The 288,358-nt window shown below is 39.8% G+C and overlaps 14 protein-coding genes across 48 annotated transcripts in view; 12 read left to right on the plus strand and 2 right to left on the minus strand.

Moving 5' to 3' along the window:
- Positions 1 to 4,966, plus strand: part of LOC121962744 (ribose-phosphate pyrophosphokinase 2) — a 12,075-nt gene extending 7,109 nt beyond the window's left edge. Inside the window, exons 3-7 of the mRNA XM_042513031.2 lie at positions 195 to 293; positions 760 to 884; positions 1,081 to 1,254; positions 1,577 to 1,736; positions 3,830 to 4,966. Coding sequence (XP_042368965.1) covers positions 195 to 293; positions 760 to 884; positions 1,081 to 1,254; positions 1,577 to 1,736; positions 3,830 to 3,922 — 651 coding nt within the window. The 3' untranslated portion in view covers positions 3,923 to 4,966. The remainder of the gene's footprint in view (positions 1 to 194; positions 294 to 759; positions 885 to 1,080; positions 1,255 to 1,576; positions 1,737 to 3,829) is intronic.
- Positions 4,967 to 6,687: 1,721 nt separating this feature from the next.
- On the plus strand, positions 6,688 to 9,859 carry LOC148185479 (thymosin beta-12-like). Its single transcript, XM_088074201.1, has 3 exons — positions 6,688 to 6,845; positions 8,724 to 8,836; positions 8,969 to 9,859. Exons 1-3 carry the CDS (start codon positions 6,766 to 6,768, stop codon positions 8,995 to 8,997), a joined length of 222 nt encoding a protein of 73 aa, XP_087930327.1. The 5' UTR covers positions 6,688 to 6,765; the 3' UTR covers positions 8,998 to 9,859.
- A 41,834-nt stretch (positions 9,860 to 51,693) lies between these two features.
- tceanc (transcription elongation factor A N-terminal and central domain containing) lies at positions 51,694 to 55,491 on the plus strand. Its single transcript, XM_042513348.2, has 2 exons — positions 51,694 to 51,947; positions 52,245 to 55,491. Exon 2 carries the CDS (start codon positions 52,250 to 52,252, stop codon positions 53,228 to 53,230), a length of 981 nt encoding a protein of 326 aa, XP_042369282.1. The 5' UTR covers positions 51,694 to 51,947; positions 52,245 to 52,249; the 3' UTR covers positions 53,231 to 55,491.
- Positions 55,492 to 55,744: 253 nt separating this feature from the next.
- Positions 55,745 to 124,746, plus strand: LOC121962788 (ras-related protein Rab-9A-like). Of its 8 annotated transcripts, XR_015775959.1 has the most exons (15): positions 55,745 to 55,890; positions 58,275 to 58,309; positions 59,293 to 59,998; positions 62,711 to 62,778; positions 63,630 to 63,709; positions 68,616 to 68,703; positions 84,822 to 84,884; positions 103,570 to 103,647; positions 110,524 to 110,662; positions 111,711 to 111,816; positions 113,795 to 113,852; positions 123,154 to 123,240; positions 123,491 to 123,660; positions 123,877 to 123,915; positions 124,645 to 124,746. XR_015775959.1 is itself a non-coding variant. In XM_088074886.1 (3 exons), exon 3 carries the CDS (start codon positions 59,343 to 59,345, stop codon positions 59,946 to 59,948), a length of 606 nt encoding a protein of 201 aa, XP_087931012.1. In that variant the 5' UTR covers positions 55,745 to 55,890; positions 58,275 to 58,309; positions 59,293 to 59,342; the 3' UTR covers positions 59,949 to 62,666. The 8 variants fall into 8 exon arrangements, 1 of the variants encoding a protein (XP_087931012.1); XR_015775963.1 differs by lacking the exon at positions 63,630 to 63,709 and having other exon boundaries at positions 59,227 to 59,998; XR_015775960.1 differs by lacking the exon at positions 63,630 to 63,709 and having other exon boundaries at positions 84,822 to 84,896.
- On the minus strand, positions 64,041 to 118,343 carry LOC121962786 (neuronal membrane glycoprotein M6-b-like). Of its 2 annotated transcripts, none has more exons than XM_088074881.1 (7): positions 118,232 to 118,343; positions 74,781 to 74,967; positions 73,233 to 73,392; positions 72,521 to 72,689; positions 70,106 to 70,179; positions 69,189 to 69,254; positions 64,041 to 67,538 (listed from the first exon to the last, which is right to left on the minus strand). In XM_088074881.1, the coding sequence occupies exons 1-7, from the start codon at positions 118,323 to 118,325 to the stop codon at positions 67,386 to 67,388; spliced, it is 903 nt and encodes a 300-aa protein (XP_087931007.1). In that variant the 5' UTR covers positions 118,326 to 118,343; the 3' UTR covers positions 64,041 to 67,385. The 2 variants fall into 2 exon arrangements, with proteins under 2 accessions (XP_087931007.1, XP_042369015.1); XM_042513081.2 differs by lacking the exon at positions 118,232 to 118,343 and adding an exon at positions 101,612 to 101,771.
- gemin8 (gem (nuclear organelle) associated protein 8) lies at positions 119,427 to 122,616 on the minus strand. The gene is made up of 4 exons (XM_042513082.2): positions 122,479 to 122,616; positions 122,168 to 122,239; positions 121,088 to 121,436; positions 119,427 to 120,490 (listed from the first exon to the last, which is right to left on the minus strand). Exons 2-4 carry the CDS (start codon positions 122,168 to 122,170, stop codon positions 120,231 to 120,233), a joined length of 612 nt encoding a protein of 203 aa, XP_042369016.2. The 5' UTR covers positions 122,171 to 122,239; positions 122,479 to 122,616; the 3' UTR covers positions 119,427 to 120,230.
- A 1,951-nt stretch (positions 124,747 to 126,697) lies between the features above and the next one.
- On the plus strand, positions 126,698 to 133,109 carry LOC148185480 (uncharacterized). The gene is made up of 5 exons (XM_088074888.1): positions 126,698 to 127,493; positions 128,837 to 129,148; positions 129,552 to 129,663; positions 130,283 to 130,331; positions 132,388 to 133,109. Exons 1-5 carry the CDS (start codon positions 127,430 to 127,432, stop codon positions 132,586 to 132,588), a joined length of 738 nt encoding a protein of 245 aa, XP_087931014.1. The 5' UTR covers positions 126,698 to 127,429; the 3' UTR covers positions 132,589 to 133,109.
- A 150-nt stretch (positions 133,110 to 133,259) lies between these two features.
- On the plus strand, positions 133,260 to 136,215 carry LOC121962646 (uncharacterized). The gene is made up of 5 exons (XM_088074885.1): positions 133,260 to 133,443; positions 133,708 to 134,013; positions 134,927 to 135,059; positions 135,155 to 135,206; positions 135,338 to 136,215. The coding sequence occupies exons 1-5, from the start codon at positions 133,380 to 133,382 to the stop codon at positions 135,497 to 135,499; spliced, it is 717 nt and encodes a 238-aa protein (XP_087931011.1). The 5' UTR covers positions 133,260 to 133,379; the 3' UTR covers positions 135,500 to 136,215.
- On the plus strand, positions 136,215 to 138,413 carry LOC148185481 (uncharacterized). The gene is made up of 4 exons (XM_088074887.1): positions 136,215 to 136,446; positions 136,551 to 136,847; positions 137,875 to 137,986; positions 138,089 to 138,413. The coding sequence occupies exons 1-4, from the start codon at positions 136,383 to 136,385 to the stop codon at positions 138,171 to 138,173; spliced, it is 558 nt and encodes a 185-aa protein (XP_087931013.1). The 5' UTR covers positions 136,215 to 136,382; the 3' UTR covers positions 138,174 to 138,413.
- Positions 138,414 to 138,554: 141 nt separating this feature from the next.
- LOC121962966 (uncharacterized) lies at positions 138,555 to 141,255 on the plus strand. The gene is made up of 5 exons (XM_042513316.2): positions 138,555 to 139,290; positions 139,468 to 139,773; positions 140,623 to 140,734; positions 140,909 to 140,945; positions 141,047 to 141,255. The coding sequence occupies exons 1-5, from the start codon at positions 139,227 to 139,229 to the stop codon at positions 141,125 to 141,127; spliced, it is 600 nt and encodes a 199-aa protein (XP_042369250.2). The 5' UTR covers positions 138,555 to 139,226; the 3' UTR covers positions 141,128 to 141,255.
- Positions 141,256 to 141,259: 4 nt separating this feature from the next.
- Positions 141,260 to 154,388, plus strand: LOC121962636 (OX-2 membrane glycoprotein-like). Of its 5 annotated transcripts, none has more exons than XM_088074884.1 (9): positions 141,260 to 145,123; positions 145,292 to 145,381; positions 147,636 to 147,755; positions 148,744 to 148,833; positions 149,522 to 149,773; positions 150,089 to 150,175; positions 150,311 to 150,406; positions 151,953 to 152,046; positions 152,126 to 153,909. In XM_088074884.1, exons 3-9 carry the CDS (start codon positions 147,719 to 147,721, stop codon positions 152,157 to 152,159), a joined length of 690 nt encoding a protein of 229 aa, XP_087931010.1. In that variant the 5' UTR covers positions 141,260 to 145,123; positions 145,292 to 145,381; positions 147,636 to 147,718; the 3' UTR covers positions 152,160 to 153,909. The 5 variants fall into 5 exon arrangements, 3 of the variants coding, with proteins under 3 accessions (XP_087931010.1, XP_087931008.1, XP_087931009.1); XR_015775957.1 differs by adding an exon at positions 153,916 to 154,388 and having other exon boundaries at positions 141,263 to 145,123; positions 150,089 to 150,406; positions 152,126 to 152,244; XR_015775956.1 differs by having other exon boundaries at positions 141,263 to 145,123; positions 150,089 to 150,406; positions 152,126 to 152,244; positions 153,619 to 153,909.
- Positions 154,389 to 155,125: 737 nt separating this feature from the next.
- On the plus strand, positions 155,126 to 160,680 carry acadl (acyl-CoA dehydrogenase long chain). Of its 2 annotated transcripts, XM_042513390.2 has the most exons (11): positions 155,131 to 155,299; positions 156,427 to 156,606; positions 156,745 to 156,882; positions 157,835 to 157,999; positions 158,078 to 158,144; positions 158,224 to 158,388; positions 158,497 to 158,598; positions 158,977 to 159,090; positions 159,354 to 159,481; positions 159,857 to 159,943; positions 160,064 to 160,680. In XM_042513390.2, the coding sequence occupies exons 1-11, from the start codon at positions 155,211 to 155,213 to the stop codon at positions 160,155 to 160,157; spliced, it is 1,329 nt and encodes a 442-aa protein (XP_042369324.1). In that variant the 5' UTR covers positions 155,131 to 155,210; the 3' UTR covers positions 160,158 to 160,680. The 2 variants fall into 2 exon arrangements, with proteins under 2 accessions (XP_087931006.1, XP_042369324.1); XM_088074880.1 differs by lacking the exon at positions 160,064 to 160,680 and having other exon boundaries at positions 155,126 to 155,299; positions 159,857 to 159,947.
- Positions 160,681 to 187,148: 26,468 nt separating this feature from the next.
- On the plus strand, positions 187,149 to 230,503 carry LOC121963023 (uncharacterized). 7 transcript variants are annotated; one of them, XM_088074873.1, is made up of 18 exons: positions 187,149 to 187,380; positions 198,246 to 198,314; positions 208,174 to 208,352; positions 210,092 to 210,166; positions 212,946 to 215,732; positions 215,921 to 216,118; positions 216,297 to 216,431; positions 217,212 to 217,267; positions 217,751 to 217,768; positions 218,129 to 218,314; positions 218,424 to 218,538; positions 218,791 to 218,841; positions 220,596 to 220,906; positions 225,445 to 225,537; positions 226,638 to 226,730; positions 227,311 to 227,392; positions 228,311 to 228,423; positions 228,822 to 230,503. In XM_088074873.1, exons 3-18 carry the CDS (start codon positions 208,214 to 208,216, stop codon positions 229,029 to 229,031), a joined length of 4,662 nt encoding a protein of 1,553 aa, XP_087930999.1. In that variant the 5' UTR covers positions 187,149 to 187,380; positions 198,246 to 198,314; positions 208,174 to 208,213; the 3' UTR covers positions 229,032 to 230,503. The 7 variants fall into 7 exon arrangements, with proteins under 7 accessions (XP_087930999.1, XP_087931005.1, XP_087931000.1 ...); XM_088074879.1 differs by lacking the exons at positions 217,751 to 217,768; positions 225,445 to 225,537 and adding an exon at positions 211,516 to 211,743 and having other exon boundaries at positions 216,294 to 216,431; XM_088074874.1 differs by lacking the exon at positions 218,129 to 218,314 and having other exon boundaries at positions 216,294 to 216,431.
- Positions 230,504 to 234,086: 3,583 nt separating this feature from the next.
- unc80 (unc-80 homolog (C. elegans)) lies at positions 234,087 to 288,000 on the plus strand. Of its 16 annotated transcripts, none has more exons than XM_088074386.1 (67): positions 234,088 to 234,368; positions 235,617 to 235,665; positions 236,015 to 236,171; positions 237,436 to 237,776; positions 238,837 to 238,960; positions 239,065 to 239,129; positions 239,417 to 239,559; positions 244,405 to 244,678; positions 244,833 to 244,967; positions 245,078 to 245,294; positions 245,758 to 245,898; positions 247,149 to 247,417; positions 247,661 to 248,002; positions 248,123 to 248,254; positions 248,783 to 248,930; positions 250,905 to 250,955; positions 251,426 to 251,574; positions 253,166 to 253,329; positions 254,677 to 254,775; positions 255,012 to 255,220; positions 256,783 to 256,889; positions 257,168 to 257,321; positions 258,340 to 258,512; positions 259,250 to 259,462; positions 259,557 to 259,692; positions 260,190 to 260,323; positions 260,459 to 260,636; positions 260,714 to 260,953; positions 261,061 to 261,158; positions 261,262 to 261,465; positions 261,550 to 261,657; positions 262,196 to 262,334; positions 262,566 to 262,747; positions 262,881 to 263,012; positions 264,858 to 264,890; positions 265,679 to 265,865; positions 266,021 to 266,152; positions 266,261 to 266,404; positions 266,659 to 266,759; positions 266,894 to 266,980; positions 267,072 to 267,255; positions 267,716 to 267,810; positions 268,105 to 268,194; positions 268,386 to 268,487; positions 268,597 to 268,777; positions 269,440 to 269,705; positions 269,956 to 270,090; positions 270,604 to 270,742; positions 270,901 to 270,997; positions 271,110 to 271,280; positions 271,437 to 271,529; positions 271,633 to 271,851; positions 272,396 to 272,626; positions 274,933 to 275,056; positions 275,139 to 275,264; positions 275,358 to 275,481; positions 275,917 to 276,123; positions 276,215 to 276,399; positions 276,643 to 276,808; positions 276,955 to 277,134; positions 277,219 to 277,366; positions 278,791 to 278,847; positions 281,103 to 281,184; positions 282,586 to 282,691; positions 283,154 to 283,174; positions 283,413 to 283,618; positions 284,783 to 288,000. In XM_088074386.1, exons 1-67 carry the CDS (start codon positions 234,277 to 234,279, stop codon positions 285,269 to 285,271), a joined length of 10,407 nt encoding a protein of 3,468 aa, XP_087930512.1. In that variant the 5' UTR covers positions 234,088 to 234,276; the 3' UTR covers positions 285,272 to 288,000. The 16 variants fall into 16 exon arrangements, with proteins under 16 accessions (XP_087930519.1, XP_087930521.1, XP_087930512.1 ...); XM_088074390.1 differs by having other exon boundaries at positions 272,396 to 272,596; XM_088074387.1 differs by having other exon boundaries at positions 266,024 to 266,152.
- Positions 288,001 to 288,358: the final 358 nt, after the last annotated feature.

A 288,358-nucleotide genomic window follows, 5' to 3' on the forward strand; every position in this document is an offset into this window, starting at 1 on the left:
GTGTCCTTCAGTAAAACAGAGCCAGATGACAGAGCTCTTACGGAGGAAATCGCTTCTGAACTTCCCATAAAATCATTTTGACAATTGATTTGCATGAAAAAGAAAGCGGAAAAACCTTCCAGTCTTTTTAAAGCTCCAATATTTTTTTTCTCACTTACTTACCTCAAGCGACTGTGTCTTGATGCTTGTCCCAGAGTCGAGCACCCATCTCAGCCAAGCTGGTGGCAAACATGTTGTCTGTGGCCGGCGCTGACCACATCATCACCATGGACCTCCACGCCTCACAGATCCAGGTCAGTGCACCGCTCATCAACTTTAATTCTGTTTTTAAACGTCTTCTTGGGTAAAGAAGACTGTATAAAGTTGGTAATATATTGAGTCGATGTAACAAACTGCTCTAAGCTTTTATTTAAACTTTTGTGAAACTTGGTAGATATTTCTTTATGTTTATTTGTTGTTATAACCACTACAGTTAAAAGACCAGGACTAATTTATAATGTAATAAAATAACTATACGTATCATTTGAGGAGCTCTTTTGTTCGCTGTAAAACGAGGGAAGGTGGCATACTGTTTTATTATTATTATTATAATTATTATTATTATTATTATTATTATTATTGTTATTATTGTTATTATTATTGGAGGTGCAATGAGTGCCACAGACACATCTGTTCCTAAACTGAATTTTGTAAACCTAAAATTGAATGCAGTACCTGATGTAAAATTGTCAGTAACTGTTGTGTTTTTTTTTTTTTAAGGGCTTTTTCGACATCGCTGTCGACAACCTTTACGCAGAGCCGGCTGTCCTGCAGTGGATCAGAGAAAACATCCCGGAGTGGAAAAATTGTATCATTGTGTCTCCAGATGCAGGTGGAGCAAAACGGTGAGACGCAGTGAGATTCAGTGACGCCTGCAAAACGCTGCTGATGTGCAGTTTGTTTAGATTAACTTGGTTTGCAGGTTGCACCTTTTTGAGGGCAGCTCCAGCTGATTTCTTCCTCAAGGTCAAATCAAGAGTCAATAAGAGTTTTTGTTTGACAAGCAGTTAAAGATTCTTTCTTCCTGTTTCTCTTGTCCAGTGTGACGTCCATCGCAGACCGTCTGAACGTGGACTTTGCTCTCATCCACAAAGAGAGGAAGAAGGCCAACGAGGTGGACCGCATGGTGCTGGTGGGTGACGTCAAGGACCGCGTGGCCATCCTGGTGGACGACATGGCCGACACCTGCGGCACCATCTGCCACGCCGCCGACAAGTCAGTGTCATTTAAAGGCTTTTATTGTGTTTGAGGAGTTATGGACATGTCAGGCCTTTAACCTGAATTGAAACTGGATCACAGTCTGTTAGCTTTTGCACAGCAATGTTGTAACTGCAACCTGTTGACACCAAACTGATAAGCTGCTTTTATCAATTGAGACGTTGCTCTTTTGATCCATTAAAGAAATCACTGCGTCATGAAAATGTCACAGAAAGACAGAAGACAGTCTTTCTGTGACACAGAAGAAATTGCATTATAAAGCAAATAAGTTCTGCATTTCAATGATTATTTAATAATTTTATTTTTCCTTCTTTTAAAGGCTGATTGATGCTGGAGCGATAAAGGTGTACGCCATCCTCACACACGGCATCTTCTCCGGTCCGGCCATCTCCCGCATCAACAGCGCCCCGTTTGAGGCCGTGGTGGTGACCAACACCATCCCACAGGAAGAGAAGATGAAGGCGTGCCCGAAAATACAGGTACACACATCACACACACAGGTTTCTGGCTTCGGACGTGTGCAGTGTGTTTGTTTTTAAGGCTGTACCAGCACTTGAGCAAATGTTGTGTTACGTATGACAACAAAAACTACATTTTGGGCACCTAGGAGCCTCTCTGCGGTAAGCTGCACTACACGTCTATGGAAAGCAGCAGTGGCGGCTTCGAGCTGTGTCTGTTTGATTCTGCAGCAAAGTGCGGCCAAACTAAAAGTTTGGGATAGTTTCACTTATAGCTGCAAATTTTGGCCAGAGAATTCCTGCAGCCATTCACAAAAGCCCTGTGACCTCTGCGACATGCTGACCGATGTTAAACCTTCAAAACCTGAACAAATTGCTTTGAGTTCTTTCAAAAACATGGGAAAAAGGTAACAAGCAACTTGCCATTTGGAAAATAATTTCCAAATTTTAAAGCTAAAAATTGAAAAATGTCCAGAAAAAGTTATTATTATCATAAATATGTATTTAAAGTTATGTTACAGAATTTATTTCTCTACAAGCACTTTTTCAGTTAGTTTTCTTGTTGTTTCATATGGCAAATTTTCAGATCATTTTCTTCTGCTTTTTACTAGTTTCTTGCAAATTTTTGTGCCATTTCTTCTTAAGTTGCTTATTGCCTTCTTCCCATGTTAAAAAAAACAAACAATAAATCCAATTTGTGCCAACATGCCAACAACATTGTTAGTCCCTCCGTGACACTCATTGGTCATTTTTTATTTCCACCAAGGAACCGCTGTTTTCTTTCACAATGCCAGATGAATCAGTCAGCGCTGCAGAGTCAGCCCATTCAAAGGTGTGGATCCAGGCAGCCAGTAGTCAAGCCCACGATATCACTGCAATACTGATATCAAATTATTTGTTTGATTTTCTATTCCACCCCAACTTACAATTTTGCCATGAAACTGAGCTACAGTACCTCATCTGTAGTGAGTAATAAACAATAGGGAAAAAAGTATAAGCTGATGAAATTTCATCAAATATTAACATTTGTGATGTAGAACTTTGTTTCCCACAAAGAACTTTATTTTAAACGACAACAGTGACATCAAGTGGTTTAACCGTAAACTGATATTTCTACAGAGTAGAAACTGGTTCCTTTTTTGTTTCAGTGTTTGTTTCTTAGTTAATTTAATTTACTGCGCTAACAATGTTAATTTTCATTTAAGTGGTTCACAGACCTGCTTCAGGTTTCTTGTGCATTCTGCGCTCTGTTTCTTTCTCAGCTCCTCGACAAGTTTTTCCACCTCTGAGGCCACATTTACACTCGGTATCAATGTCCTCTGTTACTGGACACATTTACGGGACATTCACATCTGATCTACAGGTCCCACAGTTACTTTAACCTCAGGAACACCCAAAAGCTACAAATACTTTTCCTTCAGTGTCCCTGAGACGGGGAAAAATGCATGAAGTGTTCGTCCCACATGATGTGTTCGCGGACCAACAGAAATTTGAAAATCTAATGATAATTTCTGTTTTTACAGTTTCTGGCTGTGAAAACTTAAATTTTTTTCATTTTTTAAAATTTTTTTTGGTGGGCTCATGGGTTTGGAAGACATGCTTTCTTTAAAAATGTCCAAACATTTTAAAAGATAAAAAAGATGTATCGAAATGTTTAGAGAAATGGAGAATTGCCTTTTTTTTCTTTTAAATGACCCCAAAAAAAATTAAGGAAATAAGCTATTGCCAAAATGTTTTACAGAAAAAGACAAAAAACATTTGAAGAAAAAAATTGCCCACAGTTCTAATGAATCTATTAAAATTTTAATAGTAAAAAATGCCAAAAAAAAAAAAAAATTGCCTACAGAGGTCCTGGCTAAGCCCCTAATATCCTTAAATCCTACAAACGCACTTAATTCCTGCAATATGTTTTATTTCATTCTGTTGTAAGTTCATGTGTGATTTAGATTTTGTCAAATAAAACTGAATACACGGTCATTTCTCTTTTGTGGCTGAACAGCTGGGAACCACTGCTGTAGACGTCACATGAGCAGAAGAGACTGAAATGAAAGATGTAAAACTCAATGTGAGAACGAGGCTTTATTTCCCTCATGCGTTCGACTCGTTTCCTCCAGGTCATCGACATCTCCATGATCCTGGCCGAGGCGATCAGGAGAACCCACAACGGCGAGTCAGTGTCCTACCTCTTCAGCCACGTACCTTTGTAAAGAACAGAGCCGGCGGCCTCCAGCTCTCTCTCTCGCTCTCTCCCCTCCTGTCGGGCTGCTCTGCTGGCACTTTCCGCCACATATCCTCCAGCAAGGCTCGAAAAAAAAAAGGCCTGATGGTTTTTGGCCATGTGACTGTTTCAAGGTCACGTCCACATATTGTCTTTGACATTCTCACCCAGGAGACAGAGGGAAACATCACCTCCTTCTCTGAAGACCAAGTTTGTATTTATGAGTATCTCTTCTTTTTTTCTTCCTGTTTATTATTTCCTCATGATCGGCACGGCCTTCACTTCAACCAAAGGCTCCGTTATGTGTTATTTGTACCTCATGTTGAACTCACTTTGAATGAAGCATCCCTTAATGTCTGATTAGAAATATTTTGGCCCTTTTGGCTTCACAAAATCAAAAAAAAGATAAAAATGTGAAAAATTTTCTCCCTTAAGTGTTTGCTTTAACAGCACCTAAAATAACAGATTAACCCTTTACGAGCTAATGCTATATGGATTGTAATGCTTAGTGCTATTATTGGAGCACAAGTGGAAATGTGCCGACACAAAAAATGAAACTTAATTTACTCACTTTTTATTTTTAGTGAGCGTCATGAATGTGCTGAAGCCTCGTACCTCTGCGGTGTCATTCCTCCCTCAAAAAGCTGCTGTCGCCCAGTGGTGGCTCACCCCTACAGCAACCTTCTCCTTCAGTAATTGTGCTTAAAAAAGATATGGAATTACCTTTTCTAACTCTGACAGGTCTGTTGTTGATTCAAAGTGTTGAGTACGAGGTGTTGTTGGGTGCTTCACCCATATTCCAAAAGGTCATGAAAAGAAATTGAGCCCAAAGCTTGTTATAGTGTTTAAGGTTTCAGCAATGATGAAAATGGTGTTATTGTCATCGTGTTTGAATAAAACAGGTTTCACATGTTGCCTGTAGCTGGATTAAAAAAGAAAAAAAAAGATGGGAAAGCGTGATTTAATTTTTTTTTTTATATATGTAACACTTCGAACTGTTTCTTTGACAATAAAGCTTTGACAATGGCTTACAGACGCTTGCCTTAGCTTTTTATTTATCAGAAGATTTAAAGGGATATTACAGCAATATTGTTTTGTGTATTTTAAAAGTTGGTGACTTTCTGGGAGACACACTTTCTTTCTTTTATTGTAAAAATGAAGAAGTGGATGTCAGGATACCCTGGCTTCCTGAGTTGTCTTGAGCACAGATCAAGTCTCTAGTCTCCCCCGAAAGGCTGCATCCTAAACATCCCATAATGCAACTCAACATTGTCCCTCTCTCGTAAATGCTGTCTTTTAAGTCAACATCCCCAGTTTGTCGTGTTAAAATTTGTGACTGAAGCTGAGATAAGCCTGATGACATCACATTATCATCATACCAGGTGTCATTAATACATTTGTGTAAAATCAGCAGTTTCCTTTTATTAGAGAAATAATTAATACAATTATTTTAACACATTTTATACAATTATTTTAACACATTTTGACAGCTTTTAAGCTGTAATTTTGTCACTTCATAAATTTGAGCTTGAGGGTTGTGGCTTAAAGCTCTGGAAAATTTGAATTAAGTGGACCTCATGCAAAGTGATTTTTTAAATAACATAATTTGAAATAGTCATACCTTTATTCAAGTCCTGCATTCATATTCAATTTTCAGGTACTCGAGTGTTTCCATTTACCTCTGCTTTGTATGTTTTCCTCTTTTTTAGCTGACAGGGTACTTGTTACTTTAAAGTTTCAGTTAAATAACTGAGGCTCAAAGAGGTAAAACTGGAGTTTAGAAATCTTTGTATGGGTATTTAAAACATTTGAATACCTCATCTAGAAATAAAGAAGAAATCACATGCAAGAATCTAAAAACTGAGAAAATTCTTGATGAATTAAAGTCGCAGGGGTCCGCATTTAACAACAGCATAACAATTTTATAACATTCATTTATGAACGCCCCATGAACGCATGGACAAAAACAGAGATTTTAGTTTACTGAACACTGGATGCTGGCTGTGGAGAGAGCATCAATGAATTTTCACTTGTTCTTTAGTTCCTTGTCAGTACTAAGAATACTGAATAAATGTGTGTGACAGTTTGTGAATGGACATTTTAATATAGTTTTGCTGCTGTTACACGTGGACCCAATTGACTTCTATTCATCACGATTTTTTGGACTTCAAAGGTGAAGGCTTGCAAGGCAGCATAATGTGAAGTATGCCTTTGATTTTAAAGCATATACTTCAAAGCAAATGCTTGCAAATGTACAGTTTTATACACAGAGCTAGATGGTGATAGCAGTCTTACATGGTAAAATACATGTATTTTTTTGTTTGAATGCATGACAAAAGAAACACTGAATTATCTGCTGAGACATGAACTGAGGATGAATGTGAAGCTTCCACCAGGGGGCGCTCTTTCTGCATAAATGTGCATCCAGAGCAGCTGCAGACAGATCACAGTGATGAGGAGACATAATGTGCCATTCAAGTCAACAAGAGAGTCATTTTCACACCAAATGCCGATGAACTAATGGTACACTTTAAATAAAACTACCATGTCTATGTTTAACTAAAGTGTAGGGATGATGTGCTGACATAAAACAGAAATAAAATAGTTCTGGAGTGAAAAATCCAGCTTCAAATGGCTGCTGTAGAGCAAAAAAAAAACAGAAATAAACCCGTTTATTTACATTTTACGCAGCGGGAGATGATTTGAGGCTCCTTTCAGGGCTGTTTCAATGTGCTTTCTGCAAAAGGATGGAGGGTTCATGCCTCTCCAGCAGGGGGATGCAGGAGGATGGGAACTGGTGATGTCAGATGTCATTAGCATATTTCTGACTATATGTATTGCTTGCGCAAAGACGCGCCACTACTGCTGCAACGCACTGACCAGAGACCATCCAGCCATCAGCCAACACTTCGGTAAGATCCATTCAACAATTACATTTTATTATTTGGGCTTTTAACGCGTGCAGATAGAGGAGATTAGTGAGAGGAATTTGGCACATGCGCTTGGATAAGATGCTGCGCCAAATTAGGGACAAAATATTTGATAATGAAAGTTTTTTTGCATATTGATGAATAAAACAGAGCTAAATGTGACAGCAGATGAGACGTGCGGTGCGTCTTTGTCTTACGCGCACACATTCACGCATACCAGCCTATTTCCTTTGTTTGTGCTCGAGCTGCATGGTTCCGTTTTTATTAAAATGATGCTTTTACGCGCATTATTTGTCTATGAGTAAAGCATGGAGGGTGTTTGTCAGTATATTGTTGAAAAAGTGGAGCTGAACTTGATTTTTTGGGACTTAATGAATGTGCAAAATGCCAATCTGGGCGGTGGTTCCTTCAGATCGCACCCCAAGGGGAGAAGTACGTGACAAGTGAATTTGCGGATGTTGCCCAGCTTCCATGTGGACTCTCATAAATCGACATTTTAACACTGGGTTGCATTATTTTCCCCACGTTTAATGTTATTTTTATAGAATATTTGCACACAAGTAAGCGTTTTTTCTCCCTTTTTTGCATATTTTTTTCTCGGTCAGCGCAGCATGGGAACTCCTGTTGTTATGTAAATGTCGAGTTTGGACTGGCTTCATTGTCTGGAGCAGCCTGTGTTCAACATCCCGTCTGTGTGTGTTGGATAACGGGGATGGATGGCAGGCGAATCACGCCGGGGCAGAGCCGCGGGCGAACAAAAGGAGGCGGATGCACATGAGAGGGAAAAGTAGTCCGCGGTTGCGCATGTAGTTTAACTGATTTTTGGTCACTGAGATTTCGGCAACGCCCTTCGACCACATGCTCCTGTAAAAAAAAAAAAAGCATTGTTACCGCATATAATATATACACATTAGGGTCTGTTCGTTATTCATGATAAAGGAGGGGGTAGTGCCAAAAAGGGGAAGCACTTAAGATGATTTTTTAAGCACTTAGGACGGAGTTATGGGTTTTGGTTTCTTTTTATTTGGCTTCATGCAACCTTAAATGGCTGTATTTTGTATTTATTTTAAATACTGTAGGGGTTTTAAGTAATATTTTCTCTAATATTCTCCAAAATAGCACCATTTATGATAAAGAAACTGTGAAATATAGTTCTTTATGGTGAAGGGAGGGTCATGCGTTTTCCCTCTGGCACTCAGGAAGGCTTGAAGAAAAAAATATTTGCAGCTTCAGGGACAAACCCCACTCTGATAAATAATGTACAGTCCCTTATCAGAGTGGCTTTTAGCATTTAATCCGACATGTGCTCTTTGTTAACCCTTCAACACCTGAGCAAATTGGCTTTAATTATGTTTGAAAAAAAAAATGTCAGTAATGAGCAATGAAAAAAAATGACCCGAAAATTAGCAAACATTTGGGAAAAGGTACAAGAAAATTAGCTGCAAATTATTTAAAAATAAAAATAATAATACATTTGAAAAAAAAACAACAAAATAAAAGACAAAGCCAAATAGTAATTAAAATGAAAAATTTATAATAATTCTGTAGTATAATTTTAAATATGTAATTAAAATAATTATTTTCAAAAATCCCGAGCTTTTTTACTTTTTTTCCCTTAGATATTTTACCCTAGCGGTTTAAAAAAAATAATTTTCTAAATCTAAGAATTTCTTCCAGTATGGCAAACATTTCTTAGTAAACTGCTCATTGCCTTTTTTCCATTTTTTAAAAAAGAACTCACACCCATTTGCTCAGGGTTCAAAGGTTGAAATACTTGTGAAAGGCAGCTAAAGGCAGCACAAATAAAGTGATGTTGCTCCATGTTTCGAAGGGTTAAGGTGTCGATTTGTGATCTTACAGACTACCTGCAACAATGAGTGACAAGCCCGACGTTACAGAGGTCACCACCTTCGACAAGTCCAAGCTGAAGAAGACGGAGACGCAGGAGAAGAATCCCCTGCCTACAAAAGAAAGTAAGACTGAAATTCCTGGGGAGGGGTGGGCATCACATCATTTATTCTGTTTCTGTGCTTGTTGTTGGCACCTGTGTTGTAAATGGAGGTTGGTTCAGGAGTCTCATATCTTCCCTCTCTTCTCTCCCGCAGCCATTGAACAGGAGAAGGCAGCGTCATGAAGCCCCTTCCTCCCGTCATGCACTGTACACCCCCTCCTCCTCCCGCATTGCCTTGTTTTCAGTCACTTCTTTTAGCTGTATAACTTTGTAACCGAAATTATGAAACGACAACAATAACCAAGCTGCACAGCCCGTGGACGGGTGATGCTTTCGCCAGGGCGGTCGGCCCCGTCCCCTTCGGCAAACACCGCCTCGACCGCCTTCAAGCTTTCTGATGACGAGGAGGATCTGTCTGAGGCGGAGGAGGGGAGATGCGGAAGGTGCACGTCTCTTCTTCGCCGTAACATCAACGTGCAGCAGTTAAGAGAGGCCTAAAGGGACGGGGCGTGGCCTGCGTCCCAGGAAGCTCATCACCGTCTCACACACCAACCACCGACACCCAACTTCCTGTGTGGCTGCTTTTGCGCCCTGAGCTGAGGCGTCAAGCTTTTTTGTTTTTATTGTTTCTTCGTCTTCTAATTTACGGAAATGCACAACTTTGTTTGTACGCTGGCCAAAATGTAAATGCCCCAAAAATTGTTGTCTGTCACAATGTTTTTTTTTCTTTTTGTATGTACACAAGGATTGAAAAAAGTGTAACGGATTCCATCTAGATCTGGGAGATGCTTAAATGGACCTTATTTACGGTTAAATTTGAACGCCCTTTTGTCGGAGTGATTCGGGATAGCTTTTGTGTTGCAATCTGTCTCAAATGAGGAAAAGGAAAAAAAAATGAAACACCGGCAATTGATTCCATTTGTTTGCTTTGAACAGATCGAAATTCTTTGGAGTTTCAGCAAGTCATGTTACTCTGCCACAAACCATTATCAGAAATGGAAAAACCGTGAAATGTTGTAATAAAAAAGAATTTGTTACTAAAGAATTGTGCTGCAGAGTGCTTCTTCTGAACACACAAATCCTCACACACACTGCTGCACAGTTTCGTAGCTTACAGTTAGACTGCTCGTCTTAGTCTAACCCACTTTTCACATTATCTTACACTCTGCAGATGCCAAACAATCCTTTAGCATTACTTAAGGGATGAGGCTGCGCACTATTAAAAGGCTTAAATGTCTCGAGCCGCGCAGGGATTTACCAGCACAGGAGATGAATTTTGTATTGCTGTGTGTGTGGAAAGAGGCAGGGAAACTTGTCGGACCACCTGCCATGAGGGTCTTTTCCTGACGAGGTTGTGAGCACCACTGTCAGCACAAAGCTCACTTTTAAGCCAGTTGTTATTGCAGAGAATCCTGATATCCAGCAAGTAGATTCATCCCACTGAGGACCTTAAAACCTCTAAAAGTAAGATTTACTTCCTCGCTCTACCCTCATTTTAAAGGACTTAGGGACTGTACTTATCAGAGTAGTGGGGTGGCTGGGTGTGACTTCATTTTTTTCTTTCTTTTTTTTTTTTTAATATCATGATATCCCTGGAGCTACAAATATGTTTTCTTGAGCCTCCTTGAATCTCCTCTCCCACTGCACCAAAACCCCACTAACATCTGGCTTTTTTAATGTCATGGTAAAGGTTATAATCGGCTTTCTCACCCAGGTCAAAAGACTCAGCAGTAGTCAAGGGTATTTAGCTCTGATTGGCTTCAATTGGCATTGATAGAAACAACATCCAGGTGAATGCGCTAATTTTAGCCCCTTACTGGAAAGGTGTAATGGTATGCCAATGCAAAATGCCCTCTGATTGCGTCAAACATCGATCCAAATTAGTCTGAGTTTGAAATAAAGATTGCATGAGTAAGAAATATATAAGAAGAAACCACTGTAAATTTTTCACTACTTTTAGCCTGTTTACCCACAAGATTTAATTTTGCGCCACCACAAACTAGATGTCTATGTATAAACAGCACTAAAACGTCAGTCCAAATTATTCAAGTTTGAAGTTGTTACAATTTTTAGCCATGCAATGGCACGTCACTGCAAAATACCACCCGTCTATGTCCAAGCAGCATACCCATATCAGAAAGGTATACTCGTCTGCTGCAGAACCGTGTACACAGCTCTGCTCTACTGGCATTGGGAAAGGACATATTTACCCAGTTCAGCTGTGTTTAAATAACCCGTGTACATGCACCAATTTTGGTGAATATCAGTGACTGGGGAAAATTCATTCATTCACCGTACAGTGTCTGGCGATGACAAATGGTGTGTTTTTTTGGAAATTTTTTGAGAAATGTGCCATAAAAATCACTTTTGGGTTTTGGGGTACTGAGCTTATTTCAATAAATAAAAAATACAACAATTTAAAGCCAAATTTAAAAACTTATCTGAAGTGCCTCCCCTGTTTTAAATCACCCTCTCCCTTACTGTAAATAACGAGCAGTCCCTTAAGTCCCATTAGTTAAATGCATGAAGAAAATAGGAACAAAAGCGCATCAGCATTACTCATGCATCTATTAGCTGGTGTCATGTACTGGTGAGCAGTGGCAGTGGCTTATGGGACAGCATGCCTTGACCCAGTGTACAGCCTCAGCAGGGAGATTTACTCAGCCCTTAGTCCTAAATTAGCCACCACCTACAGAGCCTTAATGTCATTAGCACGACATTGCTGACATTTCCTGTAAACTCCATGCATTTAGACAGTATCTATATGGTAATGTGCTTTTTTTTTTTCAATTGAGATGTGACTGAGCTTTAAGGGAGGAAATGCCACTTTAATGTTAGTCAGCATGGATGTTTCTATTGAATGCTAAAGCTATCAGCAAGGATCACGTGGGACACGCATCGACATTTTTAAGCCTTTCTGTTAAGTTGCATTTGTGTTTTTGCATAATTATCAATGCTAACATCAATCTCAGACCACATAATAGTTCACAACTTGTACATGTCTGTGTAAGTGGATTGGCACTAAGTCAGTTGCTCTTAATAAGGCATTAATCTGCACGGAGGAGGAGGAGGAGGGGCGGACGTGGAGGTTAGTGGGCTAGCAGGGAGCCTAGGCCAAAGCCTTGCAGGTCCTCCCTCAGATGGGATTAACGCGTATGCTGCATGGCATGATGCAGGCCCTGCATTACAGAGGAAAGTGACGGAGGATTTAAGGTGGAGCGGCAGATGGGGTGGAGTCACTGTCCAATGCCTGGTAACCCATGGCAACAGCTGCTGCTGAGTCACTCATGGGGTTTGGGAGGCGGATGCCTGTTATCCTCGTGGAGGCTGTTTCTCCCTGGAAAGCATTTGTCATTAAAAAGACATGTTGTGTCGAACAGTTAGGAGATTATGAATGCAGCACATTCGACATATTTGACCATCTGTCTCCTGCAGCCTTTTGTCTCCACTAAAGTCATGTTATTGAAACTGGCCCCATTAACCAGGCGATTGATTAATACTGGTTACAGAATGTGCCACTGTTGAAGCTCAATCAGCAGGCTGATGCAGTACCAGTTAAATTGTGGCCACAAACACTTTTTATAGCCTTCTGGTGTCAGTTTGTTGATCAACCACTTTGGTCCAGACTGAAATATCTTCCAACTATTTGATGGATTGACATAAAACTATAGTACAGATTCATGATTTCCAGATGATACTGGCTTTGGTGATCTTGACGTTTCATCGAGTGTCACTATGAGGTTGACATTTATGTTGTTTGGATAAATATCTCAGCAACTTTATAAATGGACTGGCACAAAATTTAGTACAAATTTCACAGCCCAGTCACCAAAAGAATTGTTGATATTGTACATTTCCACACACCATAGCTACATTACATCTGTACGTTTTATACAAATCATACCAACATTTCTAAAGTGACAGTTAGATTATGTGAGCCGACTCTGACATCAGGAGGTGGAGGGAACGGTGGGTGGTGTGACATGTAGATGAGATGGCTGCCAAGCTGCAAACCACTGTTTAAGACCTACAAAACAAAACAAAACAAAACAAAACTGGTAATTTTTTAGAGACATCAGCAGCTTTTTCAGTGGCAATTGCGCCTCCAACGCGGGTTGTTTTTTAGGGTTTCAATGCACCATTTCCTGCTGTGTTTTTTGGCACCAGAATCAGGTGTTTTTTTGCATGACATAAACTGGGTGTGTGTTAGCAAGAGTTTGGCAGCGTTTACAGCTGTGATAGTGAAACGGGTAGCAGGTGTTTTTAGTGAGACACTGATGGCATTTCCAGTTGTGATTGTGCCATCAAAAATAATTGTTTTATTGTGAGACATTTGCAGTATTACCATATGAATTTAGCTACCAAAACTGGTTGTTTTTGGCAATATGTTGCAGCATTTCCAGCAGCAATTCTGGCACCAAAGCAGTTTTATTTAGAAAGACAATGGCAGCATTTCAAGGTGCAATTTTGCCACCAAAATTGTTTATTTTTAGTGAGACGTGAGCAGCATTTTGAGCAGCAACAGTGGCACCAAAACTGGTTGTTTTTAGCAAGATGCCAGCAGCATTTCCAGCTCTGATTGTGCCACCAAAACCAGATCTATTTAAACAAGACATTGGCTGCATCTCAGTCATAATTGTGCCGCAGCATTTCTAGCCATGATTGTGCCACCAAAAATGTTTTTTTAAGCCAGAATTTGTGCCTAAACATGACCACGTCAACCACAGCATTACTGAAACATCAACAAATGTAAATGCTCAACATACTGACTACATAATAACATACAAATGTTACATATCTATGTTTACAGAAACATATCATGACAACATGTTAAGCTGATTGGGTTGAATTTCAATGTGTACAATACTTTGGTTTGTGACCAAATGCCTGCACAACTAATGTACCAATCAGACTCAGACGTACTTTCTGTTTGCTGATAATTATAATTTCCTAGCTTGCTGAAATTCTGACGTAAGACAGCGAACATAGTAAACATTTTATTTGCTGAACGCCGGCTGATAGCACATAGCTCAAAGCGTCACAGACACACCAGCATGTCTGCAGAATCGTCTGCAGTCAGCTGCTTATTGTTGGAGAGGAACTGAATTAACAGCCACACATCAATGCAGCTCATTCACCAAGTCTTCTCTTGTTATCTGCATTATATACGTATAATCTGCAGGTGGGTTTTCCACAGACCCGACCGACCAAGTCAATTATCTTCCTATCACTTGCTCGCAGAGAAAAACACAGGGTCTGCCGTCGATTTCCATGGCAACAACCCACCCAGGAGCTACATTTGGCATTGCGAGAGAAGAGGGATGTGCTGCACATTAACACCTGACCATTAGCTATAATACTGAAATATCCACGGTGGCTGCAGAGGTACGAACAGATGTGGGGGACTAAAAAGGAAAGACATGTTTATAACGTAGTTTTTGTGTCATTATTACGATTTCCTGTCCAAACCATATCTCTGTTGATTGCCTGCGGTGTCAGTGTTGAATGCCGGCTATCTCAGCTGTCAGCAGACCACATGTGAAGTTAGCTGCACCCTGCAAACATGCAACATTTGTTCCGTGTCTGCGTCTGTGTTAGAGGTCACCAAGTACAGACGCTGCAGCTTTGTAGCGACACATGGCCATGACAAGCACATGAGGTATGAGCAGCTATGCTTTAAGGCTCGAGTTTCGTGTGTATGTTAGTGCAGAGGATGTGACATCAGAGTGTAATTTTATACAGACATCAAAGTGTTTAGGGACACTCACATTGACTTATGGGTGAAACTGAACCTTAGATCAACAGAGGAATGATTTTTAGGGGGATTTTATGATCATGTGCATAACAGAATAGCATGACGTATTCATCCACACAAGTCAACGCTGCTACAGATGTTTATCCACAACACATGTAGAATCAATCGTGATGTTTTTTTACCCGTCATAATTGTCCTATGAAATCCATGTATCTCCAGGACATCAGGAGCCATATCTTTAGTATTGTGACGTTGCATTTTCAGATATTATAATATGTTTTTAAATGTTTTGCAGTTGAAGGTGCACAAGGCTTTTTGAAACCTATAAAAGAACGTTTAATCCTTTAGTTTATTTTAGAAATTCTTTCATGTTTCTTACTGGACAGCATCAGTGTGCTACATTAAAGAATAACTTTGGTATTTCTTCAAGCTGGGCCCTATTTTCACCTGTTTTTGTCTCCATATGACTGATTAGAACAATCTTTTTTGGTCAAGTATTTAGGGGGGGGGCAGCAGCAAAACTAGCTGCAATGTAACAACTTAAGAGAATTGCACACCTTCAGTGTACGTCCACTATAAGTACTTGTTTTTGCCACTGACTCAGATTGTTATTGTAAGTGCCAACAATATTATGGAAACTATCCCTACAGAGAGAGACCTTTTTGTTTCACAGTATGATCCTTATTATTTGTCCAGAAACAGCATGAAAATCTCCATACCCACTGGTCTCCATTTCAATAAACAGTCAAGTTATCATCGTAAAACACACTTCATTCAAAGTTGACAGAAACAAAATTATACTCACAAAAGCTGTCTTTGTTAGTCTTTTCACTATTACAACAACCACCAACTCTTATTTGGATGAAATTTAAACTTAATTCACCCAATATATTTTTGTCTGTTAGATCTGAAGATGGTTCCCTTTTTTGTGATTCTTCCTGAAGTTTCTTCCATATTTCATAGGGAGGGATTTCCTTTATTCTTGTCTAATGTGGACTTGGAGTTGCTATGATTAAGGGCTGAATGGTCTTATGAAACATAACAGCGAGTAATTCTGGTATGTTGACTTAAGAAAGTTCACTGGTTCAATTTACTGGAAAAAGTTACCGTCTTACCTTTTTAGCATGTGTATCGAGTCAGTTGTTGATATTGATACTGGAATTACTCAGTGAATAAACATTCATTGATATGTCTTTGTGCAACAAAACAGGCCTCGAAATGTTTCACCAGTCATGTCCTCTTTGTGCAATGTGTTTACAGATAAGTGCAGCTCTGTGTCCGGAGTTAGCAGGAAAGCAGGAACTAACTTTTTATAGCTTTTTTCTCAACAAAGACACAAAGTGCTCTGAAATAGAGACGAGCAATGAACCGACTCTGAGCTGTGAGAAAGAGCAGATGTGCAGCGTTAGTTACAGAAAGAACAGAAACCCCTCTATAATGTTGGTGTGAACTCTCTCATTGCATAAATGATAATTACATCAGATCCTGTTGTTTGGTAAAAAGCTGTTACATTAATTACACCATCAAACTGATGCATCTGCGTGCAGCTAGCTTGTTAAGAGTCGGTGGGGCAGAGAGCGGGCGTGGTCCTGCATTATGGCGGCCTGTCAGTAGCTTGGGTTGATTATCCCAGACATGCTCTATTAGTGTGGCCCCAGGTGGGGCCCGATCAATGCTGTCTAAATGGTGTTCCCCATTGCCTGTAAATGCATTAGTCAAAGCATTGCACGAATCGATGCAGAGCAGAGCGCAGCACATCACAGTACGTCACATCGACTCGATGTGACTTGATGAGGTGAAAATATCCACTCTGAAGTGACGACCGAGAGTGTGAACAAAAGAGTGACTTCTGCAGACGTGCATGCGTGATCACACATGATCCCATTAACATGCATGTGCGACTCGCCTTGCACGCGTGCATGCGTCACTTCTGTGCACCCGTGAGGTGTAAACACAGAGAAGCTCTCAGTGGCTGCTCTCCTGAGGGCTGATACAGAGCGACAGCCCTGACATTTCCTCCGAGCAGAGAGGCGGTGGCTGCCGCGGTGCAGACGTGACGCTCCCTCCCTCGCCGCAGGCACAGATCTGGGCCACTCTCTGCATCTTTTCTTCCGCCTCCTCTCAGGAGGTGATGTTGCTGCAGACACCTGGCACTTTTGATTTCTCTTTTGCAAAATGCCACAGAGAAAATGTCGACTTACAGAGCATTGCAGCAGAGCCTCTCTTATTAATGAGACGCTTTCAATACTGCAGTTTAATTTTTTATACGTTCGACATATAGGCAGGCAAGATGTTGCATTTTTTATCTTTTTTACATTTGAAGAACCAAAAAAGTCCTCTACAAAAAGACTAATTTCTGGAATCTTTAAAAAGAACATGTACTTTACTACGCAGCATCACAAAAATGCAACTTCCTCTTTTTATAAATCTTAAAATAAAATATTGCTGCTTTACATGGACTAAAATAACCAGGAAGCCTTGATTTAAAAATGTTTTTTTTTTTATAATGTTTGTTAATCAAAATGGAAACTCCATCAAAATGGAAGTTAAAGGCGCCAAGAGACTCTCGAAGGCCGTCGCTTGCTGGAAGAATGTTGATCATGAGCGTTAATTACTCTGTTTGTCCCAGAAGAGAACTGCTTAATTACTGCCCCCTTGCTAATAACAAGCTCATTCATGTCACGTCCTAATTTGAGTTTTATTCATCAGTATGAGAGCAAAGGTCGGGAAACCACTCTGCGTATGTAAGGGCTCATTCCTATTTCATATTTTTGCCCCGAGCCCTCGTTGTCAAGTGCCACCTTGCCCCTCGGAACAGAGTTACAAACGTGATATGCCATTGCTATGCTGGCATTTATGATTTCTCTTGTGAGGGCAACAGGAAGCCTTTTGTGGTTTTGTAACTCATTCACAACTTAAGTTTCACGCTATCAGTCAATCAAATTAAATGTTTATTATCAAATTGAAAATGAACACTGCTTCATTATCCAGCCACTAGCGGTGCTCTGTCAGTTGAGTGTTGAGTTCACTGCTACGAGCTGCTTTTTAAATATCCTGTGGTGGGCAGCATGCAAAACACATCATCAAAACGTCACACCCGTCCCGCCTGTGGTCCTGTCTTGTCGGGTGTCCTTTTTACAAAGATAACAATTTCATGCTGTTACTACTTCCACTGTTGACTAACTCTGTACCGTAATTCCACTGTGTACCTTTTATACAGAACAGTGAGGTGGATGTCTTAAGACATTACAATAGCTAATTTAATTTCTAAATCTTTATTAACAAGGAAAATAAATTTGTAGTGCAGCCATCTTGCTGATGATTTCACATAACACTCAGTTTGGACTGTGCCGTAGAAAAACCTCTGTTTGGAGCGCCATGTAACCCATACCAACATATCCCCCTGCAACAGCCCGTATCCTGTCCTATGAATTTGCAACCTGTGAGTGACATTATGTACTGAATGTAAAGACACAGAGATTAGGTTTGGTAAAGTTACTGTGGTTGGATTTAGGGAAAGAAACAGGGTGAGGATGTACCTTAATAGTGCAATAGTAGAACAGACCGCCCTTACACTTCGCCCTAACCCTTGACGTGAACGTGTAAAAAGGAGGGTTAAGGACGAAGTGGTGGGGGCAGAGGTGTATTGTGATTGGGCCAAACTCTCAGCTCTGACTGAAAGAGTGAGATCACAGATATAAGGTGGATGTTCTTGATGCTTGGGTACATTTGTTTTGCATGGACAAGTGGTGAAAACTTCAGTCTATATGTGCCTCAGCCAGACTGATATATCTCTCTGTTCGGCTGTTTAATATCGGGATTTTTCAGCTCTGCTTGCAGGTGAAATGCCCAAGGACACCTTTTCAACCCACGGTGTTTGTGTTCCCACAAACAGTGATTGATGAGTCAGTTTTGGAAAGGCGCCTGAGCTTTTCACACTGTCCTATCTCGAGCTGTGGGCGCCTGCGTGTGCTTGACAAAGTTGCACTTTCATCCTGCTGTAATTAAGAGAAGTTGCTGGCTGTTTGCCTCAAAATAAACCGGCGATGAATGGTGTCTCTCAGTGGAGGCTTGTGTTTGTATCATCTGGGTGACACTACCTCTCTGTTCTTCTCTCCACACGCCTAAAGAGAGGGTTGTTATTAAAAACATGAAGCATGTAAAATGTGCTTTTTGCCATCTATCAGCTCATTATCTTTATTTGCAGGCCCTGGGGTCAATGCTCATGCTGCTCGAGATAGCACTCAAAGACTGCCGAGCCCGCTGCTCCTCATCTCATTTTCTCCTCAATAAAGCCTCCTCATGGTGTTACATCATATGTGACATGAGACGTGCAGAGTTGCTCAAACAATGTTGCTCAAAGGCTCCATTGTGCAACACCTCGCTGGGGTTTGAAACACACACAGGAGACAATCGCCACGGGCTTCAATGAATAAGATGTAAAATGGTGTGTGTTGCACGACATCCTCTGAGAGATGTTTTAAATACAGTTTAACTAGAACTCAGACGGCTCCGTCGACACCACACCCATAATCCACTTAGCCTCTCGCCTCTTTAGTTGTTCGACATGGTGTTTATTTTCTATTTCCCGTTGGCGAGGTCAGTCCAGTGGCGGTAACGCCTGCTGGCATGGCAGTGAGTCACAGTGGGCCAAGGTCGGGACCGAAGCTGTATCAACAATAGCAAAGCAGCACACTTACAGTGCAAGGTAAGAAAACAAAGAGGCTGGACTCCTGCCATCGTTCAAGAGGCTGCGAGCATGCACAAAGCATTACTGTAAACGTTATCAGTGAAGGTTACCCCCAAAATCTAGAGAATCTGCTGTTTGTATAAACTAAGCCAAAGATGACTGATGTAGTTTGATCCATAAAACGACAGCGGCTGTGCGAATCTGTGGTCGGCCACATATCCCACGTTAAAGTGGGAAATGTTATCTTAGGTATTTAACTTTAGATGCCATTTGTGTCATCATACTATATTTCTAATTAGCATAAAAAATACATGTAGAATTATTTTACATAATTATTATAATTTTTAGCCTGTTTTTAAGGTAATTTCCCTGTTTTTGTTTTTGTTTGTTTTGCTAATTTTCAAGTATTTTTCTTGGGTTGTTTCTGCACATTTCCTGCAATTTCTGCAAAATTAGCTACGGGGTATTATTAGATATTGTCAAAAACTAGGGGGAAACTGTGTTCTTTTACTTCTATATTTAAATTATGTTACCAAAAAATGTTATTTTTTAGACTTTAGGGTCGTTTTTTATTGCCTTATTATCAAGAAATCAAGTAACGCTGCTCAGCTACAGCCAGCAGACAGGTTTCTTAGCATAAAGACTGATAGCAGAGGAAAACAGCTAGGCTGGTTCTGTCCTGCACCTCGAGACCTGACTAATAAACACTTTAGGTTTGCAGGTCTGGTTTTCTTCAATGTTTTAGGACAACAGTGGCTCGTTATGCAGCAAAGACAGTCATGGTCGCAGATATTTAGGTGTGAGATAGACTGAAATGTGGCCGATCTGAGCTGAATGCATTATGACCGCCTCACTATATATGCAGGGAAAGTAAATGACCAGAGTGTGTTCTGCTGTGCTGCGAATAAGATTATACTTAACACACACACACACACACACACACACACACACACACACACACACACACACACACACACACCTGCGTTCATGCCCACAGACCCAAACACACTGGCTCCTGAGTGCCGAGAGATTTTAAAAGCTGATTTTCCCCTCGTTAGTGGAAACTTTTGCCTCATCCTGAGATTTATTGAAGCGTTTACATCAGAGAGCAGGACGCTGGGAGTGTGTGCATTGAAATATAATGATGTCATTGATGTTGTGGCTCGTTCTCCCTCTGCTACGTGTGCAGGTTGGAGGCTCATGAAGGCATTTTTTTGTTTTTGGAGGCAGTTTTATTCATCGCTTTTACTCTGGTAAAACAATGGCCGAGCTGGTGTGTATTTTGTTGAGCTGGAGGTCAGCTGCTGCCTTCGCTGTCAACAATCCAGTGCAGTCAAGGACACAAAAACATTAATTTACCAGTCTCTCCAGGCATCCGAGGAATTCTGCACCACATGTTGTTTTGTCTAAAGGAAGCGAATACTCGCACTGAGAACGCTCAGGAAGCTGCATGTGTGATAAATGTGGAAAAAATGACAGTTTTGGGATCATCCGGCACATAGAGGCGTCACACTGAAGCCCCGTTTGAAAGTTACTGAATCTCTTTCAACCTCCTGGATCTCTGAGCCTGACCTTTGACCCTGCTGTGGTTGGCAGTGACTGAATCCAATTTCCCAATAGGGATCAACTGACTGAAGATTTGTTATCATCACAGTAGTTTGCAAAATTGATTTGGAGCCGATTTTTTCTGTCTCAGCAACCAAAAGTCTACACTTAATCTGGATGGTGATTTTTCAGATGTGGTCTTTGTCTGCTTTGATGCTGCCAGAGGTCACAAGTTGAACCCAAACCCACAACTTTGCAAATAAATTTTCTTGTCTTAGTCCACTTCGGGGTTTTTACCCCACGTGGAGGAATGATCGTCGCCAAATCTGCTCGGCCTCCTGAATGTCCCAGCATGCCTTTCCAGCACTGTGGTTGTGTAAAAAAATGAATAAGGCCTTTTGTGCGCTCACGGCGTCCAAAAAGGGAAGTCTGGCTGCACTTTACTTCCTCTCACATTGTATCAGTTGTTGCTTTTGTTGCTGCTTTTAGTTTGTGTGATTAAAAGAAAGAGTTTCACCTCTATGTTAAAATGTCACAGTGTTAAATTTTTTTAGGGATAGAGCATCCTGCACGGGGATGATTAGGCTGATAAGGTAGAGGAAGTTGCAACATGATTCAGATGTCTTACAGGTTTTTATACTTATTTGGTCCAATTTGTGCTGGCGCACATGTCAAAGGGATGTGAAATAGGCATGGGCAGATAATGAGACAGTGGGCTCCTCGGCACAGATGTGCAAAAGGCCCCACCACCTCTCCTACAGAGGAGCCAGATATACAGACATTGTGGAGGTTTTGCCTTTTTTTTCTCGCTTGTTTGCTTCTCTTTTTAGTAGTTTTGCAACTTTTGTGTTGGTCTGGTTTTTGTGGTCATGTTGTATTTCTTTGAGAAATATCTCTGTCTGTTTGCAGTTGTTTTATGCCTCTCTGCAGTTCCTTTTCTTTAAAGTCATTTTTTGTCTCTTTTAGGTATATTTTTCTTTGGTCCCTTTGTATCTCTTTTATGGTCATTTTGTGTCTTCTTTGTAGTTCCTTTGCATCTCTTTCTACTCATTTTGTCTCTTTGAAGTATATTTGTGCCTTTTTTAGTCATTTTGTGTCTCTTTTAGGTCAGTAGGTTTAAATTTGGGTGACATTTTGCAGGTGAAGGGCAGGGGGCCCCTGACACTTTTGGCCCCTGAGCCTGTGCCCTTAGGCCCGTTCAGTACTCCATCCATGAAAATAGCCATACTGAAACATTCTCACCACCTATTACATTGCACTTGATTCAAGCAGTGACTGGCATCATGTGTAGCTGAAGTCAGAGTGGTCCATACACTGTCTCCATGGCAACAGACATGGATACGTGGTTGAAATGATGTGCAGCCTGTCGCTGTTTGATACCCGCTGTTAAACAATGGCTGTATCTCATGCAATGTGTTCATTTGGAGAGGATTAATGCCTCCTCATCAGGGACGAATAGTGTGTGTGTGTGGAAACTTGTTCTGCAGCAGCAACAAAATGCTTTCTGTTCACTTTGTATGCAAACAGAAAAAATTGCAGTGTGCTGTCTGTTACGTCTGCACTGCAGTCTGAATTAGCACCAGTGTGCATGCTTTACATGAGCTGTTTATTGATTTATCGAGTCACAAAAGAAATGACTTCACTGGCTACGATCACCAGTGTTTATAAAGAAAAAAATCCCCAGACTGTGACTCACTGATTCTGTGTGAGCCATTTAGGTCAACACCCAATCAATAAAGATAACGAGACCTGATTAACTTACAGTGAACATAGTAATCTCAATTATAAGAGTACAGTCAGTATTATCTCGGCTGTTAATCTCGGAGGATAAAAGTAATGTGGACCTGAACCAGCAGATTTATGTGGATATGCTGTGTTATTCTCATTACAAAGAAATCATAACGGCCTCTACTCGTGAGAGTTTTGTGTGTGCAGTTTGGATTATGTGCAATTATATTGCAAATAGTGCTTTTTTGTTCATATGTGTGCTTTGCTGTGACTGTGAGGGTATTTATGGGCGGAGCATCTGACTCCATGACAAATTTTTTGTTAGGTTGATGATGTCATTTCCTCTGTGATTTGCTGGGTTTCTTCTTCTGTCATGAGGCTAAATAGTTTTTGGTAAAATGTATTGTGACACACACCTTCAGTGCATTATTACAATTATCTGAAATAAGGTAATGATAATTTATAATATAAAAATAGAATTGAAAAAAAGGATTGATCCTTTGGTGACACTGACAAAAAAAAAAGGTCTTTATTGCCAAAAACAACAAAAACAACTTACAAGTAAAGTAAATTCCTTGGTTAAGGAGCAACTAAAGCTTTAAATGTCATTCTTATGAAGCAAACTATGTTGGAACCTGCAGAAGCTCTCAATGCTTCTGCAGGTTTCAGCATAAAACCCCCTGGACTAATTCTTCTTGTTGTTACTTCACAAGGAAGTCAAGGAGCTGATTGCTCTTCCTGTTTTTGGGTGCAAGTCTTTGGCTTAGCTGCGCTCCATTCTGCCAAGTTTCCTCCATCTGAGTGTCAAAGGTGAAACCACGTCGTTTTGAGGTCGGGATTAATGAATTATGGAGGTTTGTGGTTTGTTTATGGTGGTAAATAGTTCCCATGAAAACAAGAAGGCACAAAATGTGAAGAGGTTACACATGACTGAAGTAATGAGAGAGGAGCGTACTGAGGATCCACACTGACGCTGATATGTGCAGAACACATGCTAATGCTGCTTGAACTGTAAATCAGGACTTCCAAACTGCAGTAATTCCCTGAAATGTCCGCTTTAAAGATTTGAGCCGTTGCTGGGTGAATAGAATCCCAGATGCCTGAGTGCCCCTCCATCTTCGCAGGGGGAAACAGCTGGTCCCTGTGTCTTTTTGTCCGTTGAGGCCCCCTCCTTACATAAAGGCTTTAGTCAGACGTGTGCCTACATTCCCTCGCCCCCCACCTCCACCATCCCGACCCAAGTTCGACTGGACTCCTGCCCAGATGAGCACCGACTCGCCCTCTTTGTCTGCAGATCTGGCACATGACCTGCTCTGGCAACTGGCACCGTGGGCCGAGATCCAAACGCCACCCACGCCCCTATTGTTCCCAGTGGCCCCTAAAAAACTCCCTGCGCCCCGGCGTAGGCACAAGGCCAAGGCGGGCACAACAACAATGGCGTCAGTGCTCATGTGTTGTGAGTGCGCAGTAACCGCTTCGTTGGAGAGTCGCAGTGGGCACGCTTTTTGCATTGTTGTCGTCTGGATTGTCTCTGCGTGAAGGAATTAAGACAAATTTTCTCTTGAAATGATGAAAATATTTTGACAGCAGCAAGACTCGCATTTAAATAATCGCGATGTCTTTATTATGTCTGCCACGGAGGTTATGTTTACGGTTTGTTTGTTTGTTTGCCAGCAGGATGACGAAAATCTTTGGATTATCAGACAATGGGCCCCTGGGCACAGAGATGCAAAAGGCCCCAAATGTCTCATATATAGCAGCAAGGAACAGCCTTAATACTTGTTTGGCGTCAGTTTGTGTCATTGTTTTAGCATCTTACCGTAGTTTTAATGCATCTTTTTGTGGTTTTGTGTCTCTTTGATTTTTTTTTTAGGTAAGGTAATTTATTGTCCCTAATGGTCTTTTTGTGTCTCTATGAGGTCATTTTGTGTCCTCTCTTAGTCGTTCTGTGTCTCTTTGTTGTAGTTATGCATCTCTTTGAGGTCATTTGTTTTTTTGTTTTTTGAGTTAATAAAGTGTCCTTTTCGGTCTTTTTGTGTCTGGTTGTAGTTATTTTGTGTCTCTTTGTAGTCGTTTTGTGGCTATTTGAGGTCATTTGTTGTCTCTTTGTAGTAGTTTTGTGGTTCTTTGAGGTCATTTTGGGGGTTTTTGAGGTAATTTGGTGTCCTTTTTGGTCTTTTCATATCTTTATGTGGTCCTTTTGTGTCTTTGCAGTTCCTGTGAGTCTCTTTGTGGTTATTTTGAAACTTTTCAAAATTGCCTTTTCCTTCATTTAAAAAAAATCAAATCAGAAAATTAAAAGACAAAAACCATCCAGGGTGAGATACAAAAAAACCCAAACAGATTTAGAACAGAAGAAGTCCACCATACAATATCGTCCATTTGGTTTTTTTTTTTTTTTAGTTATTTATTTGTCTTGATTTCTCATCAGCTCTTGTCTGTGATAAATACAGTAAATGTAAAACATATCATCATGTTTTATATTTATTGTATTATATATATATATATATGATACTACTACTACTACTACTACTACTACTAATAATAATCATAATAATAATAATAACACTACTGCAACTGGCCCCCGGCCCTGGGCAAACAAAGTTGAGTATCTCTGATCTTTACAAAGGTGTGTTTTGTTTAGAGTGGCGGTCTGCAATCAGGTGAAAAACCAGGTGTGCAGGATTTTGTTTAAACCAGCCCTTAAAGCATATTTTACAGACCCAGTGCCTGACACTTCAACCTAAAAGCAATGCATACCAAAACCAAAACCACTCGATTCAAAAAAAGCACCTAAATATCGCAGAGTTAACCACCTTTTACCACAGTGACCTGTTGAAACCTCGGGCTGAGCTGCCACTGTGCACCGCCATGACAGCAGCTCTCACCTCTCCAGAAACAGCTGATCTATGTCAATACAGGCAGCGTGCATTCGATAAAAAATTTGACACCACATTAGAGGAGACGTGAAAAACACATTCTCTCAGGAGAATGTAAACGTTTATGTTGGCACGGAGGAAACTGAGGTTTCATCCCATCTGTTACACAATAGATTAGCATTCCGATGTAGTTCGGACCGTGCTGTGGATGTAGGCGGGAATAACTGATGTGGGAGAGGAGGGAATGTCAGCTGTGAACTGGAATGCCCCCGACATGTTGGAGGATCTATGAACAAGAGAGATGATGGTTGGTTTGTCCAAAATGCTATAATTTTCCTTTAAGAATGATTTAAATCTAATATAAGATGCCAAATGCTGTGAGAGCATGAGGATGTGTAAAATGAAACGCATGCAGCCAAAATATTTGCCAGCGAGCGCCAACTGAGTGAATCCCAGCTCAATCTCCCTCTTGTTTTCATTTGATTAAGACAGAGTATTTCTCCACACCACGGCTTGTTGTGAGCATTATCTGGCCCTCAGCTCCGATGAGAAATCTGAGACAAAACAGCAGAGGATTAACATGAGAAACAGAAAGAGAAAGCCGGGCGGGGAGGAGGCACAGCGACACAATCCCAACGAAGCCTCCTCTCCTCCTTCATCCACCCTCCCCCAGCCTCTCCTCCTCAGAGGTCAGAGTGGGGTTGATTCCCAGAAACAGGCCCACCCTCGATCTCTCTTTCCATAACAAATCTTCCCAAACACAAGAGCGCTCGTAGCCCGAGGAGCTATGAAACCAATACAGCTCTGGCATGTTGACGTTGAATTTGAGGAGCGATACGTGTCGTCTAATGCCTCTTTTGGTTGCAATTTTAGGGCTCGTTACACAATGCTGCTTGAAGTGATTACCATAAGTCATAAAAATTATAAGACTTATCCAAACAAAGGGCTTTTATCAGCGTAACTTAGCATGGAAAAAATGACTTAGTGAATCCAGAGTGTTCTCACCGACTTTGAAGTTCCTGTTAAAGGAACAATGATAAACGGTTCAGTAAGTGTGTTGACATTTTGATGGTGAGTGGAGACGAATACAAAAGCAGTTTTAAACAGCCTGGAGCTAAAGTGGGCAAACTCAGCAGGTTAAGCACAGTGGTACCCCTAACTTTCTTTAAAAATAGATTTTTATAGATTTAACTTCACAGTACAGTGCTCTCCACATTTTCAAAGACATCTCAGATTAAAAACAAACAGACAAAAAATAAATACATTAATAATAAGAAAAATAATAATACTAACACTTAATAAATAAATAAATAAAAATTGACAATAATTTAAGTAAAGAGAAAATCGACTAACATAAACTGAAACAAGCAGATACATTAAGAAAGGTGACCAATTTCTTTCAAATTAGACGTTAAAAGTTTTGTGCCAGCGATGCGGGACTGAGGAAGGTTTGTCATTCATCCAGTGCTTTAAAACGCAGTGAGTTTTTTGCGTAGTTTTAAAATTTATTCAATTCCAGTGCAATAATAGTCCATAATTTTGAGATTTAAGGGCATTCCCACAAATTATGAAAGTATATCCCAAGAAACAAGCTATGCGCACATGATTGTAGGGGTGTAATGATATGTTTTTAAAAGGATGCGATGCTTGTTACGACACATGGTTAGCAACACGATAAAAAAAATGATATGGACTCATTTAGAGCGTTATGATATGATATGATACGATTCACTGACTAGAAATCAATATAGTAACATATTTTTTTTATGGAGGGATATTTCCTCTAAAACTGTTGCATGCTGGTTGACCATCTTGCATGCTGGTTGTTGTCTTTGCAGTGTGTTCATGTGCAACTTTTGGGGCCAAGACACAGACGACATGAGGCAACGTTCAGTTGGCTTCGCCGGCTCTAGTTCTTTGATGTCGATCTGGTGTGTCTCTGCCTTTGATTGTTTCCAAATTCCTCTCAAATCATGTCAGCTTTCTCTCATTTGGAACAATATTTGGATACTATGAGTTGATCTTTTGCTCTGTACATTATTTGAACCGTTTTGAAGTCAAATCTTTGAATTTTAGTGCTTTCAATTTGATAAAGTGGGAGTTTGTTGTTTCTTTAATAAGTGGTTTTATTCAGGCAAAATGGATATTTGACCCTTTAACCTCACGTTTACATTCCACCCAGCTAACAGAGTGATGAGATTAGAGGTCGACTCAGTCCTGAAGTTTCCCCACAATGCTGTCTCTATCAGCTTCTCAGCATCTGATATGGAAACAATAGGCTAATGTTAGCGGCTGGCAGCCTCTCACATTCCTGCATCCAGCAGACGCATCGGCCCGTAGACAACCTGAAGCCATTAGAAGTGAATCAATTTGCACAGTGACGGGAACAGCGCCGCTAAATGCATTCTGTCTTTTGCACATCTATGTCATATCAGGGCTCTGCAGCAGGAGCGCCTGGTTGCCGGGGGGGTGTAATGGTTTAGTTGGATTGTGAGGCCCGGGCTCGGTGCCGATAAATAGGACAACTGGTGCTTCTAGCTACAGAGAGGCTGCATGTCGGGGAGCTCTCTGCTCCGCAATGGCTTTACTTTTTTTTTCTTTAACTTTGAATAGAAGGGACATGATGATGCATGTTCCCGACAGCAGCAAGAGCTCAGGATGCTTTTATGCTTAATAAGATTTTAAGTGTTTCCTTAAAAGTGTAATGTTTGATGTTTTCATTCTAAATGAGTCATTGGCTGCCAAGTGTGTTCTTATAGCGACAGATTAAAGGGAGGGTTAAGTTTTTTTTTAAGTGGGTTTAGATGCGGTTGCGTTTTAACTGGCAGTGAGTTCCTCAGCAGACATCAGACTGTCAAAGAAAACACTTATCCACCCTGACAACATGCTGATCAGATAGAGGAAAGTGTTGCCAGATATTTCAGATAGACGAGCAGGTCCTGTCGAGCTCATGCCGCGTGTGTGTCTACGTGTCCTCAGGCTGGATCTTATATAAGTCCTGACAGACAGAGAGATAGACAGTCACAGAGATGGTTTCTGAGGTACCCCGGGCTATACAATCCAACCAAGCTGTCAGAGCTAATGCTGACATGACTTGCCGACATTTCAAGTATTTTTTTGACACTGTCACCCATTGAAATGTATGTCAAGTTAGAAGACAGGGTTCCCAGAAAGGACACAAATACGAGCTAGGAAGAAATGTCAGACTACTTTGACTTTGCTGTAGTTTTAATGAAGCATCAACCCAATCGCCATAATTATGCGTGGTTGGGTTTAAGCACAAAAACCACTTGGTCAGGGTTTGGGAAACATCATGTTTTGGCCTAAAATACCCAGTTAGGTTGCCGCAAACAAGGCTGAACATGTGTTAAACCATCGTTAAAAATATCCACTTTTTTGGTCTCTAACAGTCGTCCTCTGCTGTCTGCTGCTTGGTCACCGTCTCGGCTTGAAGTCCTGCCATCAGCAGTCTCTGCCTCCTTCTGATGAGAAACTCAGCTTATTCACATGTAATCTGAGCTACGTAACACATGCAAAGCCCACAAATGCGTCATCTGTGTGCAGAAACATACAATGCCAACATTTTATTCTGGTAACTGGAAAGTAAAATGATCAATTAAAACTGACTCACCATTAAGGGTTATTTTAGGAATTACACTAACATCTAATTCAGCAGCTTGCAGCACTATTGAATTTGACTGAAGGCTTTAATCTGTAAATAAAGCAGCTGTACATGAGTGGGAGTGGACGAAGCCTGGAGGAATTGAAAGCTCGTGGTTAAAACACGAGAAATAAAGGTCACAGGAAAGAGGATCTCCTCGCAGACAAAAGGAGAGCAACCTGTTTTCATGGGAACTGGAGCAGCGGTGGGGATGTTGTGTTTTGTTTGCTGGGCCTGTGGTGCCCTGCCAAAACCACTGTGTAAACTTCCTCTGAATATTAAATCATACTGGGATGTAGTTTTGATTTAAAACGAAGCAGCGGGGTAAAAAGCAAAGTAAGTAGGGCCGTTTTTGAGATCATATTTCAGTGAGTGCCATGCCTTCGACTCCTTATAAATTATACTTGTTAAAATCCCTCAGTAGGCCTGTTACGTCTCCCCCTCTGTTTCTGAGATATGTTGTTGAATAATGGCCACAAAAGTGTTTTTGCAGAACATTATGATGTCACAGTGAATTTGACCTTTGACCTATGACCACCAAACTCTAATTAAGTGGACGTTTGTACCAACTTTGAGGAAATTCATTAAATGCTTTCTTGAGATATTGGGTTCACAAGAATGAGATGAGCGAGGTCGCAGCGACCTTTGACCACTGTGATCTCATCAGTTCATTGTTGAGTGGACGTTTGTGCCGAATTTGAAGAAAAATTCCCTTAAGGCGTTGTTGAAATATTGTGATGACGGCAATAGGACGGACGGACAATCTGAAAACATAATGCCTGTGTCCACAGCTATCGCCAGCACCAAAAATCCTTGGTTAAGTTATTTTTCATTCCTGGTCGAAATATGTGTTTATATTCCAAAAAACAGCGAGTTCCTCTCTGTTATGAAAATGTTGATCCAGGATTACAGCTCAGCTCTGTCAGGCCATATCAGCGGCCACCGGCAGTCATTTTAATAAACATACAAAGGAAGCAGCGGAGAATTCACTTCATCACATGAACAGATTGCAGATTTAAATAAGACTCTCCTCCATTTATCAACACTGCGTTGTCATGGAAATGCTCGCCAGGGCCAAAAGTGAGCAGATGGCTTGAGAAATCGATGGCTGCGACTCAAACTAGCTGATCCGCTGATTTGCTTCGGGCCCAGGGGGAGAGTGTTTGGGCTCGCTCTCAGCTTGTGTTTCACCGGTCATGTGTGGTTGTGTATGTGTGTGTGTGTGTGTTTGTGGTGTAAGACGGGGGACCAACATGCACAGACCTGCCGCTGTGACCCAGTGCAAGGGTTTGTTGTCTTGTCATCTTGTCTGGCTCAGAAATTCAAACAAGTAAGAAACTGTAAACAGTAAGTTGACACACCTTTTAAAAGGTTTGAGGTGAAACTTTCTGAGCTGCTTCAAGCTTTAAGTCAAACTGAAATTAAATGTCATGGTTGAAATCAGCATATCTTGAGTAGACTTTTGGTAAAAAAAAGAAGACATTTATTTCATGTTTGTAATAGTGCTTCAGTTTCCACGACCACAAATGCACAACTTGGGGTTTATGTTGTTGTTGCGTTGTCACATCTGTGATTTAATGGATTTCTGAGTGGATGCATGTTACTGCATGTATGTATCCCACTGGCTTGCTCATTGCTGCCACTTTGCACTGCGTTCATATTGCGGTTGACACTTTCATGAGGAGATTGTCCGCAGCGTGACATTTTCTGTAGGTTCACATGGAAGTTGGCTTCGTCCTGGTTCCCTCGCCAAAATGCCTTTTGGATTTTCCCATTGGGTTCAGGATTATTGCAGAAAATAAGCTCTGTCGCAAACAAACATTTATGATACATACACATTTTGTTCAGCAAGATAATCTTGACAAATGCACACCACTTTTGCAAAAAAAATGCAAAATGCAGAAGCCAGATGTAAAAAGCTAACGCTGAGATATAAATGAACTACACCACAGTTGCATGACTTAATGTCACCACCACAACAAGGCTGTAAAGCCGTGTTCTGCGTGACGATGCTCTGTAGTCTCCTTTGGCCACATGTTAGCAACCTCCGTTTAAAGACAGATAAAAGTGAGTGAGTGAGGTATTTACTGACATATTTTATGTCATGGAACAAAACATGAAAGTCTCTTAAGCTATTATTTTAGGTATTGAACCAAAAGCCCATTCAAAAACCTGTTGACTTCGAGGGGACGGAAAACTCATTTTTGGGTTTTACTACTTATTCCTGCAGCACTGTAGCCTGAATCACTGTGACGTCACTCTATCAAGAACAATCACTTCTAAAAAAATGGCAGTTGATTACTTTTGTTAGATATGTGAAATCGCCAACATGTTGATTTCTGTTATAGTTAGTTCGTAGTCTATTGTATGTGCTGTGTTGCTTTGCTATCATTTTTAAATCAGATCTACCAATATGGAAAATAAACAGTGTACCGCTGTGGATGAGGACTGTAGAAAAACATATTTTATATGCCAAAAAAATCTGCCCAGCTTTAACTTACACAGTAATCAATCAGCGCTGTGGTAGACCAGCAAATCATTGTTCTGCTAAATAAAATGACTGTTTTTGTCTGATGGTTTTTTTTTTACCTTGCCGATTATCTAACGGCAAGGTAAAAAAAAAAAAAGATAAAAATATTTTAAATTTAGCATACACTTAAATTGATATTGATGTTTTAGGTGGGCCTTTCCTAGGTGGTGAAAAACTGACTAATTGAGGCAGTGTTTTCTGAGTGCAGTTTAATTTTCCGTACGAAATTCAAAGATTTTCTTCCTGTAAGTTATTGTAAATAAACTTTGTGATTCGTCTATAAGTGCACGAAAATCAAGCAAGCTAATCCACTGTTTTCCATGAAAATGGCTTTATGAAAAAATAATTGTAACATCCATGCTCTTATGCAGTCTTTTATAATCTGCTCTTATCACTGATACCGTCCCTATCAATCACTAATATTTTCCCCTGAAACACTGTGGCACTTTTATTTTGAAATCTTCTGCACAAATACAGATTGATCTCATCCTTTTTCTCTTTGTTTATTGTATTAATATCAACAGTGCTGACAGACAGAAAAGCAAACAGACAGTCTGCCCCTAATGCAACTTTCCAATATTACCCATAATCCTCCGGGATGCATCTGTGCAGTTTGGCCAGTCCCAGTTGTCATGCTTAGAAGCAGCCAATCAGACCTCATCTTATGTAATCCCTGCATCCATCTAGCAGCACAGGCATGGCAGACAAACTGTGGAGGAGTGGTTTGCATGTGGGAGCACACACACACACACACACACACACACACACACACACACTCCCATTATTTTATATTTGAAGTGATCTTGAACTCGACTGCCATTGTCCCTCAAGACACATTTTTCTCTCCCTTTGTCCGTCAGTCTTTCAACCCTTTTACACACACTCTTTCTCTCTCAGACACACACACACACACACACACACACACACACACACACACATGGTCCACCCAGACCAGCCATAATTGCGAACATTCCTCCTCCCCGAGCCAGCGTCTCCTGTTGTGCATTCCTCAGACATTAGACCGAGCCGCTGCGGCAGATGGGAAATACTGTATGTGAATTAAGAGTGACGTATAATTCTCTGCATGTTTCAGATGCTATGAATGACGATTGTGTTTTGCTGACTCTGTGAGGCACTGGGCATGTGCAGTATGATGCCTAGAATATATTTGTGGAAAGTTACACTTTTATTTTATATGCAGCAGGGGGATTATGGCTGTAAAATGGTTTCATAGATTCTTCTGCTCACAGTGATTCTGAAGCCCATTTTCCATACATTAACATGCTTTTAGAGGAGAGACAGTTATCACGTGCCTTATTTTCCTACCTCTAAATACTATTTGCCTATATATGATTTAAGTATTGCGTGTTCGTTAATAACTCTTGAACACAGTTCTAAACTACGACAACTAAAACTACGACAGGATGTGCACCATTTTATCTTGAGATAAGAAACTGAGTTTCATTCCCTCCTTTGTGCTCTTCCATTGACAATGCCAGACCAGTTGCAAGAAGTTCAAGAAAGTATTGTACATTTCCGGAAAACCAAGGATGCCTGATGGCATGACAACCAGGCAAGGCAGCTGCAGACCACTGTTTGAGACCAGTAAACAACAAAACTGGTCATTTTTAGACATCTGGACCATTTCCAGTGGTGATTGTACCACTGGCATTTTTTTTTTGTAAAATATAAGTGCATTTCAAGCCATAATTGTGCCAGCAAAAGCAGATGTTTTTTTTTTTCACAAGCTTTAATAGTGCCACTAAAATGTTTTTTATTTAGATTTTTGCAGTATTTCAGCTATTTGTGCTACCGAAGGCTTTTCCAAGACATCCATAACATTTCCAGCAGTTATTCTGCCACTTAAAGCAAATTTTTACTGCGGCATTAGCAATTCCAGCTCTGAATGTGCCACTTAAAGTGGAAGTTTTTTCACAAGACTTCGGTAGAATTTCCAGTTGTGTTGGTTTCACCAAAACGGTTTGTTTTCTGGTGATATTTGACGCCATTGACAGTCATGACTGTGCCACCAAAAGCAGGTGTTACTTCGCGAGACTCTAGCAGCATATCCAGGTGCAATTTTGCCACCAAAAATTAGTATTTTCAGACAAAACATAATCTTTTCTTCATCATTACCAAGTGTTTTTTGTGCCTAAACATAATCACACATAACAATAGTGTTGTTGAAATGTAAAGAAACCGAAAGTTTCAACACATCTGCTTCATAATAGCATACAAATGTTACATCATGTATGTGGTTTGCAGAATATTAAAATTCAACATTTTTTTCTGCTGATTGGGTTGAATAACGCTCCTCAGTAGTCGCTGTTCTTGACCCATATTTGAGGTTTTATCTGCAAAGTTAATCCTCTGAAGAGAAAGTTTCATCTCGTGGCAACTGAAGTGACTCATCCGTCTGCTCACCACCTCCCCTCCTACTCCCCCGTCAGCTTCTTTCTGCCCGTTGTCCTTTTTTCTCGCACTGTACAGTATTAACATACCCGTGGCGGGAAAAGCCAGGCGTGCCATTGTCTGATTGGGGGGCACCGTTGGCTGCAGACAACAGCCGACCAATAAGAGGGACCCCATGCTGCGACAGCTGTCGTGCTGTTTCACTGATCTGTGGGCATTCCTGCTCATTAGCAGCCTTTGTTGTTCATCCTGAATGAGTGTGTGTGTGTGTGTGTGTGTGTGTGTGTGTGTCTGTGTGTATGTGTGGGCGCACATACATGGGTGATGAATTGACTGTGGCAGGTAAAGTAAGAGGAAGAAAATGAATATGCATGACTTCCTGGACTGCCAGAAAATAAGTGTGAGGGCATCTTTGTGGCTGAAAACAAGACGCCTGTTTGTGCACAGCAGGTGCAGCGAGCATTATCAACGCTTTTCACGGTTTGGAGTGTCACCGCTGTGAGACTCCACCTGGGGTCAGGGGTCCGCTCTCTTGTTTTCATAGCCTGGGCGTCCAAAAAAATGAGCTTTTCTTCCTTCTGGGACGTCCACATGGAACACACACACGCTGAAATCTGTCGCTCTTACCTCATTTTCAGCTTCTTGCCAAGTGCCAGCGTGCAACCATATTTGGACACAAATGAGTGTGCTCCATTTTCTGTGCAGGAATTTCCCGATCTGGGTAGTTTATCTCGGGTAATCGAAGCCGTGATAAGAGTAATAGCCTTTCTAAAGGAAGAGGAAGAAAGTGGGGAATACATTCTTCTTCACATAGCTCCCATCCTGTAGTCTGAGAAATTAAACTCACTTAAAAAATCTAGCACATTGATGGCCGTGAAAAAGATAAGTTAATAAAGCTATTAGTCCTAATATCTGCTATGGTCCGAATATAATATATGTAATTGTTAAGTTTACTTAAAATTAAGTTGAATTTACTTCATTTTGTGAACTTGTTGTGATGTGAAAAGGGCTAAGGCAAATGAAATTAACCCTTTGAAACCTGGATCGACATCACTTTTTTGTGCTGTATTCAGACACCTTTCACAACTTTTTAAACCTTAGGGCCCTTAACTTTTCTTGTACTTTTTAAATACATTTTAAAGTGCAAAAAAAGCAATGCCAAATATCTGTCTATCTTCCTTTCTGTTTGCAGAAAGGAGGAATACTACAAGAGATTTCTTTTATTCAGTACTCATCCTTTACACACTTTTAGTGTGAAATTGTGGCTCAGTAAAAGAAACAAGGAGCAATAATTGGAGAACTCAGCTGGTTTTTGAATTTACATACCCTCTTTTTGGGGTTTCAGGGCAGATATAATGGTTTCCAAGCATGAGGTCAGCTCTAAAGAATGTGGGCTGTCTCTTCCTCTGTTACACTGAAACCAGCCAGATAACCTTCCCATTTACACGGACAATATGTTACCACATCAAGAGGGATTTTTTCATTTTTTTGACTGCACCACACGTCCCTGAGCTGAAGAACCTCTGTTTTTGGTACAGAGAGCAGTCATTGTGTCAGGAATGTGGGAGGAATGGTGGTTTATTAAGGCGAGGACATTCAGTCACCCAGCAGCATCCAGCTTTGTGTTTTTTAAAAGAAAATACCAAAAAAGGCATAGCTTTTTGCCATCCGATATATTATATCAGCATAACTGTATTTCTTTCATATATTTAGATGACTCTGTGTTTGTTATTTATCATAAAAAGAAAGAAAAGTGTGCAGTTTTCACAGTAATGTGTCACCCCGTTTGTTGTGATAGTGTGGGCGTATTAACAATCTCGATTTTTTTGAAATGCTGCTGTTTTGCTAGGTATCATGATAGGTAAAACCTGCTTGACACCAAGCTGTGGTTGTTTTGTTTTGATTGGCTCATGGTCATAGAGATGTTCAGCAACTTCTCAAGAAAAACACAGAGACTGAACATGTAGTCGCCACTGTGTGACTGATGCAAGTGTAATACGCTTAAAAGGTTACCATGAAAGTGTGCAGGCTGTTTTCATGCACTGTTAGTTTGCATACCTGAAAAAAGTAATTCACCAGAATGCGTGTACAACCCACCTACTCAGGAAGGCTGTGATCACATGATCAATGCGTTGATGCGAGTAAGAAGGAATTTGTTCATAGAGCAACATGCTGCATAAAAAGGCAGTTGGGGTGGTGGATGTGTCAAACACACATAGGACTTTCCCCTAAGAGACCGCTGTTTGTGTCCGGTGTAAAACCATCTGAACTTGAGTTTTATTTATTTTAATGTGCGTTATGACCATGTTTTTTTTCCTGAACTAGTTCATTTTTGCAATCCTTAACCTAACATACGAAACTTAATGTTAAACATGCAAATTTATGTAATGATATGATGCAAAACCATGTTTCTTTTCCAAAACCTAAACTATTATCCTATACTTGCCTAAGCTTGCATTTGTCCTTGTCAAATAAACAACTATACAAGAAAAGAATGAAGAAAGAAAATAAACGAAACTGTGCATGAAGTACGTAACATAACAATGCCATTAATGAGCTAATTTGTTGCATTTGTGTAAGATATCACACAAACCATGCTGGGATGCATTCATTTTTTAACACGTGCACAACCAACACTCCAAGTGGATACAAGATGGCGAGGTGACCATCAAGCACACGCCAAGCATTGTTAAAGCAAGTATATCTCTGGCCTAAAGGTTGGATTATGCTTAAAAAATAAGTCATTGTAGTCTGTTTTGTATAATGATATAATTATTCTCTGATGTTCTGTCGAATCATGGGAGCCTCATGTGTTCCTCAACCTGCCTCATCTTTTTTCAGCTGCACTTGTTAACTTCCTGTTTCACAGCACTTCATTTCTCAAATGGCAACGCATCTTATCTGCAGCTCTTTCAGAATGATTGACTGTAGGAAAGATGTTTGCTGACACCAAAACCCAAATTCTGCTGTAGATCTTTAATGTTCTTCACATGTTTTGTTCTAAGAATTTGCAGTAGTGTTGCAAAGGTCATAATTAATGCGTTTTAGGACTCAGAAATGTGACACAAATGTGTGTGAAAAGCAGAACAAACTGAATTGTTTTTGCCCAAGAGGTTCAGAATGCATTTTTTAGTCAAAATGGCAAAATGGAAGGTTAACAGCGTCGAGTTGTCACTTATTTGTGACTGCTGATAACAGAGAGGAAGAAGGCGATGAAGAGGTTTAGATAGAGAACTGAGAGCGACCTTTCAACCCAGCTAAACCATCTCCACTTCTGCATTTGCCCTCGTCAAGGAGGAAGTGGGAGCGCTGACTTCCTGCTGCCTGCAGAGGTGGGCGGAAGGGGGCGGGGCCTCCTGCATCACCAGTCTTTCCCAGAATCCCTTGCATGAATTCAAGCAGCAGAAAGACAGGAAGTGTGACCCGCGCTTGATAACAGCGGGGGCGGCTATTTCTGAAAACGGGCGAGCAGAGAGCAGACAAGGAGGTGTCTGTTCTTTTTCCTGTTGGTTGTTTTGTCAGATGTGAGCGGCTGAATGTGTCTTTATGTGTCAAAATGAACTGTTTGTGCTCTGAGGTCGCCACGCCGAATCAGTGACACACAAAGAAATCTCCACATGAGCTTTCGAGATGAGTTTGGATGTGTTTTAGCAGCTTGAATCTCTTCTTTTTCTTATCACTGAGGTGAAATCATCACATCTTTGCAACCTGTACAATTAAAAAATTAATACAGCTCAAGTTATCAGAGGCCAGAAACGTCTTTTTTTCCTTGAAGGAGAGACTTCAGGCCTCAAAATGGCTGACCCCATCGCCCCCAGATATTGTCATTCATCTTTCGTAGCAGACAAGCGGAGGTTTAAAGGCTGCTGCTGCTGACTCCACATCAGTCTTGCTTTGATAAAAACCTGATGTGGAATTTTGGCCCTCGCCTCCTTCCTTCCTTTTTTCTCTCTGGGATGCCAAATAAGGCGAGATTGCCACATCTGCTGAAACTCGAGGTCTGCATTGTCGCTCAACGTCTCGGCATCTGACTGAAAGAATGAAGGAAAGAGAAAAAAAAGTGTGATGTTTGCCCTGCTGACTTGATCCCCTTCTTTTACTATGAAATGCATGACATCATCCAGTTTCTTTCCCTCCTCCCCCTTTTTGCTCTCTCCTCTATCTTTCCCCTCATTTTTTTCTATCATCTGCCTTTTTTTCTTTCACATGTTTGCTGTTATGTAACCGTGTCGAGGCAGCCAGGGTGAGATTGTGAACCTTTGCACTAGCGTGGAGAAAACATTTCCCCTTTTGCAACCCGGGCCACAGCTGCTGTGTTTCACTGACTGTCAGTATCAGAGTACACACGTTTAACCCGAGACTTTCTGCACTTCTCTTGATATGTTTATCAAGAGAAGTGTAAATAGCCTAAAATGGTAATTTAGAAATTATCAACAGCTGATGTAACTGCTGGCCTTTAAAGAAGTTATATGATAAATGTGTCTTTGCTTTGACAATTATAAGGAAGTTTGATGCACGAGAAGTGATTGATGCTTACTGGAGGGTTAAGAATAACATTTTGTTGATTTTATAGATTATTGTCAAAAGTTTTCTGCACATTTGATAAAATGATATCACTTGTTCTCAACGTATCCTGATACAACAGTTTGTATGATATCTCAGGATAATGCATGTACAGTGATTACTATGATATCTAACACATTAGGGTCCCATGAATGGCATTGTCACATGACGTACTGAAAGGTTCACTTTGACGATTTTTAACCAGCATTGTGTCATAACAGAGTGGGTAGTTTGTATTAATAAAGTATGGTAAACTTCTTTCCATCTACCAGAAACTCAATAACCCAGAGAACTGCAAAACGTGTCATTTGGTGAAGTTTTGCTGGCTCTCGGGCTGTTGCTGAAACTATAGGCTGTATTTTTGCATTTTTATATTCATTGATTCTATTACTGTGTTGCATATTTCTCACCTCAAATGTTTTCAGAAGCATCTTTTAGCTTGATTTTTTTACTGTTGTGCAAGATTATTTATTACCAGCGAATACCACAGTCATTTTTCTCTATTTTCTCTGGTCATGTAACAGCAGTTTTAAAAGTATTTGTGTGTGTCTACTGCATATACAGCCCAGTTTTATTAATACACCATCTTTCCAGCAGTGAAATACTATTTTATCGTAAAGCTGTGTAGGCTAAGGCAAGTAAAATTACATTGGTAAGGTTCAGGAGAAGAAACTTGGTTGTGATGTTTGTTATTATTATGATACTTACTGAGTTACAGATGGTAGTTTTAGGAAAGGAAACATGGTTAGGCATTGCCACATTAACATACTTAACGTTACATCCCGTAGGTTAGGTTTAGGCAAGTAAAGATGTGTAGGTTAGGTAAGAGAAACTGAAGTCACATAGGTTGGTTTTAGATTCAGATTCAGATTTAAAAAACTTTATTGTCTGTCGTGTCATCTTATACGTGGCTCAACATACAGTGCAAAACAAACCCGGACAGTACAACGTGTACAGCGTGTGTTCCTAAAAACAGAATAAATACCTAATACAGATAATTTAGAATAAGAATAAAAATTACAATATACAACTGTGTACAAAGTGACATTGTGTTTATGTAGATGTGTGGATCATTACCATTTATTTAAGATGTTTATGGCAGTGGGAATGACAGAGTTTTTATTAGTGTTTTTCTTGGTCAAGGGGACCTAATAGTGTTGACCTGATGGTAGCAGCTGGAAAGACTTATGCAGAAGGTTAGTGGGATCTTTTGTTATGTGACTCAGAAAAGAGACATGGTTGGATATTGCTATGCTATGTACTTAAAATAAAATTAAATAGGATTCACATGTTTTCACTAGGGACACAAAACAAACACCAGTCTCTTGGAAGAAAGTCCTGTGTTTGTTTGACCCATCCACAACCCTAACCTTCAGACTTTCGCTCTTTATACTACTTCCTCCTTTAGTCCGGTCAGCCCATTCGTCACTTCAGCCTTTCTGATTATGTGGATTCTACGAATTACTGACTCATGATAACATGGGTTATACATGAGTTCTGGTGCGTGCTACTTTTTATAGGCACACATATCAACAGTGCATGAGAACAGTCTGTGTCAATGCAAAACATTTTTTTTTGGTTCTTATTTCAAGATAAGGTCAAAATAAGTCCAAAAACAAACATTTTAAGCAAGTTGCGCTATTTTTTTCCCTGCTAGAAACTGTTGCCACTTTCTGTAGAGCCTTGAAGCTAGACTACACGTCTGCTCACCATCTTCCTGTTATGTGTTACTTCCTCTGAGCTGTGAACCAGAACATTGTGTGTTTTTTTTTTTTACTTTAAAGTTCCCCTTTTTGGACTGAGACGGGTGCTACACGCTGGCTGAAAGCGAGGAAGTGAGACGCAGCATTGTGGTTTACCTCAGATGAAGCGAGTAACAAAGGACTTCAGTTCAAAGCCAAGGCCAATGAAAAGAGCATGACCTGCTCTCTGTCTTCAGATGTCCCCACTTAGAGTGTGTGCATGTGTGTTTCATCATACCAGCCTTATTGAAAGAGCAGCTTTCATCCTCTAAATTGAGTTTTAGCTGCAGAAAGGACTGAAGTTCAGTGGCTGCCACCTCTGTGTGTCACAGATTCCACATGTTGAGCAGTTCAGAGGTTAACTATTTGCAGGAGTAACAGGACAGGAGGAGAGCAGAACCAGTCATCAAATGTGTGTGAATCCTGATTTTAGAGTGTGTGTGTGTTCATACCGAGCGTGTTTGGAAAAGTTTGCTTGACCTCTTCACTGTGGCCTTTACTCCTTATTACAGAGGAGACAGACATTTTTTTTTGCTTTATCCTCTCATTATGAAATAAATGTTGATTGCACAGTATAATGACTGAAAAATCATGACAGCATGAGTGTTTAGATCAACGCAGATTCCAACACGTTCTTATTCAAAATCATCGCATATTGCCGCTTTGACTTCCATGTCTATATTCTTGCTATATTCTTCTTCTTATATTCTTGATATCCCTCTGCGTCCGCTGTTGACGTTCTGGTATGCCGCTACTGTGATGTCAACAAATGCACATGATGGGATGATGCTGCATGTGGTTATGTTTAGGCAATAAAAGCACATGGCATCCAACGGTGGGACATCAACAAATGCACATGCTGCCACAGATAGTGAATATCGAACTCCCACATTAAAGTTTGTTCGATCTATCCAACACCCTTACCACGACCCTAAAGGGACCTTCGTGCTCCACATATTGTTACCGACAGCGTTTCAACCTGACGCAGACAGTCTGTGCATCATGCTGCTGTGGCAGGTGCTGTCCAGCGGCGTTTAACACCGCAAACTGTTCTGGCTGACCGCACTCTCAGCTGATGACGTCCGGCAGTGTATCATGTGGACATGAAAGGTGGCTTTTGGCTTTATGATCTTACGCCGAAAGCACTGCAAAAGCACCAATATTTGGTGACTTCACAATAAGAAGAGCTGGAAGTTCTTTGCAGTTTCTATCCCTGCTAGCAGAAAAGGAAAACTGTAGAACAACTGAAGTAACTGTTGAAAACAAAATGCAGTACCGTTGCGGCAGTGGTGCCAACAATAATAGCACTTACAAAGACTCGCTTTGTTGACAAGGTTTTTTTTGTTTCTAAATGATGTTTCATTTATTATTATTATAATTTTCAGCAAAAAATATTTGATAAAATAACAGCTGAAAGTTGAGTTTAACGACAGAAAAGTGAGCAAAGATCTTTTTTAAACAAACTAAAACTCTTTTTGTTTTGGCTCCTCTACAGAGTTTTGACATTTAAACAAGAGGCAGTGATACTCAACTTATGGCCCACAGGTCAAATCTAGCCCATGACAGGACACCGGGCTGTCCGCCAGCCTTTCTCTTAATCACTATGAAAATAAATTGCTTCACACTAGGGATTTTGGGGATCAAAATAGAGTTTGTTTATCTTTAAAAAAGTCAGTGGAGGATACATTGGAGAGTCTGGGGAATCCTCCCCCGGCCTGTTTTTGTTTTCAGATATTATTTATTAATATTGTTTATCAATTGGCCCCTATCCTCCTGTCATTTTTGCAAAAGTGCCCCCCAGGCGAAGCAAGTTGTGAATCCCTGGACTGCTGCCATGCTAGCAGCTCTGTGAAGATGTTGAGCACACTTAGCTTTGAGCTAAATGCTAACGTCCACACCCTAACATGATCACAATGTCAGTGCAAATATGTTTAGCATCTGTAATGTTTACCATGTTCACCATCTTATTTAAGCATGTAAGCCATGGATGTATGACAGGATTGCAAGCTAATGATGTGATAAAATTGCCTTCATTTCCTAAGAATCTCCTGAGTCAGCAGCTTTAAAGAGATGTGTATAAAAAGAGTCATAAAGTCAGCAAACAGACTCATTATTGTCAGACTGAGTTTATACAGCATCTGTGTAAAGTTTGCTAACTAGCTAACATAAGCCACTGGTCATAACAGATCAAGTTAGGCTGCAGCTTCCAAAATCCTCAGTGAAATACTATGAGTGAGGCTGTGTTTTATTTCTTATGAGTTTATCTTTTGATCTGTTACCTCTTTGAAAAATCACATAGTGTGACCTTAACCTTTACTGGAAATTAGCAAGAAATTAGAAAAAAAACAAGAATTCTATCTTAAAATTAGCACACAAAACAAACAAGCAAAGCCAAAAGAAAGAAAACATTAACATTAGATATATAAATAATAATAATAATACTAATAATAATATATAATATAAAAATAAATAAATAAATGACTAAATACATAATTTAAAATATTTTTCTAAATCTACTAATTTCCTGCAATTTGCATGACATTTGTTGCTAAGTTACTCATTGGCTTTTTCCCATGTTTTTGACAGAAATCAAACCAGTTTACTTCAGAGGGTTAAAGGTTTAAATACCTCTGAGAGGGGCCAGAGCGCAACACAAAACAGTGATGTCGGTCCAGGTTTCAAAGGGTTAAACCCCGCTACTTGGAATTGAGAGCAAAACTGCAAATTTGTCGGTGTTTTTATTTTTGTTCAGACTGTAGGTGTGTGATTGCACCCTTATTGACACGTAATCTGTTCACAGCTTTCTCATCTCAAACAGTGTGCGTTTATATACTGTGTGTGTGTGTGTGTGTGTGTGTGTGTGTGTGTGCATTTATGTGTGTGTGTGTGTGTGTGTGTGTGTGTGTGTGTGTGTGTGTGTGTGTGTCTTTATTGATTACTTAAGAGAAAAAGAGAGAGAGGTGGTGACTCCTGCTCTCAGCTGGCTGTTGATATCTTTGCCACATGACCATGCAGGAATTTGTGGGACTGCGTGTGAGCGTGCACATGCACACAGTAAACGTGTGTGTGTGTGTGTGTCTGAAAACACCTCATCCCACACTTTTAACACTTTTTGTCTACCTTCTACTTGTTCTCCGAATGGTGCATCTATGAGATGGCTGAAATTCAGGCGCCGAGAGGAGAAACAGAGGATGTCGGAGGGAGGGTAGGAATGTGTTTGGTAAATCTGTGAGGCGTTGAGAGGAGCAGTGACGTGGAGGAGGAGAAAGAGAGGAGAGGAGAGGAAGGTGAAGAGCAGGAAATAAGTGAGAAAGAATAGAAGGAGGAAAGGTGGAGGAGGTGAAGAAGTGTCCTGTCCACACACAGGCTGCAGGCCCATGAATCTTAACTGTGGGATATCTGGAATTCAGACTCAATCACCCAACGGAAATTACCAGATGAGTGGGGGGAGGGGAGGGGGAGATCACAGGCTAAAAATGTAAAAAGGACAGTACATGCTGCTTCAGTCTTTTCCGTTTTGGAAAAATACTCAATGAAGTTTCATATTTATACTGCAGATATGAAGCCTCTTCCTCATCTTAATTCTTGCAACAAAAAGATAATAAGAAACGAATCATTATCTCATGAAAGTGGACTTTAAACAGCAACATAATCATCTCAGGAGTGTCAGATATAAAACAAAATCTGTATCTTGCTGCTGCGTCTTATCAGAGGATCCGGGTACAGAGGAGGCCACATTAGGCGAAGGCTTTTTGTTACAGTGGTCATTTACTCACAGGGCGTTGCCCTCTAAGACAAAAGCACTCTCAGGTCTTATCTTCAGTGTTCTCAATCACACCTGTTTAAACGTCATCATGTAGGTAGATTTTTAACTGTGTGTGCAGACTGACTGTGTGGTGACAGCTATTTATGATGTGGGAGTGAAGCTACGTTTGAATATATGTCAGCTTGGCATGTGAAATATATGTATATGTGGGTCACACCAGTGATTGGGCTGCCTCACCTGAAGGTTGGGTTTAAAAATAGATACAGTTCAGAAACAGTTTAGATTTTAGGATTTCAGGACATTTCTACTGCTTTAGGATGTTTCTAGGATATAAGGATATTGGTAAGATTATGGGACATCTTGAGGATTTTAGGACATTTCAAGGATTTTAAGATGTTTCTTGGATTTTAGGACATCCTTGAATTTCAGGCTATTTTTTAAATTTATTCTGTATGTTTAACTGACTTTAATTGACTTTGTATTTGTCTCTGTTAAGCATCTTTAAGCATTGTGAAAAGCGCTCTTTAAATAAAATGTATTATTATTATTTCTTATTATTTCTCAGATTTTAGGACATCCCAAGATTTCAGGACATTTCTAGGATTTTAGGACATTTCTAAGATTTTAGGACATAACAAAGGTTTGAGGACATTTCTAGGATTTTAGGACACCTCTAGGACTTTAGGATGTTTGAAGTCTGGGAATTAGTTTTTTCTCCCTTTATATGTGTTACATTCTTGCAAAGCGTGACTAATAATAAATGTATTTTTTTCTAATGTTAGATGTAAGCATTGCCTGTAAACCAGAAAAATCTTAGAGCTCATGTTTTCTTTGCTTTGGTAGATAACATCTGCTTCATCTCCTGTTCAGACAGATTTGGAGCCAGCCTGGCGCAGCCTTAGGCCAATCACCTAATATGTTTTAGATGATGAATGACAAATTGTGGAGACTTCGAGCTTTACGCAAGGATATGATGACCTCTTTTTTGGTCGTGCACTCTGGTGCAGAGGACACAAAGGCCAGCATGAACCTAGTTTAGTAAAAAGAAAAGCCATTGAGGCATTTTCAAGATGGCTGCAGGTGATGTGAAACTCCCTGTTGAAGTATTTTCTGTTGGCAAAAAGGTAAGGACTCGTTAACAGACATATTGATGCCACACCATCAAAGCTTATTTCTCCACCCTGTAGTTAGATTACATATGCGCTGTGTCATGTTTCATTGCTCTATTGGTTGTCGAACTTGCGTGCGGTTGCAAATGCATGATCTGCCTAATAAACAAGAAGGACACGCTGCCAAGGCCAAAACCCCATTCATGCCTCTACCCCGTAACTCGGATCTGCTCCAGACTTTGATGGGTCCCTCCCTGGCCCGTGCTACAACCTTCCACCAACTTTCATAAAAATCATGACAGCAGATTTTCCATAATAGTGCTCTCATACAACTAAAGCACAAAAATAACCTCATTGGCAAAGAGCAAATGGTTAAACATACAGAATGATGTAAAACATTGAGCTTGAAACAGTAAAAATAACAAAATAAATAGATAAATAAATACATAAATAAATATTTAAAATGCAGTAAAATATACTAAAATGTATCAAAAGACAAAAATAAAGAAAATTTTATGAATGAAAGTATGACATAGAGACATAAAGTCTTTTTAAATCTCAGCCATGGAATTTTTAAAAAAAGAAATAAAACAATCAAACACAGTATTTCTCAGTTACAGTTGTTAAAGACGGGGCTTTTTCGGCTGCAGCCTCGCGTGGTCTGGTGTGACCGGTAGCTTATGGCGGCTAATGTTTGCTGATGTTATAGATAGATATTTGTGCCATGTGATTCTTTCTTTTAATCTCCTTATGCTCAGTCATCCTCCCTAAACGTAACTGCTGGCTGCCAGGTGTGAATCTATTTTTACCCATAATCCTTTGCATCATGAGTGTCATTTTAAACTACTTTTTCGCTCTCTCAGAAGGACTCTTGTTGCTGGCGTTATCTGGTGATCCGCACAGCTGAACCAAACTTTGTGCCGTGCTCGCCCCCTCACACCTGTGCACAGTTTGCTCCCCTCCACTGTGATCACATTACTGACCAGGAGCACAACTGTGAGCATCATCCAGGGAGGATGTGGTTATTTGTGGTCCAGGGTGGCGGTGGATTTCCCATAAGGCCAAGCATGTGTCCAGTTGGTGTGTGTGGGAGAGAGGGGGTTTCATGGGAAAACAAATGTGGGGAATCAGTGTGGGTAATAGTTTATTCATCAGGGGAACATATGGCTGTGACCACAGAGGATTGGTACGTCAGAGAGCAGAGTCATGAGTGGCAGCATTAAAATCAATTCATATTTTCCTTTTATCAGTAAGGTCACTGCTTTTGTTTTAATTAGTTAACAGAGCTTGTTAAATAAACTGGCAGTTGGAGGATGCAACTTTTTAAAACCTAAGTAAAATGGTTTGGTTTCTTTGAAAAACATGGAGAGTAGGCAACAAGCAACTTAACAGGATATAATTAACAATTACTGAAAAAGTTTTAACATAATTTAAGTATAAAAATGTTATAATTATTAATTATTATAAAATAAAATAAGAATACGTAGAATAAGCAAAGACAAACAAAAGAAAGTCAACAACAAAAAACAACACAAAAATGACCTTAGAAAAGTGCTAAAAAATGTGTATCTCTCTCTCTCTCTCTCTCTCTCTATATATATATATATATATATATATATATATATACACACACACACACACACACACATATATATATATATATATATATATATATATATATATATATATGACCATAGCCTTTTTTCCCCTATGTTTTAGAAAAAAATCAAACCAATCTGCTGAGGTTTCAAAGGGTCAAATAGCTTGTGAAAGGTGTCTAAACGCAGCACAAGAAAAAAGACAACCAAAAGGAACATAAATGTCTGTGTTACTGTATCTCATGATTCTGCATTTGAGTCCACTGTACAGCAAATCACAAATGAGCTGATATCAGCTATTCTTCCTTTTTGTCTCTGGTTTCGACAAGAGTTTTATCAGAAAAGGACAACATTATGATGAACCCAGAACAGACACAACAGTCTCTGGTCTTTGTGGTTGCATGTTTGGGGTTTCCTGCCTGAGGCAGTGCCAGACTGATAATAAGAACGAGCTAAAGACTGTGACACTTTGTCTGGTTTATAAATCCTAAAATAGAAACACAGAAACCTTTCAGAGTGTCAGTCACAGCAGAACGAAGCCAGAGGCGGACACAGAGAGAAAGGAAACAAAGACGGAAAAAAACATCAACTCCAGTCATCTGTTATCACCCTCAAGGTCATGATGGGTGGGTGTGATGGCAATGGGTGGGTGTGATGGGTAGGGGGCAGCCAGGCAACCCCCCCCTCCCCATCACACACAAACTCTGTGGCGCGCACACACACACTCTGTCAGGAGCATTAAGCACAGATACAAGAAAGAGGCTGATATTGCTCTCACAGCATTAAATCCACAGCCTAAAACAGGCACACGTGTGTGCTCTCGCAGCAGCTGCAGTTTTGCTCCACAGTGTTACATCTAATAAAATATAATTGAATAGGAACAGCACTGTACATAGACCCTCCTCAGCATTTTTATATTTGTATCCCACCATTGACCTTAACATGCAACATCCTCCCCCAGTAACTCCAAATAATATGATACTATTTTATTTGAACAACTCGCTTTACCATAAAAAAAGCAAAGTATAAAGAATTTAAGATGATGTAAAGTTATAAAAAACTAAAGTGAAATGAAAACTTCTGTGCTGTACCCTGAATGAACTTGAATTAGAAGTCAGGCCAACTTGAACTTTTTTTTTGTTTTGTTTTTGTGCTGATGCTAAAGACAGTGAAGGAGGAAATGAAGAGAACATTTTGTGTTATGGGGAATTTTCTATTCTCCCAAAATAGTCAGACTGCCCTCCGCTGAACAAAAAGAAAAAATAAATAAACACCCTCCCTCCTTTTTAACCTCTCCTCCCCCCTAATAATTTGTGTACAGTCCCTAAGTGGATCTAATATTGCAGTGATTGAAAATGAGAGACAAAGAAACAGCGACAACTTGTGATTTCACCATGTTTGTCGACATCTTTTATTGTTTTGTGCTGCTTAATGTGCACACACACATTCATACAGCACAACACACACTTGTGCTGTATGTGTGTGTTCAGGTTGTGTGTGCATGGGGGGGCTTGCAGGGACTTACCATGTTGTCATGAATGTCTGCCCATGAAGAAACTGATCACTTTAACAAGAAAGGCCTCCCTCCTCCTCCTCAGGATTTCTCAAGCTCAGGGCGGGGTAGTGAGTGTGTGTGCATGTGTGCGTGTGTGTGTGTGCATGTGTGCGTGTGCTCATGCGTACCAAGTGTGGCGTGGTCTGCACAAGAGGCGGGGACAACAAAAGCAGGATGTGATACAGCAGGACTCCACTTCCTCATAGAGCTCCAATGAAACTGTTGCAGAGAGCGCCACCTGTCAATGGATGGGCGCCACAGCGGCGGCGTGCTGGTAAAATTCCATTCTCACAGATAAGGAGTGCACAAGTGGAGCCAGGCTGCAGTGAAATGACTTGATAAAATCTGAGGAGCCTTGTGTGTGTTTTTGGGAATTCCAGTCATGTGTGGTCGGGGGAACAAAAGGCACGGGGCCTGCTGTGTGTTGACGTCTGAAAGAGGGTCTTTTGTCACCTACATGTGTCCACTGGAGGCCCAACTGGACCCCACCCATCTCAACACACACACACACACACACACACACACACACACACACACACACACACACACACACACACAAACACGTAGAAACAACATAGTTTAAGGTGTAAGACCCTCAATCCACTTATCAATGGCCAAAAACGCAATGCTACAAGGCCACAAAAACATGAATACCCAAAGTAGCACACTGCCGATAGAAAGCTCCTTAAGCCAGCACTCTTGGAAATCAAAGTTAAACATTAACGCTGCTAAAAGCCTCCTGGAAGCTATGACTTCCATTTGGGGTTTGTTAAAAGCAGCACTTTGAAGACGTGTGAGCCAGAGGCTATTAAACGAAGACACACCATATCAATTTTCCCACGGGGGCCTCCACCGCTATTGGCCCCAGCTGCATCAACCTTAAAAGCTAATTTTTAATACGAGATTAAGAGGGTGATGTCATACCTCAGATTACGTAATGACACTCTGCTCATCTATTTATGTGTCACAGAGCTATTTGTGTCTGAATAATAACATATATAATTTGATGGGAGTGTAGTTTGATTTATGGCGCTGCTATTAAATGTGAATTAAAGGGCAATTTTGAGATGAAAACACAAATTCTAATCCATATAATCTTTAATTTATATACACAAAGGAAGCCAGCTTTTCAGGGACAGTCAGTGGAGCCACCCCAAAGGAATATTATGGACATCTTGTCAAATTAATCAAAAAGTTCATGGAAAATGTGATAATAATACATCCTACAAAGGCAGAATAATTTTATTAAAGTGTATTGTCGTGAGAGCTCTCTCCCAAGGGACTGTACAAAAATGTTTAGGGTCGTGGAAGGGGTCAGAAAAAGGGGCTGACTATCTTTTCTATTTGCTTGAGGGAGGAGCTTAAACAATTTGATGGATTAGTCAGCCAACAGTAAATTACTCTGCAACATGTCCAGTTGATCCAATTTGTGAATGATTTCGCTGTAATTCATAATTTTGCAGTGAGCAAGTGAGCGTGTTTATATGATTTATGATGATCACCCAAAGAAATGAAACATCTGAAGTTAAAGAAGAAGAGTCATTTACACAAAGACACCAACAAAAATGTATAACTGAGGAGATGAAAAGATTTGAGATGTTGTTAAGGACCGAAGCCAAAATCATCAGACAAACTAAAAGAACCGCAAGAGACTATGTTGTCAATGACCAAATTCCGAACTTGCTACCAGACCGTAGACTAATCTGCATCATGTTCTGCTTCCTGCAAAGTCTACCAAGGTACCACCTTTCGCAGTAAACCAAACATCGTTTTTTTTAGTAGGTGAGAACGCTTCTGTGTTAAATGTCCAGACCTAATTCTCTTGATGTCTTTAGTTCATTCAAGAGAGGACATGTCAAAACTGTACTTGCTTTTATTGTCTTTTAAAGGCACTTTTAAGGTTTTCTTGATGTCTAACATTGAATGTTTTTCCACGCACCTTTAAAGCGCTTTGATTTGCCTTGTGTCTAAATAATACAATGTATTAAAAAATGCCTTGTTGGTCAAACATAACAGGACTTTGTAAGACTTCAGTTTGCATATTGGTAAACTGCTGAAGACATTTTTCGCTATTTTCTGATATTTTATTTATTTATGTATTTACTGAAGATGAAGTGTGTAATTGAGAAAACTGATTAATTAATAATGACATCAGTCATTAGTCGGAGCTGCGGGCTATCTGACATTTTGGTAAAGCAGGAAAGGACCCCATATATATATTTAATGTCAACCTTCCTTTGCATCATGTTGCACCTTTGTTTATTTGTTTTCTTATTCTGCAAAGCAGCCTTGGGCACCTTGAAAGGCGCCATATAATTCCAAGTTATAATATAATTATTATAAAAAAGTAAAACATTAACCCCCTATTTCAGCCCCCAACCCTAACCCCACTTTCCATACAGTCCCTAAGTTGTTCTCAGTTTTTGCACCTACATTTTGACATGTCATAGAAGGAAAAGTGCAGTTTCATTCACTAAAGTTAATGATAGCTGTACCTGTGCACAGCTTACTGGGACACTTTATAGAACTGAGCCATTGTTAATATCATCAGTTTCATCTGTGCTCCTTCTACTTTGACAAGTAAAAAGTTTGCTATAAAAGTCAATTCAGTGATTTTACTTTCCCCATTTGAATAATATGTACCGAATATATGTGCAACTTTTTGACCACCCAGAGTTTCTGTATTTTCATCCACACACGTCACTCTCAAGTGTGTCATTATACTAAACTGTCTAATTGGCTCTGAAGACAAAATAACAACTACCTGCAAACTGCTCAGTCCACTGTTGTGGTTTTGATGCATGGGAGCATTGAGCTCCACAACCATGAATTATCCTCTACACTCATTCATCATCCTCTTCTTTCATAACATGTAATTGCACAACAGCTGAGCAGCTACCGTCCACTCTTAGATTCTTGTCTGGAGTCCGTTTGCTGTTTGTCTGTGAATCCTCCTTCAGCATCACAACCATCCGGAAAAACATCCATAATCACACATATTGATACATTAATGTCCTTGAAATGACCTCTTTTTTAAATATTTACACCGTCACCTCTTTCTGTGCTTTGACACAGACTTTAATCCAGCTTTGTTGTTATTGTCAGCGCATAGAAAAGAGTTACACAGAAATTTCGTTTGATTTTGTGTTGGGAAAGACATGAAAAGCCAAATTCACACACCTAAATCCTCATATAATCCTGCAGTGCATTTTAGACAAATCATAGCACAACTGCAAGGCCTTATTATTATGATACAATAATGGATTTAACACACCACAAAAAAAGCACTAAAAGGGGATTATAGGACTCAGACTCACATTTAAAAGGAGTGCATTAATCTCCATTCTTTAGAGAAATATATATATAATATAGAAAAAATAAAATGGAAACATATTATACATGCTCAGCTCAGCACATTTAACTCCTTCATTAGAAACTTTAACTTCTTTCATGAGTGTCTCATTCTGTGGGGCTGCAGCACCATCTACAGGTGAACTCAGGCAACTTCCTGTTTTGAAGACGGATCCAACATGGCTGCTCCCTTGCAGACGTCTTTAGCAGTCGTCCTGCTTCTGTGAAGAAGCTGCAAACCACAAACAGGTAAACTAACACAAACACAGAGAAAGTCATATTTTTGTATGTTAAGTGGTGCATACTGCAAGGGCATGTGCATTAAGTTGCAGATCTTTAGTTAGGTGTTATTTTGTTATTTCAAGCTCCAGTGTGTTTATACACACTGACTATTAGTAGAAATATTTGTTTTGAGTATCTTTTCTTTAGTGTTCAATCACCTTAAAGTATTGCATGTTGTGATCCTCACCCTGAGATGCCACGAAAACCCCCTGAATCATACACACTGCTCCTTTAGGTGTCTAATCTCTATCTCTCTGTGTGCAGCCACCATGGATGTGAAAGAAATAGTCCACTGTGCTCTGCAGATCGAGAGATCCAGTTCAGACAGAAGCTATGGGAACATCTTGACCCTCCTTGGTGACCTTGATAAGTCGAACGTCTCGGCAGAGCAGCTGGAAACGACAGACATTGTTAAAGTGCTTTACAGGCTCCTGAAGAGCTGCTCTGATGACAGTGTAAAGAAGGCAGTGAAGTGTTTGTTGTCAAAGTGGAAGAGACAGTACAGCAAAGATAGACAAGGTGTGAAATGCACCGAGGAGCTCTGTCGAAGGGTTTCCCTACCAGGGGACGCCGGCGATGGAGGAGTTTCTGAGCAGGAAGAGAGTAAGGTTGAGAGCGTCAAGGCAGCTCCTGAACAAACATCCTTAGTGGCAAAAGATGGCCCTCAGACTCTTTGTTCGACTGCAGAGAGCACCTCTGCATCTTGTAGTTTTTCATCAATAAGATCCAAATGTGTTCAGCTCCTTCTTGCTGCCCTCTGCTCCGAACTTCCTGATCACCACCAGGCTGCAGAGCTGGCTACAGACATCGAGCGCTGCATCCACGAGCTCCACAAATCCACCACGGTCAAATACAAAGCCTGTGTGCGGAGTAAGGTGGCCAACTTGAGGAATCCAAAAAATGGGCATCTTCGCCAGGGCCTCCTGAGCGGCTCGCTGTCACCTGAGACATTCGCCCGGATGTCTGCTGAAGAGATGGCGAGCACAGAGCTCCGGCAGCTGAGGGAGGAGTACTCGTCCCGCGGCGTGAGCGAAAGGCAGCTTCCACAAGGTGTAGAAGGGACACAGACGCAGAAGATAATATGTAAAAGATGCGGGGGGACTGACTGTAGAGTGACGCAGGTGTCCAGGGGGGCTCTTTTTTTGCCTGCATGGGTGAGGCAGAGCGGCCCTGACGATGACTCAATGACCTTTGTGACCTGCAGCGGGTGTGGGCAGCAGTGGTACCACAGCGCCTGGGTTTGCCTCTGAACACAAGTATCAGATTAATTAACAAATGTCAATAAATAAATGAGTTGATCACAGTAAATGAATCAGCAACAATGTAGATAATAGATTATATATTTTTTAAATAAAATTAAAATGAAATATATGGATATTTATTTTTAAAAAAGCCTCCTGGACATTAAAAAATACTGCAAAAATTCACTTTTGAGGAGCTGAAAGAATGAATGAATTCTGAGCATTTTGACTGTTTTTTAAAAAAATTGTATTTAAATTTTTTATCATCTCAGCTCCACTGTTTTTGTCATCATGTGAAACTGCCATCATGTTTGTGGTTTTCCTGTTTTCAGTCAAAAGATTTCATGATTCTGTAAAGACTGTGACACTTTTTAAGAGTTGAAAACATTGTAGTCAAAGCTTTGTGGTTCTTTTCTTATATCTTAAAAAGGTGCAAGATTTGAACCCAAAAGTGCTCATATGTGTTTTTAATACTGAATGCAAAACCAACAAAATAAGACATTTTTTATGCAGCCTGCTAAATGCTTCAAGTATTTTCTCCAACACAGAAACAGGAGGGAAGGTCAGAGGAATGCAGAGTGGAAACAAAGGACAGAGCATTCTTGCAGGATGGAGCACATACTTGTGGTTTAAAAAAAACATTTTGAGGATGCAAGCTTTTTATTTTGTGTGTGCTTTTGGCAGTAAGTCCATGACTAAAAGCCCAACGTGTGCGACCTTTCTGCTGAAAAGCAGTCACTGCCTGTTGCAGCTGCAGACTCAAACCACAACTTTTAGAGAAGTAGCTCTCATCATCATCATCTTCCCGCTGATTCATTTCCTGTCTCCTGTAGTTGATCTGCAGATGCTCATTTAACTGCTTTTCCTGGCTCCTATTTCTTACATTTTCTGGTCAGAGGATGATGTAAAGACTCTACAATCCTGACCTTTTAACCTCATTAATGTATCATTTTCTTGATGTTGAGGAAGTTGTCTGTTGCACATATTGTAAGTCACACTTAAATTCCTTTAAAAGAAAAAGAAAACATGCCCCGAGCTTCCTACAATATCCCATTCATTTGCAGCTTCAGTGGATGAGACATGTGACCTCAGAAAACGGTGAGCATGTGAGTCAGTAATCTGCCTTCCCGAGCAGCCTCAGGGGTGGATATCCCGTGGTCTTTCACTCAGCCGACGTGGCACCGTGACTCGTTGACACGTCATTGTGACGTCACGCCAGGCATTTACTGTACATTTCCTGGCTCAACAGAACTTTCCTGTGCTTTGCAGCAGGCTCAGTTGGTTATAAAAGGACAAATCAGGGATGTCCAAAGATAAAATCCCCTTCTCATGGTTCTCATTAGATATGGAGCTTCAATATCTTGTCTGGCAGATACAGTCAGAGTGTGGCTGTTTAGTATCTTGGCACTCTGACTTTTCTCTGTGTTGTGTCTCCTCTCAGATGCTCCCTATCTTTAGAGTGTTGGGTGACGGTTTCCAACCTTTCAATCACAGCAGACTTTGAAATCTCTGCTTTGTTGCCATTTATATTTTTCACACAGACAAAACCCACTGCAGACAGAGATAATACATTTCAGGCTCCTTTGGTGAATCTTGACCAAGTGCAAGAAGCTTGCAAAACTGCATAAATGCTGATCATCTTTGCTCATTTTTCCATGCAGCAGGGGCACCAGGGAGAAATGAAGAACAAGAAAAGAACTTAAAGAGCTGCAAAGGAACAGCAAAGAGACAAAAAATTAGTGCAAAAAGGGGAAAACAACTACAATCAGACACAAAACAACACAAAAAGACAAAAAATTTGAGCAATGGGGCACAAAATGACCTCAAAGTGACACAAAATGTCCTTTAAGAGACACAAAACAAAAAAAAAAAAGAAGACAGCATTACCCAGAAAAAAACACCCACAAAATGTATACAGTAATAATAATAATAATGATAGTAATAATAATAATAATAATAATAATGATAATAATAATAACAGGTGGATTACACTGATTAAATGCAGCCTTTATGCACTGTGAAGAGGGAAAACCTAGATGTTCCCAAAGATTATGATGAATGACAGGTTGTTTCTTCATGCAAAAGAAATATGGGGTTTAAAATTCAATCAAGCTGCTTTATTTTAGGGTTTTAATAAAGGCAAGACATTTTTGACCTTTAGGATTAATGGTGTATAAAAAATTGCCTACTGTCTGTTTGAGTGTCTGAAGTGGTGGAGGTATACTGTGTTTCAGAGAAAAAAAAGAGATAAATGTGAAAAATCCACTTAATTGTGTGTCACAATCATTTGTTTTTCTTTCTTATAACTTTATCTTTTGGCCCTTCATATTTAATTTAGGGGCCCTTTGGAGGGAGCTTGTTAAGAACCACTCCTGACCTTTATTATTTCCATGTTTAAAAATTGATTTGTGTCAGAAAACTAATCTTAAATCTACAAAAGCTCAGAAAAAAAGATGTAAAGCACAGTCAGTGGATGCAGTGCGGGACATCCAGCCTGCGCATGATGAGGAGGCGTGACCGCCGGGTCATGTGAGCGTCATCAGCGGCTGCGGGGACAGACACCGGCGGGGACACCGGAGTGACATGTCACCGGCTAACAGCTGCACTCTACAGGGATGGAAGAGGGGGTGTTGACCGCAGCAGCCGGACTGTGACCACCACACCGACAGGTACAGTCAATTAGACGACAAAACGTTTAATATTAGTCGCAAAAATGCCCACTTTCTGTCGTTTTAATGTTAGCGCGCCCATTAACGAACAGCTACGGTTTACAGTGAAGCTTCCATTATCGGACAAAGCTTCTTTTGCTTTACTTCTTTTACATTTTGGTGTTATTTGCATATTGACAGCGACTAAACAGTGAGCGATATTCAATATTCAGCCAAGTTATTGATAGTGTATGCTAGTTTCGGAGTGTTAAACACCTGTTTCTACACTCCGAAACTAGCACAAATTTAAGCTAGCTAACTGAAACCGGCAGTAGTAACTTGAGTAACGGTTAACTATTCGTGTTTTCTTCGTCGTTGTGTCTTTTACCATCATGTCATGCTCTTTAATTCATTTTAACATATTAATAAAAGTGATAAAATACACTAAAGTGTTGGTAAAGAAGAATAATTGGCATAAACATTAACTTCGTCGGGGTAAAACTGTGTCCGAAAATGGAACTTGATGGTTGTTAACTAGTAACAGCGAATAAATAGATAAATAAAATAAGAATATAATACTGTCGTGCAAACAAAACTGTATTTATTATTGTTGTAATTATGAGAAGTGTGAAAACGTTATGTTCCTATCACTGGAACCATAAAAGGCTATCTTCTTCCATAATACCTTGATAGCTGTTGTGCAATATTATTACATTTCTTTTTTTATTGCAAATATGTTATTGTCTTGCACTCAGCTCCTCTGGCATGTCTCTGAATGAGAAAACGATTACCCTGCTGATTTAGTATTCTGACTTTTAAACATTGATATAAATGTCACATTTTGCAGGCTCAAATTGTATCATGTGGTTGCTTGGTTGTTGGAAATATTCATGACTTTTTTGGAAATAACCCAAAGATCAGCCTTCTGTTTAAATAGTAGCACATGAGGAACATGACTCCAGTGTTTCCATTCATTCCTGCCTCTGCTGCTTTTTAATAAAATGTTAATGTTTCCCCAGAAGAATTGACAGGAGCAGCCCTGCAGTCTGTGTTTAAAGGTCTCAGGACAAAGACATCATTTACCCAATTTTGTCCCTGGGCTCAACATGCTTATGGCTGCCAGTTCATGTGACAGTGCCGCTGAAGGAGTTTAACTCGTTGCTTCATTCATGTATTTAAAGTCTGTAAAGTAGCCTAACTTTTCTTAAGGAACAAGGGATTTGGCCAATTTTGTCCTAATTGGCTGCAGACTGCATGCACACTCCTGCTGCATGTAGTGACAGTAGCAGTAGATGTTTTTGTAATGTAGTCTTTTATTGCAGATAATTAGAAAAATAGTGCCAACGATTTTGCTTGCCTGTTAATAGTTTTAGTAATAGGTTTACCATAACTACAATGTTTATTTTATTTTTATACCCCATACTTTTTTAAAAAATAAGTCTCCACCAAATGGGTGAGCTGGCCATTAATGGCAATTCTAAAACAGAAAAAAAACAAAATTACAAATCATTTACTGTTAAAAGCTGGTAAAACCTGGTTTTAGACAGTAAAAAAAAAATCATACTTGTGATTTTTTTTCACCATATATAAAATGGATAACATTAAATGCATTTAACAACAACTATTGTAGCAAGTAGTCAATTTTAGTTTCATTAGCTGAGCTTCACCTTTACCATAGAAGAAGGTCAAATCAACCGTTTTGTAGAGCATGTTTTAAAAAGAATTATTTGACCCTTATAAGATTTTAATATTTTATATTAAGTTACAGAAATCTGTTCATTTTGACCTCTTTAACATGTGGAATAAATATGCCTAACTTTTAAAAATCCCACCACACAGAGCCCTCATGTCTAGTGTGATCTTTATTGTTCCTAACTTCCTGTAGGAGGTGAACTGAAAAGGCAGATTAAAGACACAGCGACATCTAGTGGATTATTTTAGAATAGCATACCTCAACCAAATGGTAGAGATGGCTCAATGACGTTGAGTTGAATTCAACACATTTTTAATCAAGATATTGTGACTCAAAATGTGCTCTACCAAACAGTTGAGCTGGCAGTTAAAGGGTTAAGTTATTTGTTATCCAGAAACATGTACTCAAACACAGTAAGTGAGTGAGTGACAGTAACAGTGATGGATCTGTCCTAACTGTGATGGATGAGGTTGTTGACGTAACACAGCTCCTCCTCGCTCTGGGTGAAATTTCCCACTTTCATCTCACAGATTTCCTCTGGTATGTGGGTGGAATGATTACCATTTAGCTTAAACTGGTATGTTAAGCATGCGAGTGTGTGGTACGTGCTTAAATTTCTGCTTATATCCTCATTAGTGTCTTGCAGCTGAGCGTGAGAGTGGGAGAACTTCCTCGTCCACTTGTGTTGAGTCAAATTCTCTCTCTGTTTCAGATTGGTGACAAAATGATCTGTGCGCTGGTTTAACGGTGAGTTTTAAACTCTTTGTTTTTTCCTGTTGTTGATTCACTTGTGGACGACTTACTGGTCCTGTGATCAGTGTCCATGTGATGTCCAGCACGGATCATTTCAAGCACAACATATTAATACACACAGTGTGGGACGTTTATTAGTGGCATAGTGTAATGAGTGGGCTGTGGCTGTTTTAACAGGATTAGTTAGTCGACTGACTTCAGTTCTCCTCACAGTCTGAGCGTGAAGGGAAACATAAACAGTTAGTTTTACTTCCTTAAAGGCAGTTGTGATTAAGTGAAAGCTGATTAGGAAGCAGTTTGTTCTTATCTCAACCACAACTTTATCTGTGAGGCTGAAGGTAAACATCAATAAAGTCTTTCCTGAAGGAATATTCCTGCACACTGAGTTATTATAATGCCATACTGTCATGCTGGAAGGCAGTTTAATATTGTCTGATAAAGATAAACATAATTTTGAAACTGTGTGAACGCATATTTCTACTTTTAATGGTATTAGTGTACAGCTTTACCGTTGAATCTCCTTTAGAATTCTTTATTGAAGCTATTTTGGATTATATTTTATCATTTCAAGTAATAAATGTACGAATTAGCGCCTTCGGAAAACAGAGTTTACAGAGTGCATTTACAAACAAAGCAAAGCAGAAATGGAAATCAAAGACTGCGATACCACAAAAGAAAGCCAAACAGTCCTCTTGAACACAAGCAAGAGGAAACTGGGGTACAGTTAGGTTATGGAACTAAGGCTGCAAAAGGTCACAAAATATATTATAATTATATTTATTGTTCCTCACATTCATGCTGCACTGTGCCTCAGTTTTAGGCACAAAACGTATCTGCAGAAGTCTGCAGGACCTGCTGGAGATATGGACACAGCTTCAGTGTGACTGTTGTTTTGCTTTTTTCTTTCTCAGTTAAGGTTTTGTGCTCCTCAGGTGGAAGCACTCTCTCTTAACACTTTCTGTAAACCTCCTGTGCAGTCGCTTGGTGCATATTAGTGAGACCAAACCTGGCCCAGCCCGCTGCAGCCATGATGTCCAAGTCCGCCCTCCTGAAGGTGATCCTCCTCGGTGATGGTGGTGTCGGCAAATCATCGCTCATGAACCGCTACGTCACCAACAAGTTTGACTCGCACCTCTTCCACACCATCGGCGTGGAGTTCCTCAACAAAGAGCTGGAGGTTGACGGCCACCACGTCACTCTGCAGATCTGGGACACAGCGGGTCAGGAGCGTTTCCGCAGCCTCCGCACACCTTTCTACCGCGGCTCTGACTGCTGCCTGCTCACCTTCAGCGTGGACGACGGGCAGAGCTTCAGCAACCTGGTCAACTGGAAGAAGGAGTTCACTTATTACGCAGACGTTAAGGATCCGGACAACTTCCCTTTCGTGGTGCTGGGCAACAAACTCGATGTGCCGGAGCGGCAGGTGTCAGGGGAGGACGTACGGCAGTGGTGCCGCGAGAACGGCGGCCACCCCTACTTTGAGACAAGCGCCAAGGATGCTACAAATGTTGCATCAGCTTTTGAAGAGGCGGTACGTCGCATTCTGGCGTTGGACGACAGAGCTGATCATCTGATTAACACCAACACAGTGGACCTGCAGAAGAAGAGTCAGCCTGACCCCACCTGCTGCTGAGCTGGAGGCGGCTCACAGCTCATGTGATGCGTCTGCAGCTGCCGCAGACGGTACGAGTGTGGTTTCTGCAGAAAGAGGAACTGGTGTTTAGCTACTGTATGTGGTCCCCTCAGATAAACTGTGACCACATCTGCATTTGTGAGCAAAGTCATATTTTTTTCAAACAAAATTGACAATATTTTGTGGCAATAATCAGCATTTACAGTTCACAAGGGACACCAAATTGTCCACCCAATGTCTCCCAACACTGTCTCAACTCTGATCTAGACTAGACCTTTTCAGGAATACGATTATCAATTTATACAAAGCATTGAAAGACAGTTAACCCTTTGAAACTTGAACAAATTGATTTGATTTCTTTCAAAAACATGAGAAGAAGGCAATGACCAGCTTCACAAAAAAATCCCCAAAAATTTGAAAGAAATGTGTCAAAGAGTTGCAAGAAAATTGCCTGAAAAAAAGAAAACAATAAAAAAAAACTAAAGGAGACAAGAAACGACTTCAAGAAAGTGTGAAAAAATACACTTAATTTTTTTCCCTGAAACATAATTTTACATATTTATGATTAGAAGAATGACAAATGTAGTTTTCTGAAAATATTTCCCATACTTGCCCTACTTTTTTAAGATAACATCTAATAATCTCCCCACAACTAATTTTTTTTTCAATTTTCTGTACATTTCTTGTGAAGTTGCTCATTGCCTTTCCTCCATGTTTTCAGATCTCTCCAGTTTTCTCAGGTTCTGGTTCCATAGGTTTGAATGCCTGTAAAAGGGGCTTGAATGCAACACAACAAAACTGAGGCAGGTTTATAAAGGGTTAATAGACAGATATATCTGACAATCCTCAGTTGTATTTGAGGTGGACATGCTAGAAATCTAAAAGTTTTGGTAGTTATTGTGACTAAAGTTCGTCTTTGATAACATTTCTCTAAACACAAGTTCTCTAAACACAAACAAAGGTTCAAAACAGTTTGATGTCACTGATAGAGCTGTGGTTACCCACAGAAAGAGACGGTCTGAGATTATTTTCTGCCTCGAGAAGCAGATGCAACCATGTTTACAGCCGAAGCATTGTGATTCAGTACTGACTGTTCTCAAACGACTGTAATGCAGGACTGCAACCTGATAGCACTCCCAAAAATGATCTTCAGCTCTCTTAATAACCAAACTTCTACAGAACAACAATATTGACGTTGTCAATGTTTTAAGTTCTGTTAAAGGTTTTTTACATCTTTTTTTGCATAAAACGTGCAATTTTTACAGTTATCATACGTGTAGAAACACAAAAAGCTATTTTTTCAATCTACTCTTGATATTCACCATATATAAAAAGTACTTAAAAATGTATGTGGTTAATCACATTCAGGTAGAAAACACTGTCTCTCTGAGAAGTTGATAAATAGGACTACTCTGGTGCAGATTTGATAGAGTTAATCATATGATCAACAAGATTTGCTTGTTTTTTAAATCTTATGTTTTGTTTTTTCAGGGGTGGGGGTTTAGACAAAAGATTATTTTCTTTTTGGATAATAGTGCCAAACCAGAAATATTAGATATGTTTTTGTGAAAAATCCAGGCTTTTGATAATGCCAGTGATGTCATGAATGGATTGTTTCTCTAAAGAAAAATTGAAGCTGCTCGTAGATTAGATTAGTTATTATCAACTTCCTGTATTCAAGTATTTATTGATCACTACGCTTACTCTCACCATAAAAAGTGAGGACTCCCTAAAAACGTTGTATTTCTCCTCAGCGCGGTGCCTTGCGTCTGCCGTCACACAGTGTGTTGTGTATCTGATAGATTTTTTAAACATCTTTTTTTGATAAATTAGCAAAACCATAACTGAAAAAGTGCTTTACTATTAAAGTGTTCATAGATTAAACCTTCAGGAGACCTCACACCTAACTGTAACTTCAAAAAGATGATTTGTGGTTATTGATTTATGAGGATACGCTGAGACTTTTGCACCTTGTGCAGCTGCACGGCTGCAAAAACACCTAGATTTCCCTGCAGATTTCCAAAAGACTTCTTCCTGACTTCTTAAATGGACCGTAATATTGTTATACAAGAAAATAAATAAATAGTGCCAATATATATTGATTTAGATGGGTCTAAATTATGTCCATCAAATAGAATCTACTCAGTTGGGGATCTCTGTATTCTAATATTAATGTAGTATTTAGCATCATGCTCAGCCCAAACAGGCTTTACAAGGCAGTTTCCCTGAGACCAAATACATAAAACACAGGAAAACATTAACAGTATATTCTGTAGGCCTTCATATTTGTGTATTATTTGGTGTCATTTTCTTAATTTTCTTGGCTTTAGAAATAGAACCAGCCAATTCTTTGGATCTCAGTCCAACTTGTCATTATCATAAAACTGAAATAATTCAGGACTTTGCTCTGCTTACAGAGGTGCACTATCAGCTTAAGTAAGAACGTGCACTCACGGGCTGAGACAGTTAGAAAGTTCACTGAAGCGTGCCCTGCTGCGTCCTGTAAGACTGTGCCCCTCTGAGTGAAATACCGTGTGTCAGGGAGTGCAAAGTGCACAAAGGCCTAAAAATGTAGGACACTGCTGAACCTGAAACTGTTGTAAGATTCAAATGACTCTACACCTGTATAATCTCTACATTAGCAGTGCCTTCTTTAAGGCAAATGACTCCTTTTTTTTTAACACTGGAAATAAAGCTGCAGCCAACAATTGAGAAAAATCTGTCTTTTGAGTGCTTTTCATGTTTTTTTTCTCCATTCGCAGAGCAGTACCGTGTATGTCCACAAGACAGCGCCCACGCATAAGAAGTTTGTGGCTCCACAGTAACACTGGTGAGCTGCCATCTCCATTTCACTTGTAAATGACACAGTGGTGGTGGTGACCTTAAATAGTGACACAGTGTTTTCACAGGCTTTTCTGGGAATAGTGTGGGCTCACTTTAATGTATTTTGATTGAAAATGATGTTTTTTTTTTCTTTTAAAATTGATAGGGAAATGTCAATAACATGGCTGTGCAGCCAATGTCTCACTCAGTTCACACAAAATTCACCTGTTGCAAGAATTCTTGATTACAGCACAGAAATGTAACTTTAGACACAGAATATTTCTGGCATTTTACATTTACTACTGTTACAATAAAAACATTTTCCAGCTGCTTTATCTTGCAGCAAAATGAGCAGAATGGAAGGTGAAATGCATTGCTTGATGCATTTGGCAGAAAATAAATCTGCAGATATATCAGTTACTCAGCCCAGGTTACCTTGAATTTGTGAGACAAACTTGAATTAATTTGGTGAATGAAGAATGCAAAAACACAGAAAATATTGTCACTGAACGTCAAAGGCTGTTGCATTGCAGCAACAACAGTAAAACTATACCAAAAAAATAATTTACAAGCTTTCACACAACTCCTGCAGTTTAATCCAAGTCTCATTTATCCAGTCATATGCTCAGTACTTAACAGACAGCCGTTTTCAATAGAGAGCAAAAAGGAAAGTAAAATTAATGTAAACTCTCTGATATCTCCATTTCTCTTTTAGTGGGCTGTCTGTTTAAGAAGTGTTGAGCATACAACTGGATAAATGAGGCTTCGATTATACTGCGTGATTCGTATGAGATCTTGTAAAGAGATATTTTAATACAGTTTTGTTGCTATCAAACACGGACTTCCATTCATCTACAGTTTCCTCCGATTTTGAATTCTTCGGTCACTGTGGAGGCGTACAAGACAAAGTTTTCTTCACAAATTTAAAGGAACATGGGGTGAGTAATTGATTTTCAAAATAATAATTTGGGCGTATTTGTTAAGGTATTCCATCAAAAGTTTGTCACTTTTCCTGTTGCATGTGAGGAATTTCTGTCCTGTACTTTTACAATAGAAAATTGAATATTTTTGGATTGTTGGTTGAGCAAAAGAAAAACAATAATAAGAAGTCACTCTGGGCACTGGTAAAGTTTGAATTGCTATGCTTAGAATAGCTCATTCAGGGAAATAATTTCCATCTCTACAGCAATGCCTTAAATATTTAACCAAACAAGGAAAATTCAAGTAACTTCAGACCCAAACACAAGAACGAGACATTAGACAACGGTGTCACGATAATAAAAAATATCGGTTTTACTAGAGAAGGTTACAAAAATCATCACTATATAGGAGTCATAGAACTATTTCCAACTTAAAAAATAAAACCATAATGAAACACCTACAGGGACTACAATGCCATCAAAGTACAATGGAGTTTTCTTTAGAAAAGAGTGGGTGGAGAGGGACGGGGGAGTGTGGAGGAGGGGGGCAAACACCGCCTACCATAGTTGTCAGTACAATTGACTACACATCACCTGAAAAACTGCAAAGACACAGTCATGTCTCCTTCATGCAAATAACGAGGAAACAACAACACCCTGACACGCATCGTCTTATAGGAAATTGAAGTTTGCCTTTACATCAACCTGGTGGCAAAGCACGTATATTTATCAAACATAACACACATGGCAATATAGTCCTTTTTTATACAGAATAGACAGCTGCACACATGGACGATACTGACATGCTTCATCTCATCAAAGTTCAAATATTTCTCTTTTTTTATTTTTTTTTTTAGGGTAAACTAACCAGTGATGATCGATATAGAATATAGTTCATGATTATTAAACAATATCTGATTATAAAATTAATGTATGAAAATTCCTGACTTGTTTTATTCAGAGTGTAAACATCCAAAACAGTCTCTGTGGCTCGTGTGAGAGGCATGACGTTCAAAATTTTTTTTAAAAAAAAGAAGAAAAAGTGACTTTTTTTGTCAACTCACATGTTGAGGAGTCACTATTTGGTGAAAAAAAAAAAAAAAAGAAGCACAAACAAGTTCCATAAAATCATTGTTACTGAATCACAAGAAGAACTCAGCTGCCTAAAACTGATAAAACATTACAAATCAACTTCCATATTTTTTTTCTCATTTTAAAATGTATACGTCACAAGCACCTCAATCCATCATATCATACTGCACTGTATCCCTCTCACGACATATCATTTAAGATGTTACATTACAATTATTATATCAAATGCAGAACTAGTATTTGAGTGCTAAACACATATCTCAAAGGGTACATTTACATATATCTGTGGAAAAAAATAATAGAAGAGCATGGCAAAACACTGACTGTGTTCTCCACGTTTTGGGAGAGGTGTAAATCGAGATCTTTTAGGGTGATTTAGCTATTTACAGGTGAACTTCATTCACAAAAGGAGGAATTTTAGAAAATGACAAAACCGGTTTTTACTGTATAATTCACACAGGACAGCGTACCAATCCGATAAGGGCTAGTTTCGATGGTGAAGCTTTGGAAAAGAACACAACTGGCTAAAATCAGATTTGGTTTGATACCTGAGGTGTGTGTCTTTTGTTTGTGTTAAAAGACCCAGACAGATTTATCTTTGATTTCTGCTGCCGCTGGTGATGAGTGTAGCAAAAATTAATCTAAATACGCTTATTTGCTTTCTTGCCGAGAGTTACATGAGAACAGTGACACCACTCTCATCTTTGTATGGTAAATATCAACCACATGCAACATGTGAAAACCACAACTTGTTATTTTAATGCTTTTTTTTTGGATGCCTTTCACAAGCAGCCTATGTAACCCTTTGAACACAACTGTTTTGATTTTATTTTGAAAACATGGGCAAAAAAGACACCGGGCAACTTGGTAAGAAGCGTCCTGCAAACTGCAAGAAATTAGTAGTTTTTTTTTTTGTTTGTTTTTTTTTTTAAATGAAAAAATGTCCAGAAAACTTAATTTCTAATTGTCAGTCAAAGTGTTTTACAGAATTATCAAAATTTTAAGCACTTCCTTCCAGGTCATTTCCCTTACTTTGTCATATGTATATATGTATATATATATATATATATATATATATATATATATATATATATATATGTATTGTACTAATTTTTCGCTAATTTTGGGTTGCTCATTGCCTTTCGTCCTATGTTTTCAAAGGAATCAAGCCAATTTGCCAAGGTTTCAGAAGGTTAAATGGTGTGTTATCTGTCATCAGCAGCAGCAACAACAACATAATTGTCAGCTGACAAAACACACAGCAGTGTCGGCCACCAGGGCAAAAGCCGTGGTGGCTTTCCTAGTTGGGAAATGATTGCCTGCACTGACAGTAACATTCACAATATGATTGTATTCCCACCTAAATGACATAATCACTTCTCTGTTTTATCAATCTCCCTTGACTTGTTTGTGTTTGTTGGGGCCACATGGTCATTGTGACATAAATGCCACTCTCTGCACTGAAATTTAGCGGTGGGTCCTGCAGATCAGCTGCCTATGATAACTGTTAAATGGTGTGTAAACTCCACTACTCGACGCATTGTAGGCATAGGCTGGCGGGGTAATGGTGCACTCTGTTGCCTCTAAACAGGCAGTCTTTATTCTAGCAGGCTGCTAGATGTAGCTTCGTATCATACAGACATGAGATTGGTCTCAAACTTCTCATCTAACTTTGACGAGGAAGCTAAAAAGCCTATTTTCTATAACTATACCATTACTAAAGATTTGCTACACCTGTGGTCTTAAATAAACGGTTAATACCTTGGCAGATAAATAAACTCTGATCATGTAAATGCACAATAATCCTTGAGATACCACATGATTGGAGTTTTTAAGGTGTTTCTATGAGAGAGAGGGGGCTGGGGTGCTTTGTGTTTTTTTAGGGATTCTCCCTTATTTTTTTAGTTTTGTAGTAGTGCAACAACGAGCATTAGCAATAAAAAGTCTAAAATGGAGAAGAAAGTAAAGGAGGAAAAACCTAATGAGCGCAAAAACATAAAGAAGAAGAAATTTGTAATAGGACCTGGCATACTTTTTCAGAGAGTATTAAAAAAACAACAACATTCGTACACATTCGCACAATATATTCATATTCATATATATATGCATATAAAACACCAAAAAACGGAGGAAGTTGGTCGCTGCCTGGCTTCCCTGTGGCTGAAGCAGACAGTGAACAATGTTTTTTTTAGGCTGTTAGGAGCTGTGTGTCGAGAGGCTGTGCTGGCTCAGGGCGCGAGGCCATCACAGCCGGGCCACGTTCACGAGCCGCCGCCCAAAAGCACGGGGGAGGAGACGCTTCTGAACTGATGTACCGTACCTGAGCTCCACCCTGGTGGGCGAGCTCTCCCGTTCTGAAGCATCTGCCTCCGTCTGGGCCTGCCGCTTCCTCCTGATCCTCTATTCTCTTCTCTTCTCGCCCACAACTCTTAATAAACATCACGGAAGGGAAGAGGATGGAGAATCAGGAGGTTGGGGGACTATCAAACATGACCGAGGTGGTTTGTTTTAACGGAGGGAGGGGTGGGCGCTGGGTGTTGCAGGGTGGGGGGTTTGAGGTGTGGAGAGGAGATGGGTGGAGGCGGGAGAGGATCGCTTGTCCTTATGAGTAGGAGGAGGAGTTCTGGCCCTCCTTGGAGCGCGCCTCGGCCTCCAGATCTTGGTCGTCCTTGGTCTTGATGTCTTGGTACTCGTGCGTGGAGACGGCGCTCTTCAGGTAGGCCCAGTTGGCCGCCAAAATCATCAGGTAGTGGATCTGAAGAGAAACAGAGATTCCTAATTTAAGTACTTTAAATTATCTGCAGTAGAGGTATGGTAGTATTTTATATGACCTTAAAGAAGGTTTTGAGTTTGTGGTGCGCTCAGATGAAATGAAGTATACCCAAAAACAGTATGCATGCTTAAAAATGCTTGATTTCTTAACTGTTCTCCCACAATTCAATGCACAAGGGAAGTGATAGATTTGCTAACAGCTGGGAAACATTAAAACCAATCGTGGATGGCAGTGAAACCGCTCCAAAAACACTCCAACAGCAAAAGAACTATTGAGTTTTTGGAAAACCATTTTGCTTAATTAGGAAACAGCATGTAAGACAGCAAAATGTTTATGACAAAAATGTGAGCTGTTTTACCACAATCCCCCATTTCTGTTAATGTTTTGCAGCTGCGAGTAGGCCCTCTGTTTCCTTTGTGCATTGCTTTGTGGGAAACTTTTCTGTTTTTCTGTGTATCGTATACTGATTTTCTGGTTGGCTGAAAACCTGGCTGACAACAGGTGATTTCACAAGGCAGTCATCAATGAAATCGTCTGGCAGGATGAAAACATGAGTCTTGTTTAGCACTCAAATGCATACGTATGAGAAAAAGAAATTTCTCTGTTTTTTGAATTGAAGATTATTATGTCAGAATTACATGAAATTTTTCAATGGTAAAAAAGGCTCTGATTTTCTGAAATAAACGTAAAATATTTCATTTTCTGCTTCCAGTGGTATCTCTTTTAAAATAATAAGAAAGGACAGAGCAATGCCGTCACTGCAGTCAAGTTTTTTTCTTTTAATATTCTTTCAAAGGCTGTTGCCTTGTAGCCAAATTATCCATGGAGGCCTATTCATAACCTCATAACCAAATCATTTAATCCGGTAAGAGCACTAAATAAAGCAGTACCATGTCAAAAAGTCTGTGTTTCTCAGATGCTTTTTGGCATGTTGTCATCCTGCTAGGTGATTTCACTAACAACTACCGAGTGAAATCACCTTTTGTCTTTTAACTGTAATCAAAACCTCAGTCTGTAAGAAAATTTGAACCTTTTTTTCTCATTATTTTCCCCATTTAGAAACTGTTTTGCAACATTTGGGCAGAGCTGAGCTCAACCCACGTTTCATCCTCAACAAAAAAGACCAAGTGATTTCAATGACAATCAGGTAAGAGTTTTTTTTTTTACTGAAGTGAATGCGTTATGTTTGCACCCAAATGTATGAAAATAGCTATTAAATTAAAAGAAAGTCCCACTGGCACTATTTTGCTTAGATGCTCTTTACTTGTCTTTTTAAATACTATTCTGTATCTCTTCCTACATCCTCGTTAGCTGAAAAAACATTGCAGCACACAGAGAGGGCTTTCAGGTGATCCAACACAACATCTGCTTATTGCTTTTTTAGTATCTCCATTTCCCTGGATGTAAAACAAAGCAGTCCGCCTCCACAGCGGAGTAAAACACTGACCCCGTCTACACACACTCACGCAGCAGAGGCAGGCTGCAGGGTTGGATTTCAACCCATAGGACGACATGCTGACAAAAAAAAAAACGTGTGAGAGGCGGGTGGGTTGCTATGGCAACAGATAAGCACGCCATGGCAACGTGCATATTTTGAGAAGCACATTATCAGTGGGATCATGAGCGGCTTACCAATGCGATGACGGTGGCTCCGGCGCCAGCAAACGCGACGATGTAGAGGTGGTAGGACAGGTAGAACTGTGGATGGAAAGAGAGCGTTAGAGAGAGAAGAAGAGGAGGGAGAGATTTCAGGATTTCAAGGTGGGAATCCAAGATCAGTGTCACCGTTTCAGCATCTGACCAAATGTCTCCCCTTCTGTTCCTGAGGCCAGCAAAGTGTTATTGCAGAACATTTTGATTTGACCTTTTGGATACAAAATGTTGGAAATCATTTTATCCTATTAGACATTTTATGTGAAATTCAAATTATGAATTCTTGAGTTATGGCCAAAATCATGTTTTTTGAGGTCACAGTGACCTTTGACTGCCAAATTCTAATCAGTTCACCCTAAGTTTAAAAGAATGTTGGATTTTGGATGCAAGGTCATAGAGACCATGACCTTTTTGATCACAAAAATCCAAACAGTTCATTGTTGAGTCCAAGTGGACAGTTTTGCTAAATTTGAGGAAACTCTGTTCAAGGCCTTCTTGAGACATTGCATTCACAAGAATGAGACGGATGCAAGGTTACAGTGATCTTGACCTTTGAGCACCAAATTCTAATGAGTTCATTCTTAAGACTAAGTGGATGTCTGTCAAATTTGAAGAAATACCCTCTGGGTGTTCTTCAGATAATTCCTGAGAATGAGACGAATGAAAGGTCAGAGTAATCTTGACTTTTGACCCATGTGACCACCAAAATCTGATTGTTTCATCCTTCAGTCCAAGTGAATATTTATACCAAATTTGAAGAGATTCCCTCAAGGCGTTCTTGAGATATTGCATTCAAGAGAATGTGAAAACGGACGGACAATGCATTCACATAATTCCTCTGTCCTGGGCTCTCCCCGGGACAGAGGCATAAAAAGGTCAGGTCAGCGTCCTCTCACCTCGCTGGTGTTACAGATGTCCCCCAGTGTGGCTCCACAAGCTTTTCCTGGAGTGGCGTTCCAGGGAATAATACCTGCAGGATCAGAGAGATGAAACGTCACAGGACGGAGACAAGAAGCTTTTTACTCCCCCGAGACTGTGTGATTGAAGGCATTATGAATCAGGCTCGGATAAAGATTAAAGGAAAAAGGGCTGCTGCTGTCCGCGCCTCTGAGCCTCTCCTACGGGAAAAAATGTGGGTCAATATTTCGATTTAGTTCTTTACTGTAAAAACATTTTTTGAAATCTGACTAGCATAGACTCATTCTGACTATATTCCTCCTTTACCTTCTTGTTTTCATGCAGATTACTATTAAGAATAAGATGAAAGTTACCAAAATCTTTCGCTCTAATAATTTGCCAGTAATTGGGGTTAATATTTCATACAGTGTAGTACAGTACGACTGCCAACGAAGCATATGTGATCCTACTTTGAGAGCAGGCCAGCTGTCCTTCAAATGTGGGTCACATACTGTACATTAGGCCATCAAACAGATAACTAGATATGCAATCATAGCAGAGCGTTGCTGTGCTGTAATACTGCAGGGTGGTGGATTTTCACAGAGATTCAATCAGACTCAATAATCTAAATGTGTATTTTGACCTCTTCCTATATAGAAAATGACATTTGAAGCAAACCAGAGCTTGAGATAAATATATTTTTTCATATATGGATGGAAAGCCTTTTGGATTATACTGTAGTTTGAAAAATATTTGCGGTCCTGTACGTGTATGAGAAGCATCTGGATGTTCTCTTATGCGCAGAGTTAAATGCTTTATTTGCAGAGGCTAGCTGACACGTTTGAGCTCTTGGCCATGATCAGGGGAATTTCTCTTAAACTTTGAAGATGTAGCTCTACGCGTGATGTGATCCTTTTTACTTTATCTGCAAATCAAAATACCTGAGGGGATAGCAACATGTTGCATATGAATATGTTTGTTATTATTTTACTAGGTGTTTTTGCTTTTAGAACAGTTTTGGCTGCTGATTAAAAAAAAGATAGTGTTTTGTAATTCTACATGCTCATTGTGAATTTTGTTTATTCGACAGTGTTTGTTGAATGTCTCTATGGACACTTTGTCTTTAGCTTCTACTATACTACGTCCACTATACTCAGGGGCAATGGTTCTTGCATGAAACATTAATTTTTTGCAGCAGTTTGGCCTTTCGTTTACACAACAACAGCGATTTGGGGGCCTAAAAATGCAAACTTTTGAAGCCGGTTTCAGAATGTAATCTTTTGAAAAAACAACCTCTTCCGTCAACGTGTAAACTGGCGAGCCTGGGAGAACGGTGACGTCACGGCTGCACTTTTTGCGTGGGCATGGTGTTCTTCTATGGTGTGACATTACAAAGTTACACCGCCAACTATTGGCCTGGCATGCATAATACACCGTTTTTGGCTGTTTTTGCAGATCCATGTACACAAGGATCGTTTTCACAATTTTATCAAATTAATGCAGATTTAAAAAAAAAATTTAAAAATGCAAAGAAAAGACATTTTATTTTTAGAAGGGCTGTTATTGTCTAAACCTGACCTCAAACTACAGTTTCGTTCGGGTTTGGCCGCACAGGTCCATCTGACTGACACAAGTGCTCTGCATTAAGATTAATCATGTTCATGCCTTCAAGAAGGTCTATGACCAAAAGACTGCTAATTATAATATTTGTGCACAGATTAGAGTGTGCAGATGTTTTATTCATTCAGAGAAAAATAATATGAAATAAATTTACTACTCCAGGACTCAGATAATAATTTAAATTACACAATCCAGGACGGGAAAATCTCTTTAGTTGCTTTTAGTTCCTGCAAATGACTCACGTCCACACCAATTCTCCATAAGCCCCAAACTTTCATATAGTTTTTAGTTTCTAAAGAAACATGAATGCAGATATGAGCCAATATGTTTTGTGTGCTTTTTGTGTAAAACTGCAGTCTGTAATCTCAGTCATCAAGGCACACCGTCCTATAAGTTGTGCTCCTGCACACCCGATCCAATTAGACTGTAATGAAAACGTGTCATCCTTAATTAGATCAGGTATGCAGGAGCAAGAATATAAAGGACAGGCTGGCCTCGATGTCTCCAGAATGAGCTGAGGAGCAGCTTGGAAGCTGCCAATCTTCATAGCAGTAGTTTATGGTATTTAATAGAGAAAAAATAATAAATATTTGAAGGCAATGAGGTGGAAATCCACTCTTTAGTTGTAAATCACTGTCTCTGAAAGAGCAGTGGTTTCCTTTGATTTCTCATCATGACTTTATGGGGAATCAGTGGAAGGATTTTATCAGCCTTTGGCTTGAGATGAAAAAATACCAAAGCTACTCTTCTAACATTATAAATCTCTATAGTGGGGTGTAGGTGGGACAACTTACCGTACTGCCTGACGTCCACACAGATGGAGTCCGGCAGGGTGATGTTGGCGTCAGGAGACCTCATGGCAGCGCAGGTATTCCACATGTTGAAGAACAGGAAAACGGGTATCGCCGTAAAGCCAAAAATGGCAAGGAAGGCCAGAGCGAGGATGTAGGTCAGGAACATGAACTGAGGAGAGGAGGCGACAAAAAGATGAGATTTTGTCAATGTGATTTTTTTTCCCCAAAATTTTGCATTAAGAAAAATTGGTTAATGTTATTCCTTAAAGACTTCCACTGCACCACACACACATCCAGAGTCCGGCTTTAAGCTAATGTTACTGGACATCTGCAGTAATTAGCGTAATCAGGCTAGAAAGGACAAACTGTGCCAGAGTTACCCTCAAGGGCTCAAGTGAGAGTATTTGTGTGTGTGTGCAAAAGTGTTTGCATACATCTGTCTTCATTATGTGTTTGTGTGCGCCCATAAATGTGTAGTAGAGGTGCGTGTTCAGCCTCCGCAACACTTTCACAATGCCCTTTGTCCTGGCTGGCATTATGAACAACTGTTTTGTGTCCGTGTTTTATAAGCCTGTGAACACTATTTTACGCACGGACATTATAAAATACATCAAAGTAATTAAATCTCATTTAGAGGCTTTCATTTGGACTGTATCTGGGTCAGTGGGTGTGATGATTTACGGCAGATGCTTGTGCGTGTGTGTTGACATACGAAGGCGGTGATGCAGCGTCCACAGACGGTGGTCTTGAAGTCGCTCTGCAGCTCCTTCTTGATGGCGCTGGTGGTATAGAAGCCCTCAGCCAGCAGGATGATAGCGTAGACGAAGAAGAACGAGGCGATGCCGTAGATGATGTACTGAAAGATCTGGATCCTGAACACACAAATACAGAGAGGAAAGATGTTAAAACAAATAGTGCAGGGCTTTTAAAGCCGCACTTTGCAACTTTGCATATCTAGAATGCAACCCTAAAAGGCTTAAAATATGTAATTTAATGCTTAAACTAATGCTTAGAGATGTTGGTAAAATGCACACAATAGCCAGGTGTTTTATTAGTGAGATTACATAAATTAAAGCAAGTCTAAACGCTCAGATGATGTTCTGTAGTCTCATTTAGTATCTTGTCACCACTGTTTGTGTAAAAACTTGAACAAAGTTCATGAGATGGGTATTAACTGACAAATTTTATGCCACAGAACAAAACATGAAAGTCTCTTGTCTTGACTTGTGTTTAGGGGAGCAACAGCAAGTTTTGGGTGGAACCGCTGTGGCCAGCAGCTGCGGGATGAGCTGCAATGTGGCCATTTAGGGCACCATCAGTTGGCATCGACTGGAGGTGCTTGTTTTTGAGTGATTGGCTCAGATTTTGTGCCTAGTTTTTGAATGCAATGTTTAGGTATTTACTTATCTATTATTCCATAATCATCACTTGTGGTCAAAGTGTTGCTTTAACATGACAGTCTTACATAGTAAAGCATTAAACAATACATTTAATAGACCCAAAGCTTAGACTGCAGAAGCTAAACGGTGTCTTGTTTGTAGTTACCAGCCCAGAATTCATCCACTGGACCAAAAATATACTTTTTGAAATCTCTTTGACAGATCAAATGTTGTAAACGCCTCCCTCCATTATTTCTGCAAAGGCTAACTCACTTGAGTTAAGAGCCATTACTAGTTTTCAGGTATTCTGAATCATGGCAGATAATGTAGGCGGCTCTCGTCAGCAGATTTAATAACTGCAGGGTAGTGCCAGTATATTCAGTGTTGTTTTAAAGTATTTCTACTGAAATCATTAATGATGCCAAGAACTTATCAATGATTCATCATCCTCCGTTAGTCTCTCAGAAAACTTGGTGTGAAGCATGATAGCATGTCATCTTATTCCATTTTGTCTTATAGTGTGTCAGTGCTTGATTTCCCTGATAAAGAATTATTTTTGGATGGTGTACCCAGCTGAGGACTTGCACCAGAGATCCTAAGCTCGCTTTGCTTGGGGGCCACTTTTGCAAAATAACATGACGCCAAAGGCCAGTGACAGCCCCATACATGTTTTCAGGATTTTAGGACATTTGTAGGATTTTAGGATGATTCCAGGATTTTAGGACATTTCTGGGATTCTAGGGCATTTGTAAGGTTTTAGGAAATGTCTAGGATTTAAGTATGATTCCAGGATTTTGGGACATTTCTAGGATTTTAGGACATTATGAGCTTAGCTAGGACCTCTGTCAGGGGTGTGGGGTATCCTCCAATTTCTCACTTACACCATGGCGAGGGTGGCGTGGTCCGTGGTGACCCTGGAGAAGTGGTTCTCCAGCATAGTCAGAGTGCCAGTGAGCGCCACATGGCCGCAGCCGCAGAACAGAGCCACACCTGAGAAGCAGAGGATGGTGGCCACCAGGGAGGCGTAGGGCACGCCGCCCAGACACTTGATGCAACACTCGAAGCATCCTGCAGGGGGGGGCAGAGAGAGCAGGGTTAATGCTGTAGAAGTTAGCTGTCAGAAAATCATGTTTATGGCAAGAAAAATGCTTTATTCTGTCAGATTTAAAATCACAAATCTATTTCAACAAAACAGGAGCAAACAGAGCAGACTGCTGCAGCATGACACAAAGTGGCTCGATTGGCTCTGGTGATGACACTCACTGCAACACTGGACAGCCTTTTTGTCGGTCACTGTTTCACCATTACTCATATATAGAAAACCTGCGCTGATGTACATACTGCCAGGGCTGAATCAAGCACTCGTGTGCCGCAAGAGCACCACAAGAGGAGAACAAGACTTCTTCCTGTCATGCACGTCGAGCAGCTAATCATAGCATCTTTCACAGTTAGTGCGCGTTCGCTTTGAGCTCAGCTGGGAGCGCTGAATATTACATTTAAGCAGCGCTACATGCTCACATCCTACACTGCTCAGAAAACATCTCTTTCTCCCTTTTGTCTTTAAAGAAACATTTCAAGTTTTTCTCCCTTCCTTATGCATGCATAACTCATGACCTAAATAAATTATTTCAAAATAAAAGCCATTTTCTGGGGCACCAGAAAGGTGACATTTATTTGTACTTGAATCATACCTCTAAAATACTGCATACGTCTTTGCTGTTGGATAAAAGTTGCAGATTAAAGTGAGAATAAGACTAAGATTTTGCTTAATTTATTTTGGGTTTAAGTGCATTTAAAAACCAAATGCAAATGACAACTGAGAGGCTCCACGCTTCGCATATATTTCTATCTTCCTCCTGCATTTTGCAAATTTTTCACAACTACAAAATGATGATGAGCATTAGACAATGATCCCCTGTGTTTGAACAGTTTTTTACACAATGGTGATGACAAATTTGGACATTTTTTCTATTAACCATGCCAGCGGGTGAAGATTATAACTCGCTCGGGATACAGGTTGCAAGAAACGCGATGCTTTCTACTCCCATCACAGTCGAGAGGATGAAGAGGAATGAAAAGGAGGGAAAATAATACATTGTATTGAGCACAAGAGTCGCATCTTATATAACACCCGTTAAAAATAGCTCCTCCAGCAAAGCAGGAAGTTACTCTGTGAGAGAGAGAAAAAAAAAAGACAAAATGAACTGTCTTGTGTGTGCCACTTTGCTGTTTCCATGACAACCTGCTCCAACTGGCGACTCTGAAGCATCATTATTTCATGTTCGGAAGTTTGTTGAATCTAAATATTTCTTTTTGTAAAGCATTGCATGCACAAGCAGCCGTCATACCGGTCTGTTAAACCTGAACTGGCGGTGTAACACATAGGCGTAGACGTCTTGGGGTGGACGTCGGGGGAAAATCCCTCATAATGTTTAGAACATGTGCATGAGTCCACCCCAATAAAAACATGAAGGTAACTGAGGACTTTCATTTTTGCAGAATTGGATAGATATTTATGCTATAAATTGATGCAGAAAAGGTACAAACTGTTCCAAAAAATTCAGCAGAATGCAGGAAATAAATCCTCGTTTCATTTATGACCTCCTCTCCCAATGTTGGAATGAAATGTCTGCTCTTCGTGTAAGTTGTTATTGATGAGTTTAAAAGAGCAGATTGATTTTAGCCCCACTGAGGGGAAGAATAATAATGGATAGCATCACTGCTGAGAGAAGTTTGAATGAAATTTCCCAACAACTGTTAATGGATAGCCATAAATATTGGTACAGACGTGTGGTTTCCAGATGATGTGCCCGACTGACTTTGGTGATTTCATGACTTTTCATCAGGTCATAATTTTAACTTTATACAATACTATAAAGTGATGACATTACCATCAGCCTCAGTTGTGCATTTTGTTCAGTGTTATTTAGCAAATGTTAGATCATACCTGCTGATCATTATCATATTAGCATTGTCATGGTGAGCATTTTGCACTGAAAACACACCAAGCATCAGCGGAGGGCGTGTTCATGTGCTTCAGGTGGGAAGAACTTCTTGTAACATATTTCAAAGCACTCTGTTTACTGATTGGCTCTGGGTATTATCTGGCTGCAATTTGCCTCTTAAAGCTAAACTATCTATGACTTTTGGTTTGGCTTCACCTCACCACACAATCAGATGACCACAGCTCGGAGCCGCTGGTGCAGCTTTCCATCTCCATGGCGTGCAAGTGTGTAGGTTTCATTTCAATATTGGGATGGGACAAATGTGAAACTGAAAGTTTAATCTGAGCATTTAATACTTAATTTCCTGCATTCTGGTGAATTTATACCCACCAATTCTTGCACTCCTGCATCTGTTTTTTGTTGGATTAAAACTACTGTCATGTTTTTTTTTAGGGAGGGAGAAATGCACAGGATCTAAATATTAAGGGGCACGTCAGCCCTGAAATTTGTATTGACAATTGCATGGCAGCTCGCTGCAGAGTGCACTAAGTATGCTGATGTTAGTGATAAACTTAAGTACGGCTTCACAGAGCAGCTAATACACCTGCAGTCTTTTGGTTAGGTGTACATGCATATACACAGGAAGTTTAGGAAGTTTAGAATTTGTTTTTCACAAAATTACTCAAAATTGCCATAAAAATGTTGGTGTTAAGGCCATACTTTTCTGCAAACTGCACATTATAATGTAGCAGATTCTTTGAAACTTTACATTTAAACATTGCTGTGGTTAGGTTTAGGCACAAAAAGTACTTGATTATGTTCAGGAATGTTGGCTATAAAGGCAGTGTCCCCGCCAACAGGTTTGCCATAAAAAATCGTGTGTCTTAAGCTTGAAATGCACAAATGTTTTTTGCTGGTTTTTGGTCTTCATTTTGCCAGGTGTTACGCTATCCACTGCCCCTCCATCCCTGATAAAAAAGTCAGCGTGTAGACTACGTCACTAGACTACGTAAACTTACAATGCTAATATTTTCTTCTGATGACTGGGCTGCAAAATTATATCATTTAGAAACTTTACAACCTAAAAGTTCGAAACTTATTTGTGAAATCTCTAGATTTCATGATTTATGATTCACTGTCATATGATTGTTAACAAACAGCTCGTAATTAATGCATAAACTTTAAGAAAAAATTTGTCAAGCTCATCAGTTTCCATATCGTACTACCTTTATCAGTCTGAATTAGTAAAGTTTTAATTGGATAAGAACTATTTTGTTCTGTTCTTGTGGTTTCCCCCTCTGTTTCTGACCTCAGTGTGAGGTCATGTGCCAGCGCATATTGAAACCCACTCCACTTCACGTCTCAATGAATGAAAAATCCAGGCCATAAATCTAAGATGCAACCGCTCCCCTGCAAAGTGTGCTGCTGCCGCTGAAGACTGTGCGTTGCGTAACGAAGCGGAGGCTCGTTGCATAATAGATCCAAATCCTATTAATGTTAATGAAGGAAGCGGGCTGATGGAGAGGTGGAGCTGATAAGGCTGGATGGCTTGAAAATCCTGAGCCGAGAAACAGGCCAGGCCTCCAGGGGGGTGGGGGGGCTGCTATAGTCTCAATGGTCGATACAATGAGGACCTGGAGGCTGTTTAAAAGCCGCTCTGCACTGACACTCCATCCTGCTCTAAAAGGTCAATCTCAACAGGTAACTTAATATGTTAGTCTTGCTGTCTTTTTATTTACAGAGGAGAATAAAACCTGAAAGTGAGATGGTATAATCTTGCTTTTTTAAATGCAAATATCCAGGTGACGTTAGGGAGCTGATTTGCAGATGAGTGAGTGGTATTTAAGGCTAGTATAATCCCTGTTGTTAACTATTTCTTTTAAACGCTGAGCGGCCTCCTCATCCGGTCGCCTGCGGCTACGACTGTTTGTCAGCCTCAGTTTTAAAGTGCGCTAATGGGAAACAGACAGGCCGGAGTGGTCAGCTCCAGCCGGCCCTAATGGAAATCAATGGACTATTCATTAGAGTAGAATTTAGGTGACACACCGAGGCCGGCCCATCGCTCTCGTTTTATACCTCGCTGCATCTCGCTACCTCTTGTTTCTGCCTTTGCCCTGCTTGTCTTCTCCTCTGCTCTCTCTATGAAATATGGCTGCGTGCCCACGCTGCACTTACAGTGAGCCAGCTGGAGTTAATCGCTTAGACAATATGTTACGCTCCTGTTACGATGCTGTGTCGTATATCATCTCAACAATCACAGACCAAGGATGGTGTGTCAGTTGTGTTTCACAGGCTGTCTGTGAAGGCGCCTCAACAGGGGCGCAGCAACAAATTCTGGACTCTATGCATAAGCAGCCTCTGCAGGCCCCCCATCCTTTCTCTCATGATCCACATCTCTCTCACACACATTTACATAGTAGACTGCTTTCTCTGCCTTCACTTTCTTTCTTTCTTGTCTTTTTGGAAACCCAATTTATCTCTCAAGGGGAAAGATTGGAGCAGCATAATCAGTCACTCATTTGGCTCGGGATGAGTTTCGAGACAAATTGTAGCGCAGGGGCAGACTAAACCCTTTCATCCTTTAACCCTTTGAATCCAGGAGTGACATCACTTTGCTTGTGGTGCTTTTAGATTCCTTTTACTGATATTTGAACCTTTGAACCTTCAGCAAATCGATGCAATATTCTTTAAAAACAAGGGAAAAAGGCAGTGAGCAACTTGGTAAGAAATGTTTCACAAGCAAGATAACAACAAAATAAAACACTATATACATTCATAATTATAATGACATATTTAAAATTATGTTACAAAATGAATACCATTTTTAATACATTTTCCTGGTCATTGCCTTGTTTGTAAGTTGTTGTTAATTTTTTAGGTATGTTTCTTGTACTTATTCTTTTTTATTATTATCATTTACAAATTTATTTTTATTATTTCTATTTATTATTTTATTTTAACATTTTTTTTAGTTCATTTCCTGTTTTTTATTCTTTTTCTTTCTCTTTTGCATATTTTCAGGTAATATTCTTGTACTTTTGATAACATCTTGCTATTTTTTTGGGCCATTTCTTGTCAAGTTGCATCCCTTTCTTCCAATGTTTTTTTTTCAAAGAAATCAAGCCAATATGCTCAGGTTTCAAGGGTTAAGGTGTGGGAAGGGTCTCAGAGAGCTCTGACTATTTTATTTTTTTATACAAAGTTCAGTCTTTCACTGATTTATTCATCTAATCTCAATTAATTCTTGACACTAATTATTTAGAAAAAAAAGCAAACAAAACCAAACTTTTCATTTTAGGCTTTTTGACACTCCCCCTCTGATTGGGATCCTTTTTAATCAGTTGTGCTTTTGTTTTTTGTCTTTTCTGACACCACTGCGCCTGAACAACTGGCTTGCCGATATGAAAGAATAAAACATTTAGGAATTTCTGTTCATTCCAAATGACAAAACAGCAAATAATTTGACAGTCAAGAGCTGCAATTAAGGATTAACATCCCCTGCTGTTAAAGCTTGTTCTTCTGCTATGGCCTGCAGGACAAAACTAGAAAATGTCCCCCTGCTTAAACTAGGATTTCAATTTTCAGCTGGGAGTGACAGTTGGATAGATAGATGCTTTGTGTTTTCCACCAACAAAGACAAAGGGGATGACAGAAGAAAACAATCTGAAGGAATGTCAGTATGAACAAGGAGTATGACAGAGAAAAAGGAAAGCAGAGGTGAATGGAGAAGAAGAGTGAGTGAGAAATCAATAGAGAGCAAGCAGAGGAACAAAGGGAGTAGGAAAAAAGATTGAAGGAGGTGAAGAAAGAGGCAGAGCGAGCAAAGAAAGAACAGAGAGAAGGAGAGAGAGAGAGAAAGTGTAAGCGAAAAAGCAGTTCTTGGCCCCAGGGCCGGCAAATAGCAGTTGCCATAGCAACGTGTTACCCACGACCCAGTTCAGCAGTAGCGTAGTCCTTCGCAGCCGCTTCACACATACACCGATGTAGAGTGATGTAACCTCAATAAAAAAAGACTGGTGCTAAATGGTGACAACAGTGTGAAATTTGAACCAAAAATAAACAGTATGTGAAAGCAACTGAGGTGATGAGGAGAAACATGAAGGCAGGATGCAAATCTTTTTCCATATTCTGCTGGTTAGGTTTTAGGAAGTGGGTCAAATAGATTTTGTATTGTTTGACATGAAAGAGAGATCAATGTGGGAGAGAAAAAGAAAATAGTTTAATTTTTGGGGCTTTGCATGGATTTCAAGAATTTATGTTGCAACAGAGAGGGATGCAGAATGTCAATATGCAACACTCAACATCAGTTTTATTTCATCAACTTGACTTCTGTGTCGTCACATGTAAAACTGATTTGCTGAGGTGAACGTAAATGATTTTAGTTTGTGTACTTGGGGGTGGCAGGGCTGAAAAATGAAGCCAACAAAGAAGTGCGAAAAAACTGCAGTTCCTCTATTGGCCACTTGAGGCTGGCTCCAAAAGCGAGCCAATCCTCTTAGACCTCCATGTTAAAATGCTCAACTTAACAGCAGAAATAAACATGTAAGCAGTTTGGATCTCTGTAACTAATTTCACCATTCCCGACAACTGTACAGGGTTGGATTTTTTTTTGGAACTTATTCGCTGAAATGTTATTATGGTTTTAAGTTATGCATAATTTAGGGTGGGTGGTTTGGTAATGTCACCATAACAGAAACATAACAGAGTCTTGGTGTAATGTTAGCCGTAGCTGATGCTATTTTAGTGTGTTTTTCAGTTCTTGGAAGTTGATTGCAACATTTTAGTGGCCTACAAAAGTCTTGTTCAGTATTAGTAGTAAAAGACCTTTAAAGGTTTCATTTATGCTGATTGTACAGATATACGGACACGGCTGGAGCCTGTACATGTTCTGCGTATCTGTGCATGTTTTCTGTAGCTTATAGATTAAGTACCAGCTGATATCGCACCCAGTTCTCATTGCGAACTCATCAAATACTGCTGCATATCATGGTGGCAGTGCAGCGTTTTCCAAGCGAGACAAAACAGCAGGACATGACAAAGACATTTTAAAAATAGCAGAACAGAACAAATAGGTAATACAAAGAAGACAGTTCTCCATCCACATGTCGCATTGTCTTTCATGGCCACTGACAACTGCAGTCTACAATGCCTCCTTTAGTGGTCACTTTTAAGCTCCAAAAGTCCAAGATGACGAAAAATGCCAAACTACCAAACGCAAGACCACACAAGGCTTTAAATGAAAGTTCACAAAACCAGTGGATGACATCACGTTTGCTACATCCATTTTGAATACAGTCCATGAGTTAATTTGGTGAATGTGCGAGCAAACATTTGCTTATTTACACATGGAGCAGATAAAGAGCTACACTAGCACTGATTTTGTTTCTGTCCATTAGATAAACGTAAAGCCAATATTCACTCCTTTTAGCTCTGTGTTTGGTCTCCACCACCTCCTAAAGGAACTGTTTTGCTTTTAGCTGCTAAATGTTTCACTGTGTTCACCAGCTAGCTGCTTACAGTGTCTATGTGCTATTTGATGCAGAGCCGGTGGTGCACAGCACATTTAGCAGGATACTTTAGCTGAAAACAGCTGTTGAGTCTGATTCTCTCTGGGTTCATCACTACAAGCAACCCATTTCATTTATCGCAATTCATCCACTGTTAATATAAAATATCTAGTTGAGAACAGCTTTAAATTTGGATTACAGTAATCAATTTCCAAAGTGATAACACAGTTGCAGTGACATTATGCAACATTACACAACTGCAGGCAGTTAATAAATTGTCTCCTCATGTCATTATTTCTGGTTTTCTGCGTAAAATAGCAGCTTGTATCATTGAAAAAAATATTTCTCCTCACACTCTGTCAATACAAAACCCTAATTTAGTTTTGTCCTTTTTCATCATATTGATATTTCAAGTCTCTTGCTGACGTCCGTTGTGATTAATGCTCCTCTTCCTGTCAATCACCTGACACCCACGACAGGAAATGAAGAGTATCGCAGTGAAATAATCTCTCAAATAGTCACCTTACACACTTTGTTATCAATAGGTTTGTATTTGTGGCATTTGCATTAAAGAAAAGAATCAAAGTAGATAAAGCATGCACTGCAAATTAAAATTAAATTTAAAAAATTAATAAAACTAAAAAAAATCTCTTTCAGTAGCAGCTTTCATCTGTCGTCTCTTAATAGTATTGCCTGAGTTTATGTGCTGTATTTCTCTGACAGCATTGATTTCCTCGCCGCCATGCCTATAAAGCAGATTTAAATATAAACCAAGAGCAGATTACATCGACAGTCCTAATAATTTCCTATAACTGTACAACTCAGTGGCACTGCATGATTATCGCCAACTGTTAGTACGCACAGTGCATCTGCCAGGAATAACAGTGTTAATAAAGCTTTGTGAATATTTCAGCGGCCGGTCTGGTCCCTGCCTGCGGCTGTATTCCAATTTAGAAGTGCTGTATTCATTATGGGGCAATTTCCTCACAGTGCATTGTGGGTAGATTCCCACAAGAGTTGAAGAGGATCTCAGAGAGAGAGAGAGAGAGAGAGAGAGGGGGGAAGGAAAGGTGTGGGAAAGTAAAGCAGAGAGAGACAGGAGGGAGATGGATGGCTGCGTCTCTTCTGGTTGAGATGAAAAAGAAGCCCCATCTGTTTGATGACAGCAGACTTCAGCCACAACAACACACACAAACACACACACACACTTGTAACCTCATAACTTAAGCTTGGGAGATTTCTGTCTTTCCACTTGAATTGAAGGATAAAATGCTCCTCTGAGCTTTTATGAAACGCTTTTAAAAAACATGAGAGAACATCGAAACTGCACCGTCATGGACTTAAAACACAAAGCTTGATTTCCTTGGTGGATAATTTCATTTTATTACAACTTGGGCCTCATTCTTGTAGGCTTTGTCATTGTTTTGTGATACTCTGGAAACACAGCAACATGGCCACAACAATGAATTCACCAATTAGGGTTGGGTAATGTCTAACCAGTTGGCGCATGATGATGTCTGCAGTGAAACATCCTGATGGACGATAGTTGTGAGTGTGACGATGCCAAAATATGCATTAATCAACAAAGTGAAATGGCAAACTGCCGACTTTATGCATTACAGTAACACAACTGTCAGGACTGAAGACTGAGACAAGGACAGAGACAATTAAGACAGAGTGCTGCAGTGCTCTCCAAGGTGTGTTTGTGCTTGAGAGAGAAACAAAGAGGGCAAGTGAGGAGAATGTGGAATATTGTATGTGATTTTTTGATAGGCCTATTCATTAATAACTAACTCGAAAACGCTATTTATATTACATTACTTCAGAGTTAAATAATTTATACACACACACACACACACACACACACACACATATATATATAACATGCTTTGTGTTTACATTTAAATCATTAGTAAATAAACATATCGGCATTTCTAATAATCATGCCGCTTCTCATTATATATCCTCTTCCTCCACCCTCCTACCTGTCGCAACCTCCCACTCTAAAGATCTCTGTAAACACAAATTCAGGAATATACATTAAAATAATTATCAAAAAAACAACAACAGTCTTTTCCTGGTTTAAAGCTTGCATTACAGTAAAGTGATTTAATTTTCTGAACTCATTCTAACTGTTCTATAAATTGCATTTATCCACTTAACCCCTATATCCTTATTACTGATGATCATTTATCAAAAATCGTATTTTGTCAAAGCACAAATAGGCAACCCTAAAATATCATGGCAATGCCAATATTGAGGTATTTGGTCATAAAAATCCCAATATTTGATTTTTTTCCATATCCTAACAATTTTCCTGCTCAATATTCTGCCAGTTACTTTCTCCATTAATTGTTTGATTATCATGTCTATACAATATAAGACAATATTGAATAATGCACATTAGAATTCCCCATAGCCCAAAATGATTAAATTGCATGTTTTCTTTGTCTACATTGTGTCTTTACAGGAGAGGCCATGAACGCAGCAGAGCAGCAGCTTCAGTCCTCCATCAGCGTCCTCATGCATTCAGGTACAGAACTGGGTATGTTTTTGCAGTGTTCAAAGCCCAATACACAAACAGTGTCTATATACATGTATATACAAGCAACAAAGAATGAAATATATTTAATATAGACTAAACAAAAGTAGCGTTCATAGCCTAAAATCTTGGGATAATCAAACGGGCATGTAGATACAAATAAAAGAAAATATCAAAATTAAGAAGCTGGAGCCATCGAAATGTTGACATTTTTGCTTGAAAAATGACTCCGACCTCTAATCTATGATTAAAATAGCTGAAGATTAATTTAAAGTCAATCAATCAACTAACTGTTAGCAATCAACTAGTGATCTTCAATGGCATACGTTTCCTTTAAAAAGTGGAGGGCACAGTTAGGGTGAGGATCGTAACATTTTGAGCAACAAAAACTTTATTTACTTCTAATGAACTTTTATGCACCAATTTGTGCCTTTTCTGCGTCAATTTATCATTGAAATGTATTTCATTCTGTCAAAATAAAAGTCTGCTAGTTTAATCTTTTCATTGTAGAGACAGATGCACATGGTCTTAATACTGTGATGTGTCCCCTGCGTCCTCCCTGAAATCTACACCTATAGCGGTGTTTTTTTTAATCACCAATAGAAGTGAAACTAAGTTGTGATAAAGTAAAATTATTCTTCAAATTCAGCCTGTAATTCAAGTTCAGAAAGTACTCATTCAAAAAACACGTGATTGTGTATTTTCAGTTTAATTTCCTGTTTCAAAAAAAATCCCCTGACATTTGTCTGATGACACATTATCAAAGCGAATGTTTTCGGTAATCGGCTTGTTTATGGCGTTGACCAAGAGGACACAATATGCTCTGAGCCAGGTAAGAGGATGACACCAGCTGCCATCACCATTCCCAAACATTTTCTATTTTTTTTCCCACGGCACATAACTGACCCTAATCTTCTGTTTGTGAGAAACCTTTGGTTGTTTATGCCAGCATTATGAATGCCACAAGGTCAGCATCTGGCCTGGCGTAATTGAGCATGATGGACTCTTAAATCCCGTTCTGAGCACTCTGCTGTGTGATCAATACTTTTATTCCGCTGATCTGCTGAACGTTGGTTCCCTCTATCTCTCACTTTCTGTTGGCAAAACTCTGACAGCTATGTGAAGGACTCAAACCAATATGCTAAACAATGTTGAATGTACAATAAATACATGTATATACACATCTGGGGCACACGTGAGAATGGATGCTGACAGATACAAGCTGTTCTTCTGGTGCAAAGTAAAATCAGTTTGTTTGAGCTATCATGTTTAGTGCTGACACTTCCAACCTGTGCACGCCAAAAAACAAAATCTACAAGCAAGTAAATATTAGAACATACAAAAATTATTCAGTAAAGCTTCACATTCAAGCACACCAGAGAAAAAGCAATTTCACACTGAGAACTGGGAGTGTCTTCACACTCACATTTTGCTTCCTCAAAAGGTATTCAGGCCCTGATATGTACTGTAAATGTGTGTTTGTTTGTTTTTTTAAATGTATGATTCAGTTGCTTCCACCACTGGTCTTTTTTAAGCATGTCTTTTACCAATAATATGTGACAACTTGAGCCAAGAACAGAGCCATGTGGGGGATTATCAGAACAAAAACAGGCTAAAAAAGCATCTGGAGGACCAAAATAAGACATGAAAACCCTGCCATGTTGACTAAGATGTGAACTATAGAAGCTGATTTCCCTAAAAAGGACAAGAATAAAGAAGATATATTAAAAAAAAATACACCCAGGTTAAAATATAAATGCTCATGAGTCAAGATTTTGACTACATGTCAGCTAACGCTATGAGATAGTAAGTCTGAGTCTTGACTTCAGTTGGAATTATGAAAAGTAACCTAAATTTTAAGGCAACTATTAGAGTCAAAATGATGACAGTCAAAAGCTTGACTTGCTAGGTTAAAATCATGAGAAAATCCCTAAAGATTAAGATAATACCAGTCCAAATTATGACATGGTATGTCAAAATTATGAGATCTTAAATCATAATGATAAACAATATATTCATTTTCAATTTTGTTTTCTAATTTATTAACTTTGGTGTAAATTAGTCTCTATACACATTATGATATGAGGCGCTGAAGTTATTAATAAGAAGGTTTAGGAATCTTGATTTTGTCTTGAGGCAAGAACACAAACATATAAAAGATGATCAGAACAAGCAAGGGCTAAAAAAGCAGTGGGAATACCAAAATAAATAGTAAAATCCCTGTGATGTTGAGCAGATTTGAATTATGGAAGCCCATTTACAAAAGAGGACAATAAAAAAAGAAGAAGAAAAGATAGTCAGGTAAAAAAAAAAAAATGTTCATGTAATTGAAAATTTTGACACAAGGTTCCCCACATTCATTTATTCATTTAAAACATTTCTCGTAACGCAATTACAATATATACCGTTCAGTTATTTACTGCACCACACTCCTGGAGCGCAGAGCGTACTCTGGACATTGATGGAGCAGCAAAACATCAGGCGCACTGAAAGTGAAACTTAACCGTTCATAGAGCTGGCTCTTGTCCATCAAACTAATCAGATCAGCTGATCAATTATCTACACCACCACTCGAATCCCACAAACTGCTGCTGTGTAAAAAAATAACTCATCAGGAGTCCCACCTGCGCTTCAGCCTCAGACCTACAAGCAAGAAAGCTACATTTGTGTCCTCTGGGGCTCTTTTGTGTAATGAGTTTAATTACCGGCAGGCTCTATTTAAAGGTGCCTGGCTGCAGGGTGCCAGCGTGACAGCAGACCTAAACAGAGATGGCAGATAACCCACTGACCGCCCACACAGTGTGAAAACTCTCCTAACAGCGCTCTCTTGTCTCTGATCTCCTGCTATTCTGGAACAGGATCACCTGTCCCCAGCTGCCGTGTGGCGGCTCAGCGGAGCGCAGTGAGCACTATTAGTTTGACTGTTGTCCCACCAAAATGTAAAATGGCCCCTCTGGCCAGAAGTGCTGTGCCATCGAACTGAATGGCTCAGCGGTTATGCAACCGACTTGGCTGATGTCACTTTCCCTGAGATGTCAAAGAAGTCGGTGGCCCTCCCCTGGCCCCTGCGCCTCCCCCCCACCCTCTTACTCCTGATGTGATTATGGAGATTCACTTTCCAGCAGCCTCAGGGGCCACATGAACACTACGTGTGCTATGTGTGTGTGAGTGGTTTGTAAAACTGAGCGTGCACTCTGAAATATGAGTTACTGAAGAGTCTCAGTTCATGCAACAACGATACACTTTCTGTCAAGGTTGACTTTGCATTGCATGGTCTTCATCATGACACAGAATCAATGTTGGAATGTAACTAAGTACATTTAGTGTAAATTAGAGGTGCTTGTTCTTTACTTGAGTATTTTATTATCTATCTATTATACAGCTGCAGCAATTTGTTGAGTAATCAATAAGTCCATTCAAACTAATTGCTAACTATTTTGATATGATATGTTTTTCTTTGTTTAAGTTTGAAATTTCAGGTGTTTTTAAATACTTTTTCTAATATTTAGTTTTTTTTTTTAATTTATTTTTTCTTCTATTTTAAAATTTTGAGTATGTTTTTTTCACTATTTTTTTTCAATAATTTTGACTTTTGCAGGTGTTTTTGCTATTATAATTTTGGACTTTTGGGTGTTCTTTTTTTGTTTAAATTCTGCATTGGGTACTTTTACGTTTTCATAGTTTAAGTGCATTTTTCTGACTACACTTTTACTTCAGTAACATTTTTATGCAAGACTTTTACTTAAGAGTATGTTAAAAGTGTTTATTAGTACTTTTACTTAAGTAAAGGTTTTGAATACTTCTTACTCCACTACACAGAATGACCTACACATCATACAAGCCGAGTCACTTATCGATGTCAGCTATGGCTAACGATGACGAGTGCTTAATCGGCATCAGGCGTTTCATGGGCTGTGGATGAGAGGAGCAGATTGGGCATCAGTGGGTGATGGAGGAAGGCCAGAGGAGGTTGGCATCACTCAGGAACAAGGCATGCTGTGCCAACCTGCCACTTGCTGCTATTCATATACCCACTGCAGACTGGGGTTCAAACATAGATATGCACTGTTGGAGGATGATGCGCTGTGGTAGCTCGTGCATTTGTTTCCAATTTGTTGGAATCTGTTGCTTCTTTCTAGGTCTGCAGGATTATTTTCAGTATCATTTCATCTTTAGTCATTAATCATTCAGTCTATGAAACAGCACATAACTGTGAAAAAAGCTTGCAACAATTTCCTCCACGCTCTATGAAACCACTTGTTTAAACTTTATTAACTTGAGTGCCTAATGGTATGTATGGAGGCTCAGTTGCACCTGAGAAAAGACCAAAAGTAAGATGGATCTACACTGTAAAAAGTGTTTTTGTTTTACTTTGAAAAATGTAGTGTCTGATAAAATTTTACATTGACTGAATTTGTGGAGACAAGTTGAAGTATTTTTTTTGGTCTTTTTAAATTCAGTCAACTTAAAATGTAAAGGCAGCCCAAAAACTAACTTTTAAAGTTAAAACAAATATTTTGATTATTTTTTTCTGTTTTTACAATGAAGTCCGGAGTGACCACTTCAAATGCCTTTACATTTACAGTCATAGAAAACGGAGAAGAGACACAAATCCTCACATTTAAAAAGCTTAAGCCACTCAGTGCTTTGGCATTTTTCTTTCTTTATTGACTAAACTAAATGTTAATTTTTATTTCAAAAGTTACAAGTAGTTAAGCTTTAAGTTGCAAATGAAGCACAAATGCCCAATCCAATCCCATTCTGAAGTTGTGCTGCTTTTGCAGTGCTTTTGGCACAAGATCCCGACGCCAAATGCCATCTTTCGCGTCTGCATGATACACTGCTGGACGGTGTCAGCTAAGAATGCAGCCAGGCAGAACTATTAACAGTGTTATGCCGCCGGATGGCCAGACAGTATCTGCTGCAGCAGCATGATACAGTCGGGGGTGTTCAACTAACCATGTGCCTCCTCTGCCTCATCCTAACCATCTGTGGCAGCATGTGCGTTTTTTGAAGTCCCAGCTTAGGTCGCCATGTGCCTGTGTTGCCTAAATATAACCAAGTGCAGCATAATCCCACCATGTGCTTGTGTTGACATCCGCAGAGGTGACGCAAGCCAGCGAAAGTCACACAGACTCGGTTAAAATGACTGATTGGTTACTAAAATGATTGCAGATTAACTTTCTGTCAACCAATAAGCTCTAATTTTTTCATATTAAAATCAAAATGTTTTGATTTATTGCTTGATATACAATGAATAGGCATTCTTTTTTTAATGTAACCAAAGTAGCCTTTTTTTTAGAAATTCTTTCCAACTCTGCCAGCATTCATGCGAAAAAATAAATGTCAACAAGACACATCAAAACTAAATACTGCTTATTTTATGAATAAGCAAGTGGAGAGAGTGTATTTAAATATAAATGTGACCACAGTGTGGAGACCAAGAGGGCTGAATATGAACAAAACGGCGTACCACACGGTCTCACCCACATATGTGCACGCTAAAATAGAGCTTTTCCTTTAGTGCAAGCAAAGCACGACACAGACATTCCCTTAAACCACTCCTGGTCATTGACACGTAAACAAATACAAGCACACACACACTGACACTGACACACACACACACTCACACACACACACACATATCCAGATGGAGGCTGACAGCATGCTTTGGGCAAATGGCTTCAAATGAGGAACACATGAGCCTCTCCCTGTGTGACGGCTTTCACATGCTCCCGCAACCTCACACACCTCCGGGGCGAGAGGAGAATAGGCGGAGGGTGTGTGCATGGTCGTGTGTGTGTTTGTGTGTGTGTGTGTGTGTGTGTGTGTGTGTGTGTGGGGGAGAGAGAGATATAATGCAGAGTATCAGGACAAAACAGGGATGAAAATAGGGCTCAGAAAGAGACAAAAAGGAGGATTGTTGTGATTTATTTACAACAAATCAGTAAAGAAAGTCTGAGATCTGCAGGTGGGGGATCATTTTTTTTTTTAGTTTTCAGAGCATGTAAGGACAGAATCATGAGTGTAATCAAGTGTAAGTCTTTGTGGCAAAAATGCACTTTCACTGTGTCTTTAACCCTTCAAAACCTGAGCAAATTAGTTTGATTTTTTTAAAGCAGTGAAGGGGAGAAGGCGAGGAGCAACTTAAGAAGACATGGCCCAAAAATCAGCAAGGCATTTGTAAACTGGCAACATTACCTGATTCCCTTATTTGAAAGTAATTTTCTGGTAATTTTCTAATTACCTCTTACTAAATATTTTGCAAATATTAATTAATTAATATTAATTAATATTTAGCTAGAAATTTGTAAAAGTCACAAGAAAATTACAGAGGAAAATAACCAGAAATCTAAATGAAATTAAAAAAAAGAAAAACAAGAAAATGAACCACTGAAAATGCTGAAAATTGAAATAAAATTGACATTAACCAATCATAATCCCATACCTTTTTTTTTTTTTTTAAAAAAAACAAAAAACTAATTTTCTGGTTATTTCTTGCAACCTTTAACTAAATTTTTGCAGTTAACTGAAATGAGCAGAAAAAGAAAGTGTATAAACTGTATATGTTTTTTGTAGTAATATAATTTTGAATATTTAATTATAATAATTGTAAATCTAGTTTTCTAAAAATGTTTTGAAAATGTTCTAATAATCCCCTGCCTTCTTAAAAGTCATTTACTTCTTATCTTTTATTACATTTTTTGCCATTTGTGGAACATTTCTAGCCAAGTTGTTCATTGCCCCCCCCATGTTTTTGAAAGTACTTTGCTTACTTCTCAAGGAGTTAAATTGGAAATTGATTACTGCACCGATTTGTTTTGTGCTCACTCAATATTTGTGTATAACTGAGCTAATGGATTCCACCTGGGATTCACACCAGCGGTTCATCAGGTGAAGTGTATACATGGACCTCCTTGGTGGGGACGTTGCAGTCATACAAGCATCAATGTAGTGAGTGGGAGCATTCATCCTTCCTGAAACTGTCACTGGAAAACTGCCACAAAGAGAGAAAAACTGGAGAGCGCCTCAGTGAGAGGTGGTTATGTGTAACAAAGACAAGTAGGAGACGGATGCCAGTAACAGCACACATTGGAGGCTATGTGGGTGTTTGTGAAAGAGAAGAAGAAGCAGCACAATGATAGTCTGTCCAAATCAGCCACTATTATAGTCAGTTTTCCCACTGATGGTAACATTTATTGGTCCCTATTTGCAAATTGGCAAATACTGACCAGGTAAACAATCTGGTGTCTGATACTTTAGTTAGCTAAATATTTTAAGGCTTTGAAGGGACAGTTTGGATGTTTTGAAGTGAGGTTGTATGAGGAACTTCTCCACAGTCAGTGTGTTACAAGCAGTAGAGTCAGTCGGCAAGCTCCCCAGTTTGGAGAAACAGGCCAGCTACAAAACATATTTTAGACACCTAAAAAATCAGTTAAAGTTTTTAGAGTATTTTTCATTACTTAACCATGCTGCAGACAGCGATTTATGACAGTGAACTGAAGTGGTTATGACGCTCTCTTCAAAGCCAGACTCTATTTTTTGCACAGCTCCATATATTAGTGGAGTATAAGCTTTTAATTGTGAACATACAGAGGTTAAAGCAGCAGGTAGGTCTCCAGCAACAACGCTGTGAGCGCTGCAGGCGTGTGAGCCGCAGCAGTTCAAGAGGCTGCCGTCACACACTGCTCATGTGTGCAGTGTGGCCCGCGCTTTAGCTTCTCTGTCAGTGCTCCTGTTGTCCAATAAAAAGCAAATGATGCTTGTTAGCTTGGCTCAAAAAAAAAGTCCCATGGTTTACAAAAAAAATCACTCTTGTATTTACATATTTACTTTTCTGAAGATTTGAATCAGCTACACACGCGCGCGCACACAAACTGAAAAATGAGTGACTTTCTGCTAACTCTCACTGCTTAAAGAGTGTGGAGAAGAAGCTTCTTAGGATTTGTGTGTGGCAGCAGTGATGTGCTTTGGCCAGTAAAGTGGATTACAAGGCATAATAACGTTGAACGCGGGCAACAAGTTCATTCAAAAAAAAAAAAAGGACTCACCACTGGCCACCTTCTTATATTACTGTACACTTTCAGCACAATATTGAATATGTGACTATCATCCAAACAGCAGCATTGATCCATAAAAGATTGAAATGTTTTGTGTAACATAAAACAAGATGTGCTTGTAAGGTCAGGGGGAGCAGGGAGGGAAACGTGTCCAATGTTTATAAGCAATACAAAGTAAATGTCAGCACCAGCAGGGAGGACGCTCCGGCTCCTCGCCCGACTCAACGTCATCAAACGGGTTGACTTTTAGATTCAGGGCCTCAACCTGCAGGGACTCTACGCTGAAGCTTTTTCTCTCAGATGACCCCTGTATATCTTTCTGGCTCAGGTGGCATCAGAAGGCCACACTGGTTCACTCCCTCGTCTGGTAGCATCGTTGTTACTCATTAACAGTGGAGGAATGTCACCAAGTACATTTACTCAAGTACTGTACTGATGTACAAATTTTAGGTACTTGTATTTATACCAAGTCACTTTATGCTTTTACTTCACTACGTTTTAGAGGGAAATATTGTGCTTTTTACTTCACTACATTTATCTGAACACTTAAGTTATTTTAGAGATTACGAATTTTTTGTATAAAACACGAGAAGATTTTCTAAAATATGATGTTATATTATATATTAAATTACTTAACAATTTATACAGCTGCAATAAGTACTTGACTGAATGATCAGTCAATGGACAGAAAATTAAATGCCAACTACTTTGATGAATATTTACGTCCTTCAAAAAAATTTTAAAATTCATTTTGACTTTTGTGTTTTGTTTTTCTTTTTTTAAAAAAAAAAATGATTTTTAAAATCTTTTTCTCATTTTTATTTTTGGGTGGTGGTTTTTGTCCTTTTTTATTTTTGCAATTATTCTAATTTTGTTTTTTTCGGATATTCCCCTTTTACAACTTGGAATTTTGGGTGTGTTTTTATTGCTTGTTCTTTTTATGTTTGTTTTTTTTCTTTTAGATTTTTCTGCATTAGGTAATTTTACTTCTAACACTTTCAGTACTTTTCCATTGATATACTTACTTACTTTAACTTAAGTAAAATTTTCAATGCAGGACTATTTTTACAGTGTGGTATTAGTACTTTCACTGAAGTAAAGGATTTGAATACTTCTTCCACCACTGTTAATTGGAGGTTTCGGTTTGATGAAGTTGTCTAAGGAAATGTCATAAAATAGTGGAAAATGTCCCTCACAATTTCTCAGAGGCTGATGTGACCTTTCTAGCAAGCTCTTATAATTTCCCAGTATTTTTTGAGTCACTTGAATGCATCCCCTGACCTGGATCTGAGGATCCTCTCATTAAAGGCAGGTGTGCTCAGTTAGTCGAGTAGGACTGACACCAGGAGGATACAGTCTTCATCACTCATGTGTTTGGTTAAAGCTTGTTGATAAATCGATCTATCGCTCCTTCTGTTTGAACTTTGTTTTCATAAATGGGAGATAGATTATTTAATTTGAGGTATTTCAGAGGCCTAAAGAGTGTAAAGAATCATAAAAATAGAGCAAAAACTAGACAAAGGGCAGAAAGAAATTAGATAATTTAGTCAGAAATGTTTTTCTTTATTTCTTATACATTTAAACATCCCGTGAATACTCAGATTTGGAGGTTTGGTTCCACTAAAATAAACCATTAATCAACTGATTGTTTCAGCTGTACTGTATGTGAGTTGTAGCATCAAAATCAATCAAATAACTGAAAAAAACAGCCATTTACTTTTAGTAAATAGTCCCATCAATCGACCAATTACTGCTGAAATGTTAACATAATTAAAAAGCAACGCAATCTGATGATATTTTAGAGTCACTGGTTAAATTAGAAGGTGACGAGTTGGAGTCACATTCAGTTTGATCATGTGATGCTGTCAGAGGATTAGTTTGACATTTTGGGAAATGCTTTTATCATTTTCTTTCTGAGACTTAGATGTTACCAGGTATATCATGCTCTTACGCTTGAGTCACATGGAAACTTAAAAAGCTGGCTTTGTGGGTTCTTATTAATGCTTGTACACCCTCGCGGAACACAAATATCCGTATAGACCTCAATTTCGGCATTAGCATCAAATCTGTGGTCCGGTTGGTTTATGTATTGTGTTGTATATTTGTGAATGTTACCCCCATCAATCTCTGTCTGGGTAGATTTTAGTTGCATGGAGAAGGCACAGGACATAGCTCTGGAAACTTATGGGCCTAAATAACGTTTTGTTTATTTGGCAAATTAATTATGGCATTGTAGATAACTCACACCAAAGCCGCTGTGCATAGTTTCCATGCCGACTGTCATCCATACCACTGAATTGCATTATTGTATGGCACTGGTGATACCTCTAAAACTCACTAACCAACATATTATATCTTTTACGTTTAATCCATTTAGAAAATGAGATTTAAAAACAACAATTCGTTATTTCCTGGTCGGGTTTCTGCTGGTTGCCTGGAAACTGGTCTCACTCTAATTTCTGGCAAGAGAGCAAAAAAGCGCATTCCCCTATTTTTTTTACATCTATCACCTTTACTTGATGTAAAAGCCGTCAGTTTTTCGTTTGAAATGATCTTGCATTACCTCGCTGGCTCAGACTCTTATTATTTTCCTCTGCTGAGGTCAAACATCACAGATTTAACCTGAAAAAAAAAAAACTTGAAAGGCTGATTAAGAGGAACTCTCTTTGTGCTTCTGAGGCTGCAGCAAAGCTCTGCCCTTCCATGCAGAAAATTCAACAAAACCTGCACCCCTCCAGACGATGATGTAATCTCTTACGGTTCTGATCTGAACATCATAACCAAAGGCGGGGAGCCAGCGACGTGTTATGCAAGAGCGACCACAACACACACACACACACACACACAAGGGAAGCAAGGTGTGTGTGAACAGGCCAATCATTTGCAACAAAGGGGTGCACGGACAGACAAAGAGGAACTTGAAATGCACTCAGCAGCACTTTGAAATCCGCTTTAGGGATTCACATTAAAGGTAAAAACGTCACATGGGAGGTGCTCTCTCTAATCAAACTGTCTCATAATGAAATCAGATATAATCGTACCTCAGAGAGCGTCGTTGATGTCTCGTTATCCGAGTCCCGAGCACAGTGTACCTCCGCAGACATACAGATTAGAGATTATAGGACGCAATCAAGCAAAAAGATCAATCCATACCCACAAACACCAGCGCGGATTATAAACCCTGCCTGTGTTCAGACTCCAGTTTGTAATTACTCTCAGCTCAGTATCACGCAGAGACACAACAGTGCTGCAATCAAGAGCGTGGACTGTAGTCAGAGCTAATCAACGTGCTCTTTACAGCGAAAATGTGAACCTCCAAGCTGATGCAAATGCCTGATGGGAAGACAAATACTCTTAAAGAAGTAGTATGTGATATAAAAGCATACATGTGTAGCTGAGTTCCAATTTCTATATAATTTTTATACATTTAGTCAAAGGATTTTGCTGGTAATTGTGGCTTCAACAAGCAAGATTATATTGTGCTGTATCCGCGTGTTTCCAGTCCTTATAAGATAACTGTCTCTTGGTTCGAGATTTATATTTAAACAGAGCCACAAAAAAACACAAAAAGCTGTTTCTGAAAGTGTCAAACTGTTCTCGTAATAGATAACACCGCCCGACTGAGACAAGGAGGAGTAAATCACAAGTTTAATATACAATATTACATAGATTTTTGAACAATGATTGCTGATACCAAAAAGTTATCCATGATAAGATTTCAATTTGATGCAGTTTAGCGGGCTGCAGTCTATATGATAATATGTCTTTGTCTTGGCTGCTTATCATTATCTCATTATTAGGAGGTGTTATTGGATGGAAATGGCGACACAGATGTGCCATGAGAATGTCATAACAAAAATGTAAAGGCAAAATATGGCTCGCACACAGCAGGGATCCAGTTATCACTGATTTAATGCACCAAAGTGATGTTTCACACACACAGCTCATCATCAGACTGACACTGCAAGATGCCTTCTTAAATACGTTTGTGAACAGTCATGTGACCAATCGCATGAACAATATGTTTCAAACTACACGTAAATCAATAAACACATACCCACAGATAAATAATCACACACAAAATACATGTGTAAATGTATGTATAAATATTTGTAGTGTACCTAATCTTTTGTTCATACAGTACCTGATGAAAATATGTTATAATGAAAGTGTAGCCTATATTATAGAACTATCACAATAACGAGACAGGAGTACATGAGGCAGGAAAAAATCATATTCCTCCACCTCCTCAGAGTGCTTTTTGTGGCATTTGCAAGAATCCACCACAGCTGCCAGTCATGTTAGTCAAATTAAAAATTTAATTGCAAATATAAAACACACCTGATGTAAACACGTCAATTTTGAAAAAAACTCCCATTTATTGCAAAAAAGTTTTTACGCTCGCATAAGGTATTACAGGTGATTCAAAATGGAAACACTTTTTTCGCTTTATAGGCCACATGATGTACAAGGAGTCACTGTGCATAGGAAGCCAGTTTATGAATAGTTATGTGCTTGTCGATAGGAATTGGCTCCCTTAGGCATAATACAGCAGGCACTACGAGAGGAATTTTTGCATCGCATAACTCTTCAAAAGTTGAGCGGATCATCCATCCATTCAAGTTTTGAATCCATAAATCCTCTGTGTAATTGTGGACTATCACCTCTCAGAAATCCCTCATATGTGGGAGCGGCCATAAGGCTATAAGGGTCACCTTCGATTGGAAATATTGATGGCAAGTCTGGTGGTTGTATATTTTGCACTTTCTTCGGAAAAGTTAGAATTTTTCTTCTCTTTTTTGTTTGATTGTTTTTTCGCTAATTTCCACGTAAATGTTTTTTGTAACTTTTCACTGAAGTTTTGCTAATGTTTCGGTCACTTCTTCTTAAGTTGCTTGTTGCTGATGAAAACATTGCAGGAAATACGAGTTGAGTCACCACTGGATAATTTCACACAAAGCGTTAGTTAGATCTCAGAGTTACGACTTTGTAAAATATATTTATACCAAATCTTCCCACATCTGTCTGAATCAGAAACGTGTTGTGGCGCAGCAGAAGAGGCAGCGCTGGCACACATCAACACAAGCTCCTTACATGACAGCTCTCTTCTTCTGGCCCCCACTGTAAATCTTCAGCTTCTTAACGGATGCTATAAGCTTATGGTCACATTCCAGATGTCAAAGGCACACACAAATGATTACACCGACAAATAGGCCATCCTCCAATCCAGTCTATTTTGGTCCGCTGGTGTGGGTGGACTCGGTTGCGCAACATCACACCTGGAGCACAACAGTCCGCGCTGAAGAGGTTGAGCCGGGTGATAATTTCACTGCTTCAACATAAAACGGTGATTAAGGAATTCAGAGGGTTAGCTGCTAACTATAAATATGGCCGCCCTCCTGCTCAGCTCCCCTCGGGGTCTCCACAGACTCGCCCACTCTGTCAGCTGAAGTTGCACAGTGAAGGCTCTCATTGGACACCGGCCTGTGCGTAGCAGCAAGCCTCAGGAGGGGATGATGTAATGTCTTTTTAAAACATCACAGTTGGGGGACACCCCACTCTTCTGCACCTTACGTCATGCACAGACTGTGACCAGGCAATATCACTGAGGCAAAGTCCAAGAAGTGTGCAGGGACTACGTGTAATGTTTTTAAGAAGCCACAAAAAAATATCATACAAAGCGCGATAGTAATTTTGCAGCATCGATGCTAAACATGTTTGCGTCTATAAATAGCAATATTCCATGCCATTTTGCATAATTCAAGTTCAAATATCTGATTGTTTGCTGAGAAAATAGTAACATTTCCTGTCATTTTGCAAGGCTGGAGCAAAAACTTGAATATCCTCTTTGCAAATACTAACAGTTGTTATGCTGGAGCTTTGAATATTTGCTTCCAAAACAGTGACATTTCATGTTATTTTGTGACATGAAACTAAAAAATCTCTATGTTTGCTGAGAAAATCGTAACACTGCAAGTCATTTTGTAACGCTAAACCTAAAAAACGAAATATCCTCTACCCGAAAAAGTAGAAATTTATGATGCTGGAGGTAGAAGTCTCAATATTTTCTTCCAAGCGTATAACATTTCATGCTATTTTTGCAACACTGCAGCCCAAAATCAGAATATCATTTTCCAAAAGAGTAACATTTCATGCCATTTTACAACACTGAAGTTAAAAGTCCGGATGTTTGATGAGTATATGCTTTAATTTCATGTCATCGTGTAATTTTGGAAATAAAAATGTGGTAATTTCTTTCCATAATAGGGACATTTCATGCCATTTTCCATCTTCTTCATAAACATTAAAAATTTGTAGTGCTGAAGATAAAATGTGCATATTTTTTTTCCAAAATAGCAGTATTTCAGACAGTTTTGCAACACTGAAGTCAAAAATCTGAATGTTTGCTAAAGACTTTGGGATATTTCATGCATTTGTAACACTGGAGTGAAACATCTGCTTGCTTCCAAAATAATGATTTTGAAGGAGCAAAAAAATCTGATCACTTCCAAAATATCATATACTGCCATTTTGAAACACTGCAACTAAAAATCGGAACATTCTCTTCCCAAATAGTGATACTTAATGCCATTTTGTGACACTGAAGCAGAGAAATCAGATGACATCCTCCCAAAATAGCAATGCTATTGGTGCTACGCTGAACAGTCTGATAGTTTCCTTCCAAAATAACAATACTTCATGTCATTTGTAAGACTGCAGCTACAAATCTGCATATCAATCTGAATATTGGCTTCCAAAATAGTAACAATTTTTGATGCAGGAGCTAAACTCTGATCATTTCCTTCCAAACTAGACACATTTCATGCCATTTTGCAACACTAAGACTAAAAATCTGAATGTTTGCTGAGGATATAGTAAAACTGAATGCCATTTTGTAAACTGGAGCCAAAAATCAAAATATGCTCTTACATAATAATGATATTTCATGCCACTGAAACAAAACCAAAAAAAATCAGATAATTTCCTTTCAAAATACAAGTACTTCCTGTAATATTGTAACACTACAGCAAATTTGAGATTGTTCTTCTCCCAGAGAGTAACAATTTGTAATGCTGGAACTAAAAATCAGAATCTTCTCTTCCAAAATAGTAACATTTCCATTTTGTGACACTGATACTAAAAAAATATGATGTTTTCTTCCAAAATAGCAACATTTTCTGCAAATTTTACAACACTAAAAATTAAAAATCTTATGTTAGTGACAGAAATAATACAATTTAGTGACATTTTTAGAACAGAGGCTAACGATCTTCATATTTTCCTCAAAAACAGCAACATTACATACCATTTTTTTGCATTTTGCATTTAATGCCTTTTTGCAACACAGAAACTAGAAATCTGAATATTTGCAGAGAAAATACTGACAATTAACTTTTACACACACAAGACTTTCATTGTAACACATCTGCACACATTAGAGTGGAGGCAAACTGCAGCACATGAAAGTGAATAAAGCAGGGAAACACTGTGCTGCTGTGAGGTGTGTGTAAGTGTGTGTAAAGCCCCTCCAGGCCCATGCGCTCTGACTTGGTATCAACTCTACTGCTCTCTAACAGCCAACAGGGCGAAGAGGCATCATGCCAGATCAGCTGCAACACTGACTCTGCTGCACTCATGTGTAAATAAAACACATTTCTGATCTCCAGTCATCATTAACATTTCTGGACAAAACTGCGATCTGTATTCAAGATGATAAACAACACTGCTGGTTCAAACTGACGGATTGTAACTACAGAGAGTCACAATGAAAACAAATCGCATCCACTCTGTATGGGCGTTGAGTCCTCCGGTGCACAAGGACACGCCTTCACACAATCGGTAACAGCAACAGTTTGGTTGGACCAAATCGACTGATGTTTGGCTGTGGTTTGGTTTGGTGTGCGCGTTTTTTTTTTTTTTTTTTTTTGCATGCACATTGCAAAGACATGCGTCGTGCGTTTTGGGAGTTTTTTTGCGCCCTTAAAATGTGTGATGCTGAGTCTCTTTCATAGAGCTTGAATTGAATGCGTGCAACCTACAGAGGCTCTATTAACGTGGACACGACCATGGTGCGCCGTCGTGTCTTTTTGCAGCCTCTTGATGCGGTCATACAAATCACAGGTTTCATATGTTGCAGTTGACAGATCAGACACGGAGCCTGTGTGTGTGTGTGTGTGTGTGTGGGGGGGGTCGCGGTCGCTGATAATAATCGAAGCGGCTGCGGCGCGAGGATCATGGAGCTCCGACACCTGACGAAACAATGCAGCCGTGCACGGGGCGCAGCGCACAGACACACGCTCATAACGTTGCACCAATGTACATGTTAACATATGCACCACAAAATCATGCACCTTCATCAACCCGCCCACCCGTCTCATTCTCCTCCATCCGCCTCCAAATCCCTTTGAAGGCGCCACATAACACAAAACATCAAATTGCGTTTTGGAATGTGGGAATAATCTCGATCATCCGCTGCAAAAAGGCACTATTACTGCTTTCTCACTTATAGGTGAGAGGCCAAATGATGAGGGGAAAAAAAGCATCGCTATTGTCTCAAGCGAGAAGCCATTGCAAGTAGGTTAAACCGCTCAGGCTGGCGCAGACGCAAATGTCTCCAAAGACGGGAAAACGCGCATATTAGCGGCGCATTGAGCGTACCTTTGCTCTCCTGTCCCTCGTCTTGAGTCTCCTCTGCGTTGGACTCCATGGCCGGCTTTGTCCCATCCATTATTTTAGAGGAATATAGTCTCCTTGTGGCACTTGGACCTTACAGTGTGTGGATGGTGGAGCCTGTCCTGGTGACTTGATGCTCTCTCTCTCTCTCTCTCTCTCTCTCTCTCTCTCTTTCTCTCTCTCGTACACACCCTCCCTCCCTCTCTCTCTCCGTTTTAAAGCTTAGTCTCTCTATGTGTATATTAACAATCCAGTGTCAAGACACAAACCCTGTCAGATTGGATTTATTTCGCACATGCGGATTAGCAGCCCCCCAAAAAAAAGCAAAATTGATGCCAGATTTTTATTTTGCCCCCTAAAACCCACTCTGCACTTTATTTCCCCACTTTTTGTTTCAGTCTCTGCCTTATTGTCTGCACCTGGTTTTGCTTCATTGAAGCAGAGGAAGATATAAGGACAATATGTACAGGAGATGTAAATATGCAAACTCATGGGTAACCATGCATGCATGAATACACACACACACAGCCACACACTCGCCGCCCCCTCTCCATCTGGTGAGCTGAGAAAGAAACAGAGAGTCAGGGATGGAAATAAAAGGAGAGTGAGCTAGTAGAAAGGAGAGGAAAGTGATTTTTCTCATATTTTATTGAGCACTTTTAGATATTTTAAGCATGCAATCAGCACGGAGGAGGCTTGTGGTTGTGTGTGATGATGTTTAAGTAACAAGAAGCCAGCTGCAGCGAGGTCCCGCACTCATTTTCAGTGCTGTCAACATTTTATTCCCTTTAGAATAAAGAAGGGAAACACACACACACACACACACATACAGAGGAGGATGCTCTGTTACCTACTAAAGCTTTGCATGTGTTGCATAATGTTTCTATTTATTGTTATCACACTGCTGTTCCTACTTTCATATACTTTCCTTGGTTGAATTGATTTCACTATGATGTGATCACCTTTGACCAGTAAGAGTGTCTTAACTGCAAAACCAACACATTCTTATTCCAACTTGTCAAATATCAGTGGTGAGTTCCATTCACGGATAAATATGATACGCTAGGTTTCATCCTGTGTCTTTGTTGGTGTGCTTGGACAACATGTCAGTTTATGCCTGCTACATGCATGGAGTCTTTTTAAAGTACACCTTCATTTTCATGGGAAATGTGCAGTTTCTGCTCATTAGATGCATAGTCATTTTCAAAATACACTTACAACGTAGGTTAAAAAAACTTTGTAACTGTAACATTTATTTCCTCATACAATTTGAGGATCTTGGGCTCCCTGTTAAAAGTCCAGGATATCTTGAACCCATCCACTGCCTTTCCCACCTGCCCTGTCAGGACTTTCCACTTCCTTACGTTTTTAGCATTCAAACTGCCGCCATTCGATGTCATTGTAAATGCTTATCACCTTGCGTGTATTGTATTGCTGTGAAAGGTGCTTTTTTCATCAGTGCCTGACTCCAAAATCACTCACTAAGCGGTGGTATGTCACAAGTTGGTATTAAGAGTGGGCGGGCAAAATGCTGGAACAAGGACAGTGATGTTTAACCATCAAAAAGTGGTAAATAAATAAAATAAATAAATAATTTTAAAAAATCCACTGAAAAATAGTACACAGACATCCAAAATGATATTTTTAATGACAACCTACCTATTTTTCTTCGTGTCTTTTTTCAGTGTCAGTTGAAATGTAAAAAAACGAATTGTCATTGTAAAAACAAAAAACTGACACTGAAAAAAAGGTTACATAAAGAAAAAAATAGTAGATTGTCACTGAGAAACATACCGGAATGCAAAACATAGAAAAATTTAATTTGAAAATATTTTTATTTTCAGTGGATTTTTAGTATCAGTGTTTTCTTTTTCAGTGCCAAAACTTAGTGTCACTGTTGTGGCTCCATACTAAACAGCCATGTGTCTGTCTTTTTTTTAAAGAAAGGACCCTTTGTTTGGCTCCGAGGATGCTGATTGGCCGAGTGCAAGACACCACAATCCAATGAGAACTCAAGCAAGGTGAGTCCCCAAATCCCTGAGAGGTGGTTGAAAGAGGGTGGGGTGTGTTTATCTAGAGAAGTGTGTTTATTCACCCCATTTTCTAATAATATCCCGAAACAATGGGACGCCATCTGTCCTGAATCCTCTTAAAATACGGTTTTAATTCAGGCCCACGTGGCCCTGTTTCAGACAAAGCTCAGCCCACACAGCAGTCCAGGAACCCCCACCCTCACACACACACACACACACACACACACACACACACACACACACACACACACAGAAGACAAAGGTGACCCCAGCAGCCCCTGATGTTTTCATCTAACTAAACACCCAGACACCAAAACAGCTAACATGACATATATGACATTTAGGCGATCCGTTTACCCCGAGGGCTGAAATTAACACCCAGTGTGCACCATATGCTGGTCACCCATCACGCTGACTTTCTGACATTTGAATGGCTCTCTGATATTGAGCCATGAGGAAACCTGATCAGCTGCATAAATGAATTAAAGTCTGTCTCTATAAAGCACTGCTGAGAACATGTTGAGGGCAGTTCAGAGAGGAGGTGTGAAGCCAAACAGCAGACTCACAGACAGATTAAAAATGATTTTCTTTAAAGGATGCAGACTTTGGGAACGGTGCCATATAAGAAACTGTGTATTATCATGTTATTATTAGCTTCAGGGCTTCACTGGTGTTTAAGCCAGTTTTTAACTGTGTGGTCCTTAATATATATATATATATATATATGTGTGTGTGTGTGTGTGTGTGTTTTAAATGGACATCACAATTTCCAAACATCCACAATAATACTATCACTTTGTCTTGTTTGAGTGACACTTTAAATTCCCAGACACACTGAACTGACGAAGGCTGATACCTCACAGCTCCTGTGTCTCTGCTGAAAAGTTGCACCTGAGCACACTGTTAAGACTACAGCCAATGACCAACTAGCAGACAGGAAATAACTCTCCATAGCAGCAGGCAGCGGTGCTCTGTATTCAAAAGGGGAAACCCAAACACAGACAGGACAGATTCATGCTAGTTGGTCAGTTAGCATATTGAAAACATAACCTGTTTGTTAAAAGAATAAATGATATTTATCCTTTGCTAGCAAACAGTAACACAATCTCTAAGAAGAAAAAGCAGTCCTTAATAGTAAGACTGAAACACACACACACACACACACACACACACACACACAAAGGCAGAAACACACACAAACACTTCAAACTGTCAGTTATTAGGCTTGAAGGGTGAGTTTCAAGTCCCATTTTTTTCTCCCAGAAACCCCATAATCCTTCGCTGGGTCACATAGATTAAAGACTTGTCCAGAAGATGAGATACAGTGCTCCCTGGCATTCTTCACCATTGCCCTGTCACACACACACACACACACACACACACACACACACACACACAGTGCTTGAAGTTGCGTTCCAGAGATGTCAGATAGTTGCAACTGTTATTGTTCAGACTCTAATGCTAAAATCTGTGTGTGGTCCTCAGAATATGCCAATATCGTCACTCATGAAAAGAAACAGTGATTATGATCTGATTAACAGATTATGGTGCGCAGCGTTACCAAAGCCCAAAACACTCACCACCAAAGGTTTTAGAGGGACTTCGGGAGAAAAATTCTATTATACTTTTATATAAACACACGCAATACTACCTGTCTGTCTCATTTATTTGCAGCCCATCTCCTCCTTGATTTCCAATACATAACTTTTCTCCTTCTTTTCTTTAATTGCTGCTTATTTGCCGCTTAACCCTTTAACACCTGGATCAAAATCACTTCTTGTGCTGCAATAGATGCCTGTCACAAGTATTTAAACCTTGAGAAAATTGGTTTGATTTCTTTCAAAAACATGGGGTAAAAAGGCAATTAGCAACATTTTTTTAAATTAAGCTAGGGAAAAAATCCAGAGAGCTACTTTTCTAAAAGTCATTCTTAAATTATTTAACTAAATTCTTATAATTTTTAAGCATTTTTTTTCAGTTCATTGCCCATTTTTTTGTTCTTTTACGTTATGAGCGACAGAAACAACAGTTCAAAAACATTTATTGACGTATGAATTCATTGCACAAAAAAGGACGTAAGAGCTGACATACTGATGCTATGCAGATATAATGTGTACAGGTCTTCAGGTAGCTCATTAGCACGCTACATATAGTGAATTAATGAATTAAAAGTCAAGTGATCAACGTTAATCATGAATATCTTCACCACAATTCATGGCAATCCGTCAGATAAGATAAGATAATCCTTTATCAGTCCCACAACGGGGAAATTTGTATTGTTATAGCAGCAGAGGAATATTAAAGTAAGGTATGTTCAAGATGAACAGAGCAAAAATAACAATACAAATGATGAAAAAACAAGATGCAAAACTAAAAATAGAAATAGGAATTGTGTGAGAAAATAGAAAATGCAAAATAAGCAGTATAAAAGGCAAAAAACAAGACTTAGAAGTTGATGGGTCAACAAAGTGATTGAGAAAAATCCCCTGGCAACCATGAATTTCCCTACAAAATGTGGTGGCAATCCATCAAATAGTTGTTGAGATATTTCATTCTGAACTCAAGAGGTGGCACACTGCAATCCGTGCAAACTCATAGTGTTATTGCAATTGTGGCTGAATCCTGCATTGTTTTCTATTCAATGTATGGCTGGAGAGATTTGTACACGGGAAAATGATTTGTGCAGCTCCTCATATCAATTGTTTGGAGGTGGGAGTCAGGATTCACACATAATCCCCTTCAGCCATATGAGAGATGAGAAACAATAAAGCGAGGTTTAGGGGACAGACACAGTTCACCAAAGATAAATACATAAACACAGCCTGCGGTTTGAACCTTAAACAATGTATTTGTTTGTGTGTGAATGTCAGTTTTGAAGCCTTATGTTCAGCATTGACCCATAACCACTGACTTTGCTGAATTAGGAATCATCTCGAGCAATTTTAAGTGATTGCCTGGCTTCAGAACAAGCTTCTCCTGCACAGCTGCAGAGACTTTCCTATCTGCCACCACAGCTCTTGGTGTCCATTAAAGAGAAAGCCATGAGTGCCTGTCGAATGCCTGTCCTCCCTCATTACAGTGAGACAGAGAGGGAGCCCAAATGGGGTCGTCCTGGAGTAATTAGGACGTTGCAGCTCCTTCATGTCAGCAGATGTGGAGTAAATGGAGGAGTAGAAGAAGTAAAGGAGGACGCAGCAGTCTCCGGACACCTCTGAAAAGACAGGCTCCAACTTCAGTTTAAAAGATTTCCCCGTCAAGCTCTCGTGATGGTCACATCCTCGACATCAGAGCTCTCTGATCTCACAGTGATACTGGCTCTGCTGTTGCCATGGAGACGTGTAACACCACCAGTAGGCTGCACTGATTCAGATCTTTTAGCAATGCTATCAGTTCCTAGAAAACTTCTCATGTGGCCTTGTAACAGCTTCAATGTGCCAAGAGCCAGAAACCATAGTTATAAGGTATCCATGAGGAGACTGACTGAAAGAAATGTTAGCAGTAAAATGATTTCTACTCCTACGGCTGGCTCAGCTGGAGGCTATAGTTGTTGACATGCACCTGGTGTGTTTATAGCTTTCTGCTGCCTTAAAGCATCAGAAGGAGAATCATCTTGTGGACGTTTAAAGTGGGATGTAAATAAGAAGGAAAAGTTGTCTCCTGTGAGTATAAGCAATCAGAGACAAGATGCATCATGTCTGTTGAGCTCTATACAAAATCAGCCAGTGCTGAACCATGTTATTTTTAACCATCTGTTCACCGCTTTGGTCCCAGTATCTCATCAAATGTTGGATGGATTGTCATAATATTTTCTACAGATATTCATGATTCCCAGAGGATAAATCCCACTGACTTTGGTTATCCTCTAGCAGCACAATAAGTTCAGTTTTTTTTTCTAACACAAAACTAACGACAATGCCATCAACCAGGGCTGAAAAATGACAGTTTTACAGCAGAAATAAACATTTTTACAGTGTGGTAAAAAGATAGTTTTGGTCTCTATGCCCAATTTCAACTGTAGGGGGGGGTGAATTATTATGTATATTTCACCCGTTTTAATGTTATTTGGGCTTAAATCAATGCATGATTTGAGAGACAGGTGGATGTTGGCAGTTAATAAGTTGCTACAATGGCGACAACACTGGATGGAAAACATAATACCATTGCCCAGATTCACTCCGCATGGTGCATTTATTTGTTTGTGGCGGCCTGCCACAGTTAAAACATCTGTTGCCATGTATTAATTTTATATGTGAGGAGCTGGACCGTTAATTAGGAGTGCATTTAGAATATATATACTGTTTAGTTATTGACTGGACCACACTCTCGCAGCACAGAGCATATTATGGGCACAGATGGAGCAGCAGAACACTAGTTGCAGTGGAAGTGAAACCATTCGTCATGCTGGGTCTAAAAGTTTGCTTTTACACGCCTCTGGATCAACAGATCAATTATCCTCCCCACGATTCCTCAAACTGCTGCTGAGGAAAAAAAATACTTATGATGAGTTCACAGACCTGCAAAAGTGTCCAAATTTGGAGAGGGGACACAGAGTGGATAAAAGGGACACATGCACAAGATAAAAAAAAGAACTTGCATTATCACAGTTAACCATGTGCTCACAGCTAGCATTTGAGGTTATCTCCACCCTCTTGTCCATATATGGCCACGTTTTCCTCCAAAACTCCCAGATGGCAATGATCAAAATGCTAAACTTGAGGCTTAAAATGGGAGTTCACAAACTAATGGGTGACGTCACAGTGACGATGTCCATTATTTTTATATAGTCTATGGTTCGGACATTATTTGCAAATGTTAGCACACTTAAAGGTTAAAATTAGCATGTTAGCATTGTCAAAATAAAGTAAACAAGTTAACATTCTGACGTTTGCACAGCTGTGCCTTAAAAAAGCCTCTGCAAAAATGAAAATCCAACATGCATCAATGTAGTTTTACTTAGTGATGTCTCAGATTATACTTGGTTTGGAAATCATGCTTAAAAAATTAAACAAATAATATCCAGTGAATGAGCAAATATTGATAAATGCTCCAAGAGGAAAGCTCTCAAAGTACATTAGGGACACACAGCATCAAAGAATGCTGTCTTCTTTGTCTCCTGTGTGACGCTCAGCCTCACCACAGGCATCACATTGACCTTTTAACCAGCTTCCTGACACGCTGCTCAAGACCATTATGCGTCTCTTTTGTCGGGCGCTAGCACTGACTGTCAGGCTTTGAGCTCAGATCGCAGAGGTCGACCCCACCGTGACCTACAGTATCTGTTGTCCTGAGCCTTGGGAAATCACTGCTGCTTGCTCAGAGCTATTTGTGTCTGTCTCTGTCTAATACATGACTGTAGGTCAAGAATGAGATGACACTGGTTCAGAGTCATGGGACTTGAAGAACCAATTTTGATATCAGGGTGTTTGTTTTATGCATTTGTTTCCTACATCTACGAATGAGAATGAAGCCGAATGTAGCTCAATTTTTACTGCAGGACACATCATGTCAGTAGCCATGTTTCCATTCAAACCAATCGCCGTACATTTCTGCAAATGAATATGAAAGATTTGTATATTATTATTGTAGTGGATATGTTGAAAATTTAAGTTTCTTCATGTTTCAACGCCATGGTTAACGTGTGTTTATATTTAGGCACAAATACAGTTGCTTTTGATTAGGAAAAGATCATGTTTTGGTTTAGATACCCATTTTTACTGGCACAGTCATGACTGGAAATGTTTTGCTAAAAAACAACAAATTTTGTTTGTTGGCTTGAACAGTGGTCTGCAGCTTACGTGTCACCCAAACCAACATCCCTTCAACCTTCTGATAAAAAACTCGGCTCACATACACAGTCAAAATGGTGCTACTTTGAAAATGTTGATATGATGCGTATGAATTGTAAAACAAATTTAAGTATAATTTAGAAAAGTAAAACAACCCAAAACGTTTCCATCATTTCCATGTTGTGAGCAGTCGTACTGCATCATCAGGAGATCCTTCAGTTGACTGAGATTGTTTGGACTGAATAAATAAGGCAAAGTGTAGTTTTGTCAGAAGTTTGTGTTATTGGCAATGCTTGACACATGGCTGTAAGTAAACAGAAAAGAGAAGGAAGAGGTTGTGGAGCAGTTTTGATGCAGTTGAGGAAATTTTATCAGATTTTGCGATACTTTAAAATGCACAGTAAAATATATTCCTACAAACACAGCTAATGTTGCAGCTCCTGCCAGAGAAGTCATGCTGCATTCACCATGCAGCATGAAAAATATGTTTGTCCACAAAGGTTCTATCAGCCAAGAAATGGATATGTAGCCTTGAAGGGCAGAAAATGCTTTCATAATGTGGCCAAGTGTTATATTTTATATATTTTTAAGTGAAGTCACGAAACGAGTCAAACCTTCTCCTGCATGCAACAGTTTGTCTCATCTTCCCATTACTTGCTCCTCTTGCCCTGTATGATTCTGCCATTTATTTATCTGCTGTCATTAGTCAAATACAAGAGTTTTTCAGTAACGCTGGAAACAGGGCATCACTTGAGCAAACATAAACAAGACACCAATACACACACACACACACACAGAAACAGTCTCAGCGACAGCTTTATGAGCCTCCCGCTGTTGCTTTACTCTAATCCTTGCTATTTTAATGGGCTTCTGGCTTCACCTAAAAGGGAAACCTTTGGCAAGGAGCCACATGGAGGCTTTGCATCTGACATTGTCTCATCTCTCACCTGAGGACTTCCTCTAGTTTGTCTGCAGAGACAGCGTATTTATATAAGTGTCTATGTGTGTTTGTGTGTTCTTTGGTCTGTGTGTGTGTGTGTGTGTGTGTGTGTGTGTGTGTGTGTGTGTGTGTGTTCAGATCCGGCCTCTTAATCTGTGGTGGTGGTGATGATGACCCAGTTTCACCCCCCTCCTCCTTCCACCCCACCCTCAGCCGGCGGTCGCCAAGGAGACGCTTCCCTCTTATCCCTGAGCAGAACTGCCGGATGCTGACAAAGGTTAGTCCATCTCCAACACACACACACACACAAAGACACACATACTTAGCCTTAATATGACAGCATAAACATTTCTTTTGAATTCATATTGTGATTTGGAAAACTCAGCATCACTTTCTCTTTCTAGCTCTCCGCTTGTCTTTCTCCAACCCACAGCTCAAACAGGAAGCAGCCACATGACCAACTTTAATGCAAAGTCATGCAAACAAATCCCATCATGCTGCGTCATCATCTGCACCTGCACTTCTGTGTGCACTGAATTTGCATGCGATTGCAAAGTTTAATATATGGCAATTTTGGCAATCACACAAACACACACACACACACACACTCCTAAATGCCCAAGGGTGTCAATTTCATTTCAACACTGTGGGTGACATATATGAAAAATAGGGTTTTGGATTTCTCTCACAGAAAATTTTGAGCACTAAACACTTAAAGAAGTATTTTAGCAATGTAAAGAAGGTTCATGGCTGTCTTTGCATCAGGAAGATGCAAATACTTTTGAAATTGATGCTACATGACCAGAGAAAACAGAGAAAAATGACTGTGGTATTCGTTTTTGCTCAAGAGGTAGAAAACCTATAAATACCAGAATGCACCGCGTTGCATTTCCTGCATTCTGGTGAATACTTATGCACCAAGTTGGGCCTTTTCTGCATCAGTTTATGTTGTAAATGTCCTAGATTTTGTCAAAATAGAAGTCCTCTGCTACTTTTAAGTTTTTATCGCAGGGGACAAACGCACATATTCTAAAAATTAAGGGGATTACGTCACCTGCATCCCCCCTGAAATTTGCGCCTATGTCGTATACTGAAATGAAATGTCACAGGTGTCTTTCCTGATAGCGACTATAAATCTTCACAAGGGTGTAGGTTTCAATTTAACATCTGAATCATGGTGTACCAGAGGAAAAGCAAGAAAAGCAAAGAACATTTTAAGCATCAAATACTTAATTTCCTGCTTTCTTGTGAATTTTTATGCAACAATTTGGGCGTAAATGTCTGATTCTGTCTAAATAAAGGCTCTACTTTCATTTTTTTATCAGGGGGAAACAAATGCTCATGTTCTAAATATTGAGAAGGACTTCCCCCTTTGAAATCTACGCCTGTGTGGACGCCAACCCTCGACTGGAACCACCTACAGAACTAAAAGTGAGAGAGCATCTCTGATTTATCTTGCCTTCTTTACAATATGTGACTCCTGTCAGTGCGGATGGCTTAACCTACACTCACCTCCACACACACATACACACACACACACACACGCACGCACACACACACGCCAACACACCCATCCCCCTACCGCCCTCTCCGTCCAGCAATTTATCCGACGAGCCGCTAATCCCGCTGGCCCAGATTTGGTCCACAGTCTGCTCCACATGATGTTATGTTGTCATCCAAAACAACTGCACACACACCCCATATGTGTGTGTGTGTATGTACCCCACCCTTCCCCACCCCCTCCGCTGGCTGCCTGCCTGCGTCATGTGACCTCTTGAAGAGTCATGTGACTCAGGAGCACCTGTGACCTACTGTACTGAACTGCACCATGGATGAGAGCTGCCTCTACCTAAGCACACCGTGAGTCACAGTGCGGAGGAAATGCAAAGCAGGGTGGCTTCATCTTCATCATCGTCATCACTCTGGGAGGCGGGCTGCAGGGGGATGTGAGCCCTGCCGTCTGTATGTGTGTGTGTGTGTGTGTGTATTAATATTCTGCCTATTTTTTCCCCTGTGTGGGCTCGTGCGATCAAATGTATGACTGTGTTCTCATGTGATTTGAGACGACGCCCACCTCAGAGCTTTGTGCATCGCCACGTCGCCATGGCAACAGGTCTTCTCGACAACGACTGATTCTGACACATAGGAGTAGCCGTCGGGGCCGCGCTTAAAATGCTCACATGCAGGACAGGGAAAAGACAAGCAGACTAAATATGAAAGCAAATACGAAGGTTGGGAGGTAGGAGTATTATGGATGCAGGTTTGAAATATTGAAAAAAAAAGTGTGTTGGCTGTTCTGCAGCTCCTAGTGAGGGCCAAGTCAATGGCAAAACACAAATATGTGGTAAAACTGAACAGCACATTTCAAAAAACACCATACAAAGAGCAAAGGACATAAAATCAATACCAAAATCAACAGGATATATAGAAGCAAAGGCAACAAAACAAATAATTTTAGAGTGAGAGAGAAGTCCCTGGACATCAGGTTATGTGTTTCTGTGATATAGTTGGATCCATCGCACACTAAAACTGATCAATAAAACCACAAAATCAATGCTAAGACAAACAGCGAGATGAAGAACAGATGCTGGAGATGAACACAGAGTGATGCACTCTAATGTCACTGAAACAGTTCGTTACTTTTGTTGTTTCTCTGCCAACCATTAACCTTTCTGACTGCCCAAATCGACCCCTACAGCCTCTCCCTACACACCTCCACTCTGTTTACGTGATCACGCAGAGTGTGCGCCACATTGAGTGCTGTCCCAAACCAACTAGCAGGAAGTGAAAGTGAGTTATAAAACCCTCCAACAGTGAGCCTGCACCGATGCTGATTTATTGATCACATGCAATGCAATCACAAAAACATCCTGCAAAACTCTGTAGGGACTGATTTAATATTGTTATACAGACGTTAACATCTTAAATTCTTTACTGTATTTAGGATCAAATGCACCCTTCTCTAGTCTATAAAAAAAGTAGTCGCGTTTATTTATTGTTGCAAAAACCGAGCAGCTAAAAAACACTGGAGTAAAAAACGAGAATACAGAGAGGGCAGTTTGTCCCCAGGCTTGCTGCTGGGTAGGGTGCGGTTTTGGAAAGGCCCTGTGATTCCCTTCCAGTCATCCTGAGCATTTCTTGCCTCACCTGAGCTACACCCACCTGCACACCTGTTCCCAGTCTCCAGATCAGCTCCTTAGTCCCTAGCTCGACTGTCCTCTGTTAAACTCATCTTAAACAGGACCTCTTGTGCTTTTCCTACATTTCTGTCATATATACAATGATACAATGTTGAATGAACGTATCAAACGTGATAATGAGGTAAACATAGTATAAGTAATCAATGTGAGCAAAACCTCAGGCTTCAGACCACTCAGACTCTGTTTCCATGTTTGTTTCTACTTTTAAGACAAGCTGACGTCAACTCAAGACGGATTCCTCTCCTTGGTCGTCGGCTCCAGGCCTCTGTAAGTGTTTACATGACATACTCTGCTTCATGTTGCCACATGCTCACATCAGGGAAACTTGCAATCTTTTTTAATTTTTTAAAACTTCTCACCTCTGTCCACTAAAATAGTGCAGCTAATCAGTAGAGTTTGGAAGCGACAAAATCCAAAATGTTACATTTGTAAACAAATACAGTTTATCTTTATGGATTATATTGATGCCATATTGACTGAAGTAGGCCGTTGTCGACATGTGACTGCTTTTACCATGTGTTTGTGGAGTTATGTGTTTTGTGGAGACATAGTATTGTTCAAATGTCATATCTTTTAGAGAGAGTTTGGTGTAAGTCTCCATCAGGAGCAGGATGATAAATAATCTCAAGAGGAATCTACTTGTAGTCTCGCAAATACTGTAGTGGCACTGCAAGAGCCCCAGTCTTTGCAAAATCTTATGGTGTGTATGTATGTATATGTAAAGTTTGCATGCAATTACAGTTTATATTTATGGATTATACTGATGGCCAATTGACAAAAATAATGTTGACACGATGCCCTTTATCTTATGTTTCTAGATTTATGTGTTTTTACATCACATTTCTTCAAGGGAGTTTGGACTAATATTTTCCACCAGGAGCACAATAGGGAAACACTAAAGGAATCTAGCTGTAGTCTTGCGGATAGTGACCCTGTGAGATCCCCAGTCTTTGCAAAATCTTAGTGTCTAATGACAAACTCACAAATCCTAAATATAAAGTTTGTACACATTTACAGTTTACTTATATTTACATTATACAATGGCCGACTTGAAAAGAATACAGTCAACATATGACACCTTTATGTAGTGTTTCCAGAGTAATGTGTTTTTCATGGATACGTAAGGAATTTTTAAAATGACATGTATTTTAAATCAACTTTGGTGTAAAAGGAGCAGGATGGGGAAAAAACTGCAAATACTGGAGTGATGCTCTAAGATCTTCAGTCTTTAAAAAAATCTTAGAGTGTGACTGAGAGCTCACATTGTCTGTGTCAGACTTATTAAAGTATTTAGTGTAAGGTCGGCACTTAGTGTTCAGTCAAAATTATAAAACACTAAAGCCAATTCTTATTTGCTGATTGTCAGTCTCAATATTACTCTCTGTGTGTAAAGATCAACCGTCCTGCCAGTGCTGATAAAAATCCACAACTATCAGAGTTAATTTAACACTTTTAGATAGTTCTGAAAAGCTGCCCCAGAGTCATATCAGCCGTGTGAGCGAACAAACAACTCGCATATCAACACCTGTCAAGTCTTGCTGATTAAAACTGAAAAATCAACACTTGGTAATGCAGGAAAATGAGCCGCACAGTCTTGAGCTGTTGAATTTGGAGCATAATTGTGACGGTTTGTTTCATCTAGTGTGCTATTTTCATGCGTTACATAACAACACAGACTCTGAATATTCTCATTCATACTGTTTTATAACCATTCAAAGTAAATTAGAAGATTTTACGAAGTTTTAGTTGTGTAAAATCTGGGTATGCAGCTTAAGCAACTTGCAAACTTAGACACAAAACAGTAATTATGATTGTATTCAGCTTTCCCATGACTATTATTATGACACCAATACTGCAGTTAAAGTGTTGGTGCACTCTTACTCTAATCATGTCAGTGGATCGTTCCACTTTTTCTCCAGCTGAGTGATCATTTATTCCTTCAGAATAAAACAACCCTTTAAAATCTACGGCCTTTGAAGTGCGCCTGCTTGTCGGCCGTTACACTCAGCATCCACTCTGCACATCAGCACGTATCCAAATCCACAGGAGAGGATGCGAGAGGATATGAGTTTGCACATATCCACGGAGAGGAAACTGCAGCGAGCACAAAGAGCGAATTCACGAAGGAGGTGGAGGAGGGGGAGGAGAGGAAACAAGAAGAGGAGTGGAGGGAGGGAATGGAAAGAATAATGATGAAGACAATGAGAGGAGCAGATGCAGATGAAAGACGGGATGATGATGGCTGACGATGATGAGACTAAAGTAGCAGTTTGGAGGGAAACACGGGGAGCTGAAAGAGGAGAAGTTTATGACGGCTTCCTGCAGAAAAAAATGCTCCGGCTCCCCATCGCAGTAAATCATGTCATTTGGCTACATCCTGTCTGTTCTCGACTTCTCACCGGCCTGAAGGCGATAAACTGCCCCGCTGCCTTATTGGAAACAGATGTTGTGAATGGGAGAGAAACAGGGACAAAGAAAGGGAAAGAACTGCTCGGAAAAGTTGTTGGATCGCCGGCCTAATGAGATCAATGTGAACGCTACTGGTTTCAACGTGTGCCAGTACACTGCGGTTCTATCACTTCTTCCAAAACAAATTGGAAATCAGCAGCGATCACACCTATAATATGTTTTCTATGATCTCGACCAGAAAAGTATTTTTTGTTTTGTTTTGCTGAGATTCACCTTCTCTGCTGTTTGGTTTCTTCCGCTTGGCTTTTCACCCATGAGGAACTTGTGTTATCATGTCAACGTCTATCTGGGCTTAATACTGCATACTACACGTACATGTCTGAGTGTAACCTTTAGTTTTTACGTCCTTTCCAACTCTGTATTTAATGTTTTTACTTAAACTATATTACTCTGGAAGAGACCTAAATGCGGCTTGTGTTTCTAGGTTAAAATAGGAAGAGCTCTAAAGCCAGTTTAAAGGTATAAACACTTCAGACTTCAACTCTTTGAAACTTTGATAGACATCACTTTTTTTTACTGAGTTCAATGACAGTTCTCACAAGTATTTAAGCCTTTAAAGCCTGAGCAAATTGGTTTGATCTCTTTCGGAAATGTGGAAAAAGGCAATGAGCAAGAAATATCCGACAATTTGCCAGAAATTAGTAATTGTTTTTTAAAAACCTAGAGAAAATGTCTAAAATTATACTACATTTATAACTATCATAATTATATATTTAAAAATATTTTTACAGAATTATTATAATTTTAAATTAATTTGATTTTAATTTGAAAGAACGCTTTCCCCTACAACTAAACCCCTAACCCCTAAACTTGTTTTACTATCAGGATTTGATCCATTTGGTTTGAAACAGTCTAAAAGAGCCGTACAGTTAAATCATCTTATCCCAATTCAAGTTAGCACAATGATTTGGAAGATGAGGGTCATTTTACCCCCAAGAAGTCAAGCTTTTTTAGCTGCATGCACCACTGAGCGTCTTTCATAAAAATAAACATGGCTCCACCTCCAGCGCTGTATCCAGCTCTCAGCATACATCCATGGTTTTAAACACATATCGGCCAAATAACTCCACTATGGAGATATCTTGTTTTCTCATGCTGCCCGTTCCACCTTAAAACAACTTGCTGTTAACAATTGTGCCCTGAACATCTTCTAATGGATGTTAAAACTTAGGAGTCTGATCCCATTAACTGGATTTATACTGTTCATTTGGAGATGTCTCATTGTCTCTAATGCTGTTTTTACAGCTCGTGTTATTTCTCCTGCTGTACTCTAATATCTCTCCTGTAAAAGATCTTAAACTTAATGTGATTATCTGATTGAATAAGGCCTGTAAAAAAATGCAGCATGCCTCCACATCAACACACCAGACATTGTCTTCCGTGTTTCAACCTTGTCCAGCCCGGTTAATCCGCAGTAAAGGAGCGGATCACTCCCTCTTAATCCAATCAACATCAACTCTCACATGAGGAGTTGACGTGGGAAGGATGCACTCAGGCGAGCTCACATTTTACCTTACATCAGGAGACGTTTGCCTGAAAATACCCCCATAAGACTGGAGCATCATTATTGGACTTAAGTTGTGTAAATATTCAGATGAAAACTCTGAAAACACACAAAAAGTTATATAACACCTTAAGAAAAGTCTGGTAAATGTGCAGTAATGGAATATTTCAAGAGTTTAGAGTTTGCTTCTGTAATCAAATACACACAAACAAAGGGGATTTTCTGGAGCTTGCACAGTCTGACATTAATCAGTGTATTAAAAAAAAGCCAACAAAACACACGGTTACAGCTAAAAATAATCGTGCACGAGCCTGCAATGGCGCACTTTCTGTAAAACTGACCCACGATGCCCAAAACAGTTTGGAAATTATAAATGTCATCCCAAAATAATGTTTCTACGAACTAACAAAAGGCTGCAAGTTATTCAGAGTGAAGCAGTGCAAGTTAACAGGCTGATACTTTTCCTTTGAGCCTTTAAACTGATTAGTAGACATACAAATTAGAGTCCAACACATCATCACGCGCAGCGCACACGAGCAGAAAAGAGCCCCGCGGCAGCTGCAGGAGGACACGAGCATCCAAACCAGCACAAAAAGACACAAAAGTGACCCGGTTTCTCTTGCACAGCTGTTGAATCGAAAGTGAGCATAAATGTAGAAGTCAGATCACCTACCCATTTTTGGAGCTGCAGTGGAAACTGGCCCTGAGACAAACAGAGACAAAACTCTCAGTGTGATGTCCACAGGTTGTTTGGAGGGGGGCCGCATACAAACAACTGGACGTCCCGTTTGGGAATCGGAGCGAGGCGGGGGTGGAGGGGGATGATGACGTCACGGCTAGGTCTGAAAACGGACCAGACTTCATTAATCCGCATCAAGTGTCCTTATTGTGCGAAAGCCTTTTGCTGAACAAAAAAAGCCCCGTTTTCAGTTTATAAAGATTTTTATGTTAGTGTTATGGGAAAAGTTAACATGAGAAAAAATCCTCCTGAATTAACAAGATAAATCATTCTAGTAAAAAATAAAATAAATCAACAGGATTTACAACATTATTTTCTCAGAATTATAAAGAGTTTTCATGGAAAAAACGTGATTTTTTTTCTGAATTAACAGGATAAAAGCAATTCAGACAGTGAGAATTAACAGGATTATTTCAGAATTAGGTAAAAAGCTTTCATGGGGAAAAAAATGTGCTCTTTTTTCTGAATTAATTCTGAATAATGAGAATTTGCAGGTTTATGATCTTAGAAATGAGAAAATATTTAATGGGAAAAAAAAACAATAAATAATTCTGAAAAATGAGAATTTAAGATATTATCTTGTTAATTTATAAAAGAGTTTTTTTAAAGCACAAAATGCAAAAAAAATAATCATTATAATCATTTAGTCATTCAGTTTTCAGTACAGTAAGTCCCTTCATGCAGTCACGACAGTCATTTAGAGGTACATGCACTTTTTCTTGGTAGTTTACATTTTGACTAATTTTGTGGGAAATATTGCACTTTTTACTTGACTCCATTTATTAGCAGCCAAAGTTGCTTGTAACTTATTAAAACTTTAGATTTAAAAAGAACAAACATGATCATATAAAACAAAATGCATTGTTAACCAGATGTTTTCAGCCTTTTGTGCTTCAACTTACGTAGAATTTGAATAGACAACTCTTACTTGTAATGTAACATTTTTATGTTGCTGTATTTGTACTTTTACTTGAGTAAAGGGTCTGATACTTCCCTCTTTAGACCTCCTAGTAAATGATTTCGATATAGAAATGAACTGCCCACACGGTTAATAGCAGCAGTATCAACAAAGGGCTGAACTCCCATTAAACAGAGAGCTAAAATAAGAAATCATCAGTGACAAAGCAGGTTTTATCCAGACAGAAAACACTTTATTATAAACAGAGTATATATAAAAAATACACATTCTCTCAGTCTTAAAAAATTGATGCTGGATGGTGCGAGCACGAGATAAAAGAGAATCGTGGACGTCCCTCCTGAGGAACCACACGACCGGCTTTGAAGCCGATGAAATGTCAGAATCAGAGAGGCGCTTTTAAGAAGCAACAACAACAAATCACTCTCCGTGTACGTTGAAAAGTGGAATATCAGACGCAGCCATGCGGGAACGCTGCAAAAAAATTGAACAGAGGAAAATGTTTTTGTGGTTAAACTAAGTTGACAGGCAAAAGAGGAGCCACTGCAGCATGTAACATCAGCAAGCTAGAGGGTAAACAGAAAGAGATTAGGAGGAAACACGCAGGCACATGTTGTTGGAATATATTTACATCAGCTACAGGAAATGTTTTACTGTATCTGACCTGCAGCTGATATTTACGCATGGTGTTTTTTGTCCTGAGCATGCAGTCTCTTTGATACAGTAAAGCGCTCCGGAGTTTAAAATAACTTATAGCCACAAAAATTCAAACGTGTAGCACCAAAATCATAAGTTTTCGTTTAGAGCAGCAGCTGACAGGTCAGTGACATTCACGTCTGGCTAAGCAGAAGCTCAGCTAATTTATGCAACTTTTTTGTGCTTAAAATAACTTGTAACCCTCAGCTAACCCGCGCCATTAGTTCTACATCGGCAGCCACAATCCATTACATGACAAAGCTGCTGTCTCACCGAGAGATCAGAGCAGGGATTTCCTCAGAATCAAACCCTTTACAGCCGTCACAGTTTCAGCGGGATAACGGGCCAGTACTTGGGCTGTTTGAGGTCACAGTTTCTGTCGAAATTGAGCTGCATCGCCGCCTCCATGGCCATGATCTTAGGTGCGTCTTTGCCATAGAGCTTCTTCATCTCAGCCCCACGTCTCTCGCCGGGTCGCTCAGAGGGAGGGGCGACGCTGCTTCGCCAGGAGACGCCGCGCAGGTCCTGGTCAGCCGGTACATAGCTGTCATGCTGCTCAGCCTCCATCTGCTGCTGTTTCTCTGAAACAGTGACAAAAATAATTAGCACACCTAAATAACAATAAACAAACAAAATGAAAAAATGTTAAAGTTCCTAAAAGAGACAAAAATTACCTCAAAGACACACAAAATGACCAAAAAAAGACACTTTAATTTCCTAAAAAGGAAGACAAAATAATCTAAAAAGGACACAAAATAATTACAAAAAGACACAAACCAAATGCGATGCAAAATTACCTCAAAGAGACATCAAATGACCACAAAGAAACACAAAACAACTAAAGACACATTTCCACAGACACATTTCCAGACACAAAATGACCTAAAAGAGATACAAAATGACCACAAAACACTCACAAAGACCAAAAACTGCACAAAATGACCCCAAAAGAGACATCAACTAACCACAAAGAGACACACAATTATATTTAAAAGACATAAAACAAACAAAAAGAAACAAAATTACCTCAAAATAGACACAAAGTGCCCACAAAGAGACCGACAACAACCAAAAAGACACAAAACTAACCTCAAAGAGACACAAAACATCCCAAAAAGACACAAAATTAGCCAAAATAATAATTAAAAAATTGACGAATTAAGGGGATGTTTTCTTACTTAGCTCCTCTCTGTGTTTTTCCGTCTGGGCGAAGTACTGCCGAAGCTCCTCGCTGATCTCCATGTTGCTGACATCACACTCAATCTCGCTGTCCGAGCTGCTCTCCTCGTCCCCGTCCTCCCCGTCCTCGCTGACGCCGTCCTCTCCTGCGTTCCAGTCTGCGTAGCGCTGCTGGTGGCTGCTGGGACACGGCTCCTGGCTGGAAGCTTGTCCGTAAGCGGCCTCCAAGGCCTTCCTGTAGGCTCGCCTGTGTCTCTGGTGCCACGCCATCGCCTGCTGGTAGTGCTGCCAGTAGCGGCTGTAAACAGGGCTGGAAAACCAGGACATCATGGTGCCTATGTCCTCCTGCTAAAAGAGAAACATTAGAAGAGCTTTTATGTTAAATCCATATTTAAAAGAACGTCAAAGAATTTGCAAAACATTGCATTTGATTTTGTTTATGTTTTACATATTGTATTAATATATCGATTTTTTTTATTCCAGGTTTTACATTTTTATTTTTTATTCTAAGTTATTTAGTATTTTGTCATGTTTTGTTTTACTTTGAGACTCTGCTTTATTTATCAGAGTAGTCTGACTCTCTTTCCCCTATAAGTAACCATATTTTACAGTTTCTTGCTGTGATTAGAGTTGTGATTTTGAAGGAAAACATGCCTTTAACACCATTTTGCAGGTTTGGGGGTTCTGAGGGAATTTAAAATAAATACAAAATGTGACCATTTACAGTTGAATTTACTTCCAATAAGCCAAATCAAAAAAGCTCCCCACAGCTTAGAAATTATTTGAAGTGCCTCCCCCATTTTAAATAACTCTGATACATAACGAACAGTCCCTCAATCCCTTTTCTCCTTTGCTTTTCGTCTCCTGAGCTTCTGTAATGAGTACATCTCTTATTTTATTACACTTGAATTTGTGGACAAAAGTCCCTTAAATGTCTAAGTAAACGTGGATCTGCTGCTCTTATGTTGCATTAATTTAACATCATGTTACGGTGCGTTACTGTGACGTCATACCCTGCACATCTGGAAGAGTGATGTGCAAATTAAACCCGTGAGAATTGACCTTCTCGGCTTCCATACCATGTCTGAAGACGCCTTCTGCAGCAGCGTGCCAACTTCACAAACGCGAGTCCACCAGCCAACCTGCTAAATCTGACAGATCAACGACAACAATCAAGCACTAAAACAGAACTAAGTGCAAATGAAGAGCTCGTTAAACAGCATCTGCTTCTGGCTTGTTAAAATACGACTAAAACACAACAGTTATCTAACGTTTCCGGTTCCGGAGGCTCGAGCTGACGCCTTGACGCGTGTTTCTAAAGAATCAGAAAATACACGAAACATCTGAAGTGTTTTTACATCCTGACTTCCTCTTATTTGTAAATATTTACCTGCGCTTCGTCAACTTGTTTTGGTGGCAGCTAATGGTGCTTCCTGAAAGACAAAATTTCCCAGCAGCCTTTGGGCCACAGCAAAATAAATTTTAGCCACGTGGCGACACCTGGTGGACACTGCGCGCACGTTCACCTGCGCTGGATAGAGCACCTGAAAGCTGACACCTATAAGAAGTAGCTTTCAAGAAATCATTTTTAAATCAAAATAAATGGAAGTTCAGTATCTTAATTTCAGTTCTGGTCTTTTTTCAGTGCGCAAGTAAACTATTTTTTAGTGTGTGTTCTTAAGTATGATGCAAAAACACTTACATTTCTTACATATTTAAAATTTTACACAGATTTTGTATTGCATTTTTTGACAGCTTTAAAAATCTTTGAAAATTAGATGACAAGGACTACAAAGAGACACAGAACAACTAGAAAGAGACACAAAATTACTGCAAAGAGACACACAAAAAAACAACCTGACAACAGACAAAAATGACTACAAAAAGACATAAACTGTTTTTAAAGAGAGACAAAGTAACCTCAGAGAGACAAAACATGTCTACAAAATACAAAAAAAAAAAAAAGATTACAACGGACCCATTGTCTCTGTTTACCTATGGCCATATACTGTTAGTATTTCCACCTCTGTACAGCATGAATTGACTGTGTTTCTATTTGGTTTAGGGTGAAGCTGCTAAGAATGTGGAGATGGACGTGTGTGACAAACCATGAGGGTCAAAGGTGAAGTTCAGTCTCTTCACATCCGTGGAGGTAAGTCAGCAAGGCCTCCCTAATTTGTGCAGTATAGTTCATGCAGGTTCATGTTTTTTTATTTGCCTGAATTTTGTAAATTTTGTTATTTGGCTTTACAGTGCAATGTTGTTTCAGATTAAAGTTCAGGGTTTGTGTCTCAGTATTTAAGTGGCTAAATATCTATAAAATTGTCAGATATTTCTGTGTCTGCTTTTAGTTTTTGAATTAAATAAAACATCTTGTGAGCAAGGACGCTGTGATATTTCAGGAGGGGTGGTGCAGAGCAGAAGAGTTCGGCAGAGCGTTTGAGTGCTGTGAGACATGTTTGACTGTATATCTGGGTCATGCTTTGGCTCGAGGCTTCAAAGCTTTCAGAGGAAATGCAAAAAGACAGATGTGCCTTTTCAAAACACATTTCCTCCTCTGATGTTTGAATGGGTGAGTTCACACAATAGAAGAAGTATTTTTTCTATTCCAGAACATGGATTTCCTCAAGTATATCATGTATTACTTCCTTGAATACTAGCCCATGTATATAAATTACTCAATAAATGTTATGTTTTGTGGATAATGCATGTTACATTTCAGTGTGTATTTTATTACTTTGCAGGTGTGCAATGACCTTATAATTTGTCCTTTCTCTTTTCATTACAGCTGAGCTAAAGATATGTCAAATACCATGGCTCGTGAGAGGTAAGATTAATCATTTTTAAATGATTATATTTATATTTTTAAGTGTGCTTTTGCATCGTAGGTTGTTCCTGATTCTTATACTTGGCATATATTTAACTTTTGAGTTATCCAAGGTAAATTACTGTGTTTTTAGCCACATCTTTGGAAATAAACTGTATTTGCAATATATGTTACTATATATGGTTGTTGTCTGTATGTTATACGTATACTAAAACAGACACTGTATATTTGTATTTGGTCACAATGATAAAATATTATCAGTAAAATATGGCCCTTTTCAAACAAGTGGAACAGTGTATTAACATCTACAAATATATAAAATGTTTGTTTGTTTTTTTTTGCACCTCATTACCCTGACATGATTTCACACAATACAGTAAAGCACCTTTATTTACTGCAAATATTTATATTTTATTAATCAAAGTGCTATTGTAGAATTTAGATAATATCAATCTTGAAGAACCATACAGTATGTATTTAAGGGGTGCAAGAAAATTCAACACTGGGCGAATCACACCAAAACAATGTACACTGATAAACAGCACTATAGCTAAGAGGAAATATATTTAGACTAGGAGGTGAACTGTTGCTTTAAATGAATTCTTGACGGTTTAGACATATTTACACAGTGGTTAAGGAGCTGTGGGTAATGGGTGGAGAAGAACATGATTAAATTATTGAACACAGTGCCGTACTTTGACCCTTTACCTGTGTTTGTTGTCTCAGCAGACAGTATTCTGCATGTAACGTCAGGTGAATACATCAGCTGCAGCGTGACACAAGGTGAAGACTGGAAACGGCAGCTGCACAGCTGGGACGTCCTGTGTGAAGGTAGGTCTGCACACTGTGCTGTCACTCAGCGGCGCACAGCAACATCCAGCCTGAATTAGCTGATATTTAAAGCTTGTGATTAATGTTTGCAGCGTCAGTCAAAGCCAATCATGATGGCTGAAATGGAGCTCGGGACCACTGATGACAGCCAGGACCTGGCCCTGTTCTGGGAGGAGATCCCCACAGTGCAGAGGTGAGACTGATGATTTCACACGGCACGGTATTTAAGATTTAGCATTTTATGAATCTTATTTCTGTCTATTATTTGAAGCCCCAAAGCAAAGTCTTGAATGTGCTAGCAAAGTGCATAGGATGCTTTTAACCCTTTGAAACCTGGATCTACATCAATGCTCCTGCCTTTAACATGCACGTAAACCTCTGAAACCTGTGACTTAAAAAACAAAAAACATGGCATGAAATGTTGCACAAATTGTAAGAAATTAAATAAGAAAAATGACCTAAAAAAGAGAGATTATCAGAAAATTATTAGAATATTGTCAAAAACTCATAAAATGTCCAGAAAACCTTTTTTTAAAATTATTATTATGATTATTATTATTATTATTATTATTATTATTATTATTATTATTATTATTATTATTATTATTATTATTATTGTTGTTGTTGTTGTTGTGGTCATTTCTTGTTAGGCTGCTCAATACTTATGCTTTTGAAAGAAATCAGGCTGATTCGCTCAGGTTTAAAAAGATTACAGGAAAATATCTAAAAACTAGAAACACAAAGACATTAAAAAAATAATCTTTTTTTCTCTCCCTTTCAGACTGAAGTGTCACGTCATGCAGGATATAAAGCCTCTCCTCAGACTGACCACCAGCAACTATAACACACCAGCGATCACCAGCGATCATCAAAGGATTCATGCAGCGGTTCGTTTGCGCTCTATCACAGATTTATTGTTATGGTTATAAAAAGCAACAGCCCACTAATATTTAAAGCCCTGCATCTCTAATAATGCATGTTTCTTCTTTTTATACCCCCTAAATTGTCTATCCTTGACCTTCATCAGTTTTTCTCTGTTACGTTCAAAAGCCTTTCACAAGCTGTTTAAGTCTCTGAACCTTCAGTAGGTTGGTTTGATTTCTTTCTAAATGCAGTAAAAAAGGCAGTGAGCAACTTGACGAGAAGTGTCCTATAAACTGCAAGAAATTATTAAAAGATGAATAAAACTATTATTATTATTATTATTATTATTATTATTATTATTATTATTATTATCATTATCATTATCATTATCATTAGAAAATCCTCCAAACAATAGGAAAAAATGTCCAGAAAAGTATTTATAATTAAAATAATTTTAATAATTTTGTAATCAAGATTATGTTACAAAAATGTTACAGGAAAAAATATTATATATAAGATTGTATATATATATATTGTCTTATACACCTTCTTTTTTGTGTGCTTATTTTCAGGTAATTTTCTAACTATTTTAATTTAATTTATTTTAATTTGAACTATTTGCTTATTTTTGGGTCTCGTTAAGTTGCTTGCCTTGTTTCCTTCTCCCCATGTTTTTGAAAGAAATTAAACCATTTTGCTCCAGTTTCGAAAGGTTAAATTGTAGCTTATCTCTGGAGGGGAACTTTAATAACTCACCTGCAGACTGTCAGATGCAGATGTTGTATTGTGATAATAACACACTACAAGGACATTTGCTGACTTTTTCTTTGTTTTCAACACACCTCTGAAAAGACATGACTGTATCTTTAAAATTTCTGCTGTCAATCATGTAAATCCTCGTCTCGTCTGCTGCCCTCAGCTCGTGCAGGTGCTGTCCAGCAGCAGTCGCCTGGAGCAGAAGTTGGATCACTGCCTCTGGACCCAGAAGGTTTTCAGTGTGCTGGTGACGGGTCTGATAGCTCTGTGGGGTTTCACTCTGTACATCCACTATTCAGCGGGCTATTTTCACTCGACCACGGCTAAAACCTGATGCACTGGTGCTCACAATATTCATTTCAAATGAAACTTTACTGTCAGCTAGTCAAATGTTTGTCATATTTTGTGGCCTGTTCAGCAGTTTCCATCACATCTGTGCCTGTGAATATCTTGTGTTAAAGTTTGTCTCATGTTTTTAAAAGTACTCTGCAACATAAATTCATGACACCTGGTTAGTTAACATGTTTTGAATTTGTGATGTTATGCTTGGAAATTTTATTTTGGTGTCTTAACCATCCATCCCAGCTCTGCCCATGTTGATATTTTTTCATGTTGTAGACGTTTTTATTTTATTCCAGGGTTCAGCAAAAGCTAATTTCATTACTGTTACAACCTATGGCTCCGCCCCTGTACAGTGCCCGGTCAAAATATCAGCCATTTCCTCAAACATTTCCTAAATTTGAAGCTTCAGCATCAAAGCTGAGAATCAAAAATCTCTGCCTGGGTTATAGTCAGTCTTTTTGTTAAGTGCTCAGGTTGGTCTTTTTTCTATAAAGCTTCTGCATAAATAGCTGCAATTAGAGAAATTAGACATTAAACCAAATTTCACCCACAGGGAGTCTTAACTTGAAAACTTAGAAAGTCTTACTTCCTTTTTAGGGCACGTCATCATTAGCTCATAGGCCCATAATATATTTAAGGTGTTCTGAGGTTTACGGGGTACGTGCAGTTCGTTTTCCTGTCTTCAGCAGAGTTTACTGTATACTGACAGCTTTCAGTGATTATGGCTCAATGGAAACTTTGGTTTGTTCATCTGCTGCCACTGTGTTTGTGTTCTGACATTGAAGGTACAGTACAAGACATTTTCATTACATTTGGTGAAAGTTATGAAAGGCGTAGTTTAGAAGAGTTTATCCGACTTATGTATCCTTCTGCTTCTATTGCAGTTAGACACGAAAAATGTGATCGGTCATGTACAGTTTCACAGTGTTGTTTTTTATTCAGTCATTAAAGATAATGCACCATCATTCATGTGTAACCCTACAAAAGTAGCTTTGTAAACCATTCTTTTGAGAACCAAAAATGACTTCCACTTTAAAATTTTAATTGTAATGTTGGGGTTAAATTGTTGAACAATGGCAAACACATCTCCTTTGGATCTCTTCAGCTTTTTGTGCAGAAAATTACAAATAACTTTCAAAGCATATTTGCGAAACAGAACTGCCTAAAAGAGACACAAAAGAACCACAAAGACACAAAATAACTACAAAAACCCCCAAAACAAAACAACAAAAAAGAGACACAAAATGACCACAAAGAGGCACAAAATGACCAAAACAGTCACATAATGACTGCAAGGAGACACAAAAGGCTACAAAAATTGCAAAACACCCACAAAAAGACACGAAACAACCAAGCGTGATACAAAATAACCCCAGAGACGCATAAATTATCAAAATGAAAACAAATGTACCTAAAACAAAGACAAACTGATCTCAAAGAGACACAAAACGACCATAAAAGACAGACGAATTACCTGAAAGACACACAAACAAAATGACCAACAAAGACACAAATGACCACAAAGAAACGACCAACAACACACAAAATTACCTAAATCAGACAATAAATAACTAAAAAAAGGCACAAAATTACTTGGAAGAGACAGAATGCAACCTGAACAATATAAAATTACCACAAAAAGACACAAAACAACAATAGAGATACAAAATTACCTAAAAAAAAAAAAAGCAAATAAATAAAACACAAAATGTCCTAAAATTACCCTAACCCTACCTAAAAGAAACAGTGAACAACCAAAAAGACATAAAATTACCTAAAAGAGACAAAAATGACTACCATAAGACTTATGAATTACCTAAAATTACCCAAAAAAGACCCAGAATGACTTCAAAGAGACAAAAGAAAAGACTAACAAGGCAAAACCTGTTAATTCAGCATGTGTTGCTCCTATAGAAGACGTGTTGTTGACATGTCTGTGCCCAGGGCCCATTGTCTTATGATCAGATGGTGTGATCATAACAACCAGCCGTATCGATAACACCTACGACTCGTTTTTGTAGTAAGAATATTGAATTTGAAGTTGTTGTTAAGCCCACAATTCCTCACAATTAGATCTATAAGGACGTATATAAGAAGTTATTAAAAATGTCTTTCCTATTGTTTGCAGTGACTCGTGTGAGAACCACGGGGAGAGAACCGTATGTTGTTCCACTCTGCAGCACCGAATCACTGCGTAAGGACTCACTGATACTGTGTCGGGTCAGCAGAGAAATGAGAGGGGGAGAAGACTGCTTTATGACGTATCAGCACAGAAAAGACTTTGGGTCCGAGTGTGGCTCCAGGTTCATCATTATGCCGATGAATCACACTGTTTACCTCCGCCTGACCAGTCTGACACCAGAGGATAGTGGGAACTACACCTGTCGGTGTCCATTTCCTAAAGGATCTGACTTTCTCTTCCTCCAAATGATTGTGGAAGGTAAATCAGTTTCCTTGGTTTTGTGCTTCAAGCTTAACACATTTTTTCTCAGTGTAAGGTTGTTATTATTAAGGATTCAGATGAAGTATTAACTTTTATATACACTGTAAAAACTATTTGCTTCAACTTTAAAAAGTTAGAACTTTAAGTTGACTGAATTTAAGAAGACAAGTTGAATCATTACAAAATTACCTCAACTTGGCTTCTCATAATCGGTCAACTTTTAAAATTTTACGGCAAACTTTTTTAAATTGAAAAACTGTTTTTTTTTTTTACAGTGTACTAAATTTAATCATTTCTTGGGCTTTATGGTGACTGAACAAATATTCTGCCTCAGCGTCTCCATGTAAGGTGAATGTTTTGTGTTGGTTTTGTGTTAGTTGAGTTGTTTTTTGTCTTTAAGAACCCAGCAATTCTTCAAGGAATCTCCTGATAGCTACCACTGTCATCAGTCTTGCATTTGTCATTGGGACTGGACTTATCATTGGACGTATTCTGAGAAAAAAATATTGCAGGTAAAACTTTCTTTTTTGACACGACACATCAGAAACACAACATTTGACAACATTTTACAAAACACATTTTACAAAACATGACAACTTTTCAGAAACCAAAACATTTCACAAAACACAACCACAATTCAGACATGACAATATTTCAGAAAATGCGGCCACATTCAGAAAAGATGACATTTCAGATAACACTTAGTTCAGAAAGCACGTTTTAGAGAAAATAGCATCTCAGAGGACATGCAGACATTTCAGAAAATATAAAAAAAAACACATTCCAGAAACAAACATTTCACGAAAAAATGACAATATTTCCGATAGCAACATTTCAGAAAACACGATTTTAGAAAATGTGACATGTCAGAAAACACAACAATATTCCAGTAAAAATATTTTACAAAATACAACATTTCATTTTGAAATGTTCTGCAAAATGTCATGTTGTTCTCTGAAATATTGTTGCGTTTCGACCCTCAGGACCACCACCAGTTTCTGATCGAAATTATTAATTTATACTCTATATATAAATTATACATATAGAGTATAAATACTCTCTATATTTTCACAGTATACTTTTTTATTTTTATATTCCACTTCTAGGTCTAATCTTTTCTTATTATTACAGAGATGACACAAGTTCAGCAGCATCTACCCGTGAAACCTGCTTCACGTCGGTGAGCCACGTATTCTTTTCAACTGTCCCTCTAAATGCATAAAGCTATTTTAAATGTGTAGTCATCTGTGTGTATTTGTATGCTTTTACAGGTTTTTTAATCGTATTTTAAAAAATAGTTCACATGTAGACGGGAAACAATGAGAGCATGAGAGACAGGTAACAAATGTCTGAGGCCGGAATCGAATGTTGCACTGACAGTAAACAGCACAGTGTGTGTCTTAACCACTGGGCCACCACAGCGCCTCTAAAGTGATGCTCAGGGCAGAGTGCGACATAACGGACTCAACAACAAGAGGAAGCGTTTCGTAAATTTTGTGTCCATAAATTTAAATAACAGCTATGCAGTGGTGGAGGAAGTGCTCAGGTAATTTACCTAATAAACAAGTAAAGTAAAAGCACTAATACTCCAGTGTAAAAAAACTCTGTTACAAGTAAAAGTATGTAAGTATAATCAGGAAAATGCTATTAAAATATAAAATGTAAAAGAATTAGATGCAGACCAACCTGCCCTGTGTCTGTTACCATTAAAAGCAGGGTTTTTCTGTTGTAGCTGTTTGAGGTGAAGCTCGTGTTTAACTATGCAACTGATTAATTTCATTATTGATTAATCCCTCATTTTTTTTCAACTATTCAATTTGATTGTTTGATCTGTAAAATCAATGGGCCAAACCTCAAAATTATTAAATATATTAAAATGATCAAAATAATATATAAGGATATATAAGGAAAAACAGAAAATTCTCACATTTGAGAAGCCGAAATTTTTTTGCAAATTTTTTGCATGAAAAGTGACTCAAATATCATGAAAATATTTGACATACATTTTCAAAATCACTTCATACCGTAATCATTTCTGTTCTAATTGTATATACATGTATGTTGTTAGTCACAGTAGTTTAGTTTATAATAAAACACACATTTCATATGCCCTTAATATTTAGCAAAAATCGTAATTTGTAAATAAACTAAAGCAGTCAATTAATGCAGAAACAATATTTCCCTTGAATTGAAGTGAAGTACAAAACAACATGAAAAGAAAATACTCAAGTAAAGTACAAGTACAGTAATGACTTCCACCACTGCAGGAATGTATAGAAGTGTACTACAGTGCTTGGAAAAGGAAAAACACTAAGTGACATATTTACTTGTTACTTCTGTTTAACACAAGGTGGCACTAATTTGTATTTCCAGAAAAGCCTTAACTCCAGAGTGATTTTAGATGGTTTTTTTTTTTGTTTGGGGGTTTGTGGTTGTCATGTCATACAGTTAATCAGAGATAATGGTGTGACAACAGTTTTCACATGTGGCACAAAGTGTGAGAATTTGCAGAACCCGATCGCCAAAATAAATGTTGGCATTGTGCTTTTTTTGCAAACCATGATAACGTTATGTTGCTACGTGATTGCGGATGTGTTGAAACTTTACATTTCATTGCACTGTGGTTTACGTGTGGTTATTTTTGCACACAAAAAACACTTCGTTATGGTTAGGAAAAGATCGTTTTTAGGCAGCTGGACTTGGTCATTTTTGATGACGAGCTAGTGATAGCAATGTCGGCAGATGGAATAGAGCCAGTTTATTAGGACTAATTCTAGGCCATCATTGATCCCAAGTCTCAGCCGAGTTAAGCAACCAGATGTGGTCGACTTATTTCTGCTGGTGTGCCGTGATTGGGCCGATACTATGCCACGTCCATTTTGATAAAGGCTGATTTTCGTTAATCCTCAATCTGTGTAAACTGAAATTGAGAATATAAAATACATCTACTCTACAAATCAATTTTGAAAAAACTCGCATTTAGTTAAAAAGTTTTCACGCTCACATGAGGTGGTATTTTAAGCAATTAGAAAAAGCTTTATTTCACAAAACTGTGGTCACTCCCACCGGGCCACCAGAAAGACTTTAAAACTTATAAACCAGTCATTTTATATGAAATCTAACCATTAATGATTGTGAAAGTTCACTGTAAGAAAAAAAAAAAGAATTCTGAGAATTTAACCTACTTCAGTCTGACTTTTAAAACATGATGCAGTAAGATCTTCATGTTTCCACAGGGCCAGGGTGACCAAGATGACCCGTACACAAGCCTTCGGCAGCCAGCAGGTGATTTCTACCAGATTATGTCCTCCGTGCAACATCAACACGACAACAAGAGGTATTCAGACAACAGTGACGAGGCGACTGCACATCTGGATGATCAGGAAGTGGACTGGAGTGAGACTGATGCAAATTGGGAAGTCTATGAAAACATATAACCAAAAATACAGATAGCATGACTGTATATATTGACATATTTGGCAATATTATCCTCCAATAACATCTCTGCTTTTATACATGCAATTGTTACCAAAACAAGAGTCATTCTTTTGGACTTCTTGGTGAGAGGGAAAACAGTTTATTGATGGATTTCAGGTAAAAGAAGCAGTTGAGGTAACATGTTTATAAATGCTGCACCACATAGTGTTTGGATCATTTTAACAACATGGTGAAAACTTGTGTTTTGCTGCCCTCTGGTTGAGCATTTCAAACCTGTTGCAAGGTTTTACTTGTTAGGTGATAGATTATCCGCATACATGTATCATTGTTATGAACTCATTAGAATTTAGAATTAAATCCATTTAAACTAGAATTGCTCATTAAGGATTTAAATTGTAAACTCATTGTTTTGTAAAAAAGAAAAAAGCACACACGCAAAATATTTTTTCTCACTGTATCACTTCGAAAACATTCACTCAGAGTGCTCTTTTAAGCTTCAAAATAAAAGCTAAGAATCAAATCTCTCAGCCCATTTAAGCATCTTTCCATAAAGTTCAGAAGTCTGTCTTTTTTCCATCCTGCTTTTCATAAAACCAGAATTGAAACTTCACCCACAGAGGGTCATAATGTAAAAGAAGAGAAAGTCTTTTACTTCCTTCAAGACCTTGTCATCATCACTTCACACTCTCATAAGGTATTTTCGGGTATTCTGAGGTTTAGGTCACAAAAAAAGTACGTGCAGTTCATCTTCCTGTCTTGAGTTAATGTATACTGACAGCTTTCAGTGACGATGGATCAATGGAAACTCTGGCTTTTTCATCTGCTGCCTCTGTGTTTGTGTTTTGACCATCAAGGTACAGTGCAGTCTCTGCAAGTCAGTCACTTTTACAGTTTGTTAGAATAACAAGTAGTCTGTAATATGTTTCCTAACTCATTTTTTGCTGTAACTACTGAAAACCAACAGTGGAGCACAAGTCGTCTCTCGAATATGCCCCTATGCAACATTACGTGACATCACACAACATTTTCTGTAATTTTCTACTGGAATCCAAACTGTAATTAAATATTTACAAAGTGCAAAAATACTGCAATTGCTAATCAGACTGTATTGTTTGCAGAGACTGTGGTGAAAACCATCAGCAGAGAACCAGATTTCACTCCAATATGCACCAATTCAAGTACCATCATACTTGTAGCGTGTAAGATCAGAACAAAGATGAGCAGAGGTGAAGAGTGTCGTCTGATGTATCATCATGCAGAAGACTTTGTGAACAAATGTGACTCCAGATTCACACTTCTGGCAGAGAATCAGACTGTTTTTCTCCACCTGACCAGTTTAACACCAGCAGACAGCGGGAACTACACCTGTGAGTGTTCATATGTTGGTGGATTTGATATTCTCCATCTGGATATCACTGTTGATGGTAAATGTTTCATTTATTTTCTTGCTTCTGTTTTTCAAACTTTATGTATTTCTCTGCTACTTTGGATGCGATAATTTCAATATTATCATTAATATTAACATAAATTTAGACCTGTTGCAATTTATAAAATGAAAAAAATAAAAAAAAAAAGTAATGTAAGTAAGTGTATGGAGGTACAAGAGGGACAGAAGTCTTGGCATCAAAAATAAAATTCCACTGAAAGATAAAATGCAGACATTTGATATATATATACACTATATACATATATATATATATATATATAGTGGTATTTTTGTATTTTTTTCTTAGTGATAGGGTTGTTTTATTAATTTATTTTTTTCCAGTGACATTTCTTTTACAGTCTCTCTTAGTTTCAACATTCAGTCACTGTTTTGGCATAACAACAACTGACAATGAAAAAAAGAGTGACATTAGGTAAAACTCAAAAGATTATCATTGAACAAAAAAACATTTAAAAAGATCAAATATAAAATAAAAAATATTTAAAGTTCCACATTTCTGTTTTATTTTTCATGTACTTTTTTTCGATGTCAAGTTTTATTTTTGATGCCAAAATTGAATGCCACCGTTCAAGCTCCATGTATAATGTGGTATTTGAAGTCTGTTAGGAAATATTTTCTTTATTATATCTGTGCCTGATTTCATAGCTTAATGTCTGTGTATGTGAAATGTAGATTTCAACAACCAGGTGAGACAATGTAGTGCAAATATAAAATATGTTAGTGTGCAAGTTATGTTTCAAATACATTTTTATGTATTCAATTTGCACATGCTGTCAGCAATGCAATATTACAAAAAAATGTAAACCAGAAAGAACAGAATAATAACTTTTCTTCACTTATAGACAACACCAGTGCCATTTTTCTGACAAACATTTTTTTTTTCTGAACAGAGAACAGAGAAACAGAAGAGACCAGTCGTCCTCTACACGTGCTGATTCTACGTGTTTTAGTCGGTGTAACTGCATTCATCGTTATTATAACTGGAGTTATCTTCGGATTTATTTGCAGTAAAATATGTCAAGGGTGAGAGAATAACCTAACATCGGGGTGATTTCTCATGTGTTCTGTGTGTGTGTATTTGTTGTCGCATTAACTCTGATAACTCCTCTTATTTAAAGATGCTGGTCAAGATCAGTCACATCTGGATTATCTGCATCTCCCGGCTCTCTGGTGAGTAAAGTGTTCTTATAATTATAAACTCAGGAGGAAGGCAGTTCAGCTGCAATCACACATACAGAAATAGCTTAACCATTGTTAATTTAGTTAAAACACACGATGCATTGGAATTATGTTTTTGAAAGGATGAAGATGACCCAGATGACCCCTACACAAGCCTCCAACAACCAGCCAATGATCTCTACCAAACTGTCCCAGCCAGAAATACAGAGAGGTTTCCCCTGTATGATCAGGAAATTGATGGAAGAGAGACTGATCCAAGTTGGGAAATTTATGAAAACATTTAACCAAAAAAAAAATTTGCTCCAAACACTTCAGCTTGTCGCATTAATGTTGTCACTGTGGAATATCATGTGAAAAGTGCTAAATGCTGGTTGTGCTCAAATTGCACCAAATTACAGAGAGAAATAAGTGGAATTTAGTTGTAGCAGGTTATAGCTTAAACTGTTGAAAGATCTAAAGCTGCATGCTTTGTTTTCATACCTACGTGTCAGTGACAGATGTGGCTTGACGCATTATATTTTTGAGTTTCCATCCATTCAAGTCAGAGTTCAAGGTCACTGTCACCTCATTTGTTTTATTCTCATGAATGCAATATCTCTAGAATACCTTGAGGATATTTCTTCAAATTTGGATCTCACAGAACATGTTTTTTGTCCGTAAATCCAGAAATTATACACTAATTATGACCAAATTTCACACAAAGTCTTAAAGAATAAAATGATGACTTAATGACACATTGCATTAAAAAAAGTCACCTTCACTGTGAATTCATAGTGTTTTGCAAAAAATATTTTCCTGATTGTTGCTCTACGTCACACCTCAAAAACAGGAGGTGAGATATTTGGTCAGAAATTGAATTAGTGACCCTAATTTTGGGTGTTTATCTTTAAACTGTGCTGATTGAATAGATCTTCTGTACTGTAAGTGCACCTTGACTTGTTTGCAGAGGAATTTAAACTGGCATCGTTTCACTTTGACTTTGAAGTAAAAGAAGTCGTGTCTTGCACATTCTGTCTCTGACACTTCCTGTCTCTGACACTTCCTGTCTCTGACACTTGACCATCAGCTCATGCACTTGAAAGCCATTTCGGATAGTTTGTGGTATGCCTTCTTTCCTCCAGTGTAGTTTTCCAACAGCAGCACTGTCATTCAGACGTCTCAACTGTCATGGATCAATCAACACTCTGCTTCGTTCTGCTTCTGCCGCTGTGTTTGTGTTTTGACCGTGGAGGTACTGTATCTATTCATGACACACAGTTTATGACAGTCAGTTTTGTGGTTTGTTAGAGTACCGACTGGTCTGTGACAAGTGTCCTAATGTTGGATTTTTTGCAGTGACTATTGTGAAAACCATAAAGAGAGGATTCAATGTCACTCCAATATGCGCCATTGAAACGCCGAGTCACATCATTTATATTCTTTGTAAAATCGAAACAGAGATGAGAAAGTGTCATCTGGCATATGGAGAATATTCTGTGAACAATTGTGACTCCAGGTTCAACCTTATGAGAGAGAATCAGACTATGTTTCTCCACCTGACCAACTTAACACCAGTGGATAGTGGAAAGTACTCCTGTGAGTGTGTATATCGTGGTGGAGCACAGTTTTACCATCTCAATATAACTGTGGAAGGTAAATGTTTTATTTATTTTCTTGATATTCTGGCTGAAGTTAGAACTGTTTTGATTGAAGAAAGAAAGCTTGGAAAAGTAATGTTTTTTAGTATATTGGGGTATTTTAAGTCTGTTCAGGTATACTTTTTGATATTTGTACCTGATTTCATAGCTCAAGGGAACAGTGTGTAAGATTTGGTTGATGGGTTTGTCCTCTCTAGGCTACTGTAGAAACATGGTGGTGAACCAACATGTCCTTACCCTAAATTGTCACACTTTGCCACATTGTCACTGGATTTCCGCTTCTACATATTAAGCTCCAGGTATCCACCTGCGTCTGCAGTTGATGTTCCGGGATGCCATACTTATTATATATTATTCTATTTATGTCAGTATATCCACCTAAATGCTGCACACTGATCCCTTGATGTCTATAGATGTAAGAGTGAGAGTGCAAATTTAAAATATGTTAATATGGAAATGATGTGTTATATAAATTCAATTGTATTTGATTAGCACATGATGTTGTTAATGCACTATAACAATATACTGTGAACCAGAATTATAACGTTTCTTCACAAATAGAACAAATAGTGTCAGATAGCGCAATGTGTTCTCATACCACAGTTCATCCTCGGTAGTCTGAATTAGGACCCTGAGTTGTGAAGTTATGCTATTAATGTTAAGTTACATTATTATCATAAAGTTAAAAATAGGTTAGGTTTAGAAAAAAAGAACATGGTGACAAGATAGCTTAAAATAATTCAAAGATAACTTGGTTTCACACAGGACATGAACAGCAGTGTGGTAAAGTCCTGTGTATGTTTGACCAACAGCCACCCAAAGCTGCCTCTTAAAACTTTTACTCTTTACACTAATTTCTCTCTTACTCTTGACTCTCAGCTTTCTCAGTGACATGCGTTATATATATATGAATTCTATTGCAATACTTTTTGTCAGTATACCTACGGACAGTGTATGAAAACTCCTCAATAATGTCATTTTTAAACTAAATTTCTTGTCTTTATAATGTTGAAACAATGAAGGCATCAGAGGCTCCATACAAATGCTGAATCTAAGTGTTTGGATCGGTGTAACCATGGTCATCATTATAACTGGAGTTATCTTTGGATTCATCTGCAGAAGACAATGTCGCAGGTAAGAGATTTCAGTAATATTAAGATGATTTCTAGTGTGTGTGTGTGTGTGTGTGTGTGCATTTGTTTTCACACTAACTCTGATAACTCTTGTCATTTAAAGATGCTGGTCAAGATCTGGATTATGTGAATCCCCTGGCTCTCTGGTGAGTAAAGTATTCCTATATTCTGTACCTTTAAACTCATAAAAAGTCAGTTCAGTTTTTGCAATCATACCTACATAAGATTAAAGATTAAAAACATGACGCATCAACATTTTCTAAAAGGATGAAGATGACCCAAATGACCCCTACATAAGTCTCCAGCAACCAGCAAATGATCTTTACCAAACTATTACAAATTTAGCCAATGATATAGAAACTGTCTGCTTAGATAATCAGGAAAGAGATGAAAGAGAGACCTCGTGTGTCTATGAGAAATCTATGAGAACGTTTAACCAAAAACCCAGACAGCATGACTGCATAAATGTATATTTTTCCTCCACATGTATCCTCGTTAACACCCATTAACTTGTTGTAAGTATTTGCCAAAGTTAAAAACCTTTCTCATTGGTACAAAAGTGTCAAACAACATCCTGAAAACTTTACAAAGTGAAGAAGTTTGTGTCTTGCAGCTATGATTTATTCAATGATTATCATTCGTGATTAAATATCGTATTTCAAAGTACAATTCTGTCATATTGCTAAGTGGGGATTGAATATCCTAAAAGCTTGTTATACTTGGTCACATGATTAGACAGTTTGTTTCTTCATGTGAGCAAAGAGACGTTTTTGTCACTTTCATTGGTAACAAGTCAAACGGTGACACTCTGGTTTCATGTGAAAGAAGCGACGGGCATGAACTGCAACAAGCTGCTGAGACCCTGCGGCTTTCTATTCACATCTCAAGTTTAGGTCTCTAATTATGTGATGACCACAAAAGCAAACATGACAGTTTGAGCATGACCTACAACTCGCTAAACATATATAAACTGGACTTGTGGGGGATCCAGCTCAAACTGCAGGCAGCTGCAGCACATATAACGTCAACATAAGTAGTTTCTGAGGGTGTATGTGTCTTAAAAAGTGGAAGCTCCTGCAGCAGCACTTCCTCTCCAGGACAGTTTACACCAGCTCATATCTCTGTGAGGGTCTGAGGTTTAGGTAGACAGCAATAAGCGGAGAGAGGTGTGTGTGTGTGTGTCGTTGTCTCTTCAGTACAGGATATTGATCACTGCCGGCAGCAGCTGCTTCTTCACAGGGATGGCAAAATGGAAACTTTACTTTGTTCTGATTCTTCCACTGACTGCGTGGGTTGACAGCAAAGGTAATGTGCAGAAATTAACTTCTGAAAGTCATGCAAGTTGTTTTCCCTTTTTTCTGTCTTTGGTTTAAAAAGGTCATCAAACATTTTCTGTAATTTTCTACTCGAATTGAAAATGTAATTAAATATTCACAAAGTGCAAAAATACTGGAATCGCTAATCAGACTGTATTGCTTGCAGAGACGGTGGTGAAAACCATCAGCAGAGAATCAGATTTCACTCCAATATGCACCAATTCAAGTACCATCATACTTCTAGTGTGTAAGATCAAAACAAAGATGAGCAGAGGTGAAGAGTGTCGTCTGATGTATCATCATGCAGAAGACTTTGTGAACGGATGTGACTCCAGATTCACACTTCTGGCAGAGAATCAGACTGTTTTACTCCACCTGGCCAATTTAACACCAGCAGACAGCGGGAACTACACCTGTGAGTGTTCATATGTTGGTGGAGTTGATTTTCTCCATCTGGATATCCATGTGAAAGGTATTTTTTCAGATACTTTGGCTGAATTTGAACAGTTTTTTTCCAACATAAATACATAAAAGTATGTATGTTTCTTCAAACCACAGATACATGTTATACTGGTGTGTTATTATGTCCCGTAAATGTTTGAACTTAATGTTTCTTAACGTTTCAACAATACTATGATAGATTCAGGCACAAAAATCACTTTGTTATGTGAAGAAGAAGAACATGTTTGGGCATTAAAAAAAAAGGATCATGGATAGATACCACTGATGTCTCTGGAAGAAAAAAACTGCTTTTCATTGCACTGCAACATGCAGCAGGAAATAAAGCAGTATTTTGGTTGAAAAAAAAGAAAACCCTGCTTTTTGGCACTATCCTGACAGAAAACGCAGCAATGTCTCAGTGAAAACCAACCCATTTTAGTGCAACTATTCCAATAGGAAATACAGTGACATCCTGGTAAAAAAAAACACTGCTTTTGTGGCACTATCCCAAAGGAAAGTGCAGCAATGTCTCAGTTAAAAACAACCCTTTTCTCGGCACTATCGTTGTGGTTTTGGCAGGTGTCTTTCGTAGGTGTCACGCCATCCACCTACAAATGACATAGTCAGCTCACATTACTTTAGAATGATACATGAGATATGATACGTGTGAAATGTGCAAATGTAACATATCCGTGGTTTGCAGAAACATGCATTTTCTTCTAAAGATGGGCTTCCCCTCTACAGCTGTATTAAGATGTTCGTATGCTGCCTGTATTTATACATTGTTCAAAGGTCAATCAAAGCATACAGTAATTGGCTCTCTCTAGGTTTCTGCACTATGACAGCAAATATCATGTGTCATTTCTTTATGATGTTCTAGAGGATGAAGACAGAACAAAAGTGCCGCTTTCAAGCATCCTGATTGGTCCTACTATAGTCCTCTTTATAGCTGCAGTTATCATCGGTTTTATCTACAGAGGAATACATCAGAGGTGAGAGACTACTGCAGTTCATAGACACAATGAACTTCTAGTTTTGTAGGACCTAATGAGGGAAGATACTGGCTTTTATTTCCTGTCCTATCTGTAAAAAAATAGACAACACAATGCAGAGTGAATAATAATAATAGTGATAGATTACTAATGCATTGTTTTTTGACCCAACAGAAGCCAAACAGAAGCACTGAGCACTTGTCAAAACATGGTAATGTACTGAAACACCTTACATTATCTCCATTTATGCTGCTCCTTTAATAACTTGATTAGTTTAAAAAAACACAGACAAAAAAACTTTTCTTTCTGCAGGAGCTGGAGGACATTGAGCCGTACAGCACTTTCACGCGGAGAGAGAGTGGGCTTTATTCAACTGTCAGGGTAAATGTCTAACACGTCTAATAATTCCAACGTGTTTACCACACAGGACACACTCGAGGGGAAATGTTCATGCTCCATTTATACTGTCTCCTCCAAGTGCAATGGGACCTGTTATCCACAAGATGGCACTCTCTAGATTCGTGATCATTTCTGTATTTCACTGTAAGTGTATCTTGCATGTACATTTAATGTCCAATACTGAGTATGTTAAAAGCATCACGCTGTTTTTATAGTATACTGTAATAATGATCTGAACCAGCTTATCATTTTACAAAAAGCTTGAAAACTAAGTTGTTCTTTTCTTTTTATGTATATCTTTACAAAATAATATAGGTTTCTGAGGTGATTTGCATCTTTCACTCTCTTCCAAAACTACTGGACGAGCTCACCAGATTGACATCTTTACAACATGAGGTAGAGGTGTGAGCTGCTACCATTTTTATTCAAAGCAGTTGCCAAAATCAACACAAAGTTCCTTGTAGTTGCTAAATTAAGTTGTAAGAAATTGTGACTGTGAAAGTCTTTCATAAATCAATCAACAGTATTACCCTCTTATCCTCATTTTTTATAGATGCAAATCCACTGTGTGATGTGGTTATTTCTTTTGTTACAAAGAACAAAGAGGATGTTTTCATTTTTACTGTGCAAACACTTACGTAGATAGGTTGCTATTGTTTTTCTTTGTGGCGTTCCCCTGTTAGCATTCCTGTTTATTCACTGAGGAAGTAAGACTAGTCACAAGCATGTGGTTGACATTTTCTGCATTTGTTTTCTTTGGTTGACAATAATCAGTGCCAGACAGGCAAGTGACAGCGCAGACTGTACAAGACTGTACTGGGGCAAGAGAACAGATTCTCTCAGCACTGTTTGGGGAGATTTAAGGGAAATCGATCAGCTGTCCTGTTTAAAAAGCCAATTCAGCTTAAATGGATGACATATTAAGTGTAATAAGCAAAAAAGGCAATGCAGAAAAGCTTAAATTAAGTGCATTAAGCATTTTCCCAGACACGTGGCGATTACCAGCAATAAGGATTCAGTCAGCAACACTGGGACATGTCGTGCTGAAGACCAAAAACTTCTTCTTTTGGAGTTTAAACTTCCTCATTTTTTTAACTGTCTTATTGTACTATATTTCAGTCAGAAATATTATATTGTTCTTTTTACTCCTCTACATTTTTCTGACAGCTAGGCTATCTTTGCTGGTTGCTTTTTACATCACGGTTTTACACATATCTAAACTACACAATGGTATATAAATATATAAGTTATATATATATATAAGTTAAATTTCATACCACCAAAAACAGCTACAGCATTACAATGCTGCTTATGTTATTTAATAATAATGACGAGATTATATGATATATGTACTGCAATATGACAGGCAATATTTAGGGGTAACCTGCTGTCTTGTGAATATTTATATTCTGTTTTTGTTTCTTTTTGTTGCTGTTTCTTCTTAATTAAAAAAAAACAAACAAAAAAAAACTTGAAAGGGAGGGTTTCGACTGTATGCAGCTTTTACTCAAGTTAAAAAGCTGGATCTGTCTTTACTGCTGAAAAAATCTTAATAAAAACATTGTCAATAATCATTATAATTATATATTTAAACGTATGTTACAGAAAAAAATCAAACGGATTTTTCAATCCTCTGCACCTTTTTTGCAGGTCATTTTCATGTTTTTTTTTTTTGTTTTTTTTTTTAATTTTGTTTATTTTCAAGTAATTTTCTTTTTTTTGTAACTTTTACAAAATTCTTGCTTTTTATTGTGTCGCGTTGTTAAGCTGCTCATTACCTTTTTGAAAGAAATCAAACCAATTTGCTCAGGTTTCAAAGGGTTAATGCGTGTCAAAACCTGTATAAAATGATTCTCAGCATTCTGTCTTCCAGACAAAAGCCGAATCTCAACTCAGTTTGAAGTTGTTTTGTGAGACACTGACAGGCTGTGATGCTCTACAGCTGCTGCACAGATAAGTTTCAATATCAGAGAAGTGGAACTAAAACCATCACACTTTCTGCTTAAATCTAAATCACAGGGCTGGTGTTGGTGTTGGTTGGTAAATCATAGGTTGCCAGCTATTTTTCCCCTGTTTAAAATTACAGGTGTCAGCATGCTTGGTACTTTCTAGATGTAATTAATACTTTGGAATAGTTTTTTTAAATTTCCAAAATAAAACTGGCTGCTCTGGAGGAGCAAACATTCAGGAAATGTAGTTCATCTGTGACTCACTGATATGTAATGCACAATCAACCCTAGAACTGTGGACATGTGACGTTTTACAGCTTTAGTAAATATGATACTGAAAATGGAAGTGATTGATTATTGAGTTCATGACTTAAAAAAATTAATAAATAAAGTTATGTTGCAACTGGTCGCTGTTGAAATTTTTAGGCACCACACAGGGGTGTTTTCTAGCAAATTGTCAATTTTTCCAGTGGCTTTTCGAGCACAAACGGGGGTGTTTTTTAGCTACCTGTCACAATTTGTCTAGCCAGTTTAAGGGAACAAATGATTGTTTTGTAGTGACCTGTCACTGTGTTCAACACTTTTATTCACCAATCAGGGGTGTTCTATAATGACCCAGTCTTTCTAGGCACCAAACTGGTGTTTTGCAGTGACCTCTTAAAGTGTTTCCAGCAGCTTTTTAGGTACTAAACCAGGGTATTTTGTTGCAATCTGACGCCTTTTTCCAGCTGGTGTTTATGCACAAAACAGGTGTTTTGTACTGACCTGGTCATTGTGTTTGTAGTGGCTTTTTTAGGCACCAAAACACGGTAAAAAAAATTTGTTGTCAGTGAATCAATTAAGTTGTTTTGTCCACTGGGAGTCCACCAGTGATGTTCAGTAACCCTTTCAAAGAGCAGGTTCTTTCCAAGTCCATGATTAAGAGGAATTACTTTTAGACTTCCCTTTAATACTGTTTTGTAAACAAGATTTCCCAAGATTTTTAATGTGACAAGACTGCAAATTGCACAACATACCAACAGAGGCATCACGGGGTTTTGCATATAACATGTGGGTTCCACACCCTCTCTTAAAGTCTGATTTCCGCCTTTTTTTCCCGGTTGCACTGAGCTAAGCTGTGTATCATGCTTCTAATGAAAAATACAGTGACAGAACTGGATTGCAGCTACAATGTGCCCTTGAAAGATTTCCTGCAGATAATATCAGTTTCACGATTGCATTTGTGAGAATTTCAGGATGTGAGAATTTCAGGATGTGACCACACAGCGTAGCATCAGTATGAGCAAGAGGATTACTGAACATAACATCATACAATTTGAGGGAATAAGACTATGTCATTATATAAAAACTGAAGTGAAAGAGGGTTTGCCAAAAACCAAATCTACCCTTGTGCAACATGATTATCATAATTCCAAGCAGCCTAACCCAAAGCAATGATGAAGCATCCCAAGTCAGTAGTGGTGGGGAAGAATTTCTATTATAATATTACTCTCTTTAAGAGGCTTCAACATGCTCAGTATTTAAGCTAACACAAAGGCCATGGTATCTTGTGAAACTAGACAAACTAAGGCATCCATAGATACCAACCATATCGTTAAAGCTTTATAGGAAGTGTCACATGATGCAAATTTGCGAATCCTTGAACAGCAAAGTATTGCGTCTCACCCTAACCTAACCATTTCTAACCATCTTGCCTAAATCTAATCAGTGCAGGCGCCCAATAGGTCACCTGGTAGAACAAGCACCTCATGTACGAAAGGTTATATCCTCGCTGCACCGGCTGCGGGTTCGATTTCAACTCACCACCCTTTGCCACATGTCATCCCCTCGCTCTCCACCTTCAACATTGCACCTGTACAATCTAATAAATAAATAATCTTTAAAAAAAAAGGACAACCAACCAAGGCGAATGGTATTCATAGGAAGAATATGTCATTCTTTCGCTATCCTTGGATTTGAAACTTTGCTCACACTGTCCTACAGGTGATCCTTCATGGCACAAGGTCTCCCTTCTGGCTGTCCTTCTTGGCTAAGAGGATAGGTGGGTTGGGCTTTGCTGGTGTAGAGCCTGTGTTAGTTTGAGAGGGGGCGTGCCGAGGTAACAAAGAGATAATTCAGACCAGGTGTGGATCGGCAGTGGACGATAGTTAACTCCTTTACCAAACTAAGTTTTGTTCCAAGTTATTGTCTGTGTGTTTATTGCCAACAGATAAACTGTCAATCAAGTACTGACGGTGTTGGACAACAGAGCTGACCAGGTGATGGCCATCAGATCAGGGCTGTGACCGCACAGCAACAGGTAGGCCCACATCCTTTACCTTTAGCCTGGCAGCCTCACTTTCTGGTAATAGATGTTCAGGCAGCAAAGCCCAAGAAGCTGTAGATGAGTTTTAACCCTTAGTAACAGTGTGAAGTGCCCTGAGGTGTGTTTTATGTTACAGGACGAGGGCTAAACAGCGCTCAAAAGTTGGCTAAATTTTGGTGGGGGAAAAACAGACATGGTTTTTTTCAAAGACGTCCCTTGAACTCTCAGCTCAAGATGTCTGAATGAAAATGCGTTTTCTGGGTATCGGTGAGTCTCAGCTAAATTTATAATTTAAAAAAAAAATTCCCGGTAAATGTTTTGTTTCTTACAATTGGTGTACTCCAAATCAAAACTGTATATTTTGTCTTTTTATAGAGATACTTTCAACCAGCTTTGTATCAAAACAATGTGGGTAGTACATCTCATCCAGCAGAGTTTTGCCGGCTCTCTGGACTGTTTTTCAACCTACAGGCTTTACTTCTGCATTTTGGTATTACCTGCCATTCGTGTCGCCACCACGGACACAAAGAGTACACGAATAGAAGAGTCAGAGGAGTCAGACCTGCCCCACAGTATGTCTCTCAAACTCAGACCATAACCCAATCAAACAGTAAAACTAGGCAGTGCTGGTCGAAAAAAATCAAGATTATGTTACTATATTGCCTATTTCTCTCCTAAAATGTTTTCAGAGACAAATTTAATTCTAGTGTTTTGCTGTAATAGCAAGAGGTTGTTAACAGGAAGTGGGCACCATACTGTTTCCTGCATAGCGGAAATAGAAGCTGAAAAAACTGAGATAAAAAAGGGTCAAACTGAGCAGCGCTGATCAAATATAAACCAAGATGCTGTTACTGAGTTGCATATTTCTCACCTCAAATGTTTTCAGAAACATGTTTTAGCTGAGTGTTTAACTGTATTACAGGATTGTTTGTTGCCAGACATCCACCAATGTGTCAAATGAATTTGCATTATGTCACCCACCTTAGGAAACAGCAGTGCGTCTAAGCGTCCTTTTTTCCCTATTTCCTTTGGTCATGTAGCACCAATTTAAAAAGATTAAGCATCTTTCTAAAGCAGACTAATTCCATGAGAACATCACCTCTCCAGCAGTGAAATACAAGTACCCTGTTTGATTTGAAACATGTTTATAGATACATGACAGGTTAAAAAAAGGATTGTTGAGGAACTCAAAATGTTACCTGTAGCAGTATGAGCAAATTAGGAAACTAAAGTATTCAGTATGCAATTCCTTAACACTCCATATTGACATCGTTTTCAAACACCGTACATGCTTTAATACCATCCCTAAAATTCAGTTATAGATTTAGTGGCCTCTCTGGCCGCACCTATGAAAAATTTCTTGGGACGCCATCGTTGGACAGAAACATAAGAGGCGATTATTTTCTGTGTGTTAGTGATCCCAGTAGTATTCTGCAAAAAGGTTGTTTTTCACTGTGGAACATTTGCAATTATTGGCCGGAAACTACTCTCAAAACAATGTGGTAAAACTGAGGACAAACAAAGTGGTTAATCGATAGTGGAAATGGTATTAGAGCCATTATGGGATATTAGCACTCTTAAAACCTGACATGAATTTGTATTAATGATACAGAAGGTTTTTGCTCCGTTTTAAATCTCTGAAATCATTCAAAACAAAATATCTTCTTTCTTTTATTGGTGTGGACTTTCCCAAACTACTTAAAGTCAAACTACAATGTCAAGATCACATGTTTGTTATCACACTTAGTCTTGTGAAAATTTGAATGATCACTTAGCCGACCCCACAGGGAAATGATATTCAAACCTTAAAACACCAAAGACCACATTATTAGCAACGAAGGGGACTTCTGCTTCTAGCACTGGAATTTTTTGACCAACTAAAATGACTGAAGTTGCTGTAATTACAGCACAGGAATACAGTAAGTAAACAATTTACTGGACTTCACAGTAACAGTGAGATAAAAGCAGTGAGAGTTTGAAATCAAAAAGAAGGAAATAAGTCAGACTGACTCTTTGAATGTGAGTTCACCTTTAATTTACACTTCTACCTCCTGTGGTAAAATTGATTTAATTTATAATTATTTATGTTTTGTAAATATTCAACTTATTCGTCATTAGCTTTGAAGCACCAAGTCAACAAATCTCCAGATTATATTATTGTCGTGCTACTTCAGGACTCTTGAAAGGAATTCCCCTCAGCTGCCTCCGTCCCTCCCTGAGTGCGCTCTCTCTCTTTCTCTCTCTTTAGTTTCATTATTATTAAAGTAGCCCTTTAAAAGCTGCCCAGGGCTTAAACTGAAAGTGTTACCTGTATAGCTGTTCAAGAAGAAGATGTGGATCCTTATAATCACCAGTTTGCTGTTTGAAGGTAAGTTACACTGACAGATGAGGGCGACTCCCCTCTTTTTAACTAGTTAGTCACAGAACAGAGTCCAGCTTTTTTGTAGTCAGATATTATTAAGTTACCTTTGCCAAACTATGTGTCATTTATAATGTTATTTACATTTGATTATACTGACATATAATTAATCTTTTGAAACCTGGAATGACATTGGTTTTCTTGTGCTGCATTCAGAGTCTTTTCACATGCATTTCATACTTTGAAACCTTTGCAGATTGGTTTGAATTCCTTTGAAAATATGGCTATGAAGGAAATGAGCAACTTGGCAAGAGATTTTTCACAAATTGCAAGGAATGAAGAAAATAAAATTACCTGGAAATTAGTTTTAAGAAATGGAGAGTAGGAGGATAATACTACAAAATAGGGAAAAATGTCCAGAACACTATAAATAGTAAATGGTAAATGGACTACTTGTATAGTGCTTTTCTAGTCTTATTGACCACTCACACTCCGATGACGCAGCATTGGGAGCAATTTGGGGTTCAGTATCTTGCCACAATGACTACAACTATAATTCTTCTTCTTCTTCTTCTTCTTCTTCTTCTTCTTCTTCTTCTTCTTCTTATTATTATTATTATTATTATTATTATTATTATTATTATTATTATTATTATTATTATTATTATTATTATAGTTACCTGGATAGTTTTCATATTTTTTAGTATTATCTTCTAACACCTTCTCACCTCTCTGATAGCACTGTTGCTGTTGTTAGCACCGTTAGACTCTGAATCACAGATAATCTCTCAATGTTGCATAGAGCTCCTTTAAAGCATATTATTAATTATGTTCAAAAGTCATGGAAGCACAATTTATTGGAAATTCAAAAATAAGTTCTGTATCTTATTCATAATAAAAGTTTATCCAACTTTTTATTTCTTTTTATACTGAACATGACAAAAGGATGTTTTACTCTAAATCTGAATTTACCGAAACTCAGCTTTTTTATTTTCAGTCTGCACATCACAGATCACTGGCTATGGAAACACAACAGCTGACTACGGCGGAAATGCGTACTACAAGTGTGCAGTGGCCAACCTGAAAGGTGTGCAAGCATTCTTTTTTCTTTTTATATTCCAGTTTTGCAGTGAAAATGCAGACAGTGGTGGAGGAAGTATATGACTTTTACTTTGACAAACTATTTTGTAGATCAGTCTGTAGCTTTTTTTTCATTATGGAATCATTGTCTGGTTATTTTCTCCTTCAGTCTATTTATTGTTTAGTTTTTTTTAATTATTATTAAATAAATAAATATTAATCCATTTACCAAAGCCCCAAATCATGTCTTCATCTTAAGATGATTAAAAATAAATCAATGATTAAAATAATTAAAAACTAAAAGTAGCAACTTCTCATATTTAAGATGAAGGAACCATAAAATATATTTTTTGCATTTTGGCATGAAATATAACCTCAGTGATTATCGAAAGAGTTGACAATCAATTTTCTGACAATTTACTGATCAGTCTTTGCAGCTGCAGTTCATCAGCTATAGTGTTGGATAGCTAAATATACAGCACAGCATGACATCCTGTAAGCTCTAAATATGCAAAAATCTGAATCTTTAAAGTAACCAAAACTGTCAAATAACTGTAGATAAATAAAAAATGTGCAGTTTAACCCTTTGAAATGTGGCAAAAGTAGCAAATGGCATGAAAACAAAATATTAAAATAACCCACTCCAAATTTGTACTTGTGTTATTGATTGACTGAAGCATTAATGTTCCCACCAGGTGTGCTGCAGGTCACATGGCAGAGACTTTTTAAGGACGAGTCCATTGAGAATTTGGCGACCTACAGCAAACGGTTTGGACAGCAAGTAAACGAGCCTTACAAGGGGAAAGTGACTTTCACCGAGGCGTCACTGACTTCAACATCCATCACTCTGAAGAATGTGACGTGGGGGGATGAAAGTTGTTATATCTGCTCTTTTAACGTGTATCCTGATGGCTCCAAAAGAAAGCAGACTTGCCTCACGGTGCAAGGTTAGTTGCAACAAATTAATAAATTAATTTTGTTTTTAAGTTTGAAATACAGTCAGATTTCAAAAAAGAAATAATATTAGCATTGCTTTTGCTAGTTGAAACTGAAAATGTAGACTTTTTCTCAAGAGCTCTGTCAATTTTGTGAATTTTTATATGGCTCTTATACAAGGTACAAGGAAGATTTTTTATTTATACATTTGTTTGTTTATTTATTTATTATTACTATTATTAATTTTTATTCTGTAAAGTGTCACCAAAGCATTCAGGTAATCAGATTGTGAGCTCTCAAAATGACCCGTTTTTATTCTCTAAAAGGGATATCCGAGGTGGAAGCAAAAGCACAACCACCCAGTGAAACCGAGGACGACGACATGGAAGTTGTGTTCAGCTGCTCGGCTACAGGTAAACCAGCACCAGCCATTCAGTGGGACTTCTCTCCTCCTGCTACCCGCTTAGACAAGCAGCAGACGAGGAAAGAACCAAATAGTGACCAAACGTTTACCAGCAGCAGCAACATCACTCTGCTAATACCTCCAGAGTGGAAGGGACATGTGGACTGTCTGCTGAACGGTGGACAAAGGAGGAAGAGGATCTCTTTTTCTTTACCTGCCAAGGAGAAAAAGGGAGAGGAGGGTATGTATGTCAACTGCTTTTGTGTAGATCAGGCATTTGTTTTGTTATGTATAGTCTTAGAAAGAACATTATCTCCTGAAGGGCTGAGAAACCCAAAAACATTTGCTTCTAAAATAACCTTTCTTAAAGAAATAGTTCTTCGTAAGACCAAAGCTTCCATTAAAAAACATTTCATTCAAAGAACCCTTTTTGGAAGAAAGTTCTTCATCGATAGTTGAAAGCACCCTTAAATATCCAATTTCTGGCTCGTATTTCGTATTTCGCATTTCAGGAGTAATTTTTTATTGGTATATTTTTATAGGTCGAACCCTCTGAAAGGGTTTTAAGTTGAACCTTAATTTTGTTTATTTTTATTTATTTATTTATCTATTTACCTTTTCTAATGTTCTATATGGAATTATTATAATTTAGTAAATTTTCTGTTATTATCCAAATTTTACTGCACATTGCTGCTGTTTCATTATTCCACTTGCTACCCATGAAAGAGGTCTGTGGGATGTAATTGGGTTAGACTGATTAAGGTTTATAGTTAGAGTTATTCTGTTCTATATGTACCACCTGCTAGTTTCAGTAAAACATTGAAATATAAGTTGAACTTTTAAAAAGGTTAGACTTGGAACAAAAAATGACTTAACTATAGTAGAAAGCTAAAGAACCCTATATGGTTGTACATAGCATATTTATTTGTAATGGCTCATTTATTCCTTCTGTCCGTGCTCTGCGTTCATTTCATTCATACTTTTGCACGTTTTCTGAAAATTGATGGATATGAACAAAACGGAGTAGCACCACTCTTGTGCCATTTATTAGCTGTATCTTTGCCAACATAGAGGTTGCATGGAAGCATGAGGGCAGTGACACAGGTGTAACTTTTCTCTCACATAAAGTGCGTATGAATGAGACTAAAGAGTGCAATTATAGCATGAGTGTTTTTCAGAAAATTACCGAGAAAGTCAATCATGCTCTTGTGAGTGGAATGTGAGCTTCCTGGAAAATTTGCTGACAGTTATTATGTTGACTGATTGGAAGCATGTCACGTCCACCACATCTTCCCCACAGGGTGATATCAGGAAAAAAACAAGTTTATGGCCTACATTTGATACTTTACCCACGTATTACCCAGCATACGTCTCACTTTGTTGTCAAACTCCAGAGAACTGAGTTGTAAATGTGACGTCATAATTATGAAAAGCCTCGTGACACATCCTCCAAACCAGGAACTCAATAAAGTCCCTGAAATCTGGGAAGAGCAGTGAGTGAACTGAGAATGACTCAGTGCAAACATTGAATATTGTCCTCTGTGTGCGTCAGCTGAGCAGTGACACATTAAAAATAGACTACGTTTCACTTTCACTTCCGTCTAGCTGTCATGTTCAAGACTGTGTCACAATAAAATGAGATGTGTGTTATTCGCCCTCTCGTCTAGCAGGTCAGGTCAGTTAATTCTTGGCATTATAAAGTCAGAATGTGTCCATGAAGGTGTCCTCTTTCAGGAATATGCGACTTACCATCTTCCTGCACAGACTGACACTGTGTTTGTCTCCAGGGAAAAAGCTGTCGTCATCAGGGATTGCACTTGTGATCGGTGCTGTGTTGTTCGTTTCCTTCATGGTTGCTGCTGCTGCAATGAAGCGAAAAAGGTGAGACATTTGACACCAATACACGTGGTATATTCTTCTTATTAGTAAATTATAATTAAATTCCCTCTCTTCCTTGCAGGTTAAAGAGTCCCAGAAGAAATGAAAGTGTTTGACAAACACTGGGATTTTCACACAGCTTACATTCAAGCATGCAAGCATTACAAGCATCTGCGTTTCTTGGCGTCCAAACTTTTACAGGTGTGACAGTTAATTAAGCTAAAAAAGCTGCTATTTAAGATTCCACATGTGGTTTTCATAGCAACCATTTATTTTAAATTCCAATACTCAGCACTTTATACCTCTAAAAGCAAAGCTTGTTTGGTCTTTGTAGAATGTAAAAATGCAGCAACAGTGACCAATTTTTCAAATATGTTGCGATATTTGAGCTTAATCAGGGATTGTACTTTATTTATCAGAGTAGGGAGGTGGCTGAAGTGGGATTTCTTCTTCTTCTTTTTTTTGTTGGTTAAATCACGGCTCTCCCTGGAACTACATTGTTTTTTTCTTGAGCCCCCCGATTGGCTTAGGAAACATACATGAATTGATAAATGAATAAATTACATAATAGATCAAAAAATATACATTATATAAGTAAATATAAATAAACACACTCCACAGTTCTTAAAAAAATATCTGAAATAGCTATTATTGCGATTTTGCAGTAATCCCCTTGCCTCTCATGAATAACAAATTGTTTATTATTTATATATAGATCTGTAAAGCTGGTAACTTCATGCTTATTCTGAGTTATAGTGACGGCAACACAGTGCAATAGTAAAAGTTTACTTCAGGATAATCTAACAGGTAGATCAGAGGAAAAAAGTTGATGTATTTTGGTGAAAACAAGGACATGTTGTATGTGGCTATGGTGCCATCTGTTGTGCTTTTTGGTTAAATAAAGAAAAGGAGAAAGAAGAAGATCATAATGTCAGGTAGGCAACTTATCACCGAGGAATATATTAGCAAAATTTCAATGTTATTTTTTGCACAAGAAATCTACACTGATCATTTCATTCAGCTATCTATAAACTTGAAATGTGAAAAAGAGATGAATATTTAATTCAAAAATGTGCATATTTACATATTACTAGATGTATCTATAAAGTTTAAGTTATTCATAAAATATGATAAAATACACACAATATTCATGTGTTGCAATATTGCACTTTTCTGTCTTTTTTGTGCAATGACAAAAAAATGTATTCTATTTTTTTTCTTGCAGTTTTGTACATTAGTGTTCAATGTTTGTTTATTTATTGCTCTACTCTGACACATTATATGACTGTAGTTGTGGCAAAGTACTGACTGTGAAATATTGTTTCGCATCCATGTCTGTCAAACACAGGATCATTAACCTGTGATGTGTAATTATGATCGTGACATTTCACCACAATTTCTCATAATCTAATCTTTTAATTTATTCTCTCACTCTTTCCATAAAAGTATTTATTTTTGCTCAGTTTATCAAAATGTTAAGTTTAACTGTGTAAGAACTATCTAAGAACTTAATACTTCTCCCACATGATTTCATTGCTTGTTTGTTTTTGTTGTTACCGTGTCTCTGTGGGACAGAGGATCTGAGCCAGAAAACCATACGGGACAAGTTCAGAGAATGCACCATTTTAACCATCTGTCATTGTCTTAACACCATCACGTTAACCAGGCCCCGACATCCTGAAACAAACAAACAAAAAAAATTAAAAACTCACCGGGGTCAAATGACTCTGCAATATATTGAATCTGAGTTCTCTTTAAATGTAACGTGTCTGTCAAATTATGTCTTCTGTGTGTAGGTAGAATAAAGCTACAGTATATCATAATATTGCTGGAATAGCTAAATAAATGGATGTTGTTTACAATGTTTTTCAGCTTTGTGTCCATTTCTAACTGTGGAGAGTTAAGTCACAGGGACGTCGCAGTGGGGGAGAAGAAGGGCAGCAGTTGGTTGGAAACAAGTGGTGCATTTGCTTTTTTCTTGTAGGCCATTTCAGAGACTACAGCTATTATCACCATATCTATTTGTTTTCACAATTCTTTCTTTGTGTCATGTGTTAAAATCACCCAGAAACAGAAACTTGTGGATGTAGTGCAAACAACCATTTTTTTTATTTCATACAATATTTTTATACAATACAATCTTTATTATCGACTGTGTTTTTAATGTTGTTCAATATTTAACGCAAACCTGGGCTATCAGAATATTTGGGCTGTAGTGATGTCACTTGAATTTACAAATAGTTATGAGACCATGACATAAGAAAAACCAAGACGGAAAATGAATTGTACAGATGTTTAGTGATAAATCTCCCAAAAGTATTATGCACAAGTTTTTTTTGTTAGAAAACCTTTCTCCCAAGTGTTGGGAATCAGAAAGTGAAAAAATAAACATTAAAACTATTATAGTTCAAAAAATGGACACACTTTTCCAAAAAAAGTCCCATCGTTTTTTGTTTTGCAGTTGTTTCTGTGTCCCATTATCTGTGCCATTGTGAGTTTACATCCATATGAGGCCCTGCTGCTAGTTACACTGTCTCCTGATTTACCCTGGTCTCATTATTGTTATTGTTATTATTTTATTTATCATTATTATTATTATTATTATTGTTATAATATGGGCTACCAGCGTTTATTCTAATCCAGGAGGCGTTTCCAATAACGCAAAACGGTAGAGCAGGATTAGACCAATCACAGTGCAGTTTGCTTCAGATGACGTATGGCGGTGAAAGCGGATACAACGCGTCTTCCGATTGGACGACAAAACCAAAACAAACCTCTGACCCCTCTCCAAAGGAACTATGGGAAACAAATATGGCGTTTAGCACCGATGCTAATATACTTTTATCATTAAAATATGATTAAAATAAGGACGGAAGACACCCAATATCGGATCCATCATCACTGATTTATTTAACAGCGTCCCGTAAAAATCCCCGATTTCCGGGGCTGAATAGAGAGGCTTCTGAAGGAGCGACGATGCATCGGACGACGATCCAACCTACAAGTCAACATGTCTCAAAAATGATCCCGTGATTTAAGGAGGTCCCAATGTTAAGCAAATGGGAAAAGTCTTCCTGGTCCAGTGTGCGTCACGTGACGCTGTAGTTCCTGTGTCGGCCGCTGTGTAAAGTTTGGACTCACCCCGGAGCTGCGGTTCACTATCGAGGATGTTTCTTAAAAAAATAAGCAAAACTTGTCTTTCTGGGCTGAGAAATGTCTGTGGACCAGGACAGGTGTTCTCTCCGGCCGCTGCGAGGTAAAAGTACACGTATAATACACAGTGTATTGCTTTTAAAGGTGATATATTTCAAAAGGCTAATGGCTAACATAACTTCGAGAAATGCAAAATACGTAAACGGTTTAAATTTACGGAGTAGCCATATTGTTTATAGGCTACTGTACTGTCTTTGATATTATTATTGTTTGGACTGTAGCTGAGGTCTGAACAGTGAGTCACCATGACCTTTGGCACACTGTCTGTACTGTGATAAATCACCGGTTAAATAAGGGGAGTTTTAATGTGGAAAAACAAAGCAGCAGGTGAACATGAAACAATAACGACATGAAGTACGCTCGGTTAGAATAAAGCAAAAAAGACACATCTCCGTTACAGTAAGCAGTTAATGCTCAATATTGATACTAAACACTGAATTCAGAGCATTGAAATAGTTTAACATCATCTCTGATTGTATTTGTTGTAAAATCACCTTAAAAAAATTAATATGGAATTTCTTGGTTTGGATATTTAAAAAGCTGTTTTTTTCAATATTTTTAAAGCTAAGTTCAAACTTTAAAGTCTCAGAATTAAATAAATAAATAAATAACAGTTTCACATGGTTTATATTCAGTTGGTCAATTTGAAAAATTCAATTATGTTTTCAATATTAAGTATTCAGTTGTTAAAATTGCCAAACTTATATCTCTCATTTGGCTTCCTTACTTTGAGCAAAGTTTGTAATATTATTCAGTGTCACATGATAGAATATGTTCGTGGCTTTATTACTGTTTTTAAGGTGTACATTTTTTTTGTATTTATTTTATTTAAAAATATTTAGTGTGTGTGTTTTTTTTAATAAACATCAAGTCAGTACAGCTTGAACAATTACATAAAACAAATTGCAAGAGCTGAAATAATTAGTCGATAAATGAATATGTGGAGAAACAGAGAAATGGGGAAAAAAAACATTTTATTTAATCACTTTTCAAGAGAGGTTGAAAGGTCCCAGCTGTGAGAATTTGCTACTTTTCTATGTCCTTTATGATAATAACCTGATTGTCTTTTGGTTTTTAAGTCCTGGTTGGACAAAATAAGATATTTAAAGACATAATGTTAACTTTAAGAAGATCTAACTTTCTTTTTTCTTTTGTTTTTTTTTCTCCCAGGCTTCAGCACAGTCAGGCTCATGAGTGCGGGCAGTCTGTCCCATCAACCCGTCCCGAGACCTCCAGTGCCAAGACCATGATGGACATCGGGACCCGCCGAATTTTCACCGAGGACCACGATATATTCAGACAAAGCGTCCGGCGCTTCTTTCAAGACGAAGTGACTCCGTACCACCGGGAGTAAGCTGAAGCCTCTGTTTAAAGTCAACATTGACATTTCCTGTTACAAAGTAAAACAAACAGACACAAAATAAATAAATTACGTAACCAGTTTCAGTATTTGCTTACCTCACTAAAAGCCACTTTTCCATGTTCCAGGTGGGAGAAGGCCGGTGAGGTGAGCAGGGAGCTGTGGGAAAAGGCTGGTGAGCAAGGCATGCTGGGAATATTGATACCGGAGGAGCATGGCGGCCTTGGAGCAGACCTGCTCTCTGCAGCTATTGTGTGGGAGGAGCAGTGAGTAGTACTTCAAATTTAAAACTATTTAATCATTTCACATAACTCTCTTTCGCAGGCATTAGTGGTGTTCTTTGGGGCTCCCTTTTATTTATTATTAATCATGTACCTGTTGGCCATATTTTTTGGAAATTTGCATTAAATTTTACTGTTATGCAGACGTCACCCAGCTCTATTTGTCCACTAAGCCCACTTCCACCCGTCTCCCTTTCTTAGTGCTAATTACATGTTAAATCTTTGTTCACGTACATTTTTCACCAACTTGAAAGTGGTTAAACTCGAGGTTCGCCGTGTTGATAAAATCTACTTTGGCTAAAGCGCATAGTTTCTCTCTGACCGCTGACAACTTCAAAGTCTTTCTTTCCACTCAGGTTAAGCGTCTGGGTGTCATCTGGGTAGTACATTTTCCTTTAAGGTACACATCAGCAATTTTATTTATTTTATATATGAGGACAACACACGTTACTCAACATTTCAACGTGTTTTGAAAGCTATAAATGTTGCTCTGTCTTTATACTTTCAGCCACTGAATACCGTCACTTACACCAGACATCACAGCCATTCTCGTTCACACTTTGGTGACAGCCTATATTTATTACTGAAATTTTATCTTTGTGTCTTTTCGAAATCCTTCCTGTCGATTCCCTTTCCACCTTCAAATCCCGTCTGAAAACATCTTTTCATGATGGCATATTTGGCCGGATCTAATGGTGATAACACTGATTGACATTTGCACTGCTGATGACTTTATGATGAAGATTTTATACTTTGTGTTTATAATTATGATTTTTGTCTAGTTATTTTATCAACTTATTCCTTATTTGTTTGACTTTATGATCTTCAGATACTGTGCGGTTTGTTTGTGCCTATTAACAAAACGTATCATTATTATTATTAATATTATTTTTACTATTATACCAAACTATTATTATATTTGTTTTTTGTCCTCCAGGGGTTATTCCAACTGCTCGGGCCCGGGTTTCACCCTGCACTCTGACATCATCATGCCCTACATCTCTAACTACGGTACCAAAGAACAGATTAAACGCTTCATCCCCGACATGACTGCTGGGAAATGCATCGGAGCGATTGCCATGACGGAGCCAGGAGCAGGCAGGTCAGGATTCAAACGTTAATGCGACGTCAGCGCTGATGCTGTGCAACTTTAATAACGCGGCGTCTTTGTGTTTTTCAGTGATCTTCAAGGTGTGAAGACGTACGCCAAGAGGGATGGCAGCGACTGGATCCTCAACGGCAACAAAGTATTGAGTCAGAAAAGCAAAAACGGTCATTTTATTGCATTTCAGCATCACCCTGACCTCTTTAATTTCACCTGTCCAGGTGTTTATCTCAAATGGTTGGATGTCCGACCTGGTGGTGGTGGTGGCCGTGACAAACCGCGAGGCAAAGACCGCGGCACACGGCATCAGTCTGTTCCTGGTGGAGAATGGCACGAAGGGCTTCCAGAAGGGACGCAAGTTGGAGAAAATCGGTCTAAAAGCTCAGGTACGCGAGATCAACGGCTCGAGATAATAATGTTTCCTTCAGTCCTCTTGATTAATGTCAGGACACCGTGATTCTGTTGTCTCACTCTTTTTTCTCCTTCATTGAAAGGACACAGCTGAACTGTTTTTTGAGGATGTTCGACTCCCAGCTGACGCCCTCCTGGGACAAGCAAACAAGGGCTTCTACTACCTGATGAACGAACTGCCTCAGGTAAAAGAAACTTTTTTTGTGCTTAAGTGACAAATGGAGACAGCAAATTTCAAAATTGCTCCAATCTTGACCAAGAGCACTGCAGCTCGCAGCAGCGAAACAGGTTGCAATGTAACAAAATTTTGCACCGTCAACTGACGTCCACTAATACTGCTTATTTCTGCCACTGACAGGCTCAGATTAATATTATCATCATAAGCTTCTGACAACATTATAGAAAGGATCCCTGCAGAGATAGACTTTTTTGTTAAAGCGCAAGATACTTTTTAAATTCCGAAACCACTCTGTCAAACCCACCGGGCTGTCATTTGAGTTACCCATTACCTGCTTCAGTTCAGTTAGTCTGATGGTAAATCATTTGATCATTTTGCGGCGAAGGAGCGTCTGGTGATTGCCGGTACGGCCCTTGCGAGCTCTGAGTTCATGTTTGAGGAAACCAGGAACTATGTGCTGCAGAGGAAGGCTTTCGGCAAGAGCATCGCTCATCTCCAGGTCTGTATAACAAGTTTCTTTTACAAATCTTCTTGTCTTCTCGCCTGTGTGTGATTTAATGTTTTAGCTGATTTTCACAAGTTAAGGTTCTCAGTCATATTCAGCTACTGTTTTAGATATCTGCATCACTAACACATCATACCACTCAAAACGAATGAGATCTGCTCTGTTCTTTTTCCCCTGTTAATATTCATTTGTGGCTCTAAAATAGGTTTGTTTTCTTTAAGAGAATAAATGTCATTGCATCTAATTTTACTCCACAGACTGTGCAGCACAAGCTGGCAGAGCTGAAGACTGAGATCTGTGTGGGCCGAGCCTTCGTTGATAACTGCCTTCAGCTCCACTCGGACAAACGCCTGGATGCCGCCACTGCCTCCATGGCCAAATATTGGTGAGAATGTCTTTTTTTTCATAATTTGAAATCTGAATATATTTGTTCTGAATTTAGATATTTTGAAAATTGAACCAAATATTTAATTTTAAGTCTCTGCATTCCTTACAAATGATTTAATGGTTCAGCCTAATTAAACTTTCAGATAAATGCAGGTGCATGGTAATATAAATGTGTGTATAATAATGAGTTGTCTTGATTTTTTTTTATGTTCATATATTCAGATCTAAAAAGATTTAGAATTAAAAAAAAAGATTTTTCCTCCTGGATTTTTGGACACTTAAGTCTCTTATTTGCTTCCATAGTTTTAGTATTGAGCAGCTTCGTACCTCAAAAACAGGCCATGTTTGCTGATGTCTTTTGTCGTCTCTTCAGGGCGTCTGACCTCCAGAACAGGGTGGCCACTCAGTGCCTGCAGCTCCACGGAGGCTGGGGCTACATGTGGGAATACCCCATCGCCAGGTGAGTGCCACATCACCTGAGAAACAGGGATGGTCAGGATAACTTCTGGGAGCTTTACCACACTGTTTATATTCCAGTTCATTCACAAGTTCCTAGACTTGTCTCTTTCTGTCTTTGCAGGGCATTTGTGGATGCTCGTATTCAACCCATCTACGGAGGCACCAACGAGATCATGAAAGAGCTCATCGCCCGCACCATCGTCAGCCAGATGTGAGAAAATTGGATGTTTTCATGGCGGAGGAGCACTGGGGGAAGTGGGGTGGTTTGCACAGATGTTTTTTTCTTAGTGGACAATTTGTCTGAAAAGAGTTCAACTTTAAGTCATCGTACCTTATTATACTTTGATGCGGTTTAAGTATAATGAACGACCTAAAATGTCAAAAAAAGTATTACAGGATGCAAATAAATCCTGCACAAATTTATCAGTAAAGGCATTAAAACAAGACTAACATTGGAAAGAAGAAAAAACACTTTCTTCCTCTTATAAATGAAACATTGTTGATTTGGAGGTTGATGAAAAAAATTACAAAAAGCAATAATGGTTTGACAGTTTCTCAACAACGCCTTCATTAACCTTTATCACATTTGAGGTGTTTTTCACAACTGTGGTGAAATCATGACATATTCTATTGTCTGTTTCTGTCCATTTTCCTCCAACTGTAGTTTTAATTGTGTATATATACTGTATATATTGCATCAAAAAAAAAATAAATTCCATCAAGAATTTATTTTTGTAATTGGGCTGTCTGTTGTTTTTGTCTAATACGTAGTGACAAAAGATATTCATTTATCAGATCTAAGTGCCTTAATGTCTCAATTTTCAAAATTCATACATGTTATTCCAATGGTCTCAGACTGTCCAGAGATATTGGTAAACATTATCAACTCTCCCAAATCCAAAAACTAGAGTGCTAAAACCTAAATTTGTAATGTCATAGGGTATAAAGTATTGAGCTGCTCCATAGACAATGAATGGGGAAAGCTGTTATAGTTGACAAGAGTATTATTTTGGGCTATTGTCTTTATTGTAGCACAGCTTGAGAACGACAGGAAAGAGGGCAGAGAGAAGGGTGATGCCACACAGCAAAGGGCCACAGGTTGGAATCGAACCTGCGCTGCAGCTAGGACTCGGCATATATTGAGTGAAGACTCGACCAGGTGAGCTAGAGATTGACCCAAAGGGGAATGTTCTGAGTATGTAGATACATTTTGTGTTTTAGATCTTAAATCTAAGAAAGGCTTGTAAAACAGCATTAGCCTCTCCTGTCTTATTTCCACCAATAGGTGGCAGCACATGTTTGGACAAAGCTGTCAGACAAATGACCAGATGTCCATTTGATTCCATTGCAGCACATGCAGCAGGCAAAAGCAGACTGTTGAATGTGGCTGGTTGATTTAAAGCATCTTTGGTATCCTTATGGATGAGTTTGGCATTGTATACAGGACTCATGCCTTGGTACCATGTATTTCATCCTTGCGGCTCTGCTTCATGTGCTTGTGCATGCACAGCATGCCAATGGGACTCTGATTCCCAAAAACCCACATCAGTGCCAGTTGAGAAGGCAGACAGCATCCCCACCATGCCTCACCTGGGGGGGACAGAAGTACAGCTACTGCTCATTGATGCATCCTCCACTCCCTCCTTTCCCTTCTTCTCCTCCTCTCCCCCTTTATCCCTCCTTCCCCTGCCCCTCCTTCCCACTTTCCCCTTGGCATCACAAAAAATTATCCCCTTCCCCTCTCCCCCTCTCTGCCTCCCCCCCCCCTCTTCTCCATATTTCCTCAGCAACAGCCACACCCCGGTGCTTTCAGCTCTGCACTCATTTTCACTGCGGACACAGTGCTTCCCCTTTTCTGCAGCCCACAATGCAGATGCAATGACTCCTTGCAGCTGCTGTCTGGCTTCATGTCAGAGTACATCTGTGACAAAATGTGTACATGCATTTTTTGCATTTGCACTCCAAAAATGTACAAATTTCACACAGGGGGGACTGCCCTGTCATGCAGCCACATAATCCTGTTGCGCCTCTACTGCTGCACTTACGGCAGCTTAATTTGCGATGGGAGGGATCAGAGGGCCCCATACCACTCTCATTGTCACTACAGCTCCCTGTCTTCACACACACACCAGGGTATTAGTGCCGCTCAGCAGCCTAAACCTCCAGGTAAGAGCTCAAGCTCTTTGTTTATCATTTGCTGGCTTTAAAATGAATAGAAAAAAGCATAAATGTAGAGTTCCTTGCATTTGAATTGAACACAGAAAGCTGTTAAAGTTCTTTTTACAAAAGACATGGTATATTAATATTGCTGTCCACGAATCCTCAGCTGTATGTGTGAGCGCGTCTTGGTGTCATGTACAGTTATGCGTGTATTTAGAGATATGAAATAATGTAGTAGAATTTCTGCAAGGAGTTTGTAACTCAAGTGGACATTTGGACATTTAGGGGTGAAATTCTGAGTGTGGGCACGTTTAGAAATGTGTTAAATTACGTTTGGTTGCGCTTCATTCGCGCTGCGTCCTGGTGCGCCGCTGTCCGCCGCAGCAACCTGCGCCTTTTGTTCTGGTCCACGCCTGTATGGTGCTGAAACCGGCGCTGCCCCCCAGCTATTCACTGCAGCACATGAGAGCAGACTAAACTGCGAGGAAAGGAAAAGGATTTCACATATAGAGGTGCAGATTGTTTTAACTGCAGTCATCTTTGCGCATAAATAAATTGGCTCATGTCTTGCCCATGGCCATGGCTTGTGGATATGGGAGTAGCCCTGCTTGGAGTTGGCATCTTGCATCGAGTTGCCCTTGCAGTCATTACCAGCCTGCATCAGCAAAAGGTGGCTGACGTATATTTAAACATTTTTATATCTTAAATGTTGAATTAACTGCAGAAATTGTGTTTCCACCTACAAACCAACCCCATATTCCTCATGTCTGCATACCATAATGGAGGTCCTGGCCTGATGGGTTGTAATGTCTTTTTTAACATATTTATTCAGCCATTGATAATGATCTAGAACTTCCATTAAGCATGGATCTGTGTCAAACATGCCTCATTTTTAGTGTTGCCTCAGCTTTCACATGCCCAGCAGAAACCAGGAACTGTAGATTTCCCATGTCTTGATGTGAAAACATTCCTTTTATGACAAGAAATTAACACTTGCACGAAACTGCACTCCGGGTTTTTGTGTCGGCACATTCCTATTGCTGTCTCATAAGACCCCTGGGTATGTGAGATATATAAAAACAACATCTTCACATGCTGATGATGGATTTTTAGCACAATCATATGGTCGGTTTTGACTCAAGCGAGATTTAAGTGTTGCAGTGTTGGCATATTTCTCTTGAGAACAGGTGTGTTCAGTCAGCTTCCTTCTTGCTTTGAGGTTTAGTAAGTGGTTTTATGTTAAGTGTAATACATTCCTTTTGATGTTTGATTCGACTTTATTTGACAATAATGTACAATGAGTGTGCAGGAATTTATTTTACCTCACATGAGTGAAAAACTTTTGTCTTTTGTGCCAATAAATAACGTTGTCTTTCCTTTTCCTGTAAGAGTTTGTAATTAGATATATAAGCATTCCCTTAGCGTCATTATGTCTTTTATTGATTTAAAGGGATAGTTCCAATCTTTTAAAGTGGGGTTGTATAAACTGCTTCTCTATGGTCAGTGTACATACAGTAGGTGTTTGCAAGCTCCCAGTTTGGAGAAGCAGGCTAACACATAAACTTAGCAATGTACTGCTGCAGACAGGGGCAGCAGCAAAACATGTTTAATCACCTAAAAAATAAATTTCAGTTTAAATGTACACTATATTAAGAATATTTTCTCTGCTTTGCCTTGCTGTCAGGTAGAGATTTACAATGGGAAATAGGAGCCAATACATTGCTCTCTTTAAAGCCAGACTCCACAGAGGAAAAACGGTGATTTAGTATTGCTGAACACAGGAGCTGCTGATCTACTGCCGCCTGTTAGTTAGTTAGTTAGTTAGTTAGTTAGTGTTATTATGTGACTTTTTTAAATTTAAAAAGAGTTACTTTGGATAAGTCAAGGTCACATGAGAATGCAAAAATCTAACTGGTCGAAGCAGCAATTCCCAGTTCATTAAGGTAAAATTACTGTTTTTGTCAATGGAGACTGGTGGCTTCGACAAGAACATGCACTTAAGGTGGTACAGACTTTTTTTTTTTGTTTGCTAAAGCACATTTTGCTGCTGGCCCCCATCCACAGCATTACTTTACTTAGCTTCTGTGTCAGCACTCCTGCCTGCTTCTCCAAACTGGAACTGTGCTGACTGACATCCACAATAGGTAATACATTGATTTAGGCCTGGGCGACAGTGGCTGAAAATGATATTGCAATATTTTTAGGCTACATCTCGATACTGGAGTGCTCTGCTTAGCCTGTTTCCCCTGCGATCCGGCCTCGGATAAGCGGATGAAAATGGATGGATGGATCTCGATACATGATATATTTCTCAATATTTTGTTAACCTCCCCTCAAAAGCACTCCATTAATGCGGGATCTGGAAGACATATCTGACAAAAAAAAAATTTTTTTTTTTTTTATATATATATATATATATATATATATATATTTTTTTTTTTTTAAGGAATGACTATTTGTACTTTGAAAAATATTAACACCGCTCCATTTTTCAACAGATAATCATTAGTAATGTAGATATAATGACGAAGTGGTTAAAGGCAAGTATTAAAACAAGTAAAACTGTCTGATAAGTTGAGAAAGGTACATCACTTAATAGTAATGCAACCTTTAAAATCAGGAAAAAACACCATTTATTCTATATCAATATCCAATATCTAAGACGATATGTAGTCTCATATCGCAGTATGATATAATATCTTTATATTGCCCAGCCCTACACTGACTATGGATAAGTACATCATACAACCCCACCTCAAAAAAACTGAAATATCCCTTTAAGGCAAACCTCAGAGGCTGGTGGGTGCTAATTAGCCTCTCATACAATGCAAATAATGGGCAGAAAGTTATACATCTGACCACACATTAGTATAACTGGCATGAACTGAAACAGGAATTCCTTTGCCACTGAAACATAGACTATGTAGTTCTCAGATCAGAGCCAAACAGAGGTTGACAAAGTGCATTACAGTCGTTATGTGTGTCAGGTTTTGCCGACTTCTCCTGTAAGGACAAACCCTCTATCAGGCCAGATTGGGCCGCGTCTAATCACTGATGGAGTAATTGAAATGACCTTAATCATGGAACAACAGGTTGGGTTTGTGTTTACACACATAAGCAATGAAAATACAGCTTATTTATTTAATTCTAGCTGACTCCTTCTGTGTTTATGTGTGTGTAAGAGCCATACATTTAGCCACTTTGTGCTTTTCCAACCACTAGGAAACCCTATCCACCTCTGTGCACCACGCGGGAACGTTAAGTATATTTCCCAACGTCAATTCTGGTTAGGTGTGCCGTCAAAATCCTGAAACCACAGAACCACTCCACGCTACACTGAAATTAAGACACGCCGTATTGGCTGGCGCTTCCTTCCTCCTGGGAAGGAATTGTATTGGAATAAATGTTTGAAGTGAAGATCAGTTTCTGGATTTGTTTGTGGACTGATGGTCTGACTCAGTTTTGCTTGTTTGTGAGGGAGTGTGTTTGGTTTTTATGTGCCATGATGAGTTTTGGGGGGTGTGTAAGTGGTGATACAGATCTCTTTTGTGCGTGTTTGCGTGCGCTCTGGGAAGTAGGTGAACATGGCGTGGTCTAGAGCCATGGTCACAGGTGTTTTAGGACTCAGGATGTGTCTTTGTCCCCTGCTGCTCCTGCTGTCTGAGGCCTTTTGCTCTACAGGTGTCTAATGGGAGTCGGCAGAGCTGTGCTTCAGAACGTGATTAAGTCTTGACTGTGAGAGGGACCTAATCTCATTCACATACGTCACAGGAACCAAACGGCCCACTGACCTGCATATGGAGCAGACTCGCACACACACACACACACACACACACACACACACCCTCACACACACACACTTCTTTCTGGCACAATGGAGGTCTTTGTAGAGGAATAATTTTGTTGATGGGGAGTAAATGAAAAATCTGACAGTGTGAGGTGGTCTGCTGGCATCATATGTACACCAACATCATCTGTTTTCCGTCAATAACTCGGGTTGATTACGTATTGAATGAGCCAGGTGTCAGTGTCTTGCTCGAGATGAATGGACATTTACTTGCCACCAGAGAAAGCTGTTGGGTAGTGGCTTTAGACTGTGTAAAAATAATGGATATAGCCATAAGGGCTGTAATAAATGATTATAGTCATTGTGAGATAATACGTAGATCATTTTCTCAATGAATAGATTAGCTGTTTAGTCGATAAAATGTTAGAATTTGGTAAAAAAAAAAAAAAAAAAAATACTGTTTAGTTGTTTCCCAAGCCAAAGATGACACTCTCAAATGTCTTGGAACTGATTAAATGCTTATCAGATTATTTGGCAATTAATTTAATAGTTAACAACCAATTGATTAATTGTTTCAGCTGGAACTGGAAAATCTGAACGGTCTCCATAAAGGGTCTTTTAGCACAATCAAGCGTTAATGGCGATTAAAACGTTGCGCCGAAAATACACAAAGCAGTGGCGGCGTGTGACTCAGCACAATAATTACATCTTTCTGTGGCCGAGAGGTTCGTTCATGTGTTTAAGGCTGGAAGAAATTCTGTGCAACACTGGTCAACATGCAATAGGAGTCAATGTTTATTGATTTGCTGCAGTCATTCTCCAGCCATCATCTGCCTCGAAAAAAGTTAAACTATTCTTGACTGTTAGTTTGGCTGCAGCTTGTTGCAGAATCAGAGTGCACGCCAAAGCTTTCCATAGACATTGCATTGGCAGCTCGTCATAGGCCTCACTTCGCCACCCCTTGATGTGTTTTCAGCGTTACAGCAGAACTACCTTTCAGAAGCTAAAATGTACTGACGTGGCAACAACTAGGCTAAGGCTTAGCCTATTTTCTGTGACATTACCTCTCAAATATTGTTGCTGTGGTAGTTACTTATCGATGAATAGCATTCACCTGTCACACAAAACCGACTGAGTGACTGTTTTTTGTACCAGGATGTAAAGATGTTTGCTGTAGAGTTGAGCATTTTGTTTTGGGTGTCTTTGGAGATTGGCACACTTTTGGAGCCAGCCTCAAGTAGCCATTCGAGGAACTGTACTTTTTGGCACTTCCTCGTTGATTTTTCAACTCTGAAGGTTGCCCACTTGATATTGGCTTAAAATAACAAAAATCTTAGAAAAAGCACTGCAGTTATGTCAGTGCACCACATTCAAGCAGCACATACAATCTGCAGCCCAGATGTAGCTGTTAAAACAAAAGCCCTTGAAGTTCACTGTCAAGGATGCAGGTGCAGAGTTTATTGAGTTTGATGTACACTGCTTATCTGGTGCTAAGATCCATCCTATGACCTCCTCAGCACAGGACAGTCTCTATAACTATCCACCCAGCCTGTTTGTACCATCTTCATCTCCGGCTGACTAGCACCCAGTCTCCCAAACGAGCCCTGACAGCAAGTGTCATATTTCATTCCTCACGGACGCTGCCCCTCGACAGAGAGGACACTCATTCAGGGCATTCTTACACTCAGTCGCCAGCTCCCTCAGATATTGGCATCCATAATATTCTCTCCTGCTCTGGATGTTGTGTCGTAACCATGTTAGCTAATCTGTGAGGCCAGGGCGATAATGGCTGGTTTGTACATAAGAAGCTGCGGAAGACCAGGAGTGAGTAGGAAAGAAGTTCGTATCTGAGAGACAAAGAACACCGCCCACCACAGTTTGTACAGGTTGACTTGGCTTGAGTACAGCAAATCCATGCCGTGCTGATCCATGTGCCTCGAACTTATTTCCCTCCTTTTGAAAGCTTTCTTTATTTAGAGCAGTTTGTGTGGACAAGTGCCCAAAAGCACATTCCAAGAAAAAAATGTGCTGGATGTTCACACGGAGCTATTACAGGAAGTTTATGCATCTCTGTCTTAGCGGGGTTATGACATATAGCCCAGCTTTAAATTGCTGTTTGTGGTTTCACACCCTTAATTGACACACGAGAATGCAGGCAACTGGGCTGTTGACATATTCTGGATAATATTATGGCTGGGTCTGTTTCTATATGCAGCCATCTGGGGCCTGCATCTGTTTTAATGTCTGCAAAGCACCAGAGCTTGGCTGCATTTTTACTGGCTTTGCAGTTAAAAGTGTAAAGAAAATATCAATAAAATGCGTTTTATTGACAGATGCTCTTCCCAAGAGAAAAAAATGGCTTTTATACTGGTTCACTTTTTTTTTAAAAAATGGAAAAAAGGCAATGAGCAACACAAATTGCAAGAAATTAGTAGATTTAGAAAATGTTTATTATTAAAAAGCTAGGAAAAATGTCCAGTGGAAAAAAGCAAAAAGATAGACTTAGAATGATCAAAATTACACTTTTAAAATGATGTTATAGAATTATTAGACTTTTAAGCATTTCTTTCAGGTCATTTCCTTCTTTTTTTGTCTTTTTTTTTATTGTCAGGTAATTTTCTTGTACATTTTTACTAATTTCTTTCTAACTTTGGGGTCATTTCTCCTTTTGCTGACCTTCCTGTCATGTTTTTAAAAGAAAACAAGCCAATTCGCTCAGGTTTCAAAGGGTTAATTTTATTTTCATGGAGCTTAAGTTCTTGAGGATGCATGAAGGAAAAGTCTCTTTTTTTCTTGTCCATCGAAAAACTATTTTAAGACTTAATAGCAGCCTAAATGATGCACTCAAATACAGCAGTTACATTGGAGGCTGTTCTGGTTTTTCGGACCCTGACCCGGTCCAACGATGGGAAGAAACCACTAATGAGCCTTAGCGTCTTCCTGAATAGGCCAGGGACCCTCCAGTTAGCCTAGCGTAGCGGCTAAGCTATGTAGCGCTGAGCCTTTATGGTTTCCAGATGTTCGAGCTAAACAGCTAGATTGTGTTCTCCCCATCCTTTTGCAAACAGCAGACTGGCAGCAGCTGAGGGCTGAAACATTGAGTGAAGTGTACTAGAGGAATCAATGAGCCTCATTGTTGAAGTCCATGTATTGTTAGAGACTCTGTCTCAGGTTTCTTTATGCTCTTTTATGAACATTTTACCTCAATTACATCTCAGTGTGAGTGCTTTTCAGCTGATCCATGAGGAATTTAATGCCTTGGAAATAAGTCTCCAAGGATTCCCTAAATGAAACCAGAACATCTCTTTCACTGTGTCAGTGTGTCCGTCTCTGTCTCTGCGGGCATCTGCTTGTCAGAGCTGTATTTCAGTTGAATGGAAACCCCCCCGATTCGTAGGAAGTTCACACACAGCAGCTTTGTAATGCCAGTGTGAAACGTAGAAACAGATGGACGGCATGAATGCATTGATGGTACATCACGTTCCTATAAGTCTGTTTTTAAGCGGACTGCAGGAACACAGCAGCTGAGTGTGTGGAGCGGACCTCCTGGCCGGCTTCCAGGAAGGGTTTTTACTGTGACCGCCACTGAATGTGTCTGAAGAGGGACTTACCAGTAACTCCAACATCCTCTCTGAGATATGTAACAGACAGAGGAGGATGAAGACAGATGAAGGATGTAATTTAGAGCAAATCCATCACTAAACTCGGTGTACCAGGTTTGGCTTGGCAGAGTTGTGTAGTCATATTGTGCACTTCACCATATGTAATGCCACTTTGAAAACTGAGTAATGGTGAAAGTTGGAAGTTGTTGGGTCTTTGTCTTAAATGTTCGACCTGCATGTTTTGCATGCTGTGAATCATTTTCTGCTGACCGCCGCTTTCTTTTTGTACGCAAGCTGACTTATCTTTGGTATCATTTTTCAACTGGCATTAAGTAACGTAACGTGAATCTGAGCACTGAAGGTTCGACTTGCTGGGTATGAACTGCGTTAACGATAATTGATTTAGGAAATTGATTGATTCATAGAACCCTTTTTAAATAACTTACTTTTTAGTCTTTGGGCTTGGGTGAAGATATGGAGTATTTTCAAGTTAAAAGGCTCAAGTCCAAGTGAAGTCACAAGTTAAAGTCTTAAGTCTAAGTAACTAAAATACCAACTCAAAGAGCACAGGCCTTTGCCAATGCTGCCCTATCTCGCAGTGTTAATTAAGGTTATTTTTGTGTTTGCCTTGTGATTCAGATCTGCTTCACATTTTAATGGGTTCTTCTTTGGGCCATGCCTCACCCTTTCATAAAGTTTCATGAAAATCAGGCAAGCAGTTTTTCTGTATTCCTGCTGACAAACAAAAAAACATACCCTCCTTGGGGAAAGTGACCAGAAGGGTCCTTGGAGAGTGCATACCTCCACCAAGGCCAAATGACCTATCTTGCAGTATTAATAAAAGTTAAAAATGCATTGTGTATCTGTCCCATGATTCCAAACCTCTCCAAATTTTAATGGGTTCTTTCATGGTCAATGCTACACCCTACCATTAAGCCTGTATTTTTTCCGTAATCCTGCTGACAAGAAAACAAACAAAACTGAAAACATAACATCTATTATCAATGAACTGCTCAATTATTTCCATCCTCCATGTTTCCAAATGAATGAATAATACAACATAAATGATATTACACAAAACACATGGAAGTAAACCCTCATAGTACACTGCAGTGGGTTCTCATTCACAAGTATCCTCCTATCTGGACTCGCTGCACTGTTTCCAAGTGTTGACTGTGCCTACTGCCCCCTTTGGGACCATCAAGGGCCCCCCTCACCACGGCAACCTCTGCCATGGAAACCAACCCCTCAAAGGAATGACCCTTTATGAGTACTCGTGTGTAGAGACCCTCTGTGTGGCTCTGCCTCACTCTGTAGTAAGAGGATACAGGCAGGAGCCTAGAAAACAGCGTTCGCACATCCTTTGCCTACTTTCCTTAATTTTCATTTCCACCTGATTGGGACGTGACCTTTGGCCCCACAGAGGATTAGAAAAGGCACTAAAAATGTGGATTATCTCCTAAATTCACTCCCCCCCCCCTCCTCCCTGCAGCATTCAAGGGACCAACCAGTGAATGGCTGAAACAGAGTTGATGTATATGTACGACTGGCCATGTATTCCCAAGGCGCTGTCTATAGCGGAGGTGGGGTGGGAGACTTTGCTCCCTCAGGTCACTTCGTTAAAGCATAAATCCTGGTAGAAAAAGGAGCCACTGGCTTTATTTTGGAGAATCAACAGATGTTTGTGAATGGCTTCTCTGGGGAAGGAAAGTGTTGTCTTTCTAATGCTGACAATAGCTGGTGATAAACTGGGGATAAACTGAAGAGCTTGTGCTCACAGGCTCTAATTTACATCCATCTCTAGATGCATACAGATCTGGCTAGCTATGGAAAAACTGCTGTTCTTTTATCAAGCATGTTATAATGCAGAAAAAGCATAAATCTAAAGGAATAAATATGCTGTTTGAGAAAAAAATAGGATATACTATATTGTTTTACTGTAAAATCAGAGTAATAATTACGTTTTAAAATGATAACTTGACAGCTTGGAATACCACAATTAGAGATTCACAGATCGATCAGCTGGTGACTGCAAGTGACAGATTTTCAACTTGATCAGCCATGAGCAGTGACCCACCAGTCAGTCTTAAGACTGGTTTCCCTAATGCACAGTCTTTATAATTTATATATACATCACACCATATATATCCCAGCATGTAGCCCCAGTTACCTTGTAAACTTTTATTTTTATTGTGATCTGTATAGGTTTTATAGATTATACAGTAAAATCTGCAGTTTCTTGGTCTCTTAGGAACAGCAAATCTGTCCTCTGTGTTTTACCTCTGCGTCTAATCTGACTCACATTTTTCAGACAGCAGTCTGGGCTGCAGCTCATTGTTGATACCAGCATGTTTTTTTTCTGGAGTATGTAGTATGACTCAAAACATTACGGACATGAACTTCAAAGTTGCACCACGCCGTATTGTATGTGTCCTGATGTTATCTCTGCTGCTGTGGTGTCTGCAGGAGCGTGTGCCCTGATTGCCATCTCCTCCTGTCTATGGAGGCATATTTTTGTGTTGTTTTACATTTAGATTTTGCATGCTACTTTTCAATGTTGAGTAAAATGCACAGAAATCTATATAGAAAGACTGTAGCAAAAATAACTGAGCATATTCCACGTCTGTAATTAGCCGTTTTTCCTGAAAAAAATCACTGCTGTTTAAAGCCACCAGCTTTTCCTAGCTCTTTTGTCCATTCACCGTGGGTCGCCAATTATTGATTCTGTCTCCCCGGAGCCTTCTTTCCCTCAGCTCACCTATCCCCCATGGGGAAGCAGGAGGAGAGAGAGACCCCCCATGGATCTGCATGTCCACATTCAGATGCTAATCCGCTGCCATCTGCTTTCTACCTCGGGGAGGCTACACGTCATGTCTCTCTGTACACGGTAGTTTTGGGTAGGGATGAAGATCCCTGAGCTCCTTGTGCCCCGAGGGCCTGCCATCTTTACACCCTAATCAAGCCTCTTTTTTCCCCCTGACTGCTTGTCTTTCCCCAAACAGGGGTCATCCATAGAGAAGAATGAAGCTAAAGAAGTTACCCCCTTTATCCAGTGGCAATGAACCATGCCATAATAGACCCTTTTTTCTGCATGACCCCTCTCATCGCCTGGTCAAAGAGGCATCCGGGCAGATGAGTTAATCACCGCCGCTGCCACGTCGTAGGCTGCTGATCAAATGAAGCAGACGTGATTTACACGAAACTTCAGAGTTGCTGGAGTTTAGCTCCCACTCTTCTGAGTGGGAACGCTTCTCAGGCTTTTCTGAGTAGTTGCACGTCAACTGTTGTGTGTGGGATCATGCTTGGATTTGAAGCTCCAGGATGACATAATAAAGTATATTTTGGCAGTCTCTGGCTGCTGGAAGTTCCTCTTCATGCTTGTAGCCTGTGTTTGGTATGAGATGATTTCTTGAATATTATATGTGTAGTTCAGTGTAAAACAACTATTCTCACAGATGAAGTCGGTGTTTTTATGATGTAGTTAGCTGTTTAGGGATCCAACAAGCATTTTGTTTAAGCAGAATGACCCCTTAAAGGAAAGTTCACCCCAAAATCAAAAATACATAAAATTTATTTGTTCCTGCAGTGCTATCAGTTTAGATTGTTTGAGACATTGCTATTGAGTTTTTAAAAATGTATTTTTTGGCTCTTTGAGCACCACAAGCCGCGTGTCATCTAGTTCCATTACACTGAAGAGAAGGCATCATCTCTATGGCCGATATCTCCAACATCTAGAAACTTGCACCAAAACTATCTAGATAAATAGCATTACAGGTAAGAGGAAAAATGTGAAAAATATGTTGTTTTGATTTTGAGATGAACTGTTGCTTTAAAATACATTAGATTATATAAAAAATGCATTGTTGGGAAACATAAATAAAGGCTCATTTTGTTATTTTATATTAAAAAAAAGTTGACATCAAGGAGAGGTAGTAGAATAGATATCCGAGAAAGATTTACTTCAGTGCACTAATTGTATTAAGATAGATCATCAACTTGAGCCAAGATAAAAATGAAAAATGAGCAAATAACTGGAGTAAAAACACAACTGCCCTGATAATAGCTGTGACAAATGTCCCCAAAAGTTCACATACCAGTTGTTTGCTTTTCCCATCGTAGATCAGACGAAAACTTAACAGAGAGCTGATGCAAACAGGAAAATAAAGTCCCACTCCCTGCAGCCTTTATCTCCCATCTTCTCACTGCTAATTCAGCACAGCTCCGTGTGTTTCAAACCAGGAGATACGGAATGCATTTTATCTGCAGTAGCTCGTATGTTCTCAAGCCCAGTTATTTCCTGCGCCAGGCGACATTCCTGTCAACAGACATGTGAACCAGTGTTGATGTAAACCACAGAGGGGTCGGAGCTTCAGATTCAATACGCTTTAATCTGCATCCACATCTGAGTAATGAAAACACAAAGCTCCGTCTGGTTTCCCCTGCACTGCATCATTCTGTCTACATGTGACTATGTCTGCATGTGGCTCTACTTTGTGAGTGGATTCCTGCATCTGTGAGTGTGTGTTTGTGTGTGTGTGTGTGTGTGTGTGTGTGTGTGTGTGTGTGTGTGTGTGTGTGTGTTTGCATGTGTAAAACCAAAGTGACACTCAGTCAGTTGCATTGCAGACGATGTCACTCTGTCTGCTGCAGAGCTGGTGATGGTGGCGTCCTGAATGCTGATGATGCACTGACAGCAGCACTGCCTGGTGTCCCTTTTCTGACAGATGAACTTACCTGCGCTCGGGTTCAGTTTGTCTTTCTGTCACTCTGGCTGTGTCATCACTTTCACAGGGCATGAATAATAAATGACTCACAGCAGGAAGTCAGACTTCAGCCCATCATGAGGCAAAACTGAGAAATTTTGAGTTCACCTCTCATCCTTATACATAATTCTTTGTTTGACCTTTTACACCTGTCTGTGAGGTTTATTCAGCTCATTTGCAGGCACTTAGTGATGCATCGATTTGTCAACTGGGAATCTGTCTTATCTGTGATTTTTATTTATGATGAAGGCTCTATCTGGCTTAGGTTGTGTTCACCAATATGAGGTGTCGGGTCAGGACACAAATACTGGCATTGGATTTATAGAACTTGACTGGTTTAGGCATTAAGGGCCTCATTACAAAAATCTCATATCAGTTTATGATGACATTGAGGATTGTTGTTACAGAACACTTTTCCCCCCCAAAAAATCCTATTATATGTATGTTAAAATAGGAATTTAGGTAGTACAAAACTGTCCTAACTTAGGGATTTCCCAAGTTCGGAATCCTAGATTGGGAAGGCATAGACCCCATCCTAAATTCAAACTAACTGGGTTTCCCATTTGCACATTCATTTATTTGTTTCTGCCCACAAAGCCTTTTTGTAATCTGGTAGCCTACTTTCAGTGTTATCTTCGGGTCATTTGTATAAATGACCTTAACATTTTAGATAACAAACACTTGACTGTCCTGCTGCATGTTATTACAGACAAGTGAACTAACCACAGACATTTGGCAAGCAGCTGCCGGAAAATAAAAATAGGGGAATCACTGCAATGGATATTTGGTGTTAGCTTTGCAGGGGCTCCTGTTGGTACAATTAAAGACAGAAAACTAAAATGTGGTGAAACAAGAAATACAAACCCAAATTAAAAATAAGGGAATAAACATAATACATAAAGGAACTAACCCTATGTAGTTACAAATGGGTGAATTTACATATAAACTGACGGGATATCTCGGCAAATCTGCATGTAGCTTAATTATTGGACTTGATAGCATGTGTAATAGGGGCTAACAGATTATTGGCTTCGCTGACTATTTGGGCCAATATTTGGCATTTTGCCTATTATCTGTATCAGCGTTTTTTTTTTTTTTTTAATGGCTGCTGATAAAATTAATTAATTAAAATGCAAAGAAAGTGTCAGAATGGGAGAAACTTTTACTTTGTTAAACCTCAGGAAGCTATTCTTTTTACTTTTTTCACTTGACTTTATAAAAAAAAGTTGCCGTGAACTTGCTATATATGAAAGTTTCAGTTTTGATTAAACATTTGCTAAAGGAATTTAAACAAAGGTTTGAGTTGGAGTTTGTTATATTCCAATTTCTAAATATTGAAATACTGAATACTGAAATATTTTAGATTTTATTGTTAATGCATATCGGTTCCAAATATCAGTTATCAGTTTCATTAAGTACTAATAATTGGTATCAGAATCGGCCCTGAAAAAACAATATTGATCGACCCCTATTGTGTAACCACCATGTTACAAACAGGCAATGAGGGACTAATTTTGCACAATCTTTCATTGTAATTGTCTCATGGCTCTTTTTGTGACTTAAGACATCAAAAATGAAGGCAGGAGTGAAATATGTGGAGGAATGTTTTGACTGTTGATTTTTCACAATTGTTTTGCAAAAGGACAGTGCTGACAATCATTTTTTACCTTGCATAGATTAGTCTTTCTTCAGATGAAGAACAATTGCTTTTAATAGTGTTTATCTGTGACTTCAAGCTTTTTATTTCCCACTCCATCACCGACCTGCCAATAAAACTCTATCGCAGTCACTGGGTCTCCCTCTTTCATTTAACTTTGTTTCCCGATGGAGCTGTAGCCATAGTGACTCATCTCAGTGTCATGGAAACAAAGTACTATTGCTGCTGCAATAACAGCAGCCTCCAAAACCCCACAGAAACGTGTAGCCCACACACAGTCTCCAACTGTGCAGCAAAATATTGAAGACGAAATAGACAAAGGGAAGTCTCCGGCGTGCAGGAAAGTATTTAGCTTTAGAGAGTGATCCTGACAAATACACACCCCCTTTCACGTTTTTTTATTATGGAACATAATGGCTAATATGACTTTACAGAGGCCACAGAAACAGACATCTCTGGCTCCAAGCATAAATGTCGAGTAAGTTAATGAAGACTGACCTCACCCTCAAGTCCCTCAAGTGCATGAAGTCATTACCGCTTCACCACATCAAACCCCATGTCAGCGCATTATACCTGGGATGCTGCTCCGCTCTTTTATCTTAATAACTCAGCTTCATTCTTCACTCCTTCCTCTTTTGTTAATGGAAACTGCCAAAAGATTCCAAAGCAACCTCCCCACCCACCCAACCTCCCTCATCTGCCCTAAGGGCGTGCTCATTTTGTTGCCTCCCCCTGCATGCCGTCCAGGCTCGCCTCTCACTCTAACCACAATATTGCTGTATCACTTACACTAATAGCTTGCACTTAGAGTACCTCAAGGTGAAAGCGCTGCTGAGGTGCTTCCTGTCGACAGTGGAAAGATGCGGAGGGATTGCATATTGTGTTTGCCATTAAAATGCGGTTTAAAAGGCAGTCTGTTTGAGCTGATTGAACTGTTATGTTGTGTTTACAAGATTATTGCTCACCTGCCAACTGGACTGGTCTCTTTGCGCTTGGTGCTTTTAATTCCTCGCCTGCTTTGTTGTAGGTCTTTTTTAAAGAGGCCATACTGTTGTTTTTTACAAGTTTTATCTTGTTAACTACAGACAATTAGTAGTTGTCTTAGTTAATGTTTGTTTCCTCACTGTCATGTGTTTGTACAAATGACATTTCTTAAACTAAAAAAATGTCAAAATAAGTGAAGTGACCGCTATTAACATTATTTCTCCTCCGTAAGTCAAAGAGCTCATTCAAGGGGGTTGATAAAAACCCAAAGTGAAAAAGTTGTGGTTAGCTTGAAAGAAAAGAACGATTTGTAGTGCAAGGAATAAAATGTGCAAAATAATTTGTTATAGTCATTTAGGAGCAGTTGGAGATTTGTTTTTAATTTTCATTTCATTCATCATGAGGGTAGTGCTCGCAATTATTCCCCATTCAGAGCAGCCAGAAATCAACATCATCTCTCTTCCCAAGCCTCCTACTGTGACTCATTCTTTTTTGGGGGGATGGGTGGAGGAGGAGGGAAAAAAGTGCCGGTTTGCTTGTTTTGGATGCCTCACTGACAGGGCGGTTTCCCATGCGTTGCCTGAATGACAGAGTTGCCCCATAAGACTTGACAGCTGTTGACTCCAACTCTGGGATGTGTTTGTCTGGGTTTGTTTGTCGTTTATTGGTGTTTACACTTGGCAGCATTGGGCTGCGTGTTTGCATGCGGGGTCTGTGACCTCCCAGCCCAGGATGTGGGTCTTTGTTGACGTCTTTTGGCGTGATGTGTTTGTCTCCAAGTGGTATTTTGTATATGTGTGTGTCCATTTGCTATATTTGAATGCAAACTGTATCTATGTCATTTGCGTTGTGTGTGGGCGTGTGTGCATGCGAATTGTGACATCCTTCTTCGCTGCAGTAAAAGTCCCGTGCAGCTGGCCCCCCCTCCTCCCCGCCCGTCTCTGATGACTTCCAGAAACTTCCGCCCTTCACTCCGTCTCAGTGACACGTGTGTCCTCTCGCCTCCAAGCCTGAACACCACGGCAACTTAACAGCACTTTTCTGCTGCTTCTCACACTTCTCTCTGGAGAAAAAGTCTGACATCTGGACTTAGATATAATTTAATTTATTTAACCCTTTGAAACCTTTCAAAACTGTCATCTTAATGACAGAGCTCACTTCCTCTTCCAGCACCTAAAATCACCTTAGGGAATCTTGAGCTGTCGTCCTGCTGGAGCTTCATGACTCTAAACCCCAGCGTCTGACCACTGGTGCCCAAATCTCAGTGCTCCCTGTGTAGGTGCTAATTTAGAGCAGATGGCATGCGGACGCCAAGGCTCAGAACTCCCATCAACAGGAAATGGCTTAAAAACAGGGACATCCCTGCTACAAATTACAGCCGTTTACCTTCCCTCGCTGGTAACCTGCCCTTTCAGTAATCCACTGAAAAATGATATTATAAGAGAAACACTCAACACCCAGGGAAATTACTGTTTTAAGGCTTTTGATCCTCCACTTTATTCTCATTTTAATTTAGCTTGCTGTTTCTTTGCACTCTGTGGGCGTCAGTGCATCATCTCTGACATTTGGAGTCTCTCTCTTCTGCTTGATGAATTATGTGTTTGCTTTGTTGCATTCAGACAGCCTGCAGGTACAGTCACGGATAATACAATCCAAACAAAAGAGCAAGACGGCTTCTAAATTAGACAGTGAACACCCGTGGCCAAAGTTCTTCGACAGAGGTTTTTAAACTGTAAGAAGCAAAGCAAAGATAACTCCAACAGGTGAAAGGCACACATGTCAATTTTACTGTAGTTTGTGAAGGCACATAAAGTAGACTGTTAGATGGTGAGATGGTTTAAAGCTATAAATGTATAAAAAAAAACCAACCTTGGAAATATGATATTTTTTATTTTGTGCACACAAGTTTCTTGTTATTGTCTCGTTTGCACAAATTAATTATCTTGTGTGCACATATTAGCCTATCTTGTGCATACAAGCTAGGCACAGATGAAAATAACTTATTATATATATTAACTTTTACTCAAAGGATTAAAATATATATTTTTTAAATTTCTGTACTCTAGGGGCTCAGTAGAAATCCTAGATAAAAGACTTATAACTTAACTTGTAACCAGAACTGTCTAACATTATTTAAGCCTACTTAGTGATATACTTTTAAATAAAACATTGACCAAATAAAATAGGTATATATGTAATAGGGGGTCATCGTTCCATCTGTCTTTTAGCTAACTTTGACTTTGACTCCTACATTAAATGACTTGTCTATTAATAAAGAAATGTATGTGCTTGATAGCTGCAGCCTGAAACACTGGGCCCCTGTGTTTCTACTTTTTCTACTCAGTGAAGTTTTACTAGAGGAATAGAGAGGGCTGTGTTCCCTGTGAGTAAAGACCATGTTGTGATTTTTCCATGGAGTAATACAGAATCTTGTACAGTAGCCTGTGTTTGAGTTCAGCCCAGGGTGTATGGACGACTTCAAAGCCCACAGCTACACCCTGTGGTTAGTGTAAAGCCGGGCACACGCGAGCCGGAGCACACACACACACACACAACCTGGCAGGGAGTTGATATGCACGCCACGATACACACGCCCTCAGACAGGCGCAAATTTATTTAAGTCCATAAAAACAGTTGACTGCGTTCTCACCCTTCAAATTCCCCGACAGTCGTCGCATCAGTCCCCTCCGCCCGCCTCCGCCTCCTGCTGTAAAACACACACACACACACACGCATACACACACACACACACACACACACACACACACACACACATGCATGCACAGTCTCTCCACTTCCTGACTATTTCTTTCTCCTCAAATCTCTGTTTTAAACGGGCCTCTCTAAGGGCATATTTCACATTTGAGGAATTTCCTGTGTTCTGCTTATATCAGAGAGGAATGACAGTCCAAGAGTAGCACACATACACACACAAACACACACACACACACACAGGCCAACTTTAGCCTATTAGCGTGGGAGGGTGTGTGTGTGTGTGTGTGTGTGTGTGCGTGTGTGTACGCCTCCACTTTGTATATGAATGTGAGTGATGAGACAACATGCACCCCCAGAGGCCATCTTGCTGGGTGGTAGAAAGGAAGGATGACTTTCCATCCATCACAGTCAAAACTTTACCCAGTGGTGGTCCGTCTGTTGCATGAGAAGTGTGTTGGACATTCCCAATGCCGCATATGTTATTCGGTTATGAATTGCAAGCTGGTCATTGAGATGGTGTGACGCTGGCTCTTGGCAAATGAGCAGCCTGCTATTTGCTCTTGGCGGTCTTGAACAAGGAAAGCTGCACTTTCACAAACCACTTAGGTTTTTATGCGCTGCAGTGCTTTTCACGAGGCTTTACGCAATTGTGCTCTCAGGATAATGACGAGTGGCTGGGTTGACGAGTAATTGTGTCAATATCACAGAGTGAGCTGTTTCTTTTCACCAAAACATGAATGGAGTTCATCCGGTGTGTTATTCTAGTGTGACTGTAAATAAAAAATCTTGCTTTCTCAGCCCCTTTCTGAAGTGTAAGTTAAGTGGTCGACTGTATAAACACGACTTACACAGATCAGCCGCAACATTAAAACCACTGACAGGTCAAGTGAATAACATTGTACATCTTGTTATGATGTAGTTTTCTGATGGGAAACCTTAGGTCCTGACAAACATCAGAAGCAGTACCTTCATCATGGCAACGGCATTCCCCATTGTCCCCCCATCTCCATGGGATGTCCCATGGATACTCATTCAGATTTGGACCAAGGGAAATTGGTGGCCAGGTTGACAAACTCTTTGTCATGTTCCTGGGGCCATTCCTGAGAAGTTTTTGTTGTGTGGTGTGGTGCAATGTCCTGCTGGAGGGGGCCACTGCCATCAGATGTTGCCGCAAAGTGGAGAACTTGGTCTGCAGCTGTGTTTGTGTGGGTGGTGCGTGTCAAGGGGCATCCACATGATTGCCAGCCCGGCAGGCCACCAACATCTTTGAACATTTATATTTGGTTTAATTTAGGTTGTGACTTCAGGTGACAAAAATGTAATGTCACGGCACTGTATAATGCCGACGTCAATTTGATGTAGAATACTGACAACAAATGATGTTGATATTTTGTTGGTTTTAAGTTGTGTAAAGTAACCAAAATCAAGCAACTTCCAAACTTGGCACGTCAGCATCATCTTGATGTAGAATAACAAGATTTACTCTTGAGGTATGAAGACCAAATGTCTGCAAAATGCCTTAACTGTAACATCGAAAAAAACCCTGAAATTCTTACGTCTTTAGAATAAATAAAAAATTGATTAATAAAAAAATAAAAATAAATAAAAAATATCATCATCCTAAATTTTCATTCCAACCAAAATGTAAAGTTTGTTATATGTAAGAGTGAAGCATCTTTCTGATGACTTATTGGCATCCAGCTGGGAGGACCCAAGGTTTCCCAGTACAGCATTGCATTGTAACAGGATGATCAATGTTATTCTCTCCATCTGTTTTCATTTTGTGGCAATCTTTAGAGACTTAGTTTTGTATTGAACTAAACAATTTAAAGCAGCAACAGACTGACATGATCAGCTGGTTGCTCAGGAGCACAGAGCTCAAACAAAGTGTTTGACTTAGGCTTTGGTGTGAGTCACGCTGTAGTGTCTATATGCAGAGGGCTCTGAGGGGATGGAGAGGATCAGCGTCTGTGTCTTGTCTAGCCGCTCTGAACAGACTCACCTTTGACCTGTGACATCCAAGTCCTTAAATAGCTTTTGATCAAACAACAACAGTAGTAAAAGAGTCTGACAGCATCATACGTCTTTGAAAACTTTTGGTTATTGGGTTAATTAAAAGCTTTGGAGAAAATCCAGAACAAGGGAGCTTTTGAAACAAATTGATTAGGTATCGAAGGATATTACTTTATTTGACAATCATAAAGAACCTTTCAAGATGAAATTATATGATGTGATTGGTGACAGAGCCTGAGACACACGAGTGGCTGCTAACCTTTTGAACAGATAGCCAGATCAGGACGGATTTGGGTAATTAGATTTTCCACGGTCTTAAATCTAATTCACTGTTTGTTTCAAGCAAACAACACAACAAGCAGATGCTGCTGTATTTTCTACCATTTCAAGTCAAAAGGAGCAATTGCTGTGGAAAACAGACATCAGCCTTGTGCTGAAAGGAGATTGAGCTTGCTGGTGCTGTAGTGGTGATCTGATCCTCAGTCATTAACTCGCGTCTGCCAGCGTGAGTGATTACTAGGTCCATGTCTGGGTGAAAGTATTAACATGGCACTGGCTCTGAGGCTTACAGTTATACTGTAGTAGTCTGGAGAAAAGCATGAATGCAAACATGTATTTTTGAGAAGTTTCTTATTATTTCAAGAAGCAAACCACTTGAACTGTTTGAGTAGACCTTAATTTTTCTTATTATTACCAGGTGAAGTGCCTAAGCTATGGATTTTGCTCTAAAGTACAGTTTACTTGTTGTAAAAACACTCCTCATCCTGTTAAATATGTTTGATAATGTCTTGCGTGACTTTGGAGGGGCTTGGTCAAGTCTCAGAAAAGAGCTCGTATGATTGTCTTACTGATAAATTCAATGACGGTTATCTTGAATTTAGGCTTAAGACTTCAACTTTGTGTAGAAAACATAGGTTTTCAAGTGGCGGCATACAGTTTGAATAACCTGTCTTTACTAGACAAGGAGTGTCTAATGAAGGATGTGTTTTTGGCGTTTTGATCCATTCTGAAGGGACTGAAAGATATAACACTTTGGCCTCTGCTGCATCTTTTATTGCCATGTTTATTATAATTTGTCACTGACAAGTTGGACAACTGAAGTACCCATTTAATCCATCATTACTGTTACTGATCAGCTGTTTAGCCTATACTCCAATCACAGTATTTGTTGACAATCACTTTTGGATAAAAAACCTGCACACGTTCATAAAATTAAATGACTCTGCGCTGTCTTCATCTGTAAGTTTTTAGCCACATAAAGAAATGAATTTCAGTGTAAGTGTATGATATATTTGTAATACTTTCACCACTATACCTTACTGTCAGATAGCAACTTCAGACAGGGAACTGAAGCTGTTCCCTCAGAGCCACCAGACGCAGTAATTTTACCCCCACAGAACATGGGAAAGCTGGTGTACTGCTGCCCCAAATACTTACCATGTAAGGTACAGCAAAGAAAATATTATATACTGTTTAGCTTCTGCGCTGGTGGATTTGTTTTTATCAAAGATGCTTTATCAAAGCAACACAAAACATAAATTTATCGCAGGAGAAACAATAGCTCCAACCACCGTGTTTAACTATATACCTTTAAAAGTTACAATTATGGCTGAAAATGACACCAGAAATAAACAAGGTTGCCAATGTCCCATATCTCCTCAATTCAAATCAATCGCCCTCAAGCCCTCAATCGCTGGGTGTTGTCAAGGGGAATTTGGTCTCGTAAAAGATGCCCATTGCAATTTTCCAGAGCCCACTCACTCGCCAGAGATATTAAGTTTACAATAATATAAAACAGAGAAATAATACATAATTTTCAAAATTGTTGTATAATAATTTAATTGATGCCTCTGATGCCTTTTGTCCCAAAGCACTGACCCAAATCCTTAATCAATATCGGCATTTATATCAAGTGATCTCTGCTCTCTCATAAAACCACAGCAGTTCAAGTTATACGGTGGCACCCTAAAACAGAGCAGCAGTTACAGCGTTAATGACACTTGTGTTCAATGACGCAGAACCACAGAAGCCACCGCCGCTGTGTACTCAAGCACCTGCAATAAATTTGCCAGTTCAGTGAATCCCAGCTTGTGCTAATGCTGCTGCATTTTTAAAAAAGCTTGAGTCATGCTTTCAGAAGGGGTCCGATGAGCTGACAGCTCGGTAGACAGCTTTTTGGGATATGATGATACACTAGCAAGTCTGGATTGAAGAAGCGGATGATGCTTGATTTGTTATTCACACTGCAGAGCAAACAGGATAAAGTGTAGCATGAAAAACATATAAATGCAGGCTTCTTATAGGCCTCGTCCTTATAGTTTTGGTTGATTCAGTGTTCGTGATATCATATGGATTTAGGACTAGCAAAAAATAAACGCAAATCTTCCTTATTTTAGTCTTGATTTGACAAGTTGTCTGTCTCGAGCAACACATCATACAGAGGTTTTCTGACCAGCTAAGACATCTCCCATCCAAATCTGGATAAAGGGGTGCAGGCAGATTACGCACAAGCCTATGATGATCCATTCAGCTAATCCTGATCATAGCGAGTTGGCTGCACCTCAGTCTCACTGCTGGAGGAGCAGGAAACAACAAGCGATCAACTCGCACCCCCACTTCTAATACAGCAATGAGATTGACCTACCTTTTATTTGGGATTAGAGATCAGATTTTATTGTGACCCATGAGAATAAATCCTTTGATAACCATATGCACCCATTTCATTAAAGAAAATGAATAAATCTGTCACCAGCATGAACAAATTTATTGCAGCTTTAGTGACAAGAGAAGACAGAATTCTGTCCTTTTACTTGCACTGAACTTAATTATGTCAACCAGATGAAGGTCTAAGATATGGAAGCAAATAAGAGACATAACTAACACAGAAAAGCCTGCTTAATATTACATATAAACACCACTGAATTCATAGCATTGAAATATTTTACTTTGAAATAACATGCATCTGAATATATTTTGTCTCAATTCAGCTCTGTGAAATCAAAATATGAAATTTCTTTATTTGCATCTTCTTTTTCCTGTGTTCACTAATTTGGCTCAGATAAAAGAAAAGGCTTGAAAGTGAACACTACAAAAAAAACAATGCTTTGAATTTAGTGGTGTTTAAAATTCAATATCAAGTATTGAGTAGCTGTTAGAATAGAAATACATCTGAAAATAATATTTCTCTTATTTTGCTTGCTTTAAATATTCTGAAAGCACAGTGAACTCTTGTACTGCAGCGTGGCCTGTTAGCACCTATTCAGTACGTGTGTCTCTGAGCGTCCATATGTCAGGCTCATACGCAGGGTAACAAAACATGTAATCTGGTGACGGCGAGTTCAGCCTGCCACTGTTTGTTGACAGTCAGTAGTGGAAGATTGGCGTTAGCGGGACTAGAATCTGCTTTCTGGCAGCAGAGGCCGAGGGGAGATTAGATGTTAGTGGCGGTGCGAGCTGGCTCTGCAGCTCTGGTCCAGGCCTCGCTCTGTAATTAGTCCTGGCGAAAGACCTTCCTAAAGGCGGCCGGCGTTGACAGGACCGTCTGCGCCTTCCTGAGCTTTGACTCCCACTGTCTCCCACTCATGCCACCCAGCCTTCCCTCTGTTCTACTTCTTCTTTATCTTTTATCACCAATCTCTTTCTCTTTTTACCCCAAACCCCCAACATCATTCTGTGCAGCTTGGTTCATCATGAGTGCTGAAGCCTCTAAATAAATGTGCAAATTGAAAATGATCTCATATTTCACTTTGACAGCAGGATTATTTTTCTGCTGCCATTTAAAATGTCTCATTTGCTTCTTTTTTTTAAACCTGATCTGGTCTTCGATGCTGACAGGTTGATTACAGTCTTGCCCTGATGGCTCTTTCTAACCCCCCACTGTAATAAGACAAGCTAATGATGGGACTGAGAGAGGATGTGATGTGGGATGGAAGCAGCACGGCTGCTGGCTCGCTCTATTCCCTCTCTTCCTCTAATTTTTTAAGTGGTTTTGGGCACCGTATGAAGATGTATCCTTTATGATTCAACCTCAGTGGTCTCTGTGAGGTTTGGCCATCGGGCCGGGGAGTGTCTCTTGACATCAGTCTGGTCATACTGGTTTGCTTTCGTGGGTTAATTATTTCCTTCTTGAAGGATATTCAGATGTCTGTTGAAACAATACTAACATGTCTTGTCTGGAGGGTCAACAATAGCCTCACAAGGATCAGCACCAATATAAATCAGTGTTATGTTAGATCAGTGAGCATATAATCTTTGTGTCTTTTATGCTGTGGTTCAAAAATGTACATGGCAGATGTGTTATTTTACTATTAAAAGCTGTTCTTTGTTTTAAAGCATCAATGACAGTTTTCTTTGTCAGTGAAAACAGGCTGTAATCATTTTCATTTTAGGTAGGGAGTATTTTTACAAACAGTAACAGATCATTTCTGCAGAGTAAACCTTTAAAGGTGTCAGACAAACCCCAGAGTCCAATGAAGTGTAGCCAAAGCTCATATGATGCTTGCCAAACAGAGTGAGTATTTCCATCCTGGATGTCACCTACAGGTTTGTCCCTGTGTCCTGCAAATCAACTGCAAAACAGTTTCCCTTCTTTGCAGCTCAGCAAGGAAACACTGTCCATAAAAACTTAAAGTAAAAGGCCATACGTTTTAAAGGTACTCCACTATATTTCCCACTTCAAAAAACCCAAACTTTTCCTTTAATTTACATGTTTGTTTTAACTTATGTTCATTCATGCAGTTGTCCAAATTTGTTCTCATTCATTCTTTTGATCCATCTACTCTCTACCTCATAATTCCTGTATTTATTCACAACTTTGACATCTCCAGTATCCATCAGGTGATAGATAGCTAAAAGCTGGGACCATTGTGAGCCCCTGGACTATAAATATATATCATTTCATGTGGTTTGAGGTCAGAGTAACGAGCAGGGAATTAGGCTCTCAGCAGTCAGTGCTACTGAGTTGTATGCTTTTACTCTGCTCGTCTGGCCTCTGCAGTTTCTCTCTCTCTCTCTCTCACTCAGGCCCTCTTTCCCCCCTCGTTCCCCCTCTCTGCCTTTGTTTCAGTGCTGCTGCTGCAGTCGGCCATGCCTGCAAATGAGCACTAGGACAGAGCAATTATTCAGCACAGGGGCAAGCCCCGCACCCCTCCGTTTTATACACACACTCATGCTGCACTGGCTGTCATGTTTAGATGTTACATGCATTCATAGTGTGGACATTTTTGATAGAAAATTTTACACTTTGACGTACACAGTGAGAGGAGAATGAAATATGCTGCTGGAAAATTTCTTGGATGTAGATTTGTCTTGGAACTCAATTCCCTCAGGGGTGGATGAGCTTCATATCTCTTTCAAACATGAATAAATGTGACTGACACACAAACATTTCTCGTGCCCATCCCCCTTTTATCCACCCCTCCCCGATGCTACGGAGACACTGGTATGGAGTGTGTGCTGGTGGAGGGGATGTCAGGGAGGGGGAGGCCTACGTGAGACAGCATGCCGGTCGGCTCAGTCGGTGTGTGTGTGTTTTTGTGAGGGAGTGTGTGAGCTGCAGCTTGCTGGCTCTGCTCGCCGGCGAGAAAGCATCAGCCATCTCTGTCAGAGCGGCTCTGCCCCTTATGACTCCTGTTCGCTTCCTTTTCTGTCTCTCATCCTTTGTTTTTGCTGTCTTTTTTTGTCCTTTCTCTGCAGACGCCACAGCCTTGCCCCCCCGTGCGCCCTCTTTGCAGACAAAAAGCTGCACTACCCCACCAGGTAAGACGCTATATTTATCCTTTGTGGTGCAATCAGTTGCTCTATTGCTTGAAAAATCACTTCCAAAGCAGCCGAGATGAAGAATTAATTTATTTTTCTCCCCTTGAGCATGATCTCTAATCAATACCTCCTGCGTTTTGTCTGCCTTTTGTTTGCCTAGATTGTAGTTATTCAGGATATTTGCTGCTGACATATTCAAACAAAAGAGTAAAAGAGCTGATGATGTGATAAGCCAGGGGCTGTTTTTCTGTTTTGGTGACCCATGGTCTTTGTGACGTACCCCGTCTAGACATCGTTGATTATTCAGCCAGCAGGACAGTTCGCCCGAGTGCTGCTGCTGCTGCTGCATGTGTGTATAAAAGCAAATGTTTACAAAGAGATATAAAACATTATTTCAATTAGAGATAATGGTGATGTATTTGGAGGCTGTGGCCGCGAAGGCATGTGGCCGTCGGCGGTTAGCGACTCATAGCCAACAGATTGTTGGTGGTTTTTCTGTGGGAGTGACACCAAGCAGAGTGAGACCGCGGGACACATTACTCCGCCTGTCAGCGGAGCTGGGTGTCACGAGTTCGCTGACGGCTCAGTCGGGAGGAGTTTTTGATGTGAGCAGGTGGTGATGGCGTGATGAGATGCCGACTCTGGCTCCCCGACTTTGCCCTTTTCCTCCCACCTTTTCTTTTCTTCATCACTCCCACTCTGCTTGTTCCTCCCTCTGCATGTTCTTGTCTTGATCTGTCGACCTCCTTTTTTCTCTCTCTGCCTCACACTCTTTCCAATGTCAAGTTGTCATGACAGGACATTTTAAGTTTTAGCCCTTTGAAACCAGGCAAATGGATTCAAAAACATGGGAAGAAGGAATGAGCAACAAAAAAGAAATGGCACAATAAATAGCAAGAAGATAGTAAAAAGTACAAGGAAATTACCTGAAATATTGTTAGTATAAAATAAATAAAAAAGGAAATAACCTGGAAAAAGTACTTAAAGATTATAATAATTGTGTGACATAATTTAAAATATTTAAATATCAATTAGAAATAAACATATATATGTTTTAAAATTCTAAATCTCCTAATTTCTCTAAATTTTTGGGGCATTTCTTACTAAGTTGCTTATTTGATTTAATTTTATTTATTTATTTTTCACCATGTACTTGAAATAAATTGCACCAATTTGCTGAAGTTATGAAAGAAAAGTGATGTTGCTGCAGGATTCAGTTAAAGGGGAAATTGTTGCAGTGGCACGCTCTGGACCCTTTTCTATCTATGACTGTGTGCCAGAAGTCACCAGGGTGTCTCTCCAATCCACAGTGACGTGCCCCGCACTTCCCCTCTCTATATCTGTCCCAGTCGGCCTGCATGTTGCTCAGCAGCTCTGAGGCGAGCTGTCCTTTCCTGGGAACCAACTTCGAATAACATGCCATGGCAGAGAAGGGGAGGATGAGGGGGCAGAAGCGCCTTATCTCTGTCCTCTTTTTGGGGTCACAAGTACAGTACTGTCCCCCCAGTCATCCTCCCCCTTTTCCAATTTTTCTCAGTGTCTCTCCTCTGCCCTCGGAGCAAGGTCATGGAGGCCACTGCTGCGGTTGGTTAACCAACTGTTGTCGTGCTCGCAGGGCGAAATCAGTGGGAGATAGGGACATTGTTTCGGAGTCAACATCGCCCCTGGCTCCAACTGCTGTTTGTCAGCAAGGCATTTGAAATGTAATAGAGCTAAATGTAGGTGTTAGAGAGAGCGCCAAGGGTGAAAAAGAAGGGCATTGTTTTTTTCTCTTCCCCAACTGTCATTTAGAAATTCCTCTGCAACAGAAAATTGAACTGTACTTTAATCCTGGAATGCACAATATTATTACTTTGCATCACAGGGAATAAAGAATACAGTGTTTTTGGAGATTCCCCTCAACAGGAACTCAGGACATGTAGGCCTCTGTAGCTTAAAAGCTGGAAAAAGCTAAAACTCTGCCCCCCCCTCCCTTGAAATTGCCACATGTATACCTTTTATCCACCAAAATAAGCATGTGTATGCAGGTTTTTTAAACGTGGGAAAACCCACTTAAAATAGGTCATGGACTCCCTACCCATTGCCAATAGGCTCTCTCATTACAAAAAAATGGTAGTAAACAGAAGGAAGCAGCGTGGAGGCTTGGGAAAATGTTACGGTGGTTACTTCTTCATCGTAAGCTGTACACATTGAGTCTCTCTTTCAAACTCTGTGCCAGCTGATTTTGAATGCTGTGTGACGTGTGTGAATGATGAGTTCTGCTTGGACAAACATATTACAGTAACCATAGTAACTGCAGATCACTTATTTGGGAAAATTGTGGAAAAGTAACAATGTTTATGACTGATAATGTTTGAGGAGTGCATTGGTAAAGTGTTGGTTTCAATTTTGGTTTTTCATTATGGTTAAGGGGGGGTAGAAATGGCAGAACTCACTTCCATATACACTAATGCATTGTGAGAATTGTGTGTTTTTTGTTTCTCTGTTTGTGTTTTTTGAGTAATAACGTAATAATAAAAATTTCTGCTCAGACCGGGATCGATGGAATTTGTGGCGGTGCATCATTGCATTGTGCTGCAAAAGGGTCAAAAATTAGCTTATGCTGGGTGTCATATTTTCGTCAATGCCAGTCGAAGATGATTGGAATTGGAGCTGATAAATACCTGTGACCACAGTCTTTTTTTAAGGGAATGAATGCTGATTGTAACTTTTCCCATGAAGTACACAAGCTAGATGTTAGTGGATGTTAGTCGGTGCTTTGTCCAATGGGAAAGGTGCTTTATGAAATTGCTTTTTTACAGTGTTTTTTTGTTTGGGATTTCTGAGAGAGATGGTGTGATATTTACATTTCTATGCCGTTTTTTAAGGATCTAGGTCCACCTACTTTTTTAGAGGGGTGCTTACCATTACATTTTATAGGTGAATAGGCTTTTTTCTGTGCTTTTTTTATGTAATACTGAGAACTGACTAAGAATTCTGGAAAAAGCAAATAAGTAGACCTTGAGTTAACTAATAAGTTAATAGTTTTCCTTTTCAAAACTCTTCACCTTACAAGATAGTTGGTTATCCAGTTGTCATATTAGATGTTTTCATCATCCAGTAATTGTAACAGTATTTTTCAGTATCATGCTGCAGTGTTTTTAACCATCAAGTCCTTTGACACTGCCAGAGCATAACATGTAGTTTAGGTTATTTTCAGAGGCAAACTGTAGTAGAAAAGGACACTGCGGTCGAGTCAACACCACCGTCGACTTTGATAGAATGCCCTTAAGTGTCTGTTGACAAGTGATACTTGATGGGTTTGTCGCTGGATGTCACTGAAAAAGATGAGGTGAGCCGTACAGACAGATGCAGCTGAATAAAATAGACAGCGTGTTATTTTAGGCCGCAGGAAAGTTGGTGAAGCTGAGCTTGAATGTAGCGCTATTGAGGAATATGTGATGATGCTGCGTAATGTAAAGTAGGGATTACTGGAGTATCTTCTCCGTTAATCCACAAAGCACTTGCACCAATTTTGGAATTTGTTAGGTCAGTAGAAGAATTTATGCTGTACATACAAAAGTGCAGTTTAGCTTCTTCAGCTCGGTCCACATCTGAGATCAGCAGACCATCAGACCTGAACAGAGGGGTTGTCTAAATATTTGATATACAGATGAGGATTAATGGGCTGATATTTAATTAATGCTATTGTCTTTTGACCTTAAAAAGGTACTCAAAAGCTGCAATAAAGGCAATAAAAATAGATTTCACAACTAAAAATTATCATTTTTTTTGCATTTTTCAATTCAGGATGCTTGTAAATGTCTATCTTACTATAAACTTCCCATTGCTATCATCAGATGTCAGTGCAAACGCAGTAATGTTAAAACTGGATTTACCAAATCAAACCCCTGAACAGCTGCAGTCTTCCCTGAAAATGCAATATTTTGCACTTTTTCAGCATCTTCACATTCTTGAGGGTGAAAGTTTTCCAGAGTTGTAAAATCACTGCCTGCAGGCCACATTTTAGACCGCCTTGTCAAGTCATGTTAATTGATGAATGTGTGTGCAGTGCTCTTAAGCCACTAAGAAACCTACATGCACACATGTTCTCCTGCATGTCTCCACTCTGAAGTGCAGCTGTCGCCTCAGGGGCACAAAGACCTGCACCTGGTCCTGCCTGGTTTACATAACGCAGCGAGGAAAAGTGCAGCTCGCATGTGTTTGAGCGTGCAGATAATGTGACAAGCAGAGAGTGTTTTTGGTTTTTGCGTCTCCAGTGTGTGTTAACGTGCAAATCCAAGGTCTTACACATTGTTGTCAGAGTGATGTCGATAAGATGTAGATACTTCAAGGTCAAGGAGAGAAATCATTTTTAACGGCCCCCGCATCAGATGTGTAAATGGCCCAATGAACCCATGAGTATGCTATCAAAAAATAATTGTTGTATTTTAAATCTTACAATCATTATATACATGTGCTTGTAAAAGATCATTTCCATCTATCTAACAAACACCTATGTTACGTCACAGCAGCTGTAATAGCCAAAATAACCCAAGAACTACTGTTTCCCAGTTTGTCTTAAGATATTTAGGCCTCTGCAACTACCAACTACTCTAAAAAATAGGTCCATGATGAATGAAAGAAACAAATATAACCTGGCAGTGGTTTGCAGAAACACACAATGCCAACATTTTCTTCTGGTCACTGGGCTATACTGGGGAACCAGAGACCAAGTTCTGCTGCTCCACTGCTCACAGCGCCCTCTTCAAACTGGTGCTCCAATCACGCTCATCTCTTCCTTTTTCTTCCTTTGGTTTAATTAATGAGCCTGTTTCCCTGCAGAGTTTGGCTCATTAGCCACACAGCCCCCTCTGTACGCTGTACAAAGTGTTGAGGTGTAGAAAGCAGCCTCCCCTCTGTCTCTTTACACCTGTAAGATTGCACTGAGGGGCCTGCTGAATAAAGGAGTTCAGGACGACATGCGGAGTTGTGATTAGAAAGGGTGACGCGAATCACAGATGCAATTACTCGCTGGCTCACATCGAGTCAAGTCGTGATGAAAAGATAATGAGGAGCCATAAACCTTTAACATTTCAAACGGTTGCCAACACTTAAATGAAGTGGGCAAAGAGTAAGAAGTTTTTTGTTAAGATTGGTTTCTGCGTTGCAAAAAAAATGCTGTTAAGGAAGTTAATGAAATGTAGTTTTATTTTGAAACTTTCCTTCATTTTTGTCTATTATCAATCATATTCAATCATGTATATTTTGGACATAAATATTCCTCACCTTGACCACATCTCCTCGTGACTTTGATGTATTAAACATGCATTTGTGTGTCTGCTGTAAGGAGGCGTGCATCGGCCCGAGGGAGTGTGCGTGCGGGTTTGTCTTTGGGCAGAAGGAGGCTGTCTTTGTGAATTATAGATGAGGAAATGGGGGCGACGGCCAAGTTAAAAGGAGAGGAGGCAGAGACCTCAAAGGAGAGGCTCTGTCAGATGTGCTGACTGGACCCTCAGGTTGACAACACGCTACAAACACTCTCAGGACACACTGAGGCAGCTTCAACAGCCACATTATAAGCAGAAAACCTGTATTTATTGGAAATTTGCTCCTTTTTATTTATATTTATTTAATTGAAATTAGTGTGTTGGTTTTAAATTAAAGTATCCCCTTTAGAATCTAAGTAACACAGTTTTACTTCTTGTCTTTTCTTTTTAGTTTTTAGCATCTGCTGTAGGAGGTAGAGGTTGTTGTAGCTGTAGCAACAAATCCTTCAGGTGACATAAATACAACATTTGGTATTCCATGTCCACAGAAAACTAAGACTATGTGCCAAAAATACAGGCCCATAAGTCTTTTTGTAGTGCTGGAAATTCCCTTCTCATGTTCTCACAAGTTAGCTGAGTCCAAAAACCATTTGAAGGCCTTTTTCTATGGGATTGATTCACATGTCAATATATGTTTATATTTTAATATATTTTGCTGAGCTTTTTGCACCGCAACAACAATTACCAGAAAAGCTCCCGCACACTGTCTAAATTTAAAAAAATGAATACATTTATTCCCATGTTTCGGTAACTACCTTCATCAGGCAAAGCTTTTGTTGTGCACCACAACTACAGGCATCACCAAATCACGTTATAGCGAAGAACATCACATCACGACATCACGGCAATGGCAGACCTTTTTATTGTCCTAATTTCCAGTGCAGCTGCCCGCTAACTTGTGCAGGGATGAAATGATGTATTTGTGCGTCTCTTCTAGACTTTTGAAATGTTACCACAGCAAATTGATCAAATCTCAACAATGAAACAAGTAATTTTTGATGGTTGTGACTTAAAAAAAAAAAACTTATCCACTTATTTACAGTGATCTCTTGCACAATGCAATTTGAGAAAAAGTCTTTTTTTTTTTTCAGCACTATGGCATCACATGACAACCCACAAGTTGTAATTTCACGATTTGGTCACAATGTCAAATTGGCTGTAAAGCCTGGCGCCGTTCCTGTGGGCTTGTTTCAAACCAAGACGGCAACTTGACAGAGGAAGTACATATCCATAGCACGATCAGTTTCTTCCATTCTTGCATTCCACAATAAAAGACCTAGACATATACACTGCATGACTGTTTACCAGAGGTATCTCAAATTCACTCAAAGCAAAACTATTTAGAACTTTTATTGAAAAAGTGTTGTCACAAATTTGCATCACTGTCTGTATTAATAGCTTTTCTGTGTTTTGTGTTCCTCCCCTGGTGCGTAAAGGCTGCAAGACTTTCACTGAAAGCAAATCAGATGAAAAAGAATTGTCCAGATATAGAAAATGCTTGACAGTTCATTACCCAGTGATCACAGGGTTGGTTGATCAATCCTTCACACCTCCTCTCCACCAAGAGTTTTTAATTGCCAAAATCAATGCATAGCCTTTGAAAATGTGTCTGAATTGATCGATTCTTGTTTAATATGATGATTGATGCAGTGTTTTTTCTTTTATCTATGTTTAATGCATCGTCAAAGCTGTGCAAGCTTGAGTCTGAAAGTGAGACTTGGATTATTAGGGTTCTGCAGGAGGAGCAGTGTGACAGATCCCAACGCAAAGAACTCCACTCAGTAACACTGAATCAGATAATTGTGGAAATATCTTCCTCTGATGTTCCTCCTTATCTCCTCTGTCGGCACATTTCAGCAATGTTCAGCAAGGTTTATCAGGCCTTTTAGCACGGACGCCGAGATTAGGATTCATTTCCTGTTTGCCTCGTCTCTGATGATGAAGTCAAATCTGCGGATTAGGTCAGCCTCTGACCTCCCTCCTCCATCCTTGACTCTTCCCTTCCTCCATTTCTCCGCTCACTGCCGTCTGTTTGACACATTTGGCCTCCCGTCCTCTCGGGAGGAGCATGCAGGTCAAGATGAATGTCGGAGAAAAAATGCGCCATCCACTGTTTTCTTCCTTCGCAGAGACTCGAGACGAATTGCTTGTTTGTTCAACATTGAAGTCACTTAATCACTGTTTGTGCCAATCCATTTAATATCGACACAAGAGCGGAGGTTGATGGTTATCTTGGGTGACTGATATGGTTGTGAAAATGTATAATTATCAGCATTTCTTCCTGTAAAAGCTACAAATAATAATTTTAAAGATTGGATATGACACGCTTCAGATATGTTAAGACAGGCTTTGGAAAAAAAGGATGGTTGCAATTATCAGTGCAGTTATAAAAGGGAGAAACGAACGTTTCAATAAAAAAAAAGAGACTTATTTGAGAAATTCACTCATTGATTGATAATTGTTTCCCAATAACATTTACTTGTATCAATTTGTCAATTAGTTTTGTGTCCAGCTAAGATCACAAGCTCCACTTGTTAGTTTATTATTTATTAAAAATCATGGGTTCACTTTTGGGGAAAAAAAAGATTAAAACAAATCGTGTTGAGGGAGATTTAGGTTTCGTAACAATCAGGCCAACTGCTGTGTGCGAGCGGGAGGGATCATTGACTCTGACAGCTAAAAAAATGGCTTTCAGTACAATGCTTCTGGTTCTGTCACGCTCCTGATATTTTTGGGATGGGCGGTAACGACGTACCTCTCTCTCCTAACTCATCCCTTTCTTTTCTGGCGAAGCCTCCCCAGCTGGCCAGCCTCCAGAGGAGAAATTACTTCCTGTGCGACCTTACAGAGTCTATTTTCTCTCTCTTTGTCTCACTGTTTTCTCTGCTCTCTACTTCTGTAATATCACCTTGCTTCCCTCAGAGGATAATTGATGTTTCTCTTTTCTGTCTCTTTCTCTATACATGCAGACAAAAAAAAACAAACCAAAGGAAACATTTGAATGTATGTGTGCAGTAACATAACAAAAATTTAAAAAAAAGAAAATGTGAAAATGAAAGCGTGACCACAGAAGCATGTGTTAACAGCACATAATTGAAAATCAGTGAGATAATAAGCGCTTTTACAGACTGTAAATCCAAGAGGCAAGAAGCGTGAGTAGTTAGTAGTTAGACAGAATTTCCAGGTTTAAGAAACTTCTTTTGGCAGATAAACAAAGGCGGATGAATTATAAAAATACCACCTAAGTTGCAATAAACCTGAACTGGCCTCAGAAATACTTGTCTTTCCTCCTTTGTGAATCCTGTTTCCTTCTCCTTTTTTTTAAACTCCAGACCTCTTTCTCTCCTCTCTAATAAATCAACCTCCTTCCTGTTTGGAGAATCTCTGCTCAGCTCTCTTTGCGTCCCTCTCCTTCATCCTCTGTCTCTTTCTTTCTCCGTCCAACTGCCTGTTTTGGCGCCAGAGCCCCCCGACGGCCCTTTCACACTGTTTTACAGTTAACAGGATGCTCTGTTTTCTACCTCCTTACAGTCCAAACGCGGGGTAAACGTGCAAATCTGTCTTTCTTCATGGCTGGCTTAAGCCTTAACTCATCCCCTGGCTCAGCCCCAGCGGACCAATCCAAGAATCTCACAAATCTCAAAAACAGCTCACGAGTGGAGTCTAGCTGGCACGCAGACGACACGTTCTCTTGTAGTCACTTAAAAATAATCACTTTGATTTCTTCGTGGGATTATTATCATCCCTGCAGTTGCCTTGGAAACTGTCCTTAGTGACCTCTGTTTATTTGTTTTTTTTCTCACACTGACTGTCATCACACTTGTTGACTTGAACACTGGTCTGTTTTTTTACCTGATGTTTTTCAGAGATGTTGGGATGTCAATTTGTTTACTTTCAACATTGCCAGGCAAGCTGTTTCCCCCTGTTTCAGGTCTTTATGCTAAACTAAGCTAACCGGCTGCTGGCTCCAGCTACATATTTACATTACTGACATAAGCACAGTATTAATCATCAACCTCTCAGCAAGAAAGTGAATTGGCTTATTTTGCAAATTATAGAGCTATTCCTTTAAAGTAGGGGTGAGCGATAAATCCAATGTACTCGATAAATAGCAGCTTGTTTCAGTTGCAATGTATAAAATTATGTTATCACGAACATCTTTTATATAAACTGTCTCATTGTTCTTTAAGAAACAGGCATGAGACTCACTTTGGTGCTTTGTTTTTTCCTGTCTGTCTTACGGCTCTCTGCCTCTCACAGGCACACACACACAAAAAGCAGCAGCGAAAACATCCACACTTCCTGCCCGAGATGAACCAGGTCCTTCAAAATAAAAACACCATCTCCAAATATCGAATACAAGTTTGCCAGATGGCACCAAATAATTTCACATGCTCATTGCTAATATACAGTATCTTATCCTCTCCAGAGCACTTTTCAAAAGTAGTGTTGCGAAGAAAAAAACAGACGAGTCATAAAATCAACAGGTTTTAAAGGAAAACAGAAACAGAAAAAACTATTTGGTGTATAAAGCCCAGGAAATAAAAGAGAAAGAAAGTTTAAAGGAAATTAGTACTCAAATAAAATTTGGAAAGACTCTCCAATGAAAGTATGTTTTAATAATAAGGGACTTAAAAGAAATCACTGACTCGGCCAGCCTGATGACCTCAGGCAGATCATTTGTGGACCCTGCTGCAAATCTACAAAGATTAGTTATCCTGATATTTGTAGAAACTTTTCCTACAATTTTCCTTTTGTACCATGTTTTTTTAAATAGTCATACGTACTTAATAGGCTTTCTTCGGACAAATTTAGTGTTTTCTTCTCCCTGACACTTTGCCATTGTCCTATTCACGTACTTGGTTGTTTTAACTGCATACTTTTTTGATGCAGGATGAAGCTGTTTAGTATAGAGCGGACTTCTGTGAATAAAGCTTGTGGTCAGGTCTTCACTTTTCCCTTATTCTGCAAGATTTAAGTGTATGTCTTGAATAATAATATAAACTTTAAAAATAACAGTGTCATTCTTTTCTTTGGACAGCAATAAATGAAATGCTAATATAGGCGTTTTTATTATTTATATACTTACATATATTTTAGTTTTCTTACACCCCTTAAAATCAAGAAAGCCTCACATCCCCTCATTTATGCACATGCTCATGCATGGACCGTGAAAAGATTGTCTTTGGTTTTTGTTTTTTAGTGCAGCATCAGCAGCATCTTAAGATAGAGGCAAGGTCACACTGAGGTTTGGATTAATGTTGCAGGCAGACTCCAGGTGACGGAGCAAAGCTGCTGTGTGCACCCACGGCTCATGCACAGTTGTGTTAAACACAAGGCCAAGATGAGGGCTGTCTTAAAGAGTCCCTCAGTTTAATTCTGGACTTGCAAGGTTGGATTCAGTGGTTAAAGCTTGAAGCTAACAGTGAATGAAATGGGTTTAGGCTTTTGTCAGACGCAGTGACACAGCTCTTTTTTTAGGGAGAGGTGTTAAACTTTAGTGTTGCGCATTACTGATGTTCTAACATGTATTCCCTCATCTCGCTTTTCATGCAGGTCTGAGCAGACGCTTCAACTCAGCCCTCGTCTGTGTCATCCATCAGTGAAAACAGCTCTTCAAGTTAGGTAAGCTACCGCAAAAATGTGAATTAAAAAAAGAGTCTGTATCAGGGATACTCAAATTGATTTGCTTGGGGGCCACTTTTGCAAAATGACTGGAAGCCAGGGGCCAGTGACAGCAGCCCCATACATGTTTCTATGATTTTAAGGACATTTCTAAGATTTTAGGATGCTTCTTTGAGTTTAGGGCATTTCTAAGATTTTAGGACATTTCTAGGCTTCTCAGATGTTGCTAATATTGTACGATATTTCTGGGATTTTCAGACATTTCAAGGATTTTAGAACATTTCTAGGCTTTCAGGACATTTCCAGGAATTTAGAATATTCCTAGGATTTTAGGACATTTCTAGGAATTCTGGATGTTTCTTGGATTTTGGGACATTTCCAGGATTTTAGGATTTTTCTGGCATTTTAGGACATCAAGGGCTTAGCTAGGACCCGTGTCGGGAGGTGCAGGGATCCTCCACTGGTATGATTATTATTATTATGTATATTGAATTACAAAAACAATTCCCAGTGTAAATCACTTTATTTTTATTGTGAATTTGAAAATGTTTGGGGGGCCACCTGGCACCCTATCGGAGATCAGATTTGGCCCGCAGGCCATAATTTGAGTATCACTGTTCTAGAGTCATCTTACACCTAAATAAATAAGAGAAAAAAAACAAAACATAGTCTGGAGCGCTGCCAGATGTTCATATGCACTACTTCGACTCATACCCCCCCATGACATTTCACACTCACTTTTCCCATGACTCACAGGGCCCCGGAGTCAGATCTAAGTGGCCTCACTCAGCCAGATGATTAACTTGGCTGTCCATGGGTGTATAATAGAGGGGGGATTATGCTAAGCAACATGTTGGAAGGGAGAAGGGGCGATTGTTTGGGCTGATGTCATGCGAGATATTTTTGACTGCCAAAATGCAGCCATGTAGTCATGTTTTTGTTTCTTATATCTGTAAGAGATTCGTGACAGGAAATGACAGAGCGAGTGGCTAAATGTAGATTTGGTGGTGAATTCAGAGAAGTTTTCTGTTTGTGTGCGTCTATATTTAGCTCACGTTAACAATGTGTTTGCTCCCGGCCAGAGAGTTGTGGGTTTGTGGATGCGTTCAGGGGCGTCAATGAAAGGGTGTGTTCGTTTGTGTGTGGGTGTGGTTCAGTTTTTGAGTGCTTGTGCATGCGTTTGGGTTGATTTGGACAGGGTGTGTGTGTGTAGGTGTTTGTCAGCATGCAGGGTGTGGGTTGTCAACAGTCATCGTAATCCCCTCAGCCGTGAAAGACACGTGAAAATGCAAGATGTCCCAGGAGTGAGGAACTGCCAAAGAGACAGAAAGGCAGTGAAAAGTTCTGCGCTGTGTGTAAATGTCAGAGTGGTTACAATTTGCAGGGATTATTGAGCAGAAAAAGCTGAGAAATTTGAGTAGCAGTCCTATTTCTAATTTAGATTTTATCTGCAATAGTGTTTTTGCTTCAGATCATCTGTCAATCAAACAGAGAGGGCAGTACTGAGACATCCTGTTACATGAATTTTGTTGTTGCAGTTTGATTTTCCAAAGATGATGCCCTCTCATTTAGCGACCATTTCGACTTGATTAAATAGGTGTCTTTAGTGGTTATCAGCATCATAAATATGGGATGAAAGGGTCCTGCTAGAGTGGGTTCAGAGTGCCATTATCAGCCCATTAAATGTCCTTTGGCATCAGGAGCAGCTTTGTTAGGTTTCACTTTCATGTTTGTGAGGTTTCGGTTTCGGTTTCAGATAACTCCAGTGTAAACCCATCCACTGCACTGCTTGACACTCAAAGCAAGTGACATAGTATGTATAGCGAGAAACTCTGTAAAAGTGCGGTGGATGGGTCATGCAAACACAGGACTTGGATCCAGGAGACAGCAGTTTTTGTCCTGTGTGAAACCAGAAATCAATGCTGAGTTTTTTTCACACAATTATTATGTAAATTATGTAGGTACACCAGGTAGTTAAACCCATAACAAAGATAACAAGAAACAACATGGCAACAAGAAAGTTGAAAGTGCTCTACACAAAAGCATCGAGACAAAGCGACTGAATTAGAGAACAGAGTGTAAAATTAAACAAGACAAAGCCAGGAGTAAAATACAAGAATAAAAGTTAAAGTGCAGTGTAAGAAATGAATAAATATTTGGATTAACAATCATCAGCAAAAAGAAAGGTCTTGATTTAAAAGAACATAGTTGCAGCAGACCTGCAGTTTCTTCCAGCATAAAAACTTAATACAATATTCCATGTTCAGTCTTGACTCTGGGGACACAAAGAAGACCTGTCCCAGAAGACCTGAGAGGTCTTGATGGTTTATTGTCGCATACGGTCAGAAATGTATTTGGGCTCTAAACCATTCAGTGCTTTATAAACCAACAGTGGGTGATATTCAGTCCTGGTCTGTTACTTCTGATGGTAACTGGCAAATTCTTCCAAACAAATCACTGCTGGTGCTGCAGCAGAACAGTGATACACTAAGAGACCACCCCCATCAGTACCAGCCTAAAAGCCTAAAATGACATCAAGAGCCCAACCAGCAACCAGCTATCAGCGTATTGATGAATTTAAATGGCTCGGCTGCCATTCGTGTCAGTGCAGTTAGGAATTGACCCCCAAGGCTGCGCCTGGAGGATCTGGTGACCTATTTCAGGATCCATAACATGGTCAAAGTCCGCTCTCTGCTGCCAGAATCCTCTCCTGACCAACACCAGCCCCTCCCACCCCGGGCTCAGATCACCATGGGAACAATGACATCACCGTGGGGTGGGGCTGATGTGTGCCAGGAAGCATCTAGTCCTCTGATGAGATCGAAGCTAAAGAGAGGGAAATGCAGGCTGTGAGCAGAGACACAGCAGTCAGTTTGAGTCACTTTGATTTAAAGTCAAGAAAGTAAAATTGTCCTGAAGGAAAAAAACTTCAGTGTGCAGACACTTAAAAAAATCCAAAAATCCTGTTAATACCAATAAATTCATCACAATATGCCGTTTAAACTACAAGAAAAATTTAATCAGCACTTTGCCAAAATAAACAACCCACTATTGACTTTTACTGCTGGGAACTGAGATCAGTGTTTGCTGTCATTTATTTAATCACTTAGTGTTTCTTCTACTGACAGCAGTTATTATGAATATAAATAAGTTATGATGAAGATGATAATGGTTAACTGTAATTGCAATCTCTTCTCTATTTTATCGGTTTAATTTTAAAGCATAAAAGTGATACAGATATCGTAAAGAGTAAGAAACTAGCCATTTTTGCTAACAGCTGATTGGATGTGACACAGTGCTTGCAGCAGACTTCATAAATACTCATCCATCACCCACCCATAAAGACAAATTGTGTGAACCAACCCTTAAACGAGTCACCCTAGATGTAATTCACAGTACAGTAAATAAGTGACAGGATGTTTTCCCCTTCTGTCGTTATGTTTGAATCCAAGTCATGCAGTTAGTAGATTCATGTTCAGATCTTAAGGCCACAATCAAAGACAAGAGGAAGACCCAGTAGACTTGGTTGATAGGAATGTAGATAAGGCAGAGTTTACACATCTGAAATATTTGCCTGCTACAAGTCATGTTTCCTGACCTAAGTAGTTCACTCCCCCCAAAATGATCATCTGAGTGTCAGATACTCACCCGTGTTACATTGAATTAATAAAGTTATTCTTGCTTGGCTCCACTGTGAATGAAGAATCTAAAAATACAGTCATTAGGCAGGTTTCCAAATTCAATACTGTGAATAAAAAATATGCCTAATGAAAACATGTCAGTTTAGAAAAAACTCCATTTATTGCAAAAACAGTTTTTACACTGGCATGAGGTGTTATCTCAGGTCTGGATAAATGAGCCTTGGATTATACAGCATGGGTTGTGTGAGAGTTTGTAAATAGATGTTTTGACATAGTTTTGATATTTTTAAATGTGGACCACTATGACTTCAATTCTTTAAAAATTTTCTCAATTTTTTGATTTTTCATTCACTGGAGGCATGCAAGAAAAACAAACTTTTTTTCACAAATTCAGTGTAACACAGGCAGGGTACTTGATGAAAAAATGATCCTTCAGGGAGATAGTATTCCTTTTAACACTTTAAAATGCAACTGAGTTATAGTTTGCAGGGACATAAGGAAGTTGATTATACTGTAAGTCTCTTTGTAAAAGAATTGTATAAATATATTTTAATTTGATGTCATTGCTATAGTCAGAGTGTCAGTGGTGCTTAGATCATATGGTTTTGGCATGAAGAGATATGTTTCTGAGGACTAAAAAGCCTTAGTGCCCCTGTACTGCTGTTATTACGGTACTTAATCTACAAGGAGTAGAATCCACCCGGCGCTTCCTATACACAGGCGTGTGTTTGTGTGCACGCGTGCCTTACTCACCGTGCTGCTGTTCACCATATACACAGTTCATTCACACTTCACTGGCAGGGCTCATTATGCGTCAATCCCCCGCATGTCTTGCTGAGTCAACGAAACATAATCCGCCCGTCTGCCGCTGCGGCTGCTGAGGAGGAAGCCGCTGGATTCTGGGTTGATTACAGGTCACCGAAACCTTGAGTGTCCTACTGTCCTACTACTGCTGCTACTGTAAAGTGGGACAGTTACCCATGATCCACTGCAGCAGAGTTTACCGTTGTGAAACTGACCCTGTTTTAAATAATAAAGTGCTTTAATGAGGCTTGCATATCTAAAATGCACTTCAGTAGTGCCACTAACATTTGCATGACAAGACTCTTAATTGAGTCTTAATTCTTAATTGGAATTTTAGTCAAAGTAAATATGTAAATAACAATAAAATCACACTTTTATATGTCCCATCAGTGATTGGGATGTAGAAAATCATACCTAAAATTAGAGACCAAGTACAAACACACCCACATACAGATAGAGACACGCACACTCGGGCGCTCACACAGAGGATTAAGGCCAGGTTGGCCTACTGAGACTGACTGCCAGAGATTCCATCCTCCCTCCTAAATGGATGGTGACATTCCGATGTGAGCGGCGCTTCACGGAGGCGTGATGAGTGACCCAGATTGGGGTGCGGTTGGTGGAGGGGAGGGGGGTGCAGACGGGGAGGGAAGTAAGGTCGGATTAGGGACGGGGTGGGGTGGAGTCGGTGGAGAAGAGGGATGCCGGGGCTGGAAGGTAGAGCGCAGTGCAGCAGGGGGGCATGAGAGTGCGAGAAGACGGCGGTGAAAGACAAAAGGAAGCGGGAGAGGAGAGAAGTCAGACGAGCCTCAGGCCTGCTGCCACACCTTCTCGCTCGTCTCCTGCTGGCATGTTCAATTTAAGACATCAAACCCAAGATGTAATGGGATTTGGCAGTCCTTTTTTGACTCCCAGTGCTGTTGATTTAACCCTTTAAAGATAAGGATGCTGTGATGGTTCACATGCTGTGCTGCTGGGCTTCTAGCCTTTGTGAAAGTACAATAGTCAAATATGATTTAATGGTTTGAGATTCTTTAGGAAAAAATCATAAAAAATGTTGCAGCTTTTAAGTATTTTAGGTTATTAGAGGAACACTTCACCCCCAAATAATCATTTTTATATCAATAACTCACCTTGTGTTGTGTTTAAAGTCTGATTAAAACCTTTTTTTCTGGCATGCCTCCATAGTGAACCAAGAATCCACAAACAGAAAATTCTTGATTATTGAAATCAGAGGGGTCTGCGTTTCACAACAGCATAACTTTACCAAAACATCTGTTCAGAAACTCTCACACAAAATATCAAAAACTAACTAATCAAGGCAGTGGTCGACAAGCAGCTCCCATGTTCAGCGAGGTAAAATTAGTGGTTTTGTCATTGGAGTCTGGCATCGAAGCGGGCATAGATAAGTTTTACTTTCAGTTCAGTTCCCCAATGGAGAGGACTGTCTGTTTTGGAAGTGCTGAGCGTACGACTGGATAAATGAGACTTGGATTATACTGCACGAGTTATGTGAGAGTCTTTTGGTTTGATATTGTTTTGCTGTTGTTAAACAGAAGAATTGAAAGGTTTTATCTGCCTTGTGAGTGGTTTTGAGATATTGAGCTTGAAAGTTTTGCAATCCAAATAGCATAAGTGATATGACCCTTTTTGTTTTCTAAATAAAAAGTCCCAAAATGCATATAACCAAAAAAAAAATACCTTACATGTCAATAAGTTGTCACAGAATATGATATATGAATAACTCAGTTTTGTCACTGGCTTTCTTGTCTGCAGGTCCATGCTCCATCAGTTTTAACTAGGTTTTCTGTTCATAAAAGCAGTAGTTTTGCAAAACTTTGTCAGCTATCCACAAAACAAAATGTTGATTTATATGGCATTTTATGTGTTATGTGAGGAAAAGATGCCTATTTTACACTTCATCTTTTTCTGTCTAACACAATAAGACTTGTAAACAGCTAAAAGGGAGCGGTCAGAGAGGGCAATGTCGGATCATGTTAACCGCACAAGGATGACAAGATGTGCCTGGAGAACAAGGTCCTGAGGGTCGGAGAACCCAGGAGAAAAATAAACAATGTGACATGAGTTTAGTATCAAAATGTTACTAGAAGCATCAAAATAAAAGTTAGAGAATAAGTCAATTTCTAAAGAAAAAAAAACACTAACAATAGGTCTAAGGGTCAAAATTCTGAATGAATTACAAGAATAAAGTCATATAATAACAATAAGATCTGGAAAATGGTTTCTGTTATTGACTGTTTTCAGGAATTGTTAGAGTTTGTTAAAAACAAGTAAAGCTGTTGAATAGAAACTAAAATAGAATAGAAAAGGAGGTTGGTTTGACTCTAAAATCTGCATTGTGATCTAATAGGACTGGTGTTTAAGTCAAAACAGTAAAACTGTTGTATCTCACCACCAATCCTGCTTTGTATTTAAAGGCCAGAGGATCTAACATTACACTATGTTACAGTCTTCTGGTCAGGACAGCATTCAAATACCAAAAAACAATTTAGCAAGCAAGCCAATAAATAATAAAAGACATGTTTTTAGTAGATCTGGGCCCTGTGGGTGTAATGCATTTGAATTTGTGAGGAAAGGTGTGCTTTGCTTGTGTTTTTTTCCAAGCAATTACACGCGTTTGTTGAACGAGAACACAAAGGATTTATGTAAGCAGTCAAGGTTTATGCCATCCTTTATCGGGACAATGTGTGAATGCCAAGTGTGGCGTAACATTGCCAAAACAGCAGCTGAAAGCAGGTCAATGCAATTCTAAACCACCATCAGCACAATCTGGCTGTCAGCACACCAGTTTTCTTCCTTAGCAACAGCTGGGACCAGACTCGCCTGTGACGGAGCCTTGGGCTGAGATTTTCAGTCTCAGACAGTTTGGCCCAATATATTTGAGTGTCAGTAGGTCTTCCTCCTCCTCCTCTTCTCTCTCTCTCTCTCTCTCCCTCTCCCTCTCCTCTGATCCTCATGTCTTCCCACTGCAGCAGACATTAGCCCCGATCACTGTGAGCCTGTCGTCATGCAGCGCTGCAGGGAAGGAGAGGAGAAAGACTAAGAAAGGAAAGAGAAGGGAAGAGAGATAGAGACAAATGAGAATGGGAGACACTATTTCACAAAGGCTTATACATAATTTAGAAATGAAGCCGCCAAGAATTTGTCATGTCCCCACAAAAAAGGATAATGTTTCTTTCTGATTTCTTTGTCTTAGCAGAGTGGCAAACCTCAATCAGATCTTAAATTAAAAAATATATATATAATTTTTAAAGGAATAGTTAGACTTTTAAGAAATAGGCTTTCTTGCCAAGATTTTTCTTTCCTTAAAAAACTCATGTCTGTGCCATGGATGTATTATGTGATCTGGATACTGGACCCCAAGATGCCACTTATTCGGTCCAAGTGATAATTGCTCACCTGGCACATAGGCAAAAAAAATTTTCTAGCTTCTAGATTTATTTCCAGGGTGTGCAGCCGACTGAATATGCAAAGTAAAGTTTTTCTCGTTGGCCCCAAAAGCGAGTTCCCCTTTGGCTCATAGACTTTGCATTGTGATGCTGTCACAGATTTTTAAATTGCTTTTTTGGCCTTAACAAATATCAAACCTCCATGGATCAAACTGTGATAATAGAGAGATTGATAATTAACCTCAGTTTTGAGCAGAACCACTGGAATCAAGGATGCATCATCAACAGAGGGCATTGCATAATGGAAGTAGACTGCAGTAGCAAAATGGTAGACAGCATTAATTACCTGCAAGCCTTTCTTTTGTCAATATTTATTAGTTGTTTTGTTTTTTTAAACAAGCATGAACCAGCTTTTAATTAGGCTACAGAAAACTTTTTCTCCATTAGCAGTTTCTCACTTGACTTCTCTGTTGTTGTCTTCTCAAATCTCTCTTTCCAATTTTTGGTCAAAATGCTCTGATCATTTAAAATTGGTGTGGGAACTGCAACAGAAAATACTTTTGGGGCTGTGGGGGATTTTTTCGCTGCAGTACCAAAAGTGGCGATATTCCTGGGGGCCTGGATTGTGCACTAAAGATGTATTTTGCCAACTTAGCTGAGCACAAATCTTAGTCCAGACTGGAACCAGTGTGATACACCTAGACTGTCTCTGTCCAAATGTAACACAGTTTGGATGAAATTAAGATTAATATTGATCAGCTATTTTTATTTTATTCAAGCTCAGACTGGCTCGTGCATAGGAGACAATATGGGAAATGCATGAGAAGAGGAAGACAGAAAGAGATAGATAAAAGACATAGATAAAGATGGATGTCACGAAAAAGAGGAGCAAAGAAAAAAAAGATGCAAAAAAGCTCAAGCTAGACAAACAGCTAATGGTCTTTGAAAGAATGAAAGACAGAAAGAAAGGGATATTAGAAACGGGATGGAGGAAGAAAGGACTCTCAGTGATAATTTGTTATGATGAAATTAGCTGCAGCTGATGATAATGATGCAATTTGGCCAGCCTTCCAGGCAAGGGAGGCCCCCAGATAATCTTGTTTAAAAAGCAACTTTCTGTGTTTCCTCTAAAGGGAAAAAAGGTTTTTATGAGGATACATGATTAGCATACAGATACTTTAGAAGTGCACACTCGATTGGGACAAACCTTTTGTTGTTATAATCGGTGGTAAAGAGCTTGTTGCGCTGTAGTGGAGGAGACAGTGGGAGCTGATGGGTGCTGCAGTCTATCATGTGCTAATCATGTTTGTCCAGATTTGTGTGTGTGTGTGTGTGTGTGTGTGTGGAGTGTCTGAATGAGGCAAGCCTGTCAAACCCATCTGCTGGACCCCATAAGACCTGTTCTGGTTGCCATGGTAACAACGTCGTTATCTGTGGTAGTGAGGGGATATGAAGGGTGTGTTCACATGCTTTTTTTTTTGCTTGCTTTCACCATTTTACAAGCCGCTTTCTGCATTGGAGCACATTTGGATTTATATGAATTCTATTTTTAATGCTTTTTGATTTTTTTAATTGTTGTGTTTTGGATTGAAGCTCACCTCTTAAGCCATAAAAGTATGTCATACAGGTAATACTTACACAGATGTTTAGCATGAATAAAATTTTAATCACAGACAGGTGTAATGCTCAATCTGTTACAACAAAATAACATTTTGAAGCTGCATTTGGACACAATTTGGAGTCACAACCATTATGAAATAAAATTTTAAAAAGAAATCAAGTAGTAAGCTCATCTATTTTGTCTCCTCGTTGTCTCAGCACGTGGATGCTGAGACAAAGACCACTTTGCTGAGCCGGTAGAGGAACAATTTTGCACCTTACTCCCTCTGGTGGCGGATTTGTGAGCCTCACCATGCAGCGTGCATGCTCTATTATTCTTATCATGGCTACAGCTTCCTCTTCATTCTGCATGAACCTAATCATCTTACTCTTTTCTTTCCCCAGCAGGTGACCTGTCCCCTCCCCGGTGTCCCAGCAGGCAGGCATGGCAGACGGTCGGCAGCCAGATGAGCACTGGTCCTCAAACGGCCAGGAGAACGGCGAGAATGGCTACTCCACCTATAGCTCTGCCTACAGGGAGAATGGATACCATGGCGGGGCAGCTGCACATCCTGGAACGACAGGTAGGAACGCAGACACGTGTGTGTGTGTGTGTGTGTGTGTGTGTCTGTGTGTGTGTCTGTGTGTGTGCATGCAACACTGGGTCAATGGCATTGATTGGACTGCCTCCACATACTGCCAGATGGGTAAATGGGATTGGTTCCACAGTGCCAGGCAAGGGCAGTCAATCCCCAAAAAGCACGTGTTTCACATTTTAAAAAGTAGTGAACAGGAACAATTTGCTGTAGCGGTGCCACCAAAGGTTGAAGGACATTGCCGTGGTCCCTTAAGACACTTGTTCAGAGGGCATCTGGAACTCTCTGGAAGTGGACCAGAAAACTCCATGACCTCTGGTTAGAAACACTTCAAACTTTGAGCTAAAAACATTAGGATATGAGGTATAAAGCTGCTTTATTTATTAGCAGAGCATGCTAAAGATGGTTGCCTGTCACATATGCTTCTTTTGAAGATTTTTCACTTTGCACATTGAAAAAAAAAGAAACGATTAGATAAAAGCCCTCCAAGATCTAAATTAAGATAATGTGGTTGGCTGAAAGTTCCAACATTTTTCAAGTAAACTAAAGCATCACATCCATCATATCACAGCTTGTAAACAAAGGCTGGTGGATTTTAGATGTGAGAAATGTTAATACTTTGAGTGATTTGTCTGTAAAGTGATCAGTCGAGCTCAAAGGACAGAAATACGAAAGTCTGGGGAAGAGAAAGAGAGTTGAAGAAAATAAATATAAAAGGGGAAAAAGAGGGAAAATTAGACAACAAAGCATTTTAGGAGCATAACTTTTTATGCCATGTTTTTCATGTCCAGGCACACTATTACTATGCTCATGTGTAAATGTGGGGAACCCCTCCACTTTTTATAGTGAATTGAATGAAAATGGTAAGTTTAGTGGTGTATGGACACTAACAAGGGAAAAACATAGTTTAATTTTAACAACCACTTAATACAAAATTTAAACACCACTGAATTCAGAGCATGGGAATGTTTTACTTTGAAAAACATAGACAAGAGATGATTTTTTTCCTCCAAATTTCGCCAAATTAGATCGAAGATTTCAGGATTTTTTAAGATTCAGGTTATCCAGGTTGCTCACAATGGATTGGTCAAATTCAGATCTAAACATTTAAGTTGAAAAAAAATAACCCTATATATACATATATATATATATATATATATATATATATATATATATATAAATTAAGCCTTTAAAGCTAGATTTGAAAATTTTAAGCATTTTGTTGAGTTGAATGTGAACAAATAAATATAGATACATGTTTTTTTAATGTAAAATATTTAAATGCTATGAATCCAGTATAGTTCGGTAAGTATTCGCTGATTGTTTAAAAAAAATGTACTCAAACTCTTATTTGCTTTCATACAATGTATTTTGATGTTTTTAAGGTTGAATGTGAATATTGAGCGACTATAATGTAACTCAGTGTATGTTTTTTGCACATTTTTGCACCATCTGAGGTAAGTTGTTGATCTGCGTCCATCTGTCCTTGACATTGACTAATGGGACCAACTAGCTACTAATCAAATCCAAGAGAAGCATAAGATTCATCAGACAAATGCACACAATGAGCATCGTTTCAAACTCAGAGGGAGGCCACCTGTACAGATAAGGTCAGCAGAATTGTTAGTTTTTCATTTCCTTCCTCCCATCCACGTCTTGTCTTCCCGGTGTTTGTCTTTCTCTCTCTCTCTCTCTTTCTCTCCCTCTCTCTCTCTCTCCCTTCGCAGTGGATGACTCAGCCAATTTGCCTCCCTCCCCTCCCCCCTCTCCATCCGCTGAGCAGATTGGGCCCGTGGCACAAGGTACACCCACGCACACTTATAACCACTCAGACCATTCAGGAAGGAGAGTGAATGGTGGTGGTGAGAGTGGTAAAAAAAATCACTTAAAGAAGACAACAAACACACGGTTTCAAGGATTTCGAGTTCTCAACACATGGCAGCCACTGGCATGATTAGAAAAACTCATCTTTGTTCTGGTCCCTTTAGTGTTTAATGTCAGGCTATTGCATGTCAGCTAATCGAAATATCACTTTTAAGGAGTCTGCAGCATGAACCACACTGTCCTGTCCTGTTCACACTCGATCATTTTACCAGTATTAGTCCAATATTAGTTTTCTAACACATGCTAGTTTGTTATTGACCCTGGATACTCAAGCTAGACAACACAAGCATCCTTTTTCCCTTTAGGCTTTAGTACATAACCTGCCACTGGAGCCCTTCATCTCACTTGTCTGCTTTCCCCTTAAAACATCTCCTCTGTTGTTCCTTTGCTCATTGTGTCTTGATTTTCTCAAGGAGTAAATCACAGACTGACTTTCAGCTCTTCACTCACAGAGAACAGCACAGTCTGTTTTCTAACTATTTTCTTCTTGCATATGGCATGCAATCACCAAAATTTAGAACTATGAAGCACCACTGCATGGTTTGAGGCAATTATTCATTAATAAAGAGAACAAATTCGTAGATTATTTATCTTGTATGTTTTTCAACCTTTGCTAAAAATGGTATATTTGCAGAAAAAAAGATTTATTGCATTAGCTAGAGTAAAAATGTTATTTACAGCTGTAGTAAGGTGCTTATTTCTAAACCAAGTAGAGTGCCCCCAGGATGACGTTTTTCTTTAAGTTGACGTGGAAGTTAGCGTCACCCTCGTTCCCTTGTCAAAAAGCCTATCATTTTTTTTTCCATCAGATTTGAATTATTGCAGAAAATAAGCTCTTTGGCAAATTAACGTTGATGATATTTACATGTTTTGTTTAGAAAAATAATCTTCACAAATGCGCACCACTTTTAGGGTTTTGGATGCCTAAATGCAATCGCCACAAGTAAAAAGCTCACGTTAAGCTATAAAAACTACACCACGGTCACATGACTTAACATCCTGACCACAATGAGGCTGTAAAGACGTGTTTTTACGAGGGAACTGGGAGTGCTGAAATTCCAACTTATTCCCGGGATTTAGGACTCATAACTGGGGCACTCTATGTGCAAAATCAAACATACCTGTCAAATATTTATTTATTAAGACCTGGCTAGAAGGTGTGTTTATTGCATCCCATGCATCTCCATCAGAGCTGAAAGTAACTCATGTAACCCCAGTTTTGTTGTCCTCCATGTCTCATCTATGTGTGCCCCTTCCCTGCTCAAAGAAGATAAAGTAGAGGTTGTCAGTCAACAGCAGGATGAGGAGGAGGAGGAGGCTCCAGAGGAGCCCCACATTTACCAGGAGGAAGTGGCATATGAGCAGCCTGGAGACTTGCTCTTAGAGCAGACAGATTATTTAACAGAGCCCCAGGCTTTGGGTTGCCAGCAAGCCCAGACACCTGAGGTCCTCAATGGAGGAGGTCATCAAGGTGAACACAGCCCGTCACAAAAAGGTGTGTGTGGTTTTTATGGGATTTTGTTTGGGTGCCTAACAGTTTGTATGACTGTACTGTATGTGCGAGCAACTTTACATCAACTCTTTATGAGAGCCTATTGGAGTGAATCCATTACCTATTTTGCATGATCCTCTTCTGCTCTGGTAATGGGTACTCAAGATTTACTGCTCCTGATTTATGAATTGCGATGCGACTCAGGCTTTGCTGCCAACCTTCCTGCAGTTTTGTTGCTCCTAAATCCTTAAGCTTCTGCTTCAGTACCTGAAGTTTACCATGTGCAAAATGATGTGACATAGCATTTTGATTTTGTGCTTTTTCATGCAAAACATAACCATTTGCTTTCCATTGGAGCAACATGAGAACACCTGATCAACCTTGTAGTTGATCACATCTGCACTTTTGTATTGCCAGCTACATTGCAAATGCAAATGTCACTGTCTATACTGTCAAGTGTTGCTAGAATTAGTTGTTTGTATATTTTTCTGTGGGTTTTGCTGGAATTTTGTGTGAAAGGAGGTGGTTCTGAGTACACCCACCTGTATGGGTGCTTCATGAATCAGTCTTGAATGTATTTTAAGTCTGTTGTATATCACTTGCTTTGAGTTTCATTGTTTTCATTTCATCCCAAGGCAAAGGATAATTCTGTTTTCCTATTGTTATTAACACACTTTGGGCATTACAATCCACCCTCATTGGACATGTATCATCATCCTTATTCAAGTAGTTAATTGAATCAAGAACACACCCCGAATAAAATTATTAAAATGCTTTTTTGCAAGTAACACAAAGATTCATTGACATCCACAATAATTCTGTACTTCCAGTAGAAACTCTAATGACCATGACCAACAGTTAATTACGTCAAATAAAAGCTTTCTTTTTCATCGGGTTGACCATTTATGTCAATCCTTCTGTACGCAATAGGAATTCAATACATTTGTGTACATTTATTTCTTGTCATCTAACATCATGCAACTCATTCCTTCATTCCAGTTCTGCACGCTATCTCAGGTGCTGTGACCCCCCTCTGTGCTGTTGTGGCCTGCTGCAAAATACACTTTACTGTTTTGCTTGATGGACAGCTACTGTATCTATGTGCAGAAGGCCTCGGCTTGACTGTATTGGCTAGCTTTTGTGGATGCTTCAAGCAAAGCTTTTTGACCCAGCACAAAGTTGTACAGTATCCTTCAAACTCACAGCCCAGCCAGAAGAATGTATCAGTAAGGAATCTTGTGAGTCTGCTGTGAAAGAAGATGAACCTCAAGTGGCATCGCTACCAGAGAAGCAGCTGGCGGCTGAAAGAGCAACACCTGAAGGTGCAGAACTCGCCTTGAATGAACCTCCCTCTCCTTCTGTGAAAGAGAAAGAACTCTCTGACACCTCCGCAACTGAACAGGGTAAGCAAGACAGACAAGATGTAGCAGAAGAGGGTGCTAAGAGCCACCTGCTCGTTGAGACCAAAGAAAAAGAAGCAAAACAATCTCTACTGACAGAGGAGTTATCAAATCTTGAGGATAAAGACAAAGAGGGAGTAATTTTATCCACCAAATCAGAAGCCCCTTTGAATGAAAGCAAGGATAAACCAGACACCATTGAGGAGACAAATAAGGAGAGCCAAGATAGTGCCAGTGATGACAGACTGCATGAGACGCCAGTAACTAACATTCAAAAAGAGGACCAAAGGCAAGAAACAGTCGAGTTAAGTCCAGAACCTGGCACTGAGTTGATAGAGACATCGGATATTTTTGTAGAACATGAGCTTGGAGCAAAAACTTACTTTGAGACATCATCAAAAAGCCCCGAAGAGGAGTCATCACAAACCCAGAGCTATTACGAGCTCAGCACAGCAGCAGAGAAAAAGTTAAGTGAGGAAACTGAAAGCACTGTGCAGAAGCTTGAGGAACAACAGGAGAGTAAAGTTAAAATATATCCTGGTAAAATGGCACTAGACCAAAGAAGCCTCTCCCTAAACATTAATGTTGGGTCTGTGGCAGGACAGACAGTAAAGGGAGAGAAGTCAAGAACCTTGTGTCCAATTAGTGGAAGCTTTGATGAATCTGAGGTTTACCCTTCAACACCAGCTGTGGAGAGCCAACACCAGTTTCCTCCAGCAGTCTCCATTACCCCAACTACCACCGAATCACATGAAGATACCCCCATCAAGGCCGACACACCTTATCCCACTGATAAGCACAAATGTTTTGAGCATTCAGGCAGCCTTTCTGAAATGTTGGACCTGGCTGGAGATCTGCCTCGACCTTCATTAGAGAGAATGGAGGTTGACCACATGAGGCGAAAGTCTGTGCCCGCCAATGTGTCAGCTCTGGTGGGGAGTTCTTTGGCCAAGCTTGCTTTGGAAGATCAAACCCCGCGAGTTGTTGGAGGGGAAAGCCAGCTGGAGGAACTGGGCTACTGTGTCTTCAATGAGTACTCAGGGCCAATGCCTTCCCCTGCTGATGTACCCAGCCCCGGGGACTCTCCGCACCAACGTTTCCCTTCTATGGAGAGCGAAGCTGAGGAGGAGCTCGGGGCCACGGAAGTTGAAGGTGATCAAAAAGGAACTCAACAACAAGATCAGAAAGAAAGCATCCCGGATATTTCTCAAAAAACAGTGACTGAAAAGAAAGATCCACCAGTAAAGAGTAGCTTGATTCTTGAAAGAGCCGTGACAAGTGGAGTAAAGCCTGATCGTCTAAGAATCCCGATGACTTCTTCAAATAATAGACTAAATGAGTTTCGTTTGGAGAGTGGTCTGCCTGGTGACATAAAGATCCAAGCCATCCCAGAAGTAGATGTTGAAAAGGACCCATCCAGAGAGGCTTCTCCCATCCCACCAGACAGCTCCTTTACTTTCAGCCCTGTGGAAACTGGAAGCAAAGTTCCCCTAACACCCACCACCCCCAAGTCCCCAAATGATACGCCCTCAGAAGTCACTGGAGAGAAGACAGGGGAGGATGTCCTACCAGAGGTCAAATCAGAGAACGATCCAAAGTCGGAGACAATTAAAGAGAAACCGACAGAGGTAGACAAAGGAATGCAGAAATCTAAACAGGAGGAATCGCAAGAAAGGAAGGATGAACCAGAAATTGCAAACACAGACACACCGTCAGCACCATCTCGGTCTTCAGAAGAGAGCACAGAAAAAGATGACGAAAAGATTCAAAGTGAGCATGGGACACCTACAACATTAGAAAGAATAGAAAAAGAAGAGACCCCAAAAGCTGTTCAGGATGTAATCACCGAAAAGTGCTTAGCTGAGAAAGATTCCCGAGTCCAGTTACAGGAAGCGACTACGGATAAAGTCGCACCAAAGCCACAAATATCCTCCCCAGTCATCATTATACCTCAAGCACAAGTAGAGGAAGAAGCAGATGAAGAAGATGATATTGAGATTGCCGAAGAGCCTCAAGAGGTAATGGATGACGTGCCTGTGCCCCCCAAGACTGATCAAATAGAGAAGAGTCCAATCAAGGTGAGGCTGACAGTAGGCGATCAGAGTGTCGACGAAGATCCAAAGTCTGGAGCAGAAGAATGGAGTCACAGTGCGCAAAACAGTGACGATGGGGAGCCTGCAACAGACAGTTCTCATTTGTCTCCATGCTCTGATCATGATCTTTCACAGCAACCAGATGAAGGCAATAGGGATGAGGGGATGGGAGAAGATAAAGTAAAAGATGATGCGCAGATTAGTCAAAATGAAGGGACAAAAAAGGAGGCTGAGGTGGTCGAGAGTGACCTCACAGTGGAACAGCAAGTGGAGGAAGTTGGTTCAGATGGCATGGGTGAAGAGAAAGAAAAGAAAACAGTGGAGGTTGAGGGGGAGGAGAGGACGGGTGAAGAAGTGGTGGAGGAGAAAGACATAGAGATTGCTCAGGAGGTGGAAGAGACGTCTGGTGAGCTCTGCCAGACCATTCAGGCAGCTAATGATGAAACCACCATGGACGTCTCCATCCTAGATACAGACAGTGGCTGGATGGACTCACAAGGTACCCAGAGCTTGTACAATTAATAACTTAATTGTTTAAGACACTTAATGTATATCTAACATGCTTTTTAAATGCCAAAAACTAGCTTTAAGCTTGTTGATAGTAAATCATAATGTGTCTTTTGTACTAAGCTTGCTCCCAGCTAGCTAGAAATGTGGAGAATTAGTCCTCTTTCCTCTCCACTGCAGATGATGACAAAAGTATCATGACTGAGCAAATCGAAGCCCTTCCTCAGGTCCAGAGTCCTACCAGTACACCTGTGGTGGACAGACCCGCTAAACGGGCCCCTGGCAGAGGAAGGGGCCACGCTGGTACCACTGAGAGTAAAGTGTCCCGCAAAGTACCGAGCCACCATCCACCAAGAGAGGATATGAAGAAGAAAAAAGGTTCAAATTATGTGTTCAAGACGTTTTCTTTAACTTAAAACAATCTGTAATTTACATTTGTATTTTAGTAAATTCAACAGAAATGTAAGTTGATGTTAAGCACAGATTTGCCTCTCTGCTGTACATTTAACCCAGGTTTGCATGTTGGTATAATCCTGTCTCTCCTCTCTGCTAGTAGCTGTGAGGAGGGCTGACCAGAATAAGGTGTCAGCCCTCCAAAGTCGCTCTCCGTCTCGAAAGAGTGTAGCCAAAGTGGCAGCCAGACATCCTAGGCCTGCTCTGCTTCACGGCTCTGCTAGACGCAAGGCCACAGGTGAACACTCTTCACCGGGAATCACTGCTGTGGATAGAGAGAGTGCGACCAAATTCTAATGTACACTCTGCAACATCCCTTTAATATTTCTTATACTGGCCTCTTATACATAAAAAATAACAGAACTGTTAACCAAGCTCCAAATCCTAAAAATTGCTGAATTCTTTTTTTAATCCTGTTTGTCAATGCTGGAACATTTTACGGGTTTAAATTGGTGCTTCAAACATACAAATAACAGGTATTTTGATGACTTTGCTCTCTCTCTATTGATGGCTCTTTGAGAAATCAAGCGGGTGCAATGTAGCTGGCAAACATCATGTGCTGCGGTCTTTTTTTGAATTAGCTCAATTGCTTCATGTTTTATGTTTTTGTTTTCATTTTGTCTTGAAGGGAGTATATACTCGTGCTTGGCCTCATATTCATGTTTATTTTTGCTCACTGATGCCTCAGTTTATTGATTGATATTTGATGATCACAGCAACTCTGATTTCATTTTTCTAATCGTTAAATGCCAATTGTATATGTTTGCTGGAAATGGTTGCATGTCGAAGGTTGCGTGTTTGGTCAGCTGGTATGAAAAGGTGTGAGGACTGAGAGTGATGTGATGCTTGTGCAGAGGGCGTCTCAATTTGCTCTCACTAATGGCTTTCAGATGTTTACGTTTGGACTGTGTATTCAGAGTACTTTTATGGATGTGTATGTGTGTGGAAATTCACGCTCGCAAAAGTCTCCGCCTTGCTGGTTTACTCTGGTCATTAAAGTGGTTAACTTTTCTTACAGGTATGGAAAGCCATCAGCCCCTCAGTGTGGCTCACCAGTCCAGGGAGAGGACCACTGTAAGTACTACCAGTAATGACACATGCAATCACGTGTGCACACACTCAAAACAACTGTGATCATCAATGTTTTTTTGTTTAGAAACTGTATATCATTAAATATTTTAATTATTTTGTTTCATTATTTTATTAAAAAAAAAACATCTGCATTAGGGATTTGTATCTGTAATACTTAAAACATTTTTCAATGTAGGATGTCTACTTTTAACAATAAAAGTACTTTTTACAGAGTGGTAGTAGTACTTTTACATAAATAAAAATGGTTAAGATGGTTTAGATGGTTAAGAACATTTGATGCATCTGGAGTTGACTTCTCTTATATTTTCTTTTAATGGAAAATTAAGAGAACATACAAGAGAAATTTAAGACAATGTTGCTGCAATATTTCATGACAAACTGGACGTTTTCTTCTTTTCATTTCTGCATGTGTGTCTTTGTGCATGTTTATTTTGTCTTGCATGCCTGCCTCTGTCCTTGTGCCAGTATCGACAGAGAAAATCTGTGAGTAAAGGAATCAAATGGGAGTAGGCAGACAACATTTATAATGCGCAGCACAGGGGCTCTCAGAAATATCTTGAATTCCATCTTTCACCTCCTACACCTCTTGTAAAAACCTTTTTTCACTTTCTCAGTCATCTACCTCTGTTTAAAAGTTTCATCGTGTTTATGTCTTTTATGTGAACTTCTCCATCCATTCAAGCTTTTTAAATAAAAGAAAATCAAATCATCACTTTTATATGTTGTTATGTCCCTCCATCTCCACTTCATCCCATTTTACTTTTTCATCTCTCTATCTGTTTGTCACCTCTGCCTCACATCATCCTGCATGCTCTCCTGCTTCATGTCACCGCTTCCATCCAGAGCCCCACAAGGGCCGTTCTGTTAAAAATGGCAATTCAGCGTCGGGGATCCGAACACCCGCCCCCCCGGCCCGGCTCTGCCTGTAGCCTTAAACGGAGCCCTCTGGTGCAGGCAGAGCTCAATGAGGCTCGCCCCTCCTCTGCATGCTCCCGCCAGTCCCCTCTGCCAAACGTATGGGCAGAGAAGGTAAAATGAAAGGAAAATAGGGACTGATAGGTAGCTGTAAAGTGTGTCCAGTGTGCATGCTGCATGTGATTGAGTATTGACTCTCCAGTGTGTGTGTGTTTTCGTTCAGGAGAGAGCATACCGCAGCCCAGAGAAGAGGTCGTCTCTGCCCAGGCCGGCCAAATCTCTGACACGCCACATCCCTGCTGCTGAACAAGAAGACAGCACCCCCTCCAGGCCAACCTGTAAGAACACATACACACACACACACATATATACAATACAGGCCCTTCCAGCTTGTTTTCCTCCCAAATTAACTCATCTCTTCAGCAACAGATTTCCCCTTTGTCCTCGATTATTTTCTTTTTAATTGCTTCATCAAATTCTAACTCCTGCCACCGTACACTTCCTTCCCTTCTTTTTTCTTCCCCCTATTTCCCTTCACTGCCTTGTTCACTCCTCCCGTTCTTTCTCCTTTTGCCTCTCCCCTCTCAAAGCGATCCAGTCCAGAGCGGACAGCAGGTCTGGAAGAACTCCTGGTATGGCAGGTAGAGCACCTACTAGCTCCTGTTAGATCCATCACACCCTTCCCATCCACCTTTGACATCTAACTGCTGCTATGAAGTGTTTTTATAGTGGTTTTTTTTAATCTCAAATATGGACTAATGTTCTGTATAAAAGTAAGCACCATCTGTTGACAAAGCATTCATTCATTCATCTTAGTCAAATTTTTCTGAAAGGTGTCTGAGGGCTTCAAAAAGTCTTGAAATTATTTATTATTCAAGTCCTATTATACCGTATTCCCCTTTTTAAAGGTGACATATTGTAAAAATTCAGATTTCTATTTCTTTTTTTAATATACAGTAGGTATATGCCCTTCAAAAATCCTGTAAAAGTATCAAAATGCTCAATCCACAAAGAAAAACATACAGTATGTATTCAGAAACTTTGTGTCATCCAGTGGTGAATTGTAGATTGCAGCCAGCTGAAACTTCTCCCAGCTAGAATTTCTTTGCTCAGGACAATTATCCACAGAGATCTCTTCCTCTCCAAAACAAAATAATGAGGTGATTAAAGCCTTGAAAAATCATGTTAGAAATTATGATTTGTTACTGTGTTAACTGACACAAAAACGCAAATGGCCCTATCCAGAGCCAGTGTTTGGTTTGTTCTTCTTTGGTCTATACATGAGGACCCGCTCCCTATGTAGATATAAAATGCTCAATCTGAGGTATAGAAAACACAAATATTCTCCTTTTCAGGTGATTATACACTAAAGAAAACATTATATTGTATTGCATTTCTGCCAGTATATCCCCCTAAATCCTACACACTGGACCTTTCAATGAGCATCTGGACTTATGTGAAGTTTTGATGTCACAACTGTGCTATATTACAGTAGAAACTGCCACTATAGGGCTGTTACAGTCATTCCCCTGCTGCCATAATGGTGCAGAGAGGCCAAGAGCACAGATGTGGAAGAACCCAAAACACTGACCAATCAGAGCAGACTGGGCTTTTTCAGAAGGGAAACTGAAAGAGGCAGGTGTGAAGACAGAGTGTTTCAGACAGTATGAGGGAAACAAATTGGTTTTTAACATTTAAGCATGTAAACACCCAAAAAAGAAACCCAAAACAAGTATGACCCTGAAATCACAATATGGGACCTTTAAAACATAACAAGGTTTGGTATGTGTAAAACACACTCGATTTGTAGTTCATTTACAGTTAAAGGACCTTCATTTTGGGATCAGTAAGATGAATTTGCAAGCTTTTTTTTCAATATAAATTTAATTAGAGCTTTTTAAAATGTGTGGCTCTGTCACACCTGCAGTTGCCTTATCAGACGGGCTGGTGGGATCCATGACAACAAGTCTTTATCATTGTTCAGAATGTCTTTGACTAAAATCCTATTGCCCAGCAACAAGCCGTCAGCGTTAAATGAATTCACTCGTCGGTGTGTGCTTTCACAACTTGCTTGTCAAACAGTTGTGTTTGGCCTGGGTTGTTTGTTTTGTGGAAACTGAGCAAATTAGGCTCTGACAGGGCCGTGCTGACAGCTCAATGTGTGTTGTTTCCTTATCATCATCATCATCTGAAGCAGATGAAGGATCATACACTCCAATCCATCTGTTGCTCTAATGTGTTGTCTCTATTTTTCCCCTTTTCCATCTGTCTTCCTTTTTTATCTTTTTGTTGAAATCGTTTCCGTCTTCAGGAAGGGTTTTCTTTCACTTGATGTTTCTGCTCCTCCAACTGTTTTATCTTCATCATTGTAATCCAGAGATATCTCCTGTCTCAGGTACAGAGTCTGCACGTTCCCGATCAGTCCGTAGCGGCGCCTCCACCCCTGGCTCCTCCGCTGTCACCCCAGGCACGCCCCCCAGCTACTCCTGCCGCACGCCCGGCTCCCGCACTCCCGGCAGCCACACACCCAAGTCCTTCAGCGTCCTCCAGGAGAAGAAGGTGGCGGTGATCCGAACCCCGCCCAAGTCGCCATCCTCCGCCCAGCGGCAGCTGAAGGTTCTCAATCAGCCCCTGCCTGACCTGAAGAATGTAAAGTCCAAGATCGGCTCCACCTCCAACCTCAAGCACCAGCCGAAAGGAGGACAGGTAACAGGCTGCTCTGAAAGACCACACTTAGAATCAAGCTCAAGACTTAAAAAAAATATCAGATTATCATTAGTTTGAATCATTTTAACATAAGAAAAATCTCATATACCCTGTTTCCACCAAATTAGCTTGGTTTCTTGAACCAGATCTGATCAAAAGTCTTCGGACCTTGGTGCTATCATGCAAACTAGCTCACGTCTCCACCAGTTTTGAGTGGAACCCCTATAATTAAGCATCAATGGAGGGAGTTGCACAATAAATGGAATAACAATAGTAGCAAGATGGTAGATTGTGTTGGTTCCATAATTACAGATATTTGTTTTTATCCAAAAAACAATACTTGACCAATTATAAATGATAACAAAATGTAGAAGACTATTATGTGCAAACTCCAACCTTTGTTTCCAATCTGTAGAATATGAAAGGTTCACTGATGTTGTCACAGTTTGCACTTCTGGGGCATGTTCAATCTCAAAGCAGTGTGCAACATTTTACTGCGGTTTCCAGATTGATCAACATTTTTCCTTAAAGCAGTGTGCTTTGAGGTGTTTTTTCTCCTGTTTTGTAGGTGTGTCACAGGTGGACCCAGTCAGCGACAACAGCATGTTTATAGACCAAATTCTGGTAGATTTTTGCAGATTGTTTCTATCTCACACTTGCTTTAGGATGTAGGGGCAAGTTTTCCCACACCAGTAAGCCTCTTTGAATTAACATGAATGAACCCTGCAGTATTAAAAAGCAGTGCACAATACAACGAGGTGTTCATCGTACCACCATTTCTGTTTAAACAGATGTTTTGTCAGGGCCGAATGCAGCCCTGGTCATGGAAAACCTGCTGTTTTCTGATTCCAGCTGGAAACCAACTTTTCAGGTTCTGAACCAATTTATTTTTGGACAAAGTGCTCCAAACAAAACCAAACTGGTTTCAGGTTGGTGGAGAGGGATAACAATGGCAGAAAGTCAAGGTTCAACTGTGTGAAAACTGCACTTTGCAAGATTTTAAAATAAAAGAATCCTTTTGACATATTTTAGCAGCACACAGAAAGAGATACATTTCTTGTGGCATACATAAAAAAAATCTAGAAACCACAGAGAGAAATGCATAGATTTGCATATATATACGAATTTAACTGACAGATTTCTGGATAATGAAATCTTTCAAGCATCGTGCATTTACTTGTTTCTGCCACACGAGGGCAGTAAAGGACAAAGTTTTAAGGTAGGCTACATCTTTAAAGAAGGAATTATTTTATTTGTCTGAAAAGGCTAAAAGTAACCTTTTTTATTTACCACAAATATAGCTACTCTAATAATTAATACGAATTTTTAAATAATTATTTCTATTTGATAAATGAGAGGATATATACTGTATATATCATTTCAGTATTTACTGTTTACATTTTTATGTGTTATTCACAAGATGCAAAAAAATGTGTTTTTAAAAGGTAAAATAATACACATAAAATGACAGATGCAAAGGGTGTTATTTAATGATTTTTTAACCATTAACTTTTACTAAATGCTTTTCAGAAATTTCATTTTCATCCGTCTTTATCTGGCTTTCAAAGAGTTGTGGTAGCTGGATATTTGATTTTTGATTCCACCGTAACAATCTACCTCTCTTCTGTCTGTCTGTCTCTCTCTGAGGTGTAGAAATGTTGTAAAATACTCAAATATCTTTCGTCACATCTTCACTATCACTCACTGCCTCTAAACCCCCGCCGTCACTTCCTGACTGTCCTCTCCCTGTCCGCCGTCCTCTCCCTGTCTCCTGTCCTCTCCGTCATCAGCTGCCTCCAGCCTCTGCCCCTGACTCTCCCTTTGTCTTCCTTCTCCTCACCTCTGTCAAATTTCTCCCTATTGAAGAAGACATAAACCAGCTTGAACTGCACTACAAATCGTAGTCTTCGGAGCAGATTTAAAGCAGCTATTCTCTTTAGAATATTTCTCTCGCCGCCTCTGAGGAGCAGTCAACCTGCAGAATCATTTGCCCCGGAGATGAGCTCACGTCATCGCTGTGCAGGATTTTCCCTCCGGCTCTCAGTATTAATAATTACAAGCGGACAGAATTACTTATTAAGAAGTTGCATCACGGACACAGAATGAAAATGTATCAACTCACTTAACTGATTCCATCTCACAAGAATGGTTTGCTAGATCCCAAAAAGCGTCAGATTTGTTTTTCAGACTCTGCTTTCATCTTTGCATGGTGTAACAGATGTGCAGTCGACAAATGGGCTGAGAGTTTTTAATCACATTACCAAGGCAACAGACAGTCTTAATGTTCCTGCAGTATTGCAGAGGTGAGACTTTTCATTAACCCCAGTGATATATGGAGGAGGAGGAAGAGGCAACTTCTTCTTTTTTCCTCTTTGGGGAGAAATGTGACATAGAGGCAGAAATTTTTAATGAAGCTGAGTGACGCATGGCCTGGAGAAGCAGCACAGCAGGCTTTGTGGAGCTCAGTGTGTGATATACTGGTGGTATCACACTCTGAGAATCTCTAATGTCAGTGTAAAGAGTTATTATTTGAAATAATTTTAAAAAGTAGAAAAATAAAAGGGATTTTACTTGCTAAAATAACATTTTTATAATAATATAATGTTAAAGTATTATTTTATTTTGACATTAAAAGGCCCTTTTCAAAATAAAAGTATTGCATGTGCCCATAAAGTAGTTAATAATGACTTGACTAGCCAGTGTTTCTGTGACATTTTGTGTTTCACTGCTGTAATTTTGGGTGATTTTTTTTCCGCTACCTTAACACTGAGATTTAAATAATTAATTAGAGCTGTTGCATAATGCATAATATAGGCCTCCCACAAAGGATTTTAATGATATTTTCAGTATTGAATAATCTGTTGAATATTTTTATATCAATAATTTATCCTTCCGATGGCAGAAAAGAGTGAAAAATGCCCAAGTTTTATTACAACACACCAAAACCCATAAATATTTACATTTTTATTAAAGAAGATTAAGAGAACCAGCAAATATCCACATTCCAGAGGCTGGACCAGCAACGTTTGCTATTTTTGCTGAAAAAATGGTTCGATAATCGAACATCAAAATACTTAATAATAGTGCTAATTCACTAATTATTTCAGTTTTAGTATAATCATTTTTAAAATATACATATACTCAGTTCGATTAGGTTGTTATGGGGTTTGGTTCAAGTGCATTGTCATTGCGTGACCTTGCAGCAGTCTGTGCTGCAACAGCTGTAGAGGCAGTGGAGGAAATGCAAGAAATAAGGAAAAAAACAGGAAGTAAGAGCAGTGTGTGTGTGTGTGTGTGCGTGTGTGTGCGTGTGTGTGCGTGTGTGTGCGTGTGTGTGTGTGTGTGTGTGAGGGAAGAGCTGTCAAGAGAATCAGGTCAGGTCAGTGTCGACCGCAGACGGAGGCTTGCTGTCAGGGCTCCTGCCTGTTTACCCCCGAACCTCTTTCTCCCTTCTTTTCTCCCCCTCTCTATCTTCACTGTTGGCCCTTTAAACAATGGAGTAGACATTTTTTAAAAATCCTTTTACTTTACAAAACAACACAAAATGGCACACGCGGCAGGAATACTGTCATTGGTTGTATTTAATCGCAGTTGAGCATCAGCTAAGTTTTACATATACGTTTATTTGATTGATTGCCCATTTACTTTTTTGTTTTTAGGTTTAGGATTAATGACCTTTATAACCACTTTTGTTGTCTTTTGCATTTTTGTTTTAGCATCAGGCTAAAATGTATTCAGCCACAAAAAGTGTTTTTCAGGTATGGAGGCAAATAAGAGAAGTATTAATAAGCAATAAGTAATTTGTATAACCATAGAATAACTAATTAACTGCACCTAACTAATTTACTTAATAACTGAAACACCACTGAACTCATAGCATTTAAATACTTTACTTTGAAAAACCATGAATCTGAATACATTTGTTCTGAATTTATCTCTTTGAAATTAAAATAGGAATTTTCTTGATATGCACTTTCTTAAGCAGAACATGGAAAAAAAAATCAGTATTCACAAATCCAGATCCAAAAATTATAATTTCAAAATTAAAAAAAAAAATAAAAAAAGAAAGAGATTTTTTTTGGCTAATATTTTTAGATTTAAATGTACAAACAGGAATTTATTTATTTATTAAATTCTTAAACTTGAATTTTGGTGAAATCTGAATTTGTGAATATAGACAAACATGAAATGCAAATTAATTTTATATCTTGATTTCAATGAAGTGAATTCAGAATAAATCAGTTCAGTGTTATGAATTCAGAGGTAATTAAATTTCAGTATTAAGTATTCAGCGGCTGTTTAAATTAAAATACTTTGTCTCTTATTTGCTCCCATACTGTAGGGTTTCACTGGCCAATTACATTATTTCTGCCTCTCAGCTCTGAGAACTATTTGCAGAACTGAGAAAAGATTTGTAAATGTAAATGCATGTATAAGCACAATGATCACTCATCGCACACTTGACTAGTCTAACTAAGGCACATTTAGTGTTTTTTGTTTGTTTTTTTTTTTTTTGTTTAAATTCGATTTTGTTTTAGGTTCAAATTTTACACGAGAAGCTGGACTTCCGTCATGTTCAGTCAAAGTGCGGCTCCAGGGATAATCTGAAGCACTCGCCTAAAGGAGGCAATGTATGTACGCCTTTCTCTTTTCTTTCGCTTTTTCTCTTTTCTACCTTTCTCTGTTCAGCTCGGACTGTTGTGGCGCTATCTTGCGTTACTTTTATATGTTCATGCCCATCTGTTTGTCTGCCATTGGCTTGTCTCAGTCAAGCCAGAGAGGGGTTAATATCCAAAGAACAATAAATTCATGTTGTCAGACAAGAAGTTAAGTTCCCAAATTCCCAAGTGATCTTGTTTGTTTCTAGATTATGCCGTCCATTTATTTATTGTCTTCAATACTTGTGTAATAATGATAATTAATTTCAATAGCCACTGAATATTTAATATTGAAATTTAAAATTTAAACACCACTGAATTTCAGATTTTTTTTACATTTTTATTTATTTTTTTATTTGTGATTTCAAAAGTGAAATTTCCATTGTTTTACAATATAAACAAATTCAGATCAAACAAACAGAACTAAATTGGTGTTTCAGAATTTTAAAAACATTGAAAACATTTTGAATTTAGAATTTTTGTTTTTGAATTTGTGAAAATTGAAAAAAATATTTATTCAAATTCAGCTTTTGAATTTGCCATTTAAGAATTTTAAAGATGTGAATTCAGAACAAATACATTCAGACATGTTTTTTTCATTCAGTCTCGTTTTGATGTCAGTAATAACTGTTCAGTGGCTGTTAAAATTGAAGACCTGTGTCTTTTTACTTCCATATGGTGGATGGTTCACTTGAGAATTAAATTTTCAAATATGCGTCAGGCTGCTGTAACAAATCAAACAGGAACTAGTTTAAGACTTTATGGATTATAGTGCTGAAAGTGCAGCTTCTGCTCTCTGATAAATGCATTTATCACTGCATAAAAAATAAACTCCATCAATAACAGGCCTCAATTTGTTTTCTGTATTTTGGATCAGCTAAAATTTAAATTCCACAGTCCTGAAGTGAGCCCCGACAGATTTATAGGTCATGGATTTAAAATTGGGACACTTTTACGGGATTATTTTGAGCAGGAAAGCGGGAGGGGAGGGGGCTATTTTTAAGCTCCCCCTTTCCATTTTGCTCTCAGTGTTTGCTGTTTGTGTAAAAAAAAAGTCACTCTGTCATTCCCAGGTCATGATTCCAAGTGTTAAACTGGACTTTAGCCACGTTCAGGCTAAATGTGGCTCCCTGGACAAAATCCAGCACGCAGCAGGCGGGGGAAACGTGAGTGACTTTGCAGATCCACACATTCAACCTTTACGTCTGGGCGTGTTTGCCAATTATAGCTGAGTCATGTTTTCATCTAAATATAATTTTCTAAAATAATTTGCACCAAAAATATCAGATAAAATATCTGCCTCCGGCACACAGCATACAGTATCTCTGCATCGTGTATCAAGTCTTAATGTAAACAGCTCTACAGCATGCAGGATTGTCTCCCTGTCTTTTTAACAGTGTTTGTACTCGCACTAATTCACATCACCCATGGACAATAAAGTTTAATTGAAGCACCTGCTCCCTGTAGCGTCACGTAGTGCCTGTGTTGTGAGTTTGTTTGATGTCTGTGCTGTCGCTGCTCCCTTTCATGTTAACCTCCCTCCAGGGATCCGGCACCAGCATCTCTGTGTCTCAATCTGCGCTCATTCAATGTATCAGTGTTTCTTTTTCATCTCACAACATATCACATTTCTCCTCAAAGAATTTCATGTCTGAAGCCTCCATGTCTCCAGCATACAGTTAGTTATTATTTATATTTTTTTGGCATATGTATAATAGTATATGTATTTTATGCTCCTGCCCGCAGGTCCAAATCCAGTCCAAGAAGATCGACTTGAGCCACATCACCTCCAAATGTGGCTCCATGTCCAACATCCACCACAGACCAGGTATGGCGTGTTTTTAGCTTTAATTTAAGGAAATTATGAGGTTTACGTGTACTTCTTCAATATTTTTCACCAGTGTTGGAATGTAATTATGTACAAATACAGTACTTAAGTACAATTTTAGGTACTTGTACTTTATTTGAGTATTTTATTTTTATGCTATTTTATACTTTTTACTGCAATATTTTTATTTAATAATTTTAGTTACTTTTCAGATTTAAATTATTAATATAAAGTCCAATTAACTAGGTAATGACGATCTGGTTTCATTGATTAAACTGCTCAGCTGTATAAACTCAACTGAATACATTTGGTCAGATACTGAATTGATGACTCTAATCTTTGGCATGAGCTTGAGCTTGAAACTGCTGGTTGTATAAATCTTCTGTGTTGCTGGGTTGAAGATTGGTTTTGTTAATGTTAAGCTTCAGATGATTGTCACTGCACCATGTGACAAAGCTGTCTTTAAGTCCTCTGTAAAAAAAAGTCTCTAAGTGAAGACAATATGTTCCTGTTAATATAATTTATACTTTAATATACTGTGGTGCTATCTACCATTTTGACAAAACATAAAATAAATGCATTTTATTAAATTCCTCCAAAGTCTTTACTCTGTATATTATATGAGTCTGAACAGACCTGGATGTAAACTGGTTTTAGGTTAAAATATGTGTGCATATTTTTGTCATACTGTTGAGATAGAAAAATATTCTTCTTATTATCATGATGATTTTGAACCATATCGTTCTGCCTCATATGATGCTGTCTGTGTTTTATGTAGAAAATAGTTAAAGCTGTTGTTTTTGGGCACTGCAGTGTGCATACTTAGACTGTTTGCCCCGAGTGTTGCTCAGGAGAAGCCTGCAGGCAATGATGCCCCGTGGGTTTCATGCCTTTCTTCTGTGTCTGTCCTCTTCCCAGGAGGAGGTAATGTGCGCATCGAGAATGTGAAGCTAGACTTTAAAGACAAGGCCCAAGCCAAGGTCGGCTCCCTTGGCAACACCAGCCATGTTCCTGGAGGCGGGAATGTTATGGTAAAAAAAACTTTAGGGAGTCTGACATAAACTTGTGCTTTCTGTTGTACTTTAAATAATTTTTTTAAGGGACTGTTTGTCATTTATGAGGGTTAAAGCGTGGTGGAAAAAGGGGTTGGCATGTCTTTTTTTTTCTTTTTTTGTATATTTTGTATTGATTTTACAACAGATTTTAAAGAAAACATTTTTTTTTATTGCTAAAATTACACCATTAATTATAGCTAGAAACTGTATAAACAGAAATTATTGGTGGACTTCCAAATTCCTGACAGTCCTTGAACAGATTATGTGGGACAAATGCTTTGGTCTTGTTTGTTTGTTGTCACTGCCAGTTTCTGTAAAAAAATTTAAAAAATGAAAAAAAACCTGACGTTTTTTTTTTTTTTTGCACCCGTCAGATCGAGAGCCACAAACTGTCCTTCCGGGAAACAGCCAAAGCTCGGGTGGATCACGGCGCAGAAATCATCATCACCCACTCCCCTGGCATTGAGACAGGCGGCACTTCCCCTCGCCTCTCCTCCTCTGGCAGCATCAACATGATGGAGTCGCCCCAGCTCTCCACGTTGGCCCAGGATGTCACCGCTGCCCTGGCCAAGCAGGGCTTATGAGCGGGCTGCCTCCACCTCGGATACCCTCCAAAAAATCGTTGCTCCTCTTCCCATCAATTTCACTCATAAGCATCCAGTGTTCTCCCCTCACTTCAACATGATCCCCACAGTAGTTGATTGATGTCTCTTCCATCAACGACCCTTACAGCTGGATTTTAAAAACTGATTATTCCTCACAGGAACACACCCAGTCACTCTTTATTTCTCATTCATTTTCACTCAAATATGGACTTTTCTGTTTCCTTTAAGATAGGCTGAAAGGTTTAAATGGATGTGTTTGTCTAAGATGGCAGTTTTGCGATTCTACAGTGATTTTTGTAGCGTGAAAAGCATCACATTCCACGTGTACGGGGATAAATGGCAACTCATGCATCATGTTCAGAATTTATACGGTACTGAATGCGAGAAATAGCTACTAGACGCTAGTCTTAAAGATACAACAGTGCGAGAGACTTAAGTTACAAAAAAAAAAGGCGCGTAACTATACCTGCAAAAGAATGGCTGATGAGCATGTCTGCTAAAATGTGACATGACAGGAATTTTTGTTAGTTAATCTTATGATTTCCTGTTATGTGCTGAATTGTTGGACAAATTGTGTTTCTTTTTATATATATATATATATATATATATGTCACTGTAGTGCAAATTGTTTTGTATGTTCCCTGTGGCTGCACTGGCTTATTAGCACTTCAATGTGGATAACCACTGCAGTTATGTCGAGTCTAAAAGGCTAGCTTTCCAATAGATTTTTCTGTTTTTAATTTGTATTTTCTTGGGTTTTTTTTCGCAAACCAATGGGCTGCTCTTTTTTGTTTGGTTTAGCTCTGTGATTTTATTAGGCTACAACAATGCTGTTATGCTGGCATGGCAAATAAATGATGAATAAATTAGATCTATTTGAGGCGAACTTAAACTTTTCAGTGTGACTGTAAATGGCCAGGGTGCATTCTAGTGTCCCGAACTCAAGCCCTTGTGATCTTTCTCCTTTTACAGAAAATGGGTTGTACATTGTATTTGGGCAACGAGCCCAACGTTTGTTTAAAAAGTGGCAAGTATGAAGCTTTATATGAAAACATTCCATTAAAAGAGCAGCTACCTGGCCATTTTGTGTGGTAACTTTCCAAGAAATGAAACTCAAAACAAAGTGAAGAATGGGAGTAACCCTCAACTTTCAGCTGTTAGAATTCATTTTAAAAAAATAATAAAAAACAACTGTTTTAGGATACTCTCTGCTCACCATTGTGAAACTCCTCTGCGCCCCCTTCTCCTCCTCCCCCTGGTGTCAGTTATCCCTCCAGTGTTTTTCTGTGCTTCCTATATTCGCCTCCCTCCTCCCCGGCCCCCTCTTTGCCTGTGTAAGTGTATTTAAAAAGACCATGTAGATGTGTGCACACTTTCCAATGTTTGAGACGTACTGATGACAAATGCTCCTACAGGATGATGACAACAAAAATAAAGAAAATAAAAACAGGTTCCCACTAGTCTGTCGTATGAATTCTAAAAAAATAAATAAATAAATAAAATAATGTGGGCATGCATTTTTAAATCAAGTCAAATCAGGTTCGTGATGGGCTGTAAATTGTTGAATCTGTGTTTTTTTTTTTTAAAGGTATGTCTTTCATATTTAAATCTAAGCTTGAAATATTGATATTAACAAAAATCACTTCATGCTTTATGTCTAATTTTTTTTCCAAAAATAAACTGTTTGCACTAACTAACCAGCATGCACAAAAAAAGAGATAAACCAAGGCTTTTTCCTACTCCAGGATTTTGTCTAACTTAATGTGGACGAGGAGCTCTAAGACAGAAGAATCAAGAGAAACCGAACAACACCGCAACTCGACATGGTGCAACACAGCAATCACACAGCAATCCTAATGGCAAAAAAAAGGTGCAGCCTATATTTGTGTCCCTGTGCAGTTACTCACACACAAAAAGTGAAGGGACCTCACCACGGGCCCCCCCTTATCACAAGAGGACACTCAGGTCCTAAAAGAAAAGAACTCACAAAAGGATTGGAAGAACTACTGAAATGTAACCCAGTTGGCTTAACAAAATACAAAGCTACACTACAACTCAGGAAAAATAGGTCAAAATAAAACAAAACAGATCCCAGTAATAAAATAAATCACAAAGGTCACCATTAAAGGGCCAAAACAATAGAACTGTGGTAATTCCAATTTAACTCAACACAAATTGCAAACAAATGGGCAAAATAGGACTGAACTAACGGAAACTAAAAATATAACAAAAGGCAAAATAATCAAGGAAATTAGAGAATCAAAACTAAGTTAAACATTAAACTAAGGCAAAACGGCAGTGGTATGTGTAGGGCAACTTGGAAGATGGGGAATTGCAATTAGCTAGGCTCATCCACTGTCCAGGAAAAAAGGATTTTAAAGAAACGATAACCCTACTTACCACCATACGGGGCATTAACCAAATACAATTGTCAGGATCACCAAAGCAGGGAAACATCGTCACCACACATTCATCAACACTTTCAATAAAGGTTAACTTTTAGATATGGTAAGTAAGAATGTGCATTAAAATGTGTCTTTAAACATACATGGGGGCACCACACATAGCCACAGCTGGGACAGAGCTCAGGAGGCACATGAAGAGCAATGGGCACAGGTGCCTTATATAGCCTGGCCTTGATTGAGAGAGGTTAGGGGAGGAGTCGGGAAGTATTCCCCACCACAACATTAAAACAACAAAGGGTGCATTTTTAAAATCTAACAACACATTTATGGTATTTAGTATAATGCTTTTTCCTTGAGACACTGAGTGAGGCTCAAGGAAAGATATTTGCAGCTTCAGAATTGTAAAAAAATGACAAAGTCACACCCTGTCGCCCAACTCCTCTGACAAGTAGAGAACAGTCCCTTACTGGAGGAACGCCCCCTTACGTCATACGTCACGACTTCAACAGAGTAGTGCTGCACTTGGATCAGCTGTAAACTGAATTTGTTTTTGTTTTGGTTTTTATAGGGCGTTTTTACAAAGAAATGCACAATATAGGACCTGTTCATTTGTGAGCTTCAGAGGAACCAGTAGGCGAATTTTGTTACGTTTGGACAGAGCCAGTTTAGCTTTTTACTGGCGTTTCCGTTTGTGCTAAGATGAGCTAACCGAATGCTAGCGGCTAATAGCTACGGATTTAACGTTAGCATACAGGCAATGGCTAACGTTACTTCTTTCTTCTCCTCTGCTGTACCTGACTCTTGGTAAGAAAGGAAGTTAGTAAGCTATCATTTTCTCTTCATCTGTCTCTTGTTACAAAAACACGAAAAAAATGTGTGGAACTGCTTCTTGTAATGTTATTTTGGTGCAATTTTAAGGTAACGGTATTCTTATTTGTAACGTTTCGCGTTAGCTAACTTGTAACGTTACTTGAAAAAGTTCGTTTTTGTATTTTTAACTCATGTAGTTTCAAACATTGTGTACTTTGCAAATCAATACTTTACAGTTATGATTTATTTAAAAAAATGACACGTTACCACAGATTTGACCACCCAGTAACATAAAAAGTAGTCCAACTTTAGCTCGAATAGACTGTCAGTGTAAACATAACAATAGATGTTATATAGGAATAAATATAACGTTATTTTGAGGAGCTATTTTGCATTTGCTGAAAACACAACTGTAGTTTTACTTTGCAATGCAATATACTGTTGTAGTGCTGCATTCCTACCTGTACTTCAGCAATAGTTGTTTGTCTAACTTAATACATTTATTCAAGTACTGTACTCAAATACAATGTTGAGGTACTTGCACTTTAATTAGGTTTTTCTGCTACTCCTCCAATACATTTTAGATGCAGATATTATATTTTTACTTCATCACGTGTATCTGACAGCTTTAGTTATTTGTTGCATTTCAGATTTAGAATAATAATACAAAATGAATTAGGATAATACATAATGAATAAACTTTATTTAACTATATAAGTCACATTGAGATTAAAACCTCTTTTTCAAGATATCCAAGACAGGGTCACATACCAGCATAAAAACAAACAGGATAAGTCAACAATTAAATACTTTGTTTGTCTCTTTATTTAGACACAAATTAGGATTACAGAAGACAAAAAAAGTCAGGAAAAAGGCCTCCTCAGACTGAAGTCAATATTTATTGCATAACATGGAAAGGTAGCTCAAACAATCAATATTGAGCTTTGGACATGTCTCGAAAGCAGTGTGGTGTAAATACACCAAAGGATAAGATTGTGAATCTCATATTTTCTGTACAAGAGACCTAAGGGAGGTCACACTAAATACTTGCAACTTTAGTCTGTTGAAGTTGTTTATTCCTGAAATATTTGTGTTTTTAATATTGTCTACATATTTCTTTTATGTTCTGTCTGTATTTCAGTGAAGAGGCTACTGAGAAATAAATATGTAAGCTGATTATAAACTTGCTAAAATAGCAAAGTTTAAGGTGGTCCGCTGCATAGTACTGTAAAAGTATGTGGAGTAGTTGACGTTCTGCTATTGCTATTATTTCTAGTGTATATGGGGCAATCGACATTATGCATATGTTTACTTTTGGTGCATTAAGCACAGTTTGATGACAATAATTTTGCAATTGTTCTTGAGTTAAATAGTGAATGCACGACTTTTACTTGTAACTGAGTATTTATACGCGATGATATTGCTATTATTTTAAAGTTAAAGAACTGAAAACTTCTAATACTGTTAAATATCGTTTTTGCTGTCTTTATGGCCCACTAGCGTGTCCACCTGGATTTGTAACAACCTGTTGATACTGCATCCAATGGAGGGTTACACCTCGTGTGAATGCACCATCCGAGTGTGATTCTGCGTGTTTGCAGGCTTTAGTGTTTTAGTCTTAGGCTGTAGTCGTTTCCTATAATGATGCATAAAGCAGCAGTGTTAAGAGGTAAAACATCTGGCCCAGCTGCACACTGCGTCTTTAAGCTCCGCCGCCGATAAATTAGCACGCCGATCAACTGTCGCTGTCCGGTGAGGGAGGTGCTGAAATCAGAGCGCTCTGCTACTCCCCCCACCCACCCCCCCATCTTTCTCTCTCTCTCCTTCTCTCTCTCCGTGTCTCTATCGCCGCCGACCGACCGACACTTGCAGCCATTTTACGCAGGACGAACCCAATCATGTCGTGAGGGAAGCTCGCTGGTCACCTGGGCAGAGCCAGCAGGAGCCGCCGCGCGTCCCGGTGGTCGCAAGAAGGCGGACGGGCAGGAGGGCAGGCAGGTTCGGCCAAAATGGTGAAGAGGAAAAGCCTGGACGATAACGAGCCGGAGTGCGGGAAAGGAATACCGTTTCCCATCCAGACCTTCCTATGGAGGCAAACCAGGTTAGTGTGGGGAATTGATAACAGGTGTTTGCCATGGCGAGAATAAGGAGGATCAAGGATTTGACAGCATGACATATGAAAAACCAGCCGCATTTCTATCATGATAAGCATCAAAATACACGTATTAATTGCCTTGTTATAATGCAACCCTTGAATGGGTATCGGTGTAAGTGAGTGTGTCAGTCGACTGGTTTCATTGAGTGTTTTAAATGGAGGGAGGAGAGCTGCCTGTTTTTGCAACTGTGAATGGGGACGGATGCAGACTGCATGATGTCACACCTGTAAAGCAAATATGGAAAGTGGGCCAAAGAAAATGAGTGATCAGCTGCAGTTTAATGATGTCTATGCAAAATCTCATGTTCTGTACAGGGTTCCCATGGTCATGGAAAACCTAGAAAAGTCATGGAATTTCACAGTAACATTTTCCAGGCCTGGGAAATTCATGGAATTTATCAAAATTACTGAAAGTTTTGGAAAAATCATGGAAATTTGGTGTGTGTCATAAATTAAATGGCATTAATGTAACATAATGGTACATTTACTTTCTGAGGCTGAGGATGTAGCATAGCTTTATAATGTGTTGATGTGATTTTGTTTATTTGTTCATCATGGAGGTTTCTTCATTTTCTCACAGCGCTCCCGCTCTCTTCATTCATGTATGCCCAGGAGGCATGTCAAATGATACTGACTTCTTGCTAAAGGGAAGGGCATACAACTTTTGTTGTATTTTGTATTTCGTTAACTGCTGATTTTGAGTAAGAGAGTTTTCTTGAAAACAAAAGTGGTAATTTTTGTCTTTTTATAATTTATTTATTCACATTTTTTTCTTTAAATTGTTTTGCCATTTTTTTCCTTTAAGTTTTTTTTTGCCACTTTTATAGAATTCTTTTTTAAAAAATGGCATTTTGGTTTTGTTTCTTTTTTTATTTTATTTTTTTAAGAAAACCACAGATTTGGTAGGCATGTTTTCTATTTAAAAATGTCTTTTTTTTTGTTTTTTTTAAATGTATTAGTCAATTTTTAAAGAGAACAGTAAATTAAATTGGTGATTTATTTATGTAAGAAAATGGGTTTGGATGGCATGTTTGTTTTCCTCCAAAAACTAACTCCAAAAAATGACACAATTTGTCACAGCCAGAGACTGTAAAACAGAAAATATTGGTGATTTTATGACATTGTAGATTTCATGATGTAGCCTACATTTAGATTTTTTCTATGTTACATAAGCATTTTTGTGTTTTTTTTCAGTGCATTTCTGCGTCCAAAGTTGGGGAAACAGTATGAAGCGTCTTGTGTGGTAAGTTATTTCATAATGCCATGTGCGTGGTAAGGGAAAATAATCGCTCCATTCCCAGTAATCTGTTTGTACCTTAATGCACCTGCAAATCGAGTGGGCTCTTGATTGTACATTTAGCAAATTAGTTTTTTCCCTTTGCTTTCTCCGATTACCCAGGAGCCAGACCTTTGAAAACTCATATCCATAATGACGCTTCTGCAGATCCCTTTAGATCTAAACAGAGCTGCCACTGTCTCTCCCACAGGCATTGCCTAGCTTGGGGCCATGTGGGACGTTTAGGCATTCAAAGAAAGAGGCTTTAGTTTGTCGCTGATGTCTCTCTTCTCCTCCTCTCTGGCTGCCTCCCCAGTCCTTTGAGCGAGTGCTGGTGGAGAATAAGCTCCACGGGCTGTCGCCGGCCCTGTCAGAGGCCATCCAGAGCATCTCCCGCTGGGAGCTCGTCCAGGCAGCCCTGCCTCATGTACTCCACTGCACCTCCATCCTGCTGTCCAACAGGAACAGGCTGGGTGAGGACACACAACACTCACAATAGCACCGCTTCAGGCATTGAGCTGACAGCTATGTTCAGGTTTTTCTCATTCAACAAAACACAGAAGTGATGTTCTCTCAGTCACAGGACAGTAACAGAATAACCTGACTTTACAGTACATCACAGGTCTGCATTATCAGACACAAAATAATTAATATGTCTACTAAAGTAAAATCTGGACTCAGCACCTACAGTATATGCATAGAAAGACTTTGGGCTATGAAATTTTCAATCATCAAGTTTTTGTCACATGGAAACAGTACATGGTACAATTCCAGAAACACAGGATCCCATCAACTCCTTTTACTTGTACATTGTGATTTAGTCCTTTTGGCGTCTTCTTGCATCTTTGGCTGATGCTGTATAATTGTCCATGATTTCGAATGGTTATGGTAATCCATGTTTATTTACTGACTTTGGTATCAAAATGTCTTAGATAAATCTTTAAAAAGACTTAAAAAAGCTAAGACATGGGGAGTACAATTTAGTGATTTTGTTTTTTGTTTTCTGATTTATTGTAAATCGCAAAATGAATTGTAGCATCTATTTTTTATGTATATAATTTACTAAATGAGTCATTTTTTTGTTACATTAAACATTTGGGCAGAATTGTCACTAACCCCTGTAACTGATGTCGCTTCTTGTTTTTTTATTTCTTCAGTTTTGGTTATTGAAAAGTTGGTCATACATTTAATTCCATGTGGCATTAAAAATTCTTCAGTCTAACTTCCCTTGTAGGAACTCTGGCGTTGATAATGAGAAAAACTCTTACTTGGTCTTATATGATTAACAGTAGGGCTGCGAATAACGAATACTAGTATTTCATCCTTGATGAGCTCAAGGTTGCGTCTTCCTATTGTTTTTTTTGCCAGAAAAACAGTTCAAAACCCAAAGCTGGTTAGCACAGAAGACAAAGAAAAGGAGCAAATCTTCTCATCTGAAAAGCTTGAACTAGGTGCTGCTAAGCATTATCGCTTGACGATGACTTTTATTCAATGATCTGTCGATATTATTTCTCTTGGATCATAGTGAAAACAACATCAACAAAAAATTGACAATGGATTTTGACATAATTCAGTTTGACTTCATATTTTCTGCAGGTCTAAAACAATCATGAGAAGTTAGGAATTGCCATATACACTAAAACCTACACACACACAAATGCTAGAGCTTCATGCTGGTCATTCATCACCTTACTGTGCAGCACTCAACATTAACCCCTGACCTCCGACCTCCGACAGGCCACCAGGACAAGCTGGGCGTGGCGGAGACCAAGCTGCTCCACACGCTGCACTGGATGCTGCTGGACGCTGCTCAGGAGTGCAACCACGAGCCCAGCCTGGGCCACGGCTGGTCTGGGGGCAGCAGCAGCAGCGCCTTTCTTCAGCCGGTGGGGAACCAGGGCTCGTCCCCTGGGGCTCCTGGCTCGTGCTCCGGCTCTGCCCTAGGCGGGTCGGGGCCCCAGCACAGTGGCTTCCTGCTGGAGGAGGATGAGCATACTCGTACCAAGCTTTTCCACAAGAGTATGGCCACAGTGGAGCTGTTTGTGTTCCTGTTTGCTCCGCTTATTCACCGGATAAAGGTCAGTACCTGGCAAAACAAATATATGGAGTACACTACAATTCATTATTACTGTGCAGTTTTTGTGTTTTTTTTATTGTAGAAGGAGTGACTTTCTCTGGGATAAATTTGCAAGTTCTGAAAGATTTCTATCAGCAGTTTCATTCTAAACTGGCCCATATCAAACCCCTCAACACACACGCACACACACACACACACACACACACACACACACACACACACACTCACAGGGTCACCCTATGTCTATTGATCTGTGTGTACAAACAGATACAATGCTCAGGTTACAATACTCATGGGAATGCAATGTGTTTCCCAATTGAACAATAAATAACTGTACCTTGCAAAAACGGTGTCTACAGGTCCATCAAAGGTATTACATTTGAATTTGTAAGGTCTCCGTTGCCACAAAAACTTTTGTCTATTTGTCTAAATTTAATTTATTAATTGTTTAATTTCTGTTTGTCGAAATGTGTCAAGCTCTTTTACATGAAGTCAACATTTCTGAAATTTCAAGGCTTTAAATCTACAAATTAACCCAATACTGTCTTATCACTTTGCCTGTTGGCAAAATGTGGATAAACATAACTCAATATAATAACAATATTCATGCAAAAAATCTGCCTCTGTACATGACTACATACATAATACTCACCTTAACACTTACAAGCCTCTCCAGGATGTTGTGATGGCAACAGTTAATCCAAATTCAGCCAGTTCTTGTGAATCCGATCTGCCCTTGCAATTTTGTCCAAATTTCACAAATCGTGAAGTAGACTTCTGTAGAACATCACCTAACTAATTTCCTTGTTTCTAGTTGTATTGATGCAGACATCATGCACTTTTTTCATTCAAAAGAAAAACATTGCAACATGCGTCACACTTTTTTAGAACAGCTGCCAGTTGGTTCAAAATGATCTTGAAAACATCTTAAAAGCATTAAATGTAGGTGTCGGATATCTGTAGACACCCTGCTTGTTTGTGATCATTTCATAATAGCACTGCACTTTGAAATAATCCAATAACATGATAAACAAATTTTAAGTATGTCTCTTCTTTTTAAGGAGTCGGATCTAACCTTCCGATTGGCCAGCGGTTTGGTTATATGGCAGCCGATGTGGGAGCACCGCCAGCCCGACATCCCTGCATTTACTTCGCTTATCAAACCCGTCAGAAACATTGTGACAGGTGAGAAAACATCCTCAATTACAGCCCTATCAAATTCTTTTAGCATAATCTATTTATGTTGGTTTATAATTAAGACGTGTAATCTGCTACGCCTGTCTCAACAGCAAAGAGGAACTCCCCAGTCAACAACCAGTGCAGCCCCTGTGGATCTGGCAACCCGGGTCCCATGGTGAGTGAGCATTTCAAGCTCAGATCTTGTCTGATTTTGCGTCTCATGTTGATTGAATGTGTGCAGGCAAGAGGCGTCTTCCCCTCCCCCTTTTAACCTCCCCCAGAGGCTGGCTGCTAATATTCATTAGCACCAGCCTTCCGGGAGCATTAGTGTGGTGAGCTAGGGTCATGACAGAAACCTTGCTGCAACCTCAGAGCCTTTAATTATTAGGAACTGTCTGTCCGTCTTCTGCCAGTTTCTCCCCCCATCTACAGTATCTGTCCATCTCTCCCTCCCATCTGCAGGGCTTCCAGGTGGTTTGCGAGGCCGCACAATCGGATTCCTCCTCCCCCGCGGCTGGAGAGCGGAGCTGTCGTCGTGGTAACTCGGTCGAGAAAGGTGGCCCTTCCCAACAACCCCCACCGGTTAAAGGCCCATCCAAGAAAAAGTGAGCACCATTAATCGATTTAACCTCCAGAAGCCGTGAGACAATAGCGTTTGGTCATGTGCGCATCATTGATTTTTGATTCTTGGGTTATGCGTGAGCTTCACGCCTGCTCGGCCTCGCTGTTAAGCAGGAGGAGGTAGAGGGTCACACAAAGTGTTAATGCAACACTCAACATGGGAACTGAGAATATGAGAGCTGTAAATGACGCATTTCATCCGCTATTCTCTTTATTCGCAACTTGTGTTCACATAAATGGTGCTTTTTTTCTCTGGTTGGAACAACAATGGAATATTTTACTATAACTATAATAATTATTAATATTCTAATTCTTAATCTTCTTCTTTTTCTTCTTCTTATCATCATTATTAATTGTAGTCAGGGTCATTCATTTCACCCAAAATTGAAAGTCTCTGGGTGCTTTAAAATCTGTACAGAATAAGACTCCAAATCTCTAGACCCTAGATTCAGATATATAAAATGGGATAAACTTAAGCAAGAGCAACAGGGATGACGGTTTGAGCAAATGTATGTTCCCCAGCTCAATGTCCTCCTAATATAAATCATTAAGGATATATTTTAAATGGTTTTATGTTCTCAGCAATGTTTTTCATTAGGTTAAATGTTTAATGTACGTACGTTGCCCTGGATCAATGTATTGAAATTAGGGCTGCAACAACGAATCGCTAAAATCGATTACCAAATGTGTTGGCAACGAATAGAATTATTTATTTGTTGTATCGCTACGTGACATCACATGTAGATGGGAGAAGCAGGTGTTTTGAAGAAGCTTGGCGGAGGCAAAGAGGACTTTTCGTATGAAAACTTCAGAAGTTTGGGAGCACTTCATGTTATGCAAAACAACGAAGTGTGTTAGCTGCAAAATATGCAAAAGTGACACGGCATGGCCCCTGAGCACGATGGTTATGATGCAGCATCTAAAACAAACGCAAAGTCTCAACAAAAAACAACATATGTTCAGTTTTAAAGTAAGGAAACGCAATGGTATGTTGTAAAAGCTGTCAACATTTAGTTTTTAGGACTGTTTCATATTTGATTTTGTAGTTATTTATTTATATATACCTTTTCTATCAAACTCAGACTGTCGAGATAAAGGGAAAATGCCCCAAAAAATAATCTTTAATAAATTATATATATATATACACACACACACACACACACACACACACACAGAATAATTTAATTTAAATGAAAAGAAACATTACTGGATTATTACATATTTGCATGTAACCCCATAAAACCTTGTGATTTGGTTTTGGTGACTATAGCTGTTTAAGAACGCTTGCAGTTTGTAAAGAATAGGACAGAGACCCGTTTTTTTTTTCTACACATAGTTTCAGTAAACTGCACTTAAATTTTGTGCTATTCTAAGCACAGATATGAGACACGTACAAGTCGTCTCATGCAACATAACTTGGCCTTGTTTTTCATCATTTTGAGTGAGTGAAACCATACATTAATCATTTGTTCATATTCATAATGATCAAAATTTGATTTCATGGCTTTTACAAAAGCTATGATAAATGACATATTTGTCCGTGATGTATCCAAGACGCCAGTTGTGTGTTGACGCAGTGCAGCGACCCACGCTGACACCAAGCTGGTGCCATCATCTTGTTGATGGCTAAACATTTAGCCCTGTGGCGTTGTCTGTCGAACACACTGCACAGCACAGCTCGCTCCACTAGCTTGTGAGAGCTTGCGTATATGAATAGCTCCTCCTTCCCCTGTGTAATGTGTTGCTCTAAGCAGTACTGTCTCCTCAGTCAGCAGCACATACTCACTCACACATACAGAGCCTTGTCTTACTTGAGCATTAGCAGACCCAGCTGACGTTTGTCCACATACATAATCAAGGTAATTATGCTGAAGTAATGTGCTACATGTCTAATGCTGGCAGTGTCCCTGGCCTGGCATGACGTGGCCTGGCTTCATTTGGTCTGCCCTTGGTAAGTCTGGCATTGTTTGGTCTTTACTGCCAGACTCAGGGTCAATCTGTGCTCGCTTTGGCACAACCGAGGCAGTTTTAGTCAGCAGACGGTAACTCGCTGTAACGAGAGTCTGATTTTGTTCACAGAAATTTTAGTTATGCAAAATCATGCCACAAAGGTGCTCCACAAATACACTCCTATTAAAAATATAAACATAAGACATATTTTTGTTTCTATTTTTCATGAGTTGAAAGATATATTACTTTTTCTATGCACACAAAAGGTTTATTGCCCTCAAATTTTGTTTACTAGTTTATTTAAATCCATGATAGTTAGCACATTGCCACCAAAATCCATAATTTATTCACCTGATAGATGGATAGATACTTATTACACAGGTATGCCTTAGGCTGGTAGGTACCATCAAAATGTGCAACACGGATTTAAACAAAGTTGTGAACAAAATTCGAAAGAAATATGTCTTTTTTTGTATAGAAAAAAGTCTTAGATCTATCATTTTAATTTATGAAAAAAGGGAGCAAAAACAAAAGTGTTGCATTTAAGTTTTTATTTTGTGTAAAAATGATGTATTATTCAGACATATAATAACTACATCCGATGTTTGTGATCCATTTCTGATTTGAATTTGGTGAAACTACATCAATATGACGCACTATGTTACCAGACAACACCAAATATGCTCTTCTGAGAATCTCCAGATAAATACTTCAAAACATTTGGGTTCTGCGCATCCTTTGTGGGTGTTTTACATTTTGAACTTCATCATTGCTGGTCTGTGATCACCCTGAATCACCCAACCAGTGGGCTGAGAGCGAGAATGATGCGGGAGAAGGCAGCAGAGAGGTTGATAAGCCATCCATCGCTCATCTGAACTCATTCTGACAAACAAACAAGTCACTCCAGTGCTTCTCGTGATCACTCTGACAGCCAGCAACTGACTGCAAATCAAAATAAGCTCTCACCCCCCCTCCCCCAAGCTAGTTACAGCCTCATACACTCCATAGCAGTCACATTTTGAGCAGTCACATGGCGGTGCAGGAAGGGAGAGATTTATCCCTATTGTTTCACAGCACACACTCAACAATGGCAGATTAATTGCTTTTTTTTCAAAGTGTTGGTGGTGGGAATTTTAAGCTGTTGTGAGAGAAATGCTGGGTAGGACGAGAGCAAGGTTAGGGAGGAAAGTGAGGTGAATGTAAATTACAGTAAGAGAGAATTTTGACATTTGATGGGATTTGAGTTTTCATGCTTTTAAGTTGTTGGATTCCCACTGTGTGGATCCACACAGGGGTGGGGCTTTACTGTTGGCCCTCATCAGCAGATTTAAAGCTAATGGGAACAGCCTCTGAATCCAAATCTTTATTTTTTGTCATCAGCGCAGAGGCTCTGTCAGAGTTCAGATTTGTGTCCCCTCCTCACCCTCTTGTACTCACATCTCTACGCCGTTCCGCCAAGATAAAATCATTTCCGCCATCAGGACCTGTGATTAATGCAGCTTACTCATCCGCCGCCGCATCGCACTCCACTCAGAGCAGTGCTGATGCTGAGGCAGTTTCCATGGCAACCGCTGGCTGCTGCATCTCTCCTACCGCATGGAGTCGGGGGCTGGGCCCACTGCCTCTCAGAGGGCCCGGGGTGGCTGTCGTCACTCGGTCTCCGTGGCAACCTGACACAACAGCAGCATTTGTGTGTGTGTGTGTGTGTGTGTGTCGGCTAGACAGTGAAACATGATACAGCCTCCCCTCCACTGTCCGCTCTCAAAGTGATTCATGTAGATATCGACCATCTCTTCCTGCTCCACTTATTACAGCGGCCAAGATTAAATGCCTTCCTTTGTCTCTCTCTCCTTCTCTCATGGTATCAATATGTTTCTCCACAGCGTGTGGCACTCGAAACGCTCTGCAGCTCACCAACCGCTGACCTTCATTCCGGCTTATTTATAGTGGACTCACGTAGGCTTAGACTCCCTCTCTCCCCGCTGCTCTTCCAATGATGCTACAGGGGGGCTCTGCCCTTGTTTACCATCCTCCTTTGATGCATTATTAATGAAGCAGTGTGACAGGAGTTGATGACTGACTAATATAACAGGAAAGGCTGTGACATAATCTAATTGTTGTTGATGCAGTAAGTTGTGTGACAGAACTCAAAGGTTAAAAACGCACAAAGTTATGTTGCATTTTGGCTCTTTTTTCATTATGCCAAATTTTACAACATTTCAATTTGGGATGACTATGTTTTGAAGTTTGATGCTACAGTTCCCATCATGCCTTGGGTGATGCAAACAAAAAAGTATCACTTAAAGTCGTTGATTTAGCTTTGGTCGGCAGTGCTCAAGCTTGCACCAACTACAAGTTCTCTTCTGCACAAGGATGTAAACTTGATATAATAGTCATAATAACTACAAGTTAGTTTGTAGCTAAATCAGCTGCTAAAACTGGTTGCACTACAGCTGTTATGGGCATAACCAACTAGTTTGGGCGTAAGGTCATAACTAAGACAAGTGGCCGATCAAACCAATCTAGTCAACTGGTCCTTAACCAGTGACTGTTACAGCAGTCTCTGCAGCAGTGAACTGGCTACATGGCTGGAGGCGGAAGTGCAGGCAGCACTACGCAAGTGGATGTCAGAACAGTTGGCGAGCGACCTGTCACTGTTATTCATGAAGCTCGCTGGAGTTAAACATGGGTGGCTAGCATTTTGTGCAGGTTCTTTTTGTTGTGGTATTGAAAGAAGTATCTTGTATCTTATTTTTTATAGTGGTATTGTATCAGAGTTTAACATTCTGGTATCAAAACACAGAAAAAGAAGTGGGGTTTTTCATGCAAAAGAGGGTTAAACCAGTAAAAACAGCCTCATCTTCTTCATCTTCTTCAAGGACATCAGCCCCTGCTGGCCTGCCAACCTCCCTGGCCCAACGAGCTCGCTATGCCACTTACTTTGATGTGGCGGTGCTGCGCTGCCTGCTGCAGCCACACTGGACAGAGGAGGGCGTGCACTGGGCCTTGATGTACTACCTGCAGCGCCTGAGGCAGATCCTGGAGGAGAGACCTGAACGCACACCTGAACCCTTAGTTACACCTCTGCCACGCCCACGCAGTAGCTCCATGGTGGCTGCAACACCTTCACTGGTCAACACACACAAGACCCAGGTAATATCAGGAGGGTTTCTTGGATTTCTTTACATTAATAGTTATTGTATTTTTGCGGAAATTACGAGTTTTAAATATGCAAATATGCATTTATTTCGTCCTTCAGATGCTGCACTGATCGTTTGTCATGTGTGTCCTCTGCTGTGTTTTGCAGGATATGAGTCTGAAATGCAATGAAGAGGGGAAATCACTGAGCACAGAGACATTTACGAAGGTTTCTCTGACCAACCTCCGTCGACAGGCAGTCCCTGACCTCTCCTCTGACCTTGGCATGAACATCTTCAAGAAGGTCACAGTCAGACATCGCTAACATACAAATTTTATCAGTTTAAAAGTAGCATGTATTAGATCAGGTCATTATGGTTCTTACGTAGAAGCCCTTCTCCTCTTCTGTTTCAGTTTAAGAACCGACGTGAGGACCGTGAGAGAAAGGGCTCCATCCCCTTCCACCACACTGGGAAGAAGCGTCAGCGCCGTATGGGTGTCCCTTTCCTGCTTCACGAAGACCACCTGGATGTCTCGCCCACCCGCAGCACCTTTTCCTTCGGAAGCTTCTCTGGCCTGGGTGATGATCGGCGGGGGCTGGACCGCGGGGGCTGGCAAGCCACCATCATGGGTAGGCAGAGTGCTGTTTGTAATGAGAATAGATTGCATGTCACCAGTTTGCAGTCTTGGTTCCTCTCCCCGAAGCTGGTGAGTCAGAGGATTCAGTCTGGATCTGGCTGTCTGCTAGTGAATTAGGTCAGTTCATTAACATTTGTATTTCTTATTAGCTCGCACAGAGAAGTGTGATTAAAATTTGCTCAAGGCACAAAGACAGTTTTTATTATTATATTCAGAGTTAGTGACTTTTCAGAGCCTGCTTTTCATGAACCGGCTGCCCCCTCTCACCACACTGTTACATATCCACTTAGTTTAGCCGCTGCTTTAAATTAGCTCCATCTCCAGGATGACATTTTCTAAAAATGCCAAGTAGATGCAGGGAAATTGCATGAAGGGGGCTTCTGCAACAGTCAGCTGGCATTTTTATACGTGTGTTTGATTGAGCCTGATATATCTTTATTTACATCATTTTGCAGGCAAATTCACACGGAGGGGCAGCACAGACACCGCCACAGACGCCGACAGCCTGAGTGCCAAACACTCTCATTCCCACCACTCTCTGCTCAGAGATATGCCCGACCACTCCAACAGCCACAGCGATAACACTGTCAAAGAGGGTAAGAAAGAACAGCTGCAGTTAGTTAATCCAGACCAGCTCAGAGCAAGTCCTCACCAAGAAAATTGCAAATTTAAGGAGTACTTCACTCACAAATAATCATGTGTATATCAATTACTCATCTTATATTATGTTCAAGTCATGAACATAATATGGGATGAACAAAGAATCCAAAACAGAGAAAATTCTCAAACTATATCAAAACATCTTTTTATAAACACTTACACAACTTGTGCAGTATAATCCAAGTTTTATTTATCCAGTTGTATGTTAAGTACTTTCAAAAAACATGCATTTTTGCAAAAACAAAACAACTGTTAAAAGCACTTCTGCATATGATTAGTGTTTTAAATAATAACCCTTGCAGTTAAATTGCATGTGTTTAGAAAGTAATGGGCATATTACTGAGTAAATGAGAATTGGATAATACTGCATGAGTTGTGTAACACTTTGTAAATGGCTGTTTTTACTTTTTTATTGTTTATTTAGTAATGATTTTTAGGAAACATAATGTGTCAGCATAACAAAATTAAGTGTACAAAAAAGTAAACCTGTACAATACTTACACACACTTGCACATGTTGGTCTAACTCTACAGAAACACACTTTTACTGTAACACATTTAACTGATGAACCATAAATAAAAGATGTCTTTAAGAAAATGAGAAAGAAAAAGACAATATTGTGACCTAAAATAAGCACTCCAGTTCCGTGACCCTAGAGGATCTCCAAATGCTCATCAACTTTCCCGGATCCGTCAAGGTCAGAGGGACAACATATACAGACTTCAGAGAATAAAATGATTAAAAAAAAAAAGAATAGTTTAGGGTGAAAGCAAACATTCACTTTTGATGAGAATATAACAAGATAACCGAAGTACAAAGTGCTGTAAGATAGAAACTACAATCATATTCCCAGCTATCAGTGACAATAAACATCAGTCGCTGCTGGCTCCACTGAGAGCTGCACAGCAGAAATAGAACAGGATTATATAATAGTAATATTCCTGTGACAATGCTAATTTACATACAAATAATGGAGCTGGCTGTAGGCTCTGTTCCACACTGCATCACATGCAGGCTATTAGATTTACTGAGAACAGAAAATAGATAATAATAGACAAGAGATGACTCTAACATGATTGACTCTATTAACTCAGTAAAGATGCTGGAGAGTCTCCTGTTACAACAAATCATGACAACGTTTACCCAGCTGCATCATCCTCTGACCGCCTCCGTTTGCCATCCACAGTCCGATCTCAGATCTCTACCATCACTATGGCGGCGTTCAACACCACAGTGGCGTCCTTCAATGTTGGCTACGCCGACTTCTTCACAGAGCACATGAAGAAACTGTGCAACCCTGTCACTGTCCCCGAGATCCCTGTGGAACCTCTGGCCTGCGCCAACCTGCCACGCAGCTTCACCGACTCCTGCATCAACTACTCTTGTCTGGAGGAAGGCGAGAACATCGAGGGGACCAATAACTTTGTGCTGAAGAATGGCATGCTGGACCTCACAGTGAGTGTTTGGGTCATTCAATAAAACCTACAGGAAATGATACTCATAGGCAAATACGTACATATCATGGAAGCTCTTGACCTTCTGCTGCTCTTCTAACATACAACACCAGCAAGAATCCAAACTCAATTTAATGCTTTACTTTTTCTTTCTAGTTTGCTTTTTGGTTTCGTCTTTATTCCTCTTTTATATGATTTTATACCATCTATTGCACAAAACAAGCTATTTCTTTTTGTATTCCAGGCTGTCTTGCGGGCTCTCTACGCCGTTCTCAGTCATGATATCAGCTCCAGGATCTGCGACGTGGCCCTCAACATCATTGACTGCCTGCTGCAGCTGGGCGTCGTGCCCGGCATGGGCAAGAAACTTTCCAAGCCCGACAACAAGGAGAACCAGGAGGCGCGAGCCAAAGACTCAACCAGTCAGGGCCTTGGTGGAGGCGCCCAGGGAGGCGGGGCCGTCCCAGGGGCAGGAGCAGGCGGAGGGGGAGATGGAGGCGGAGGTGGGGGAGGAGGGGGTAGTGGCGGAGGGAGCGGGCAAGGGAGTAAGGATGATGTGAAGAATAACAAGGATAATGATAAAAAGGTGTGTTGTTACTGAATTTTTGGGAGTGGATCATATAAACTTGGTAAATATCTCAATATATCTACATGAAAGCCCTCTGATTTCATATTTGTGTCCTTTTCTCCTTCCCCATAAAAACAGGAAGAGGGCTCTGGCTTCAGCACCCACCGCCTGGCTCTGACCATGCTAATAAAGATAGTCAAGTCACTGGGATGTGCCTACGGCTGTGGCGAGGGACACCGTGGACTGTCTGGAGATCGCCTCAGGATGCAGGTCACACTTCTTCTCTGACTGTGTTTGCATTTATAAATTGTTTTTACTGTTTTTTACATGTTTTTTTACTGGTAAGCTGAGACAATAAAGTCTGTCCTATCTTATCCTGTCCTTAGCTGACTCTTTTGTATGTGTGTGTGTGTGTGTGTGTGTGTGAGTGTGTGTGTTGGGTGTGCAGTGTGCGATGCCTGAAGTTTTTAATTTTCGTACTGATTAACTGTATTACTCCATTGGTGTGATAAAAGTTTTATGAAACCAAAAAATAATGCTACAAGGGCTTTCCACTTTAGTGAAAAGCAGCTGCAGTTCAATTTCAGTGCTGATCAATATTTTTTATTATTAGATTAAGTTGTACTGGAGAAAAACAAATCTATCTCGACAGCTGATATCTTTTATGAGAATCAATGAAAAATGATGAAAATAGCAACATCCTACAAACAAGGCCACTTTTCTTTTTCCCTGACTTCTTTTTTTTGAAGCACGGTGACTTTCTGTCTAATTCGTCCTCTTCCATTTCTTTCCTTCCAGGCCCAGAACTGCCTGACCAGCCTTTATAAGCTGGACAAGGTGCAGTTTCGGCAGACAATGCGCGAGTACGTCAACAAAGACTCTCTCAATAACATTGTGGACTTCCTGCATGCACTGCTGGGCTTCTGCATGGAGCCCATTACTGACAGTAAGTACGGTGATGTGTGTGATTGGGGCAAGATCGTGACACACAATAAAATATGCGCTGAAAGCAAATGCACATATTAGGGTTGTCAGGGTTTGACCATCATTGGTTTTGAATGCTGATACGATTCAGGTCAGGATTGCTGCTGCAAAAAGTCGATATTCTGTGCAGTAGGGCTGCAATGAAAGATTATTTTTTATTGCTGCTAAGTGATTAATTGTTGGTCCACAGCTGTGTTTCAAATTGGATACTTTTGTTACACTTAAATGTCGTACATTGCATACACTGTACTTTCTTGTGGAGATCGAGATTGAGATGGAGAATTTTGACAGGGTAGTGTTGTCTCGAAACAAACATGGCTGGTGTGCATTTAACAGATATGACAGTTGCAAGGTCTGGCAGCTTTTCTTCTTCTGCTCGGTAATCTGATAAATGTAGGGGTTGTCACAGCTGCTTGATTGATCCTTAGATTTTGGAAAAATACATCCCCTCCAGATTCTGGCTAGCAATCTATAATTGGAATTTGCGTTATTGTTCGCATTATGAAATTATTCCAGTATTAACCCGATCAACCAGCTAATGGCATCTATCCCACAGCAGTATGGTGATAGTGGAAAACACATTCTTAACTGTACAATGTGTTCCTTGTGTTAGTGCCCTTCTTGGCAGCCAGTTCACAGCTTTCCGCTACTCAGGCAGCATGGCCGTCATTGAGGGTGAGAAGTCTCCAACCTTCCACACTCAACCTTTCTGACCGTCATTAGCGCACCATACAGGTACCTAATGTGCACTGCATTTTGCCACACTTTTAAGAATGAACGCACTGATACATTTGAAATAAGTGTAAGTAAAAAAGAATCCGATTTGAGACACAGAATAAGAGTCTACAGTCACGCTATCAGCTCTGTGAGGCTGAATGCAAAAGTCAGCATGCAGACATGCTCAGAATTATAATTTTTACACGTCTAGGTTTAGCAATAGCTAACAGGATAAATTAAACTGGCTAATATGGTGCACATACTAACATTATTCCAGCTTAACATCAGCATGTTCGTGTGCTGACTTTTGTATCTGCCTCTAGCCAGTTAAACCAAAAATAATGGACAAATTAAAATTTTCACCTGATGATGGCTCCAGGTGAAAAGTGTGACCTCCAAAGTTTTAACAATTAACCTGTTTAAAAAATTATATAATGTAAGTAATTAAATAGTTTCAGCACTACTGTGCAGATGTTTACATTCAAGCAAACTGTTACGTTTATTACACAATATTATAACCTTTCCAATCTGTATCACACTCAAAGGTCTAATGTGGGTGCTACGTGACAGAGTAAAATTTAAAAAAAGTTATGGGTAAAGTAAAACGTTAAAATTTAAGTAATTACGCTCTAATGTGGTTGACAAAGCTGAATTGTACTGCCACTGTCTCACCCCGCACTTCGACTTTGCATTCCAGCGCTATCACTGTTAATATATCTGTTTTTTCCCTTCCTCCTTCCACTTGTCTCTGCTTGTCTGCGTCCCTTTTTGTCGTCCTCCTCCTGCTTCCATCTTCCCTCTTTTTCCTCATCCACTTCAATGAGCCGAATCCTACCTTCCTTACTCACTCATCCATTCTGTACACTTGCCAATCCAAAGCTTTGCCCATTACATCTCTGCTCAATCAGTGGCTTTATTGCTGAGCATTGAGACACATTGTACACGCCAATTCAGTTTTGCACTAAGATTGAAAATACAATCATAGCAAACAAAATACTGTGCAATTGGCAAGTTACTGAACCGATGAGTGTTTTAATCAAAGTGAACAGGGCACCTTGTTAAGTTTTTTGGTGTGTGTGTGTGTGTTGTTTGTGCGTGTGTGTGCGTCTCGAGTTCACCTCCGGAAGGAGGTGGGGTGCCACGTCCTTTCTGACGCCGCGTACATGTCTGTGCTGGCCTGATGTCAATCAACTTGTGCCCCGCCTCTTTTCTCTTGCAGAGTACGGCAGTGCAGGTGAGAGGTCCAGGAGGGCGAAAAAAAGAAACATCGGTAGATACACATGATCAATAATCAATAACAGTCAATATTAATAGCAATAAGATGAACATACTCACCTGATCAGACCCTTCCCTAGGCACCGCTTCCATTGCTGCACCCCTCACTCTCTCCGAAAGTGACAAAACTCGCCTGCAACAAAATTTAGACTTGTATGTTGAAATCTATAATCTGCATAGACAATAAGTTTAACTGGACCAAGAGAATAAGCCCCATACTCTGTTTTTTTATAGCAGGCCTTAGTCACTTGCATGTATTCCTTATCCCCTACCCAGAATCCTTTTCAGTTTGCTTCTCCCCCATATGCTTTATGGACCTTTTTCCTTTGCCCCCCCTCCCCTCCCTCTTGTTCGGGCTCACTGTTTTATACTCAAGCTGGTCAGCTGTCAATAATGTTCTCCCGCCGCTGACTAAACCACCCCCTGTGTGATCTGCGGTCTCTCCTGCCTCCCTCTTGCTTCCAGACAAGGCGGGCTTCGGGAACAACTTCACCACGGGGGACAACAAGTCAGTGGCGCAGAATATGGAGGCGGTGGTGGTGGGCTGCATGTTCAAGTCTCTCATCACCCGCTGCGCCTCGACCACACACGAGCTGCACAGCCCCGAGAACCTGGTGAGTGGTGTGCTAAATCATCTGTCCATCTGTCCTCGCTCTGTTGTCATTATCAGTCTCTGTGGCTCTCCTTGATTCAGTCTTTGCTTCACATATCAGTTGTACTCCCACTAGATCCGGGCGCTCATATTTCCTTTTGCAGGATGTTGTAGTTGAATAATTAATGGCTCATTTTGTACTCAGCCTAAAGACGAACAATCACTCTTGCCGCCTCTGTTAATGCCTTGTCATACGTGATGAATTGGATATGAGGGGTATTTAATCTCACTCTGTGAATAAAGACATTCAAGGAAACCTAATACTGCTTTTTCTCATGTTCCTTATTGAACATGGCCAAAGTTTTAAAAAATGAGGTAAACTTATATAAAAGTACATCTTGTGAGCAAATGCCTCAGGCTTTACGTCTTGAAGATTTACTGATATGGTTGTCTGCTCCATACATGCCACTGCAGGGTGGCCAAAGAGACAGCCCCTCCCAAACAAGGCTATTCAGGGTTTTTTTTTTTTTAACACTAAAGCATGTAAACATGTTCTGAAAGAAAACCAAATTACAAGTATGAACCTGAAAATTTGCATGATAGGTCCCCTTTAACTTGAGCTATTCTCAGTTCTTTGCTCGTACAGATATTTTCACAAATTAAAATTAAATTAATTGGAAATGGCACTGAACCCTATTACAACAGACCTTTAGCAGACAACATAGTGTGTGTTTGTCCCTGAACTGATGCCAGCACCATCGACTTGTTTTTAACACCAACAGAGTGCCAGAGTACTCAAAGATCCTGTGAGTTGCTGCTTGGCAGTTTCTTTGAAAGACAGGCTTACCTTTCACAAAGTAATAATAACTTGCCTTTTGTGTTGATGACATGATGGCTGCTGAGTGTCTTAGAGTGTTTCTTCAAAGACCTTAATTTTTGTATTTGAGGCCAAGGCAGTCTCATTTGTACAGCATGATTCAAACACAGAGGAGAGTCAGAGTGCTTTACACAACAACTTTAAAACACAATGGAGTGGAGAATAAAAAAAAGTAATAGATTAAGTATGCAGTTTAAAAAAGAAGTCATAGAAATAAAACTGCGGTAAAGAGAATCTTGCTTTAATCCTTAGTTGCATAGGTTAGTGCAGTCGACAATCTTCCATAAATGGGGCATTAATGACCTATTTTGTACTTTGTAGTTTTTGTTGATATTAAATATACCCTTTCTTCAGATTTTTCTCTAAGTCGATGCAGATCACTCCTCCTTAGAGCGCTCATGCTGCTGAGAAAGCCTCAAGGCTGGCATGACTGGTGGTACGTTGGCGGGAGATGACACACTTTTCAAGGCTTTATTATGGCACAGGATCAGAGGCCACCCACTCACAAGCTGGAGCCGTTGCTGAGCATGCTCATATACATCACACATTTATGCATATATGCATATGCAAACATACATAATGTTAAATGCCGGCTGCACAGGAATGTCAGCCTGATTCTACATCCTAGCAGTCGATTTTCTTTGTCCTTTCCTCCCTCAGATATACTTTCTTGTTCACACGCCATTCCTCTCACACATTCCTCTCCTCACTTGTTTGCCATCCTCTTCCTTCCCAGGGTCTGTACTGTGACATCCGCCAGCTGGTGCAGTTCATTAAGGAGGCCCATGGGAACGTTTTTCGCAGGGTGGCACTGAGCGCGCTCCTGGACAGTGCCGAGAAGGTCACGACCACCAAAAAACCTGACGAGAAGGAGGAGACCAAACAGCCCGGACCCAGGAGGTACTGGCCAATCAGTGGCCAGAAATGGTCTCTATGACAACATATTAAGTTAAATCTACTAAAAATGGTCATTTGTCGCTTCCTGTTGAAGTGTCCTTGAGTATCAACCTCTAATGTCCCGCCCCTTATGGTAACAAAATATTTCTCATCCAATCACAGCCTTTGATTGTGTAAGGTCCTACTTTCTTCTTTTCTGACAAGTCAGAGCTACGCTTCTCATCTCTGCTGGATGTTTTTATTTTATTTTTCTGTCCTGTCTGCATCTGTTTTTCTTGCTTGAGTGACTGGTTTGATGTTCTTATTTTCAAATTGTTGTGGCTGGTGCCCTGCCAGGAGGCTCCTCCACTATTTTTGCCTCGTCATGTGATCACCAAGCGAAAATAGGAAGTCACATGACGGCATCAAAGACTAACTTAGGACAGTTTAAGGCACTGGGTTAAAAATGAGACACAATATTATAGTTCAACCTGTTAATATTAAAGAAGATGCCGAACATGATTCCAAATTTACAAAGGGCAGCGTGGTGGCCCTCTGACTGAAGCCTTATGTGTGAAGTTTGCTGAAGGCACCCTTTGGCATCTCTTTGAGATGCACAGGTATGTTTAGGTTGGAGGGGAAGTGGATGGGTCAAACAAACACGGACTGTCCAAACCAGAAGTTAATGTTATTGCAAACTTGTCTTAAATTAAATTCTGAGTCTCATTAAAAAACTCTTAAAGAGTCTTAAATCTAACCTGCCTTAACCTGTTGGAACCCTGAATGTACGCAACTTACATCTGTCGTCATTTACATACGTCACGTCACATTACTAATATTTTATTTGATTTATTTTGCCAAAACCTAACCACGACATTTGACAACTTTAACCACATGTTGCGAGTTTTATTCATGAGACAGCTGTGCCTCACATACAAACATGAAAGAAGCGTCTCAGAGACTCCAAAGGGTGCCTTTGCTGTCAGTATCAGACGCTGAAGGCATGAGAAAGCTTTGGTATTTGACAGCCTGGAATGAGAACACATTGGTATAGTTTTTTTTTCTTTTTGGTAATACCCCTAAATATACACTCTATTTAATGTTTTCCTAATAAGTAATAATCAATAAATTTCTCCCACAAGAATGAATAAGGTATAACAACTGCAAATCTTCTTCTTAGATTATAAATTAGGATGTATTTGTTCCCATCAGGACAAAATCATTTGAGCTATGCTTAAATTATTTTCGATGACTAAAAACCCTTAATAGGAGAATCACATGGGGAGGCTAAACTGCATCAGGAGAGTTCAGTGGGCGTCTGTCTCTGGGTGCCTGAGCGCTCTGTCTGTGTGTTGGGGTGTGTGTGCGCAGGTCAGAGGCGGGTGTGTCCGGGGAGAAGGGTCAGGTGTCCAGTGCTGCAGATGAGTGTCGCAGCTACATCTCCAGTAGACCCCCCCAGACCCCCGAACAGTGAGTGTCCACCTCACAGCATCTCCATATAGCACCATCTAGTATGTCGAGCCCAGCTGCCATTTGTCTGCTCAAAATAGGAAACGGTTTAAAACTCTTCCTGTTGCTCCCTCCCCCTTCAATAAAGAACGATCACAGTAACCATGTACACTAAAAAAATACAAATTTGTGTTGGCTGTGTTTTTTGTGTAAGCCTCCAAACCCGACCCTCCTTCACTCTGTCTCTGCACCTCCAGCGAAGAACAGATCCCGGGCGCTCTGCTTGGCAGGAAGGACTTTTGGAGGAAGATGTTTAAGTCACAAAGCGCCGCCAGTGACACCAGCAGCCAATCAGAGCAAGATACCTCTGAGTGCACCACTGCGCACTCTGGCACCACCACTGACCGACGCTCTCGTTCCAGATCCCGACGCATTTCACTTCGCAAGAAACTGAAGCTGCCAATAGGTAAGTCAGAAGCTATTATGAAACAGGTCTTTCGATGACAAGGAGACTGCTATCAAATGACCATGACTGTTATCAAAAACAGTATTTTGTTTTTGGTCAGTCATTTTTGGGCCTGTGTGCAAAAATCATCAAATTCTCTTTGTACATGCCAAGCAGACAGAAAAATATTAACTGATTTCAGTGCCTCCGAATCATCCTTTTTTCAAATCAAATCTAGTAACATTATGTATTTCCATGATCATACCTCATTGCATTTGCTCTCCCAGCTGTCACCTTGAAATTCACTCTAACATGATGTGTTTTGTATGTCTAACATCGGAACACTGCCTGCCACGAGGCCAAGTCACTTCATCTCTTTGGTCTGTTTTGTGTTCCTTTCCGTGCCGTAGCATGCCGTGGGACTGTTCGCCTACCACTCACTCTCTCTGTCTTACGTATGTGGATGTGGAATCATCTTCATACAGTATTTGTGTCTTGTCTGTTTGTGTTGATCATCTCTCCCAGTGTGTATGCTCTTACAGGCCTGGGTCAAATTGTATTTGCAAATATTATTAGATGAATGGAGGTTACAGACTTTACTCTGGAATATATGGCCCTCTGAAGGCTAACAGCCAACTTCAAAATCTAACGTTAAATCCAGTAAAAGCTAGCAGTTGAGATAACCATGGCTCAAACAGTCATGTCAATTAACCAATATTTTGGCAATTTCTTATTACACGGCTTAATGGGGAAAAACAGCTGTAAACTTCAGCTAGACCTAAGTTATGTTAACTTAATGGATATATTATGTTAGTTGCATTAATTGCTATGTCATCTATTAAATTAAATAGAATTCATGCAAGTTTGTGAGCAACCTTTAATTAAGATTTTTAAATGTGTTGAACTCTATAATAATTTATTCCATCAATACTTGATATAAATACTGACATTAGACTAACAAACAGACACACAGCAGAGAAACATTTATTCTGTGTGAACTTTGAACTGTAGTAATCAAAAGGCTTATTTGATTAAAAAAAAAAGTTCACTGTATTTTTACCTTGCATTCCCAAAAAATTAAGGCAGTGTAGTGTCTGCATTTGCATGTGTAGCAGTAGTGGTACTAAGTAAAATAATCAGCCTAAAAAGACAAAGGCAGTATTTTTCTATCTGTCACGCAGTTTGTCAGCCAGCCTGAAAACATGTTTCTCGGCTTCTGCTGTTTCTGCTTACTCTTCTGTGACAGCATACTATGGGAGTGTATTTGCAAATACCACTTGACCGGGGTCTTTTGTTAAAGCCATTTTATTAAAAAAGTTACAAAAGTTAGCCTTTTATTACTGTCTCTGTTGTTTTTAATCAACCTCAATCTGTGATTTTTTGCGAGTTTAATCACCCTGAACTTATGTGACTGTACAGTAATGATGAGGGAATGCTCTGCCCTTTTATTCCTCCTCTCAGCCCGTCGTGTCTCTGTATGCATGCGTCATGGCCTTCACAACCCGTTGTGTACAAGACATCACCATCTTTTGTTCTGCAGCGTTGGTCGTTCATTTAAATGTTTTTTATCCACGTGTCTCCAGGAAACTGGCTGAAGCGTTCCTCTCTTTCTGGACTGACTGATGGTGTTGAGGACCTGCTGGACATCAGCTCAGTAGATCGACTCTCCTTTATACGTCAGAGTTCAAAGGTCAGGGGGGTTCAAAGATACTATAATACTGTTGACTCATTGCACAACACTAGTTGGCAATTGTCATAATCAGCCACCCCCACCTCTATACAGTGCACATTAGCATTAATATGATCATTAAACCTCAGTGAGATTTATTGGTATACAAACAAACAGTGTTTTGAACCAAACCTAGTGTCAGGTGTCCAGACAAAATTATTTGCAAGAAAATAAGTAAGTTTAGCCGATGCCTGTCTGTGTGAGCATGAATATTTACTGTGTGCATTTATGCATCAAAGGTGAAGTTCACCAGTGCGGTGAAGCTGTCAGAAGGGGGCGCTGTAGGGCCGGAGTTCGCCAGGGACGAGGAGGAGAATTTCTTCAAGCGGCTCGGTAAATGGAGGTCTGGCAGGAGGAATCCATCCAAGCTTCACCACACAGAAGAGAAAGATGGTAGACCTCCCCCACCCCGGGGTGCCCCCTTGCCCAGCCACGCCCCATCGTCCTCTTGTCTATTCCTCTCTCTCTGTCTGTCCCTGCCTCTGTTTGTCCGTGTGCTGTCGTGTCTTGTCTCACAAGTCTTGGTCTGTTCTCTTCTGCCAGTTCTTCCGTCCGCCATTCTCCATGTCAGCTCGGCCGGTTAGCTGCCTGCTACACTCTGTTAGCCTGAATGTATTTTTTTCAACCCATCGGTGTCTAGTTTGTAAAAATTCGCTTTGTTTTCAGTCTGATTGGCACCACTGTGTTTTATATTGTCAAGTCTACATTCCCTTTTTTCCAACCATGCACGTCCTGTTCTCTTCAAGAAATAACCTGCTCCCTTTTCTTTCACTTACGGGTGGAAAGAGAGGAAAGGAGGTGTGTGGGAATAGCTCATATCAATGAAACCATCTTTCTACAGTAGAGCGTATCTCTGTGCTATGTCAAGCATGACGCTGTTAGTGCTCTCTTGTCTCTTCTGTGGTGATGTCTGGTGGTATTTTCCAATGCCTGAGTATCAGTGAAGTGATAAAACAGATTGGTCCACATACAGCTTTCCTCCTGTACAGCTGTGGTTACGCTTGTCATTTCAATGTGATTTATTCGATCCCATCATGAAAAAAACATGAAATGAGAGACCTGATAATGGCCTTGGGCATTAAATCTGCATTTTTTTGCATCATTTTTGTGTCTCCAAAATGACATAGAAAATTGAAAATCCAAGTGTGACCACTGCTGTTGGCTGTGTGTTCATCTCTCACTCAGCTTCATTTGTTGGTGGCTCTTCAGTGCTTTCTGTTAAATGTCCTGGATGGTGATGTTGCTTCATGCAATGTCAATATTTAATCTTCAGTGCAGTCTTTACAAACTATTACACACAAATATGCTTGTTGAAAAAGATTTCTCTTCACTCGTTCTGTTATATTCTCCTCTTCTCCTTTCTTCTCTTTTCTTCTCTCCTTTCTTGTTTTATGTTCATACTCTCCTTCAGGACCTCACGGTTTTCAAGAGCGTCTAGCAGCCAGTCAGGAGGCCATGAAAAATAAGAATGTGGTGGATTTGGGCGCCATTCGACAGGGCATGAAGCGCTTCCAGTTCTTGCTGAACTGCTGCGAGCCAGGAACAATACCGGACGCCTCCATCCTGGCCGCTGCTCTGGACCTGGTACGTATGAGAATGCATGTATATACTGTTGTATATACTGTTGTAGCTATTCTGTTTAGAGCTGCTGAAACAGTCTGCCTGAAGATTTGATAGCAGCTGGAATTATTAAAATTTTCGTAAAACTTAAAACCTACATTTTTAATCGGGCTTCTGATTTTTATTTATTTTGTTTAATTAAGAATGTTTTGTAATAAGAATTTGTGTTGTAATATTCTATTATTATTATTATTATTATTATTATTATTATTATTATTATTATTATTATTATTATTATTATCATTATTTAATTTTTTCCCCCTCATATTAATTTTGTTTATCTTTGTTTTGCCTTTTAATCTATGTTATCTAGTTTTTGGTCAAGCTTTTAATTAACTACTTTGTTATTATTTTATTATTATTGAGGCTTATATGTAAATCTGTTTTAATGTATTTTATTGTCATAATTTTTATTCTTGTTTTGTACTTTTAATCTGTTTTCTTTAAACTAGTTTTTATGTCAGTCTGTTTTACAACTATAACTGTTTTTTAAATTTTAGACGTGCCTTCTGTCTTGTATCTGTCTGTCTTACAATATTGGCTTGTCAGTCATCAGTGAAGCACTTTAAACTGCACTTATCTGTACATTATGAAGGGTTTTATACAAATAAAGTTCGAATGATCGATTGATTGATATATTGATTGATTGCATTTTGTAATGGCTGATACTAAAATCTTTATCTACATCGTCATTCTTCCAGGAAGCTCCAGTTGTGGCCCGGGCCTCCCTCTTCCTCGAATGCGCTCGATTTGTCCACCGCTGTAACCGTGGCAACTGGCCGGAGTGGATGAAGGGTCACCACGTAAATATCACCAAGAGAGGTCTGTCCAGGGGCCGGTCACCTATTGTAGGCAACAAGAGAAACCAGAAACTCCAGTGGAATGCGGCCAAACATTTCTGCCAGTGGGGAGACGTGAGTTCAAGATTTCCGGCCAATAATAAACTGCACTGACAATTTATGAAATAGCTTCAACAATGTGTTTATTTATGTTTTATTATCCACTCAGGCAATTGGCACAAGGCTCAGTGAACTTTGTCACTCTGACAGCGAGAGTCCTGCAAACATCCTGGGTTACATTTTTGATGAAGACACCAAACGGAGAATGAGAAAAGAAGATGAGGAGGAGGACTATTTAGATGACAGTGAGTCAGAAGAGCATTCAAAGCCTTGACAGCACTACTTTGGTGATTTATTGATAACATTAAATATTTGTTTGCTAACAGATTAAACTGACAAAGAAATGGGTGAAGCTGAGCAAATAGATAATATCAGATGAGTAATATAATCAGACGAATAACAAACTGCAAAGAATTTTGTTCAGTTGCTGCAAGAAAACTTTTAAAAAAGTGTGTTACGTCACATTTTTTATTATTTAGCTGACATATAAGTGCATTATAATTTAATTGCTCACATTATATGGTGACTTAAAATGCCAACCATATTTTTCATTTTTGGCAAACGAGGAGAGAGTTAGTGTCGAGTCCTGAAAATGTAGTGTCAGCTAATAACTTTCATGAGAAAAAACTTTGGCAAAATATGCAGCTGAAAGCTGTGGCAAAAGCTAGTAAGTAGACCTTTAGGTTTTTTACTTTAAAAAAAAGTTCTAACCACAACGTTTTATTTTGTCATCAATTCCAAGACACAGTCAATCCTACAAAATGTGGCTGCCCCTTTGCCCTAAAGATGGCTGCCTGTCAGCTGTTGTTGGAAATCACCACTTTCCTGCGAGAGACCTTCCCCTGCTTACCACGCCCGCGCACTGAACCTCTCGTGGTCAGTCGTCAAATCTTTTGTGTGAAAAATATACATATTCTGCGTTTGTATTTTTTTCTTTGATAGTCATTAAATAAAACAAGAGTAATGATCTTTAGAAATTCTTTGAGTAAATTGAGGACATGTTTGCTTTAGGATCTGGACAGCTGCCGCCTGCGTCTGGACCCTGATCTCGGCCGCCATCGCTATGAGAGGAAGATCAGCTTCGCGGGCATCCTTGATGACGAAGATGGACACGATTCACTCAACAGCAGCAGCCATACGCTGAAGTCTGACACCACCTGCGATGAGAAGAAGCCCCAGGAAGTTCAAGGTGGGATCTTGTGTCATACAGACTTGGCTAGTTTGTTTTTTTACCAGACCGTCTGCTAATCATGAAAAATAATTTAGATAATCTTGCCCCACTTCCATCTCCACCAGCACCCATCCGTAAGATTCGCATCGGAGGCTCCCGGCTGCTTCAGATCAAAGGTGCTCGTAGTTTCCGCGTAAAAAAAGGAGGCTCTCTGTCGTCCATACGTCGGGCCGGGAGCCTCAAGAGCACCAAGATGTCGCGGCAAGACTCTGAGTCGGAGAACGAAGAAGGGCTGCTGTCCCAAACACAAAGCAGGGACACTGTGACTGACATAGGCAAGACATGGACTAAAAAATGTGACATTAAACACATATGTTTCTTAACATTATAAGAAATAAAATGGAATATTCTACCCTCGTACACATTCTCTTTCCTCTTGCAGGCAGTCCCTTTAGCACCAGCGAGCCCAGCATAGAACCAGAAGGTCAGGGCTCAGGAGGGGCAGAGGACAACTATCACCGCAACATGTCCTGGCTCCACGTATGGCCCTTTAATATGTGTGGAAGTGTATGTGTGCACATGGTGTCTGCGTCTTCCTGCCTACACACTCACTACCCCGCCCCTCTCCTCTCTCTCGGCACAGATTATGATCCTGCTGTGCAACCAGCAGAGTTTCATCTGTACCCATATCGACTTCTGCCACCCACGCTGCTACCAGCACCACAGCCGCTCCTGCGCCCGTCTGGTACGCGCCATCAAGCTTGTGTACGGTGAGACGGTGGACAGCCTGAGAGAGGACAGCACCTCCTCTGGTAACATTGGTTCACGGGCCAAGAAGAGCAAAGAGGTGTGTCTGACAACCTTTCTTTGTATTCCGTTTTTAAACTTCCGTCATTTTTGTGGTGGTTTATAAAAATCTCTGTACTTTCAGTGTTCAGACAAGTCTTGCCTAAGAACCCCGTCCATGAAGAGACGACCCACTGACTCCAACACAGAAGGGAAGAAGGATACCGGCATGCTCAAATACATCCGCAACCAGGTGAAGTAGTTTAAAGACTTAATTATTCAGAGAAAGTCTCAGAGCTTTTGTTTTTTGTGGGTTTTTTTAAATGTTATTTTTAACTCTTTTTTTTGTTAATGGGTTTTTTTTTCTTCAAATTTTTGGTCTTTTTTGCATTTTTAAAAAAAAATTTTTGCTTTGCCTATTTTTTTCTTATTTTTTAGTTTTGTCATTTTTTAAATGTAAGATTTTCTTTCCTTTTTTTAAAAACCTTTTTTTTTTAACTTTTGTTTTCTGTTTTTTCTTTCTGTCTTCTTTTTTAAAAAATATATATGTAATTAGCATTGCAGGAGGAGCCTGAGACCCATGACCTTCATTGACTGCTTCTTTAATTGTTGTGCACTTGATAATAAAGATAAATAACTTGAAACTTTGAGGGGACGGTTAAACTAGAAACTTAAATCTTGATCTTAAAGTAATAGGTGTAGTTAGAAGAGAAAATTACAAAAATGTTGGTAAAATTACTATCCATACCCAAACTGGTGTTAATCAGTTTTTTTTTGTGTTTGTATCTCAGGTGATGAGCCTGTCTCCGGCTCCTCTTTCACTGCTCATCAAGGCAGCGCCCATCCTGACTGACGACATGTACGGAGACATCCAGCCTGCAGCCTGGGAACTCTTGCTCAGCGTGGATGAACATATGGCAGCTGCTGCTGGTAAGTTGGCCATGAGGCTGTGCATCAGTGATCTGTGGGTCTCCTCTGCTGGCTGTTTTGCCCTTCAGAGTTTATAATTTTTTTCTTTTTCCCTTTCCACTCTTTTTTCCACCTTTTTTTAAATCCTTTTTTTTTTTGGCTTTGAACACTTTTTACCTCCAACGTTCATAACCTTTTCTTTTTGTCCTTTCCTCATTCCTGCCTCCTCCGCCCTCTCTGACTCCCCTCCAGCTGCCATGTTCCTTCTGTGCGCGGTAAAGGTCCCCGACGCAGTGACCGAAATGATGATGGCCGAGTTCCAGCACCAGGAGGCCTGCCAGCGCATCAACTCCATCCTCAAGTTTTACACACTGTGGCGTTTCCGCTACCAGGTGTGGCCTCGCATGGAGGAAGGAGCCCAGCAGATCTTTAAGGTACAGAATAATAATGGTGTCATTTTTCAATTCATCCCCACACTGAAAACTATCCTTCCACTTGCAAAACATTTCGTCTCACAACACTTGACTTCTTTAACCAATGTTATACTATATTTATGTTTGGTGTCAGATCCCTCCACCCAGCATCAACTTCACTCTGCCGTCTCCTATACTGGGCATGCCCTGTGTCCCCATATTCGACCCCCCCTGGGTGCCCCAGAACACAGGCAGCGTCCAGGACCCAATCAATGAAGACCAGTCTGTAAGTCTGAGCCTCTGTGCAAGCAAGTGGCCTGATATGCATATGTTTACCACTATAACTTCATAACAAACACTTAAAACAAACTGCTGTAACATTTTATTTTTAGTAGTAGTAGTGTTAAAATGTATGCACATACTTTTGAATCACTATGAACATGTAGTAAATACATTTTATGTAAATCACACTTTCAAATGCACCAGTGGATGTGACATTAGCAGCAAAGTAACCTTGTTTGGGTAGTCAGGTTGCCACAGATTCAGTATAAATTAAAGGGTTTGTTCACCTAAAAAAAACAGACATCTAGATTATTAGAATCTCGGAGACTGCGCCTGCAAAGACAAGCTACTGGTATATGTTTTAAAGCCATGTTAGTGTTTATTTTAATGTTTTTATGGATTATATGGATTTGATTTTCCATTAAATTTTTGAGAGAATTTTCGGTTTCCGGAAGATGGATCTCACTGAATTTGGTGATACTCCCACGTTTGCTGTAGTGCCACAATAGGGTTGACATTTGCGAAAGTGAAATGTCTCCAAAACTATTGCACGGTCAAAACTTTTGACCTGATAATGGTTTAATTTCCATACTTGTTTTTTTTTTGTCAAATCCCTGCGTGGAAGCAGACATTGTAACAGAAGAATAGACCCTGATCAGACAAAGCTTTGCAAAAAGCAAGTCGCACCCTCTACTTTTTTGTTGTTGTTGTTGTTGTTGTTGTTGAAGTTGAAGTTGAAGCCTGCATGGGGCGGACATTGTTTTTTGCAGCTTGCTGCATCCTTTTTTTATCGTTGTAAGGCATCGTCTGAATCACCGATCTTTGGCTTAACCATTATTTTGCTCTGAAGTAAACTCACTGAGCTGTACCTCAAAATCTGCATAAAAATGTACAGGTGGATGACACATGCTCTGGCTCAGATTACGGGAGAGGCTATTCCCAAATTGTGCATTTGACACAGGAAACAGAGATCATTTTTGGGCACATAAGACCCTCAGAAAGAAGGGGAGTCACATGGAGTACCACCAGCTGGTTCAGGGGCTTTATCTGAATGACCATGATCATTTTAGGATGAGTTGTGGACAGTTTGACTATCTGCTGTCAGTTGTTGCACCTAGTTCTGTTAGGTTAATGGTCAGAATGTAACTGATGCTACAATTAATTCAGACGTATCCTTATCTTGCCAAAAGAAATGTTGAAAGCGGCTAACATTTGTTTAGGGCGCTCCTGCAAAAAGGCAAGGCACATCAGGGAAATCAGAAGGCTCTCAGTAACAAAATCAGCAAGCAAAACATTTTTATCTTTTTGAAAACAATTACAAAAAATCGCCACAGGCTGCTAAAAGGTGCTCTGTCTCATCTGTTTCAAATTATGGTCAACTTAAAACAAAAACATCAGCGTGGTTAGAAGAAAAGAGATTAGTGATCATTTTTTTTTTATTATTATTTCAAAATTTAGGTGAACTGACCCTTTAAATCCTATAACCTGTTAAAAAAAAAAACAACCCACAGTGGCTATTTCATTTTTACACTTATTTTGGAATAAGTCCTGAAAAGCCCCACAACATAACAAAAGCAGTGCACTTAAAACTGCTTTAAAGTACATCTTTTATTGCTTTGCCAGTGCAATGTGGACAACTGCACCAAGAAATCTGCTAATTCAAGAAAAAACATGTAATTCATTTTGAATGTCATTGAAGTAGTCGAAAAACAGATTTCTTGGTGTTTCCTTTCACTTTCTTGTCTTTTTTTTTGAAAAGCATGATTTATCAAAATATGTTGATTAGATTTTGATGACGACCTGCGAGCACCTGTTATATAATTTATCTATCGACTGTCTTTGTTTTTAGTACTCCACATTAATTCAGTCAGTCCATACCATAGTAAGTTGGTATTTCTGTCCGGATGTTTGTGCTGATGCATCTTGTTACCTCAGATCATTAATTACAGAAGAGAAAACGTTCTTCATTGTTTTTAGCTCATTGGGAGCTGTAGGTTTCCATCAGGGATCAGAAGCTGGGGCAGTTTCATGGGTCATTTCAGATAGCTGCATCTTGATTAATAATACACACCACACTCAAAGAGTGTTCTAGCACTTGCTCTGATTGTTAAAAAACAAAAAATAACAGCATGCATCGGACATTCAGACATTTTGTGTGTGTTGTGCTGTTTATGCATGGTCATTGGATGAGAATGACTTTGCTGTGGATGTTTTTCATACCATGCGTTCAGCCTATTTGGATATGTACGTGTATGAGCACTCGTGCGAATGCTGTGAGGCATTTACTGTACACAAGATACAGTAAATTCTCCAAATTCCAGTCTGAATACATTTATTCGTGTCACAATTTGTCATGATTGAAATCCTTCCTATTCAATACTTGAACAGTGTTCTCCATGATGCTCGCGATAGCGTTAAAGCATGAGATCAATGTGCTGGAGGAGAGTTACTGTATTAATGTGTTGTCCGGTCATTTAACATTACAAAATGCTCCTCAGATGTAACCGTGAGCCTAGAATAGCTGTGCACACACGTCCCTGAACGATTTAAACTGTCAATTCTGTATTATTGTGCACTCCCTCATTCTGAACCTTCTGTGTGTCTGCACCCACTGTTCTATCTTTGTGCTGTTTGATCCAACGCCACCCTCTATGCCACCCCCCTTTTCAGAAATCCTTCTCTGCACGGGCAGTGTCGCGCTCCCACCAGCGGGCCGAGCACATCCTGAAGAACCTGCAGCAGGAGGAAGAGAAGCGGCGTCTAGGCCGTGAGGCCAGCATCATCACGGCCATCCCTGTGGCTCAGGAGGCGTGCTACGAGCCCACGTGTAGCCCCCCGCCAGAGCAGGAGGAAGAAGGTGGGGCAACCAAGCACACAGGCATATAATAACAGATAGTATCTCTGAAATAAAGAAGTTTGATGGGAGTAAGAAGGTAGTGACAGCTCTGTGCCCTGATAACTTGTTGTTTCTCCTGTATCTGCACCGGTCATGTCGGGCATTAATCCCGCCAGCAGAAGAAGTGGTGAACCTGGCATCACGCCGTCTGTCTGTCAGTCCGTCCTGTGCCTCCAGTAACTCCCACAGGAACTACTCCTTCCGACGGGGCTCTGTGTGGTCTGTCCGCTCACTGGCCAGTGCTGAAGGTATGAAAACAAAGAACTGTGATGACAGAAACCTTCATCAGTCCTTTTTTTGCTTTCTGTTATTTTCCAATAAAACGAGAGCTTCTCTTCTTTATTGTGTTTGTTCAGATGAAGAGAACACAACAGAACACACTCCAACTCACCACATGTTACAGCCTCCCCAAGCCGTCTTCCCAGCATGCATCTGTGCTGCAGTCCTACCAATAGTGCACCTCATGGAGGACGGTGAGGTTCGAGAGGATGGCGTGGCCGGTATGTGAATTTATCTGTAGATTCAGTGTTGAAATAAAATAGATAAATTGCACTCAGTTTATCATTTTATCATCACAGTATTGTGCTCAACATAAGAATAAACATATTGATAGATTTTCCCACATTATGATGTGCAAAAAAGGCATTTACATCAACATGTTTTTTAATTTTTTGTCTTATGTGTGGGACTGATAGTGGTATTTAACCTCACACCGTATTTGCAAATACAAATATTTTCTTCAATGTTTCCTTAGTGAGTGCCGTTGCCCAACAAATCCTTTGGAACTGCCTGATTGAAGATCCAGCCCTGGTCCTCCGACACTTCCTGGAAAAACTAACAGTGAGCAACCGACAGGTAGGTGGACATCTGGAGAACAAACACGGCTCACAGTCAGTGTAACTTTAAGTCAGTGAGGATGAGTCCAGAAGCCAAAGGCTTACAGAGGGCAGTGTAAAATGTGACCTGTATTCTTTGTGTTGTTATTCCAGGATGAGCTGATGTACATGCTGAGGAAGCTCCTGCTCAACATTGGAGATCTGCCAGCTCAGACGTCTCATATTCTCTTCAACTACCTGGTGAAGCAGCAGATAATATTTTACCTTTACTTACATGCAGCACTCTTTAAACACTCAGTTAACCATCAGAATCTGAATTTCCGTCTCCTAGGTGGGACTGATTATGTATTTTGTGCGGACACCGTGTGAGTGGGGAATGGATGCCATCTCAGCCACGCTGACCTTCCTGTGGGAGGTGGTCGGTTATGTGGAGGGGCTCTTCTTCAAGGACCTGAAGCAGACCATGAAGAAGGAGCAGTGTGAGGTCAAACTGCTGGTCACTGCGTCAATGCCAGGTAGAGTTTGATTCACCTCAGATCCCACTGAGGCTTCACATCTAATTTACAACAGCGGCAGATGGCCTAAAGAACACTAAATTCAATGCAATCACGATGACGTCAGTAACGTGTCAGTGGACACATATATCCCCTCAGTCACACATTCCCGCAGATAAAGAAAATAGAATACACAATGACAATAACAACTACAATAATAATATTAACAGATCATAAATTAACTGAAATACTTAAATAAATTATTAGATTTTAAAAATAAAAAAATAGAATAGTAAGTAATATAACAAACATCAGAGTAATAAAATAAAATAACATAAAAGGCAGGATGAATACTTTCATCTTATCCATATGACATTTCCTTTTGATAAATGTGATAAATGTTTTGTTGGCTAAGAAGGATATAAATGAGTCCCAAAAACAAACATAGATTTCATTATTTTCTCGTGCATTGCTGATGCAGGAACCAAAACATTGGTGGTGCACGGGCAGAATGAATGTGACATCCCAACACAGCTTCCAGTCCATGAAGACACTCAGTTTGAAGCCCTACTCAAGGTAAATATACCAGTGGTGAAGAAAGGACTCTTATCCTTTACTCAAAAGTGTACTTTGCCAACTTAATATCAGTCAGCCTTGTATCATAACAACTGGATTCAAACTGGACTTTCTTTTGCTACTTTTTTTATACTGTAGTACCACAGCTATTAGCTAAATACCCTTTTCTAATTCAGTGACCAAGGAGTGTAAGATTCACAGTTAGTATTATGCTTAATTATCAGCTTAAAATATCAATATAACTAAAGTTAATGTATGGAGGATATTTATTATCTTTTTTCCTTCAAAAACCAGGAGTGCCTGGAATTCTTCAACATTCCCGAGGCCAGATCAGCTCACTACTTCCTCATGGACAAGCGATGGAACCTCATCCACTACAGCAAGGTAGATACATAAGGTTTATCTTAGTACAGCTACTGATGAAGATATATGTTGATAAGCAAATTATGATGCATCTCAATACACAATAGAAGCAGAGAAGGAGTTGAGCTGGACTTTCTCTTCTTGTTTTTAAGGCAATATTTGATCGTTATCTGTTCACTCTCCAATAAAATGTTGTTTTCCCCCTTCTCCAGACATATGTAAGAGACATCTACCCTTTCAGGAGATCAGTGTCTCCCCAGCTCAACCTGGTCCACATGCTGCCTGAAAAAGGACAGGAGCTTATCCAGAAACAGGTATGGAAGATATATTTCTCTTTACAAAGTGTTAACATTATTAAAACATGATCAGGGTGCCTACGTTTTCGCCCTGCCGTTTCATTTTCCTTCCCTGTTCTTTTTCTAGGTGTTTTCCCGCAAACTAGAGGAAGTTGGTCGAGTCCTCTTCCTCATCTCGCTCACACAACACATGCCGGCTGTGCACAAGCAGTCTCACGTCTCCCTGCTGCAGGAGGACCTCCTCCGCCTGCCGTCCTTCCCACGAACCGCCATCGATGCAGAGTTCTCGCTGTTCAATGAGCCACAAGGTGAGACAGATTCCAAGTTTCCATCAGACACTTGAATAGATTTCATTTAGGTTTCAGGGTTCCCACAGATCCTTAAAATGCCTTAAAAGGCATTGAAATCATTCATCTAAAAATAAGGTCCATATAATTATAATGACAGATGAATTGACTAAAAGTGTAAAGTAAGATTTAATGAATCTTGTCTTTTTTTGACATTGCATTAAGTCTCTTTTTCTTTTTCTTTTTTAAGAATTTAATGAATTCCTTTTATTAAACTGGTCATGATGGGAATCCTAATAGTGGAATCTCACATGCAGGCTGAGAAACACAAATTACCCAGAAAATCGGCCAGACATGCCAGATATTTCCCATTCTATCGGTAAAGATACTGTAATATGTTGATTGTCTTCCATGTATTCCACTCTAAAAGGGTTGTTTTTTCAACTTTGATGTATAAAATCTAACTTTTTCTTTGCAAAAATCATGCCTCATGTTTTAAAAAACATTTGGGCAAAATAAAATTGTCCTTCAAGTTTGGTCATTTAATTGGTCTTAAACTCAATTCAGAAAGACATTAAAAAAAGTCTTAAGAAGACTTAAATCTACCTTGCCTTAAGCTGCAGGATCCCTGGGTTTATATACTTTTGTTTTTACCGCCATCTCCTCCTTGCCCAATATCTCAGGTAAGGAGCTGTTTGGATTGGACACCCTCCACAAGGTGCTGTGGATCAAGCTGCTGGAGGAAATGTTCCTGGGAATGCCAAGTGAGTACCCGTGGGGTGATGAGATGATGCTGTTCCTTAACGTCTTCAATGGGGCTCTGCTGCTGCACCCAGAGGACAGCTCCCTTCTCAGGCAGTACACAGCCACCGCCATCAATACTGCCGTTCACTTCAATCACCTCTTCTCCCTTAGCGGCTACCAGTGGATCCTGCCAACCATGCTGCAGGTACATGTGTCCTGCCATAACTGATACTGCTAATTTTTGTAGTTAAGTTGTGTCTGACCAAAAGAGCCAAAAAGTCAAACTTTCTTTCAACTTTAACATAAGAATATATTTTTTAGCCAACAGTAAAATATTTTTTAAGACTAGAGAGCTTCCACTTCCTTAATCTTCATGTATTATTGTCTTGGATTCAGTCCAGGAATGTGATCACCTGCATTCCTAAGAATGTGTCCTCTCTATGTTGTTATGACAGGTCTATGCTGACTATGAGAGCGACCCTTTACTCAGGCAGGGCATTGAGTTCTGCTGCCGGCAGTTCTACATCCTCCATCGCAAACCCTTCATCCTGCAGCTGTTTGCCAGTGTGGCCCCACTCCTGGAATTCACAGTAAGTGTTCTTGGTACTCACATCCATATTTTCAAAGTAATTTACATCAATGTGTACTTTAAGTTTTTATGTGATTTTTTGCATGATGAAAGGTCTTGTTTTTAGGATTTAGTAGCATCTAGTGGTGAGGTTGTAGATTTTTTAACCAACTGAAACTTGGGCCAGTGTGTCAAGCTTGTTGCAGAACTATGATGGCTGGTGCAAAAATGCAAAAGGCTAGAACCAGTGTTTGGTTTGTTGGTTCTGCTCTACTATAAAAGAAATAGAATGAACTCAATAAAGGGGACGCGCTCCATATGTTTATATGAATTTCTCATTCTAAAGTAATGAAAATACAGTTCATAGTTTCTGGAGATAATAAACTAATGAAAGCATATTGTTAATAATGTATTCCATTTCTACCAATAGATTCCCCTAGTTCCTGCACACTGGACTTTTAATAAAAACATTTTGTTTTTATTTTTGTGGATGACTGCAATTTTTGATGTTCTCTGTCTCCATCTGCTGTCCCAGACCAGCACCAGCACTGGTCTGTCTAAAGGAGTGTCGGCTCAGTGTCTGTTTGACCTGCTGGTCTCGCTGGAGGGTGAGACCCAGGATGCGCTGGATGCTCTGGAGCTGGTTAAAGCTGAGAAACCTCTACGCTCTCTAGGTACAAAATCACTTTTACACACATTTTGTGGACTTTTACTTAAATTAACCTTTATGTTTTATGGAAAGCTTCTAATGATATTTTTTTGTCAGTGCCCTGAACTTGGATAACGAGTACAAACAAAACCAAATTGACTTGGCTACACTATTCTGTTTTAGATTTCTGTTATGGTAACGAGGACTTGGCCTTTTCCATCAGTGAGGCTATCAAACTGTGTGTCACCGTTGTTGCCTATGCCCCTGAGTCCTTTAGAAGGTATGGAAACATATCAAAAAAACCATAGCAAATTCTTCCTCTCTTATTGCATCTTTAGCTTTTCCACAGCAATTCTTTTCTGTCCTCTGACGTTCTGCATGTATCTCTCCAGCCTCCAGATGTTGATGGTGCTGGAGGCCTTGGTCCCCTGCCACCTCCAGAAACTGAAGAGTAACACAGTTACAATGGAGTCGGCCTCGGCTGCCAGGGATGAGATTGCTGCCATCGCTGCTCTGGCCACATCCCTGCAGGCCCTCCTCTACAGCTCAGAGACCCTCACAAGGTCTGACTATCACCCATGCAACAAAAACAACAACAACAGCACAAGTCTGGGTTTTTGCAGCAGCTGGACCGAAAAGCCTGTTTTTTTGTGTTGTGCATAAAGATGTCCTTTAAGCCTCTTTAAGTCCTCATAACTTTATCCACACCTCCTCCACAGGCCCATGACAGCCCCACAGATGTCCCGATGTGATCAGGGTCATAAAGGAGGCACTACAGCAAACCACGCCATGTCAGGAGGGGTCAACACCAGGTCAGGACATGATTGATGATTGGAGATGAATTAACTCACTTTATGTTAGCCACAGAATAGCTAGAGAGCAGTTTTGGAGTCCTGTTTGTATGCTTCCACCCAGGGACAACCTCCACCTGTTGGAGGAGGGCCAGGGTATGCCGAGGGAGGAGCTGGACGAGCGCATCGCCAGGGAGGAGTTTCGCCGGCCCCGGGAGTCCCTCTTAAACATCTGCACCGAGTTTTACAAACACTGCGGGCCGCGGCTCAAGATCCTGCAGAACGTTGCTGGTGAGCCGCGGGTCACGGCCCTGGAGCTGCTCGACATCAAGTCCCACATGAGGTGACGGGATTAACCCATGACTGACTTTTAAGGTTCTTTATTCAGATTTATTGGTAAAAGTTGCAAGATGATTGCTCTTTCTCTGCAAGTTTCTGAAAGGAGGGACTAGTGTGACGCATTCCTCTGGACCTTAAAGTGGAACAGTGGCTGATGATGCAAGCTTATATGTAATAGTAACATCCAAGACCACACCAAGAAAGCTAAAGATTAAGAAAAGTGTATTGCATGGGATGGATTGACAGTCTGGAGGAATGTATTGAGGGATGAGGATTGAGGGATGAAGGGTGAAGAATGAAGGGATGTGGGTCAAAGGGATGATGGTTGAAGATCGAGGGATGAAGGGTAAAGCATGAAAGCTAAGGGTAAAGGGATGAGGGATGAAATGATGAAAGGATGAATAAGACAATAAAACAAGAGTAGATATAATCAATAAACCTTTTTCCTCCTGTTTCTGGACATTTCTGAAGTGCCATTGGTGCCAATTCATTTTTCATAACACTCTATCACTGTTAAGTTACACTGAAGGTGTGTGTCTGTTTCTCAGGCTGGCGGAGATTGCCCACGCCCTGCTGAAGCTGGCACCCTACGACACCCTGACCATGGAGAGCCGAGGACTGCGGCGCTACATCATGGAGATGCTGCCCATCACTGACTGGTCGTCTGAAGCTGTCCGGCCTGCCCTCATCCTCATCCTTAAGAGGCTGGACCGCATGTTCAACAAAATCCACAAGATGCCTACGCTCAGGTGCGCTCGCCCACAGGCATTATGCACCAGGTCTGTTGAATACAATCCCTCTTCTTTCTCTGTCTCCCTGTGAGTGTATCGTGCTGTGCCGGTGCCGTGGTGTGTACAGTAGATAGACGGCTTCTTGGCACTGTCCTCTGTAGCGCTGCCTTCGTGGGTGCTGTACCGTAAGTGCTGCTGTGGCGTGTTTTTGTGCGGATACGTGAGGATGTCTGTAGTAATGATAGATCACTGGCAGTGTTCCCTCTGAGCCAGTGTCCAGTCATCTGTCACGAAAGATGATGCAGATTTTGATTTCAGACAAACACCACCATGATGTCTGTGATGTCTGCACGCATGAAGTCACATAATGCAGTTTTATAAAATCACTAGGATCATTCTTCTATGTGCAACATACAAATAAACACTGAATGTTAATCATTCAGAGATGGTGATACCCAAACATCATACTGAAGTTCATCATACTGAAGCTTGCTCTACAAAAAGGCATTGTTGCAATTTATAGCAACAGTGAGAGAAAATGTATTTATTGTTGATTACCACCTGATCCCTCCAATAAGAGCCAGACCAGTATAATACTGAATATGTGATAATAATATTAAAACTTAATTTGTATAGCACATTTCATATGTAAAGCAGCTTCAATTGCACAGGGAAAAAAATCATTTAATTCATTTTTAGCCATACAAATTTAGTTTATTTTCAATAAAACTAAAAAAATTTGGTTGTTGTCACATTTCAACAAGTGGTAAGCAAATATGGGGTTACCAATGGGGATTTCATTAAATTTGTACAAGTTTGAAACTTTATTCTGTGCAATTTGAAAGACTTCTCTGGAGGACTGGCTATTTCTCCTATAGAGTCCCTATTGGTAAATAATATGCAACTTACATCTTTCACTAAGACGCTTTATAAGAGTCTCTGTAATTTCAATACAGATAATTCTGCTAAAGTAAAAGGCAGATGGGAATCTGACTTGGGTACAATGGAACCTGAGAACTGGGATGCCCTGTGCAGCCACCCCTCCAAGGTCCTGTTGTCTAACTTCGCCTGGAGGAGGCAATTCAAGATTTTGCATAGACTGTATATCACTCCTGAAGCCAGACACAGAATGAATCCAACTCTGTCAGAACTTTGTACTAAATGTCAAACTGCTGTCGGATCATTTATTCATTGTTTGTGGAGCTGTCCTCATGTCCAACAGTTTTGGATTAGAATTGTTTAACAGTTTAATGTAATTTTCAAGCGTCATCTACATCTAAGCGCAAGGACTTACCTGTTGGGACTAGATGATGAACTACCTGCTGATTTTCAAAGACATTCTGCTGCACTGTGCCTGGAAATGTATCCTGGCCTTATGGATCACTGATAAAGCTCCCATAAACTTGGATTGGTGTATGGTTGTATTTTTATGTTTAAGAAGGAAAGTAGGTGTGAAAAAAGGCCTTAATCTATTAAGTATGACACACTTTAGCGCCCCACTAACATATATATTGTCAGATAGCTAGACAGACTTTATCATCAACATCTCAGCAGGAAAAAACAAAACATAAATAATAAAACACAACAATAAAAAAGACAACAAATACATGCATCCATCAGCTGCATATGGCTATCATGAAAATGCACACGTTACAACAATACTTTGCTGAACAGCAAACCAGAAATACAATAGCAGAAATGAAATATAATAGCAAGGAAGAAATACAAGAGCAAATAAGAAATAAAAGAGCTAAAAATATACCATATACATCCAGCACCATAAAAACGTATAGCAGTCATCATTTACAAAATAACCATGGCAAACAGTTCAATGCCCTTTCAGTCCACTATGATTGTATGTTCTTAACTTCAGGGCCTGTAAACCAAAAAAATAATTCTCTAAAACATGCCCATAAACACAGCTACACCTGCACACCTCTTCCATGACATAAGACTGAACAGTGCTGGCTCAGGGGAACGTCTGGTCACAGGTGTGAGCTTCACACCAGGATATGTTGCTGTGATGTTCAGCTGGCTATGTTTGTGAGCTTTGCATTATTTGTTGTCAGTATGGCTTTTACTTTAAAGGTGATGATTATATGGCGGGAATGTTAATAGAGTGGTAAGTGTCTCTCCAGTTGTTTTTTTTTCTCTGCCTTAAAGGTTTTTTACATTCAATACTGAACTAAAAAAAGCTGATGAGATAGAAATACGATGATTGACTCTCATCCTTAATTGTTCTTTCATCCCACATGACATGAATGTGGCTTTTGTGTTTTAGTCTATTTTTAAATTCATAAAAATTTGTTTTTATCTGGGTGTGGGGTGGTGTTGTATGGGTGGACGTTCTCCAGGAGACAGGTGGAGTGGGAGGCGGCCAGCAGCCTGATCGAAGGGATCTGCCTGACCCTGCAGCGGCAGCCAATCATCTCCTTCCTCCCACACCTTCGCTCGCTCATCAACGTCTGTGTCAACCTGGTATGGACACAGACACACAGGACAGCACAAATCAATCCATTTGATGTCTTGACTGTTGGTATTAATTTGTGTGTGTTTTCAGGTGATGGGTGTGGTTGGTCCTTCCAGTGTGGCAGATGGGCTTCCTCTCCTCCACCTCAGCCCGTACCTGTCGCCGCCGCTGCCTTTCAGCACAGCTGTGGTCCGACTGGTTGCCCTGCAGATCCAGGTAGGTCTGTTTAACTCATCTGACTCTTCAGTGGACATCCATTCATTGCTAAATGTTCATTTTCTAATTAATGTTTCCACTCTTCCCTCGTAGGCCTTGAAGGAGGACTTTCCTCTCAGCCATGTGATCTCACCTTTCACTAATCAGGAGAGACGAGAGGGGATGCTGCTCAACCTGCTCATTCCTTTTGTGCTCACTGTGGGTTCTGGGAGCAAAGGTAAAAGCCTACAGGCTTGTCTTATTTAGTTGTTTAGACTGTTTTAAAAGGGCAACTTTTAAAAGGGCAACTAAAAGGGCAAAAGGGCAAATTTTTCAACCACTCTTCCCAATTAAGGCCTTATTTTTAGATAATTGAAATAAATGCCTTTGAGACTTTTTAAAGATCTGCGGGAACTCTGATAACAGCCTATTTTGTTGGCTGCAGTGGTCTCACACAATACTGGACCAATTTTAAAATTTTCTCCATTAGTCACTTGGACACAAAAACCTGTGAAAACAGGTTGAAAAACATAATAGTTACCCTTAGAGGTGCCATTATAGGGTATGCTTCATATGGACAATTTTATTCATGATCACATTTTGTGTCTTTCTTTGTTGAATAGAATAAAAACATAAATCGAACTGTACATACGTGTCTGTTTCCCTCTTGCAGACAGCCCCCATCTCGAGCAGCCTGAGATCTTCCTGCTTCTCCAGACAGTCATCAACATCCTCCTGCCTCCTCGGATCATCTCCACCTCCCGCACCAAAAACTTCATGCTGGATGCTTCCCCGGCTCACTGCTCCACTCCAGGCGACACTGGGAAGGATCTGCGCAGAGAGGGATTAGCAGAGTCTACCAGCCAGGCCGCATATCTGGGTATGAATGAGAAGTGAATGCATTTTATAGCTTCTTTTGTTTCTACACACTTTCCCTCCTCACCCTCCTCCCTCCTTCTGTCACTCTGCAGCTCTGAAGGTGGTGTTGGTTTGCTTTGAGCGCTCACTAGGAAACCAGTGGTACCGGCTGAGCCTGCAGGTGAAAGAGATGGCTCTGAGAAAAGTGGGTGGCTTGGCCTTCTGGGACTTCATTGACTTTATTGTCAGAACCCGTATCCCTATATTTGTCCTACTGAGACCCTTCATACAGTGCAAGGTAAAGAACCAGTTCAACCAGTGCATTGTTTAAAATTGCAAATCTGTATCCTTTAATATGTTTTATTTTTTATTATTCCCTAAAGCACTTTGAATTGCTCTGTTGTATGAAAGGTGCTATATAAATAAAGCTGCCTTGCCTATTTCTTTCTGCTCATTTGTTCATTCCCTTCATTTTTATTTTATTTGCATGCACTGGTGTCCCTCTTTTCCTGTCTTTTTATTTGTTTTCATGTTGTTGTAGTTGTTGACGCAGCCTGCTGACTCCCAGGAGGAGATTACAGCACGTCACCACATTGCTGACCAGCTGGAGCGACGCTTCATCCCGCGACCTCTCTGCAAGAGCTCCCTTTTTGCAGAGTTTAATAATGAACTCAAGATCCTCAAGGAGGCTGTGCACAGCGGCTCCGGTCAGACACCTATACTGAAACTTACTTTTTACTTACTTTATACTTTTTTTTTCATGCTCTGAATCTTAACTTGTCAGATGATTTCTCATGTTAGTAACGTACGTTTTTGTGTTTGTGTTTGTGTCTGTCCTGGCCTAACCAAACAGCTTACCAGGGCAAGACGTCCATCAGCACAGTGGGAACCTCGACTTCAGCATACCGCCTCAGTTTGGCCACAATGTCACGTTCTAACACGGGCACTGGTACAGTTTGGGAACAGGATAGCCAACCATCACGCCAACCCTCCCAAGACACACTCAGCCGCACCGATGAGGACGAAGAAGAGAGTCAGAAATATTCCTGTTTTCTTTCACATTTGACATTTGTAAAAATTCGAATGAGCTCACTGCCCTCTGTTCTCTTTCCACCAGATGACTCCATGAGTATCCCCAGCGTAGTGAGCGAGCACGAAGCCTTTTTGCCGAGGATGATAGCACAGCGCCGTTTCTCCAGCCACGCCACCGGCTCAGCACCCTCGCAACCCGAGGCACCCCGTACCACCATGCTGCCCAGCCACAGGTACATTCCCAAAACACACGTGCATGCACGCACATACACACTGAAAGACACGAGTGCAAACAAGCACAACATTGAACTATTCTTCAGGTGATGTTTCTTTGATAGACTGAAAGAGTTTAAAATGAAACTTAATGCTCACAACTAAATTGTGGATTGGAGTTTGACCAAAGACAAAGTCTCTCTGCACTCTTGTGAAACTCCTATTGGGAATCCTCACTGTAAGCGAGACATAAACAAGATGAGAGCGCACCTAACATTCAGTTCACACTAATTCCATCTTCCTTAAATGCCATTTGGACATCTCTGCCTGTCTGCTGTCCCCGAGCTGAGTGGACAGCGGCTGGCTAATCTGCTGTCTTTATGAGACTGACAGCAACAATATAGTTTAGTTTAAAAAATCCTTTTCATGTCGACTCCATAGGAAGAAATCAGTAGTGTTTTTAATTATTGATTTATTGATTTTATTTCCCCACAAACTGAAATGAGCGAGGAAGAACTTCCTGTAGTGACACAGGAAAGCTTACAGACTGACTGGGAGCCTTGACCAGTAAATTTAATTGCAATTAATAAGTTAAAAACACATATTCAAGGAGAAACATGTGTGTTTTAAACAGCTTTCTGTGAAGATTTCGCTTAACTGATGGTAACAAAAATAGACTTGAAGTTTTAAAAGTGCTGCAGGTGTCAATCAGGCCAATCAGGCCGTTTGGGTTTATACATTTCATTAGATTGATTTTATTCTGTTCCATGAAATGTGCAAGTGACAAAAATGCCAAAAGCACTCATTAAACCTCTTTCAGTGGGCATTGGCCATTAGGGGTCAGGTGCATTTGAAAGCTAGCATGGGAAAAATAATGAAGAAAAGATCTCAAAAAACATACTGTCCTGGTTTTTGCATGATCTTATCTTCATTATTCGTCCTGTCGTTGGAGATGCAGGACTTTAGAGTTGAGCGTGTGTGTGCAGCCAGCAACAATAAAATAGTTTTCTGTTTCAAGTATTTGTGTATTTGCTGTTAAAACAGGCTCATTTCCACCAAAGTTGAACTCAACCAATAAGATTATTTCTGTTTTCAGAGCTGCTTTCAACAAATGTTCTTATACAATTTAAATCTTGGCTTGTTTGTGTAACATGAAGAATTAATACTTTGAAAACCAGTCATATCCCACAACCACAGCCATTTTTTTCTGTGTATATCTCTGTTGATTGATAATGTTTTTTGTTCGACAGTCTCAGAGCAGCTTTGTGACATAGCTAAGACTCTGTATCTTGGTAAGAATGTTACAGAAACAAGAAAATCTGCTCCAGATTTGTTGTGGTCAGAGCCCTGATTTCCCGCCCGCAAAGTCTGGGCTCAGGGTGGTTACAGAGCTCGACTACACTCCCTAAACTCCCGTTCTCCCCCTCCGCCCCCCTTTTTACAGTGAACCCAATGTGCTAGATGAGTCCCAGGGCCTTCTGCAGGAGGGTAACCTCTCTAGGTACAGTGGCCCTCTCTCTGTGTGTGTCCCGTTGGTGCGTTCTTGCATCTGTCCGCCAGTGGGAGGGGCCTCGCCTCGGGATGGCCTCCTCTATTGGCCTCCTCGCCGTTGATCACTCATCCACATCCAATCAAATCGCCTTGGCCCCGCCACACCTACCCTCACCCCCCCCCCACTTACCTGTCTCTATCTCTCTCTGTGTGGGTCTAGTGTGCCTTGTCTCTGTCCCCTACCCCTCCTCCACTTCCCTTTGAGCTCCACACTGACCCTCATCTTCTCAGATCATCTGCTGTGCTATCCTAACCAGGCCCCGACCCCCTAAAAAAAAAATAGCTAAAGAGGGCCCCCTCAGCCCTGGAGCCAGGGAGCTCTGCCTCTGTTTCTCCTCTGTTAGCTGTGGATCTTTACAGTTGATGTGCCATCACTAAAGTCAGCCTCTCTCCCATTGGTGCCATGGTGTTTCATACTGTTTACGTGTCTATCAGGCTTCTCGCTGATCAAATTGGGCGTCCTACTCTGGATACCAATCTGTAGGGGCAAGGGGGAACTGGGGTGGCAACCACCACACACGTTTGTTGTTTTCTTTGAGCATTTCTGTCCAATTTTGCTTTTAAAGGGACAGTTTGGATCTTTTGAAGTGGGGTTGTATGAGGTACTTATCCGTAATCAGCGTATTACATGTTAGTCAGTGAGCCCCAAGTTTGGAGAGGCAGGCAGGAGTACCTACACACCACCTTAAAGAAGGTCCACTTAAAAATATCAATATTCGTTTAAGTGTATGCAATATTTACAATATTTTCAATATTTTCTCTAATTGGGAATTGTACCCTTTATATTGCCCTCTTGAAAGCCACCAGACTCCATTGAGGTAAAACAGTAAATTGCGTTGCAGAACACAGAAGCTGCTGGTCCATCACTTCCTCAATCAAGCCTTTATTCCACTGCACAAAGATCTCATTAACACCTGGCTTTTCAATTCAATGGAAACGTATACAATTCACACCTGGGTCAAATGACTCTGCAATATCACGAGTATTTCTGCCTCCGTCTCTGATCGTCATTGATAGAAATACAACACCCAGGTGAGCACGCTAATTTTAGCCCCCCCTAAAATGACAAGATTCACTCAAGCAACCACTAAGTACTGTACATCTCCACTTAAGCAGCGCTAAAACATTTACCCAAATCAGCCTTCACCAAGTTTTGAAGAGAGAGAGAGAGAGGAGTTGTAGACGAAGAAGAAACCATGGATACGTTTTCACAGACCTCCATTCATGCTGTTTTCTGATGTTCACTAACCTGTGTTCCAGCTTGTCCGTTACGTTTAACCTGATACACCCCAAAACACCCACGTACACACAGAGAGGCATACTCATCTTCTGCTGAGCCATGTACACAGTCCTGCTCTACTGACAATGGGAAAGGAGTCTATAACCTATTATTATGAAAAGGGGTATAACTGATTGAGGCAGTGTAATTCCACCAGGGCTTTAACTCAGTGATGTAAAATTACTGCTTTTCTCTACGAAGTCCGTTAATGGCTTTTCTGTTGTAAATGGCTGTTTGAAACAAGATAAAGCAGTGAAAATAATCTAAATAAAACGTATACTTGAGCTGATTCTGATTTTTTTTAGGTGGCTAAAGTGTTTTTTTGCTTCTATTCCGACCACAGTAGTGTATTGCTTAGCTTCTGATCTGGTACTGTAGCCTGCCTCTCCAAGCTGGAGGCCGGCTGACTGACATCTACTGTATGGAATACACTGACCCTCGATTAGTGCCTCATACAACCGCACTTAAAGAAAAAAACAATCTATCCCTTTAAGTTCAAACCTGATCAAGCTCTATTTTATGGTTGCATAAAAAATAATTTAACAATGTCACACTTTATTTTATTCTTTAAAGTTTTATAAAAGAAAAAAAAAAATTACACATCACACAAGTTTCCTTTGTCAGCGTTGCTACTCCAGCCCCTACTATCCCTTGTTGTGTTTTCAGTGTATGACTCATGGCAGCACTGTTTATTTTCTGCACTGTGATTGGGTGTCTTGTAACATACTGTGTGTGTCGTGTAGTGAGTGAACGGGTAGAATAGCAGCGACATCTTATTGTGGTCAAAGATGTGGTCAGTAAGCGAGCACGGCTGGGGATGCAGTGACCTTATTGTCTCTTCATGATGTATTTTTGTGTCTTTTGTGTGTGCGTGTGTCTGTGTAAATGCAAATGTGTGTACATGTCCATCTGATTGATTGTACCAGGGTTGCCAGTGTGCAGAGTGAACCAGGCCAGCAAAACCTTCTGATCCAGCCTCCCTTAGGAAGGAAAAGAGGCCTCAGACAGGTGGGCACATCAACGTTGTCTTTCTTTCTTTTTTTTTTAATTAGGAGTTTTCTATATTGATTCATAATAAACACGTAAAGTTGGAATATAGTGGAAAATATGTAAGAAATCAATGTACGGAAAGATGGAATCATGATGTGACATGATGCTACTGTTTAAAATCTCATCTGAGTGTTCATGTAAAGCTGCAAGATTCAAGAAAATAACTGATATTAGTCGGCTTTCTAAGTGAAAGTAAACTACTTTACATATTTCTGTATAAATAATGAATTCAGTTAACAAAATGAATAAACTAGTAAAGTGCACTCAGTAGAGTGCAGATATCTGCTGGGGGTGTCCGCCTGAGCTGATCACGGCCACTCCAGGAGACACGTACAGCTGCAGCCACATTCAGTTTGGAGCCTACTTCATGTGCTTCTACAAGACAAGGTACAAGCTAGATTTATTGTCATTTTTCTTAAAAATGGTTTAAGAGTTAAGGTTGACCCTAAATCCTGTTACTTTTTGGCATCAAAGGAGGAGTTGACAAGACAATGCAACGGTTATTTGAACCCTGCCACAATGCAGCGTTGTAATAAATAAGGGCCAAGTACCTACACACCACCTTAGTAGCACATTATATATTGTTATATATATATATTATATATTCACTTCCAGGACGAGAGGTGATAGTGGACTGATGTGTAGGTATAGTTGATGTGTAGTTGGCAGGTCACGTAGCTGCTCCAACTGCAGGTTTAAGTACTCGTACTCAAGGCAATCCTCGTGGTGCAGCCACAGCGGTTCAATTGTCCCTTACAGTCAAGATGACGGTACAGAAAACAAATGCAGAGACAAATGAGACCAAACTATTCCATATATGTCCGTTTTTAGCCAAGAAGAAGGCCATAACATGGCCCCAGCAGACAGTAAGGCTTGTTATGAGCCAAGATTTCCGTAAAACTCGCGGCCCCTACTAGCTGGTAAAGATGACTTAGGAGTCAACAGTCAATGACGCTATAAAACAGGTTTTTTTAACAATTTGAATCACTCCAACCACAGGAGCGCCTTGAGCATTTAGTATTAAATGTGCACATAAATTATAAGGCTGATTGTTTCAGTAGTATTTCATATTAAATATGGAGAGACAGATACACATGCTAACTAATCGCATGATCCCCTCCAAGATTAGGCTGGGCAGAGTTCATAGACTAAATTGTGGTTAACTTCTAGTAGTCCTTTCTTTATCAACTAATGTATAGGCAAGCGCATGTATCAATTTTGTTGTGTTGTGCTCTTCAATCTGTATTAAGGACAGTTAAATCACACACAAAGTTTATTCTAAAAGTTTCTAAAAAATACATGACTGAAACCTAACTGATAGTCAACACTGGATTGGACTAAAGTGTGACTTTCCCACAGCTGCGACGTCCCCTGCTGTCCATCCCAAAGAATGAACCACGCGGTCGATCCGGAGCGAGACTTTCTACAACCCGCCGGAGTATCCAGCCCAAGAGCAAACCACTGGGTAATAGCACACGTGCCTTCATCAGTGTGTGTGTGTGTGTGTGTGTGTGTGTGTGTGCGTGTGTGTGCATGCGTGCGTGCGTGCGTGCGTGCGTGCGTGTGTGTGTGCGTGCGTGTGTGTGTTGGAGACTGAGTGCAAGGATTTTTGAGGATAAGTGACGATGAAAGCACATGTTTGTCTGTTTTAGAATTTAAAACAGAGTTGCTCACTGAAAAACTAACAGCCAGACTTGCCCTGCACTTCAGATCAACACACAACGAGACAAATCTAGACTGCTAGATACAGTTCAAACAGTATTCTCCCATACAAATACAGTGTTTACTGTCTGTGTGCTGACTTGAACTGACCCATCCTCCCCCTCACGACCTCTGTCTTTGTTCCAATGCTGTTTGTTGTCGCACCTGTCACCAAACTGACTCTTCTCACTCTGTTCTGTCTCATGCCTTTTGTTTCGAAATAAAGAAACTTTATTGGACTGTGAAGGTGAGACACAACCCTTAACCCTTCCTCTCCACCCTGCAATGGCCCACCCCTTTTATCTGCAACCTCACCCAATAGGGCGCTCTGCATGTCTGTCTTGCATCCCCTTCCCAGTCCCCGCAGCCCCCCTCCTGTCCCATCCCTGCCTTCACTCTTTCTGGTGGTGCTGATGTGTTAGCGAGTCGCTAGCTGGCGCTGTCATCTCTGTTTTGACCACGTGCGCGTGCATGTGTGCCCACAGCGCATGGGGACCAAAAGAGGTCAGTGACCTTTACAGAGAATCAAGGCCAGCAGGGGGGCAGCAAGCCCCCGACTCCCAGCATAGTGGACGCTCCAGCTGAGGGCAAGAAGGCCAGTCCTGCACTTTCAAAGTCCCCAACACTGGACGTGCCGACTGTCTCTGCAGCCACGGTGACTGCCGACCTTCATGGCCCCGCCAGCGCACAGGTAGGAGCAGCAGAGAGAGTGTTGTTGAAACAATGCATTTGGGCAAATTATCACTACCTACTGACAACCGCCCATTCACGTATTTTTACAACAGCTTGTCCTCATATGGAGACCCAAATCAGTTTGTATCAGTCAGTTTGTATTCAGAGTATTCAGAGTGAACTCCATTAACAAAAACTATGTCAAAAATATTCATCAATAACCTTTTTCCATGACTAAGACAAGATGTCGATAGGCTTAAAATAGGCCTTTAATGGTAAAAACTGTGATGAAATATATGTTTTGTACTCCTTGATGAGAAGAGACAGGACTGAAATGTTAGTGGTGGGCTATCAGACCTTCAAAATGCGTCATGTTTTCCCTAAATGTTGCGGCTAGACAGTCGAAATATAATCAGTGTCACTGGCTGAGTTGTATTGTCCCTTTTTGCTCCAATAACAATTTAGAGAGCTTGGAATACGGCAAAACCTCCGTAAACCTTTCCCTTCCTGTTATGTGCGATGCTTGTTGCAGACTGCAAACTGAAGCTGTTATCTATGCTGTTTTCAGAGCCACCAGATTCCAGAAACAGTAATTTTACCTCACAGCACACAGGAGTTGCTGCCAACAACTTTTTGAACATTTAAACATTTGAACATTTTATATGTTGCAGTGACATTGTGTAAAAACCTACGTCATTCCATGAGCAAAGTTTTCAAAGGGACTTTGGAAAATAGAAATATGAGGCTAAAACATGGATGCTTCAACCACAATTTGAATTTTGGATTTGAATACTTCAAGAACACTCCTGGAAAGCTAGAGAATGTAAAAAAGAAAGAATAAAACATCAAAATAAATAAATAATTTGTTTTTAAAAAAGGAGCCGTTCTTTAAAGGGAGAAATCATTTTCATTTCAGTTTACAATTTTAGCTAGAGGTAAAAAAGATTTAAAAAAAACCCCAAAAAAACAACAAAAACCTAAAATGTGACTAAAACTATAAGGTGTTCTTGACAAAATACTAAGACTAAATCTAAAATAGCTGCCAAAATTAACAGCGGTTGGTTGCTATCTGTAATCTTACCAATAGATGTCAGTGTAAATCTGACACACTGCTCTATTAATTCTACAGTTTTATCCACTTTATTTGAATCAACATTACAGGAGCAAAGTATTTTCTCCCCAGGTCCCTCCAGCCATCAGCAGTAAGGAGAAGAGAGAGCAGTGGGGCCTCCGCAGCAGCCTCTCCCCTCCCCCCTCCATCTCCCGGCCCTCCACCCCAACACCCCCATCCAGAACCTGCTCCCCGCTGCCCCTCTCCCGAACCTGCTCCCCTCTCCCCTTGTCCCGCACCTCCTCTCCTCTCCCTCCACCGCTTCCAGTGCTCGGCACAGCGCCGGCCCCGGGCCCCCCGCCGCCACCACCTCTGCCACCGGCCCCTCTCCTGCCTCCACCACCACCGGGGCCGTCCAGGATCAGAGAAAGCCCCGGGGACGAGGATACGACTGCACTCCTGCCGCGCAGCGACACTTTGCTGCAGCTCAGCGAGGATGACGGCACAGAGAACCCCCTCCTCACCCCGCTGCTGTCCCCTCCCTCGCCACGACGCTCACCCCGCAGGATGCCCCTGCCTCTTTCTCCAGTCGACCTGGACCTGGATGAGTCCCACGTTTAAGACAGGTGGACTGTATTTTTCTACCTGTAGCTGAATGCCAGACAAAAACCTGAAGGTTCAGATAACAGGGAGGCTGTGCTGCAAACATCTCAAACCATAGACGAGCAAAAACAGAAAAAGTAAGTGTGCATTTAGATTTTATAGACTGACAATCTGCAAGTTCACACTTTAAAAACGAAGGGAATGTACAGAGAAGTGCACCCAAAACTCACCGACTTGGTTTCTAATCTGTCTTTCGTCCCGAATCCTTGAGGCCATTTCTGTTTCCCCTTCAGCTTCGCCCTCAAATTGAACTACTGTCACTCTTTCTTCAGTGCATTTCTTTAGTTTAAAATCTTCCTTCCTCTCTCTTTTGTTCTCTTCAAGTGTATAATATCAACCTAAAATCATCATTGTGCTCTATCAGTTCTTACAGCTCCATCCGCTGAGGGTTGAATGTATCTTTTAGCAGCGATCTTATTGCTCGTCTCCATCATCATAGAAATCATGCTGGATTTTTAAGTCGAACCTGTCCTGATGTATTCTATCCCGAGATTAAAGATTTATTTTTTCATTTTATTTGAGATTTAAATTATAAAAGATTAAAAATGTTTAAAGGATTAATATTTAACAAATGAATGCTTCTAATACTGTAGAGTCGAATGTCTATATTGCCGAGATCTATATAAAATGAAGATGTTTTAACTTGTACAAAGTGTTGCAAAAGCTATAAAGGAGGGCAGGGATGCAGAATTTGTATAAACAATATACATAAGTGACAGTTTACCCCAAAATCAAAAATGATTTTTTTTCCCTCTTACCCGTAGTGCCATTTATCAGTCTAGACTGTTGTGGTGTGAGTTGCCGAGTGTTGGAGATGTCAGTCTTCCCTCTAATATATGGCTGGGTAATGTTTAATAATTCATGATCCTTATGCCATTAGAGGACTCCATCTGACACCCATAATGTGAATGGAATGGCATGTAGTCTCGCTATACTTTTGAACGTTTTGGTGACACACTGAACTGCTTACCTCAGTCAAATTCACCACACTCAACTTCGGCACACCGCGTGCGTGCTGAAGCTGCTGCTGCAGGAGTGTGAGCTTTGCACGGGGGAAAGTTGTGAGAGCTGTACACAGGTATACCCCTTTCTGGCCAATATTAGCGTGTGCATGTAGGTTTTTTTTAACCCATTGCATTAAAAAGCCAGATGTTAGTGGCTCTTCGTGGGGTTTTTGTGCAGTGGGAGGCTATAGTGACGGGTTTAATTGTTGGCATCACATATATTATGTTAACAAACATTAATAAGAGGTTAAGGTTTGGATTCAATGCAGGTTTCATTTAACTGGGGATGTTTCAATCCTACTTGATACTGGGTTATTTAGGTTGAGGAGGACGCCATTAATGTATACGTCTCCTACTGTCACAAGCAAGAGTCACTCATCTGCAAGTAGATGCACGCTTCCTTCTGTATGATGATACAGTTGACGACTTTGCAACTCACACCAAAACCATCTAGACTGATAAAGAGCACTACAGGTAAGAAGGAAACTATTTTGATTTTGAGGTGAACTGTCCCTTTAAGAGCCATTCTAAAGCTATGGGTGAAATAAGGGCCTTTTTATTAAATGAAACAGATGATATACAGTAAATATACAGCACAGTATATGTACTTTAAAGATTTTATGTGATGATATGGAAGATATGAGATGTTTTTTTAATGTAGTCATACTGTCAAACGTGTATATCCCATTAACTCTGTTTCTAGAGCGTTTCGTGCTGCTTAGTGTCTCAGCAGACTATTTGATTTGCGACCAAAGACGGAATCTTTATCTTGTGTTAATCAGCTTAAAATATCAAGAAAAAAGAAAACTGATAACATTTACCACAGACTCACGTGTCCTGATGTTGCAGTGCTATTTGTTTTCGTGTCTGTGATGTCTTCTTACGCTCAGAGCAGCGAGATTTATTGCAACTGTGATGAAGCGATGCAGTAGATAGCTGGTACCTCGTTGCTCATTTCATGCCTTAACAGAGAAATATTAACACGTCTGTGTGTTTAGAGAGTTTATTGTAACCTCATACCTCCTACATGTCCACTTTTAAAGAAAGATCTGGGTATCCTATAATCTCACTCTTTATTTTTTGTAAAACATGCACATTTTAATCTGCTTTAATCAATTTTAAAACACATAATACAGGATCAATATGTGCCATAATTCACACCAACGCACTGTGAGTGTTTTGTTATTGGCTGCTTATCTCTACTGTATGTCAGTGCTGTATTTGACATCCTTTCTTTTTGTGTCACAGGTTGTGAAAATATAGTCATCATTTACAGAGATTGTTTACTTATGCAGCGGAAAAAGAGAGCAAATAATGCTGCTGCTATGGGGATGTCTGAATGCAGTTTATTCAACAAATATTTAAGTTTTAAGTTAAGTATTTAAGTAAAAGCACACATTACTTCATAGTTTTTACCTAATTTAAGACCCAAAATGTTTGACATTACAGCAGGGGAAATGCAAAACAATCTATAATGTGTTAAAAACAAACATTTAAAGATTTTACAAAGTACAAAGGAGCATCAGTGTTTTCTGTCAGAGGGCCATTGAACTATTGAACCTGAGTTCCCTTTAAATGTAACGTGTCTGTCAAATAATGTCTTCTGTGTGCAGGTAGAATAAAGCTACAGTATATCAGAATATTGCTGGAATAGCTAAATAAATGGATGTTGTTTACAATGTTTTTCAGCTTTCTGTTCATTTCTAACCGTGGAGAGTTTAGACACAGGGACGTCGCAGTGGGGGAGAAGAAGGGCAGGAGTGAAAAGTTTTGTTTTGTTTTTACAGTTTTGTATTTCTGATTAATTAATGCCTTAACTAAATTAAAATTGGCTGAGAAAATCAGTTGGCAGTAAAAAAAATGGAAGCTGAGACCCCTCTGACCGCTTAAACACACAAAATCAGTCAGTCCACCTCTGTATAAGGACCTTTAATGATGCTGAAGCGCCAGTGTAGACTGACATGTCTTTCCAAAAGAGGAAAATTGAATTATTTACAATATTATTGTATTTTTATTTATTTATTTTTATTAAATGGTAATA

This window comes from Plectropomus leopardus, chromosome 24 (genome assembly GCF_026936395.1).
Source record: "Plectropomus leopardus strain MGB_pleo_1.0 chromosome 24, ASM2693639v1, whole genome shotgun sequence".
NCBI lineage: Eukaryota > Metazoa > Chordata > Actinopteri > Perciformes > Serranidae > Plectropomus > Plectropomus leopardus.

Coding starts and splice junctions, on each gene's coding strand:
- LOC121962786 (XM_088074881.1), bottom strand. CDS start 118,325: ATGCGGCCCCCCTCCAAACAACCTGTGGACATCACACTGAGAGTTTTG. Junction 73,393..74,780: donor CACGCCACCCTCGCCATGGT/GTAAGTGAGAAA, acceptor TTGTGTGTTCAG/GATCCAGATCTTTCAGTACA. Junction 72,690..73,232: donor GACGCTGCATCACCGCCTTC/GTATGTCAACAC, acceptor TCCTCTCCTCAG/TTCATGTTCCTGACCTACAT.
- acadl (XM_042513390.2), top strand. CDS start 155,211: ATGTTTCTTAAAAAAATAAGCAAAACTTGTCTTTCTGGGCTGAGAAAT. Junction 156,607..156,744: donor GTGACTCCGTACCACCGGGA/GTAAGCTGAAGC, acceptor TCCATGTTCCAG/GTGGGAGAAGGCCGGTGAGG. Junction 159,944..160,063: donor TGGGAATACCCCATCGCCAG/GTGAGTGCCACA, acceptor CTGTCTTTGCAG/GGCATTTGTGGATGCTCGTA.
- gemin8 (XM_042513082.2), bottom strand. Junction 120,491..121,087: donor AAAACACAGAGAGGAGCTAA/GTAAGAAAACAT, acceptor TCACTGTTTCAG/AGAAACAGCAGCAGATGGAG.
- LOC121962966 (XM_042513316.2), top strand. CDS start 139,227: ATGGCAAAATGGAAACTTTACTTTGTTCTGATTCTTCCACTGACTGCG. Junction 139,291..139,467: donor TGCGTGGGTTGACAGCAAAG/GTAATGTGCAGA, acceptor TATTGCTTGCAG/AGACGGTGGTGAAAACCATC. Junction 140,735..140,908: donor TACAGAGGAATACATCAGAG/GTGAGAGACTAC, acceptor TTGACCCAACAG/AAGCCAAACAGAAGCACTGA.
- LOC148185481 (XM_088074887.1), top strand. CDS start 136,383: ATGGATCAATCAACACTCTGCTTCGTTCTGCTTCTGCCGCTGTGTTTG. Junction 136,848..137,874: donor TCTCAATATAACTGTGGAAG/GTAAATGTTTTA, acceptor GAAACAATGAAG/GCATCAGAGGCTCCATACAA. Junction 137,987..138,088: donor TGCAGAAGACAATGTCGCAG/GTAAGAGATTTC, acceptor TGTCATTTAAAG/ATGCTGGTCAAGATCTGGAT.
- LOC121962788 (XM_088074886.1), top strand. CDS start 59,343: ATGATGTCCAAGTCCGCCCTCCTGAAGGTGATCCTCCTCGGTGATGGT.
- unc80 (XM_088074386.1), top strand. CDS start 234,277: ATGGTGAAGAGGAAAAGCCTGGACGATAACGAGCCGGAGTGCGGGAAA. Junction 238,961..239,064: donor CGTCAGAAACATTGTGACAG/GTGAGAAAACAT, acceptor CTGTCTCAACAG/CAAAGAGGAACTCCCCAGTC. Junction 268,488..268,596: donor AGGAGCTTATCCAGAAACAG/GTATGGAAGATA, acceptor TTCTTTTTCTAG/GTGTTTTCCCGCAAACTAGA.
- LOC148185479 (XM_088074201.1), top strand. CDS start 6,766: ATGTATTGCTTGCGCAAAGACGCGCCACTACTGCTGCAACGCACTGAC. Junction 6,846..8,723: donor AGCCATCAGCCAACACTTCG/GTAAGATCCATT, acceptor GTGATCTTACAG/ACTACCTGCAACAATGAGTG. Junction 8,837..8,968: donor TCCCCTGCCTACAAAAGAAA/GTAAGACTGAAA, acceptor TCTCTCCCGCAG/CCATTGAACAGGAGAAGGCA.
- LOC121963023 (XM_088074879.1), top strand. CDS start 208,214: ATGGCAGACGGTCGGCAGCCAGATGAGCACTGGTCCTCAAACGGCCAG. Junction 208,353..210,091: donor TGCACATCCTGGAACGACAG/GTAGGAACGCAG, acceptor CTCCCTTCGCAG/TGGATGACTCAGCCAATTTG. Junction 216,432..217,211: donor TGCTAGACGCAAGGCCACAG/GTGAACACTCTT, acceptor CTTTTCTTACAG/GTATGGAAAGCCATCAGCCC.
- tceanc (XM_042513348.2), top strand. CDS start 52,250: ATGGATGTGAAAGAAATAGTCCACTGTGCTCTGCAGATCGAGAGATCC.
- LOC121962646 (XM_088074885.1), top strand. CDS start 133,380: ATGGATCAATGGAAACTCTGGCTTTTTCATCTGCTGCCTCTGTGTTTG. Junction 133,444..133,707: donor TTTGTGTTTTGACCATCAAG/GTACAGTGCAGT, acceptor TATTGTTTGCAG/AGACTGTGGTGAAAACCATC. Junction 135,060..135,154: donor TGCAGTAAAATATGTCAAGG/GTGAGAGAATAA, acceptor TCTTATTTAAAG/ATGCTGGTCAAGATCAGTCA.
- LOC121962636 (XM_088074882.1), top strand. CDS start 147,719: ATGTGGATCCTTATAATCACCAGTTTGCTGTTTGAAG. Junction 147,756..148,743: donor CACCAGTTTGCTGTTTGAAG/GTAAGTTACACT, acceptor TTTTATTTTCAG/TCTGCACATCACAGATCACT. Junction 148,834..149,521: donor TGCAGTGGCCAACCTGAAAG/GTGTGCAAGCAT, acceptor TGTTCCCACCAG/GTGTGCTGCAGGTCACATGG.
- LOC148185480 (XM_088074888.1), top strand. CDS start 127,430: ATGGCTCAATGGAAACTTTGGTTTGTTCATCTGCTGCCACTGTGTTTG. Junction 129,664..130,282: donor CTGAGAAAAAAATATTGCAG/GTAAAACTTTCT, acceptor TTATTATTACAG/AGATGACACAAGTTCAGCAG. Junction 130,332..132,387: donor GTGAAACCTGCTTCACGTCG/GTGAGCCACGTA, acceptor ATGTTTCCACAG/GGCCAGGGTGACCAAGATGA.